This window comes from Bos indicus x Bos taurus, chromosome 20 (assembly GCF_003369695.1).
Source record: "Bos indicus x Bos taurus breed Angus x Brahman F1 hybrid chromosome 20, Bos_hybrid_MaternalHap_v2.0, whole genome shotgun sequence".
NCBI classification, from domain to species: domain Eukaryota; kingdom Metazoa; phylum Chordata; class Mammalia; order Artiodactyla; family Bovidae; genus Bos; species Bos indicus x Bos taurus.
In genome coordinates, this window is record NC_040095.1 from 21,009,105 (window position 1) to 21,297,462 (window position 288,358).

The 288,358-nt window shown below is 40.0% G+C and overlaps 1 long non-coding RNA gene and 1 other non-coding gene across 3 annotated transcripts; both read right to left on the minus strand.

The window, feature by feature from the left end:
- Window positions 1–5,762: 5,762 nt before the first annotated feature.
- On the minus strand, window positions 5,763–214,982 carry LOC113879088. 2 transcript variants are annotated; one of them, XR_003507194.1, is made up of 5 exons: window positions 214,749–214,982; window positions 166,962–167,163; window positions 140,511–140,650; window positions 9,240–9,397; window positions 5,763–5,952 (listed from the first exon to the last, which is right to left on the minus strand). It is a non-coding gene; the product is annotated as an uncharacterized LOC113879088 (long non-coding RNA). The 2 variants fall into 2 exon arrangements; XR_003507193.1 differs by lacking the exons at window positions 5,763–5,952; window positions 9,240–9,397 and adding an exon at window positions 132,553–133,049 and having other exon boundaries at window positions 214,749–214,975.
- Window positions 113,586–113,657, minus strand: TRNAC-ACA. Its single transcript has one exon. It is a non-coding gene; the product is annotated as a tRNA-Cys (tRNA).
- Window positions 214,983–288,358: the final 73,376 nt, after the last annotated feature.

Consider the following 288,358-nt stretch of genomic DNA (forward strand, 5'->3'; position numbering starts at 1 on the left):
GTCCATTGATGACTTTGAAGTACTTACAGACTTTTGTCTGTATATATTTGCATTATCTATGCGTTTTATATTCTCTGCCGATTTCAGAACAGAGTGCATGCCCCCAAATGGTACTAATTCAGCCAATTTTTATGATACAGAGTTCAGCAGTAGCAGAGATTAAACTATTGTTTAACAGCAAAGGAGAAAGCTTTCACATTATTCAGTTATTTCTATTTGTAGTTTTATTTCAACTGTAAGATTTACTTCCAAAACACCTGAGTCTCTTTGGACACAAGACGAGGGTATGTGCTAGCCATACAAGACCAGACTAAGCTGATCCGATTTCTCATCTTTTATAATATGATGGTGGTAGAGTAAGATTGTCTAAGAAGGGCAGTGAAATATTCTATAGGCTGTGGGAAAGAATTAGGTTTTTAATTACCACTGATTTGAATAGTGTTGTCCTTTTCTGAGTTTAGGATAGACATTCAATCTACACTGTAGATTCATGTGCCTAAATCTTGGGCCACAAGCTTTTATTTATAAAGGACATTTAACATCTCATCTTCTACTTTTAGCCATAGTCCCATGGGACTGGCAGGACTTTTAAGCCAAAAGTTCTTTTCATGGATTTTCTCACCTTCATTCCTGCTCTAAAATCAATCTAGGCACCTTAGACAGCTTGTTTATTATATTAGGGGTCTTCTGTTTCCAGTGGTGCCCACGCAACCCTCTTCTTACTTCTTCCCTGACCCCAAGGAGAAGAACCACCTTTAATGTAACAAGGAAACTATCCTCATTTCTTTAGATCAAGAGATTTTACAATTGTTTTTCTGTGTTTTTAAGAAAATAATTTTCTTTGCATAACTTTATACATATCTGTAAAAGCTTGGCCCTTTGGAAAACAAAAGTCATTTCTAATTTGAACTGCAGGTGGTGAGGGTGAGGGAAAGTTTACAAATGGAAAGCAGAAAGTCCAAGGGAAACAACAAGATGTTTCACATGTTATCCTGTTCTGTGTGCTGATGGCCAGTGGAGTGTGGGGATTCAGACAATAGACTCTGAAGTCTGACTGGCTGGTTTAAGTCTCAATTCTTCCACTTATTAATTGAATTGCCTTGAGTAAGTTACTAGATCTAATTAGATCTACCTGTGCTTCGGTTTTCTCATATTCGGTTGTAATATGGGGATGCTGCCAGTAGTAGCTGGCTCATGATTATTGTGATCATTAATATGTGAGTTAAAAGGCATAAAGTGCTGAAACAGTGCCTAGCAATATAAGTGGCATGTAGTAGTGTTAGCACTCAGTCGTGTCTGACCCTTTGCGACCCCATGGACCGTAGCCTGCCAGGCTCCTTTGTCCATGAAATTCTCCAGGCAAGAATGCTGGAGTGGGTAGCCATTCTCTTCTCCAGGGTATCTTCCCCACCAGGGATCAAACCTGGGTCGCCTGCATTACAGGCAGATTCTTAACCATCTATTGCCTATACAAACAAAAAATTCAACTTGTAAAATTTGAAATGAAGTGAAGTGAAAGTTACTCAGTCGTGTCTGACTCTTTGCGACCCCATGGACTATACAGACCATGGAATTCTCCAGGCCAGAATACTGCAGAGGGTAGCCCTTCCCATCTCCAGGGGATCTTCCCAACCCAGGATTGAACCCAGGTCTCCTGCATTGCAGGTGGATTCTTTGCCAGCTGAGCCACAAGGGAAGCCCATGGAATGAATGTTACATGTATGTTTTAAAACCATGTGTATATGGAATATATACTTAGACTCCAGAAAGATTTAAGGTTCAGGAAAAGCAGGAGCTTTCGGTTGAAGGCTCAAGGCTGTCACATTTAACAAATAGTTAATTCTTCTTAAGGAACAGTGCACAGTCTTATTATCTCTCATGAGGAAATGTATTTTATGGGAAGCAAAGCTTTAGAAACAAAAAAGTCCTCAATAATAAGTTCAGTCATGTGCACACCATGAGACTTATGAAAGGAAATGGCACAAGTGCATTGTATCTTATAAAAGCATTAGCTAAAGTGATACATTTTGTGTTATAGTAATAAAAATTTCAGATATTACTTATTTCATGGTTTTTAGGCACAAGGCATGGTAGGAAAGAATCCTTCAACAGGAAAATTATTTTGTTTTATGGTTTTCTATCAAATATTTATATAGTTTTTATTAAAATAAATGTTTTTGTTTTATAAATATTCCATTGAGCATTTTTAAACAATTCTATTCTAAAAGTTTTGTTTTATTTTAAAAACTTTACCTGCTATTCTCCCATCCAGTTTTATTGAAATGTAATTGACATATAATATTGTATTGGTTTAAGGTGTACAACATAATGATTTGAATTGTATATATTGCAAAATTATCCCAATAAATATCCACTATGTAGGAGGTAATATCTATCATCTCATATGGCTATGAATTGTTTTCTTGTGAGAAATTAAGAACTACACTCATGACAACTTATAAATATATCAGTTCAGTTTAGTCGATCAGTTGTGTCTGACTCTTTGTGACCCCATAAACTGCAGCATGCCAGGCTTCCCTGTCGATCACCAACTCCTGGAGTTCACTCAAACTCACGTCCATCGAATCGGTGATGCCATCCAACCATCTCATCCTCTGTCATCCCCTTCTCCTCCTGCCCCCAATCCCTCCCAGCCTCAGAGTCTTTTCCAATGAGTCAACTCTTCGCGTGAGGTGGCCAAAGTATTGGAGTTTCAGCTTCAGCATCAGTCCTTCCAATGAACGCCTAGGACTGATCTCCTTTAGGATAGACTGGTTGGATTTCCTTGCAGTCCGAGGGACTCTCAAGAGTCTTCTCCAACACCACGTTCAAAAGCATCAGTTCTTCAGTGCTCAGCTTTCTTCACAGTCCAACTCTCACATCCATACATGACCACTGGAAAAACCATAGCCTTGACTAGATGGACCTTTGTTGGCAAGGTAATATCTCTGCTTTTCAATATGCTATCTAGGTTGGTCATAACTTTCCTTCCAAGGGGTAAGTGTCTTTTAATTTCATGGCTGCAATCACCATCTCCAGTGATTTTGGAGCCCAAAAAAATAAAGTCTGACACTGTTTCCACTGTTTCCCCATCTATTTTCCATGAAGTGATGGGACCAGATGCCATGATCTTCGTTTTCTGAATATTGAGCTTTAAGCCAGCTTTTTCACTCTCCTCTTTCACTTTCATCAAGAGGCTTTTTAGTTCCTCTTCACTTTCTGCAATAAGGGTGGTGTCATCTGCATATCTGAGGTTATTGAGATTTCTCCCGGCAATCTTGATTCCAGCTTGTGCTTCTTCCAGCCCAGCGCTTCTCATGATGTACTCTGCATATAAGTTAAATAAGCAGGGTGACAATATACAGCCTTGACGTACTCCTTTTCCTATTTGGAACCAGTCTGTTGTTCCATGTCCAGTTCTAACTGTTGCTTCCTGACCTGCATATAGGTTTCTCAAGAGGCAGGTCAGGTGGTCTGGTATTCCCACCTCTTTCAGAATTTTCCACAGTTGATTGTGATCCACACAGTCAAAGGCTTTGGCATAGTCAATAAAACAGAAATAGATGTTTTTCTGGAACTCTCTTGCTTTTTCCATGATCCAGCGGATGTTGGCAATTTGATCTCTGGTTCCTCTGCCTTTTCTAAAACCAGCTTGAGCATTTGGAAGTTCACGGTTCACGTATTGCTGAAGCCTGGCTTGGAGAATTTTGAGCCTTACTTTACTAGTGTGTGAGATGAATGCAATGTGCGGTATTTTGAGCATTCTTTGGCATTGCCTTTCTTTGGGATTGGAATGAATACTGACCTTTTCTAGTCCTGTGGCCACTTCTGAGTTGTCCAAATTTGCTGGCCTATTGAGTGAAGCACTTTCACAGCATCATCTTTCAGGATTTGAAATAGCTCAACTGGAATTCCATCACCTCCACTAGCTTTGTTCATAGTGATGAAGGCCCACTTGATTTCACATTCCAGGATGTCTGGCTCTAGGTGAGTGATCACACCATCATGATTATCTGGCTCATGAAGATCTTTTTTTGTACAGTTCTTCTGTGTATTCTTGCCACCTTTTCTTAATATCTTCTGCTTCTGTTAGGTCCATACCATTTCTGTCCTTTATCGAGCCCATCTTTGCATGAAATGTTCCCTTGGTATCTCTAATTTTCTTGAAGAGATCTCTATTCTTTCCCATTCTATTGTTTTCCTCTATTTCTTTGCACTGATCACTGAGGAAGGCTTTCTTATCTCTCCTTGCTATTCTTTGGAACTCTGCATTCAGATGGGTATATCTTTCCTTTTCTCCTTTGCATTTTGCTTCTCTTCTTTTCACAGCTATTTGTAAGGCCTCCCCAGACAGCCATTTTGCTTTTTGCATTTCTTTTCCATGGGGATGGTCTTGATCCCTGTCTTCTGTACCATGTCACGAACCTCCGTCCATAGTTCATCAGGCACTCTATCAGATCTAGTCCCTTAAATCTATTTCTCACTTCCACTGTATAATCATAAGGGATTTGATTTAGGTCATACCTGAATGGTCTAGTGGTTTTCCCCACTTTCTTCAATTTAAATCTGAATTTGGCAATAAGGAGTTCATGTTCTGAGCCACAGTCAGCTCCCGGTCTTGTTTTTGGGACTGTATAGAGCTTCTCTATCTTTGGATGCAAAGAATATAATCAATCTGATTTCAGTGTTGACCATCTGGTGATGTCCATGTGTAGAGTCTTCTGTTGTGTTGTTGGAAGAGGGTGTTTGCTATCTATGACCAGTGCGTTCTCTTGGAAAAACTCTATTAGCCTTTGCCCTACTTCATTCCATACTCCAAGGCCAACTGCCTGTTACTCCAGGTGTTTCTTGAGTTCCTACTTTTGCATTCCAGTCCCCCATAATGAAAAGGACATCTTTTGGGGGTGTTATTTCTAAAAGGTCTTTTAGGTCTTCACAGAACCATTCAACTTCAGCTTCTTCAGCGTTACTGGTTGGGGCACAGGCTTGGATTACTGTGATATTGAATGGTTTGCCTTGGAAATGAACAGAGATCATTCTGTTGTTTTTGAGACTGTATCTAAGTACTGCATTTCACACTCTTTTGTTGACCATGATGGCTACTCCATTTCTTCTAAGAGATTCCTGCTCACAGTAGTAGATATAATGGTCATCTGAGTTAAATTCACACTTTCCATTTCATTTTAGTTTGCTGATTCCTAGAATGTCGACGTTCACTCTTGTCATCTCCTGTTTGACCACTTCCAATTTGCCTTCATTCATGGACTTGACTTTCCAGGTTCCTATGCAATATTGGTCTTTATAGCATCGGACCTTGCTTCTATCACCAGTCACATCCACAGCTGGGTATTCTTTTTGCTTTGGCTCCATCCCTTCATTCTTTCTGGAGTTATTTCTCCACTGATCTCCAGTAGCATATTGGGCACCTACCGACCTGGGGAGTTCATCTTTCAGTATCCTATCATTTTGCCTTTTCATACTGTTCATGGGGTTCTCAAGGCAAGAATACTGAAGTGGTTTGCCATTCCCTACTCCAGTGGACCACATTCTGTCAGACCTCTCCACCATGACCCTCCCATCTTGGGTGGCCCCATATGGCATGACTTAGTTAGACAAGGCTGTGGTCCGTGTGATCAGATTGGCTAGTTTTCTGTGATTATGGTTTCAGTGTGTCTGCCCTCTGAAGCCCTCTTGCAACACCTATCATGTTACTTGGGTTTCTCTCACCTTGGACGTGGGATATTTCTTCACGGCTGCCCCAGCAAAGCGAAGCTGCTGCTCCTTACCTTGGACGAGGGGTATGTCCTCACTGCCGCCCCTCCTAACTTTGAACGTGGAGTAGTTCCTCTCGGCCCTCCTGCACCTGCGCAGCCGCCACTCCTTGGACATGGGGTTGCTCCTCTAGGCTGCCTCCCCTGACCTCGGGCGTGTGGCATCTCCTCTCGGCTGCAGCTATATAGTACAGTATTAAATAGTCACTATGCTACATCATCGGAGAAGGCAATGGCACCCCACTCCAGTACTCTTGCCTGGAAAATCCCATGGACAGAGGAGCCCAGTAGGCTACAGTCCATGGGGTCACACAGAGTCGGACACGACTGAAGCGACTTAGCAGCAGCAGCAGCAGCAGCATGCTACATCGTGACCTTGTACATTACATCCCCAGAACTTATCTTATAATTAGAAATTTGTACATTTTGACTGTCTTCAATTTCCCCCATCCTCACCTCCTGTGGCAACCACCATATAGCTTTCATTATTATTTAATATGTTACAGCTGCTGCTGCTAAGTTGCTTCCGTCATGTCCGACTCTGTGCAACCCCAGAGACGGCAGCCCACCAGGCTCCCCGGTCCCTGGGATTCTCCAGGCAAGAACACTGGAGTGGATTGCCATTTCCTCCTCCAATGCATGAAAGTGAAAAGTGAAAGTGAAGTCGCTCAGTCGTGTCCGACTCTTCAAGACCCCATGCACTGCAGCCTACCAGGCTCCGCCCATGGGATTTTCCAGGCAAGAGTACTGGAGTGGGGTGCCATTGCCTTCTCCAAATATGTTATAGTGTGGGTAAATAGAAGCAAAATGTTGAAAGAAAAACATAATGACTAGGAAGTCATTTATTGGAAGTCAGAATACTGTAAATTAGATTACCATACCACTAGGCTTGATTGCTTAGCATGAGTTGACTGGTCATAAACAGGGAACAAACCGCTGGTTTGTATAACAGATTACACCAGGTGACAAAGCTGGGAAGCTGTCGTAATCACTCAGGGCAACGGGGCTGGTGGACTGGAGCAGGGTGGCTGCCGTGCAGGTAGTGAGAAATGGTCTGCTGCTGCTGCTAAGTCGCGTCAGTCGTGTCTGACTCTTAGCGACCCCATGGACTGTAGCCTACAGACTCCTCCATCCATGGGATTCTCCAGGCAGGAGTACTGGAGTGGGTTGCTTTTGCCTTCTCCGGAGAAACAGTCAGATCTCACTAGAAATCCTTAGTATACTAGGACTCTGAACTAGAGAAGTTAGCTTGTTCGACGTTACCTAGTTACTGAGTGACAGGTGCTGTGTTTGCATAAGAGAAGCTAGCTCTTAAATTACAGACTCTGGAAGACAAAGGTTCAGGCTGAATCTCACCTGTGGCAAACAGTTCAATTTAACATGGTTCTGAGCAAAATGTGGGTACTATATATACATTTTTCAGACTAAATACCATATATGAAGCAACTGTTACATAAGCAGATAGCAGGTGCCTGATGGGGTTTCCCTGGTGGCTCAGTAGGTAAGGGATCCGCCTGAAATGCAGGAGACACAAGAGATGTGGGTTTGATCCCTCATCATGAAGATCCCCTGGAGGAGGAAAATGGCAACCCATTCCAGTATTCTGTCTCGAAAAATCCCGTGGACAGAGGAGCCTGGCAGGCTCTCATACACGGGGGTCACAAAAGACACAACTGAGCAACTGAAGCACACGCTGTACAGGTCCCTGATAAAATATAGCTACCCAGGCAAATATTTTGTGTAGATGTAACCTAGGTTGTTTGTGTTTTGCTTATACTGAAAGAACTTGTTGGATGATGTTTCTCGTGGCGCGGGTGGCAGGGGAGGGGCGGGCGGTGTGTGTGCACTTTGGCTGGAAACATAAATGAGAATACTAAGACATATATCCCAATATCAGCTTAAGGAATATTTTACAGAAATTGAGGGATGGGGAATTACAGAGACAACAGATACTATCCTGAAAGCTGCATGAATCTCTATAAATAGTTTCTTTAGAATTTTATGGATCTTAAAGAATCTGACTTTTTGGATTCAGTTTGTTATTCATTTGATAATGTGAGCCAATCCTGTGTGTTGCCCTGACAACGAATTTTAGTAACATAAAGAAGTGCTAGCTGTTAATTGGTATTCAGATTAGTAGCTGGTGTCTTTGCTCTGTCTCCATGGTAACCTAGCTGTCACGTTCTCATCTCTAGCACGGTATTGAGATTTCCTATGTGTGTCTTAATCCACATTGTCCACAGCCTCTGGCAGTGTTTTACTTTTTTAATATCTCCAACATGATCGCTTTTGAGCTATTAGCACCATTGCTAAAAAACAGTTGCTCCCCTGAAGTCCATTTCATCCTCTATACATTGCAGACTTCCATTTTGTGGCTTGTGTGCCTTGAGGTGTTTGTTTGGTTGTCTGTACAGAGAAAGTTTTGCATAACTCCATACCGTGTATGGAATATGGATATTTTAAATATGTAAAATAGGGCAACACTGAATAAATAAGGAATACTTTTTCAAGGATGTTTAGCTGCGGTTAGAGGTAATAAGGGAGAAGGAAATGGCAACCCACTCCGTGTTCTTGCCTGGAGAATCCCAGGGACGGAGGATCCTGGTGGGCTGCCGTCTATGGGGTTGCACAGAGTCGGACACGACTGAAGCGACTTAGCAGCAGCAGCAGAGGTAATAAATATCGATTGGAGGGATAATTGCCAAATGAAAGAAATGAGGTCTAACGCAGGGGTCTTCAACCTCCAGGATCTAATGCTGGTGGAGCTGAGGTAATAATGATAGAAATAACAAGCACAATAAAAGCAATGCACTTGAATCATCCCCAAACCAACCTGCCACTCCCTGGTCTACAGAAAAATTGTCTTCCACAAAACCAGTCCCTGGTGTCAAGAGTTGGGGAGTGCTGTTATTTTCTGTACTGAGAATATATTCTCAAACTTTGGTTGGATAATGCAGAGATGTGTCATATATCCATTTTCTAGCAATTTCCTATTAAATGGAAAGTAGGGCTTCTCTCCATTTCTCTCCTCATTTTTTCCTATTTAAACTGCAGCCACCTCTTTTCATTTGACTCTCACTAGTTTTGTTTTTCCAACCCTCAAAGTTAAGGTAGAATTATTTCCCAATCATAAGTAGTTAGCTTATTAGTCATAGTTAGTCTTCCTCATCATTACTAATATACTGACCCCATGATGGAGGCAAGGAAAATGGTCTAGGAAATATATAGCTATTAATCTTTTCATGGAGATATACATACTAGAAATAAAACTAATTTTATATTCATTCAACACTGGTTTTAAATTCTGGATTTTTCATTTACTAGCCTTGTGGCCTATTAAGCTTAGGTTTTAATTATAAACTGTAATGAATATGTAGGCGAACACCTTAATATTCCAAAGTATTGACAAAGAGCTTACAATGCCATCAGGAGGGGAGTTGCTATTTAGATTCACTATTAATGACTTACTAGGTATTAATGGTTCGTCGTTGTTAAGAAGCTCTTGTGATGTGTTGGTATCTCACGTGGTTTTCTGTTAATGAGTCATTTGATCAGCTTCAATCTGGGAAGTTCATCGGAGAATATGCTTATACATATGTAACCCAAAGGCCGGCTTCTTTAGATTCCTGGAAACACATGAGGTTAATTGATGAAATCAATTTGAAATTCCTGGAGACTCAGCAAATTTCAAGACTACTACTGAGACCATTACAGGGGTTACTGGTGCAAGGATGACGATGTATTTCTTTTGATACAGTATCTTCCTTTATGCTTTTCAATCAGTAGTTAAGTGGAAATGTCCTTGATGTGCTTTGTTTCACAAAGCTTTTCAGTAGATTTTTGTTCTGTTTTTTTTTTTTTTTAAATAGAAAAATGTAGCAAAAAAAGGGGGGGAGAATGTATTTTTTAAAAATATCTGGCCTATGTTTTGAGTTTCACACTCTAGACAGCAGATTATATGATTCATATGTATTTTACTGATGAACAGTGCAAGATTGATGGCAAGTCCTCACATAATTATGAAGTCCAAATACTACCTCTTCAGACTTCTGTGTTTTATACCACTAAGCAGCATAGCAGTGGCCCTAGTGATCCACAAGATATTTTGGAGGAAAATTTTCCAATGAATCCTAAGTCAGTGGATCACTAAGTATAGTATGCTAAAGAAATGCTAATTGCACTTGCAAACATATGCCCTGTGAACAGACGTGCACAGATGTACTTGCCAGAGATTTATCCATACTTGGGGAAGAAATAAGAAGACAAAGATATTTTACATTTTTTCATGATGTCCTCTTCAGTGTGTTTAGTTCAAAGCTGTCACACAAATTCCAAATAAAGATAAGATGAACTGAGATGGGATAAAACTAAAAAGACTCCCTAACAAATTAGGCTATTTCTCAACTCTTTGCAGTGAACTAAATACAACTGCAAGTGGACTATCTGGTCATATGACAACCCATAAAAAAGGGTGACCTTTTTGAAATCTGAAGCCACTCTTCTCTGCATTTTCGGCTTTGTTGCAATCTGTTTTTAAAATGGCTGCTTAAAAGCAATAGTTGGTTCTGTAGTCAGATGCTTTTTAAAAATTGAAACACAGGGACCTATTATTTTGATTCAAGCATTTGTTTTATTGAGGGCTAGGTAGTAGCCTGCTGAATAATTATGTTTTTTAAATAAATTAGTGAGGAATTAGGTGATAGAGGTGAAGAAAAAACCTTCTGGGGATAAACAGGATGCTGACTTCCACAGGGAAAATTACTTGACAGCACTGTAAGACAAGAGTTGCAAACCTCACTCTCCGACTGTCTCACTTGCCTTCAATGGCACCCCACTCCAGTACTCTTGCCAGGAAAATCCCATGGATGGAGGAGCCTGGTGGGCTGCAGTCCAGGGGTCACTAAGAGTCGGACACGACTGAGCGACTTCACTTTCCCTTTTCACTTTCATGCATTGGAGAAGGAAATGGCAACCCACTCCAGTGTTCTTGCCTGGAGAATCCCAGGGACAAAGGAGCCTGGTGGGCTGCCGTCTATGGGGTCGCACAGAGTCGGACACGACTGAAGTGACTTAGCAGTAGCAGTACTCAGCTTCTGTACAATGGAACACCTGAAGAGTCACAGTTTACCTGGTGGTGATTTTATGGCCATGTAAAACTGTACCAAAGTCTCTCACTGTTGCTTTCATCCAGAACACTCTAGATAGACCATTTCTGAAGCTGGTCTAACTTCTTAAACCTGCCAGTCACATTTGCATGGACGTTTACCCCTCATGACCAGCATAGCGTCTCCCACTTCTAATACCCTTTGAATATCTCTATCAACTAAAAAGATATGAATTTTTTCATTTCACTCTTCTCTGCTAATATTTCATCATTTCCTTGCATGTGCATCTATTTCAGAGAGGTCAATCAAAAACTATAAAGAAAAGAAAAGGCTAAATGAGGTAGTTTAAATGGCTACTTAGTATATACAATTGTGATGAAGGGAAGTTTGGAAACAGCTAATATTAAGGAAAAATGGTCATCTCTAAATTTTCAATTTAACATTTTAATTTATAGAAATATTCTAATCAAGATTATATATTTGACTCAAAATTTTATTTTCACATACTCTTAATTATGATACCTCAAATCATTAAATGTCATAAACATTTTTGGATGCCCATAATATATGTGATACAGTGGGAATTTCTGTAGAAATACAAAGAGGAGGAGTAGTTGCCATCCTTAATCTCAAGGAGCTTACAAGGTTAACCAGTGTATCCCCTTATTTGAGGGCAGAATACCTTTTGGGGGACAGAAATGGTATGGACCTAACAGAAGCAGAAGATATTAAGAAGAGGTGGCAAGAATACACAGAAGAACTATACAAAAAAGATCTTCACGACCCTGATAATTATGATGGTGTAATCACTCATCTAGAGCCAGACATCCTGGAATGTGAAGTCAAGTGGGCCTTAGAAAGCATCACTACGAACAAAGCTAGTGGAGGTGATGGAATTCCAGTTGAGCTATTCCAAATCCTGACAGATGATGCTGTGAAAGTGCTGCACTCAATATGCCAGCAAATTTGGAAAACTCAGCAGTGGCCACAGGACTGAAAAAAGTCAGTTTTCATTCCAATCCCAAAGAAAGGCAATGCCAAAGAATGCTCAAACTACTGCACAATTGAACTCATCTCACACGCTAGTAAAGTAATGCTCAAAATTCTCCAAGCCAGGCTTCAGCAATATGTGAACTGTGAACTTCCTGATGTTCAAGCTGGTTTTAGAAAAGGCAGAGGAACCAGAGATCAAATTGCCAACATCTGCTGGATCATGGAAAAAGCAAGAGAATTCCAGAAAAACATCTATTTCTGCTTTATTGACTATGCCAAAGCCTTTGACTGTGTGGATCACAATCAACTGTGGAAAATTCTGAAAGAGATGGGTATTCCAGACTACCTGACCTGCCTCTTGAGAAATCTGTATGCAGGTCAGGAAGCAACAGTTAGAACTGGACATGGAACAACAGACTGGTTCCAAATAGGAAAAGGAGTACGTCAAGGCTGTATATTGTCACCCTGCTTATTTAACTTATATGCAGAGTACATCATGAGAAATGCTGGACTAGAAGAAACATAAGCTGGAATCAAGATTGCCGGGAGAAATCTCAATAACCTCAGATATGCAGATGACACCACCCTTATTGCAGAAAGTGAAGAGGAACTAAAAAGCCTCTTGACGAAAGTGAAAGAGGAGAGTGAAAAAGTTGGCTTAAAGCTCAACATTCAGAAAACAAAGATCATGGCATCTGGTCCCATCACTTCATGGAAAATAGATGAGGAAACAGGGGAAATAGTGTCAGACTTTATTTTTTTGGGCTCCAAAATCACTTCATATGGTGACTGCAGCCATGAAATTAAAGGATGCTTACTCCTTGGAAGGAAAGTTATGACCAACCTAGATAGCATATTCAAAAGCAGAGACATTACTTTGCCAACAAAGGTCCGTCTCGTCAAGGCTATGGTTTTTCCTGTGGTCATGTATGGATGTGAGAGTTGGACTGTGAAGAAGGCTGAGTGCCGAAGAATTGATGCTTTTGAACTATGGTGTTGGAGAAGACTTTTGAGAGTCCCTTGGACTGCAAGGAGATCCAACCAGTCCATTCTGAAGGAGATCAGCCCTGGGATTTCTTTGGTAGGAATGATGCTAAAGCTGAAACTCCAGTACTTTGGCCACCTCATGCGAAGAGTTGACTCATTGGAAAAGACTCTGATGCTGGGAGGGATTGGGGGCAGGAGGAGAAGGGTACGACAGCGGATGAGATGGCTGGATGGCATCACTGACTCGATGGACATGAGTCTGAGTGAACCCCGGGAGTTGGTGATGGACAGGGAGGCCTGGCGTGCTGCGATTCATGGGGTCACAAAGAGTTGGACACGACTGAGCGACTGAACTGAACTAACTACCTTTTGCTGACAAATAAACCAATCCTTAAGTTGTTTTTTACAGGAATCCTTTGAGCATCTTTCTAATCCTTTACATTTTGCTCCCTGTTTTATACTCTGTGTGGGGAAATTAACAAGATGGTGTCAGTCAGGCTCTCTCATGCCATGCTCTCACACCCTCTTGCCTCATGTTCTGTAAACAATGACTATGTAACAGCTACGATCGCTTGTAGCACTGCACATGTGTGTCACGGGGTACTCAGGTGCTCAGGAGCTGCTTTGTGTGGTGCGCCTGTATGAGATTCATGAAAGCCCTGGCTGCTGCCACACTGGGGCTACTCATGAGCAACACTGTGAGGACGTTATATATGAGGTTAGTGTCATGGACTATGTTATTGCTACATTATGATTATGTTGTGGCTGCTGCTACGGCTGCTTCAGTCAGCCAGGAGAGAGCTGGTATAATGGCTGCCATGCCAGCCAGGAGAGGATAAACGTGTCTGCAGTTCCTCAAATCTCCTTCCAGCCTCTTTGGCTTGCACCTTACCTACCCTGGGTTCAGAGAACATTGTGGACAGTGTGAACAGTGAGACAATTGGCGTCACGAACAGGACCAGCAGTACGCTCTGAAAACACAAAATATCCATACATCTTTTCAACATATGTTGAGTGCCCAGCATGTGTGAAGCACTGGGCTCTGCCCTGGCTTTGGGATGTAAGCTATCACTACCTTCCAGGAACACTTAATCTGTTTCCCAAAAATCAACTTGAGGAGGGGCATTTGGTGGTTTAGCATAAGTTGGATCCCTGTACACAGAGGATGTCCCATATTCCTCAGCACTGGGAGATAGCTAACTAGGGTATGCAATTCTTGAAGGGAAGACAGGTATGTACTTACAGCTTTATAGGCATAATTTTATGAAAGGCAGATATAAACTACAGTTAAAGACAGAGGAATGGCTAGTTCACCCATGAGGAATTGGTAGAGGGTTTTCAGGGGAGGTGGAAGTGAATAAGAAACATGGAAGTCTTCTGTAGGGCTGCTGTTTGAGCAGGACATGAAGGATGAAAAACTGTTTGCCAAACAAAAACAGGGGAAAGGATATTTCAGGCAGAGGGTGGAGAGGGTACATGAAGTCAGGAAACACTCAGTGAGTCTGAAGAGTAGATGTTCTATGACTGATTGTGAAGTTGTCTGGGGGTCATAGAAAGGATCTAATGGGGGTAGGGGGGAAGAGAGTTGTTGGGATATGAACATATGTAAAGATGAGATTATGTGAACCATGTCATATGATGGCTGTTCAAGATTTTCAGCAGTAGAGTGACATGATCAAATTTATTTTTATATGAAGATACTGCAATGTTTGGGTGTAGGTGAGCAGCACTTTGGATGGATCACACTGTGATCTTGCTTTTTGGAGGACCACTTAGGAGACTACAATTGTCTACATATTTTTATTCTTTGGAAGAGGTGGCAGAAAACACGGTTCCCAAATTGACATATAGATAGATAGATATACAGATGAATATTTCTATGGGTATGAATTTCATATTACTTTTGGGGGAACTCTGACTTGCTTCATTAGATAGCATCACCAACTCAATGGACTTGAATTTGAGCCAAACCTGGGAGACAGTGAAGGACAGGGAAGCCTGGCGTGCTGCAGTCCATGGGGTCACAAAGAGTCAGACACAACTTAGCAACTGAACAACAACTCACTTGCCTGTTTGGGGGCCTGGTGTCCACTCTTGGAACAGTTAGTTGTAGCCAAGAAACAGGGTTACATGGTAGGGAAGATGGCAGCTAGAATCCTAGCTCTGTGGAAAAGCAAGGGTGTTCCCAGGGAAGGGACACTGATTTGGGAATTTGAGAAGACAACTCAGTAGGCTTCCACTAGAATGCACAGGTGAAAAATTCAACTTGGGGCACAGCGTCCAAGCTCTGCATGGTTGTTACTTAACCTGGGTTTGGCACCAGGTGCATTCAGGACAGACACAGATTGTCTTCAAGTACTTGAAGATGAGGTAGCTTTGGTGACAATGCTTAGCTCCCCATTTGAGGTGAAAGGTAACCTCTTTTGAAAATAGAGATAGATGATTTCCAGGAATTTTCCATTCTATGGCTTAAAAAGTCATCTTTTTCCTTTTGCTTTTCCTAAACAATGAGGGGCACCCTACCTTTCTAAAAGTGTAACTAAAATCTTCAGCTTGGGATACACACTGGGAAATAAGTTTTAGAGATTCACTTTATAAACTGTTTTTTTGTTTGTTTGTTTTTTACTGCAGGTTCTTAACATCTTCACAGATATTGAATTTACACAGATATCAGAAGCTTGATTTGAGTTGGGCTTTGCTTAAAAGTGGAGAAGGCAATGGCACCCCACTCCAGTACTCTTGCCTGGAAAATCCCATGGATGGAGGAGCCTGGTAGGCTGAAGTCCATGGGGTCACTGGGAGTCGGACACATCTGAGCAACTTCACTTTCACTTTTCACTTTCCTGCATTGGAGAAGGAAATGGCAACCCACTCCAGTGTTCTTGCCTGGAGAATCCCAGGGATGGGGAAGCCTGGTGGGCTGCTGTCTATGGGGTCGCACAGAGTTGGACACAACTGAAGTGACTTAGCAGTAGCAGTTGCTTAAAAGTCTACAGACCTAGATTCCTAGGGCCAAAGTGAATATTTCTTAGCTGGGTGTATTGTTTCCTTTATCCTCTGACACTGTTAAATATTTTCAGTAATGAGTTTCCCACACAGTTTATCTAGCTTATGAATTGTTTGATGTGGAATAATATACATTTTTTAATCAGAGGTTTATTCCCTCATTCTCTCACAAATTTTGGTTTGCAATCATTCTACCTCTTCTTGCACACCTGGGAAATATACTTTGAAAAACAGGCTAAATAAACACAAGATATCTATCTCATTCCACTCCTAAATAACCACAGAATACGTTCCAGACGAAATGAAAGGTGAAAGGACACTTGGAAAAATTTCTTTAGGCTTTCAGACTTCAGTTTCTTCAAATGAAACTTCACATATAAAATAAGGAGCCCTAACAATATTATACAGGTGTAACTTCACATTTTAGATAAGATTATTCTTTTCTATGTGTAGATAGCTTGGGTGGGTAACCCTTAGTGTACAGGGTTTGAAAAGAATTAAGCTATTGGTGTCTGGTATGCTCTAGGCTATTTTCCTGGGCTCCAAAATCACTGCAGATGGTGATGGCAGCCATGAAATTAAAAGATGCTTGCTCTTGGGGAGAAAAGTTATGACAAACCTAGACAGCATACTAAAAAGCATAGGCATTACTTTGCTGACAAAAGTCCATATAGTCAAAGCTATGGTTTTTCCATGTATGGATGTGAGAGTTGGACCATAAAGGGTAAGCACCAAAGAACTGATACTTTTGAACTGTGGTGTTGAATAAGACTCTTGAGAATCTCTTAGACTGCAAGGAGGAGATCAAACCAGTCAATCCTAAAGGAAATTGATCATGAATATTCATTGGAAGGACTGATGCTGAAGGTCCAATACCTTGGCCACCTGATGCAAACAGCCGACTCATTAGAAAAGATCCTAATGCTGGGAAAGAGTGAAGGCAGGAGGAGAAGGGGATGACAGAGAGCGAGCCAGTTGGATGGCACCATTGACTCAACGGACATGAGTTTGAGCAAGTTCTAGGAAAAGGTGAAGGACAGGGAAACCTGTTGTGCTGCTGTCCATGGGGTAGCAAAGAGTCAGACACAACTGAGCGACTGGAAAACAATTGCTCTAAAAGATCCCCACACCTTACAAGTGGAGTGTCAGTCATCCCTAGTCATAAGAGACTCTCCACAAAAAATTGTAAATTCTTTGCAGAGACACAAGGCCAGGAAAAAGAACAAATTGAAGCAGGGACTATGGAATAACACTCATGTCCCAGAGAAAACAGGAGTGTCATACAGCACATAATTAAAGCCCCTAGACAGCAAGAGTCAACACTTACAGAAAAGCCTACAGGAAGCCTGGTGATTCTACTAGTTAATCTATACTGAAATACTTCCACAGGCTGTGTTTTAAACAAGGTGTGAGAGCAAATCAGGCAGGAGTCAGTTACCCCAATGCAAACAGCATATTCCAACTAAAACATGGGACCCAAGACAGACTATAATGGGTTCAGCAGGAACCTTATTGGTATCACAACCCACCATAAATCGTTATGGTTCATTGGATAGAAGCAGGTAGAGTATTTTGTATAGTGATTCAACTGTAGGGTCTGGGCTCAGTGATTCCCCACTAGTCTGATTGCCTTCCTTGAAAATCCACCGGTTAACTCATAAGGAGTTATGAAGGATGACTGGGTGGAGGAGACTGGCTCACCCCTTTGCTGGCATTCTTGCATATGCTGTGGGCAGAAACATCAACCTTCTGTGCCTGTCAGAGCACCTGGCACTTGTTTGGTGCTCAAGTGAACAAACATATTATTCTACTTCCCTAAATTTTTTTCTAGGTTAGAAACCAGTTGTTCCCCCCCGCCCCCCACTGTTTCTAGGCTGAGAAAAACCCATCACCTGTACCTGAGTACTTGGACAGGTGTGATGACATGAGGATAAATACAGAGTTGATATTCTAAGAAGTTTGAAAGCTCCATATAGTGGGACATTATTTAGAAGCATGATTGGGGTTTTAAAAACGATTAGATTACAGGGAAGTCTATGGAAGGCCCTGATGGGGGGGCCCTCATGAAACTGAAGGTTAAATTCAGGGAAGTTCGGAGGGCTAAATCTGGAGATGCCTGCAAACTGGCACTTTAGAGGAAATAAAGGTCAATTTAGAGTTAGTGGAAAAGTCTGTTGCTCAGACACACAGAAGTGACATGGCTTGGAGACAAAGGGAGTTGACGCTTGCTCTTACAGTGAACACTGTTAAGTCCCAGTGAGCCTGAGCAAATCAGTGAAGTCAGAGCAAACAAAAGGTAAGAGTTGGTGGATGACTGGGTGAGAGAGGGCATCAAGGAAAAGGAGAACTGAAGAGAGTAAGCATCACCTTGGAGGTCAATCAAGTTACATTAATGAGGAGACAGAGGCAGTGTGCTGTCAATAGGTGACAGGAATTAGCAATAACTGAGTTGGTAGGATGCACATGTTAACCAATTTATGCAAGTATCTTTAATCCTTACAACAGCTGGAAAGAAAAGTATACTTTTATCATAACTTAAGGCTATCAAGTCCCTGATAGGTGCAATATAGGAAGAATAACCCAGGAGAAGTAAAACTATGGCTGTTTGGGTCATGTTTGTCAGGGTATTCAAGGTTCTGCCAGGAACCAGAGGATGCTCTCAAATGGGGGCTGGTTAAGAGATGTGGTCAGACTTTCTTGAAACTAGTGGAAGATAGTCTGATACCCTACAGGGAGCACCAGAAAGAAGCATTTACCACCCAGAGCCTAATTGGACAAAAGGAGGGTGTGATTCCTAGAATCTGGACATTTGTGTGGAAAGGGCTCCCTGACAGTCGCTGGAGCCTTTGGGTGCACGAGGCGGCCAAGTTGCAATAACCAGATAGGAAGGGAGCCTGAGGGCTAAAGACCTTATCCCTCCCATTTCTCCTGATCTCTTGTTAATGCCCCCAGCCTCCCATGTCTAAAGTCACCTGGAAGTCAGAGAGCAAGGGAGCCTGCTTGAAGGAATCCTCCAGAGGGTCTAGAAGAGGAAACCTAACACCCAGCCCTGAGAATGAATCTCTTCTGACAGCATAGGTCAATGGTTAGAGACTTTCCAGGGTATAAGAAAGGTGAGGGTTTTGTTGTTGCTGTTGTTATTTGTTTTTTTAAGTGCAGATACTTAGGCTTACTTCCCATTCATTATGCTACTGCTACTGCTAAGTCACTTCAGTCGTGTCCGACTCTGTGCGACCCCATAGATGGCAGCCCACCAGGCTCCTCCATCCCTGGGATTCTCCAGGCAAGAACACTGGAGTGGGTTGCCATTTCCTTCTCCAGTGCATGAAAGTGAAAAGTAAAAGTGAAGTCGCTTAGTCATGTCTGACTCTTCGAGACCCCATGGACTGAAGCCTACCAGGCTCCTCTGTCCATGGGATTTTCCAGGCAAGAGTACTGGAGTGGGTTGCCATTGCCTCCTCCCCCATTCATTATAGAAGTTCTGAATTATTAGGTCTGGGGTAGGAACTGAGGAACTCATGGATCTGCTTCTTCAGAGGTGCAAGATCCTCAGCAGATAGTCATTGGATCACATTATAAGAAGTAGCTCCTTAAAAAGGAAGAGAGGATCCTCTCTGTGCAGATTGCCTTTAGGAGCCAACCTTCATGACAAGATCTTTTCAAGGAATTTCCTGGGAAAATAGCCATCCTGTAACAAGGTGATTGGTCAACCTATCCATCTACTAATGAATAAAGGCTTTGAGAGTAGTCAATGATGGAGTCTGAATTCCTACTCTGTCACTTAAAATATGATCTTCTCTTCTCTAAGCCTGTTTCCTTATCTCAATAGTGAATGACAGGACCTAGTTCATAAAGTTGTAATGAGAAATGAGTAATTAAATGTAAGAAAGAAAAAATTTAAATAACTTTAGCTCAGTCTTTGGCACAGAGTAAATATATAACAAATACCTGTTACTATTATAAGCTGTGTTCAATTTGCGGTGCTTTGTCAGGATCCACGTTCTCCACTAGCATTAGACGCACTACACAGAGTCAAAAGCCACAGAACGGAGCAGACTACACGCATTTTATTCAAGTTTCATAGTGCAGATGATGATTTAGTTTTTGTACCTCAAAGATTTAGATGTAAACCTAAGAGAAATGGCAAAATAAACAAGAAGGCAGAGACCTAGAGACCTAGGTAACTTTTCTTTGCCTACTTATTCGAAGGCATTTTAAAAGCACTCCCAGCAGGCTTCTAATAAGGTGGGGAATAATGAAAAGCCTTTCTAGGGGGGCAGGCAGGACAAGAAGACCGTTAAATTTGTTTTGGAAATACTTTGTCTTAAAGTTAATTGACTTGCATTAACCTAGGAATACTCGGAACTAAGGTCCTGCCAAGTTGGTGTGTGGAAAAATAAGTTTCTACTATTATCAGTAAACAATGAGTCCGATTCCTTGTCTTGAGTTCAGTTGGCCCGCACAGTGGGAGTCTTTAAATCTCTTCCAAGTTCCTCCACAACCTCCCCTTCAAGCTTAAGTCTCAGAATCTGTTAGAACATCGCTTCAAAGCATCCTTCAGAGCCCTTCCAGCTGGGAAGCTGTGGGACACAAAAATCCTAGTTTTGGGAGGCCTGCCACCCTGAAAGCAGCCTGTGTGTCCCAGTGACAAGACTAAGGGGAGCACAATATGAAGGAGCCCTGGTTTAAAGGGGAGCGGGCTTTTCTCCCTGTAGAGAGTAGGGGTAAGCAGCCTCCGTTGGAGGTGGGAGCCTATAGGACTCATCTCCCACCTAAAGAAGGACAGTTAAAAAAAAAAAAAAAAGTCATGTTTTCAGAGATAAAAGGAAAAACATGGGATGTTCAGAAATTATTGTGAGCTAACATAAGAGGAAAAGGAAAAATGAGATTGCAAAAAGCTGAATTGTCTTTCTGCAATGATTTAAAATGGTGGTCCTCACCTAGGGGTAAAATTTGTTCCTGAGGGGGTATTTGGAAATGTTTGGAGATGTTTTCGGTTCTCAACTTGGCCAAGGTGGCTTAGAAGGTAAAGAACCTGCCTGCAATACAGGAAACCTGGGTTCAATCCCTGGATTGGGAAGATCCCCTGGAGGAGGGCATGGCAACCCACTCCAGTATTCTTGCCTGGAGAATCCCAAGGACAGAGGAGCCAGGTGGGCTACAGTCTGTAGGGTCGCAAAGAGTAGGACATGACTGAGTGACTAACACACACAGGATTAGACACTTGATGGGTGGAGGCCAGGGATGCTCCTAAACAGCCTACAGGGCCCCAGACAGTTCCCCACCACCAGCGACAAAGAACTACCAACTTAAAAATCTCTGTAGGGCCGAGATTGAGAAAGCACCGACTTAGAGTATTTTAAGTAGCTGTTTCAAGTCTTAGTGATCTTCAGAATTCTATCACGATAACTGGATCTCTAAATACATTTTGATTGACATAGTTATATTTATTTAGGACCAGTTTTGTCACGGTTTTGTACTACCCAATGTCGAATTATTTAAACCATTTTATAACTGCTGTGTTACCTTCAGGGAAACTTGATAGCTAATGTCCAAGCCCCTCCTTATGCTAGTAAAGTTTTAAAAAAGAAACAGAAGTTCACTGAGAATAACTAAATATAGCATTTAAGATTCCTTAGACCCAAGTAGATGACTGATCATCCATATGTGTGAGAGGAAGGGAGGAACGCTGTGGTGTAATCCGCAGCACAAATAGGAGAAAGCACTTACTTTTTAAATTCTGTCTTAAGCACTCCACAAGGTCATTTAGAATAACAAAATATTTAATTAGCTTGTTTTTAATCACCAACAAGCCAGGGTTATTAAAGGTATATTGCCAGTTCTCTGCAAGGGTAAGACAGACTTCTTTTATATTTTGTCTCCTTTCTTTCAAAATGTCTGTCAATGGCATTTTCTTGCTCTTTGGGGAAAACTTTTCACTTTAGGGAATACATTCTGATATGAACTTAGTTGACGCTTACTTGGGCCACAATGCCTTCCTTGAGCTATGGTTACCACTCTCACGACTTTATACTTGAACCATACTGCCCCTTACAGTCAAGTTGGATTTAAAAAACCCTCCTGGCCTTTTGAGGATCTTACTGTGAGTTTTGCAAATAGTTTCCATCTCCTGTTGAAGTATGCAGAGAAAAGAAGGGGTAGCAGAGGAGGAAAATTACAAGTTAGCCACAGAGATCATCAGTTTTAGTAAAGATCTGATGAAACTGGCTATGTAAACTGAATTCCTTAGCCTCAAGCTCTGTGTTGTGCCTGCCCCCCCATTCCAACTTTTTAAGAGAAAGCCAAACTAAACAAACAGGAGAAAGATAGTAGAGGGTAGGACTTCATTATGGAGAAGGCAATGGCAACCCACTCCAGTACTCTTGCCTGGAAAATCCCATGGGCGGAGGAGCCTGGTAGGCTGCAGTCCATAGGGTCGCTGGGAGTCGGACATGACTGAGCGACTTCACTTTCACTTTTCACTTTCCTGCATTGGAGAAGGAAATGGCAACCCACTCCAGTGTTCTTGCCTGGAGAATTCCAGGGACAGGGGAGCCTGGTGGGCTGCCGTCTCTGGGGTCGCACAGAGTCGGACACGACTGAAACGACTTTGCAGCAGCAGCAGCAGGACTTCATTATGAATGACTTTAATGAAGCAGCCCTTACTCAGATATAGTATTACAAAAAAGTAAAATCTATTGAAAACTGTGAACCAAAAATCATTCACAAAAACTTTAGTTTACTTGGTTAAGATGCCCATTTAGAAAGCTTATTTCCCAATCAGGCTCATTTTGCAGGAAGACAGCAGCCTAAGTGCTGAGACACCAAGGTTTGTAGCAAAGAGGAAAGAGAGAGTTTATTTGAAAAGTGGAGGTGTGAGGAAACAGAAAAACAAACCCCAAGCCCACCTCCTTGGAGGTGAGGGCCTGTGGGTATTTATGGACTAAGGAATACAGCCGCAGGGCACTCTGAGGCATGGGCGGGGGTAGGGGTGGTGGGGTATGGGGGAAGATGATTGAGGAAAGGTGTGATAGTCATCCTTCCCTGCAGATGTAACTGAGCTATAAGCCCTCCCCTACCCCAGTGTTCAAAAGGTCACCGAGAGGACATGCAAGCATGCCCAGTTGGAGGGTCAGGGGTCCTATCCAGTCTTAACTAGTTCAGCTCAAACTAGACACAGCTGACTCCAAGCTGCTAGAAAATAACCTGGGCAAACATCTTGTTTAGGCTCCATGTCGCCTGGAGGACTGCTGCTGCCTCTGTTTAGCCGCTTAGTCACGGCCACCTCTTTGTGACCCCGTGGACTACAGCCCACTCAGCTCCTCTGTCCATGGGGTTTCCCAAGAAAGAATACTGGAGTGGGTTGCCATTTCCTTCTCTAGGAGATCTTCCCGACCATGTCTCCTGCTTGGCAGGCAGTTATCACTGAGCTACCTGGGAAGCTCCAACTGGAGCCATGCACATCCTAAAATGAGCTTAATTAGTGAAAGGAAGTGAAATGGATTTGATTAATTACAGTTTAAAGCACTCATCTAGGTAATACGCTTTCCATTCCCCCACTTGGGGAAAATTATATATATATATAGATATATATAAATTAAAATTTTTTTTTACATCTTAGATGCTATCCTAATACAACGCAAATTAGTGGGTTGACTCTTTTTCAGCTATATAGAAAGTGAGTGACCATAAGAAACAAAAAATGACAAGTCCAAAATGGCTAAATCAGTTTTGTTCTGAGCTTTCAGCAGACATCTTGAAAGTCTTTGAAAGGCAGGACAAGATGGGCAATGACTGTGTGGACCTTGGCAGGTTCCCTGGGTGCCCTCTGGGTTTTCAGCAACTCTTCAGGGGTTGCGGTTTCCTTTCCCTTTTTCCCAGACTTCCCCATTACCTTTTATTTCAAGCTTAAAAGATCAAGCTTTTATTTCAAGCTTAATTTCTTAAATTTCAAATTTTGCCTGCCTGGGATTCATTTCTTGGCCAGTGTACTCGAAAGTTCCATGTCAAAACTTCCTCAGTGCTTTTCCTTCTTTTCACTGACCTTTAAGGAATAATTATGAACACAACATTCCCTGAGGGTCTCTGGCTATACTCTGGTTTACTTTTTTCACAAGGATGTGCAGAATGTGTTCTCTTGGAAAGAGACTTCACACTCATTTCTGAATGGATTTTTACCTGGGGCTTTCTTTAAGAGTTTTTTTCTCAAAAGAATACTCAGCAGTGTCAATTTGAGAATACATAAGAGAAATTGACTCCACTCATGCACATATGAGCCTACAGAACATCCCTAGAGTGGAGTAAAAAAAAACTAGGAAAGGATTGATGTTTTTTCACATTTTCTAATATAGTCATATAAATGGAAACAAAGCTTAAAGAAATTAAGGAAATCAGTGACAAACTATCATGAAGGACAAAAATTTCTTTTTTAAAAAGTTTTTATTATTTTAAACCCAACCTTCCAGAGTAAAGGTGAGTTTTCAATTCTATCTTGTACCAATATAAAAAGATTGATTTGATTTTCTGTGGTAACAGGGAAAAGGATATATAACTAAAATTGCTTCTCAGGACCAAACATTTTTTTTTCAAATAATAGAAAAGTAGCAATTCAGTCAGTAGACTAGATCCATTTCCTTCCTCTCACTCATCTGTTTGTGGGAAAGCTCCAAAAAGATGAAGAAATGAAAATCAGTCAAATATAAAAAAAAAAGGAGGGTAAAACAGATGGAGATCAGATGATCTATGAACAAGTTGTCTATGGTTCTTGAAGAGCTATGTTGTTCGTGGATGTGGATGTGCATAAATGGTGCCAAGGAAAACCAGAGGGAGTGTATTCTTTCAAAACACAGTACAGACTGTGTGATCTGATGAGAGCTGCCTTTAAAAGGAATTGCTTTTAATAACTAGGAAATTGTTATTTACTAGGGAGACACTAAAATATGGGACAAGTGACATCCCAGACTCTGAGGGGAAAGTGGAGTCTACTCTAAAGCTCCAATCCCACAGCATCACCTCCAGCCTTACCCACCTCCCCTACTTGCTTCCTTTCAGCAGCTCTGTTCTATAGTCTTTGATACCAAACTCTGTATGCCTAGTTGTAAACTCTTTCAGCTATGTTTCTCCCAACCCCTCCCCTCATTGCAGACATTAGCTTGTTTCCTTCCAGTTCTGAGTTTAATTTACATTTCCTACTGCATAAAACATGAGAAACATAGAAAATAATCCCCCTGTGGGTTATGTGGAATGAAGCAGATTAGAAATGAATGAGCCAGAAACTCTTCAAAATAAAATAATATTAAAGGCTATACTTTTAGTACACAATCCAGAAACTCTGAATGCATCATAAAATTGGGGAAATATAACAGATCAAACATATATCCAGGAATCAGAATGTTCTGAATGACCTTACAGATGATTTGATACAATTGTTCTTAGCCTTTTGGGTCTAAGTTCTCTTAGGGAAACTCAAAAAAGACAGGGAAATTCTATTTTTTTAAAAAGTGTAAGCATACTAGATGCAATGATGTGCATACAATCTTAGAAGATTAATGGAGGTCTTGAAGTCTGTTCAAGGTTCCCAAGGTAAGGACTTCTGAACTCCTCTAACCCCTCCATTCATGTGTGAACTACAAAGATACTGCCAAGTCCAACACCAAACCAAGCCTGTAGCATAAGCAGCCAATTCAAGCACTCTCCTCCATGCCATGAGTCTCTCTATAGATATCCGAGGTCACGGAATACTGATAATTCCTATAATGCTTGTACTGATGGAATAGCATCCTCCAAGATTCATGTCTACTTGGAATTTCAGAATGTGATCTTATTTGGAAAAAGCATCTCTTCAGCTATAATTGGTTAAATTAAGATGAAGTCATGATGGTTTAAGGTGGGCCCTAAATCTGAATGTTGTCATTGTTTAGTTGCTAAGTCCTAACTCTTTGGTGACCCCATGCACTCTAAGAGTCTCTTGAAGAGCAAGGAGATCAAATGTCAATCCTAAAGAAAATCAGTCCTGCATATTCATTGGAAGGACTGATGCTGAAGCTGAAGCTCCAGTACTTTGGCCACTTGATGCAAAGAGCCAATTCATTGGAAAAGACCTTGATACTGGGAAAGATTGAGGGCAAGAGAAGGGGATGACAGAGGATGACATGGTTCGATGGCATCACTGACTCAATGGACATGAGTTTGAGCAGACTCCAGGATATTGTAAAGAACAAGGAAGCCTGGTGTGCTGCAGTTCATGGGGTCGCAAAGAATCAGACATAATTTAGTGACTCAATGACAACAATATCACGGACTGTATCTCGCCAGACTCCTCTGTCCATAGGATTTCCCAGGAAGGAATGCTGGAGTGGGTTGCCATTTCCTTCTCAAGAGGATCCTCCCAACCCAAGGATCAAACTCTTGTTTCCTGCATTGCCCAGTAGAATCTTTACCTCCGAGCCATGGGGGTAGCCCAAATCTGAATGACAGGTCTTTAAAAGAAGGCCACTTAAAAACAGAGACACACAGGAAAGACGGCCAAGTAATGACTATCACTGAGAACTGGCTTGTCATTTAGGGACTTGAGTGAGGCAGAAATTAGAGCTATTCAGCTACACCCAAGCAATGCCTAGTCTTGCTGGCAACCCCCAGGCAGTAGGACAGAGAGGCAGGATAGATTCTCCCCGAGAGCCCCCAAAGGAACCAGTGCTAACACACGATTGCAGAACCATAAGAGAATACATTTCAGTTATTTAAGAAACCAGTTTGTGGTAATTTGTCAGGGTAGCCCTAGTACCTAGTATCTAGTAAAAATAGTAGTTTACTGCTATTGGCTTATATCTTTATTAGCATTATTTTTTAAAGTCTTTATATGCTGCTTCTGTTACTGACCCACTGGGTCTCTCTTCATTTTCTTTTCAGACTAGCTGACCTGAATACTGATACTGGACAAACCAATGCCCTTCCATGTCCTTCTGAATTTTCTTCATGAGTAGTGATGAGTTACACTAAGAAAAAATCTTGGGTCTACATTTATAGCACATGGCTCTTGTTACTTTTCAAAAGTGGACCATGTTTTTTTCCCATCATGGGATAGCTGTTGTTGATCTTGCAAGAGGGTAATCAAAAAATCCAATGAAGATTTAAAAGGAAGTTCCATTCAAAGTATGTAGTACAATGGAAGTTTGCTTCATGCAAACAATAAAGAAACCTTAGAAGATAATGTTGTTGACTTCCCTTTTTCTAAAGCACTCTTTGACTTTGGAAGGTACTTCAAGCTTTACCAAGGATAAGCTATCTGGAAATAACTGCCTACAAAGGCCTCTCAGCAATCCCATAAAATAAGTGAACTGGCTTAAATCAAACTTTTCCCAATCCCACTTATTAAACACTCTTACCTGCCATTATAGATTTCTCGTGTTGCTAAAATACTAGATTGATTCATGCACGGAGATAGCTTTTATGCTGCTGTCAGAATATTTTCAGAAGTCCAGCTACAATTAGGGGAAAAAAAAAAAAAGAGTTCACTGCTGCTTCTACCCTTAACTCCTTGCTCTCAGCAGACTGTATACTTAAAAAGATAAGTTACTTTGGTCTTGAGAAATTTCCAACGCCAGATTATTGTGAGGAGCAGGCTAAGTGTGTGGTCTGAAATAGTATTTCCAGTTCTGCCTATTTTCATTTCCAAGAACTGCTTGGAAACCAATACCCTTGATTTTGTTAGGAAGGGGTGACTCTTCAAAACATTTGGGAATTGTGCCTTAACTTTAGGCTGGACATTGAACTAGCTTCTATTCTTGGATACCCTTCTGATTTCCTGATATGTTTGCTACAAATTGAATAAATCATTCTGAGCCTCTGTTTCTTCAATAGCAAAGTGGGAAAGAATAGCATATTGATGAATCATGAGGTGAGTTGAATGTCAATATCCATTGGATTTTTTTTATAAGCCTCTTGCAAATTGATAGCATAAAAAAGACTCAGCCCTTTGAGAAGGCATCCCATTTCCTTAAGAGGATGCTGGTGAGCTTCCTTTTGCTGCTGCTACTGCTAAGTCACTTCAGTTGTGTCCAACTCTGTGCGACCCCATAGACAGCAGCCCACCAGGCTGCCCCATCCCTGGGATTCTCCAGGCAAGAACACTGAAGTGGGTTGCCACTGCCTTCTCCGGAGCCTCCTTTTAGGAAGAGGCTATATAAAAGAGCTGGAGTTGTCGGTGTTCTGGTATAAATATGACTCAGGAAACTAAGGCAGGCATCTGTGGAGCTCCATTGAAAGCTCAGCTGTGCACTGCTTAGTCATGTAGGAAACATCGTAAGGAAATGCAGCATGACCCAGAATAGCTTAACACATATGATGCCAGCTAGATAGGGGTGCAGGGCAGTGAAACCAGGAGAACTGAGTAGAAGGTGGCCTTTTATGGGAAAAACATAAGAGAAAGATTAAGTCTAGGAAATAAAAATGTGGAATAGATAAAAGTTGTGAAAAGAATCATAGATAATCAGACCAAGAAGTCAGGACTGCTTGGTAGCAGGCAGTGTTTTTTGATGTGTCATGGCGACAAATAATCTCAAAGATGATTATGTTATAGGCTGGCAAGGGGAGAGTGAAGAGACAGGATTTCTTTATGGCAGGCCTTGGTTTAAATGTCAGGTGTGTGGCTTGTTAACTGTACAATATCAAGCATGTTACTCTTCTGAGCCTCATCTATAAAATATGGATAACAACTGTTTTTTAGGGGTGTTGTGACTATCTTAGGAGAAGGCAATGGCAACCCACTCCAGTGTTCTTGCCTGGAAAATCCCATGGACGGAGGAGCCTGGTAGGCTGCAGTCCATGGGGTCACGAAGAGTTGGACAAGACTGAATGACTTCACTTTCACTTTTCAATTTCATGCATTGGAGAAGGAAATGGCAACCCACTCCAGTGTTCTTACCTGGAGAATTCCAGGGACGGTGGAGCCTGTTAGGCTGCCGTCTATGGGGTCGCACAGAGTCGGACATGACTGAAGTGACTTAGCAGCAGCAGCAGCAGCAGTGACTATCTTAAGTAATAAGTGCACCTAGGTCCCAAGAAGAATGCTCTAAGTAAGAGGCATCAATCCACCTAATACAGAAATAAAAGGAGGGACAATTAAGAGGAAAAGTTTGCTGCTCTTTATCTCCAACTCTCTCCTCCAAGGGGCAAAATGATGGGGAAGGGAGTCTCAGTCTGATGGCAGGCACCTACATCACATGGACCTATGAGAGTTTCTTTCTAGTATCCAGATGTAACCTGCAATAAATTCATAAGTGCAGATGGTGACTGCACCCATGAAATTAAAAGACACTTGCTCCTTGGAAGACAAGCTACGACCAACCTAGACAGCATATTAAAAAGCAGAGACATTACTTTGCCAACAAAGTTCCATCTAGTCAAAGCTATGGTTTTTCCAGTAGTCATATATGGATGTGAGAGTTGGACTATAAAGAAAGCTGAGTGCCGAAGAATTGATGCTTTTGAACTGTGGTGTTGGAGAAGACTCTTGAGAGTCCCTAGGACTGCAAGGAGATCCAACCAGTCCATCCTAAAGGAAATCAGTCCTGAATATTAATTGGAAGGACTGAGGTTGAAGCTGAAATTCCAATACTTTGGCCACCTGATGTGAAGAACTGACTCATTGGAAAAGACTCTGATGTTTGGCAAGATTGAAGGCAGGAGGAGAAGGGGATGACAGAGGATGAGATGGTTGGATGGCATCACGGACTCAATGGACATGAGTTTGAGTAAACTCCAGGAGTTGGTGATGGATAGGGAAGCCTGGCATCCTGCGGTCCATGGGGTCACAAAAAGTTGGACACGACTGAATGAATGAACTGAACTGAGCCACATTTTAAGTGATCAATAGTGACATGTGGCTATATATTAATATACAATATGTGTGTGTGTGTATTTCCATCATCACAGAAAGTTCTATTACTTGCACATACTTGACACAGTGGATGATGTGGCCAAAAGGATGTAACCATAGGGGAAATCAAAGTCATAGTGAGAAGAAGCAGGGAGAGAAGTTGGAAAAGGAAGATAAAGCTTCTGCTGAGGGAAGCCTCACTCTTTTTAAAACCTATCTGGGGTAAAGGCAGGGAAGAGGGGAACTTAAGATCAGTAGGGTGGATAAACCTTAAGCTGTGATGCCCAAGACCTAGGATAAAAGTATCTCAGTGACATTTGAAATTCATCCTAGGAATAGTACTTTGTTCTCTGATGTCAAACAGATAACCTATTTCATGGTGAGTAATATGGAGAACTGTTTACAAAGAGTGACTAATGTGGTATCACTAAGAACTGCAGAAGAGTAAAACAGATGTAAACTTGGCAAATAGACTTTCCTAGATGGATTATACAATTCAAGGAAGGATAGAAACCAAAAGAATATTGGGGTCAAGAGTGAGGTTTTTCTACGAATCTGAAGTGCATAAATCAAAGTCCTGAGAGAGCAAGAATTTCCTATAGTGAGTCTCCCTAGAATCTAGCATGCTATGACTAAATCTGAGTGGATGCATAAATGGAGAAAAGGAAATCCAAAACCTGAAGATGGAACAACCACAGTATCACTGCCATACCTGAAAGAGAACTTAAATGTGCAAGGAGTCTGGGAGGGTAGCGCTTGGGGTCTGAGGTCAATAGTAACTAGAGTCATAGCTAACATTTGTGAGCACTGACCATGTACCAGGCCCTGGGCTAGGTGCTTCAGTGAGTCCTGTCACATTCAAGCCTCACAACGTTCAGGTGTTTTTATCCCCATTTTATAGAAAATAGAATCTTAGGAAAGTCTAGACATCTGTTAAATTTGAACATAAATGGCCAAATTAAGGTTCTTAGTATTCTCTTTGTAATTGACAGATGCTCAGGTAAGATAAAGATCAGTAATGGACCGAGAATAAAGGGAGGAAGCGAAGGCGAGCAACTTTTAAAACACTGTGCATTCCTTCCATCCTCTCTGCTTTACCATTTATGCAGAAAACTACCTCTAAAATTATATAAATGAAAGATGAGAGAATAGGAGCCCTTATTTTTGCTGTTTGGGCAGAGCCCCTTGGAGCTGATCTGACACTTCAAAGCAGTCCCAAGGGTCTTGCAGTCAGAGAAGCTGAAACTAGGGATGAACCTGATGAGATTCTGAAACAGAGGTGGTCCCTGAGAATGTTCCTTTCTGCAGTGGCTTATTTGATGATTTTATTCCTTCATGAATGATGTCTTGACAGATGGCTTTTACTGAGTATTACAGAGGATTCTTTTCTGTAAGCACAATCTCAGTCCCCAACTTATATTTAATATTTTGTCAAACTATGATCTCGTTGGACTGTGAAGAAAGCTGAGCACTGCAGAATTGATGCTTTTGAACTGTGGGGTTGGAGAAGACTCTTGAGAGTGCCTTGGACTGCAAGGAGATACAACCAGTTCATTCTAAAGGAGATCAGTCCTGGGATTTCTTTAGAAGGAATGATGCTAAAGCTGAAACTCCTGTACTTTGGCCACCTCATGCGAAGAGTTGACTCATTGGAAAAGACTCTGATGCTGGGAGGGATTGTGGGCAGGAGGAGAAGGGGACGACAGAGGATGAGATGGCTGGATGGCATCACCGACTCGATGGACATGAGTTTGAGTGAACTCCGGGAGTTGGTGATGGACAGGGAGGCCTGGTGTGCTGCAATTCATGGGGTCGCAAAGAGTCAGACACGACTGAGCAACTGAACTGAACTGAACTGAACCATCTTCCACAGCTTATAGAATTAAATATATATAGATGAATCCACATGTTCTGACTCACAACTTTCTACTTTGATAATTTTTACATATATGATTATAAACAATATTTTAATTGATGCTTTTCAGTCACTAAATTGTGTCCAACTCTTTGTGACCCCATGGACTGTAGCCTGCTAGGCTCCTCTGTCCATGGAATTTTCCAGGCAAGAATACTGGAGTGGATTACCATTCCCTTCTCCAGGGGATCTTCCTGACCCAGGGATCAGACACCTGGGTCTCCTTCATTACAAACATATTCTTTACCATCTGAGCCACCATAGAAACCCATTCACTTCTCAGACCATGAAATGTGTAAAGAAGAAAATGTTAACTGAAAAGGCTCATATAAGAAAGCACAACTAAACAAAAGGAAACTCCTTAAAGGAAACTTAAAAAAAAATAATGCTTCATGACAATTAACTCAGAATAGCTTCCCAGAACCGAAATAATAAAATCTCAAACCACAACCAATGATGATGGCTGTACCAGGACAATGAGTGATTATTATGAAATTGAAGAAACCTGAAAGTCCTTGGATCTAATATTCAAGTGTGTCAAGACATCAATTTTCATGCCTGTTCAGATATAAGGAGAAAAGGAAAGGGAAAGCAATGAAGCATGCAAGAAGGGAAGATATGGTTGGGTAGTCATGGAAAGTTCTTAAAAGGGGTGCTGATAGATAAAAAACCCAGAGCTGAATTCCAGTAAGGAATGGAAATGGATCTTGTGCAACCTATGGTTCCCTGCAGTCCCTCCGTCTGAACATGCAGCACTGAGACCAAGAGGATGTCCCCGGTGAAGTCCCTGGTCCCTGTCTTAGCCCACTTACCATCTCCCTTGGGCTTTTCACTCTAGCTAGAGAATGTAATAACAGTAGCAAATAGTTGTAGTTAAATCACTGTAGGCCTGACACTATGCTAAGGAACTTTACTTGTATGATCTCTCTTAATCATCACAACAACCCTCTGAAATGCGTAACCTGATTGTCCACATTGAATAGTCCAGGAGACTGAAGTTTAGCAAGGGTAAGTAACTTGTTCAAGCTCACACAGTTGGTGGCAAACATTGGACTTGAATACAGCCCCCCTGCATGATACTTTAATGCCTGAAAAGAAGTATTTTGTTGCAGAGGTTAAAAGTAATGACATATACACAACGCTTCTGAGACTTTTACTCACTATCTTCTTGCCATGGTCATCCTTCCATGTTGACAGGCATCATCTGTGACTCCAACAGTGTCTCCTTCAGTCAGCTGTTCACAGGTTGCATTTAGAACCTTCCAGACAAACTTTTCCCAGATGGCTTAGAGTTAAAAAAAATCTGCCTGCAATGCCCTGCCAATGCAGGAGACACAGGTCAGAAAGATTCCCTGAAATGGCAAGCCACTCCAGTATTCTTGCCTGGGAAATCCTATGGACAGAGGAAGCTGGCAAGCTATATAGCCCACGGGGTCACAAAGAGTTGGACAAAACTTAGCAACTAAACAACAACACAACAACAGATGAAGTCTGCCTCTGTTCATAGTAATTATTCAAAATGAAACAAATTACGTCCAGAATCTTCTCTGAAAATTAGCCTTTGAGCATTCTTCTTACTGGTGTCCTCACTTTTTTTAATTTTTAATTTGTAGAGCTAACAGGTTGAGATCACTGTTTCCAGGGTTGGAAATATTCTCCACAGGAGTTCCTTCTGTTGAAGGATGTCCCTGTAAAGCTGGGAGCTGAGCAACGCTATGCTCTAGCTCCTGGGTATCAGTACCATGCTTTTGGGGCAGAGGGCGAGGTTGCTGCACATTTTGTCTCTGGAAATAATGGGTGAATGGAGAAATTGACAAGAGTAATGGGAACTCCACAAGGACAGAAACGCTTTTATGCTCCCAACACGGTGCCCAGCTGAGGATGACAGGCACTGTTCTAGAGACTGAAGGCACCAGCACTGTCCTTGCCTTCGAGAGGCTCACCACCTGACCACCATCCTGCTGAGTCCTCAGCATATTAAAAAGCAGAGGCATTACTTTGCAAACAAAGATCTGTCTAGTCAAGGCTATGGTTTTTCCAGTGGTCATGTATGGATGTGAGAGTTGGGCCATAAAGAAAGCTAAGCGCCAAAGAATTGATGCTTTTGAATTGGTGTTTTGGAGAAGACTCTTGCGAGTCCCTTGGACTGCAAGGAGATCCAACCAGTCCATCCTAAAGGAAATCAGTCCTGAATATTCTTTGGAAGGACTGATGCTGAAGCTGAAACTACAATAACTTGGCCACCTGATGTGAAGAGCTGACTCCTTAGAAAAGACCCTGATGCTGGGAAGGATTGAAGGCAGGAGGAGATGGGGACAACAAAGGATGAGATGGTTGGATGGCATCACTGACTCAATGGCCATGAGTTTGAGCTAGCTCTGGGAATTGGTGATGGACAGGGAAGCCTGGCATGCTGCAGTCCATGGGGTCGCAAAGAGTCGGCCACAACTGAGTGACTGAACTGAACTGAGTCCTCATTGCAGGATGGCATGATGTGAGCACCTGGCTCAGGGAAGCCTTCTCAGAAAGTTCCATCAGACTGAGACCTATGGAAGAAGTCCAAGTTTTCCAGGGATCATAGGAAAGCACCTTCGAGGACAGTGCTTCTCAAAACTGCAAGTCCCTAGGGAGACTGGAAAAAACTAGTGATGCCCGAGGCCCATGCATGGGGATGCAAATGTTGTAGGCTAAAGTGTGAGCTGGGCTCTGGGACTTTAGGACTTCACCCTTCAGCCAGAGCTGAGCATCTGTACCTAAACTGGCTGTACTTTACAGTCACCTAAGAAGTTTTCAGAGTCCATCCCCAGAGATTTCCAAACAGTTTGTCCGGGACATGGCATCTCTAGCCTTGAGAATCACTGCTGTAGGTGTTAGTAGCAGCATGTACAAGGGCCAGAAACAGAACACGTGGCCAGTTCAGTGGTTGGGGTGTAAGGAGGAAAAGTAGGTGCTACAGGATGGGGAAGGCCTGGACCAGGAAGAGACTGGGAGCCAAATAGCAATGAGAGGTTTAAGAAAAGAAAGTGACATTTTAAAATTTGTTTTCAAGATACTGGATGCAAGATGTAAGGCAAGGAGTACATTTGATTGGAGGTGATCCACAGGCAGACTGGTGGAAGTTGGGGATGTTGGATATAAGACCCAGATATTTTTGTCTCAAGTCTGGTGGAAGATGGGAATGTTGGATATAAGACCCAGATATTTTTGTCTCAAGTCTCTTTCGGAGAAGGCAATGGCACCCCACTCAAGTACTCTTGCTTGGAAAATCCCATGGACGGAGGAGCCTGTTAGGCTGCAATCCATGGGGTCGCTAAGAGTCGGACACCACTGAGCGACTTCACTTTCACTTCTCACTTTCATGCATTGGGGAAGGAAATGGCAACCCACTCCAGTGTTCTTGTCTGGAGAATCTCAGGGACGGGGGAGCCTGGTGGGCTGTCGTCTATGGGGTCGCACAGAGTCGGAAACGACTGAAGTTACTTAGCATCAAGTCTCTTTAATTCTGGAGGGACATAGAAAATCAACTTTCTTTTTTTCTTTTCTGACTCAAGTGTTTAACAGAAAAGAAAAGCATCTTTCCTCAGAACTGTAGGATCCCTAATCGGGAAAGGAGGGTGGAGAGTAAAAAGAGGCTGTCTGGAAAGTTCCTAAAGATGGTCTGCTTCCAGTTCATTCATCACAAGAGTCCAGCAACCTCTGTGGAGTGAGGGACAATCTAATTTCACTCTTTAGACAAGGCAGGGGAAGGCTGAGGTGCTGCAGGAACTAAATTCAGGAACTATGTTAATCACTGCCCTGGTATGTGCTGAGGCCTAATGAAGATCCAGGTCCACTTTGGTATTTACTCCTTCAAATTTGGCTCCTGGTGTTTTTTTTCCTTGGGATTACCTAGGAAAGGAAGAGGTGATGGGGAGAGGATGCTTGTGGTATTTCATCTTTCTCAGGTGACTGCACCTGCTGGGAAAACAGCCCTAAGCCTGGCATGATTCAGAAGTCTGAGACAGCAGTAGGCAGTTGCTCATGGGAAAATAATGACTTATCACCACTCAGCAAACATGGCATAACAATACGGTATGAGGAACACCTGCACATATCCGGAACATATCCTTCATGCAGGCGCTAGCCCCCCGCCCCGGGCAAGCCTGCTGAAATCAGCATAAATCAGCACGACATACATTATAAGTTCTCTCCCTCCCCCAAGTTGCAGATGAGAAATATCACCACAGCTTGGTACTGACGGTGACTGACGCCACTGAAATGTGCCTTGGGGCTCTTTTAAAGTCCTCTTCCCATGACAGTAATATTAAGTAATTAAATATCAAGCTATATCAATAATTTGCTTCTCAAAATTGGGAAACTTTCATCAGTGTGAAGATAATTCTGAAGATAAAAGAATCATTATGTCCTTCAGATGTAGGATTCTCTGTGGTCTAAGGGAGGCCAATAGAAAATTAGGAAGGACTCTCCGTTTATAACTTTAAATAGAGAACCATCTAGGGACTTCCCTGGTGGTCCAGTGGTTAAGACCTCACCTTCTAACGCAGGGGCTGTGGATGTAATCCCTGGTCAGGGAACCAAGATCCCACATGCCTCAATGCCAAAGAAACAGAACATAAACAACAGAAGTAATATTTTAACAAACTCAAGAAAGACTTTAAAAATGGTCCACATCAAAAAAAAATTTTTAATAGATAGTTATAATCTATAAATATATCAAATCACTATGCTGTACACCTGAAACTAATTTTGAAAATCAACTATATTCAATTAAAAATAATTTTAAAAATATTTAATCAAATTGTTTCTGTCCTCATAGACTTGACTATCTGCATGTGTATATTAATACCACTTTACATAATTTAGCATGTTCTTCAAAATAAAAATAAAATAGTTGTACATGACGGGAAGGGGCTTCCCAGGTGGGCATTAGTGACAAAGATCTCGCCTGCCAATGCAAGAGACAAAAGAGATGTGAGTTCAATCCCTGGGTCTGGAAGATCCCCTGGAGGAGAGAATGACAACCTGCTCCAATATTCTTGCCTGGAGAATCCCATGGACAGAGGAGCCTTTCGGGCTACAGTCCATGTGATCGCAAAGAGCCAGACAGGATTGGAACAATTCAGCATGCACACACATAATGGGAAAAAAAGAACCCTCGGGGGGTCAGGACATCAGAGATCTGATCTATATTTTCCAGATGGGTTAAAACACTAGCTCTTTACATTAAACTGTCAGCATGGCTAAGTTTTTACACTTATCTTAAACACCTTCTATTAGGTCAAAATACAGGGTGGAGTGGCTTGCCCTTTTAGTTTCTCTCTTAAAAATATTTGTAAATGACACCATTTACTGAGCTTCTATTTGCCATGTGCTTTTAAAACATTACTAAGTGAATCTTTCCAACAGTTCTTCAGAGTATAGAATTACTTACAGTCTTTTTTTTTTTTTTTTTTTCTTTTTTTGCTGAGAGTGAGGCTTGGAGAGGCTGAGTACCTCCCCAGTAGGCTGTCCCAGTTAGTGGCAAAGCTGGGCTGGGAATCCACCTCTAACTGGCTTTCCTTTTTTATCTATCATCCTCCTACAGCACCTCAGTATTTCTTCTCTCCAGGAAACCATGTCCCTGGAGGCCAAGGCCAGAATATAAGAAACACTGCACAGTTCACAGAATCAGCCCCTTCCCCAGGATTCAGCTAATGGGAAGTAGTCTCCCCTATTCAGTTATCTCTTTTTTGATTTATTGGCTATTTAATGACCAACATTTTTGATCAAAGGGTGATGAATGTGCTAGGGTCCCTGCTGTCATGGAGTATGGGGTATCATGGGATAAAAAAGGTGATAAAGGAATCAATATCTGAAATGCATCCAGTGACTGGGGTGAAGGGAGGTAAACTGGGTTTTCAGAGGCTTCTCTAGGTATTCTTGGTTAAGAATATACCTTCCAGTGCATGGGATGCCAGTTTGATCCTTGGTTGGGGAACTAAGATGCCATAGGTGGCAGGGCAACTAAGCCTGTGTGCTGTCACTACGGAGTCCATGTGCCACAATGAAAGATCTCGTGTGCCACAATTAAGACCTGATAGCCACATAAATAAATATTTTTTAAAAGAATGAGAGACTTCTCTGCTGAGTGCAATTTGAGGTGGGAAGGGAATGACGTGAAGGAGCCAGTCATGCAAAAATCTGCCGCAAAAGCCAAGAGTCATGGAGGCTAGAAAGTACATGATGACCACACAATTGCTGCCCTCTCCCCTCAGAGAGACACACATCTCTTGAATACTTAAAGTAAGGCAGTCATTGTGTTACTGTGCAATGATATAGGTGTGCATAATTCTAAACCATCTCCTATGTGAAATATATGCAGATAATCATGTGAATAACTATGACACATGAAGGAGTTAGATTCTAGGAAGAAAGCAATTTTTGCAGCTAGTATTTCTGAGTGATGTCTTTGTTCCTATCACTGTGTTGTGTTCCTTTCCATGCATTACCTTGTTAACCCTCATTTAATAGGAGTGACCATTATTATTTTTATTTTAGAGGTGAAGAAATAAGTCTCAGAGAGGTGGTATCATTTTGGTAGGGCTGTCATAACAAAGTCCATAGACAATGTAGCTTAACCAATGGAAATGTATTTTCTCACAGTTTTGGAGGCTAGAAGCGTGAGGTCAAGGTATTGGCAGAATTACATTTTTCTGAGAATTCTCTCTGGGTTTTAGGCAGGCCACCTTCTTGCTGTATCTTCACACTGTCTCCCCTCCATACGTGTCTGTGTCCAAATTCTTACATCTTATTAGGACACTGCTCATATTGGATTGTGAGAGTGAAAGTGAAAGTTGCTCAGTCATGTCTGACTTTGCAATCCCATGGACTATACAGTCCATGGAATTCTCCAGGCCAGAATACTGGAGTGGGTAGCCTCTCCCTTCTCCAGGGGATCTTCCCAACCCAGGAATCAAACCCAGGTCTCCTGCATTGCAGGCAGTTTCTTTACCAGCTGAGTCAAATGACTTCATTTTAACTTAGTTCCTCTTTAAAGGCCCTATGTCCAAATACAGTCACATTCTGAGGTACTGGGGATGAGGACTTCAAGATATGAGTTTGGGGATTGGGGGGAAATAATTTAGCTCATCTCTGGAGAAGGAAATGGCAACCCACTCCAGTATTCTTGCCTGGGAAATCCCACGGACAGAGGAGCCTGGTGGGCTATAGTCCATGGGGTCGCAAAAGAGTCGACATGACTTAACAACTAAACAACAACAATTCAGCTCATAACAGAGGTTAAAATGAGTCAAGATCAAATGGAGAGGAAGCAGCTCATTCGGGGTATGAAGTTGCCTCCTTCCCATTCTGTGAGCCTTAGGATGACTGTAGTCGTGCTTCTCCTGGTTCCCTGGTTGGTGTTGGCCTTGAACTCCTGCTGTTTGCCCGACTCTGCTGTGGGCGCTGAGGGCAAGTGGCCAGAAGGGTTCCCCAGCTCCCTTTCTGGATGAAGCTGCTGTGTCATGGATGAGCAATATAGCAAACAGGTAAACAAACACACAACAAGATAATTACAAACATATATCAAGTACCATAAAGGAAGTAGATAGGATGATGTGTTATGTGACAAAGCATGACTGGGTAGGAGTGGGCATCTCCTTCTGAGAGGAGGGTCACCAATGTGGTCTCTAAGAAGGTAATAATCTTTTTCTTAAAAGTCATTTTATTGTAAAACCATAAATGCATCATTGACAAGAAATCATTTAAGCAACTGATCCTCTCTAATCATTAAAAGGGTGTCTTTTTGCCTTGGCATCAACCAACTGGGAAATTATGTTGCAAGAAACTTTGGGGGTAAAGGTTGCTGAATTCTGGACTCCAGCTTTTGGCTATTTAAGGAACCAGGGGTGGAACCTTCCTCTTTTCCCTGGGAATGATCCCACTTTAAGATAAGAATAGTCAGATAAAAACAGTAACATTTGAACAACTCAGTTTTAAATTCTGTTACTTTGTAAAAATCTTTTTATTTTAAGAAGGTAATTTTGACACTGAAATCTGACAAGAGAAGGTGTCAGATACATGTCAGGTTAGAGATGAGTGATCCTGAGGTGAAGAGATCTCTTTTTAGGTAGGTCACATCCCCATGCTGGAGAAGGCGATGGCATCCCACTCCAGTACTCTTGCCTGGAAAATCCCATGGGCAGAGGAGCCTGGTGGGCTGCAGTCCATGGGGTCTCGAAGAGTCGGACACGACTGAGCGACTTCCCTTTCAATTTTCGCTTTCATGCATTGGAGAAGGAAATGTCAATCCACTCCAGTGTTCTTGCCTGGAGAATCCCAGGGATGGGGGAGCCTGGTGGGCTGCTGTCTATGGGGTCGCACAAAGTCGGACACGACTGAAGCGACTTAGCAGCAGCAGCAGCAGCAGCAGCATCCCCATGCTGCTCAGTATGGGTGCTATGACAGCAAACCTGTCTTTGCAACACAGAGGGTGGTGCCTTAGAGAAGAAGTACTTGGGAATGGCTAGAGTAGAATAGTGGGAATCAGAATCTCTGGGTTCTAACGTACTTTGGCACCTACTGCTATAGGGTTTGGAAGGTCCTCCTCTTTAGCTGAGCCTCAGCTTCCTCCTATGGGAAGCAGGAGTTGTAACACACGGCACCCACCCAGCCTGGGCTCAGAGCTTGTTGCTGTGGACAAGTGAGATCACACCCCCAACAGGGCTCCTCAGACTGAACCATATCATGTGAATAGACTCGGGGCCACAGCAGAGACCTACAGCCAGGGTTCTAACAGGTTCATCTATCTGCATCTTTTTTCCTCCAGCTTTCACCTGAAGGTGATCCTCGCTCAGAGCCCCCTATTGCATGAAGTGATTAAACTCATTTGCTACAGTAAAATGTATAAGAAAGTAGGTAGATTATTTCCCTCCATTCATTAAACACTGCAAGAGAAGTTGGTTATTTTTGCAGCTAGGAAGGCTCACAGATTGTGCTATATTTCCTTTGAGAACTCAAGCATGCCAGGTACACCCTGAGCTGCCAGCAAGAGGTCTGACCAGAGTTTTACTTACAGGAAGGTTCTCAAGGCAGATGAGAAAAGTGTGAGTGCAGAACTGTCTGTGGGTGTCCACATTTCTTGCTTACACCCCCAAGGTAAAGGAACACAGTGCTCACCCCTTGATAACCTGGGCACTTTTCCATAATGAGGAACTCCAGAACAGGGGAGAAAATACATTTCCATTGTGCAAGTTACCCAGTCTGTGGACTTCATTATGGCAGCACTACCAAAGTGATACAACCTAAGATTTATTTCCTCATCTCTAAAACAAAATGAAATAATAATGGTCACTACTATCAAAATGAGGATTAATGAGATAATATATAGAAAGGGGTACAAGACAGTGACAGTAACAGTTATCAGTCGGAAATATAGGACTCCCCTGGTGGTCCAGTGGTTAGGAGTCTGCCTGCCAACGCAGGGGACATGGGTTTGATCCCTGGTCCGGGAAGATTCCACATTACTATGGAGCAACTAAGCCCATGTGCCACAACTACTGAGCCCACGCTCTAAAGCCTGTGCTCCACAAGAGAATCCTCTGCAATGAGAAGCCTGCACACCACAACTAGAGTAGCCCCAGCTCACCGCAACCAGAAAAAGCCCCCTTGTAGCAATGAAGACACAGCAGAGCAACTAAAAAAAAAAATTACAAAAAGAAATAGTAGCCACAAATTGTCTAGATTTTTCTTTCTAGAATCTAAAATACTTCATGCATCCCAGTTACCGGTATGATAATCTTAGCATATTTCACACAGGAGATTTGTTTAGAATTGCACACACACACACACTCATATACATATGTATCATTTCAAAGTAACACAACGGCTGCCTTATAATAAGCATTCAAGAAATATTTATTGTGTGAATAAAGAATATATGAACTTAAAAGCATAATTGATATACCGATCTCTATTCTCTTGGTAAGCAGTTCCTTAACACACAGAGTCATCTATCTAAAGCAGAGAGAAAATCCCATTACAATGCACACAGCAAATCCACATCATCACTTTATGTATACATTTAATTGTGAGCCAATCCATTCATCCATGAGAAGAAAGTAATTTCTAAGTCCTTTCTGGAGCAAGATTATATCATGAATCAAGCCTTCCTTTGTCTAAGCCCTGCTTCTTTCTCTCGGGAGAAACGATGTGTCAAGGACGGTCCTTTCCAAACAGAGGTAGAAGCAGGACATTTCCCATCCCCCTACTTCCTGGATGAGGTCTCTGCCTCTCAAAAGTTTGCTCTAACTACCTCCAGACACCCACACCCTGCATATCCTGTTGGTAATGTCCGTTGGAGTATCTGGTCACTTGGATGAGAGAAAACACACACACACACACACACACACACACTCATTCATACACTCAAACACATATTTGTAAGAGGAAGGAAACTTGGGAATTGGAACGGCCCCTTAATTTATGATAAGCACACATTGTTATTATTAGCTTACCTTTAGCATCATTTGAGAATATTTCCATAGGGCAGTTTCTATCTACCCAGAGAGCCCACCTTGCTTACGCACACAACTCTAGATTTAGAAGCTCTTGGCTAGTTTCCCATCTGTCTAACCAAAGAAAACTTATATTTTCCAAAATCACATTAATTAGAAGTACCGGCAAGAAAAGGTGATCAGTTATAATCCACGTGCCCATAGGACCCCTTCTGCTCCCCTGCCCCTTTCCCCCATAAGGCAGCAGCCCCTAGTCCTTTTGGCACGAGGGACCAGTTTTGTGGAAGATAATTCTTCCACAGACTGGGGTAGGGGGTGGTTTCGGGATGATTCAAGCACATTTATTGTGCATTTTGTTTGTATTATCATTACATCAGCTCCACCTCAGATTATCAGGCACTGGATCCTGGAGGCTGGGGACCTCTGCCGTAAGAAGAGGAAGGCCTGGCTAGCAGGGAGGAAGTACTCTATTTTTTCTTGGCAGTTGACAGCAAGTAGGTTTACACGGTGTACCCAGCAAAGTTGTTATTTCCTTTTGGTAGACGCTGAAATTAGATTCAAATGTACTGAAGGAATATAAGAACCATTTGATTTTTTTTTTAATGCCGTATCACACATGATAGCTTTCACATAGTCTCTTGCAAAGATGTAAATATATTCAGTGGGCAGGTCATTGTCCATTCCAAGGAAGCCAAAAGCCAGTTTCACTTATTTGTTTGGTTTGTTGTGTTAGCATCAGATTATTAAAGATACATGTTCTCATTTCCTTTGTTTGTATTTTAATAGGACACTAATGACTGTTATGACTATTATTACCACTCTTCCTAATAACCCCTTAGCTTTAAATGCAGTCTTACGTCTTGAAATATCCCAAAGCTGTTTATAACCTATTCAACAAATTAGACATGGGCCTCATCTCACTCTCCCCCAAAAGTTACCTATTTCCTGCAGTGAAACCCAGCAGCTGTATTAGTATGTGCCTGGTTCAGCCTGGCATGGCAGTGAAGACAAAAAGGGCAAGAGAAGACATACCCAAGCTACCCAGTCCCTAGCCATCCCATGAACAGGCCCTGAGAGACAGCAGAACAAGGGAGTTTTGTGACTGTCGGCCTTGATGAAAGGCCTGAAGAGTTGGAGAGATGACTTGTCTTATCTTCTGGACCCAGGCCTAAATGAGTTAGAGAGGCATGTCAGGAAATATGGTATTTCTGCTAATGTGAAAGGAAAAGTTCTTGAAGTTTTATGAGAAATCATCTTTAAGTTAGAGAATTAATACTATCCAGGCATTTAACCTTTGACCTCATCTGAACTGAACCTAAATTCCTGTTTTTTCCTGTTCACCTTTATTAGTCTTTTTCTGTGATGAGACTATTTGAATTCTGTCCAATTATATGTGTTGTTTTTTGTTCTGGGAGACTGTTGATCTGACCACCATTAACCTTTTTGATTTTAAATTCAACCACATTGCCTTTTTATGCAAGACCACACACAGAGAGCCTCTTGGACTTGGAGGATTTTAGAGGAAGCATATAAACTTATCATCTCTTTCTCCAACATTTCTCTGCTCCTAAGAATTGGGAGAAAAGTAGGTTTCTTTGTCATAGATGTGTTTTTGAGAGTAGGCAACAGTAGTAATTGATCTATGAACATTCCGAATTCTTCCAAGCAAGGCCCCAAAGCCATGGCCCAGCCCCCATCCAACCATCACACACACTAGACCTAGAGAAGACCAAATACCCCAGGTTCCAAAGGACACTAACTGTGCTCATTCCCTTCATATCCAACTGCTCCCTCTGCTACCACTCAGCCCTGAGTCTCAAACACTTTCTCTGTGGGAAGAGAACCTCAGCTAGATTTCAGTTTTCAGTCTGGGGCAAGTTTTTCTGGACTGCATTGATAGTGTAGCTTAATTGGGATACCATGCATTATGAGCCTGAGCTTTAGAAAACAAAGCAAGCAACACTCCTTTGAAACTGGATTTATCCTTCCAGTCATCTTTGATGACAAGGTCTTCAATCTATTTAGGTATGCTACTAAATGCGTCATAAAACTAGAAAGACACTGGCACCAGAATTTGTTCTTTCAGGTATTGGAATTGGAGAGACTGTCTAAAGGATAGGTGATTTAGAGCTGATGAATATACTTCGCATTTATCTATTTCCAGGGAATCTAGAATTTTTCTATATGCGAATTAAAAATTAACTGTCGTAAAGAATAGGTGACTATTCTTTATGCATCAAAATTCAAATTCCTTTTTATGTCATTTATTCATGGTATATTCCTGACTAAATGCAAAACAGTTTAAAGACTTATGTCTGCACACAAGTTTATGGAAAGCTCATCATGAATTTAGAGGGTGATGTTATTAATGCAGTTAAATATGACTTCTACTGACTTGATTATTGGTGGCTATGGATATTAACCAAACTTTAGAATTATCCAAGTTTCTGTAGAATCTAAAATATTTAGGGCTAGAATACCAGAGACTTTCTACTTAGGAGTTAGATTTGATGATGTGGAGAATTTGTGTCTCATTTGTTTTTCTATTTTGCCTGGGAGAAGGAAGGCAATGAAACATATAAAAATAATTTGCTAATTCTGAGTCCTCCAAGCCTCCTCAGGTTCTTTGTTGTTGTTGTTGTTTTGCTTTTTGAATAATTTTTAATGTAATACATAGACTTTTAATGTCATTTAAAGTCTTGTTCAGAGAAAAATGATAACTATATTTTTCTTGCCTTTCTCGAGTCAATCGTGAAATCATTTAATGAATTAGCTGAGATATAGTAAGAAAAAGAATTGTTTAGTTCTGTTCTACTCAACAGAAATACAAGAGTATGTTGTTTTCAGGCAGTGAGTTGAACAGCCAAAATCGCAGTGCCCTTTCCTGCTTCACAATGTGCCCATCTAGTAACACAGAATTGGTCACCATGTTCTTAGCGTTTCTTTTCAGGGACACCATGTCACTGTGGAGGAGCAGATTAGGTAGCTGGTTGATCTCTCTCCATAGGACTTCTTTGTACAACAGAGCTGGCTATTGAAATGCTTCCTTAAGCTTTCACAGAGCAGATAACAAATAGATTGACTCCAGAAGTGCCAAAGCTCAGAACCTGGGCAACTAAGCTGGCAATCATGTGGCCTAGAGATGGGTCAATTTTGTTATACTTGAAAGATATGTACATATACTTAGATCTGAGTTTTTAAATCTTTTTGAGCCCATGGGTTGGTGTCACTGGACTTTTCATATTCAGAACTTGACAGACTAAAAAAAAGCTATAGGCATTACCCCTTTGTACTTGACCTCAAGGTATGGCTTTGATTAGTTGAATGATCCTAAAATCTTCCCTTGGAAATGGGAAATATTCCAAGATTTCTATTCTGTGCAGATGTTGTAGTGAATATTTGGAGTTGTCAGCTTAGGAGAGTAAACCATATGCAAGAATGCTTTTACCCTACAACTGCCTTACAGCCAGAACAGCCTCATCTTATCCATTTGGATCAGAGGAAGAGTGTATAAGCTAGAGCCAGCTGGACACTGGTGGGTACATCTTCTGGTTTCATTGACTCAGTGCCAAAGGCCTCCTGTGATTCACTGGACTTTACCTGGCTACTCACTTTATGACAGAGGCCCATGAAGTTGGATGGTAAGGATTCTCCTCAAGGAAGATTTGCTCTGACAGAAATATGGCATCTGTTATGTCAATTGAAATACTACACCAATGGTATTGGGTTAGCCAAGAAGTTTGTTTGGATTTTTCTGTAGGATGTTATGGAAAAACTCAAATGAACATTTTGGCCAACCCAATACAAGTACAAATAATACCTGAGAAAGATGACAAAGTTCTTGGGGGGAAATGGTGGGATTTAAAAAATTTCCCAGAATATTATACTCTCTTCCCATTTTTAAATTTAAATTAACATGTATCATCAAAAATTAACAAAGGAAATTAGTTTCAATAGAATAAGACTGTTCTCTGTTTTAAATAGAGAGCAAAATGAGCTCCTCTTGTATGTGATATTCTGTGCTGAAAGATGGGGGAGGTTTTAAAAAATCATCTTGAAAAACACATGTAGATTGCCTATCTTGGGTGCTTTTATATGTGATTCATATGTAAAACAGAACTACTTGCAGAGCATATAGCTGCAGTAAAAATTAAATCAACTCCCTAGAGATAAGAATTCTCAACCAAGCTAGAGAAACAATTCTATCAACTTTTGTTATACAAGCAAAACTCTAGGCTTTGAGGAAAGTAAGTTATTTTTTTGCTAGAAATAAGATATTTAAGTAAGTACCTAGTGTTGTCTTTGGGGAGGATAATGGAAATATTGGGACACATATATTGAAAAGAAAAAGGTAAGCTCAGATAGTTTGAGTCAGGATTCAAAGTTAGAATCTAGAAGAACTAGTACTATATATTGGTAATTTGGGACTGACATGTACACACTGCTATATTTAAAACAGATAACCAACTGCTCAATATTCTGTAATAACACAAATGGGGAAAGAATTTGAAAAAGAAGAGATAGATACATGTATAACTGAATCACTTTGGTGTACATCTGAAACTAATATAACATTGTTAATCAACTATACTCCAAAATAAAATTTTACAAAGTTTTAAATAAGTAAATGAGAAACATAAAGAACAAATACGTGAGTTTCCTTGATGGTCTCAGGTAGAAAATTTAGCAAATTACTTTAACTGCCAGTAAAGCAAGAAGAATGTTGTTCAGTTGCAAAGGCATGTCTGACTCATTGAGACCCTATGAACTGCAGCATGTTAGGCTTCCCTGTCCTTCATTATCTCCCAGAGTTTGCTCAAACTCATGTCCATGAGTCACTGATGCTATCTAACCATCTCATTCTCTGCCTCTTCCTTCTCCTCTTGCCTTCAATTTTTCTCAGGATCAGGGTCTTTTCCAACGAGTTGGGTCTTCGTATCAGATAGCCAAAATATTGGAGCTTCAACTTCAACATCAGTCCTTCCAATGAATATTCAGGGCTTATTTCCTTTAGGATTGACTGGTTTGATCTCCTTGAAGTCCAAAGGACTCTCAAGAGTCTTCAAGACCACAATTCAAAAGCATCAATTTTTTAGCATTCAGCCTTCTTTAGACTCCAACAGGCTAGAGAAAATATATGTGCCTGAGGATCAGAAAGAAGTAAAAATGGATAACACAAAAATCCAGAAACTCCTTTTGGGATACCTTATCTGTGTTTTCAAATGATCTCCCAATTTTGAAATTGGATGAAGAGTTAAATTAACTGTTGAGGTATCTCCTGGGGTCTTTAATGCAAACATATTTTAGGGAAAAGTGATACCTGGAATGTACATGTGAAGAGTATCGTGTTGCTGAATGTTATTATGAGATTCCTTTGAAAACTTTTTAAAACGGTGAGACACCCAGTTCACACATGTAACAATCATAAACAAAGGTATATTGTATTTTTCAAGTTATCTTCTCGTTACCTACTACTTGTCACAAAGGGTTTTTCTTTCTAAAGGCTTTTCCTGTAGCAACGAGAATTTGCCAGAATTTGCTGGCACCATTTGCCAACAGTTCTGTGCCAGAGTCTCTCATACCCAGTTTTTTTTTTTTTTTTCTTCAGTTTTTAAAGAGTAACTCTGTGTGTGAGAGAGTCAGACAGTGACAGAGCTGGAGAGCATTTAATGGAGAAGGAAGGAGGGAGGAGAAGACAAGACCCTTTCCAGTGGGACTCAGAGGGCGCACACCCAACAGCCATCCGCCACACCTCAACAGCACAGGTCTCCTCCCTGAAGGAGCTCTCCTGTCTTCTCCCATTTAATTTTTGGGATCCTGTTTAAGATAGACGACAACCAACATCCAAGGAAAATGAGATTATTAGAGAACATATAATCTTAAACTTTAAATTGAGTATGTGTATATTACATATTCTTTAGGGCTTCCCTGATTGCTCAGTTGGTAAAGAACCAGCCTGCAATTCAGGAGACCCCAGTTTGATTCCTGGGTCCGGAAGATCCCTTTACAAAGGGATAAGCTATCTACTCCAGTATTCTTGGGCTTCCCTTGTGGCTTAGCTGGTAAAGAATCTGCCTGCAATGCAGGAGACCTGGGTTCGATCCCTGGGTTGGGAAGATCCCCTGGAAAAGGGAAAGGCTACCCACACCAGTATTCTGACCTGGAGAATTCCGTGGACTGTATAGTCCATGGGATCGCAAAGAGTCAGACATGACTTATTCTTCAGAGAAGTACATTATTTGAACTTAAGAACTTTTTAGTTGACTCCCATATCCAAAAAGCATAAAATACACAAAGATGACTTATATTTCTAAGAATCAGAAAACTATTTCTTAGAGAGTTAAGGTCTACATAAAAGAAACTACTGAAATCATTTATTTTGTAAGGCATATGAGTTTCACACATAAACCAATTGATGCCTTAGTTCCATGACTCATTCTTTCATGATTAATTAGAATTTACAAGGCTGGTTTGCACAATTTAATGTGCTTGTGCCTTTTCTGTTACATTGCTGACTATAAATTAGGTGTTCCTGAGGGAGAGCAAACACTGAGTGTACTTGCAACAGCCCCTCGGGTGATTTTAATGCATGACCTTCCCCTGCCCTCTCATCTTCAACAAAAGCCCTGCTCAAGATCACACCCAGAACGCATAATCTCCACTTTCAGATAGAATATTGTCTTTCTCTTCTCCACTTTCCCTTTGATGATGGTGCAGAAATTATAAGTGGAGAAGCAAAGAGTAATTTTAATTTCTTTATTGTTTTACTTATGGAAAATTGCCAAATGAAAATGCTGTTAGAATTGGTTTCTGGATTGAGAACCAATTATTTTTACAAAAGAACCTCTTTGTTCCAGAACAAGCCAAATATTCATTGAGAAAATCATTAAGTAAAAACTTTATTAGGTCAAAAGTGTAAAATAAAATGAAAAGTAAAATAAAGTAAAAAATAAAAAGCCTTACCCATTGTTCTTTGAGAATTCGATCAAGTAACCATAAACCTATATACGGATATTGCAGAATAATACATTAAATGTTTGGCTCTGTAATGAAAATTGGAGTTTGTTATTAGGTAAAACTTTTCCCCAAACATGTAAGTTAGACTGTCAGTATCCTACACAAAGTTATTTAAGATAAATCATCAAAGCTTTGAATCCTCTATTATAACTGCTTCTTCTGGGTCAAGAAAAATCTGTATACTGTAGATGGATGTATGAGATTCTCATGCAGGGAAATAATTGATCCATGTTAATCATGCAGGGTCAAGTGGAGAGGAAACATCACCCATAATGGGCAGAAGAAGGGAGTGTGGGTTATCTAGACTCTCAATTATGAGAATAAAGATTTCCTTTTGGTTCAGGAGAGAAAGCTACCACCTGGTCTTTGCACAAAAACTCAGACCCTGACATTAAAAGTGTTGAAATTCCAAATTTTCAATAAAAATTTGTTCAACAGCATACTCTGGTTTAGTTGGGTATTTGGAGTTTTAGAGGTGAAGATAGCTTCTGTTCTTGGGGCAAGTTGGTTTCAAGCAAGGACATAGCCAGGAAAAGCCACTTGCCTTACTGTGTAAGGTGACCCAGAAATCTCTAGGATTACAAAATGCTAGAGTCATAATAGCAGCATGGGATTGGTGGGACAATATACAAGTCATTTTCAACCCCCCTGCCATACTTTATTCAGGTCTAATCATACCACCTCCCAAACATCTTTTCTGGGGGCTCGTGTGGGCTCTACAGGAGCCCACAGTTTTCAAGTCCCCTTTGAATTTCACCTGGATCAGTATCATAACTCTTAACAGCTCACCCTAGTTCCAATCTTAATCCATTCCACATAGAGATGAATCTTTAAAAACTATTAATCGAATAGTGATTTGATGCCACTTCCCTACTAACTATAAAAGGCTCCAGTGGTTTCCCAGCAAAAGGGCGCTAAAGCTCAAGTCACTACCAGGCTCCACAGGACCAATCCCTACTCTCTCCCTCTCTTGCAGCCTCACTCATGTAGTCCAGCCAAGACAGCTTTTGACCATTCGGACTTCAGTTCAAGTACCCTCTACCCTCAGAAAGCCCTGCCCTGACTACCCTGTCACTGATCACCATGTCAACCAAACGTAATTCTGGCATCGTGCTTACATTTTCCTTGTCATTTATTGATTTGATACATGTTTATTCCTCAGCCTGTAGGTTTGTTGGGTCAGTGACTGTTTTCTCCCAGCTGGAAAGCAAGGTCTGCGAAAGGCCCGCCAGTATCTCTCCTCCAGTGCCTAGAACTGTACTGGGATGTAGTAAGAGCCCAGTAAATATATTTTTGTGAGAATTCCTCAAAGACTGCTGGACATCAGTTGCTTCAGAAGAGAAATCCTGTAAGACTCCTGCCATTTTGACAAAGAGAAGGAACCAGAATTATAATTGTTTAAACTTCAAAATAAATGTCTTTTTATTTTGTTTTCCATTCTGATGAAGTAGAACATACCAGTTAATCATTATTATACAAAAATTATTTTCAAATGTTTAAAGTTATAACATTTTTAGTCTCTTTTCCTTGATAGATCATGTGGTGGTGGTTGTTTAGTCACTAAATTGTGTCTGACTCTTGCAACCCCACGGACTATAGCCTGCCAGGCTCCTCTGTCCATGGGATTCTCCAGGCAAGAATACTGGAGTGGGTTGCCATTTCCTTCTCCAGGAGATAATGTGGACCTGATCATATTAAATTCCTTTCTAATAAACATTCAAAGCCCTGGTCCATTGTCATCTCTGCTAATGTGTTCTTCTGATAAGAAGTTGCTTCCCATTCTGTCTCCTGAAATACTCCACAATTACACTTTTACAGCAATTACTGCAGTTCTTTGAGTTCACTGAGTGTCGGTAGCTCTGTTACTACTGAACTCCTAGAAAGTAGATCGTTCATGTTATTCACATCTGTATTCTAGCAACCCAGAATTGAACCCATTACCAGGTAGCTGTTTTTTGTATAAATTCAAGATGAATTAGTAAAGAAAGGAAGGCTGATATTTATAACATGAAATATAAGTTTTGGGGTTTTAAACATGTTTTATTTTGGGATCCTCTCAAAAGGAAAGGTATAGAGTTGATTGAACTCTTTTGTAGTAGGCTTTGCAAAAGCATTACTCAAAAAAATATTTTATTTCATATCATTACATTTTAAATGGAATGTTAATTAACTGGTATATGATTAATTTTATATACTTGCCCAATTGCATTTAAATTGGTTAAAGTTAATCCAATTAATTTAATAATATAGCTCTGGCCAAGTCTGAATATAAAACATTTGAAGCAATGATTCCAATATATTTCAGGAAGAAAATCTGTACCACAAGGAGCCAGCCAGTTAATCTAACAACATATTTCAGGGAAAAATTTCAGTCTGGCCAGAGATTTATTCATCTGTGTTCTTTTTTTTTCTTTATTGTATTATGTATATTCCCAGGAATATTATTCTCTGGAGTCAGTTCTGATTTCAACCATGGATAGAGTTTTAAATCATGAGATTTCTGGAAGAGATTAGTTTCTAATTCCTCTAGGCTGGACATCATGTCGCTGGCAGATTTCAATGATAGATTGATGCACTCTCAGCCTCTTTAGAAGAGCAGCTCTGGATAGTTAAAGTCTTCAAACCCTTTGAAAATTTAACCATCCCATGTGTTTTTTTTTTTTTCCTCCCTAGAGCAGACGATCAAATATACCTAACTGTGGATGGTGATGAGTGAGAAGAAAACCCAAAGTTGGCCCAAAGGAGCAGTTACTTCTTTCATCTTCCAAGATACCAGCTGTTTCTGCTCTTCATCACCAAGAGTGTCCTTAATGTATATACGGACTGCAGCCACCATGGTATCTATGTGCCTCTGTCTCCTTAATTCACACTGAGCTTTGTGAAGACATATACTGTTTCTTAATCACCTTTGTGTCCCTAGCTCTTAGCCATGCACACGGCACATAGCAGATGTCTCAAAAAATATTTATTGCGTGAAAAAAAGTGGGACCTGGTGGTCTCACGTGGTTTCCAGAGGTCTGTCTCTTCCCTACCACTGAAGGATCCTCTAGTAACATCATTCATTTCTTCTCTTTCCCTTTGGTTCTTCTTGGGCTTTCGTTTGCACTGTCTGACAAGTCAACCCTGTGTTGTTTTTTTTTAATATAAATTTAATCATTGAATTAAGATTAAGTTCTAACACTTGCTAAAGATTAATATTACCATGTCATATGGAGGGGGGGAAAGCCCGCTTTTTTAAAAAGGCCCATCTAAGATGAATAATACAAGAGAAACAATTATTATAAAAAATAACAATGACTCAACCAAGAGGATTGGTTTGTCTTTTAAATGAGTAGGCGCTTGAATGAGATAAACATTGCCATTGGCAAAAGAGCCTGCTTCCTGTTGCTAGGCAGAAATCAAGCTGGCTTTACTCAGATGGCAGTTTAAGTTTCTTAGCTGCCTCAGATGCTATTCCAGATAAGCTGAGAAGAAAGAACATGGACGGATGGACAAGGGGGCTGCCCCCAACGCACTTAATATATCTGTTGCAGTTGTTATCTGATAATCTTAGAGAAACTCCCTTGGAGAAACCAAGTTAGCAATTTCAGGAAACAAAAGGAGATCAAATAGGACAGAGAACCAGGGCAATGGTAAGAAAAAAGAGCTTGATTACATTGCGATTAGACGATTAAGACAGGGTTGACCTGTCAGGCAGTGAACAAAGCTGGTAAAGAATGATCCGGGCCATGGGAAGCACAGCCTCGTGGCAAATCAGGCAGGTTCTCCAAGAATAATGAAAGGAGGCACTTATAGCAACTTAAGAGGCCCTGAGCTTGAGTGGGAAAGAGCACAGGTTTGGAATTAGACACACCTGTCTTTGGGATCCTAGTTCTATCCAGCTAAGAAATTTCTTAACTACTCAGGGTAACGATGATTCATTTCTTAACTACTAAAGGCAAGTTCCTTAATCTCTCTGAGCCTTAGTTTTCTCATTTCTAAAATGGGGACAAAAACTTGGTTATCAACTTTCTTCCTGGAAAAATGCACATGGTATATTAAGATAAACATTTTTACATGTGCTTTTAAAGAGGTTCACAGATACTCTGCTGCCCATTTAGAATTTTTAGAGTAAAAACACCTACTAAAAATGTTTTCACTCTGAGATAGATATTCTACTTCACAGAGCTTTTCTAAATGAAAGACTGATGATCAGAAATTTGATTATTTATCAGTTGGAAGTTTTTGTAACTAGTATCACTATGTTTCAATGCACATTGATAATTGTTACGATGATAAACCATTTTCAATATTATGCAGAGCATGGTCCCAAATCAGTTTTGTGTGATTTGGTTTTGTGAGTGTCAGATTTACCATGGTTGCTAATTTAAAAAGCTAGAATGCTACCTTTGGAAATTCTGACCCAGAAGGCTTGGAGGGTATCTAGGGATCTACATTTTTATGTAATAACCCTGATCTTCATTCTTATATAAAATTGTAGTTCTGGCCCATTTGAGTTTATTGTTAAAAATAATACTCATTTGTTTGCCTTTCTGCATTTCATGCTCTATTCATTTGAAATCACATAATAAACAAATAGGGCTTCCCAGGTGGCACTAGTGGTAAAGAACATGCCTACCAATGCAGGAGACACAGGAGACATGGGTTCCATCCCTGGCTTGGGAAGATTCCCTGGAGAAGGATACAGCAACCCTCTCCAGTATTCTTGCCTGGAAAATTCCACGGACAGAGGGCTGGAGAGCTACAGTCCATGGGGTCACGAAGAGTTGGATGCAACTAAGCACAGCACTCACCGTTTTAATTCATTTGGAAGATCCCTTTCCATGCCAGAGTAACATATATCATAATGGCATGTGGAACAACTGAATACGATGTTCTCCAGGGATGGAGTAATCCAAATATGTGCCTTAATGTTCATGCACCAGGGTTCATATGGTTTGCTGGTTGGGAGCTCTTAGAGATCTCCAGAGTACATCGAGAGATGGGAGCAATGAGTAAAAGCAATGAAGAAGGTAGTTTACAAAAGTCAGACAAAAGATCACAAGAATGTGGCAGAATGGGACGACTGATACAAGAGGGAACAGACACAAAGAGCTCCATAGTTCCCAAGGTCTCAGTATGTCTATGGCAGAGAAATATAACAAATGTTCATGACAATTACTTGACATGAAAAAGTCAAAAATATGCAATGAATAGTTTTTTCAAGAAAGAAGTGCACAATATACCTTAGAAAACTTTCTACCCCAAATTTGTCAATGTGAAACATTTTATTGTTCAGCTCTCAAGAAAAATGCTACTTTTTGGAATTACTTGTTTTTGAAATATGAAAGTATGTTATTCCTTACTATCGAAAGCTCACTAAGAACACTATAATGATTAAGCACTCTCAATACAGAAATTCTGGCCCTGCTTTTACATTACAGCTGGAAAGATGCAGAAAGCTACCCAGAGATATGGATGTTTTTGACAGCAGAAGGCAAAACTGGAAGAGATTAGTTTTCATCCCATTTGAAAAAGTAGGTTGTCTTCACCAAATTTTCTTTTTATAAAAATAGATATACATAGCCTGCCATGAAGGGAATTTTATAGTAACTGATAAATAGAAATGCTTTAGACCTAATCCTCGTACAGGAGGATTGACAGAAGCATCAGATAGAAGAACACAAAACTTCAGGGAGAAAAGCAGCGAGGAGAAGGATGAAAATCCTGGCTCCCCTCAAGGTTCTGATTTGTTCTAATGGCTCAGTAACTAACTGCAGTTAACAACGCGCTCTGGCTCAGTTTAGGGCAAGTTCAAGGGGATCGGCCTTAGAGCCACTGCGGACACTTGATGGATCCTCTCCAAAAGAAACAAGGTAAACCCCAGAGGTAAATGCTTGATAAGTTTTTCTAAAGGAAGTGACACCAAAGCTGCCGTCAGGGTCACGTGCCTGCCATTAAAGAGGCTTGAACAAGCCCTATCCAGGAGATTTTCACTCTCCTTACTCTAGGCTGCAGGTCTGAACAGGTTTAGGTCCTTTGGCCTTTTTTTTTTCCCCCACAAAGGCCAAGAACATTGAAGAGATAATGGGTCCCCATTCAAGAACGTGAAAACAGGAATTTAATCTGCACTCATCTGTAATCCTTGAGCACTGGGGCCTTCCCAACTGCAAAGCAAAGATTGATGATGGGTAGTAATTTCTGCCTCTGTTGGATGATTAAGAGTTCAAATAGGGCATCTAAAGAATAAATATAAGGTATCAGAAGGAGAGGGACTTCCCAGGCGACTCAACATTAAAGAACCCGCCTGCCAATGCAGGAGACACAGGAGACACAGGTTCAATCCCTGGGTTGGGAAGATCCCCTGGAGAAGGACATGGCAACCCACTCCAGTATTCTTGCCTGCAGAATGCCATGGGCAGAGGAACCTGGTGGGCTACAGTCCATAGGGTCTCAAAGAGTCACACACAACTGAAGCGACTGAGGAGGCGCATCAGAGAGTACTCTGTACTTGTATCAAGTTACTTCTCCTTGACATAGGAACCATGTTTTCTTGTGACACTCATTCTGGTGAGAGCAGTGAGCTGGGGCTGCCAGCTAGCCCCCCATCAGTGAGGTGTGCTGGATGGTCCCAAAGGATCAGGAGGCGTTAATGAGTTTGTTTCTCAGGCCATGTGTCTGCTCTGATGCTGCTGTGTTTGTGTGTCCTTCCATATAATGCTAAATGTATTATTTAAACACTTAATCTGTGAAACTGGAAGTCCTGGAGGATTTACGGAGAAACAAATTGAAATAGTCTCAGAGACATTAATAAAACCCAAAAGGGAGGTATAGCCCATATGGCATGAGATGGAAATAGACAATATGAAGAAGGAAAAAAATGAATGAATTTTAACAGTAAGCCACCCAACCAAATCAGGGCTTGATTGAGCTTAAATTTGTACTGATAGGTATGATTCACAAAGGGCTTCCCTGGTGGCTCAGCTGGTAAAGAATCTGCCTGCAACGTGGGAGACCTGGGTTCAATCCCTGGGTTAGGAAGATCTCCTGGAGAAGGGAATGGCAACCCACTCCAGTATTCTGGCCTGGAGAATTCCATGGACAGAGAAGCCTGGTAGGCTACAGTCCATAGGTTCTCAAAGGGTTAGACACGACTGAACGACTGCCACTGTGATCTGAAGATGGCCCTGCTCCAGGGAGGGATGTCAAAACGCTCTGGGCTGTTGTGCCGGCATCTGGGGGCTAATTTACATGCAATGGAGCCACTGATGTCATCCCCACATCCTGGTTGCTTTCTTCATTGTGAAGAACTTACGAGCAGACCCCCAAGTAGCAGAGCATACGAATTGTAGTGAAATGCCTTCAAATGAAATACTTGAGGCTAAGAAATTATTCTTAAATTCTCTGAATCTTTAGATACCACCTTTTCACCAGAGTCCTCTGTTGTTCAAAAGATACTCCTTCCAGAGTCCAGGCTCTGATAAAGTAACAGAAGAGTAGATTAGTGACAGATTATCTCATTTTATGCAAATGTTCTTTTTTCTAATCTATCACATCAGCCTGAAAGCCTGCCCACTAAAGGAACTCACAGAGGAAGAGGAACTGGAAAGTTGTTCCCTGATTCATGACTCCAGGTCCAGCTGTACTTATGATAATGAGTCCAGGCTGAATGCCCTCAGGAAAATGCCTCTTTGGGGAAGGAAGATGCCTGGACAGTATATTGAGATTTCCTGTGCTGCCATGAGCAGTTTGTGACTTAATGAGCATATTTATAGGTACATTACAGGTCCTTTGTCATTTCAGAAATCAATGAAGTAATTTCCAAAGGAAGTTAGAGTGATCTATGGCAATCAGCTGCCCCTCCTTAATCTATCATAAAGAGAAAAAAAAAAAAAGAATTCATCCATTATGGAAAACTGGAAATAGAACAATTTGCCAGAGGGAAAACTTAGCTTTGATAGGATTGAATGAAAAGCTGTATAAGGGAAGTTACTACCTAAAGTAAGAGTGTAGTGCTTCTAGTGGTTAATAGACTTTTTATTATTATTATTATCAAAACATTCTTTATACTTTGTATACTTTACCTGTTTCAGTCCTTATATCCATCCCATACTTTACAGATAAGGAGGATAATGCTCTAAGAGCTATAATAATGATAATTATTACAGAGGGGCTAATAACTTGTCCAAGTCACATAGTCAGGGAAAGGGGCAGAACTGGCTTTGAACCTAATTCTGTCTTACTCCCAACCTGTGCTCTTAATCACTATACTATATTTTCATCACTCTGTTAAAGTTATTCAACAATTTGGGTAAACAGATATGGTCTGATCTTCTGATAAATTCATTTCACTCTGTATTTGGACTATAAATCTTACATCCAATTTTCTTATCCATCCTTTCAACAGATACATAAAAATCCACGCTAAGGCCAGGAGATGTAAAGGTAAAAACATAAGGACTCTCTTTGCAATGAGTTTATAGCAGGGAGATGGAAAAAACAATGTTTATAAAGTAGTGCATAAAGTCATTACACACTGAAAGTACAAGGTGATGAAAGCAGAGGAGAGGTGGGGCCTTATTCTCCAAATGCAGCATTAGAAGACTTCCCTACTCATGTCAAATTACCAACGATTTTTCCAAAGCTACTGATCTCAATTCAAATTTAAGATAACAGCAAAAGAATTGAGATTGTTTACTTGGTTTTGGGAAAACTCCCATCTGGGTTTTTGCAGAGCACACCGGAAAGGGTGTATTTTGAGACAAGGGAAATCTCCTTCTCCCAAATATAGAACCTCTAGGAAATTGTGTTCTTAATTTAGAAACCAACATCAAACTTTGGTGCTTGCAGAGCGAGCGGGTGGGTTGAGGTAAAGCACAAGCTTGGAGCTGCTACATAGATTTCATTTTCTTCTTTCCATTTCCTTGGCAATCTTAGAATTAGGTCCAAAAACACTTGCAAACGATCATTTTCATATTGTTTGCACATAATAGACTACATGTTCCCTTGGTTGACAAAACATGTGTTTCTCTTCAAAATGAAAGCTTTCAATGTAGTGAGAAATGACTTTCCAAAGCTGTAATATGTCTTCTGTGGAAGCCCCATTGAATAGTCTCTGCAGTAACTCAATCCTACTATTTGTTCCCAGCTGAAAAAGCAAAATGTCTTGTAAATAAAATGTGACAAAAATGATAAGGATAGACAGCAGGCTGGAAGGGTGACATGACTTAAATGTTATTAAGATGCACCCTGGTGTGGGTTGTGCATTTTATATGGTGCATGCATATATCTCAATCAATCTTCATAACAGTCTTACAAAAGAAGGCAGGTCAGTTTTTATTCCCTGCCTTCCAGTGGAGGAAATAGAGTCTCTACAATTATCATAATCTCCCTGGAGATTATCTAGCTAATAAAAAGAATCAGAAGCTGAACCCAGCTCCACCTGAATCTGAGTTCAGTGTTCTCCCTTATGTGGTATGAAAATTAACTGGAAATGCATGTCTAGCTTCCCTGACATGAAAATCACTTTTAATGATGTTAATGGGGTAATGTAAAAGGGAAGTGCTATATTTTATTCATCTAAGAAATACTCATTGAGGTCAGGTCATTGTGTTAGGAGCAACAATAGAAACCCAAAGATGAGCAATGCTATACCCCTCGTTTTCCCAGGAGGATCCTGTGTATGTGTACATGAAAACCCATCTTCTCTAAATATGGTCTGAAGTGTATTCTGAAACAAATATTATGAAATACGTACAGCTCTCATTCCTGAGATGTTTCAGGCAGCTGATGATAGACTTAGCTGAACACACACAGTGGTAAAAGATTGACAGAATCCTGATTATACTTAAATGTATAACCCTATTCATTGGTTTAAAATAAGCTTTATGTCACAACTGTCTTTAGATTCGCTAGGTCTGGTGGTCAAGGCTAACATATTAGAATTTCTAAACCGTGTTCAGTTGTCACGCATCAGATTCAGCCAATACTGTCACATCCTGACGTTTGCTGTCAAGATCAAGTTCATAATTAAGCTGCTGGATTTGGGAACTTTATAATGAATTTCTTGATGGAACTTAGACTGGTGAATCTGACATTTCATTTTTTGTTTACAGACATGAGCTATGGTATCAAAATACTAATACAGAGACAGCTGCAGAATAGAAGACGGTTCTTACATGTCAGACCCCAAAGTGACTGCTCTGTCTCCTTCAAGCTGAAGATGGAGACTCTTCTAATACGCACATCTGTAAACCTCTCTCTCTCTGCTTGCATCGTACTCTTCCTGTATGTTTCACATCTATCCTTGATCCTAGTTATAGCATTTCTCCTTTCCTAGTCCCCAGTAACACACTCTTTTTGAACATCTATTTCAATGCCTTTTAAATAAAGCTCTTTCCTCCTTAGTACACATTTTCCCCCTTGAATTCACGTCCTTTTGTGGAGCTCAGACATATCCATCAACTCATCAGTCAGAATCTTGAATATGACTTGAAATACATTCCCCTAGGTAAAAAATAATTTGATGAAAGTGCTTTTTATTTTCAGTTTAACATTTCTGAATCCTCTTCTTGACTTTTGAAAAAACTCATGCATTTCTAATTCCTTAAAGTTATAGACAGGTACAATTCTCAGATAGTAGGTGAGCCATTGTCTTCAATCACATTTAAAATCATCAGAATAATTATGCAGAATAAAAAAGAAAGGATTCAAAGGTTGTTATTTTCCACAATCCCCTTTTAAGTTAGCCTCACCCTAGCCCTACTCCAAAGCTTATAGTGTGAGTGAAAGTCGCTCAGTCGTGTCTGACTCTTTGCGACCCCATGGACTATACAGTCCATGGAATTCTCCAGGCCAAAATACTGGAGTGGGTAGCCTTTTCCTTATCCAGGAGATCTTCCCAACCCAGGGATTAAACCCAGGTCTCCCGAATTGCAGGTGGATTTCTTACCAGCTGAGCCACCAGGGAAGTCCATAGGCGTTCCTTTATAACTTCTTACCTCATCTTTCTGGTGAGATGCAAAGTTATATATATTTTCCTCAATGACTCTGAGGTAACAATGTCTCTTTTCATTTCTTCCATATTTAGGCACCATCACCTTTTGGAATACTTGACTTCTATCAGTGTCTGCTTTCAGTTGTAATTTCTTGATCCAAAGCTTACTTTAAGAAAATACATATTCTATCAAAGTAGACAACTTGTATTCCTATGACCTCTGAGACATTAAGACCCTTGCTCAGTCTAAAAGTGATGTAATTTCCTCCATGCCACATTTCCTCTGTTGCACTCCATGCAATGCTTTGGTTTTGAGGAGCTATTGTTGTATTATGAACTATATTATTTCACAAATGGCTCCATTGTCTGGGGTGTGGACTCCATATCTGTAAGTAAAGACTGAGAAGGGAAAGGTCTATTTATTCTCGTATATAAACTTATGAGTCTGAAGAGAAACTGTTACCAGCACACGGTTACACGTGGTAAGCAGCCGATCCTCCTACTAGTACTGGGCAGAAAAATATGTTTTAAAAATATATACATAAGATATCTGTAAAGCTTACCTTATATCCTTTCCAGAGGACATGAAGATGGAATAGAGTTTTATTTGAATACAGAAAAGTTCACAGCAAATCTCTGAAAATTTTTTCAGAGAATTGCATCAAGATTATTTGTACTATCATAGGAAATGCCTTTGAACAGCTAGCATATGACTCACATTTTTGAACTGAAATATGTAATTTCAACATATATCTGATATACATATACAGATATTTCAAAATGCATACATATGTAATTCTTGAAATTAACATATGTTTGAGTGATTACACCAATGGCTAGACTGAGATAGCCCCAGTATGCATATTCATGATTTTGCTTTTCGTTCTTTAGGGACTGCCAGATTGGTTATTACAAATTACAATGAACAACTTCTGTGCTTAAAGTTTTGGATCTTTTATCGATTATTTATTTATTTGACTTGAACCAAAAGGATTATTGGATCAACATGGTGACCTCCTTTGGTGCTGGCACCTAATGTGGCTGTGCTGCTTCTCAGTAGATTTGCAGTGTTTTATGCTGTCAGCCTCTTCCTCTCCTCACCTTACCTGTTGTCACAACCTGCAACTGCTATTAAATGCCGTGGGCTCCCCAGTGAAGGGCCAGTTCCAGTGGATGGTATTTGTGTTTTGTGACATTTTAATTAAATTACCATCTGCTAATTAAATTACCATCAAAAACCTAAGCATGTGACGCTTCTTGAAAGGCACTCTAGAGCTTAAGCAGCATGGAACCCTTTGTAAAGTGCATACGTAGTCCATGAGGCAGGAACAAGCTTCAGGAGGTTTCAAGCCAGGGAGTCTAGGGTCCTGCACCATTCTGCGTTAGCTGCTGCATATGCCACAGCAGGTCAGTTATACAAAGTCTGCTGAGGGTGTTTTCAGATCAGGCCTAATTCCCACAAACAAGACGATAAGCTACCTTAAACCAAAATGGATGAATTTCTAGGAAAGAGGTCATTTTCATCTATTTAGATTATTCTGGAAATAGCAATGAGACCAACATATTTCAGAGATGAATGATATTATTTATCCTCAAATCCAGTGTGATGTATTACACTATGAATACATACACTGAGAATTCATTGGCTAGATTTTTCACCTTCCTCACAAAAGAGGCCATGAACAAAACCTGGATAATCTTACTTAGTGAAAAATGCACAATGAATTCTACTTGTTTGGCTAAAACTACTCTAAAGAGCTCTCAGTTTTGCTCTCAGAAGTACAAATGCAACTGGTCTTCTACCTTTGCATGGATTGTTGCTATATTTACACTTGTTTTCTCTTAGGATGCTCACACAGGCAGAGTGGGAACTAAATCAAGCTCTGATAGGGCTTCCTTATCCTGAGCCCGTTTTCGGAGCACACTGCATTCATAAATAGCCTGCAAGGCTTTGGGCTTCTGAGGTCACCATGCTTCACACAATTGTTCTCTGCAGGGCTACGTGAAAGACAGTGCCTGGGCTGAGGCCTGGAGTTCCTGGAAGCTGGGTTTCTCAGCATTGAAGGGCTATCTCTTCTCAAACAAAAGCACAGCCCGGCCGTGGACGGTGACCTTGGTCATTGTTCTTGGGGCCTATGACTTCAGAAGTGGATGTTACTCCTAAAATGAAAGGACCAACCTCTGAGCCAATACCATCTTGCTCTCAGGACACCTCTATAAAGAGCAAATAGATATGTGTAATGGGATGAATGCTTGGTAAACTTTCCTCTGTTACAAAGGAACATAAATTAAAGTATTATCCAAACACTTTCCCCTCCCACTTCATTGACACTCCTCAGCCTTAATCCTCCTGGGCATCAGGGAGAGTGGGTGAATGGAGTGTAGTGATGACCAGTTGGTGATTAATGAGAGCAATCTGTTTTGAAAGATGTGTGGGGAAGGTAAGAAAAAAAAGTCTAGTGTTGAGCAGTTGGATGAGGGAGTCTGAGGAGGTAACAGAAGAGGAAGATGATGAGAGAAGCATTAGGAATTTGCCAGTTTGTAAACAGGAATATAATAGGTTGCCATGTGGATATAGGTAAAGAGAATCTGCAGCAGCAACTAAAGATCACAGCTTATCTTCAGAGTCACATTAAAAATGTGAGGTTTGGGCTCTGCTCATAGCTCAGTGGTAAAGAATCTGCCTGCCAATGCAGGAGATGCAGGTTCTAACCAGGAGGATCCCACATGGCGTGGAGCAGCTAGGCTCATGCACCACAGCTATTGAGGCTGTGCTATAGAGCACAGGGGCTGCAGCTACTGAGTCCTCGCATCGCAACTACTGAAGCCCGCACGCCATAGAGCCCGTGCTCAGCAACAGGAGGGGTCACCGCAATCAGAAGCTCATCACTGCAGCTAGACAGCGGCCGCCACTCAACACAGCTGGAGAAAGCCTGCTCGCAGCAAGGAAGACCCAGCACAGTCGAAATAAATAATGTGAGGTGTTTTGTCAATTAGTTTTTATTCAGAATGGTCTAATGCAACTTATATAAAATCCATGAAAGTTTTCTAAAATAAATACCCTGAGAGTACGTCGAAGATTTAGGGTAAAAAGTAAAAAAAACTTTAAAGTGAAAAAAAAGGGAAAACAAAACAAACTATTTCACTACTGCTCTCCAGGTCTCAGTAATTTACGGCAACTCTCAAACTTTACATAGGTCTCCTTTTGGGAAAGAGCAGACAGGTAGAGGAAACTAAGGATTGATAAACAATCACTTTAAAAATGGGTACAAATATATCTCAGACTCTTGTCTATGCAGAAGGGCATGAAGCCTTTGTAGGCTGTGAAGTATTTAAAGAATTGCCATTAACTATTTCAGATATACAGTGTGATTTGAGATAATACAATGAATTACTATGTATTCAACATTCAGAAAAGGAAGCTACTCACTTCCCTCTGCATCTCTCTGACAGCAATTCCATTCCTCTTTGCAAAGACATCCACTACATATTGCTTTTAAATTTATTTGAAGCCAAACATTAAATAAGCATTATAATGTCCTAAACAGTACAAAATGTTGATAACGTTTTTACACAGTTTCTGATGAAAACAGGGATGCTAATATGTCCATGTTACAGATAAAGTTGAATCTACTCTTATCTGCCAAACACAGGAAATGTTTGAAAATATAATATAATTCAAAGCAATGCTTTCATTATTGTTTTGAATAGATACTCTTAGGAATACAGACAGGAAATTAAAATACTTTAAATGAATCAATATTTTCATTTTGAAATAATTGTACTGACTTTTGAACTTAAAAGAAAAGCATTTAGGTCACATAGGATTGTAATTGACTTGCTGTGTTTGCATTGCCCCCTACCTATATTTACACAGAGCCATATTCTTCTCTTAGAGTGAATAGTCTCTGCCTCTCCCCTGGGCAACACTGGTGGGTGTACACAACAGAAACACACAAACATTACACAGACACACAGAAAATAGCCTCACAGGCAATATCCTGAATTCCCAAAGCCCCTGTCATTTCGTTTAAATACATATCAACTGATTATTTGACTAAATGGGCTTGGGATTGGATTATACTGACAGATCAAGAATCAAAATGGACCAACTACAGTTTCTTGCCCCAACAAAACAGAAAACGACAAAAATGAAAGTGATGAAATTGCTAAGGTCATTGTTTTTACTAAGCCAAGTCTAACTTCTTATGGGCTTGGTGTTTATTTTCAAAGCTAAACGAAAGGGGCTCCTTACTTTACATAGTCTACGAGAACCATGCTACCATTCGGCTTTCTGTAACATTCCATAGTTATAAACATATCCTGAAATTTGGGTGCAGTTTTGGGGTTCATCTGGAGGTGCTAATTAGGCTAGGATGTTGGAGAGACATTTGAATGAGGAGGCGGGTGTGGTGCTCCCTGGCATCCTGAAGAGAGCAATGAGCTCCATTGTTTGAGTCCCAAGGTACATGATCTTAGGTCTGGTGCAGCGACTCCTAACTTATTCCTGTAACTCAAAGCATTAGTAAGCCTCAGCTCTAAACTAGGTGGCATTTATTTAAAAATTCTAGCAACACTGTCATATAGCCATGAAAGTAACAGTGTAGAAATCATTTGCTAAACTTAACACTATTTCCCTTTGCATTCCCAGATACTGTGTCCTTAATCCACTTGGGACTCCTGGTCATCTAGAGAGAAAAGCAGGGCGGGGGGTGGAGAGCTGAATAGCATCCAACTTGCAGATGTGGTGGTTGATTTGTCCACCTAGGAAAAGGAGATTTCTCCACCAATGAAGATGTTATTACCTATTTGAAGTCAAGATCTTAACTATCCCACCTCATCATAAGAAATGTCCCCTATCCCTGTCTGATGTGTCCACGGGACTGCAGCACAAATATTTTCTAAGAATACCTTAAAAATCTGCTAAGATACTCTGAGACCTAAATAATTTAGGCTATAATGCAAAGTTGAGATGCTAATGTACAAGGGAGAACACAGGCTGCCACTCAGCCTTTATTCTGCTGTGCTTCAAAAAATGTTACATATCTGGATATATTTCTCAGCAGAGCTTACCACACTTGAGTTTACCTCAGTAGCTCAGAGTTCCACGAATACCTGAAATGTTATCATTCAAGACCTGAAACTGAATTTTCTGCTTTGCTTTAAGTTCACTGCAATTGAATTAGAAGAAAAGAAAATAGGAGTTGAAAAAAAAATTCTCCTACTTGCCAATAGACTTGCGTTTACTGGTCTATGTTAGAGAATCAAGTCATCAGTCTTGCCCAACTCTTTGCAACTCAATGTACTGTAGCCCACCAGGATCCTCTGTCCATAGGATTTCCCAGGCAAGAATCCTGGAGTGGGTTGCCATTAACTTATTGTAAAATAATGAATCTACCACAACTGGCAAAATATACAAGTTGCTGAGAGTACTCCGACTTACTTAAGGAGAAATCTCATACCAGTTTGGAAGACTGAAGAGAATCAGCAAGAAACTGGACTCTAAGGAAGACTTAGCGCCACTCCCCTTCCCTGCCCAACCACAACCATCTGGGAGTGAGGCAGGTGAGAAAAACACAAACGTAAACGATGCCTTGTTCATTCTTGCAGGGCTTCAGATCCGTTCCTAAAGTTCTCTAGAGAGATACAGAGAAATATTTCCTTCCTAGCAATCTCTCACTGTCCTTTCAGACTGGAAGCCTTTGTGCTGAGCTAGTGCAAGGCTCTGCTGTAAAATAGTCTCCTGCACTGTTCTCTAGGGAAATGGCACAGAGCTGCTTACGAGCCTATGTGCAGACATCTTTCAAGTCATTCCAGGCCAAGGCTAATCAAATAGTCAACCCTTATATTAGCCAAGTTAATAAATATCTCTTGATATTTGCTGTCTTCTTGAGATGGTCATCCATTCCCACTATCATCTTCCAAGGCAGGATGTTAGGGATGAAGTAAATAAAGCCTATGGTTCAGAAAAATCACTTTTTATCATTTGGTCATTGATCTCATGCCATCTAAATAACCCTAGAGAAACCATGAAGGAGACTGTCTGTTTTCTCTTGATCTCTTTTCCTTAAATAAAGCTTTCTCTCTCCTTGTCTTTGTGGGGCCTCAGAGATGATCATTTTTCAGTCCTTCATGATTTTTGCAGCCATATTAAATATCAGAGATAATCAGATCGACCATGCTATGATACAAACCAGATGTTAAACCTCTTGATGACTTTTTATCTCCTATTGTTGATGTTATAGATACAGCCCAATCCTTATTTTTATTTCTCTTTTCTTTGGGACTTTATTTTCAAACTTCAGTAAAGCATTGCTGCTGCTAAGTCGCTTCAGTTGTATCTGACTCTGTGCAACCCCATAGACGGCAGCCCACCAGGCTCCCCCGTCCCTGGGATTCTCCAGGCAAGAACACTGGAGTGGGTTGCCATTTCCTTCTCCAATGCATGAAAGTGAAAAGTGAAAGTGAAGTCGCTCAGTCATGTCTGACTCTTAGCGACCCCATGGACTGCAGCCTACCAGGTTCCTCTGCCCATGGGATTTTCCAGGCAAGAGTACTGGAATGGGGTGCCATTGCCTTCTCCATAGTAAAACATTATAATATTCTATTTGACTTTCTTATAAAATGATTTTTAAAAAATTACTTAAAGAATACAGACTAGTTGTAGCCATTGCTTAAATTAACAGATGCTATATTTTATAATTCTCTTACTCTTTTAACTTGAGCTAACTTGTTACTGCACTTAGTATGAAAATAAGATGATTTCTTCAAGGTCAACCCTTACAAACAACATATGATAGGTAAGGTAAGCCCTCTGCAGACATCTCGTTATAGTTTGCATGCATGTCACCTGAGTATTGTCTTAAAACCTAGGTTTTCAGGTCCCAAATCAGAGATTCTAATGTAGAATTTCTGGTGTGCACTTCATGACTCTATATTATTATTATTGGAAGATAATTGTTTTATGATGTTGTATTAATTTCTGCTCCATAAATACCATCATCGTTGTCATTTGAGGTGCTTGTTAAAAATGTAGAGAGAAGAGACTCTGCATTTCTTAACAAGTACCTCAAATGACAATGATGACGGTATTATCTGTGACAAAATTTGAGCAACTAAAGCAAGGAATGAGGTGTCCCATTAGACAAAGCAGGAAGAGTAGCCATTGCCAGAAACCTAACCAAGACTTGAGATGTGAAGGGAGCCAGAGGCTAAACAAGGATGAGGAATTAACACCATTGTTCACATGATTGAGGGAAAAAGTGTGAGGATGAAAGACAGTCACTTTGTATAGAGTCTACATGAGGGAAAATCAAAGCACAGGAATTGGTGACCCCACACGGTTTACAGAGAGAATATCTTGACACCCATGATTTCGTGGGGATTATTTTCCTCTTATAAAGACACATGCATCCAGTTTTCTGTGGCTTAATGTCAGTATTCACTCAATAATCTAGTTTTCTAACCACATATTTGATAATAATTCGGCAACCTGTTTTGACTGTTTACAAGGGCGAAAAAGCCAACACAGATGCCCCAGTCTACTTAACAGTTTTTGAAGAATACATTGACATTTTTATACATTGGTGTCCTGTGAATATGATTAGCACAAGTCAGCTCATCTGCATCAAAACATGAGCAGAGTAACAATCAAGTTTCTGGGCCTTCAAAATAGTAGAGTGTTAACTCTACACCAGAGTGACCCTGTCCATGTCCTCCCCTCCTACAGAGACGCAACCAAGTGTGGGGGAATGTCCACTGTCTGCAAGACAGCTCTATCACTCAGTAGACTTTGCATCAGTAAATCAACCTCTTTGAATGCCGATATCCCTTTTGTAAATGGGGATAATAATACTCAGTGCAAAAGGTTGTAGAAAAAAAATCAAACAAGCTAATACACTAAAAAAATTTTTTATAAGACTAGAGATCTCTTCATGAAAATTAAAGATACCAAGGGAACATTTCATGCAAAGATGGGCACAATAAAGGACAGAAATGGTATAGACCTAACAGAAGCAGAAGATATTAAAAAAAGGTGGCAAGAATACACAGAAGAACTATGCAAAAAAGATCTTCAACATCCATATAATCATGATGGTGTGATCACTCACCTAGAACCAGACATCCTGGAATCTGAAGTCAAGTGGGCCTTAGAAAGCATTACTACAAACAAAGCTAGTGGAGGTGATGGAATTCCAGTTGAGCTATTACAAATCCTAAAAGATGATGCTGTGAAAGTGCTGTACTCAATATGCCAGCAAATTTGGAAAACTCAGCAGTGGCCACAGGACTGGAAAAGGTCAGTTTTCATTGCAATCCCAAAGAAAGGCAATGCCAAAGAATGCTCAAACTACCACAAAATTGCATGCATCTCACATGCTAGCAAAGTAATTCTCAAAATTCTCCAAGCCAGGCTTCAACAGAACGTGAACCATGAACTTCCAGATGTTCAAGCTGGTTTTAGAAAAGTCAGAAGAAGCAGAGGTCAAATTGCCAACATTCACTGGATCATCGAAAAAGCAAGAGAATTCCAGAAAAACATCTATTTTGCTTTATTGACTATGCCAGAGCCTTTGACTGTGTGGATCACAATAAACTGTGGAAAATTCTGAAAGAGATGGGAATACCAGACCACCTGACCTGCCTCTTGAGAAACTTGTATGCAGGTCAGGAAGCAACAGCTGGGGAACACATGTATACCTGTGGCGGATTCATTTTGATATTTGGCAAAACTAATACAATTATGTAAAGTTTAAAAATAAAATAAAATTAAAAAAAAAAAAAGAAAAAAGAAATTAAGAACTGGACATGGAACAACAGACTGGTTCCAGATTGGGAAAGGAGTATGTCAAGGCTGTATATTGTCACCCTGCTTATTTAACTTCTATGCAGAGTACATCATGAGAAACTTTGGTCTGGATGAAGCACAAGCTGGAATCAAGATTGGTGGCTCAGATGGTAAAGCATCTGCCCACAATGTGGGAGACCTGGGTTTGATCCCTGGGCTGGGAAGATCCCCTGGAGAAGGAAATGGCAACCCACTCCAGTACTCTTGCCTAGAAAATTCAATGGATGGAGATTGCTGGGAGAAATATCAATAACCTACAAATGACACCACCCTCATGGCAGTCAGTGAAGAAGAACTAAAGAGCCTCTTGATGAAAGTAAAAGAAGAGAGTGAAAAAGTTGGCTTAAAGCTCAACATTCAGAAAACTAAGACCATGGCATCTTGTCCCATCACTTCATGGCAAACAGATGGGGAAACAGTGGAAACAGTGGCTGACTTTATTTTGGGGGGCTCCAAAATCACTGCAGATCTTGACTGCAGCCATGAAATTAAAAGATGCTTACTCCTTGGAAGAAAAGTTATGACCAACATAGCATATTAAAAAGCAGAGACACTACTTTGCCAACAAAGGTCCATCTAGTCAAGGCTATGGTTTTTCCAATAGACATGCATGGATGTGAGAGTTGGGCTATAAAGAAAGCTGAGTGCCTTTTGAACTGTGATGTTGGAAAAGACTCTTGAGAGTCCCCTGGACTGCAAGGAAATCCAACCAGTCCATCCTAAAGGAAATCAGTCCTGAATATTCATTGGAAAAACTGATGTTGAAGCTGAAACTCCAATACTTTGGCCACCTGATTCAAAGAACTGAATCATTTGAAAAGACCCTGATGCTGGGAAAGATTGAAGGCGGGAGGAGAAGGGGACGACAAAGGATGAGGTGGTTGGATGGCATCACCAACTCAATGGATGTGAGTTTGAATAAACTCCAGTGGTTGTTGATGGACAGGGAGGCCTGGCGTGTTGCAGTCCATGGGGTCGCAAATAGTTGGACATGACTGAGTGACTGAACTGAATTGAACTGATGTATGTACCTGTGTGCCTGTGTATGGATAAACCAAAAATGTTTAAGTGCTTATCTTTGCATGATGTATGACATTTTCTTTTGTTTTTCTCGAGCACATATATAATATTCATTATTTTTAAAATTACCATTAAGTGACATTAATCTAATTAAATTATTCTTAAACTTGATTCACACCAGGACCATTTGGGAAGCTTTAAAATATTCTAATGCCTAGATAGACCCTGGAGAAATTAATCAGAGTCTTTGATGGTAGGACCTAGGCATCAGTATGTTTTTAAAGACCCCCTAGGTGATTCCATTTTGCAGCCAAAGTTGAGAATCTTTTATCTAATTCTAATGTATTTATTCTTTAATCAATTCCTTAAAGAATTAAGGGATGACACTTAATATAGGCTTAAAGTCTAATATCTTGAGTTTTAAATATTTTTCCCAAATGTCTTAAAAGTCATTTATGAAATCTTGCTACAAATCAAAATGGCTGAATTCTCCAAGATCAATATTTAATATAACTTCAAAAGCTCAAGTTTGGGTAAGATTTTTTAAAAAGGAATCTGAATCTCTGAAAATATGGATTATAAGATGCTATGTCCCACATACAAACTGAGGAAGCTCAGATGACCAATTCTTTGGGAGAGTTCCTAAGGAAGGGCCTACTAAAGTGACGGTGATGGTTGAGTACATCAAATTGGAGAAGGAAGGACCCACTAAGACATCAGAAGGCCTTATGGTAGGAAGGTACTTGAAGAGACACCAATAGCAGGACACTGGCTGAAAGTCAGAGAGACAGATGGCATGGCATCAGGAGACTGGCAAAATTAAACACTATTATACAGTTGATTAGCAGTAACAAGAGTTAACAATGGGCACATCGGGAGACCTCCCAAAGGCAGGATGGAAAATCAAGATGAGGACTCTATTGGTGTGCACGTGTGCTCAGCTGTGTCCAACTCCTTGTGACTCTGTGGACTGCAGTCCTCCAGGTTTCTCTGTCCATTGAATTCTCCAGGCAAGAATACTGGGGTCGGTCGCCATTTCCTCCTTCATGGGATCTTCCTGACCCAACGATTGGGGCAGATTCTATCAGCAGAAAATGGCAAACATCCAGGAATATAGATGGTTGACTTAGGGAGATAGGAACTGGGTAACTAGACCAGGACTCCAATATTGATATTGACAGGGATTTGGTCCCAGTTCTTGAGGCACTTTAGAATTTAGTATTTTAAAAAGTCAAGGTTCCAGGTGTTGCTGTTTGAGAGAAAAGACAAAAGCCACGAAAATGGAATGGCTATACAAGCTTCAGACCGAATTCAAGCAATGCTGGCTCTGCAAGCTTCTCAAGTTCTGCCTGAAAGAAACAAAATCCATGCCTTATCTAGGGCAAAGCTCATCTTCCTGAGGAAGCAAAGCAGCCCTCCTCTGGAGATTGTAAGGACACAGGAAAGGCCATTTCAGAATCTACAGAGAGTGCATGTGGCTTTTGAGGGTGCTGAATGTGGGAAGAAGGCACCACTCATCTGTGATATCCCAGCTGGGACCCTGGGAATCACCCTGAAGGTGACATTTCCCCCGTGTCTGACCAGTCACACCCCATACAGAATCTATAAACAAATTCTGGCAACTCTAACTTAATAGTATTGTTTAAAAATATCCATTAACTCAATCTGTCTATAATTGCCCTAATTGAGGCTGACTTAATCACTCATGTTGATTATTACATCAACCTCTTAATTGGTCTCTCTGCTTGCTCAAATCCATTGTAGGCTAAAAGAGATTTCTGAACATAATCTGTCTATTTTTTTGTTTTCTCTCTTTGCATGCTGTTTATCTCCCTATAAGTGTTTTCTCAACATAGTTCTGGGACTCCAAAGTGAAAGTAAAAGTCGCTCAGTGGTATCCACCTCTTTGTGACCCCATGGACAATACAGTCCATGGAATTCTCCAGGCCAGAATACTGGAGTGGGTAGCCTTTCCCTTCTCCAGGGGATCTTCCCAACCAGGGATGGAACCCAGGTCTCCCGCACTGCAGACAGATTCTTTACCAGCTGAGCCACCAGCTGAGTCCCCTTGGGACTCCAAGGGGTGATCCATATGGTACTCATATGGGCTTATGAATAAGTCTAGCTGATTTGGGGTTCTGCTGTGTGTAGAAAGAACTATGTCTTTCTTCTGCTGTAGCTATCTCCTGGCAACATCATCATGTCTTCTGGACACGGCTACTCCTACATCTGCTGGAACACAAAGAGTACCACCAGGCCACTGTTTCCATCTATCTCCCCAAATATCTACAGATACCCTGGAGCATCAAGGCATGGCTGTCTATACTCAAGGAGAGACATAGAAAAATTAATTTCGTAAAGCAGAATAGGGTCATTATTCTTCTGTGGTGTCTACAAACAAAAGTCACAAGTCCAGTTGCAAGCTAGACTCCCTCTTATACATTATGGCTGCCACCCAACATGCCCATTTTGTTCCCCAGAGAAAGAAGACAGGCATGTACTCAGCAAGGCTTACAGAGAGCCCTTCCTCTTTCTGCATACTGGGTACCTACCAGGGCATGAGTGGTGGACAAATAGGAATCCACAAGTCACCTGAACAGTGATTACTCTTTAAGACTTTTCACTGCCCCACTTGTTCTAGTTTTTTTTTAGGGGTGTGTGTGTAGGCAGTGGTAGCAAAGTGGTAACTGGAAAAGAAAGCTTTGATTTCACAGAGGTGGCATGAGAATTTGGAATAGGCACCTGGAGGCTTGTCTTACTTCTTTAGAAATTTCTTTCTTCCCAGGTAGAGGCAAATTAAAATAACCTGATCCTGGCGGTGGTGCATAGGTGATACCCAAAGAATAGATCTTTGTAGTGGAGAGAACTCCTGCAGCTTCTTGATCTTGATCTCATAGGTCTGGATAGCACAAATCTTACATGTAGCAAAATAGACATTCTTTTTTACTTGTGAGTGCCCTGGGGGTTAGAGAGTCATCAGTTACTCAGTGAAACTCAAGTTGAAAAAAAAAAAAAAAAACACCTGTCCTCTAACACAAATTATCTAGGTTATTGCCTTTAGTTTATTTCAGTTTGCTTCCTTTTGGTTACACCCTGGTATTTAGTAGAGTCTGTTTGGACATTCAACCTACTCATGGTTTAACTAAAGAATATTAAGGAAAACAATATTCACAGCTAGGACAGATTGCTAATTAAGAATCAAATATCACTATCCCTAAAAACCACATCTCTAAGGGGAAATGCATATTTAAAGACAAAAAGGAGGGCAGTGAGAGCTAGTGTCCCCTCCTACAGAAAACTATTCCTTCCAGAGCATCATCTCTGTTTCATCACAGAAGGTGGTGATTGAACCTACAGAATTGAAGACCCTTGGGAAACAGTGGCAAAGGTATTAGAATCGCTGGGAAGTCTCAGAGGAAGCTTGAAGATTCTCAGGGCTTTTTGTGAAACTAGCAGGCTCTTATTTGAGCTCAAAAATGCAGTTCCTTCAGCAAAAATCAAAGACTGACTCAATTCAACTCCACAGACAGGGAGAAAAGTGGGAAAAAATGACCCAAGAGACTTTACAACCATTTCCTGACCTAACCCATTGATTTTCTATGAGTCTTGGAAAGTGCATACAATTTTGTAATCATTAGGGAAATGTTTGATGAGTAAACAGTTTCCAGCCTCTTCAAGAATAGCCTAATGCTTAAGCCCTGAGAAAAATGTCTCCTACAATCTTGGAGTTGCCCTTGAGATGGCAACTGAGTTCACTGATCTGCATCTCAAAACCCAGCATACCGAATGCACTGTGTGCCCAGCTCCCATTTTCTGCCTGGGGCATCTACCGCCCCTTGGTTTCCTTTCTCCACTTCACGCAATATGCTGCTATCCACTTGATTTCTTAGAGGGATAAACTGGATCTCATTACTTGGCTTTAAGCACACTCCCAATGAGTTTATAAAGTTCAGAGGGGAAAAAAAAGTACATGAGCAACCCAAGTGAGGCAGCCCATTCCACAGTTACCTCCGCTAAGAAAGAATCAAGAGAACATCCTTCCAAAGGCCATACCATACGTTTGTTTTTATTCTGAAATGTTTTTCTAAATATTTAAAGTATTCTCATACCTATTGCTTCAATTACACTCCAGCAATGTTCTCTGGATTGTCTACATCAGCATAAAAATAGACTCTTCCTGCTTTCATCTTTGAACAATAATGTGATGCTAGTTCCCTTTAATCTACTCATATTTGCAGTAATCCATTCTCTCTTGACCCCATACAGTCTCCTTTCACCCTGACCACACCAAGGTGATCAATGACCTCCATGCTGATGGATCTAGGTCATTTCTCAGTCCCCATCTTATTTGACATATCAACAGCTTGTGACACTGTGGATCAATCAGTTCTTGAAATACTTTCCTTATGTGCCCTTCAGTATATCATTCATTCCTGGTTTTTCTTATACCTGATTGGTCACTGTTTCTCTGTCACTTTTGCTGCTGCTTCTTCATTTTCCTGACCACAATGCATGAGGATAAATCAGGACTCAGGCTTCACACCTCTTTTCTGCTCTATCTAAACTGACCTCCTATGTGACTTCATCCAATCTCATGGTCTTAAATATCATTTATATAGTGTTAAGCTTCCCTGGTGGCTGAAACGGTAAAGAATCTGCCTGCAAAGCAGAAGACCTGGGTTGGATCCCTGTGTCAGAAAGATCCCCTGGAGTAGGAAATGACAACCCACTCCAGTATTCTTGCTTGGAGAATTTCATGGACAGGAGAGCCTGGCAGGCCCCAGTCCATGGGGTCGCAAAGAGACATGACTGAGAGCTGGACTAACACACACACACAGTGTTGCTCAAATTTCCTTTTCTAGTACTCATCTCCCCCAGTTCCTCATTTGCGCAGCCAGCTGCTTACTGGATATCCCCATTTGAACGTCTAATGGGCATCTCAAACCTGTATCCGACAGCAAACTTCTGTTTCTAACCACCACATTTTTTTTAATGTCATACCCCAAATTGGTAATGAAACCTCCACCTTTCTAGACACTCAAACCAAGGTCCATCAGAAAATTACTTGGCTCTATTTTTCAAAAAATGCTCAGAATCCTGCCATGTCTCACAACCTATGCTGCTGCCACTCTAGTCTGAGCCATCTTCATTTTTTCCCAGTGCTATTATAGTAGTATCCTAACTGACTACCCCCTTTCCTTAACATCTATTTTTCAATTGCAATGTAATTCACATAAAATACAATTCATCCTTTTAAATGTGCAATTCAGTGGCTTTGAGCATATTCTCAAAGTTTTGCAAGCACAACCACTATCTAATTTCAGAACATTTTCATCACTCCAGAAAGAAACCTCCTACCTGTCACTTCCCATACTCTATCTTCCCACCACCAGCCCCCAGCAGCCAGTGATCTGCTTTCTGTCTCTATGAGTTTGCCTGCTCTATTCATTTCACATAAATGGATTCATACCATATGTGCCTTGTATATCTGACTTCTTCCACTTACCAAAAGTTTTCAACATTCATCCAGGTTGCAGTAGGAATCAGTCCTTCGTTCCTTTTTCTGGCTAATAGACCAATGTATGCATATAATATATTTTATTTACCCATTCATCAGTTGATGAGCCCTTGGCTATTTCCACTTTTTGGCTATTGTGAGTTGTGCTGCCAGGAACATTCATGTATCAGTTTTTGCATGGAAATATGTTTTCACTTCTCCTAGGTATATTCCTTGGAGTAGAACTTCTGGGTCATATGGCATTCTATGTTTAACTTTTTTATGAACTGTCGAAAAACTTTCTAAAGTTGCACCATTTTACAGCTGCACTATTTTACATCCCCATCAGCAATGTATGAAGCTACTGTAAATTCTTAACACAGCAACTAGAGCTGTGGTATCCAATAAGGTAGCCACTAGCCATAATAGCTATTGAACATTTGAAATGTGTATAGTCCAAATTAAGATATGCTATGAATGCCAAATATATGCCTGATTTCCAAGACTTGGTATGAAAAACTAATGCAAAATATCTCATTCATGATAGTTCATATTTTTTGCACTTTGAAAGTATATTTTTTTATATTGGGTTAAATAAAATATATTATTCAAATAATTTTACTTGCAATTGTTATTTTTTAGTATGACAGAAAATCTAAAATGCATAACTTACTAATTATATTTCTATGATATAATATTATATTATATGGTATAAAATAATATAACAGTGAGCTGTGATGGACAGAGAAGCCTGTTGTGCTGCAGTTCATGGGCTGGCAGAGAATCAGACATTACTTAGTGACCAAACAGCAACAACAACCATCCTTAAAGAATAGGATGATCATTCTTCAATGCAAAACCCTCCAATAACTCCTCATTTCATTCAGCATAAGGTCCAAAATCCTCATAATAGTCTATAGGTCCCTCTTGCCTGGAAAATCCCATGGACGGAGGAGCCTGGTAGGCTGCAGTCCATGGGGTCTCTAAGGGTCAGACACGACTGAGTGTCTTCACTTTCACTTTTCACTTTCATGCATTGGAGAAGGAAATGGCAACCCACTCCGGTGTTCTTGCCTGGAGAATCCCAGGGACGGGGGAGCCTGGTGGGCAGCTGTCCATGGGGTCGCACAGAGTCGGACACAACTGAAGTGACTTAGCAGCAGCAACAGTCTGGACTGTCACCAACTCCTACTATTGTCCCATCTACTCACTTCCTTTTGCTACACTGGCCTCCTCAGGGCCTTTGCACTTGCCATGTCCTCTGTCTGGCATGATGTTCTCCAAGATATCCACTTGGCTTACTTCTATACTTTTGTCAAGATTCAGCAAAAATATTACCTTGTCAGTGAGGGTTTCCTGGCCACTCTATTACTTATATATACCCTATCCCCGTTTCCTGCCTTATTTTTATTCATATCTGTTTATTACCACTTTACAAATATTAATTTATTGATTAATAAATTATTCTCTTATTCTCTTTCCCAAGAATATAATAAGCTTTAACATATGATAAACATTCAGAAAACGAAGATCATGGCATCTGGTCCCGTCACTTCATGGGAAATAGATGGGGAAACAGAAACAGTGTCAGACTTTATTTTTTTGGGGCTCCAAAATCACTGCAGATGGTGACTGCAGCCATGAAATTAAAAGACGCTTACTCCTTGGAAGAAAAGTTATGACCAAACTAGATAGCATATTGAAAAGCAGAGACATTACTTTGCCAACAAAGGTTCATCTAGTCAAGGCTATGGTTTTTCCAGTGGTCGTGTATGGATGTGAGAGTTGGACTGTGAAGAAAGCTGAGCACCGAAGAATTGATGCTTTTGAACTGTGGTGTTGGAGAAGACTCTTGAGGGTCTGCAAGGACTGCGAGGAGATCCAACCAGTCAGCCCTGGGATTTCTTTGGAAGGAATGATGCTAAAGCTGAAAGTCCAGTACTTTGGCCACCTCATGCGAAGAGTTGACTCACTGGAAAAGACTTTGATGCTGGGAGGGATTGGGGGCAGGAGGAGAAGGGGACGACAGAGGATGAGATGACTGGATGGCATCACTGACTCGATGGACGTGAGTCTGAGTGAACTCTGGGAGTTGGTGATGGACAGGGAAGCCTGGGGTGCTGCGATTCATGGGGTCACAAAAAGTCAGACATGACTGAGAGACTGAACTGAACTGAACTGAACTGAACATATGGTATTTGGCGTGATTTTCCACTACTGAATCTTCAGTGCTGAAAACAGAATCTGGAACATGATAGATTTTCCAAAGATATCTGTCGAGTGAAATATGAGTAAGCAATAACTTATAAAATTATATGGAATTACTAGTTTTCATTATTGTTGTTCAAGTGCTAAGTCATGTCCAACTCTTTGCAATCCCACGGACTATAGCATGCCAGGATTTCCAGTCCTCCATTGTCTACCAGAGTTTGCTCAAATTCATGTCCATTGAATCAGTGATACTATCTAACCATCTTATCCTCTGCTGCTCTCTTCTCTTTTTGCCTTCAATCCATCCCAGAATCAGAGTCTTTTCCAATGAATTGGCTCTTTGCATCAGATGGCCAAAACACTGGAGCTTCAACTTTAGCATCAGTCCTTTCAATGAATTTTCAGAGTTGTAGTTTTCATTATTATCTCCGTATAAATGAAAAACTGAAGCACCCTATGCCAGGTGACGTGCTTGCCCCAGTCAAGGTTTTGAAGACTTCAACTTCAGAGTGCTCTGAGCTCTGCCATCAAGCAGCCAAGACCTTAGGCCTCCCTTTACCTTTCAATACATTCAAAGCTGTTATCCAAGTGCAAACTTTGAAAACACTTTTGCTGGTTATTCACAGATGGACAGATCATTACAAAACACAAATGATTTTCTGCAAGCTAAGTTTGCTTCTGCAAGTGCCTGTGCAGGCAGACCACTCCAGAGAAGGCGGAAAAGCCTCCCGAGGCCATTCAAACAACAGGCGCCATCTCAGCTAAAGTTTTCACCCACCATTTGAACCAAAGATTTCATATTCATATCTTCTAGTTTTACTAGGTGCTAGAACACAACACAAAGCCTAAGGCGTTTTCATAAAATTGAAAAGAGAAAAATTCAGGAAAGCAGAATCAAAGCTGGAAGAATAAACTGAATTATTAGTATTTTTCCCTATTGTTCATTGAATAGTCAAGTTGACAATACTTATTGTGTTCATAGACTTTTATTGTAACTAGGGTATTGGGAACTGGGAAGGCATGTTATCTTAGAAACAATCTCACAAATGCTGGCTAGATTCCCAGGCATCCACCAAAGCCCATTTAGCTGATGATGTAAGGAATTGTGAATGAGAGAAAGTAATGCTGGAGCATAAATATTTATTTTAAATATAATACATACTTAAAAATCTCCAGAAGCTAAAATCTCTAAAACACAGTTGTTACTGTGCTTAGTTGCTCAGTTGTGTCCGACTCTTTGCAATCCCATGGACTGTAGCCCACCAGGCTCCTCTGTCTATAGGGATTCTCCCGGCAAGAATACTGGAGTGGGTTGCCATACCCTCTTCCAGGGGATTTTCCCAACCCAGGAAGCGAACCCAGGTCTTCTGCATTGCAGGCAGATTCTTTGTCATCTGATCTACCAGGGAAGCCCCAAACACCGGTAGTCTAAATTAAAAAATAAAATAAAATAAAATTAGTGACATGCTGGTTGAGTTATATTTTTAGAGTATGGGGAAGATTCTGTTTGAGACTTCAGCCACTTTCAAGGACTCTAGAGGCTGAGGTTATATTGTGCCTGCTGCTGCTGCTAAGTTGCTTCAGTCATGTCTGACTCTGTGCAACCCCATAGATGGCAGCCCACCAGGCTCCCCCGTCCCTGGGATTCTCTAGGCAAGAACACTGGAGTGGGTTGCCAGTTCCTTATCCAATGCATGAAAGTAAAAAGTGAAAGTGAAGTCACTCAGTCGTGTCCAACTCTTAGCGACCCCATGGACTACAGCCTACCAGGCTCCTCCGTCCATGGGATTTTCCAGGCAAGATTACTGGAGTGGGGTGCCATTGCTTTCTTTGCCTTATTATGCCTACTTTGCTTCAAATTCAGAAGTATTCTCCCTCTGATAAAAATGTCTCAACCACAAACAAATCTCTTGTCCATCAGCTATCTTAGGTGTTTTCGTCAGGTGTATCCTAGTGTTTCTTTCTTTGACCTTCAAGCTTCTTTCTCAAGTTCTCAAAATCTGTTGACTTAAGCTTGAGACCATACTGTGACCAAGGAGTCAGGGATAAAGTCACCCTATTTCCTGCTTACCCCAAGTATCCTGCCTCCAGCAGGGCCTTCCAGTTGATTATTGTTGTCTTTGACTCTTTGGCCCTCACCCCATCAAGGTCAAAACTAAACTCTTTTTAGCTAGTGGGCTTAACAAATGCATTTCATGTCTTTGAGCTTCAGCAATCTCATCTGTTAAGAGACAATCATAAAATGCAGCATAATGTTTATCAAGTCATGAAAAATTACAGGCACATAGACAGAAGGGGTTCAATAAATGCTAGCTTTCCTCACTTATCTCCTTCCTAATCTCCACCATGAAAACCCAGGAAACCGAGGAAGCTGACACTCATGTGGAAACACTGCTGCAGGAAGCAGAGCCTAAGAAGCCCGTTTCCCCACAGAGGTCCAGGTGTTCTTCCTCACTGTGCTGGCAGCAGTTGAAAGGTCCTGGGCCTGGGGTAGGACCGAGAGCTGCAGCAGAGGCTGGTGCTGAGCATGCGTGTGTGCCTGCGTGTTCAATCATCTCCAACTCTGCGACTCTGTGGCCTGTAGCCTGCTAGGCTCCTCTGTCCATGAAATTCTCCAGGCGAGAATATTGAACTGAGTTGCCCTTTTCTTCTCCAGAGGATCTTCCTGACCCAGGGATCAAACCCACGTCTCCTGCACTGGCAGGTGAATTCTTTACTGCTGAGCTACCTGGGAATCTCTATAGACTTGTATATGCTGACCCGTACTAGGGCGATTACTAAGGGAGACAAATGGACGCTGAAACCGGGCTTGGTCTCTGCTTGCCAAACCCAGTGCCCTAGCTCAGGACTGCAGTCAGTCTGGAGGAAGGGAAGACTTTCATCAAAAGGATTTGTCCAGAAAGACACCTTTTGGCAATTTCTCTGCCTGGAGAGGACATTCTTTTCAAGAACAAAAAGACAGCATAGCCAACTCTTTAAAGAAGTCTTGTAGGCGTAAACCTGATCCTCACTGATCTCATAAGAAAAAAGGAATTTTCACTTTTTTGAAGGAGGAAGGATAATGTCAGTCCTGATCCATTTTTGGTATACAATGAATAGTTCTGTAATAGGTATTTGCAAGTAGGGATTAATTATTAGAAATTATCACATATAGGAGTTATTTTTATCAATAGTTATATTTTAAACTCTGACTTTTTGTAGATCCAAATTGGTAGAGGAAACACTTTTTATCGTTTCCATATGTAGAACTGGAAGTCACAAGTTTTTAAATTAACCTTTTGATTTGCAGTAACTATAGATTCACATATGGGCTTCTCTGGTGGCTCAGGGGTAAAGAATCCATCTGGAGACATGGGTTTGATCCCTGGGTCTGGAAGATTTCCCCCGGAGAAAGAAAAGGCAACCCACTCCAGTATTCTTGCCTGGGAAATCCCATGGACAGCGGAACCTGGTGGGCTACAGTCCATGGGGTTGCAAAAGAGTTGGACATGACTTAGCGACTAAATACACACATTCAGATTCACCTATGCTTGTAAGTAATCATTTAGGGAGAGTGTGTGTATCCTTTACCCAGTTGATCCTGGTGGTAAACCTTATAAAACCATAGTTCAATACCATAGTAGGATACTGACATGGTTAGAGTCCAGATACAGAGCATTTCCATCACCACAAGGATCACTCTTCGCACTCTTTAATAGCTACACCCTCACCCACTCCTTAAACTCTAGCAACCACTAATCTGTTCTCTGTTTCTATAATTTAATCATTTCAAGGTTGTTATATAAATGTAGTCATACCCTGTAGATATTTGTGGGTTGATTTTTGGTTTTATTTTACTAAACATAAAGAGGTTGATTATGGAATTTGATCAAAATTGTCACATGGATCAATACTTTCTTTTTATTGCTATTATTCCAGTACATGGAATGACCTCAGATTGTTTGACCATTCACCCCCTGAAGGGCATAAGGGATGTTACCACGTTTTGGCTAGTGCAAATAGACATTTTCTGCTATAAGCATTTGTGTATAGGTTTTTGTGTGAGCACACACCATCATTTTCCTGAGATAAATGCTCAGGAATGCTAAGTCATACGGTAAGTGCAAGTTTGGTTTTTTAAGAAACTACCATTATTTTTTCCAGAGTGGCTTAACATTCCCACCAACAATGTACCAGTGATCCAGTTTCTCCACACCATCGTCAGCATTAATTTTGTCACTACCTTACATTCTACCTTTCTTAAAGGTACACGGTAATATCTCTCGGTGGTTTTAATCTGTATTCCTCTGCTGGCTAATGATATTAAACACCCAGGTCCACAAAAGCCCTCCTCTGTCTAGACAGTAGTTAGTGAAGAAGGACGAGGCTGTTCAGTATGGGGTATGTGTGTGTTTGTGTAGAAGGTAGTCAATTCTTGGAGATGTGACTCAAATGCACAGACATTTCAGGGATCATTATTTATATAATCCATCCAGGGTGACCCAGATCTTAAAGCTAAAGTTTAGATTGCATACACTCTTTACACTGTCGGAAGCCTTGAAATTGTCTTAGTTAAAGGAACAGGCGTTTCAAATATCATTTAAAAGTACTGGAAGCATAAGAATATGTTGTGGGGGCTTGTAAGAATTCATTAGTAGTTGTGACAAGAGAGATGGTTGGGTTGTTGGATTTCATACACACTATTTTGTTGGGGTGGGTAGTTAATTTCAGAGTTACTAGGACAAGGGGTGATATGGGATCACTCCCACAAGACTGCAAGTTCCCATAGAGAAGGAGTTGTGTTGCATTCTCCAGGGCCTGACCTACAGTAAGCAGTTAATATACTTGTTGAATAAATGCAAGAAAAGAAAAAAAACACAGTTTTTTGTCCTACAATCACTGATCCTTCCCAAAATTGAACCAAAAAAAAAGGCCACTTCTATTGCATAGATAGGCATTTCTTTTAAGTTAATTAAAGCATATATGCAGAAGATATCTCTGGGGGACTTCCTAGGAAAGAGTCATTATCTATCACATTAACTCCTATAAGAAGAATGATTCATCAATAAAGGATTTTACATTCTCTGAAAGTGAAAGAGATGTATTTGATAAACACAGGTGAAGACCCAAGTGAGACTTTCCTTCTTTAACCACTTTTTTCTTTTCCTTTCTTATTATTGACCCTGGACATTTTCCAGGCCCACAGTTGCACCCTTTACAGAAATGCATTCACATTTCTCGTAAGGTTATGAATATATTGATCTGGCCAGTCAGCAGAGGCTGGTATGCTGTTCATGCTCAGCAAATGCCAAGTGGATCTTTTGAGCTTTACCAGGAAACCAAATGCCAGTAGGAGCTTTGACTGTGAATTTAACATCTGACTCTGCTGGGGCTGGGGGAAAGCGGGAAGAACATTTTGAGCATTTTTATCTGAAGTTCCCCTCTTACACCTCCCCACCCTCATCACACATCATTACTCTTTGTGCTAAGTCCCTGTGCAGGAATTCCCTGGTGGTTCAGACAGTAAAGAATCTGCTTACAGTGCAGGAAACAAAGGGTCAGGAAAATCCCCTGGAGAAGGGAATGGCAATCCCACTCCACTATTCTTGCCTGGAGAATTCCATGGACAGAGGAGCCTGGTGGGCAAGGGTCCACGGGGTCTCAAAGAATTGGAGTGCCAAACACTTCACTGTTTTGTTAGAGGTGATGAAGGTGGAATCCACAGCTCTCAAAATGCATTTACTTTATAAAGGAGAGATTATTCACCAGGCATCAATTGCCCCCACCCGCTCAGGCTAGCAATCTCCTAGAAATTGTATGCAAAGCGATATCAATTTCTGCACCTGTAAACTTTCTAAGGAGAGGGTCTTGGGAGTTTTGTTAAATCTTTCAAGCAGCACATAATCTGTACAAATGTGTTGCACACTTAGATAGTTTATGTAGAGATAAAGATAGTAGAAAGGGATGATGATGCTGACAATAATTTTGTTGTTCAATCGCCAAGTCATGCCTGACTCTTTTGAGACCCCACGGACTGCAGCCCACCAGGCTCCTCTGTCCATGGGAATTCCCAGGCAAGAATACTGGAGTGGTTTGCCATTTCCTTCTCCAGGGGATCTTCTAGACCTAGGGATGGAACCTGTTTTTCCTGCATTGGTAGGTGGCTTCTTTACCACTGAGCCACCTTGAAAGCCCCTTGGAAAACACTACAAAATTTTTTATAAATCAGTTAAGTGTTGTAATATTAGGGATTCTGGAGCAAACTCAAACTTCAGAATTCATTAGAAATTGATCTTTTATTTTCAACTGGGGAAGAATGTTTTGATTATAAGGTAATATAGTATAGTCATAATCAATGTATCTCTCATCAGCTCTTTTCCTCTCCCAACTTTCCTAATTTTAAATTCCTAAGTATTTTGAGAGCAGGGTAGCACATCTGTTCCTTATTCACTTATATTTCATTAGTTGTGATGTTTAATATGAGCTATTAGAAGTTCCAGATACTTTTAAACTTTTATGGAGGACGTTAAGGTTTCTTTTTTCTTTTGAATAAGAGTGGAGAATTTTACAAAGAATAAACACAATTCAAATCTCCAAAGATTCTAGTTTAATTTGAAATTCAAATACTTCAAGTGGATTTTGAGACTTGCTACAGTGCATCCTTCCAGCATTTCATTCGAAGATCTCAAGAGGTCCTGTTTTCCAGCCCATTGTGGTATTTGTTTCCTTTTAATATGAAGATGTATGTTTCAGTGAACCCTGTAATTTTATTGAACAGTGGCGTTATTCCTAAAACTAAGTTTGAAAACTCAAATAGATCTCAGAGCTAAGTATTAGAAAGTGACTTCTTGAACCAGGACAGAAATAAATTAATTTTAACTTTGCAAAAATTCTCTAAAGTGAAGTCGCTGAGTCATGTCCAACTCTTTGCGACCCCATGGACTGTAGCCTACCAGGCTCCTCCATCCATGGAATTTTCCAGGCAAGAATACTGGAGTGGGTTGCCATTTATTTCTCCAGGGCATCTTCCTGACCCAGGGATTGAACCCGGGTCTCCCACATTGTAGACGGCAGCCTACAATGCTTTACCGTCTGAACCACCAGGGAAGTCAAAAAAGTCTCAAGGTGCCACTTATTCTCATTATGAATGTAAAATAAATTTAGCAACTCTAATGTAACCAACAAGACAAAACAAAAAAATGGAGTGTATTATTTGTTCATAATTTAGACAAAGCAGAGTAAGTCCTAGGATTAGAGAGCCAAAGGCAAACATTATCCATCATTTTACTCATTTCTTAAACTGATTGCTTCATCTTTTAGCTCTTTTTCCCCCTCAGTCACCAACTGATAGATGAGTTATAGGACATTGTCTAATATTTCTTAATAATATTTTAATTAGCCCACTGCTTACACATCAGATGCCCATAAGAAGTTTGAAGAATGAATAGGCAAGAGAATATTAATCTTTTGAAAATAAGTGGATGTGAATTCAAAGGTGGAATATGCTACATTGCATTTAGACCTCTACTCAAATCTCTTCTTGGTTCAGTCTTCCATGGTTATTTCATTAAAAATAATGTAATGATTCATGAGCATGCTTTGCCTCTTTCAAAGGGTATATCTTATGCAGTGTCTACCTAGATTCTGAAGAGCTTTGAAGTTGGAGAGAACACAGAGTGATAGTAACAAAGTTGTAAGAAATAAGGTCAAATGATGGAGGGGTGATTTGAGCAAAGGTGCTAATGACTCAGCTGGTGGGAGCCTGGGAAAGATGACTAGGACCTGAGTAAAGGTTGGGATAACAGCTAATGTGCTTAAGAGTGCTTGTCCTGTGCCAGGCACTGTTCTAAACATGCTATATGTATTAATCTATATAATCTTTCCAACAACCCTGTGAAGTTACTAGTATTATCCTCTATTTCAGATGAATATCAACAACCTCAGATATGTAGATGACACCACCCTTATTGCAGAAAGCAAAGAGGAACTAAAGAGCCCCTTGTTGAAAGTGAAAGTCAGTTCAGTTGCTCAGTCGTGTCTGACTCCTTGGGACCCTATGGACTGCAGCACGCCAGGCTTCTCTGTCCATCACCGACTTCCAGAGTGAACAAGCTGGTTTAAAACTCAACATTCAAAAAATGAAGGTCATGGCATCTGGTCCCATCACTTCATGGCAAATAGATGGGGAAACAATGGAAGCAGCAACAGACTTCATTTTCTTAGGTTCCAAAATCACTGCAGATGGTGACTGCAGCCAGGAAATTAAAAGACACTTGCTCCCTGGAAGAAAAGCTTTGACAAACCTAGACAGCATATTCAAAAGCAGAGACATTACTTTGCCAACAAAGGTCCATATAATCAAGACTATGGTTTTTCCAGTAGTCATATATGTGGTAGTTGGACCATGAAGAAGGCTGAGCACCTAAGAATTGATGCATTTGAACTGTGCTGTTGGAGAAGACTTTTGAGAGTCCCTTGGACTGCAAGGAGATCAAACCTGTCAATCCTAAAGGAAATCAGTCCCAAGTATTCATTGGAAGGACTGATGTTGAAGCTGAAGCTCCAATATTTTGGCCACCTTATGCGAAGAGCTGACTCATTAGAAAAGACCTGGATGCTGGGAAAGATTGAAGGCAGGAGGAGAAGGGGATGACACAGGATGAGATGGTTGAATGGCATCACTGACTTGATGGACATGAGTTTGAGCAAGCTCTGGGAGATGGTGAAGGACAAGGGGAAGCCTGGCATGTCCATGGGGTCACAAAGAGTTGGACACGACTGAGTGACTGAAGAACAGCAATTCCAGATGAATAAACTGAAGCATGGAGAGGGAGAGGTTCAATGACATGTCCAAGGTCATGCAGCCAGCAAAAAGGAGAGCTGGAATTAAATTCCAGCATTCCAGCTCAAGGCTCTGCACTTACCCTCTGCACCATGCTGTCTCTCATTTGCTACAGGAGAGATACTTAAGGAAAGAGGGGTTAGACTTGCTGAAAACAGAGAATTCAGTTTTCTAAATGCATGGGGGTAAAAAGGCAGAGGAAGTTCCCTGTGATCCCTTTCTTTCATGTGCTCTGTCACCGAAAATTCTCTTACTAAAGGACAAACAGAGGGATAGAGTTTATTCAGCCAATCAAAAACTATATAAAAATTGATTTTCCAACATTGGACATTATACGCATGCATGTGCACTAAGTCACTTCAGTCATGTCCAACTCCACGACTGACCCTATGGACTGTAGCCCGCCAGGCTCCTCTGTCTATGGGATTCTTCAGGCAGGAATACTGGAGTGGGTTGCCATGCCCTCCTCCAGGGGATCTTGCCAACCCGGTTATTGAACCTGCATGTCTTATATCTCCTACATTGGCAGGTGGGCTCCTTACCACTAGTGCCTCCTAGGAAGCCCCTGGATGATGTATAAGTATTCCAAAAAAGCTTAGGAAACACAAAATCAGTTTTACAACCAAAGAATACATTGTTCCCAAGTAGTAGCAGCAGGATGATAAAGAAAGCTTCACAATGAAAGGGCCATAAAATAAAAATTCCCAAACAGAGGCTTGTGAGAACAGTGACTACAATGCCCAATCAACACAACTGCACAAGAAATGAAGTCACTGAAACAACGATGTCTGTGTATTGTAGGAAACAGGGGAGCTAAATTTTTGTTTTATAGAGCTTCTATTTTAGTGCAATAAAGAGCAATCTGAGAATTCTGGGGAAATGTCAAGGGGCTTCCCATGATAGTCTGGATGTAGCTGCCGTCTTGAGTATGGAAGGTAACTCCTCTTCCATGGACAGAACGGTGCCCATCTGTGCTCTGACTCCCTCCCTCTGTCCTTGTGAAATGACTGACTCAGAGGCAACTAAGCCATACTTGGAATCACCATTTCTTGCCTCATCTAAAGTAAGCTTGTCTTAGGTATTTCTAGAAATGTTCTGGTCATGCTTGGTTTTACTTTTTGGTTCAATGAAAACACAGATTATTATCTTTGCTTCAAAGGAATGCCCCAAGGTAGGCTTCTAGGTAAAGATGTAGGACCTATGTTCCCAGTGGGAACATTTGGTAATTTTGTGCCAAATGACTTGGCACCTTGGAATCCAAACAATTCCCACGGATATTTCTGCAGTCAGTAGTTGATACCACCCCACCTGCTTCCCCAAGTGAAAACTTCAGAGGTAATCATTTAACTTTCCTCTGGTTCACACGTTCCTGAAGTAAAAGTATGCTGTCAATTCCAAGGGTTTGAAAAAGCATCAGTTCATAGACATTTTTGAAACGATTACTACAAACTTACCTGAATCATGCCCTAAGTTGCTGAACATAACATTACAATATCCACTGAAGTGGGCTTGATCCTTATAATCCAGTGCTCAACCTAGCAAACCCCTGGTGACATAGCACGGAATGGTTGTGTCACTGCTCCCAGCTCGAAAGGTATAAACCCCAATTCATAAAACATATTCTAATAGCATGCATGAAATATATATTGTTTTTAAGGTCACTCATCAAAGGAGTTTGAGCAAACTCCAGGAGATAGTGAAGGACAGGGAAGCCTGGCGCATTGCAGTCCATGGAGTTGCAAAGAGTCAGGCATGACTTAGCGAGTAAAAGACATCAAAGGAGGATATTGCTATAAATTAGAACAGGGGTCTCCAGCCTCCACGATCTAATGCCTGATGATCTGGGTAGAGCTGATGTAATAATAATAAAAATAAAGCACACAATAAATGTAATGCATTTGAATCATCCCGAAACCATCCCCCAACCCCTGGCCCGTGTCTTCCATGAAGCCAATCTCTGGTGCCAAAAAGGCTGGGGAATCATGTATTAGAATATTTAATGTGATTTTTATACAATTCTATGAAAAGGTACATTATTCTAAAAATAATAATAATGATCACCTGGATCAAGACGTGAGGATGGTGAAGACAGTGGTAGTTAGTGTAGATAACTTTTTTTTTTAAGGACAGAAGCCACACCTTATCCTTCTATATGTTAATAATTGTTTCTTGTTTTAAAAAGGCATTCATGCCTCGCTCCCATTTTCAAAATTAAATTATATTTTGATAAGAATAGTTATAAAAATTAATATTCTTTTCCTTGAGATTATAGTGAAAAGAAATTTTAATAGGGGAGAAAAATAGAGCATTGTGGCCCATAGCAAGTACCTTCTGAATGAGTGATTGAAGAAATGAATGGATAAATGCAAAGATGAATAGATGAATAAATGAAGGGTTTTTCAGTGTACCATGGCAAGAACCTGAGGGAGGACATGTACAAATTCCCTAAAAGAGAAATCCTTGAGTTAGGCATAAAGTAGATGGTTTGAGGTTAACAGCAAGTAAAACCACTCTTAAGCAACAAAACCTCTAAAAAGCTACAGCTAAGGTAGCTCTCTCACTCTTAGTCATCTCTAAAATGGAAATAAGGCCTCAGAAAGCAGTCAGGATCAAAGGAGTTCAAAGGCTTAAGCCATCTAATACAAAACTGGCCCACAGAAGGCAGTTGATCAAATGAATAACCTCCACACCACCTTTTCCTTCCCCAGCAAGGAAAAGAAGGTGCTGCCTGCAGCTTGTCTAGAGTTGGAGTCAGGAAACATCAGTTCAAAACAAAAGCAGACTTCTGTTTTTACTCATTTATTTACTTTCCGTTTAGTTTGATGAAAATTAACAGCTAAGCCATCAAATTGGGCCTCCCAGAAAACAAAGTGAAAGTGAAAGTCGCTCAGTCGTGTCCAACTCTTTGTGACCCCATGGACTATACAGTCCATGGAATTCTCCAGGCCAGAATACTAGAGTGGGTAGCCTTTCCCTTCTCCAGGGGATCTTCCCAACCCAGGGATCAAACTCGGCTCTCCCGCATTGCAGGCAGATTCTTTACCCAGAAAAGAACATTATGCTAATTTGATGTAACTTATAAATGAAATTTCTAGATTCTTTTAATTCCCCCCTCATGGCAGACCAAAACTAATTGAGCAATCATTTCATATTCATGTCTTCGGATGGTACTTGCATGCAGGGAAAGGAGTTATGTGCACAGAGTTCACGTGTGTGCTAAAAACCACTGGAGAGCTTCCCAGTTTCCAGCAGTGACTTGTGATGCTTCTACTGCAACCATGTTTTCAGTTTTCAGTTCCTTGGGGGTAAGATCTGTGTACAGAGGTGACAAGGATGATGTATGAGTAGGCATATGTGAGGATGGAGAGAGGGAAGATTTGAACATCATTGACTCATACAGAGGAGTAGAGAAGATGGGGACAGGGCGTCACTGCAGGTGAGAGGATCCTGGAGGTCTCATTTCTCAAAGGCATCTTCCACTGAATATAATCAAGTGGACACTTGCTTGTTACTAGTTTCTCTTTTAAAATGTAAAACATACCTACTTTTTCTTTTTTAGCAAAACATGTTTAAATGTTCTTTTCTAGCCCCCGCATTTTACTTGTGAGGAAATAGAGGCCTTGAGAGGCAGAATGCCTTGCCTCTGCCACACAGCTTATTAGTGGGAACCTAGATACCCTGGTTGCCAGTTCAATGCTTTACGGCAGCCTTCTCTATGCATGTTAACCCAACCAAATTACTGAACATAGAGTCAGGCATGCTGAAAGTGGTGGTGAGCATTTCACAAATGGTAGCACACGATTCAATCCCACACGGTTCTTTTCTAGGCCATCAGTAGCCTTCGTGCTGCTAAATCCAATGGTCAATCTCCATCTCCATTTTAATAGAATTTTCACCTGCAGTGAACTAACTAGTTGATCACTCTCTCCTTTGGGAAGTATTTTCTGTATCTTGATTCCAGCATAGCAAGTTTCAAACGTGTGCCTTCAGCACTAGTCTCTCCTTTAAATTCAAGACCTGTATGTAACTGCTTATGTGCCATCTCCACTAGGATATCTGTTGGGCACATGAGAATTAAATGACCGAAACTGAACCACTGACCTGTGTTTCCCTCTGTGATCTCTATCTCAAATATGTTATATTTAGTTAGTAGCTCAGATTAAAAAAAAAAAAAATCTGATGTCTTTAAGCACCTCTAATTGACTCTACCTACCCATACCACCACCCCAAACATCCTGAAACTAACAACATCTTACAACCCCCACCACTGCCAACAGAGGCTGTGTCTACTACCCTGGGAACAGAACGACCTTATCTGCCGGGTCTTCCTCTTTCTCACTATGGCTTATTCTTCCCACAGCAAACTGATTCTTTAAAATTCAACTCAGAGCATTTCACTTATCTGCTTAAAACTAAACTCTAATACCTTCCTATCTCTCCTAGGGAACACAAAAGACAATTTTTACCATAGCCTGCAACTCCCTACATTATCAAAACCCTGGCTTCCTCCCTAAGTTAATGAGCTGCCCATAACCTCCTTATCCACTAAGATCTATAACCTGAGCTGGCTTGCTGCTGCTGCTGCTAAGTCACTTGAGTCGTGTCCGACTCTGTGCGACCCCATAGACGGCAGCCCACCAGGCTCCGCCGTCCCTGGGATTCTCCAGGCAAGAACACTGGAGTGGGTTGCCATTTCCTTCTCCAGTGCATAAGACCTGGCTTACTGCTCCTTAAATATGCCAGGCATGTTCTTGCCTCACCTTGATAAGAAACTGCATTATTAAGAAATAGTTCAAATCCGTAGAGAGGGGAAAATCAGAAATCAAGAAAATAGGATTACTCTCAGAGTGCAGTTTTGGAAGTCAATAAGTCTTAAGATATCCATAGTCTTAAACACAATGAAACTAGAGTGAAAACAATTTGGCATGATTAGATTTGGTTATTAGTTGGATGTGAGGAATAACGGAAAAAAGGAACCAAAGTGATTCTTGTGTTTTTTATGTGGTCACTGGGAATGGTGGTCATGTTTAATTTACCTGCTTGGGTTCAACTAGGCTGAGTAGGAGCTAAGAGTATCTACCACTCTAAGGAATATTACTAACTGCACAGTGTAAATACTGAGAAATAGTTATCTATTTTCAAATATTTAAGCAATTTTCAACATTAGGAACTCAAGTTGCTTTCATTTAGAATATATAAACATACTTTAAAAAAAATCTCAAAAATGGTTTTTCATTTTGATGAATAAAATTAAGCTACATTGATTTAAAAAAGAACAATGACAACAACTAAGGCAGAGATGTACCTCAAGTGTTTCCATTAGATACAGCTGTGGCTAAGAGCTTACTGCTTTCTGGCAATTGAAAGAAGATTCTAAATACATAATTATCTATTCTCTGGTTTTCTATTGATATGTGGCTGGAGATTAGTACCTAAAGGAGCCACTTTTCTATGAATCATAGATATGCTTGAGTAAGGAATGAAAAGTGTTTATTAAAATCCAATGTCATCCTTTAGAAGCCTTTTTTGATGGGTTTGTAGCCTGAGTATGCTTTGATTTCAATAGACAGTAAAAACGTAATCTTGCAACTGAGAAAGCTTATGAGCAACAGTTTGAAGGGCATGGGTCCAGAAGACCTAGCTGGTAGCTGAAACAGGAGTCTCTGGACTATACTCCGAGTTCTCATCCTGACTTGGGGAGTGGGTGCAGAAAAGATGGCTGGTTTGGCCAGTCTTGTTGGGCCCTCTTTTACACCTTCCCTAAAACCACGTTCACCATATTTTTCCTTCCTTTGGCCACATCAACATTTAACTGACTGGACTTTCCCCAGGGAATGTGTCCCTTACCTCTCTGCCTCCACCAGACAAGATGGAAAAAAGTTCCATGTACAAAATAAGGAGATGAGGAGGGATAACTCAGGTGTTTGAGACTAACATATACACACTGCTATATATAAAATCGGAGAAGGCAATGGCACCCCACTCCAGTACTCTTGCCTGGAAAATCCCATGGATGGAGGAGCCTGGTAGGCTGCAATCCATGGGGTCGCTAAGAGTCAGACATGACTGAGCGACTTCACTCTCACTTTTCACTTTCATGCATTGGAGAAGGCAATGGCAGCCCACTCCAGTGTTCTTGCCTGGAGAATCCCAGGGACTGGGGAGCCTGGTGGGCTGCCATCTATGGGGTCGCACAGAGTCGGACACGACTGAAGTGACTTAGCATAGCCTATATAAAATAGATAACCTGGGGGGAAGGAGGCTTCAGAGGGATGGGACATATGTATACGCATAGGTGATTCGTTTTGTTGTACAGCAGAAGCTAATACAGCATTGTAAAGCAACTATACTCTAACAGTAAAATTTAAAAATAATAAAATAGGTAACAACAAGGAACTACTGTAGACCACAGGAAACTATACTTAATGTTTTGTAGTAACCTATAAGAGGAAAGAATCTGAAAAAGAAAACACAGACACATACACACACAGACACACACACAAACACACACACACTGCAGGAGGGCATGGGAATCCATTCTAGTATTCTTGCCTAGAGAATCCCATGGGCAGAGGAGCCTGTTGGGCTATAGTCCATAGCGTTGCAAAGAACTGGACACAACTGAAGTGACTTAGCATGCATGAACACGCACCCGTGCACACACACACACACACACACATTTGTATAACTGAATCACTTTGCTTATTACACCTGAAACTAACATATTGTAAATCAACTATACTTTAATTAAAAATAGAATAAAATATCACATTTTTGAAATTCAATGAGTTTTTTATGTTAAGGTGAAATTCACACACAGTAAAATGTACACTGAACTGTGTAATGTAAAATGCAATCTGAACTGTGAGACTCTCTCAACTTTGATGTGTATACATTACACCCCTAAGATATGAAGTATATCTATTATCCCAGAAGTTGTTCTCTTGCTGTTCCCATTAATATATCCTTATTTCTCTATGAACTACTACTCTAGTGGAGAAATAACTCTAGAAAGAATGAAGAGATGGAGTCTAAGCAAAAACAACACCCAGTTGTGGACGTGACTGGTGATCGAAGCAAAGTCTGATGCTGTAAAGAGCAATATTGCATAGGAACCTAACCTGGAATGTTAGGTCCATGAATCAAGGCAAATTGGACATCTGCTGGATCATAGAAAAAGCAAGAGAGTTCCAGAAAAACATCTATTTCTGCTTTATTGACTATGCCAAAGCCTTTGACTGTGTGGATCACAACAAACTGTGGAAAATTCTGAAAGAGATGGGAATACCAGACCACCTGATCTGCCTCTTGAGAAATTTGTATACAGGTCAGGAAGCAACAGTTAGAACTGGACATGGAACAACAGACTGTTCCAAATAGGAAAATGGGTACGTCAAGGCTGTATATTGTCACCCTGCTTATTTAACTTATATGCAGAGTACATCATGAGAAACGCTGGACTGGAAGAAACACAAGCTGGAATCAAGATTGCCGGGAGAAATCTCAATAACCTCAGATATGCAGATGACACCACCCTTATGGCAGAAAGTGAGGAGGAACTAAAAAGCCTCTTGATGAAAGTGAAAGTGGAGAGTGAAAAAGTTGGCTTAAAGCTCAACATTCAGAAAACTAAGATCATGGCATCCGGTCCCACCACTTCATGGGAAATAGATGGGGAAACAGTGGAAACAGTGTCAGACTTAATTTTTCTGGGCTCCAAAATCACTCCAGATGGTGACTGCAGCCATGAAATTAAAAGACGCTTACTCCTTGGAAGGAAAGTTATGACCAACCTAGATAGCATATTCAAAAGCAGAGACATTACTTTGCCAACAAAGGTCCGTCTAGTCAAGGCTATGGTTTTTCCTGTGGTCATGTATGGATGTGAGAGTTGGACTGTGAAGAAGGCTGAGCACCGAAGAATTGATGCTTTTGAACTGTGGTGTTGGAGAAGACTCTTGAGAGTCCCTTGGACTGCAAGGAGATCCAACCAGTCCATTCTGAAGGAGATCAGCCCTGGGATTTCTTTGGTAGGAATGATTCTAAAGCTGAAACTCCAGTACTTTGGCCACCTCATGCGAAGAGTTGACTCATTGGAAAAGACTCTGATGCTGGGAGGGATTGGAGGCAGGAGGAGAAGAGGACGACAGAGGATGAGGTGGCTGGATGGCATCACTCACTCAATGGATGTGTGTCTCAGTGAACTCCAGAAGTTGGTGATGGACAGGGAAGCCTGGCGTGCTGCGATTCATGGGGTCACAAAGAGTCGGACACGACTGAGTGACTGATCTGAACTGATCTGATCTGAAATAGGAGATGGCAAGAGGGAATGTTGACATTTTAGGAATCAGTGAACTAAAATGGACTGGAATGTGTGAATTTAAATCAGATGACCATTATACCTACTACTGTGGGCAAGAATTCCTTAGAAGAAATGGACTAGCCATCATAGTCAACAAAAGACTCCGAAATGCAGTACTTGGATGCAATCTCAAAAATTACAGAATAATCTCTGTTCATTTCCAAGGCAAACCACTCAATATCACAGTAATCCAAGTCTATGCCCTGACCAAGAATGCTGAAGCAGCTGAATTTGAACCGTTCCATGAAGACCTACAAGACCTTCTAGAAATAACACCCAAAAAAGATGTCCTTTTCATTGTAGGGGACTGGAATGCGAAAGTAGGAAGTCAAGAAACACCTAGAGTAACAGGCAAATTTGGCCTTGGAGTACAGAATGAAGCAGGGCAAAGGCTAATAGAGTTTTGCCAAGAGAATGCATTGGTCATAGAAAACACCCTCGTCCAACAATACAAGAGAAGACGCTACACATGGACATCACAAGATGGTCAATACCAAAACCAGATTGATTATATTCTTTGCAGCCAAAGACAGAGAAGCTCTATACAGTCAGCAAAAACAAGACCGGGAATTGACTGTGGCTCACATCATTAACTCCTTATTGCCAAACCGAGACTTCAATTGAAGAAAGTAGGAAAAACCACTAGACCTAAATCAAATCCCTTACAATTATACAGTGGAAGTGAGAAATAGATTTAAGGGTTTAGATCTGACAGATTGCCTGAAGAACTATGGACAGAGGTTTGTGACATTGTACAGGAGACAGAGATCAAGATCATCCCCAAGAAAAAGAAATGCAAAAAAGCAAAATGGCTTTCTGAGGAGGACTTACAAATAGCTGTGAAAAGAAGAGAAGTGAAAAGCAAAAGAGAAAAGGAAAGATATACCCATTTGAATGCAAAATTCCAAAGAATAGCAAGGACAGATAAGAAAGCCTTCCTCAATAGTCAGTGCAAAGAAATAGTGGAAAACAATAGAATGGGAAAGACTAGAGATCTCTTCAAGAAAATGAGAGATACCAAGGGAACATTTCATGCAAAGATGGGCACAATAAAGGACAGAAATGGTATGGACCTAACAGAAGCAGAAGATGTTAAGAGGAGGTGGTAAGAATACACAAAAGAACTATACAAAAAAAGATCTTCAGGACCCAGATAATCACGATGGTATGATCATTCACTTAGAGCCAGACATCCTGGAATGCAAAGTCAAGTGGGCCTTAGAAAGCATCACTATGAACAAAGCTATTGGAAGTGATGAAATTCCAGTTGAGGCATTTCAAATCCTAAAAGATGATGTGTAAGTGCTGCACTCGATATGCCAGCAAATTTGGAAAACTAATGAGTGGCCACAGGACTGGAAAAGGTCAGTTTTCATTCCAATCCCAAAGAAAGGCAATGCCAAAGAATGCTCAAACTACCACATAATTGCACTCATCTCACATGGTAGTAAAGTAATGCTCAAAATTCTTCAAGCCAGGCTTCAATAGAACATGAACCATGAACTTCCAGATGTTCAAGCTGGATTTAGAAAAAGAAGAGGAACCAGAGACCAAATTGTCAACATCTGTTAGATCATCGAAAAAGCAAAAAACATCTATTTCTGTTTTATTGACTATGCCAAAGCCTTAGACTGTGTTGATCACAACAAACTGTGAAAAATTCTGAAAGAGATGGGAATAGCAGACCACCTGACCTGCCCTTTGAGTAATCTGTATGCAGGTCTGGACATGAAACAACAGACTGGTTACAAATAGGAAAAGGAGTACATCAAGGCTTTATATTGTCATCCTGCTTATTTAACTTATATGCAGAGTACATCATGAGAAACGCTGAGCTGGATGAAGCACAAGCTGGAATCAAGACTGCCAGGAGAAATATCAATAACCCCAGATATGCAGATGACACCACCCTTATGGCAGAAAGTGAAGAAGAGCTAAAGAGACTCTTGATGAAAGTGAAAGAGGAGAGTGAAAAAGTTGGCTTAAAGCTCAACATTCAGAAAACTAAGATCATGGCATCCAGTCTCATTACTTCATGGCAGATAGATGGGGAAACAGTGCAAACAGTGGCAGACTTTATATTTTCGGCTCCAAAATCACTGCAGATGGAGACTGCAGCCATAAAATTAAGACGCTTATTCCTTGGAAGAAAAGTTATGACCAACCTAGATAGCATATTAAAAAACGAAGATGTCACTTTGCAAACAAAGGTCTATCTAGTCAAGGCTATGGTTTTTCCAGTAGTCATGCATGGATGTGAGAGTTGGACTATAAAGAAAGCTGAGCGCCAAAGAATTGATGCTTTTAAACCGTGGTGTGGAGGAGACTCGTGAGATTCCACTGGACTGTACCAATCAGTCTATCCTAAAGGAAATCAGTTCTGAATATTCATTGGGAGGACTGATGCTGAACATGAAACTCCAATACTTTGTCCACCTGATGCAAAGAACTGACTCATTTGAAAAGATCCTGATGCTGGGAAAGATTGAAGGCAGGAGGAGAAAGGGATGACAGTGGATGAGATGATTGGATGGCATCACCAACTCAAGGGACCTGAGTTTTAGTAAACTCTGGGAGTTGGTGATGGACAGGGAGGCCTGGCTTGCTGCAATCCATGCAGAGAGCCAGACACGACTGAGCAACTGAACTGAACTGAACTGAACTACTACTCTAACCTCTATTATCATAGATTGGTTTTGCCTATTCCCAAAATGTGTGTAAATAAAATCCTGTGATATGGAATCATTTTTTTAGGTCCGCTTCTTTTACTCAATTTCATGCCTTTAATCCATGTTGTCACACGTACCTGAATTTTATCTTTTGTTGTCTTGTAATTCATTATAGAATTCTACCACAATTTGTTTCTCCATTTTCCTGTGATGGACATTTGTGTTATTTCAGTTTTGTGAATAAAGCTTCTGTGAAATTGTTTGTGTCTTTTTCAGAATGTTTGCTCTTATTTTCTTGAGGACTAGGATTTCTGTATAGGTTAATTTTTTTGTACATGGACATCAATGCTAGTTTCCTATTGCTCTTGAAACAATACGATGAACTTAGTGGCTTAACCACACAAACTTATAGTCCTGAATGTCAGAAGTCTGAGTTGAGTTTTACTGGATGAAAAATCCAAGTGTTAGCAGGATATCTCTTCTGGAGGCCCTAGGATAGAATCTTTTTTTTTTTTTTCCTACCTTTTCCTGCTCCTAGAGGCTGCCTACATTCCCATCTAGTGGCCCCAGCAGCTTTTGTGGAAAGCTATCTTTCCTTCAGGCTTCCCTGGTAGCTCAGCTGCTAAAGAATCCACCTGCAACACAGGAGACCTCGGTTTGATTTCTGGGTCAGGAAGATCCCTTGGAGAAGGGATAGACTACCCACTCCAGTATTCATGGGCAAAGAGTCGGACATGAATGAGCGACTAAGCACGGCACAGTGCCTTTCCTTCAGGCGTTTCCCTGGTGATTCAGTGGTAAAGAATCTGCCTGCCAATGCAGGGGACACAGGTTTGATCCCTGAGTCAGGAGGATCCCCTAGAGAGGGAAATGGCAGCCCACTCCAGTATTCTTACCTAGAAAATTCCATAGACAGAGGAGCCTAACAGGCTACAGTCCATAGGGTCACATAGAGTTGGACATGATGAGCATGCACTCATGCTTCCTTCCTTCACTGAGTCACTTTGTTTCTTTGTGTCAAAAATAGTTGACTGTATTTGCATGAAGGAGATCAGCCCTGGGATTTCTTTGGAGGGAATGACGCTAAAGCTGAAACTCCAGTACTTCGGCCACCTCATGCGAAGAGTTGACTCATTGGAAAAGACTCTGATGCTGGGAGGGATTGGGGGCAGGAGGAGAAGGGGACGACAGAGGATGAGATGGCTGGATGGCATCACTGACTCGATGGACGTGAGTCTAAGTGAACTCTGGGAGTTGGTGATGGACAGGGAGGCCTGGCGTGCTGCGATTCCTGGGGTCGCAAAGAGTTGGACACGACTGAGCCACTGAACTGAACTGAACTAGGATTTCAATTTACATCTTCCTGCTAAACAGTAAAATAAAAGCACTTTTTCCTATATTTATTGACCGTTTAGGTATCTTCTTTTGTGAAATACCTATTTAAGCCATTTTCTCATTGTCTTCTTCCCTTACAGTTGCTCATCTTCTCCTTATTGATTCATAGGAGATTTTAATTTACTCTCTTTACAGATCCTTCTTTAGGTATTCATATTGAAATACTTTTTTCCAGTCTGTGGTTTGCCCTTTTACTTTTTTAATAGTCTTCTAATGAGCAGTTGTTTGATTATGGTGAAGCCCAAGTTTGTTTTTTTGTTTGTTTGTTTTTGGCCATGCCTTTCATCTTGCAGGAAGTTCCCTGACCAGGGATTGAATCTGACCCTTGGCAGTGAGAAAGCTGAGTCCTAACCACTGGACCACCAGGGAATTCCCCCCAAGTTTTTTTTTTTTTTTCCTACATGGTTAGTATTTTGTGTAGGTGTGTGTGTATGTTCTGTTTAAGGAATCTTTGCCTTCTTCAAGGACTTGAAGATATTTCCCCATCTTTTCTGCTAGAACAGTACTGTTTAATAGAAATGTAAAATGAATCACAGCATGAGCTGCTATGTGATTTTAAATTACCTAGTAGTCACATCAAACAAAGGTAAAAAGACAAATAGCTTATTCTGTTTAACCCCACATACCAAAATATTATTTAAAAATCTAATCAATATAAACATTCTTAATGAACTAGTTTACATTATTAGTTTGTAATAAGTCTTTGAAATCTATGTATATTTTATACTTACAGCTCATCTTAATGTGGACTACCACATTTCCAGCGTGTAATAGCTGCATGTGATTAGTGGCTGCAGTATTAGTGTAATTAGAAGCTTGTTTGTTTTAGCTTTTAAATTAAGGGCTATGATCCACCTTAAATTAAGTTTTGTATATGCAGTGAAAGAGGGACCAAAGTTCACTTTTTAATATAGATATTCAGTTGCTCCAACACCATTTACTGAAAAGACTTTCCTTTCCTTTCCTTATTGAATTATATTGTCTCGTTTCTTGAAAATCCAGTCATTTGTACATGCTGTATCCTCCGTTCTGTAACTTTCATTAATTTACCTATCCCTATAGATATAAGGCCCTTCTTAACTACATCAGATTACAGTAAATCTTAAAATTGGGTAGCATAAATCCGCCAGTTTCATTTTTCTTCGAGTTTGCCTTAGCTGGCCTATGTTTTCTGCATTTCTATACACTTTAGAATTAGCTTGTCAGTTTTTACATAAAACCTCAGATTTACACTGTCAGGGAACACTATTCTTTGAATTCTGAAAATAAGCAATTTATTATTATTATTAATCAGTAATGCAATTAATTTTATATAACTCCAAGTGTCTGAGGACTAAGTATGGAGCTACTTTAGAAAGAAAGGGGCAACTTACACACCCTCGACTAGTCAAAAACACATGTAGTTACAGGAATCAAAGGCTTTCTGTATGAGTGATCTTAACCAGCTATACTCTCTGACCTATAATTCCAGAAGAGAACACATGGAGATGATCATTATCGAAACAAGCAAAAATGAGGATGGAGAAAACACTCAAAGGAAAGCTGATGTAAAACAGATTACATCTAACTTCAAAACAGTCTTTCAAGAAATGCACATTTTTTTCTTCCTTTTCAGAAGTCATAAAGATGATATTCTATAATAAATATTAACACAGTCCCTCTTGCATATGTATTAGTATATGTATGAATTGGAAAATGAAATGGATACCCACTCCAGTATTCTTGCCTGGAGAATTTCATGGACAGAGGAGCTTGGTGGGCTATAATCCATGGGGTTGCAAAGAGTCAGACATGACCGAGCAACTAACACACACACATATGTATGAATATATGTATATATAGATTTGCATGTATATGTGTATGTGGAGAAGGCACTGGCAACCTACTCCAGTATTCTTGGCTTGGACAGCCCATGGATAGAGTCTGAGCCTGGTGGGTTATAGTCCATGGAGTCGCAAAGAGTCAGACATGACTCAGCAAATGAGCAGACATATGTGTATCTATCACCAGTAAGCTGAATTCATTTTATTACCATAGACATTTCATTACCATCAACTCTAAGTTTTTAGACGTGGCTATATGAAGCATATGAGAGTGCTGCTGCTGCTGCTAAGTCGCTTCAGTCGTGTCCGACTCTGTGAGACCCCATAGATGGTAGCCCACCAGGCTCCCCTGTCCCTGGGATTCTCCAGGCAAGAACACTGGAGTGGGTTGCCATTTCCTTCCCCAATGCATGAAAGTGAAAAGTGAAAGTGAAGTCGCTCAGTTGTGTCCGACTCTTAGCGACCCCATGGACTGCAGCCCATCAGGCTCCTCCATCCATGGGATTCTCCAGGCAAGAGTACTGGAGTGGGGTTAGGGTTGTTTACATAAATTGTTGTCACAGAAAATAAGTGAAAGAGCTGAAAATAGTTCCTATTGTATAGAAATCTACTACAATAAAACCTAGTTTATTCTCCATTCTGTCAAATAATACCTTTTAATTCACTAATAATTCTAAATATTTAGAGAACAAAGCTAAATCAAAATCATAATGTTAATCTTGAGAGAATAAAGGATTCTTTAATGTGTATATTCATTCACTCAACAATATCTCCTAAGTGTCAGGCACCTTGCTTGGCTTTCTTCTAAGAAACAGGACATCAAAAGAAAATTTTTGTAAATTCAATGTCAGGCATATTTTAATTTATTTTCCTTAAAAACTGATAATCCAAGTTTGCTATGCATTACTGCTCTATGCTAACGCATGATAGCTCTGTACTAATACATTATCCAGATTCCTCTAATAACTGCTTGGGTCAGCTTATATACCAGAGGGATCTCTCTTTGCGGAAATTAAGAACATGTTAAAACTTTGTAGAGATTGACTGTATACCTTTGGAAGGCAGAAGTTGAGAATGTTGTTGTTCAGTTGTTAAGTCATGTCTGACTATTTGTGATCCCATGGACTGTAGCATGCTAGGCTTCTCTGTCCTTCACTATCTCCTGGAGTTTGCTCAAACTTATGTCCACTGAATCAGTGGTGCCATCCAACCATCTCATCCTCTATTGTCCCCTTCTCCTCCTGCCCCTCAATCTTTCCCAGCATCAAGGTCTTTTCCAATGAGTCAGCTCTTTGCATCAGGTGGTCAAAGTATTGGAGCTTCAGCTTTAGCATCAGTCCTTCCAATGAATATTCAGGATTGATTTCCTTTATGATGGACTGGTTTGATCTCCTTGCAGTCCAAGGGACTCTCAAGAGTTTTCTTCAGCACCACAGTTTGAAAGCATCAATTCTTCCGTACTCAACCTTCTTTATGGTCTAACTCTCACATCCATACATGACTATTCAAAAAACCATAGATTTGACTACATGGACCTTTGTTGGCAAAGTGATGTCTTTGTTTTTTAATATGCTGTCTAAGTTTATCATAGCTTTTCTTCCAAGGAGCAAGCATCTTTTAATTTCATGACTGTAGTCATGGCCTGCAGTGATTTTGGAGACCAAGAAAATAAAATCTGCAACTGTTTCCACTTTTTCCCCATCTATTTGCCATGAAGTGATGGGACTGGATGCCATGATCTTAGCTTTTTGAATGTTGAGTTTTAAGCCAAATTTTCACTGTCTTCTGTCAACCTCATCAAGAGGTTCCTTAGTTCTTTAATTTCTGCCATTTGAGTGGTATCATCTGTGTTAAATTAGGAATAAGAGTGAAAAAACCAACTCTCTCACCTACTTTATGATTCTAGCTTAGTTTCGAATCTAAAGTTCAGTCCTAAATGCCATCCTAGAAGGGAATGTGATTCTCCAAAATCATGCTTCTCAAAGTTTATACACCTAAACATTACCAGGAGATGTTTGTTCACACGTCTATTCTGCTCTCACTCCCAGAAATTTCTGCTCATAAGTCTGAAATGCGACCCAAGAATCTTCATCTTTAATAAATGCTACTTATGATTCTTTCCCCAGAATTATAAATCTGCATTTGGAATGTAGGCTCTGCCTACATTGAGGAAGTGGGGCAGGGTTCCCTGAGGCAGGCCATTATGTATGTGGAGGCTTCCCAGATGGCCTAGTGGTAAAGAATCCAGCTTCAGTGAAGGAGACATGGGTTCCATCCCTATGTTGAGAAGATTCCTGGGAGAAAAAAAAAAAAAAAAAAAATGGCAACCCACTCCAGTATTCTTGCCTGGGAAATCCCATGGACAGAGGAGCCTGGTGGGCTATAGTCCATGGGGTTGCAAAAGAATCAGGCATGACTCAAGACTAAACAACAACATAGCTATAGATAGCATCTTTTTAGTGATTATACTAACAAAGCAAAGGAAAGCAATGGTTAAAGCAAAAGCAACAGATCCAATGTGGAGTCAGATTTTTTTCTTCCCTGTTATAAGAGCAGGGGATGGTCCTTTTCTGTGGCTGGAAGAACAGATGGCTAGTGTTTTTCCAAATAGGAGTAGCTTAGCCTCAGGAGTAGAAAGAAGAATTCTTTGTGACGGGCATTGCTTGCAAAGAGAGACTACTGCTGAAATAACATTGTGCTCTTGAGAAAGTTTTCACATATGTGCAGCAGCCAAGCAGCATGGATAGAACACACACACACACACACACACACTCACACAAATAACGAAACTCGTGTTGACAAAAGCAATCATAATTCTCTGACTTGGCCTATGAAATAGTTTCCAGGTGAATGAATTTGTCCTGACAGATTTTATTAAATAATAATATATAACAGGCACTTGCAGAGTACTATTTATTTCCAACCTATTTCAGGAAAACCATAACTCACACACTCTGGGTTGATATGAGACCACCTTTCAGCGATGCCTGGAGCCACAGCTCAATGACAGTTTGGGGTATACAAAGAGAGTAGAGGGTGACCCAAGTGGAATGGTCACTGTATTTTAAGGAGACACATCTAATAACTTCACTGGCATTTTATTCAGGTTGTTTATTCTCCTAATCATTCAATAACCCAGACATTTGCCTTCTTTTCCTTCTTCCTATATAAACAGTTGTGATGAGAAATTTTGTTTTTGTTGTTGTTGCCTTTCCAACTTCAAAATGAAATGCAGTATTTTAAGTATTAGCAAGGAGTTAAACTTGATGAGTTGGGATGGTTTGTAGCTCTATATTCCTTCACCTACTCATGTCTGGAGATCCAAGAGTGAGTTTTTCTTTTAAAATCTTTCTAACACGATGTGGCAGTCAGAAATGAGACTGCAGTCATATAAGAAGCTAATTAAAATGGGAAATAGACTGACAGCTTCACTGTCGCCTTTTCCTGTGCTCTCTGCCATCTGGTGGATCTCAGATGACACTGAGCAGCATGGCAAGTGATCATAAAGATTCTCTGATTCATCCCTGCCCATCCTCAGCCGTGGCTTGAAAATCTATATACAGTACAGAGCACAAGAAACTGAAAGGAAAGCTGAGTCCCATTAGGCATCACTAAAAGCTTTATGCCTGTCATCCATAACTCAGATCTTCCATGGATCTCACTTTTCTCTGATGTCAAGTGTTCAACACCTCACACACCTAACAATAGTCCTGAACCAGAATGTCTCTGAGTACTTTCCATCCATAGATTCACTGCTACGATGACAGTGAAGATGACAAGCTGTAATCTCACCTCAGTCATCTGACAGCAAAAAAATTAGTCACTTTGACATCCATCAACGTCTGTTGTTCTATTTTTATTCTGCCCATATGAAATGCAAAAACTATGGAGTACAATCTTAATTCATTGATTGTAGATGTTAGTCACAACTACAAAAGGTCTTCATGGTAACATTTAGTCTACTGTTTGACCAAACAACTTGGTAGAGTAGCCTAGCCAAGTTGACACAAAAAATTAATCATCATAGACCTATGAGGACCACCCAAGCAGACTCCAGGATGCTGATTCTACACAGTTTTCCATTTCCAGCTCCCCTCTGCACAGCCTCCCCATCTCAGGCACCCTGTCCCCCAACCTCCTGCCACTTCAGACTCTCCTCTCTCCAGCGCCTGACCTCTGTGACTGCTTGTTCCTCACCTCCCAGTCCTATGGTTGGAAAGCTGCCTAAGCAGACAACTGGAATAAACATGGGAATCACTTTGCTTGTTTTCCCTTTCTCAGGGTTCACAGACATGTTCCATATATTTGTCCAATGCCTGAAAACAATTAGCTCATATAATGAGCTCAGTTATATAATTGTTTATAGTTGGAGGGCAAGATGTATACCATTATTCTGTAATGGTCAGAAGCAAAAACTGAAAGTCATGTAACTAACTCTTAATTATGTATGTTGATAATGCTCCAACACCTCCTTTGTAATGAAGTATAACTTATGCTGTAGTGGTTTTCTGTCTTATATGTTTTAATTAGAAAGAAAATGAATAAAAATGTATTCATCATTTTAAAACTTTCCACCCTCTCTGACATTTTCAATTTAGTAAGAAGTTTTAGTTGGTTTGAAGATAGAAGCTTCTACTACAACTATCCCAACACAGTACAAACACAATCATATTGCTGAAAGTTTGGAAATTATTCATTATTATAGGTCATCTTAGAAGTGGTTATCAAAAGAATGAGTTAGGAAAATAATCAATAACAAGTGTTTATACTGCATAAAAGATTATGTAGCAGCTATGAGTAATATCATATTTCTAAAAGTTTACAGTGTTTTAGCAAATGATATCAGAATAACTAGACAGTCACAGAAGAATAAATCTAGACATAGACCTTATTTTTTTTTACAGAAAATTATTTCAAAATGGATCATAGAACTAAATGTAAACACAAAACTATAAGACTTTTATGAGATAACACAGGAGAAAACCTAAATGACTTTTGTATGACAATGACTTTTTACATAGAATACCAAAGGCATAATCCCATGAACAGTATGAACCCATGAATAGTATGAAAAGGCAAAAAGGCATAATACAAGGTATAAATAACTGATAAACTGGACCTCATTACTATTAAAACTGCTCTGCCAGTGTCAAGAGAATAAGACACACACTGAGAGAAAAGACACAAGTTTTAAAGGACTGTTAATCGAACTATACACAGAACTCTTCAAACTCAACACTAAGAAAACAGCCCAATTTGAAAAATGGACCAAAGATTTTTAATAGACAACCTTGCCAAAGAAGACAGACAGGTGGCAAATCAGCATTTGGAAAGATGCTCCACAACATACGTCATTGCATGCATGCTAAGTCGCTTCAGTCACGTCCAGCTCTTTGTGACCTTATGGACTTCAGCCAGGTTCTTCTGTCCACGGAGATTCTCCAGGCAAGAATACTGTGGTGGGTTGCCATATTCTCCTTCAGGGGATCTTCCTGATCCAGGGGTCAAACTGGCGTCTCTTATGTCTCCTGCGTTGGCAGGAGGGTTCTTCACCACTAGCGCCACCTGGGAAGTCCTCATATGTAGTTCAGTTCAGTTCAGTTCAGCTCAGTTGCTCAGTCGTGTCTGACTCTTTGCGACCCCATGAATCGCAGCACGCCAGGCCTCCCTGTCCATCACCATCTCCCGGAGTTTACTCAAACTCACATCCATCGAGTCGGTGATGCCATCCAGCCATCTCATCCTCTGTCGTCCCCTTCTCCTCCTGCCCCCAATCCCTCCCAGCATCAGAGTCTTTTCCAATGAGTCAACTCTTCCCATGAGGTGGCCAAAGTACTGGAGTTTCAGCTTTAGCATCATTCCTTCCAAAGAAATCCCAGGGCTGATCTCCTTCAGAATGGACTGGTTGTTAGATAAATGCAAATTGAAACCAGATGCAATGAAATACACACCTGTGAAAATGGCCAAAATCTGAAACACTGACAACACCAAATGCTGGTGAGGATGTGGAGCAACAGGGACTCTCATTTACTGCTCATGGGAATAAAAAAAATGGTACAACCACCTTGGAAAAAATAGTCTAATCACTTTGGAAATTGAGCAATTTCTTAAAAAACTAAACATAACACGTGACCCAGCAATTGTGCTCTTTGGTATTTAACCAATGGAGTTGAAAATTTGAGCTAGTACTCAGATGTCTATAGAAATGCATAAATGCACTGAGCATGCATCCTTGCCCAGTCATGTCCAACTCTTTGCGACCCCATGGACTGTAGCCCATCAGGCACCTCTGTCCATGGGATTTTTCAGACAAGAATACTGGACTGAATTGCCATTTTCCTCCTCCAGGGGATCCTCCCAATCCAGGGATCAAACCCACGTGTCCTGTGTCTCCTGCATTGCAGGCAGATTCTTTTCCTGCTGAGCCATCAAGGAAGCCCACAACACCGAGAGTGAGCCCTAAAGTAAACTATGGACTTCCGGTTAATCATGATATGTCAGTGTATCAACTGCAACAAATGCACCACTCTGTCAGTATATATCATTTTCATCAATTGCAACAGATATACCACTCTGGTGAGGGATGTTGATAATGGGGAGGTTATGCATGTGTGGGAGCAAGATGTGCACTGAGAAACACCTGCAGTGTCCTCTCAATTTTGCTGTGAACCTAAAGCTGCTCTGAAAAAGTAAAGTCTTAAAAAGAAGTTTTTAGAGCAACATAGGAGTCAGGAGTATTCTTGCCTGGAAAATCCCATGGACGGAGGAGCCTGGTAGGTTGTAGTCCATGGGTCGCTAAGAGTTGGGCACAACTGAGTGACTTCACTTTCACTTTTCACTTTCATGCACTGGAGAAGGAAATGGCAACCCACTCCAGTATTCTTGGCCTGGAGAATCCCAGGGACGGGAGTTGGATGGCAGTGGGCTGCCGTCTATGGGGTCGCACAGAGTTGGGCACAACTGAAGCGACTTAGCAGCAGGAGTCAGGAAATTCAATTGTGCTGAGTGCTATACTCAATTTTATAAAACATTGTACCTTAAGAAAACACTGTGTCCTTGTGCTTTAGAACACCCAAATGTCTTAGAACATAATGCTTGTTCACAGGAGCAGATGAGTGTCATTTTTCATCCATGGACAACATTCCAACAGGTTGCATGAGTTTATATGTTAACAAGCATTCAAATAAAAAAGAATTTAGCAAATCATGGTGATAATTTGTCTAAGCATGCCAAAAACGAATAATTATTTAATCTCTTCAAATTGTTTAACTAATGAGTGAAGGATCACGTGTTCTTAGTTGTTCAGTCATGTCCAACTCTTTGGGACCCCATGGACTGTAGCCTGCCAGGCTCCTCTGTCCTTGGAATTTTCCAGGCAAGAATACTGGAGTAGGTTGCCATTTCCTACTGCAAGGGATCTTCCTGACCTGGGGATCAAACCCACGTCCACATTAATACTTAAATAAATTCTATAAAATCAAGTCAGGACATGAAATAAAAGGAAAATTTACAAGGTGAGGGTAAGGAGGGAAGTTGTATCTTAAGACTCAGCAGATATGTCATTTTTACTTATAATGGACTTTGTTGATTTATTCATTTATTTGCAAATCTTTATTAAGTCTTTACTGTTTGCCAGAAACAGAACTGAGGATTGGTGATAAAACAGTTTCAATGTACACACAGTTAGTTGTGATAAGACAGGACATCCTAGAACTAGTCATCCCATAACCTGCACTGCCATTGAGCCAGAAAGCCCGCAGAGCCAGGCTGTCCGGTTGTATCTGGACAGGACTGGGAAAAGGGGCAATTCCCAGTTGTGGGAGATGCAGTATAACCCATAGATATCCCACCAGCAATGGAGATGCAGACATAGAGGACAAACTTGTGGACACAGTGGGGGAAGGAGAGGGTGGGATGAATTGAGAGAATAGCAATGGAAGCATATATATTACTATATGTAAAACAGATCGCAGGTGGGAATTTGCTATGACACAGGGAGCTCAACCCAGTGCTCTGTGACAACCTGGAGGGGTGGGATTGGGGGGTGGACATAAGTATACCTGTGGCTGATTCCTGTCGATGTATGGCAGAAAAGAACACAGGGTTGTAAAGCAATTATTTTACCAAAAAAAAAAAGTAATAACAGCTGAAATCTGATTATTACCCAGGTGGAAAGCTGAGAGAATCAGTCCAGCAGGACAGCAGGTTGAAAGGGCAGAAACTGAGGAATGGCCAATGCAAGGAGGAAAATTATATCTGTTTCAGAATATTGGTATGAATGGTGTTAATAATACGTTTGCTCTCCTTTGCTAGGCTTAGCTCATATTGTTCAAAACAGAGACACAAACCAATGAAGGGTAGAAGTTTACCAAAATTCTTGGTTCTATTGCTACAAAGAACAGCAATCTGGTAGGTGAAGCAAGGTGTCTAGACCCACAATATCTCAAACACCACAGTTGACAGGTCATGGTCCAGAACCATCATCTCTATATATCAAGGATCTGTAAACAAGAGCAGAGGAATTTTTCAAAATGCAGTTGGGGATGGTTGACAATTACTCCAGGATCCAGTGGTAATCAGGATGATAGGCTATAGCTCTCTCTCTTCAGAGAGCAAGACCCCAGACAAGAGTAAATTTTCATGAGCAGACTTTGGGCATTGAGGGTGTTTGTACAGTGGATACAGTTTCTAAACTAATACCCAAATATAAGAGCAAGAAAATAATGTTGTTATAAGAATTGAGACCAAGTGGTATCAAAGTCAGAGCAACAGTTCAGAAGCCCAGATTGCAGAACCAGGCTTCAAGGCCAAAGATAGGACTCTGAGCTCCAAGCTGGAACTCTGTAAACACCTCTAGCTGTAGGTCAGAGCCAGGGAGATCATCCAGACAGCAAATGGTCAAATTCAGAAACCATAAACCAGGCTGGTCCTGACAAAGGATCCTCTTTGCTAACTTGGGATTGGTTGTTTAAGTACCAGATTAGTTGACTTAAACATTAATCAATTTTATTAAAATATCTTTGCTCCATACCATTAAGGCTTTGATCTTTAGAGTACATCCAACAGTGTAAGATTCAAACATGGTCACTTATTTAAGGGTGATTTTCTAATGAAAGGCTTTAAGATTTGTGATTATATATATATATATACTACTAGAGATTATAACAACCGTGAAGATAAAATTTAGCTCATCATTTTTAGCTCTACTGTCTTAAGGTCCATAGAGAAGATAGTAAAAAGTTCCCCAAATGAGAATAACAGCTATATTCATTGACATGAGAAGCTTGGGCCCCTCTTCTCCACTCAGTGCCATTTCTCCTGTTATAATCTCTTTCCATTTGTCCCTCTTCATCCTACCCCCATGTACTGAGTATTAGCAAGTGCTTTCACCTTTCCCTAAAATCATGAACACCTAGATTACAACATTTATTATATTTCAGAAGACTAAATGATATTAATAATAATCAGTGTTATTATTATGTCAAGCTATCTCTAGAATGGAATTCTTTGAAAGGAGAGACTTGATCATATTTTTGCAGACTCAGGTTTTAACACTGTGCCAGACACACAGTTGTCATGTAATGATGTTTGTCAAACAAATCAATGACTGAATATTCATTTTTCCTTAATATTTTGGAATAACTATAGTGTACTACTGAAAGAAATAGTGGAGTATGACTTTGTTTCCCTTGAGCATTGTGCTACCTTTGAATACTTGTCTTCATTCATTGTATCCCTTCTTATCACCAGATTCCAGCAGAAATATCATTGTTTGGAGAACAGACAACTGACAACGTTATTCTTCTGCCAAGGAAGAAACTTCTTTAAATCTGCAAGAGTTTTACTCTGTACCTTTGATGTGAAAATTTCATCATCTATTTCCGGGAATGCTTGCTATGTTACATAAGGATATAAAGAAAGAAATGAAGAGAGAGGCTACATCTCCACTTTTGCAATCTACAGATTTCAGCTTCCAAGCAAAAACGACAGATTAATTTCTCAAGTCTGGAGTTTGACTTGGAAGGAAAACAACATTCAGACCTTATTTGCATCTGATGGCTCAGTTTTATAAATGGCAAAGCTGGAAGCTCATGTACAGAACTCCGTCTGGGCCTGGCATCTGTGTTCATGCTGCATCCTAGAATGGGTGAGGAGCTTTCTACCTTTATCTGCTACTTGAAAGGTGTCACTCTAAAGTGTGTTACCATCCACTAGCATGAGAATAAAGCCTCAGGCAGAGCCCTGTAATCCTTTGTTGTTTGGGACAACTTGTCCTCTAATATTTGCTATCTTTTTAATTCTAGTCTCTCTCCTGCCTAAGGTCATAGCTAATGGCCCCCTTCTTCCTTGGTGGCTCCTGATTTGCTCCTTTCCTTAGTATCAGGCAGCCTTGCTCTTTTTCATCTTATTGTATTCTTGCATTTCTTCATCCTTCCTTGAGTATAACTTGGAGGAAAGTGAATGTAAGGTAATACTGAAAAGTAAGAAATCATGCTATCTTCTCTTGCAGGAATTATACCATTGTATAACCTGAAAGGTTAAGATTAGGAAAACCAATCATTCCAAGTGACATCTTATATAAAAGACACATCTAATTTTATCGTGTTGCTAAATCTTTATGCAGATGATTAAATCCACGAATTTTTGCACTGAAGAATAGACACATTATAACCAGTCCCTTCCAAGTTTCTTCCAATTATGTATATTTCATACAGAACATACATTTCATATAGTGTGTACACACATATATAAGTCAGACTCTCTCTATATATCTTTACATATATATAGTTATATACCTCAGATATCAGATTATACAAATATATAGTCATTATGTAGGTTTTATACTGTTCCTTGGCAAGCACCTTACTTACAAGTCATACCATTTCTGCTCTAGCATGGGCAGTCAGTTCAGTTCAGTCGCTCAGTCGTGTTCGACTCTTGGCGATCCCATGAATCACAGAACACCACGCCTCCCTGTCCATCACCAGTTCCTGGAGTCCAACCAAACCCATGTCCATTGTGTTGGTGATGCCATCCAACCAACCATCTCATCCTCTGTTGTCCTCTTTTCCTCTTATCCTCAATCTTTCCCCAAATCAGGGTCTTTTCAAATGAGTCAGCTCTCTGCATCATGTGGCCAAAGTATTGGAGTTTCAGCTTCAACATCAGTCCCTCCAATGAACACCTAGGACTGATCTCCCTTAGGACAGACTGGTTGGATCTCCTTGCTGTTGGGGTTAAACCTTCACCTAAAAGCAGCCATGGATAACTTGTTACTTCTTTTCATCATTCCATAAATGAAAAATAAATTGATTAGGAGAACAAAACTTGTTTCTTATAAAATATCTGATATTTTTGTGGTTTTCAGTTGGCTGTTCTAACAATTCAGCCTTCAAAAAACTCAGTGGGGTTGGTAAGTGAGCTGAAGTATAATTACAGAACAATTTCCAAATTTACAAAATGCACCACAGGTTGAAAAACACACTAGGAGGTAAAGAAAGTGTGTGGCATCAAGTAGTTATGGAATTAGAATGAAAACTAAAGTTTCTTTACTCTCAAGGCTGGGTCTTTTGGCTAAATTAGTTCTCAAATGCAGTCCAGCTGACAACCTGCATCAGAACATCTTGGAAGCTTTCAAGAATCAGATTTCTATAGCCAATCCCCAAGATATTCTGCTTCAGGACATTATTTGCGGGGCCTGGAAATCTGTTTTAGAAGTTTTCCAGATGATTCTAACGTGTAACTAGATTTGGGAACCAGTAAGCAGAAACAAGTTGGTTCTATTCATGAAACCTTGCAATAGAAGATACTATATTGTAGATGTCAGCTACAGATTGGGGATCTTCAGAATTCAGCAAGAAAAAGATAAGCAGGTTAGTCTCAAGAGTCTTAGTGAACAGTAGAAATATCGTGGACTGGATCTTTTGGGGAGGGGAGTTGACATAGCCCTTAATAATCTCCACGAAGCCAAAGAAACACACAGTCTAAGTAAAAAGAGGTTCTTCTTGTACAAAAGAACCTCAAACGACTAGTTTACTGACCACTAGTTCCTCTGTGCCAGCCCCTTAAGGAGTCCCATGTCTCAGCAATTAATACATTAAAGTTCTGAAACTATTATGATCATCCATGCTACCATTTTACTTTAGAGTAAACCAACTTAGAGGAATGTCAACAACTGGGAAACTAGAAAGATAGGGAAGGCTCCACTCGGGATATAACTGCTGATTGTATGTTAAAAGTATTGTATATTCTCTAATCAGTAGGTGCATTATGTCCATAAGATGATGTTTGTTAACTGAATTTCTTAAAGTTTTGGCAATCTTAACAATTCTTTGTTAAATCTATCATTTCAAAGAGATATGTCTAAAGCATTCTATTGTTACAGAGATTTGTCCATTTTTCTTTGTAATAATATCAAATTTTGTTTTATATATCTTGAGGAGAGGTTATTCAATGTACATACATTCAACAATATTACTCTTTCTTGGTAACTTGTTTCATTTATGATTATGGAACAAACCTCTCTATCCTTGACAATATTTTCCCCTTAAGGTTTATGTTGGCATTATCGGTATTTCTCAGTAATTGTCTGGTATTATTTTTTAATTTATTTCTCTACTTTTGGTCCTTCTTGGTCATTATATTTTATGTGTGTCTTTTATAGAAAGAAAGGGAAAGGGAAGTCGCTCAGTCGTGTCCGACTCTTTGTGACCCCATGGACTGTAGCCCACCAGTCTCCGTTCATGGGATTTTCCAGGCGAGAGTACTGGAGTAGGTTGCCATTTCCTTCTCCAGGGGATCTTCCCCACCCAGGAATTGAACCCGGGTCTCCTGCATTGTAGGCAGATGCTTTACCATCTGAGCCACCAGGGAAGTTTATAAGTGGCATATAATTGAATTTAGGGCTTCCCTGGTGGCTCAGCTGGTAAAGAATCCGCCTGCAATGCAAGAGACCTGGGTTCAATCTCTGGGTTGGGAAGATCCCCAGGAGAAGGGAACGGCTACCCACTCCAGTATTCTGGCCTAGAGAATTCCATGGATTGTATAGTCTATGGGGTCACAAAGAGTCGGACACAATTGAGCGACTTTCACTTACACTTTCAATTTTTATAATCATTATCTTTTAATTGATGAGTTTAGTTCACTCACGCTTATGAAATGAACAAATAGATTTAATTATTTTCATCTTATTTTGTGTCACTGAATATCTTTGCCTTTTTCTCCTTTCCTTGGTTTTTGTTGTTCAGTCACTAAGCTGTGTCCAACTCTTTGTGACCCCATAGACTGCAGCAGGCTAGGCTCTTCTGTCCTCTACTGTCTCTTAGAATTTGCTCAGATTCATGTCATTTGAGTCAGTGAAGCTATCTAACCACCTCATCCTCTGCCACCCCCTTCTCCTTTCGCCTTCAATCTTTCCCAGCATAAGGGTCTTTTCCAATGAGTTGGCTCTTCACATCAGGTGGCCAAAGTATTAGAGCTTCAGCTTTAGTAAGAGTCCTTCCAATGAATATTTAGGTTGATTTTATTAACCTTATTATTCCCTTCCTATCTTTTACTAAATTGATTTAGTTTTTTATGACATTCTTCCCCTCCCCCCACTACTAACTTTACATTCTGTTCCTATGCTTTCCTGGTTATTACATACTTCAAAAAGCTTACACATTGCTATCTTTCTCATGCCCTGAGGTTGACAAAGAATTTTTTTAGAAAGTGAAGTATCTCACTGCAGCAAATTGTTGAATATTCTCATAAGTGAATGTCACGATATACTGATATAGACAATGAGTAGAAATGAGTCAACTGTGTGCTTTCATTTGATGGTGGTTAAGAAGAGATAGGGAGATAAATACTTTGTGGAACTTCCAAGTGCAGGAAGGAAAAACGAGGGGCTCAGGTTTCCACAAGTATACTCAGGGGGTTCCCTGTAGCCCACAGCTGCTTTCCACATGCCTTAGGCTGGATCTTCCTCCCCATCTCACATGCAGGAAGGGACACTAAAGGGGCACGAGTAACTCTCTACCAACTTCCCATATATTCCTTTGGCTCCTGTGAGAGGTGGCAGGATGGAGGCCCCAGAGGGAATAGACATGGCAGTCAAATGTGATTTTCTTAAGGCACAGAGAGACCCACTCATTGCTTCAAAGTTTGATCATTCTCCATGAAGTCTCCAACAGATTTTCCGTCCCTGCTGAGTAACTGGTCTTATTGTTCTCTTTTGAAATTCACATGATTTCCAAGTCTTCTGTGTTCTGGTTCTCCTCTAGCTCTTCATTAGCAACTCACTCAATATTCTCTCCTGGCTGTCCCTTCTCTGCAAATGGGCCCAGCAATCTCTCTGGTCCCAGGGATGTGAGCATGTTGGTATCTCTGCTATTTCTGCAGCAGCAGATACGTAAATGATGGTCTCCACCAGGCACTCTGCTCTTCATGGAGCAGCAAGCTCGGCAAGGGATCCTAACCAGCTAGGTTTTGGCAGCTGGTTGCCTCTTGCAGTCAAGATGGTAACCAAGGAAGAAGTCAGAGCAGGGGATGTGGCACAGAATTCAGGATTATCGCATCGACTTACTCCACAGTTTATTAGGATGTCTTCAGTTGCAGGTATCAGAAAACCTGTCTAAAACCAGCATAAATGAGAAAGGTATCCACTGACTTGTAGGCGCAAAAAGTCCCCAGAAGAGCTACTTGTAAGTGATATTTAATCATCTGGATTAAAATATATAATAAATACTCAGGTCCCTCCCCCTCTTTTTAGCTGCAGTTCTTCTGTATTATTTCATTTGGGCAAGATCTCACCTTATGGTCCTGAGATGGATGCCAATGACTCCCTGAACTGTCTTTATCATTTGTATCTGCAGTGGAAAATGATCATCCCAGGACCATAAGGTGAGGTCTTGCTACTTACAAATAGATTCACTTGCCAGATGATCTGTGCAGAACCAACTCTTATTAAATATCATGAATGGCTATCAGCTGATAGCCATTCATGATGTTTAATAAGCATAGCCTAGCATAGGGATTTATAATATTAATAAAAACCTAGCATAGGTTTTAATAATATTATTAAATATTAACAATATATCTTTTAATAATATGAAACATTAATATTTAGTAATAAACATTAACAAAATATTGATATTAATATAAAATATCAATATATTTTAATAATATTATTAAATATTATTAATACATTTTAATAATATATAAAAATTAATAATATTAATTAAAACCTAGCACAGGTTTTAATAATAACCTAGCATAGGGATTTATTTTGGTAGAATGCAACTCTATCCTTTCCCACTTCTTGTGCTTTTTTGCATTCTTGCCTCTGTTCTCATGGCTTTAAATATGTTTCACTAAATAAGAATTTAGAGGAGACATGATATACACATCAAAAGAAAAATGAAACTGCTGAAATTCTCTAAGGTAAGGTTTATGACTCCCATTTTATAAAGAAGAAACTGAGACTAAAGTTAAGTGGCCAAAAGTCACAGTGCTAATAAGTGGGAAAGTTAAGGCAGGAATTCAGGAACTGCTTAAAAGTCTATGCTCTCTTCCAGAGGCCAGTTGCTTCAACTGAGTGCCCTTAGGAAAGGGACTATAAGATGGTTTTAACATTCTGTAATTCTCAGTCTGCTGAGAATGCCCCCAACTCCTGCCCGCCACGGCAGTGCAGGCTAACAGTGCTCAAGGTTCTGTGTTACATCCTAGGCAAATTGGCCAACAAACTATAGCAATTTGGGGTAAGGGTAGAGTCTCACACATTTCACTGTGTGAGATCTCAAATACCATTCAGACAACTTAACCATTTCTGCAGGCATGCATATACATTTTGCTTGGAATTTTTGTTCTCATATTGGCTACTTGTTTACATCATGTAAGTCAGTTTGCACAGTAGCCAGGTAGAAGCTTATGATGAAATTAAGTGCCACCTGGAATCAAATTCTGCTCTTCTTATATTCAGCCACCTCCAGATTCGAAAAATACATCTCTCAGAGTGAGGGCAGGGTTACCATGTGCCTTGCGAAAACTTCCTGATTGCCTTTCAGTGAATTCCAACTATTTCAGTTCTCACGCAGTGGTGGGGGAGGGAGATGAAGAAGAACAAAGCTTATTTATTACAAGAAAGATCATCACTTCCTTTAGGTGGGGCCCCAGCAGAAGCTCTGCACCACCTCCAGTTAGAAAGTCTAAGCCTCTGTGTCACCCATTGGCTTGTTTTCCTGGATTAGTCCCTCCCCTTGCCAAAAAAAGAAGATGCAACAAGGACATGAAATTCTTTTAAAAAGAATGTGGAGGAAATGTGTACAACGTAGGAAAATAATTCCCCCTTCCAGAAAAGATAGAGAAACATGAAAAAAATTTTTGGATAATCACTGCTTTGATTTGCATCCCTTTGATAACTGAATTTAATCCTCTGCCTGCTGTCACAGGGAGAAACAAGAGAGAAAAGTAAATATGATTATTAAGGTGACACTTTCCTGATATTAAAAATTAATGGCATTTTCATAAAAGAAAAAAGGCCTTGGTTATTCAACAGGACTTATTTTTAGCCAGAAAAGAAACTATAGCTTTAGAAATATAAATCAGGGGCACCTAAGTGCGGGTGAAAATTAAACAGACAAGCATGCCCTGGAAGGACGGCATGGTACCTAAGGACACTGCTCTGTCAGTAGCTCTAGTATTGCCGAGAATTTAGGAGGACTGCATGGGGCGAGCAGCAAGTCTGAAGACAGGAAGGTCGTCTTCCTTGCTCAGAGTGAGGAGCCCACTCAGTCCCCTCTCCTGTGGGGTGCAACAATGCTCCAGCCCAGGGTGACCAAGAAGCCTAATCAGATGGTCTTCACCATGGATACTGGTATTCTGAGAGGAAGGCATCTCTAGAACTGGGTTTATTTTATTTTATTTTGGTTTATTTTATAATTAGGATTAATTCCAGCAAGAAAAGGATGGGTTTTCAAATAATGCTTTCATAACTGAAAAGAACTGTGGTTGGTTTTTGAAAAGACCTGTTCTTGTGAAGCTTGACATTCTGAGCTCCAGAGCAATGTTCACATAAGGAACTCTCTTTCCACCTCACTGTGGGTGCTGGGCCCTGGGAGGGCTCTCATGTGGGTTATTTGTGTGCTGAATACCCCTTAGAAACATGATTTTAGGCTGCTCCAGGGCTTCCCTGTAGCTAAACTACTGCTCTGCTAGGCAGATTCCAGTAGACCTTTCACAGTCGTACACCAGGAACTTTGGAAATGACACATTAGGAGCATCTACACTACATAAGACACCCCAGGATCATTAGGGAGCACGGCTGGGGTGACTAGGCTGGCTGAGTGCATAAAGACATAGAGCTCCATACACGAACATTTAAAAATTAATAAAACCACACATACTCATATTGTTCAGTCTTATCTGAACTACCTATCTACCCATCTACATATCTATCTACCTATCTTGGTAGAATGGAGTTCTGTCCTTTTCTTCTGCTTATGTTTTCGACTTCCTATTTCTGTTTTTATGACTTTAAGCATGATACTTCCACTAAGTAAGACTGTAAGTCTTCGCTGGGAGCTCAGTTGGTAAGGAATCCACCTGCAATGCAGGAGACCCTGGTTCGATTCCTGGATCAGGAATATCCCCTGGAGAAGGGAATGGCAACCCACTCCAGTAATCTTGCCTGGAGAATCCCTATGGACAGAGGAGCCTGGCAGGCTACAGTCTACGGGGTCACAGAGATTTGGACACGACTGAGTGGCTAAGCACAGCAAGAGTGATGTTTCCACTAAATAAGACTGTAGAGGAAGGACATTGATTTATTTGAACTAGTCTTTCAATACCCTTCAGGGAAATTTTGGGTGTGCATATTATACACTGTATGTCCACTCAGAGTATTCTTTTTCTCCTTTTTTCTGTGTGTGTATGTACTAGGGAGGAGCGGAAGGATGCAGTGTGATAACATTTTAATAATGAGGTTGTCTTCAGAGGTAGTAAGTTTTCCCATTAATTAAGGTGTTTAAGGGTAAACAAGTTGGTTGCTGGGTAAAGATGTTTCAAAGGGAAATTTCTCAGCAAATGAATAGTTTATTCACATGTGTCCACAGTTCTCTTTTAGTCCTTAATATGTATTAAGTACAATGTTTTATTATGGAGGTTATTAACTAAATTAGTTGGCTTGCAAGAATTCCAGCTCTCTAAGATATGCTGTGACCCTGTCTCTGTCCCATTTATAATTCTATTTAGTTATAGATATTAATGGAATAAGAGATCAAATATCCCTATTAATAAAAAAAATAGGCATACAATTCCAGTATAGATACATACATACTCAGTCCTGAATATTCATTAGAAGGACTGATGCTGAAGCTGAAACTCCAATACTTTGGCCACCTGATGCGAAGAACTGACTCATTTGAAAAGACCCTGATGCTGGGAAATATTGAGGGCGGAAGGAGAAGGGGACGGCAGAGAATGAGACAGCTGGATGGCATCACTGACTCAATGGACATGAGTTTAAGTGAACTCCGGGAGTTGGTGATGGACAGGGAGGCCTGGCGTGCTGCAACCCATGGGGTTGCAAAGAGTCACACATGACTGAGCGGCTGAACTGAATTGAACATACATACTGCATTATCATTATCTAATTTGTAAAGGCTCAAAACATACTTAAAAGATCATTTAATTGTTGATATAAATCTATATTTAATATAGTTCTATTATTTTTTAAATGTTGATGATCTGTTATAAAGTCTCATTAGGTGATAAATGTTTCTGGTTATCAACTCTGCCCTTTTCTGCCCTTCTCTCTTCAGAGGCCTGCATTATCAATATAATCTTAAGTTGCCAGCTGTCTGTTTGTGATGATTCATTTTGTTACAACTGGATAATATTATCTATAAACATGTTTAACTGGGTTCAAGGAAATTGAACTGTGTTCCAACTTGTGGAACACAAACGAACAGATGAGACCTGCACCGCCAGCCCCTGTAGTGGAGCATGGCTTCCCTCACCTCCTTCCCAATCAGGTGGCTCATGGGCCAGCAGCCACTTAGTCACACAGATCCCAGGTCTGGAAGGGACCCACACTTTGCACAGTGTTCAGCTGTCACTTTCACTTTTCACTTTCATGCATTGGAGAAGGAAATAGCAATCCACTCTAGTGTTCTTGCCTGGAGAATCCCAGGGACGGGGGAGCCTGGTAGGCTGCCGTCTATGGGGTTGCACAGAGTCGGACATGACTGAAGCGACTTAGCAGCAGCAGCTGTTACAGTCCTGGAATTATGAATAATCTTTGAATTGTGTTTTGTCTACTGCTATTGTGAATGTGTTTGCCTTAAAAAAAGAATAAGAGGAAGGGGTTTGGGAATTTTGAGAAGAGGTATAATCCTTTTCCCAAAGATTGGGGTTGGGGTTGGGGTTGGGGGTGGGAGTGAAGGACACAGAGAACTGATTAGGACAATGGACTGGGACTGCGTGGCAAAGTCAAGATCCCTTGGGATTTGTGGTCACAAACTGGTCATTATGTCTGGATGATTTTTCTCTAGCTGTGTTCACCTACAAAGTTATAAGAGGGAAGCAGCTGAAGGCTTAGATTTGAACAGGGTTGAAAGTCTATAGGCAAACATAACAGGAGCTAGGAGCATGTGAAAGAACATGAGATCTAATGGGATGAGAAGGAAAGTGATGACTGTGGGAGGAGCCAACACTGAGCGCATGGACGGGGAGCCCCGTGGGCTTGAGGAAAGGCTCAAGTTGGCAAGCTAGAGTAAGTTAGACGGGAAGACAAGAAATGCTGGTTCAGGGTTTGCTGTTGTTTTTCAGTCACTAAGTCCTGTGCAACTCTTTGCAACCCCATGGACTGCAGCACGTCAGGCCTCCCTGTTCTTCACCATCTCCCAGAGTTTGCTCAAATTCATGTCCATTGAGTCGGTGAGGCCATCCAACCATCTCATTCTGTGCTAAGGGGTGGGGGTAGCTAATTGAAATCGAGACTTTGGAAGAGGCACAGCTGTTGATGATCACCAGGTCTGGGACACGAGCTCCAAATACATTGCTGGGGTGGAAGAGAGTAATGAGTAACAGAGACCAGGTTCTGACAGGGCCCAGAGAGCTGGCGGATGCACTTCCGTGAAGTTCCCCTAAAGCAGTGACAGCAGTATCAAGGGAATGAAGCAAAGAGAATTAAAACCTTACATGGCTGATAATAACCAGGAGGAGCAGTGGCTGTACGTTTCAAAGGAGCTGGCTGGCTTGTTCAAAGGGGAAGCATCACTGGCAAACACACAGAGTGGGCAGAGGTTCCCTTCAGATGGAAAAGTGAAAGGAATTGCAGGGAATCATGGAGAGGGAGGTAGAGAGGAAGGGTAAATATTCTTCATCAAGGAATGAGAAGTAAGTGGAGAATGAAGACAAATTAAATTCTTGAAAAAGTCATTTAAGTGTCTTATTAATTCCCTCAAAGATTAGGTACGTCACAGCACTAGTTAGAGTCAGGAAACCATGGAAACCCCAGGTTAGTTTTCTCAGCCTAACTTGCTTTTCTCCATATTGTTTTCTGTTGAATGACATGTCGCCAGGTTGAGAGATCATCAGAATCATTAGCGATATGAGGGCACTTTACATGAAATGGTTTTAATCTGGTCATATCACCAGAGTCTAAATGTGAAAGAAGGAAAAGATTACATACTGTTCATTTAGCAAGCAAATGTTTCTTGGTTATCTTCTCTGTGTAAAGCACTGTGCTAAATGATGAGGCATGTGAAAATAGCCTAGATACTATTCCCGTCCAGAGAACTTCATGGAATTTGGATAGTAAAAAGAAAAAAAAAAAGAATTTGGATAGTAAAATCGTGTCACGGAAACTGGAAGCACTTGTATCTTCCAAGAGTCTAACAGGGGAGAGGAAAGGAGTAGCATTTATACCCAGTGTCTAACTGATCCAACTTGTTTGATGGGGAAGCCAAAACCCACAACTGAGGCGGAGTGTTGGAGTCCATGTGCATCTCAAAATGGCAAAAATGGCGCCAGTCTGGAGTCTGGTAGAGATGGGTCTGGGTTCCGAAGCCACAGGTGAGTCTGAGATGATCACAGTTGTCAGGAAGATAATGGTTCCAGTAGCCAGATGCTCCATGGAACCAGCAGCTACGTTTTAAGAGCAAAATGAAGAAAATCTAGAGACTTTCATAGAATAGACCCCATAGAGAATTTCTTCTTAACACCACCATTCCCAACTTTATGCAAGAATTTAATCCTGTAATTTATAATCCCATGCAGTTATATTCCAAAACTGTGTTTGCATGCATTGTTTCACTGTGTCTGTCTTCAGGACTGATATTCAAACGGAAACTTTAGGCAAGAATCTACATTCCCCGCTAAGATAACCACAAGAATCACATCTACCCAAATGTTCTGGGTCACTGGCCACATTGCCAAGATCATCTGTATCTTCTAGAAGAAGTATTTATTTATCTACAACAGAAGCATGGTTTGGCGTATGACATAAAATTGAACCCAATGGATCATTATTATACAGAGTCACTAAAATATTGAGATATTGTAGATTTATTATTTTTAACTAACTTCTCTAGAAAAATCTCATAATTAACCCAGGCACTTAGAAAATAGGATACTCTACGCTTTTAAAGTTATTTACATTTTATCACAAATGTTTTCCTTCTCTCCCCCAACCTCATTGCTGACTGATACTGATCATAATTATGGATGCTATTCTCACTGGAAAATCATAGATTTAGGACTGGAAAGCTCCTTAGAAATGATAACACTAGGTTAAGTGACATAAAAATCATGCAGTTAGTGGCAGAGTCAGATTTTTAAATATAAGGCTTGGTATAAAAGAGTCCCAAAATATCCCAAGGTTATTATTTTTCTTCACTAAATTTCTGATATTAATGTGTGCATGCTCAGTTGCTCAATCATGTCCAACTCTTTGCAACCCCATGGACTGTAGCCCGTCAGGTACTTCTGTCCATGGGAGTTTTCAGGCAAGAATACTGAAGTGGGTTGCCATTTCCTCCTTCAGGGCATCTTTCTGATGCAGGGATCAAACCTATGTCTCATCTATCTCCTGTGTTGGCAGGCAGATCCTTTACTACTGAGCCACCTGGGAAGCCTTCTGATATTAATGAGTGAAGAGTGAAGTTGCTCAGTCATGTCCGACTCTTTGCAATCCCGTGGACTGTAGCCCACCAGGCTCATCTGTCCATGGAATTCTTCAGGCAAGAGTACTGGAGTGGGTTGCCATTTCCTTCTCCAAGGGATCTTCCCAACCCAGGGATCAAACCCAGGTCTCCCGCATTGCAGGCAGACGCTTTACTGTCTGAGCCACCAGGGAAGCTGGTGTCCTGATATTAATATCCATATATAAATAATGCTTTCACTAAAAATTAAATAAAGAAACATACTTCAGGCTATTTGGGAGCTCTGATTAGTCACAGAATATGATCATTTTCCTTTAATGGATATTTGAAGAGTTTTTTTCTGTTCATCCTGTTGTTTTTAGTTTTAGCCAGGGTCACTATTAAAAAAAAAATAACCCTGAAAACAAAGTTACTTTTGGCACATTCAGAAAACGAAGGTTGCTTTGAGTTATATTTGGACTCCTTGATGTTTTTATCAATTTAAATAAAGGTTCTACAGCTCCCTTTAGATGACTTTTACAAGGTCATTGTATATGGATGAGTCATCACACTGCTACTGGAAAATGACTTTAGGAATAAGCCATACAGAGATTTGAAAGAGCCTTGTTTCTCACTATGACAGTTATGCAAGTGGAAAGAATAGCCTTGAATCCAGAGAAAGGAGTAGCATGCCAGAACATTTCAGCAACCAAACAGTGTATTTCTCTTTCAAAAACGAACCTGTTTATCTCTATTAACTATACAGTTTTATAATGATATTGTTTATTTACTTCCTGGTAAAGAGATTTGCAAATTTAATTTAATTAATATGAATATGCCCATAGCTACAGAGTCGGACACGACCCAGCGACTTCACTTTCACTTTTCACTTTCATGCGTTGGAGAAGGAAATGGCAACCCACTCCAGTGTTCTTGCCTGGAGAATCCCAGGGACGGGGGAGCCTGGTGGGCTGCCGTCTATGGGGTTGCACAGGGTCGGACACGACTGAAGCGACTTAGCAGCAGCAGCCCATAGCTATGTAGAATCTTGGCTGTTTGACCAGTGGCATCCCTAATGAGGCAGATGTCAAACTTAGACTCCACTCCCTTTAGCACTTGGCTTTGGAAGTGAGTTTATTATTCAGGATTAAAAGTTCATTTCAGACCTTAGGTATACATGGATAACAGTCTATTTTGTTACTCAGTCTCTGGACAATTTATTTTGTTGTTTAGTTTGTTTTGGAATATTTAGTACTAGAATACAGACACATCAGATTTTCATTGTTGCAGTCATCATTTTTGGGTCATTGAAAAGAACTGTATGCTTTAATAGAACAAAGGAGAATGGCTTTATTCTCATCAAACCATATATTAAAAGTTTTAAAACCGTTGCTTCTCCTTAAGTTCTTCTTGGTTAATTTCTTAAACAATGGACTGAACTGAAATGTCAAGAGTCTTTTGTTGGTACTTGGTTTGTATGTAATAGAGTCATTTGCCATTGTCATTATGTAATACTTACAAAGGTTCTACTAGGTTAGCTAAAATAGGGTCCTGTCACCTTCATTTCACTGCTAAAGGAAGGAAAGTTCAGTGTCATACGATCTGACCTACATGCCATATTAGTTTGTATCTTTTTAAAATTAAGCCTTATCCCACTGCTGGGCATACACACCAAGGAAACCAGAATTGAAAGAGACATGTGTACCCCAATGTTCATCACAGCACTGTTTATAAAAGCCAGGACATGGAAGCAACCAAGATGTCCATCAGCAGACAAATGGATAAGAAAGTTGTGGTACATATACACAATGGAATATTACTCAGCCATTAAAAAGAATGCATTTGAATCAGTTCTGATGAGGTGGATGAAACTGGAGTCTATTATACAGAGTGAAGTAAGTCAGAAAGAAAAACACCAATACAGTATATTAATGCATATATACGGAATTTAGAAAGATGGTAACAATGACCCTATATGTGAGACACAAATGTAAAGAACAGACTTTTGGACTCTGTGGGAGAAGGCGAGGGTGGGATGATTTGAGAGAATGGCATTGAAACATGTATATTATCATATGTGAAATAGATTGCCAGTCCAGGTTCGATGCATGAGACAGGGTGCTCAGGGCTGGTGCCCTGGGATGACCCTGAGGGATGGGATGGGGAGGGAGGTGGGAGGGGGGTTCAGGATGGGGAATACATGTACGCCCATGGCTGATTCATGTCAATGTATGACAAAAACCACTACAATATTGTAAGGTAATTAGCCTCCAAGTAAAATAATAAATTTGTTAAAAAATAAAATTAAGCCTTATAAAATTTAGACTTGTTCATTGATATATGTAACTATTTTGACCCATATCTGCAGAGCTCTATTTATACAAATAAATAAATCAAGAGCTTCAATCTAGCTTTACTTTATTTTTAACTTTCTAATTTTGTCATCCTCTTGGGAACCAGTCTCAAGTGCTCTCAAATACCCCTTAATTCTTAGGAGTATCATTTTATGTTTCCAAGGAAGACCTCAAGTTTTAGTGCTATTAATATTTAACTCCTGAAGGAAAGACTGTCATAGTAACAGAGGTTTAACAGAGGGTTTCCCATGGAGACAGTCAATTTATAAGGGCTTGAGTTGAGCAAAATCAAGATTGTTCCAAGGACCAGGACCATGATAGTGGCACTGCTCTTATCCTGGATATAAGATTAATCTATGATTCATTCTCAACTTCTCTGAAATCCCTTTAGTTGTTGTTCAGTTGCTCAGTCATGTCCAACTCTTTGTGACCCCATGGACTGCAGCATGCCAAGCTTCCCTGTCCTTCACTGTCTCCGGGTGCTTGCTCAAACTCATGTCCATTGAGTTAGTGATACCATCCAACCATCTTGTCCTTTATCATTCCCTTCTTCCCCTGCCCTCAATCTTTCCCAGCATCAGGGTCTTTCTAATGAGTCAGGTCTTTTCATCAGGTGGCCAAAGTATTGAAGCTTCAACTTCAGCATCAGTCCTTCCAATAGAGCTTAAGCCTATTGTGTCATAGGTCCTTAGAAAGGTACTGCCAGAAAAGACCTTGGAAGTCATCCAGTCTGACATCATTTTATAAAAGTAGGACTCTGAGATAGACATTGATGGGTAAGAGACTAATGTAAGTCAGCATCTCACAGTGAGTTTTCCTTGACCCCATGCTAGTTTGAAGGTCAAACTTCCAGACCTGTGATCTTGTCATCAATAATCATAACTAGCCTGGGTAGTGCTTTTGTATTAATTTACAAAAGCTTTGGGCTAGAACCCCTTAGTGATCTTGCAAAATAAGAGTTTCATAATCATTATTTTATGAATGAGGAATCAGAGGCATGGATGTTAAAAGATCTATTGGAGTCAACTCAGTCAGTAAAGGGTTGCAATAAGCCGTGGCATATGTTCTTTGCATGTGGCACAATCCATCCCACCAGTGACTATTTACCATAAATACTAATTTACCTGAAAAGTCCTTTTTTTGGAATCGTGGTTCTGATTATAATCATTATCATTCAATAATTTATTGGATACATTATTGACCAACTAGAGTTTATCCTTGAACAACATAGGGGTAAGCAGCACTGACACTCCCTGCAGTCAAAAATCTGCATATAATTTATAGCTGGCCCTCTGGACCCTCTGCATCCATGGATTCAATCAACTATGGATTGTGTAGTGCTATATATTTATTACTGAAAAAGTCCACATATAAGTGGATCCATGCAGTTTAAACCCATGTTGTTCAAGGGTCAACTGTATATGCTAGATATAGATATTCATTAGTTTAGACACTCATGTTTTTAAAAATAAACCAAATTTAAACACAGTTGAGTCATTATTCATTGGAGTCATGTTCTGTAAAATCTCTACAAACACTGAATTCGCAAATATTAAATCATTGCTCCATAGGGGAAATAACAGGGTTAGGTTTCCTGCAAGCCACTGCTCACATTTTCACCAATAAATCAATACCTAACATTTTGTGTTTGCTTCTGTTTGAAGCCATCTTATTTAATATATACTGATTAATTACCATTGAGTTCAGCCAAAAGCACCAGAGTAGTACCTCAATGAAGCTTATCTAACATGTGTATCTTTTCTGTAAGGCATAACACAGCCCCTTAGGAGTCTGAGACAGCACCTCAGCCCTGCACCCAGGGACCATTTTAAACAGCAAAACTATCATCATCACTACCACCACCAACAGCAACCCCCAAAAACAAAAGTTCAAAAACTGTGACCCTAAATAGATTCTAAAAATAATACTTGTTTATAGTATGAATGCTGAAATAAGAAGGCATTGCCTTCTTTGGCCTCAGCTGGGAACATGTACACCAATTGACAACGTTTCCAACCTTGTGAGCATGCGCACCTCCATGAATGACCCCTGATGCGCCAGGAGTATTAATTTGGGAATTATAAATAGCACATGGGTAAATTTGGGAATACAGAATCCTTGAATATCGAGGATCAAATGCCATTCACTATGCATTACATTTACCATAATTATTAAATTAAATAATAAATTCAAATAAAAATACAATAAAAATAAATTCAAAATAAAATTCTATCGAATAATCATTTGTTTAAATTAAATCTGATTCCGTCCTTAGGGAACTTGCAATCTAGTCTGAAAGGTAGATAGCACCCTCATGCCTTTTCCTTCATACAAATTATATTTTTAAATCATATTTTCAAGTTTGTTTATAAGTTTACCGGGTTTCCTTGATAACTTACAAACAAACTTTAAAAATATGGCTTTAAGATATAATTTGTATGAAGGCAAAGGCATGAGGGAGTATAGCTCATGGGGCCCTTTTACCCTGGGTGCTCAGCATTAACTGAAGTTTTGCCTCCAAACAGGGCACAGGGAGCTACCACTAGGAATGTCATTGCAGGAAACACCTGGAGACTCTGCTTTCCCACTCCTCTCTCTCCTTATCACAGAAAGAGGAAAGGAGCGTTGCACAGCTCCTCCTGAAGGAGAACTGTCTGAGGCGCTTGAACATACACACACGCCAAGGCCCCCGAAATGAGTCCGCCCCGTGTCTCACCTTCACTTACGCCCATAAACACCACTCTCATAAGCGTTCACTCGGGCCACGCGCAGGAGAGGCATAGAATGATGTGAAATTCGGTGTTTATACCTATCAAGTTAGAGGGGCCAAAATGGATTTCTGTACAGGTTCTAAGTACTAATCATGAAGTAAAATTGGTTCAAGGGTATTTTAAGAAATATGTCAGGTCTTTATCACAGAAGCTGATTAATACCTGTTAGAGTTGGAAAACGGGCTTTAGAAATATTTTATTCCAGTCACCTCATCTTACAGAGACAGGAGCTGAAGCACATTTGCTCAAGGTTATAGAGATACTTACTGACAGGGTCTGGATAAAATAGATCAGTTTTAGATGACAAATTCACTGGAAGGAAGATATATATTTATGTGTCCTAGATGTCATACATTTTTGGTGCTTTATAAAAGTTGAACTGTTATACCACACACACACACACGCATATATATACACACATATATATACATGTATGTAGTATGTGTAAATGTCAAATGAGTGCATTTTTAAGACTGGATGCATTTTTTAAGTGTTTAACTGCTGATTCATCCCTTACTAATAAGCAAACTGATACATTCTGTCCACACACATACACATCTACCTGATGAGAAAGTTTTAATTCAAGCAAAGATCCCTTTATTTATCTAATCTGACTGCTGTAGGCCATGCGACTTAATATTGTATCATGCTCAGCCGCTCAGCCCAGTCTGACTCTTTTGCGACCCCATGGACTATAGCTCACAGCTCAGTTCAGTTCAGTTCAGTCGCTCAGCAGTGTCTGACTCTTTGCGACCCATGAATTGCAGCACGCCAGGCCTCCCTGTCCATCACCAACTCCCAGAGTTCACTTAGACTCACGTCCATCGAGTCAGTGCTGCCATCCAGCCATCTCATCCTCTGTCGTCCCCTTCTCCTCTTGCCCCCAAACCCTCCCAGCATCAGAGTCCTTTCCAATGAGTCAGCTCTTCACATGAGGTGGCCAAAGTACAAGCCTCCTTTTATCCACGTAATTTTCCAGGCAAGAATACTGGAGCAGGTTGCCATGCCCTTCTTCAGAGGATCTTTCCGACCCAGAGATAGAACCAGCATCTCCTGTGTCTTCTGCATTGGCAGGCATGTTCTTTACCACTAGAGCCACATGGGAAGCAGGCTTCCTCAAAATGAACTTTGAGCATGGAACTCATAATACACAATAAGTTTAAAAACTTAAACTGTCTAAATAGTCATCTATATAGGCTTTTATCCTTAATAAAAGTATTTATATTCTTCACGGACTGCTTATAGATCAAAACTGTTCAATTTAAGAAATAAGCAGCTTAAAATACTTTAAACATGACAATAAATAAATAATTAACCCCTCATAAGCAAATAACAAGAGAAACTGAGAAAAACATTTGGAATAAAACTTAAATGATTAATAACTCTAGTATAAAAATAACTTCTAGATATGGGACAGGAGAACACATATAGAAAAATGGGCCAGATAGACAAACAAAAAAGAAATACAAATGACTATTAACCATATGAAAATATAGTCAAGCTACCAATAAGAGAGAATCAAAATTAAAACTACAATGAGAAACCATTTTCACCTACCAGACTGGCAAAATTTTAGTGGTGAGGGGTAGGGAAATAGGCATTTTTGAAAATCACTGGTGGCAAGGCAAAATGATAAAACCGCTATGAGAGAAAATTTGACACTGTCTTCCAAAACTATATATGCATTTACCCTGGGACCAGCGATCTCATTTCTAAGATCCCTTCCAAAGTACTATGGGAAAAAAAAAAATACAACAAAATGTCATGTTTACAAAGCTTTTCATGACGGCCTTGTTTGCAATAGCAAAAGACCAGAAACTACTAATTTCCCAGGGTCGTCACAACAAATTTCCACAAAGGGGGACAGTTGGCTGAATTCAAGGTGTTACCAGGGCCATTGGTTCCTTTGAAACCACAAGAGCAATCCTTTCTTGCTTCTTTTAGCCTCTGGTCTTTGACAGCAATCATGGTTTTCCTTGGCTAGAGATATGTCAAGCCAATCTTTTCCTCTTTATCTCATGACCGTCCTCTTTCTGTGTGTCTCTCTTCTCCTCTTGTAAGAACACCAGTCATACTGGATTAGAGTCCATGTAATGGATGAGCATGACCTCATCTTAACTTGATTACATCTGCAAAGACTCTATTTCTAAATAAGGAAGGTCCCATTTATGGGTACCAGGGGTTAGGACTTAAAAATATCCTTTTTGTGTGTGAGGGCACAATTCAACTCATAATAATAATAATGAATAGACTGCATAAACTATGGTGCATGAACACAATGGGAATCTGTATACCTCTAGTAAGAATGATTAATATAGCTACATACTACTATGAAATAGTATCTAGAATATATTAAGTGAAAACAGCAAAGTGAAAAAAAAGTGTAGATTTTATTCTACTGTTTAACTATGCCAGGATATGCTTATTTGTTTAAGTCACAAAGTAATAATCACCATAATAAAAGAATTATGAGGGAATAATATGAAAGAGACAGAAAGACGTTAAACTTCCATGGATATCAGTTGCTTTTGTGGATTTGATTTTGGAGCTATGTAAATATTTTATACAATTAAAACACAAAATTGAAAAAGAAAATTAAGGCTAAACATCAAGAGCGAAATGAAATAAATGAATCTGTCTTTCCAGTTGATGGAAGTGACATAGGAACTATTCCAAATAAAACACAATAATTTGAAAGTACATCCCTTAGCACTAAGAGAAGTGTGGAAAAATCTTAAACCATTTTTCAGCAATCATATTGTTGATGGTACTATTAAGCCTGTTAGGTGTGTCATATATATAATAAATTAATAAACTGAGTGATCATGTGGGTGTTATTGAAAACCAGAAGGTCTGGGAGAAAGGCAATAAGAATAAGATTAAATAAAAGTGTGGTATGAGGACAGTATTATAATATTTAAAAGAGGGGCTTTTCTTTCCTTTTAGAGACACTGATGTATATACAGATGAAATAATATACTATCTGGTATTTATTTCAAAAAAATCAGGAAGGTGGAAAGGGAAATGAGTGGGGGTATAAAAGAAAGAAACTGACTATTAGTAGATAATGCTTGAAATGGGTTGTGGTTACATGGAGAATTAATTATACCATTGTCTCTACTTTTTTTACATGTTGGAAATTTTCCATATTTTCCTACATGGATTGTATTTATTATATACATAAACATAAGCATGTATTTTAATGAATATATGTATGTTGAGCCACATTCTAAGTATTTATAAATTCATATATATACACACACACACACACACACACACACACACACGTAAATATGCCTAGTAAGAACAATAAAAATGTATAGATTTTTGATTAACCCAGTTGCCCTATCCTTCAATTTATTGGCATTGAATTAGTGTTGCCTTTTGTGTAATTATCCCCTTTCCTGTGGGCAGCAATATCAATCATAGTCATCAAACAAAGCACACTCACCTTCCCTTTGGAACACTTACGTACACGTATGGGAATTCCATAGGAAAACAATAGAAATTCCAGCAATTCCCAGTTTTCTAGTTAACTTCTCAGCCCCAACCACTCCAGATTTCCTGAGGCCCAACATGATGTAGATGCGGAAATTACAGTACTGAGTAGATTGTGGGTGTTCTCTTGCTGAATTTGTGCAACAAGTTTGAAATGTGTCACCACTGACACCAATTTCTTTGCCAGGCAATGCCAGATGCCTCGTAGGTTTGATCTAATTAGATGTTGTATCTTCTTACGTTAATCTTTTACTTACTGGTTTTCACATCAGTGCTAAAGTTCAACCACGCTAAAGCGTGACGATGAATCAGATAAATCACCCCTTCTGTCCTCAGAAGGAATGAGTAAGGATCTGGAGAAGGAACCTGGGTAGGGGGTGACTCTGGTGAAAGCCCTTCTGTGGCAGACATCAGCCAGAAATATAGAGGCTCCACTCTAAAACTTCTGTGAACTTCTCACCTCTTCTCTTCAGTGCCAACATGTCAGTTATTACCGTGTCTCCTTTCTCACCTTCAAATCACACTCTTATTTTTAGATATATGTATGACCAACCTAGATAGCATATTCAAAAGCAGAGACATTACTTTGCCAACAAAGGTTCGTCTAGTCAAGGCTATGGTTTTTCCTGTGGTCATGTATGGATGTGAGAGTTGGACTGTGAAGAAGGCTGAGTGCCGAAGAATTGATGCTTTTGAACTGTGGTGTTGGAGAAGACTCTTGAGAGTCCCTTGGACTGCAAGGAGATCCAACCAGTCCATTCTGAAGGAGATCAGCCCTGGGATTTCTTTGGAAGGAATGATGCTAAAGCTGAAACTCCAGTACTTTGGCCACCTCATGCAAAGAGTTGACTCATTGGAAAAGACTCTGATGCTGGGAGGGATTGGGGGCAGGAGGAGAAGGGGACGACAAAGGATGAGATGGCTGGATGGCATCACTGACTCGATGGATGTGAGTCTCAGTGAACTCCGGGAGTTGATGACGGACAGGGAGGCCTGGCGTGCTGCGATTCATGGGGTCGCAAAGAGTCGGACATGACTGAGTGACTGATCTGATCTGATCTGATCTGATGTTTACTATGCACATGCATGTGTATTCATGTTAGGGGCTAGGTGTTGATGAACTTTGGCAGAATGGTACATTTGTTTTGCCTTGACCCATATAAAGGATAAATCTCTGACTGTTGTTCTCTGTCTTCCATGGGCTTTCCCATTCTGGTTTGGTGTCCTATCCTAGGTTTCCCCTGGAGCTTCAGAATAGGGCTTTTGGGAGAAAACAAAAAGCTTCCATCATTACAGCTGCCTCCCTGTGAGCCCGTTAGTATTTGCTGCTCTGTCCAGTAGTGTTGATACTAGGAACAGTTCACTTTTTAGTGTTCCTTTAAAAATAGAAGAATGGTGAACATGAAAAAGAAAAAAAAGAACAGTTTCCTCCTCTAGTGAGTCTGGGATGCTGTGTTACTGCCAAGATCTTCACCAGGAGAGTCTCTGGACCATAGCTTAGAAGGCCAACAGAATGTACTAGAAAGCAAAAGTAGGTTGTTGGAGTCAGGAACAAGCCGTTAGGTTTTAAACTTAAAACAGGTGTTTTGTATTTTACACATACTTTCAGCAGTTTACATTTTTTGTAGTTAAAGTTTTAAAATCTTGGATTTGGTTACTATAACACTGATTTGAGCTTATCCCATGTCTAATTGCATGAAACAGATTCGGCCAAAAACCTCTCTATAAAACTCATATAAAACAGAATGGTTATTAGATACATATATTTTCTATTAAAGCTAAGGCATGCCCCAAGTAAATTTGCTAGCAGTACTACATAGAACAAATGAGAAATTTGACATCGTGGATGTTTTCTGGCTATACACTTTAGGACTTAATTCAATAAAATATTATTCATAATATGAGGTTTCAATGCTAGGATCCCTAGAAAATGCAAAATTGAGAAAAGATTATTCTGGGAAAAGGTCTTTGTCACTTGTCCAAATTCATTTTGACTCTTGTTATCCTTTGCAATTGACAAAACTAGCCATGGTCAGCTTTTAGAAGTATCTGGTTTGTTTTCCAGTTACAAATGGAGTCATCCTAATAAGTCATGAGCACCATATACAGTTCCCAGTAGTGTAAAAATGTTAGGTTCTTGGTTACAGTGTAAAATGATCCATAGTTTAACCGAGTACTAATTGTGAGATTATAGCTGTTCAATTGTAGTGAGATAGATAAACATCTAGACATTTCAGATTAAAATATTAGAAAGTGGTTCTTTTTCTACTTGTGTAACCATCAGAAAAAAAGAAGGTATTATTCTAGAATATTTTGCAAGCTGTCTAGAAATGAAAATGAAGACATAAAGATGTATTTACTAAAGATGATAGATATGAAAAAAATAGAAGAGCCCTCAAGCATGATTTTGTTTGAACATATGTCTCTTAAGGTCACTTTTCACATGAATATCCTACAATTTTGAGATAATTAACTCTTGAGTGGGAAGAAATAAATTTAATAAAGAAAATCCACCAGATTCTATCCTTAATTCTACCTGTAACTCCTCCCATTACAGTTAATAACAAAATAACAATTCAGGCTTGAACGTTGGGTTTACTTTGACCCATCTTTTCCATTATCCAGTCATCTTGTTGGACACTGGTTACTACCGACTCCACCGCCACGGTGTCATTCATATCCACTCCATCTTTTCTAGGTTTACAATCAAAGTCCTAGGGTCCAAGTGTTCGCGGCCTCTCACCCAGCCTTTTGAAGCAGCCTGTGATTGTGCTATTTAATTTTTCCCTCTTGTCCCTACACGTTGCCCCTCAGTTAATATTCCTATAAAATGGTTTCGATCTTGCCATGCATGTGACCTAAATAACTGATGGTTTTAGCAGTGTCCAAACTCCAGAGCCCAGTAAACTAGGCTGCCTGCAATATGACCACTGCCTTGGACAGCTTCCTTTACATGTCTTTAATACATTCTGTCTTTCGGGCACATTAGAGTAACATTCCATCCAAAGAAGACATACTGTACAGTCCCATCTCTGAATCTCAAGTCTTATGCTTTTGGTTTCTTTGAAGCAGCAACTGAAATTCTTAAAAACCATTCTCACCCCTTATCTCATCATCCTAATAGGTAGCACTGGTTAATATAATCATGTTGCTTGCTTGTTTAGATCATCTGTGCTGCTCAGAATCTTTCTAAACTTTTGTCCAGACAACTATTTTGACTTGACCTGGTACTCGTGATGAAATTACTTGTCTCCTATCACTTAATACTCTAATGGAACTTTGAATTAAAATAGGTGGTAGAAGTAGACTAGAAATCATTGTGTTTGGGAGGAAGGAAAGAAAGTAAGGTCGAAGACATTTTTCCAGCTTACAGAGAACTGAATCTGTTTCTCATACAGCAGCAAGAATCTACGTGGACACAAGCATAATCAAATCTAAAACGTAAAATGTAGAACAAGAAAGATGAATTATACTCTGATCAGAGAGAAGAAGAAATGTTGACCTGTTTGAATATTCTTGCACAACTTTCTTTGGTAGCTCAATATGTTCTGGGAAAGAACCCTGATTATGAATCCAGAAACCGAGGTTCTGGTTCTAGCTCTGTAACTGAGTTAATATGGGACTTCCAGAACACCTTCTCTGTGTACTTTGTCTTTTTATGAAACAGATGGACCAGTTCTCTGAGTCCCTACCACCCTGATCAACTGTATTAGAATTCATGGAGTCTATAAAAACTGCATCTCCCTTTTATACAAACACAATGAATACTGTGTAAGACAAAAAGAATGGTTACATTCTTTCTGTTTGTGTTAAAATATCTGATAGGAATTCTCCTTGATCTCTCTCTCATAATACTGAGCTTCAGCAACCATCAAATGCTCGAGTTATTATGGAATTGAACAGCAGATTGACAGTTTCTTCCCGGGCCCTCCCCTCCTCCCCTTTCTCAGGCCAATCAGAATCTTCTCCTACCCTTAGTCATGAAGATCACAACCCTCTTAAACACCAGTGTATCTGACAAGGAAAATGGTTTTAGCTTGCAGTCTCTAAAATCTAATGTTGCTTAGGTGCAATATTCACCACATATTTTAGCAAATGGGAGATAATTCAAGAGGCAGATTTTTCTCAGAAACAGAATTTATGTGCCTTAAAACCAATGGATTTGATAATACCTTTAGTCAAAGGAAGCTTAAAACATTGGGTTCCCAGCAAGCTATTATTACTTACTCTGTTTCCATTTTGCTCTCAAGAGTCTAATTGATATAATTGGTATAAGAGGAAAACAACAGGAATACTGAGGACCGAAACCATTCACTCAACAGTGGAGATTATTTAATAATTTCACTTAGCAAACCCCTTGCACTTTCCACAGTAGCAGTATGTATTCTCATTGTCATTAACAGTACCTTTCATCCACTGATTTCCCAGAAGTGTTAATGACACAGTCTGTAAGTAATTGCTACACTTATCTAATTTTCTTTCAGTTAATGCAGCATGTTTGTCAGTTTAACTGAATAGGCTCATGAATAACTTTATTTTCTTCCATCTTCTAAAATGTGAAAAGGAGAAGGAGAAAACATCTATCTGCAGACATCCTAACTATCAAGTGATTCCTAATCCACTGACGGGTGATTGCTCCCTAGCTTCAGTGTTTGCACTTTGGGGCAGGTTTGAATCTCTTTTCTGAAGATGTCGTGGACTCCACCTGTAGGTATGCTGTGACTCAGCTCCTACAGGGGACGTTCTGTGCTCTGTTTAGGTAAAAACATTCAGGTTCCTTAATTTCCAAAAAGAACAACAACACTGCTGCTTCACTGCTTGGAGGATGCATGTTTCTTGACAATTAATAATAAAACTTGAAATAGAAGCCCTCAGTCATTCTCCAGAGAACTCCTGTCAAACGTGAATTTCAGATTAATGATATTCAAGAGACATCCTTAAAGCAGTACTTATGCCAAGATTTCTCTTTCTAGCAAGTTATAATCAGGAATGCATTTGGACTACATTAGCTTAATTCCCTTCCCAACTGCCTCCAGTGCCAATAGACCAGCTGTCTCCTTCAAAGGTTGCTCCCACTGTGTGGGGTACCACCAGCACGTTAGATTCCACTGTTGCTTCTGGTGGTGGCCACTACCTCCTTCTGGGTATCACTAGTTCCTACTGGGTACCACCCACTCCCTAGGGTAGCACTGCAGATGCCACTGTTGAAAATGCCAATACAGCAAAAGTATAACACCAAATGGCACTCTGTGCTCTGGAATCTACTAGGTGCCAAAAAGTTTCCTGGAGCATCATGAAAATGGTATTCTGATGGGTATCTCCCACTCATTTGCCAGACATTTTTCAAATTCAACAGTAAATTCCATGTGAGCTCAAACAGGCTGCATTGTCATTTTAAATGTAAACTACCTCATCTCCTTAGAAGCAGGAGAACAATATTATAAATTCAAATATAGGTAAATATCCATGATATATTTTTTTTTCATTTGCAGGAGAAATGCAGGAGAGGCTGTGATCAGAGTCAAAATAAACAGATTCTCATGTGTGTTATTTGAGAGTATAAAAGTATAATTTCCAGAAAGTTGAATAAATGATTCTCCTATAAATATAAAATCTACACATGTGAAAAACTTAATAATGAAGAATCTAGTAAGATGGCAAAGCTAATTCCAAAGATATTTGAGGAACTGGATATTCATAAACATGTTTTTAAAAACAAAAAGAAAGAAAGGAAATTGGGAGGAAGTAGGGGAAGGAGAGAAAGAAACATGAAGGGATGGGAAGGAGGAAAGGAGAGAAGGAGGCAAGGAGGGGAGGAGGGAGGGAAGAAGGAAGGAAGGAAGATTGTTGGGTTAAATAAAAACTACTAGGGTGCTATAGGGCAAAGGCAATCTACTTTCTTATTGGACATAAATATATAATTAACATGTTTTGGGGCCAAATTAAATAGCAAATAATGAGTTGAACATAAGAGCATACTGCTAGAGAATTAAATACTCACCTGGTAAACTTGTTAAACAAGATCTTAGTAACAAAGGATATGCCTCCCTCATTTTTTACTTAGTTTTAGATTTTAGATAATATTTATTTCAAGTCTCTGATTTTGGTCATAATAAGTGGCAAAGAGTATTCTTGATTACACTAAAAACCAAAAAGGCTGGCCTCATATTTTGGCTATTACCATATGCAGAACAAGAAGAGTTAATTACTCCTGTGAGCCTCCTTGAATGTGCTCTTGAAGTTGCAGGTATTTGGTATCAAGCAACTACTGGAGCCAAAAGATTAACTTCCTCCTGGACATTTTTATAAAGAAGCTCAGATTTAACTTTCAAACACTTCTAATCATTTGCTCTTCTACCCAAGGAGAGAAAACCAAACCCAAGAAACTTTTCTCATCTGCTTCTCTTTCCTCAAAGTTCCTAAATGAAGCCAAGGTCCCTGGCCTGGCAGGAAGTGACCTTCCTCATTCCCTGTGAACTGGAACCCAGTGAGCCAGGTACCAGGCCTGTTCTCTCTAGAGGATTTTGCAGGCATTAACTTCATAAAGAAAGGCAACCCTTGTCTCTTAATGGGGAGGTTCTCATAGCTGATTAAATGAGTACTCCTCTCTAATATGACACACCAACTACAGCACTTGCACAATCATTTTGTCTGCTTAAATCCTGGTAAATAGGAGAACAGATTCTTACTGAACCTGAAAGTAAATATATTGACGTGAAAAGTAATGAAGCCCAGTATTTGTTCCAGAATTCTGAGATATCAGTGAGAATCAGATAGGACTTTTTAAAAAAATGTTTCATTTCAGTTACAAATCATAGTCTACTAAATTGAGGATTCAAATTGTGGTGCTGGAGAAGATTCTTGAGAGTCCCTTGGATAGCAAGGAGATCAAATCAGTCAATCCTAAAGGAAATCATCCATGAATATTCATTGGAAGGACTGATGCTTAAGCTGAAGCTCCAATACTTTGGCCACATGATGCAAAGAGTCAACTCATTGGAAAAGACCCTGACGTTGTGAAAGACTGAGGAAAGTGGGGAAGGTGGTGACAAAAGATGAGATGAGTGGATGGGATCAAGGACTCAATGGACACAAGTTTGAGCAAACTCCAGGAGATAGAGAAGGACCAGGAAACCAGTGTACTGCAGTCCATGGGGTTGCGAAGAGTTGGACACAGCTTAGTGACTGAGTAACAACAAATTGAGGGTTAGCAATAAAATAAATAAGAAAGCAAGGTTCTTTCTTATATACTAACCAGAAAATAGAACATTAAAACAATAATAATTTTTAAGGAAAAATCACAGTTAATTTTTTTCATCAGTTTGATGTAAGTCATTCTTATTCTGCTAGATCTTAGGTCAGCCCTGTTTTAACAGAATCATTTCTTTTGATTAAAAAGACTCAATTTGCTGGGATTCTCAGAAAGCCATCTTAAAGATATCCCAGCTATCAGCTTTAAGTCTATACCCACATTTTTTATAGAAATACCAATAGTTAGGAATATCAGGTAGAGTCCTTTTCACAGGGCTCTGAGAGGGCTCTCTATTTGGCCGAAAAACAAATTCTAGCTTGAAACTTATAGCAGACCCTTCAGACAAGCATCAGTGAAAAAGCAGAAACCACTTGTGATAAGGCTAAAGAGTAACAGTTAATTGTAGTAACTAATTGTAGTCTATTGTAGTAACTAATAATAACAAAATGGAAGAAAATAAAATTCTCGACTTGGCTGCAAAGCACAGCTTTCTGATTGGGACCTAACCAATGAAACAGACAGTGATAGGGTACCGAGGGCCTCCAATTCAATTCTGCAGGGTGTCGATCTTTTGAACATTTATATTAGCAATATGTTATCTACAAAATCAATGACACGGAAGGCCAAACTTCTCTTTTGATTTATAGCTCTCACCGTCTGGTTCTTACAATAGTGTTGAGCTAATTAATAAATATTGAGCCTCCCAAATTAATAATTATTCTCATCTTTCTTTTTATAAGTGAAACGACAATGTCTTATAATTTTCCAGGGCCTGGAAAATCAAAGACAGGGTGGAGAAATAACAAACGCAATTTTAATTTCAAAAAATACTTGAGAATTTAACTTTTCCAAACTTAGGATCTGATTTAGGAAAGCAAAATCAAAACAATTTTGAAGGGATATTTGGTTACTTGGTTACAGTAGAAGGATGGGTACCTGATAACAACAAATGGTTGTAGCTTAATGACCTGTTAAAATGACAGGATGGTATTTTAAAATACACATGGAAAAAGTAACACAATCATAAATGATTCTTTCAGAATTTATAAGCTTCAGTTATTTATCTTTTTAATAATTAGGATGGTAAGGCCAGCAGAAAAGTAAAAACTGTCTCTTGAGAATCATCATCTCTATGCTGCTGCTGCTGCTGTGTCGCTTCAGTCGTGTCCGACTCTGTGCGACCCCATAGACGGCAGCCCACGAGGCCTCCCGTCCTTGGGATTCTCCAGGCAAGAACACTGGAGTGGGTTGCCATTTCCTTCTCCAATGCATGAAAGTGAAAAGTGAAAGTGAAGTCACTCAGTCGTGTCCAACTCTTAGCGACCCCATGGACTGCAGCCTACCAGGCTCCTCCGTCCATGGGATTTTCTAGGCAAAAGTACTGAAGTGGGGTGCCATTGCCTTATCCGGTCATCTCTATAATATGGGCTGATTACACAGTATTCAAGTATGGCTCTGCCATCCCTTAATAAGAAAAGACTAAATACTTCTCATTTTAACAAGAAGAAAACCTAATCTATTTTAAATCAAAATATTGTTTGACAGTAAATGATTCACAAGCTTCTTAAAACATGATTTAATGGAAGAGCCCATCAAAACAGAGTCAGATTGAAGAGAAGTGCTGAGGCTAACCACACCTTTCCACAGCCTTATGTGTTAAAGTGATGATTTGCAAACTCTGCATAAACACAGGCAGAAGTGGCAGCTGCCTCCTCTTCCCTTCTTACCTCCTCCTCCTCTCTTAAAAGATCTCCTTGATGACATAGTGGGTCTTTGAAAGGTAAGTAAATTTCTCCAGGAGCCAGATAGGTCCAGGGTCCAGTTTTACAATGAAGAAATTTCTCCAAGGTCGAGGGCTTCATAATCCCTGCAGATGTAAACAGACAGCTCCAGAATTAGCCTAGGAGTTAATCTCATGATGTAACCCCTGTCTTTTGAGGAGATAAGTTATATTATTCTTTCAGAAGGACACAGATAAAGTGATTACTTTCTTCAGTTCCCAGTGAACTCTGAATCTGCTCTGTTGTATAAATTGTGTGAAATTTTATAGTGCCTTGATCATCTCTTAAGGGCTATGTACTCTGTTATACTTAACAATAAATCAGGTTTCTTTCTTTCTTTCCAAAGTAGTGTGGAGAGGTCTTTGTTGGCAGTATTTTATATACTTTCCTAACATTCTACACATTCAACTTTTATTCTTCTCTCTGGTCTTGGATGTTATGGATCAACTTGATATTTTATTCTAACACAAATTTGGTCTCTTTTCCCCTTAATAAACAAAACAAAACAAAAAAACCTTCATTACCTTACACATGCAGCTGATGGCCTTTAGCATCATTATTCCTTGAATAACCTTATGCACTAAGGATACTTAATATACTTATATAAAATCCTAATATAAAAAATATATATAAGCATACTTCAGTAGTAAAGAATGCGGCTGCCAGTGCTTGCCAATGTAAAAGATGTGAATTCTGTCCTTAGGTCAGGAAGATCCCTAGGAGTAGGAAGTGGCAACCCACTCTGGTATTCTTGCCTGGAAGATCCCATGAACAGAGAAGCCTAGTGAGCCATAGTCCACGAGGTCACAAAGAGTCAGACACAACTTAGGTACTAAACAACAACAAATACATTTAAAAACATATATTATGTATAATCATATATAAAAATTGAAGAAAAAGCATATGTATATATATAATTAAGCTGGATCCTGAGGTATCATATCAAGCTGACCCATTATATAATTAATAATGATACAACTTTACTATTGTTACAGGAACATTAGATAAAAATTTAAAAAACAAAAACATAAAATAACTTTTAAAAATAGAAAAAAGTTTTAAGGGAAGAAATATTTGTTAGACGTATGTATGTATCCATTCTGAAGGAGATCAGCCCTGGGATTTCTTTGGAAGGAATGATGCTAAAGCTGAAACTCCAGTACTTTGGCCACCTCATGCGAAGAGTTGACTCGTTGGAAAAGACTCTGATGCTGGGAGGGATTGGGGGCAAGAGGAGAAGGGGACGACAGAGGATGAGATGGCTGGATGGCATCACTGACTCGATGGACGTGAGTCTGAGTGAACTCCGGGAGTCGGTGATGGACAGGGAGGCCTGGCGTGCTGCGATTCATGGGGTCACAAAGAGTAGGACACAACTGAGCGACTGATCTGATCTGATCTGATGTATGTATCCTTGTGTGTGTGTGTGTGTGTGTTAGTTGCTCAGTCATGTTCGAGGTGAAGTGAGGAAGCAGTTAAAAGGATAACCAGGGCTCAGAGGAGAGAGTAGTCATTTTTAAGAGATTACTTTTCCCTTTTAAACAATTACGAGTTTTCAAGAACTATTTCTTTAATATAGCAAGTGTTGAGATTGTAAATAAAAGACTAATAAATATAGTAATGTTTCAAAGATGAACAGCGGTTAACGCTTGTATCTGAGTAAGACTTTGAAGGGCTGGACTCCAGCAGTGCTCTGCAGGGAATAAAAAGAGCTGTGAGGAGGAGAGGACCAAACTGAGCTCCCTGGCGCTGGCCAGGAGCAGCAGGCCGGGACGGTGGTGCAAGTGAAGATGGGCTGGTGTCGGCCCAGTGAAGGACAGTCCCTGGGAGGGGAGACAGCAGACAAATCACGGCAGACATTACCCTCTTTTGCTGAGCAGATATGAAATAGAGAGCCTGCTGTGTTGGGGGCTCTCATGATGATAAAGACAACTGAAATTCTGTGGCCAGAGACTTTTCAGCTGTACTATGTGTGAAACTGACAGCAGACTGTGGTTAAAAATGGGGTCAGTAATAATGGTGGGAGAAATAGAAAATAATATTTAGCATCTATTATAATAACTAGGCAGCCAGGATAGAAACTGAAGAGACCGATATCCCCTCACCCCCGCCTCTGAGGTAACTAGGGAGGAAAGACAGTGCTGGTCCTCAGTGGAAGTGTGTTGGTCACTCACGCATGTCCCACTCTTTGTAACCCTATGGACTGTAACCCACCAGACTCTTCTGTCCACTCGGGGAGCCCTGATCTTCACTGGAGGCACACTCCAAAGGAGAGTGATGGTTTGACCAAGGTGGGAGCGAAAAGTCATCCTTGGCTGCTTCTGAGATCCAGTGTGAGGAGCTGCCACACAACACAGAGAAGCAAAGTGACCGCTCCACCTTCCATGTCCACATAGAAAGACTAGAGCATCCATGCCACGGGGACAGAACAATTGCTTTTGCACAACGAAGGCTCAGAGGAGTTCTCTCTGCCTCTACATGTTGATCCACATCATGCTTGATATTTCAATAAAGTTAATAAATAATAATAACTAATATTTATTAAACACTGCATTCCTGGAATGGTGTTAAGAAATTTACTGAAAGTTTTTATTTTTAATTTTCAATATAATTTTTTGAAGTGGGGACTTGATCATTAATTTTAGAGTTATCGAGGCTCAGGCAATTTGTTAGTGGACACAGAGCCAAGTCAAAGTCAGAGTGAGAATCCAACTGCTGGTATTAAATATGCTTAACTTTGAAGTCCATATATTGTACATGGCATTTGCAATGTTTTGTTAAATGAACTTCCCAAAGTAACTCTAGTTATTATTTTTCCTCTATTTAAGATATTCCCAAGAAGGAAAGGAAGGTTGTAAGAGAGAGTGTTAAAGGTCCCATGTGGTACCAACAATGCTGCTGCTGCTGCTGAGTCGCTTCAGTTGTATTCGACTCTGTGTGACCCCATAGACGGCAGCCCACTATGCTCCTCTGTCCCTGGGATTCTCCAGGGAAGGACACTGGAGTGGGTTGCCATTTCCTTCTCCAATGCGTGAAAGTGAAAAGTAAAAGTGAAGTCACTCAATCGTGTCCGACTCTTAGCGACCTCATGGACTGCAGCCCACCAGGCTCCTCCGTCCATGGGATTTTCCAGGCAAAAGTACTGGAGTGGGTTGCCATTGCCTTCTCCTACTGCTGCTGCTACTGCTAAGTTGCTTCAGTCGTGTCCAGCTCTGTGCGACCCCGTACACGGCAGCTCATCAGGCTCGCCCGTCCCTGGGATTCTCCAGGCAGGAACACTGGAGTGGGTTGCCATTTCCTTCTCCAATGCATGAAAGTGAAAAGTGAAAGTGAAGTCATTCAGTCGTGTCTGACTCTTAGTGACCTCATGGACTGCAGCCTACCGGGCTCCTCTGTCCATGGGATTTTCCAGGCAAAAGTACTGGAGTGGGTTGCCATTGCCTTCTCCTGCATAACACTAAATATCTGGGGACCTTTATGAGCATTTTGGGGGATGGAAGTACTGGCTGTGGTATTTCTATACTTGAGAACAGGTATTCACTTCACACAGAAGTGAAGATCATTTATGTAACCCTTCACACAACTTGGGTGTTTAGTCAGCTATTTATTGACTGCATGACTGACTCAGGTTTATGTGGCAGAGTTAAAAGTTATTAAGATGACAGCTAGAGCTACACATTCTCTTAACGAGGCAACGGGGTGTTTTTTAGAAGGGGACACCTTAATAAGGTATTAGGGACAAAAGTCGGGTCATTAGGAAACCAGTTGGGGAGACCTAAACACTGCTGTGTTATAAATAACCAGGATTTGGAAGTAAAAAGAAACAGAGAAGAAAACGACATGAGCGTTAAAAGAGCGAGAATACACAAATAACGTGGGATAAAGCTGAAGGATTTCTGAAGACAGGAAGATTCTGTTTTCGGTTACTTTGGTATGTGGGTCTGAACATCAGTCACTGCAGTTTTCTCCCAAACTTTCAGTCAAGTCTGCCACATCTCCTTTGTTGTGCTTGTGAATGTTTGTGCACATGTGCAAGAGTGTGTGTGTGTGTGTGTGCCCTAACAAAAGACTAGGGTACTATAGTGAGATACTTTATAAAATGTATTATCTCAGTGGAAGCAAGAACTCGGCACCCGTGATGCTGAGAGGCTCAATAGTGGAACAGAATGAAAATCCATCTAACTCATCTTTCGAGTCAGGGTGGCTCCAGCTAGTAAATCCACAAATAATTCATAGCAGAGCTGGTAGGCCAAACCAGAAAGCAAGAATGTTGAACGTAAATTTATGAGTAAATGAAAAGATAGTTGGAAGAAATACAACAGATTTTCATGAGAATAAAATTTATCTTGTAACCTCATCAGTATCTTTCAATATTTAACCAAAAAGTATATTAGTCCTGAAGCTGAGCAGACTTCTGTGACTGCACGGATATACTGATGAAGATCACTGCGCTATCAGCAGCACAGCACAACAAAACTGCACGTTTTGTATTCTACGTGAGCATGGAAATACCTTTGGTCGGTAGTTGGTTAGCAGTTTTTAAGACAATAGAAAAGTAAGAGCAGTGACGAGGCCATTTTGGCCCAGGTTTCACTTATTCTAGAGTCACAACCTGGCCTGCTGCTACCAGTCACTCATTGGAATAAACGCAGGTTGGAAAATTCCATGAAAGCTGGCAACACCCTGAAAAGCATCTCTCACTGTATAGAGTGGCATTCCTATTAAAGGTATAGGCAGGACGATATGGACAGCACAGCTGTGTTGTTTGGAGAGCCATACACAACTCCAGTAATACAATCTGGCACACAGTATGGGGCCACTTTTACTGTGTTCCCTAACCTTCAGAAATCACTGTGCTCAGTACTCTATAAAGTTGGCCACTTATCATCAAGGATCACTAGCTGGTTCCATTATCCAACACATCTCACATGAAGAAGGGTCTCTTTTGCATTATAATGGACTTTTTCACAATATGAAGGTGAGAAGAAGTTACTTGATTTGATCAGCGTAAAACCTAACAAATACCGTATATACTCTCAGACATTTTATATTTGAGTCTAACTGTTTTCATTTATCTTTAAAAAAATGTTATTAGAGTATAGTGATGTGTTTAATATTTCGTGCTAGAGGAATAACATTTCATTATCTAGAATATAATTGTTCTTTACAGCTGGTCCCATCACTTCATGGCAAATAGTTAGGGAGACAGTGGAAACAGTGACAGACTTTGTATTTGGGGGTTCCAAATCACTGTGGATGGTGACTGCAGCCATGAAATGAAAAGACACTTGCTCCTTGGAAGAAAGTTACGACCAACCTAGACGGCATATTAAAAAGCAGAGGTATTACTTTGCCAACAAATATCTGTCTAGTCAAAGCTATGGTTTTTTCCAGTAGTCATTTATGGGTGTGAGAGTTGGACTATAAAGAAAGCTGAGTGCTGAAGAATAGATGCTTTTGAACTGTGATGTTGGAGAAGATTCTTTTTTTTTTTTTTTTTCTTTTTTAAAAAATTTTATTTAATTTAACTTTACAATATTGTATTGGTTTTGCCATATATCAAAATGAATCTGCCACAGGTATACATGTGTTCCCCATTCTGAACCCTCCTCCCTCCTCCCTCCCCATACCATCCCTCTGGGTCGTCCCAGTGCACCAGCCCCAAGCAGGGTCCCTTGGACTGCAAGGAGATCCAACCAGTCCATCCTAAAGGAAATCAGTCCTGAATATTAATTGGAAGGACTGATGCTAAAGATGAAAATCCAATACTTTGGCCATCTGATGGGAAGAACCAACTCCTGGGAAAAGACCCTGATTCTGGGAAAGGCTGAAGGCAGGAGGAGAAGGGGACAATAGAGGATGAGATGGTTGGATGGCATCACCAACTTGATGGACATGAGTTTGTGTGAACTCTGGGAGTTGGTGATGGGCAGGGAGGCTTGGCGTGCTGCCGTCCATGGGGTCGCAAACAGTCAGACACGACTGAGCAACTGAACTGAACTGACTGATTACATTGTATGTGTTTTATTACTGTTCTGGTGGATGCCTTGAATTATGTAAATAGCTCTAAGAATATATTTAACTGGGAACCATCCATAATTCTTTTTATTCATCACCTAAACATCATAATTATGACTTAACAGCAGACTTTGATGTCTTTGCTCTTAACTATTACTGACTTTCTGAAAGTGATTCTCTTTGCCCCTCCTGTTTTTCCCTCTTCATCTTCTTTATCTCCTCTTTCATGAGGGATAACAATTGAAAGCAGATAACTGTTGGGTTTTTATAATGCAGCCACTGCAAGGCAGAAACAGAGTCCTATTGTTCTTCTCATTTTAAAACTACAGGTATTTTCAGGTCTAATTATCCCAGTCTTTATTTAGAAAGTCGATGACTTATTTGAAGTGGTAATAATTTTTTCATCTACTTTCTTTTCTATCAAAATGAAGCAGAGGGTGACTGAGACATCCTCTGATGGGTGTTTGCTTGCAAATGTGATCTCATTTCCCAATGACACATAGGACCTTGTGCTCATACTGTGCAGCCCTCACCAACCCACTGAATCAGAACCTGGGGGTAACCTCTATGCCATATTTTTGAAATACCACTTTTTCAAAGACTGGAAACTTTCTCCTGAATAAGGTTGCCATTTCAGAACCCAAAGAACCAAATGTAGCCTGATTTAGTTAGAAATTCTGTGAGCAGAGGATGTGCGTCTTCACTGGTTCTCAGGAATATCCTTCCTGCACTATGCCAGGACATATTGAACCACTGACTCTCAGGAGGGAAAAATGTCTAATTTGTTGCATTTTCCAGTTTCCTTCAGGGTAAAGCTTCCCTGATACCTCAGTTGGTAAAGAATCTGCCTGCAATGCAGGAGACCCTGGTTTGATTCCTGGGTTGGGAAGATCTGCTGGAGAAGGGATAGGCTTCCCATTCCAATATTCTTGGGCTTCCCTTGTGGTTCAGCTGGTAAAGAATCTGCTCACAATGTGGGAGACATAGATTTGATCCCTGGGTTGGGAAGATCCTCTAGAGAAGGGAAAGGCTACCCACCCCAGTATTCTGGCCTGGAGAATTCTATGGACTGTAAAGTCCACGGGGTGGTAAAGAGTTGGACACGACTAAGTGACTTTCAATTTCTTTCTTTCACTTTTTCATTCAGGGTAAATACTGTTGACATAGCTGATATCAAGCTGATGTCAATGAACATGGAACTGGGATCAATGTGCTGTAATACACCATTATATTTACTCCACATAGATAGCATAAGCATGAATAACCTCAAAAACATAGATACTGGTAAAATGTAGTAAAACAATTAGAAAGGGACAAGCTTTTAGTACTGATCGCCCTTATCGTTAATATAACTTATTTAATTGTAGGTTTATATCATTCAACTTTTAATTATGAATCTGCTTTTAATGTGGGAGACCCAGGTTTTATCCCTGGGTCAGAAAGACTCTGCTGGAGATGGGAATGGCACCCCACTCCAGTATTCTTGGCCTGGAGAATTTCATGGACAGAGGATCCTGGCAGGCTACAGTCCATGGGGTCACAAAGAGTCAGACATGACTGAATGACTGACATTTTCACACTTTAAATGGTAACTCAAATAAGAAAATAAGTATATTCAAACTTACATTCGTCACATAGTAAGATGTTTGGCCACCTCATGCGAAGAGTTGACTCATTGGAAAAGACTCTGATGCTGGGAAGGACTGGGGGCAGGAGGAGAAGGGGACGACAGAGGATGAGATGGCTGGATGGCATCACTGACTTGATGGACGTGAGTCTGAGTGAACTCCGGGTGTTGATGATGGACAGGGAGGCCTGGCGTGCTGCGATTCATGGGGTCGCAAAGAGTCGGACACGTCTGAGAGACTGAACTCAATTGAACTGAAGTGAAGATGTAAAAGGGCTTTCCTGGTGTTTCAGTGGTTAAAAAAAAAAAAAAGTAAAAATTCTGCCCACAGTACAGGAGATGCAGGTTCAGCCCACTGGGTTGGGAAGATCCCCTGGAGAAGGAAATGACAACTCACTCTAGTATTCTTGCCTGGGAAATCCGACGGACAAAGGAGCCTGGTGGACTATAGTCCATGGGTCACAAGACTCAGGCACGACTTTGTGACTAAAAAACAACATCAAGATGTAAAATATGTATCTTACCTCATTGGTATAAAAATAAAGTGCATGAACTCATTTCAGTTCTTCAACTAAGGGGTATAACCACATCTTGCTCATGGTAACTTCAATAGCTTTCTTACTTCTACAGTAAATTCGAGCTTTCTGATCATCATGTAGGTGGACAGTGTGGCAGACAAAACTAGGAAGGAAAGCGGAGGACAAGAGAATGGTCCTTCACAGTAAATAGGGTAAGCTCCAGGGACCTGTCTGAGGTGAAAACCTTGGCTTCTACTGTCAGCATGTTATAGCTCTTCATTTTACAGACTTCTCAGAGAGTAAAGATGGCAGAAATAGTGTGATTTACACTTAGCTCATAGAACCTAAAAAAGCATTGTCCTCAATTTCCATCCGTTCCATTGTTATTCACCCCCCTTTTTTGATTCTGAACTTGGGAGAAAAAGGTAAGCTTGGGCTGTGTACATAGCACCTGTAGAGAGTCACACCTTTTAGAGGCAGTGGTCACCATCTCCAGGCGTAAAGACCAGATATGACCATACCCAGCCGGAAAAACACCATAGCACACTGGAGTCAGGATCTGCATTTTTGGTTTAGCCAATTATATGCACATTCAGGAGATGTTGAAGAAGAGAATGAGGAAGAGACGGCATTCCTGAGGTTCCTGTACTCCTTGCTTTGACACAATCATGGAGGAGTTCAGATTTTTCACAGTATTAGTGAAGGTCCTAGTGATTTGTATCTAGTTTCATGAGTGTCAAGAGGAGACTAGAGTATTAGCATCTATTTTTGTCTCAGGAAAGCTCCTTGAAGACTAGGAGATAATTAAGCGGTGATGACACAGTCTAGTGAAGTCTACTTTCCATTTGAAAGCTCTCAAGGCTAGTCTCTCTTACCCTCAAAATAGCACATTTTCATGCACACCTATACACATATACATACCACACTGATAGGGTAGATACAGAGGCAGAGATCCCTTGTTCATCCCAGAAAGGAGAAGCTCTTTCCAACTTCTTTACTCATATAACTGACACTCAATACAAGCTCATAGATCAAAAGCTTTCTCAGAAACTGCAATTGTGGCCAAAGGCTAAAACTGTAGACCACATGTTCCCCTTCCATGAAAGATTTTTTTTTTCATAATTAAAATGGAACAAGGAATTTGAAAATCTTAAAAAAAAAAAAAAATCCTGAAACATAACTCTTTCACAATTATTGGGCTTTCTCAAGTTTTGTTTTCACAAACAAAATCCTGGATATGTAAGCTAGACTAAAATTAGATGAGATTCTGAGATCTCAATTTGGGTGGCCAGCTCTTTGAGAGATATGTGTACATCTGTGTGGACTGTGTGAAAGGGCTGGGTGAGTCTATAGCAATTGATTTGAGGGATGCAGCAAGTCAGTCGTTCCTTATGGATCCCTTGGTGGTGTTTGAGTTGAACCAGACTTCCCTGATTTACAGTGATGTTTTCAAGGGAGCTATCATTTTGGTGACAGGTTTCAATATTTCTTTTTTGTATGGTGAAATTTTGCATGTTTATTAGGCACCAAAGTATTCTCCAGATTTTTCTTAGGGAATTAGGATAAACATACTGGAAATATTTGAAGAAAAAATTAAGGAAAATACTAAAATAAATGGATTTCACATAGTACAATGCAGTGTTAAAGAGGTTAATGGTACCCTTGAGAGTGATTTTTGTGCTGAGCAGAAAAACACCCAGAGGTTTACTTTTGTTTAAAAAATACTAAAGTTTTAGATTAAAAAATAGTTATTTCTTAAGCTTTTAAGTTTAGCCAAGTGTTATTACTCTATGTCTAGCAAATTTAATAAAGAACACTTTGAAAGGGTTCCCACTGAAAAACTTAGTTCAAAAATTTTAACTGCATTTTATATTTCATTTCCTTTTCAGGCACTTTGTTCTCTGAAGTAAATAAAATTCTCTTGAATAATAAATTTTTTATAAATCTAACTAAATTGAAAACATTGTGGAACTTGGTATTTTTTAAGTTTCCAAACAGTATGTAAAATAAAATTTCCTCTTAAGATCACAAATCTTAATTAATAATTCAATTATGGGTTTTAATTTTAATTTTCAAGCCTGTTGCTGTAATGAGCCAAAATTCTGTTTAAAAGTAATCAAGAGTTATTTACTCATTATTTTAACAGAAACATATTTACAATGTAGCCTGGATTCTCCTAAACACTTTGATACTGAGACTTAAATCTTCACATGGTTGTGAGACAATTCCATGGAAGTCAATTAACATCCATGTTAACATGGATTATTTGAACCAATGATTTTAGCCAACATCTGGGAACATCAGGACAGCTGTTCTCCATGATCACTGAAGGAACTACGCAATGTTAGGAATTGTCTTCTTAGCGGTACTAGAGGGTATTAACAACCAGAGAGCTTGGTTAGAACACCATCTGGAATCTTATCACCAGCCCTGATCTCTTTGAAAAGGGTATAAATGGGACTGCTACACAGTCTATCACCATTGAGGTTATAAACATCAACTAACTCTAATATCAACTAAACATCCATGCAGATTACTATAGTATTTTTTTTGGCTTGAATTACATGTAAATAGCTGATAGTGAAGACTTTTGAGCTTGATGGAATTCTGAATTCTCATAAATTGGTTTCCTTAGTGTAGCTTAGTCTTACATGGACAATAGTCCCTACTGGCATAAACCTATCCTAATATGTCTCTGGTCTTCTCTTTGGTCTTCCGACAAGTCATTTTTATCACTTAGTGACATAATTTCTGTGTGTGTGTGTGTGTGTGTGTGTATAGTGTATACATACATACGGGTGTCCCTGATGGCTCAGATGGTATAGAATCTGCTTGCAATGCAAGAGACCTGGGTTTGACCCCTGGGTCGGGAAGATCCCCTAGAGAAGGGAATGGTTACCCACTCCAGTATTCTTGACTGGAGAATTCCATGGACAGTATACATACATGTGTGTGTGTGTGTTTCTGTGCTGTAGATCTAAAATTAACACAAAATTGTAAATCAACTATACTTCAATTTAAAAAAAAAATTAAAAACAAGCCTCTTTTGAGAGGCTAAAGTCTAACTGGAAGGGCACTGGACAGTGCTTGAGTCACTGCGTGAACTCATAAGAGTCCCTAATCTCTCTGACCTGTTTACCCGGGAATCACCCTACCTGCTCATGGGAATGTTATGAGGATCAGAAGATAGAATGGATGTGAATGGACTTGTGGTGAGTGGGGTGCCATACTAACATGCACTCTGTCACTACCAGTGGTGAGCTTGTGTATTCTGCATCTCCACTGATGACTTCCCATAGCACTGGTCCCAGTACTCTGAATCAGCCTGGAGAAACGTTGTTAGGCCTCTAGATTGTGATATCAGAAAGATAAATACCAAATTAGCATGTATTACTAGTCTGTACTTCTTATTTCACTGGTATTTCCAAAAGGCCAATAACAGAGAATTCTGGTACATATATAAGCATATCTGCAGTTCATATTTGTATTCCCTGGAATAAAGGAGAGGTAATTCACTTAGTGTTCTTAAGTGAATGTTGCAAACAAGTATCTGAACTAACATCCTGTCTTCAATAAAGAAAAGCTCATTTTTGCTTATTTTCTATGCTGATCTCTGATCAAGGTTTCACAGACAAGATCAAAATGCTAACTAAAATCTAAAGTAAAGTCGTAAAGAACCTTCAGTTTCTGGGAACAATTTTAAAAAATGACTATCTTGGACTAAAGAACATTTAAGTACTAAAAGATAAGAATGAAAAAAGGTAACTATGATGGAGAGTTTTCAAAGTAAATTTGAAAGGGGCACCAAAGCAGCTGTGTTGAGTGGAAGAAGTCCATGGACAAAAATCTGGATGTACAGCTTGGCAGTATGATACATCATGAGAATATAAATACAGAATCTGTAACTTCACAAAGTTATGTTTGGGTTGGGTTTTATTTATTCAATTACAGCATCACTTAAACATTCCCCTAGCAAATCACATTGCTTGAAATAAAATAATATCACAGTGAAAAACCTGATGGCTCATCTTTCTCATGAAGGGGAGATTTTGGGGTTTTGAATTTATCTTTTCATAGTGGTATGGTCAACAAAATCCATAGTCTGAAATGAGTTTAAAGAGATGGTAATAAGATGCCTACATTTTAATTCCCAGGTTTAATACTAATGTTTAGGAAAATGAGCTTGATTTTTACCCAAACAATACATTATATTCTCAAAAAGAAAATAATCATCCTTTGAATTGACAGATTAAAATCAGCAGGCAAATCAGAATTTTAAAATATGAATATGCAAGTACTGAGAAATTTTATGCAACGTATGCTATTGTCTTCCCAGGACTATAGCAGAAAATCAAGCATCAAGATGCTGACTATAAATTTCAATGCATTATTTAAAAATAATACAACAGGAGGGAGAAATGATTCACCTCTTTAGAAAGTATTCAGGACTTAGAATACTATGTGTTTGTCTATTTGGGGGTCTCAGAAACTTACACATAAAAACAGATTAAGGGTCCAAGAAAAAAGTAAAACCAAAGAATGAGAAAACAAGCCCTTTAAGTCAACACTTAAGAAATTATAGTTATTTATCTTGGATATAAACGAACTGTCTTCATTTATTTGAATGAAGAAAATGTGACTAGAGTGTTCCATTTCCTCCAGGCCTGAAAAAAGGAAATAGGGAAGAAAGGGAGCTTAGCTATGAAGAAGAACTATCTGCCTATAAGTGTTCTTAAATACCAACTAAGATTATTGCCATGGGAAGGCGTGGGCTAGTTTCACCAAGGACCTTTATTTTCAGGAAGGAAACTATCTATCAGGGAGTTTATCACATAAAGCCAGGCCATGTTTTTCCTGAAATCTTTTTCCAATTGAATGTATCCTTGACAGAAATATTGCTGTTTCACAGGAAAATGTTCCAAACTATGTTTCTCCCACTCCAGTACACCACCCCCTAAGAAGCTGCTTTATGGCTAAATAGTCTGTGTATCAGAGTATGATTAAAGTTTCATTAGTCATTAATAGTCTTAAATGGTCCCCTCTCTTAGGGATGAATAGTCAAAGAAAAAAAAAAGGTACTAGGAATGAGTCAGAAACAAACTGTTCTCCTTGGAAGAATGTTCAGTAAATTTAATCATTCTAATGCATATGGTGATACTTTGATTTCCAATTCTAGAATTCAGTTGTTACTAGGAGACTGTCTTGTCTCCTGAATAAACCTTACCAAAGTAGACATTTTCAGAGTATACTGTGTAAGCTCGAGAGGAGAAAGGCAAGCAGCATAATTCTGTCATCAAGGTCACAGCCTGTTCTTTGAGATTACGAATGCCAGCTTGGTATGACAGTGCACTCCGCCCACTCTTGCCATGCCAGCCTCTGTGTCAGTGCTGAACATATGGGCTTTCAGCAGAGGCTGTCTGCTCCATCACCAACACTTCCTATGTCTCCAAAGAACATTATGTTCTTAGAGAAACACAGAAGGTCGTTCTTAAATTCTAGAACCCCAAAACGTGTAGGCTATGTTTACAAGCTTGACACCAGAACCATTCCAGAATGAATCCAGATCTAACTGTCCAGTTGGCAGGAGTCTATTTTTTTATGGAGGTGTAATCATTAGCTACCCAGAATATCAGTCTCTTCAAATACGTCACTCATCCCATGGATGATATATAATTGGATTGGCCAAGTGTCATAGTCAGAAAGGTTTTAGAAGTCTTCTATTGCTGTGTGTGTGTTTGTGCATGTGGACACTAAGAATTCAGACAGCTATAAATGAATTGTAGAGCTGCATGACCTGGAGCCAATAGGAGCTTTGTTTGAATTAGGGCTCATATACTGAGTGAGAGATAAAGACTTATCTCTAAGAAGTTGAGCAATAAAGGTCAACCTTTCTCTCCAGAGAGAATACTGGAGGGAATGGATGTACACTCTGGTTGTAGAGAATCAATGACCACAAGCTTTGTCTAACACTTACTGGAAGTGGAGAAGGGAGGAAAGAAGGCAGGGATAGTTAAGAGAATTAACAAAGAAAAATGATTTTGAGAACAGTAAGATGTTCTGTCAGTGAACTGATACTTCTGTCCTAGACTCTCAACAGAATGGTGACATTTATGAACTAAGAAAAGCCTAACACACAGAAACCTAGACAGCACATTAAAAAGCAGAGACACTATTTTGCCAACAAAGGTCTGTCTAGTCAAGGTTATGGTTTTTCCAGCAGTCATGTATGGATGTGAGAGTCGGACTATAAAGAAAGCTGAGCGCCGAAGAATTGATGCTTTTGAACTGTGGTGTTGGAGAAGACTCTTGAGAGTCCCTTGGACTGCAAGGAGATCCAACCAGTCCATCCTAAAGGAGATCAGTCCTGAATATTCATTGGAAGGACTGATGCTAAAGCTGAAACTCCAATACTTTGGACACCTGATTTGAAGAACTGACTCATTGGAAAAGACCCTGATGCTGGGAAAGATTGAAGGCAGGAGGAGAAGGGATGACAGAGGATGAGACGGTTGGATAGCATCACTGACTCAATGGCCATGAGTTTGAGTAAGCTCCAGGAGTTGGTGATGGAGTAGGAGGCCTGGCGTACTGCAGTCCACGGGGTCGCAAAGAGTTGGACATGACTGAGCAACTGAACTGAACTGAACGGACAGAAAAAGAGCTGTATTTCTAAGGGTGAGATAAAATCTAAGGATAGGTGAGGTGTTATGAAAGACCTGTCACTGGTAATAGATCATAGCTTCAGTCAAGTGATTGCTGGAGAGAAGCTGAAGAGCCTCACCTTAGCATTATAGGAGCCAGTAATATAGGGATGAGGATTGATCAGGTCATAACTTGGACATGCAATATACATGATGGCCTTGATGAGCCAGCAATCCCGTTTCAGAGCACACACATCACATCCCTGGGGTTTCTTGCTCTTCACAGAAAAACTATTTAACTTGTTATGAAATTTTTCAAATTTATACAAGATTTTAGTAAATTATATATTACATTCCTGCACCAATCACAAAACTTCAAAAATTTTCTACTCATGACTAAACTTGTTATATCTATAGCTCCCATCCCTGGATTTTGAAGCAAGTGCCAAGCATGTTATCCTTTCATCTATAAATATTTCAGTATATATCTCTAAAAAATAAAAGTTGTTTTTAAATTTAAAAATATTAATATTTAGCATCATTTTAAAATATTAACAATAATTGAAAGGGAATTTTGAGGTAAGTGAAATTAAGCTTCCTCAAATTCCTGGAAAGGACTGAGGCAGACAATTGAATATAACCTTTAGTAGAACTTCCCTGTAGCTCAGACAGTAAAGAACCTGCCTGCAACACAGGAGATCTGGGTTCGATCCCTGGGTTGGGAAGATCCTCTGGAGAAGGGAATGGCAATCCAATCCAGTGTTCTTGCATGGAGATCCCATGGTCAGAACACCCTGGCAGGCTATCAGTGGGGTCGCAAAGGGTCAGACATGACTAGTAACTAACACTACTATTAGTATGACATTTTACCCTAGGTTAGTGGAACCTGGGCAGAGAAGGCAATGGCACCCCACTCCAGTACTCTTGCCTGGAAAATCCCAGGGACAGGGGAACCTGGTGGGCTGCCATCTATGGGGTCGCACAGAGTTGGACACAACTGAAGCGACTTAGCAGCAGCAGCAGCAGCAGCGGAACCTGGGAGTGAGACTATAGGAAGACTTAGTAAGAAGACTCAGATATTAGATTTAGACATTTTGTTCTGAAAATGCATGAGCAGTAATGGAATGAATTTATCTTCAAGAAGAAACAGCATCCCTTGGCTTTCCAAATGTAAAGGGAAACCAATTTATGTTTTTCCTTTAGTATAGATCTTTTTCTATTGGCCCAGCAAGACATAGAGACTGATAGATAAGCAAAGACTCTATTGCTATATAAAATAATGATAGGTATAATCAGTAATAATGTTTGGGCATATTAATGCAACCCTCTGTAATAAGCTGTGCATGAATACTACAAAAAGTGGCCCCACAAGATCACTTAGCTGTGTTCACGTTATAGGACCTGTCTTATCTGGTAGATCTACAGTTCTAGTGTTGTTGTTTCTTAGTTTCCAAGTCATGTCTCTTTTGTGACCCCATGGACTATAGCCCACCAGGCTTCTCTGTCCATGGGAATCTTTAGGCAAGAATACATGAGTAGGTTGCTATTTCCTTCTCCAGGGAGGGGATCTTCCCGACCCAGGATCGAATCCATGTCTCCTACATTGGCAGGCAGATTCTTTACCACTAAGCCATCTGGGAAGCCCACAGTTCTATTAGGCAAATGTTATAAACTTCAGACCCGTGAAAAATCAACCCAGTTGTATTAGCTGACTTGGGTTTCCATAACAAAATGTCACAGGCTGATGACTTAAACACAAGCATTATTTTTCTTACCACTTCTGGAGGTTGGAAGTGCAAGATCAAGGGCTTGGCAGGGTTGGCTTCTGGTGAGACCATAATCTGTGACTTGTAGATGGCCCCCTTCTAGCCCTCACAAGGCCCTTTCTCTTTGGATATGCATTCTTGGTGCTTCTTCCTCTTCTAATTAGGGATATCAGTCCTAAGGGGTTAAGGTTTCCTCCTTATGACCTTATTAAATCTAATTACCTTCATAAGCCTTATCTCTAAATACAGTCAGATTGGGAGATAGGGCTTCCACATATGAATTTTGGAGAGATACAATTCAGTTCATAACACCAGGTAATTCTAAATAATCTATGTTTATTATCCCTCTAAAATGATAATCAATCATTCACTTAAAACATGAGATCTGATGCTTTTCCCTCTTGTGGTTTCACTCTCTAACTATATATGTAAATGGTTTCCTTTAAAATTTTGAGGTTAGGGACTTCCCTGGTGGCACAGTAGTGAAGAATCCACATGCCAGTGCAGGAAAATGGGTTTAATCCCTGATCCGGGAAGATTTCACATGCTGTCAAGCAACTAAGCCCATGCACCACAACAACTGAGCCTGTGCTCTGGAGCTCAGGAGCCACAACCACTGAAGCCCACGTGCCCTAGAGCCCATGCTCCACAACAAGAGAAGCCACCACAGTGAGAAGCCTGCTGCAACCAGAGAGTAGCCCCCGCTCACGGCAGATAGAGAAAAGCCAGTGCAGCATCCAAGACCCAGCACAACCAAAAATAAATAAACAAACAGTTAAAAGGCTTTGAGGTTAACTTATGGATTTAGTTATACACAAATACATTTTATCTACTTAATTAAAACACAAATGTTGATGGATGTCAAGAAACATTCAGTTCAGGTCAGTCGCTCAGTCATGTCCGACTCTTGGCGATCGCATGAATCACAGCACGCCAAGCCTCCCTGTCCATCACCAACTCTTGGAGTTCACTCAAACTCATGTCCATTGAATTGGTGATGCCATCCAGCCATTTCATCCTCTGTCGGTCCCCTTCTCCTCCTGCCCCCAATCCCTCCCAGCATCAGGGTCTTTTCCAATGAGTCAGTTCTTCGAATCAGGTGGCCAAAGTATTGGAGTTTCAGCTTTAGCATCAGTCCTTCCAATGAACACCCAGGACTGATTTCCTTTAGGATGGACTGGTTGGACGTCCTTGCAGTCCAAGGGACCCTCAAGAGGCTTCTCCAACACCACAGTTCAAAAGCATCATTATTTAATCACAATACTTCATCTGGCTACATTTTTTCTAATGGGTTCATGATTTGTTCTTGGACCCCGGGGGGGTGGCCTTTGGTTAACATGTTTTTCACCAAGCACCTCTACTTTTCTTGCCCCACCCAACCAACCCAAGGAGAGTCAACCCCGAAATTGTCCAGCAATTTACAAAGGAAGTTGGTGTGGCAACATGGCCCCTGAGCTTCACCTATCTTTTTATTGTGTAATAGGAAAACATTGTAACAATGAGGTAGTTCAGAGAAGCTGAGCCAGCTGGGCCTGCCCAGAGTAGACACCAATGATGTGGCCTTGGGAAGGTGTGAGGAGGCAGATGGAAGACAGAGCTCAGGTGCTGTTGAGGGGGTGAGCCACCCTGGAACAGCTCTAGCTTCCTGCACCCTTCCCATTCAAGTTCCAGATCTGCTATGTTCTTAAATAACACTCTTTTTTTTCTTCCCTTTTCCTGGATATAACTTCTTGTAATCCAAAGAGTATAACAGGGAACTCAGCTTGTGGCTCTGTGATGACCTAGAGGGATGGGATGGCTGCGGGGTGGGGAGGGGGGGTCGCTTGTCAGAGACTTAAGTGGGAGGGAATGTATGTATACATATAGCTGATTCATGTTGTACATCAGAAACTAATACAACATTGTAAAGCATTTATATTCCAATTATAAATATATATCTATGTGAAAAAAACCAAAGAAACACTTTATAAAAAATTCTCCTTCTTTAATCAGATATTGAAAAGTCATATGACTCTCCGCTCTTTTAATTGTGTCTGTCATGAGTTTTCCGTTTTGCCAGAACAAGCACCCAAAGTCTGTTCTGTCTTCATCTATGAATATTAAAGGATGTCAGTGCTTATGAAGCTCCCAAAATGTGAAGTTTGCTTCAGTGGCACCTGCTCCAACCCCTTCACAATCCACGCTTTTAAGTAGTACGTTTTCCCTGACCCCATTTCCCATGTCCTTCGGTTGCCCTCTGTTTACCCAAGGCTTCCATTTTGGACAAAGATTAAAATTGGGCTTCTCCAGTACTTTATCTCCCATTTAAGGCTCACGTATATTGTGTAACAGGAGACTGTTCCCTTTTTAGCTGTGACTTTAAAAAGTTGACTGAGAAAATCTCATTTGTGCTAACTTATAAATGTGCAAAACTTTTAATACTATACCTCCCCCAAGAATATTAACATTTTTTCCCAGAGAGAAAAAGGAATGAGTACGTGGAAGTGAAACTTGACTCATCCCTTGTCCAAAGACCCAAAGTCAGTTCTAGTGAAGTAGAGTTCTGGGGGCCTAGTTTGTAATACATCTATTTGCTGAAAGGTCAGAACTTCTTGACGTCTAAGAACCTTCTGAATGTCATGTTTTTATAATGGGCGTATGTCTACACATCAGAATAAGGGAAAGAGGGAGAGGAAATTTACCTGAGGTTTAGCTCCAGATTAGCCCCTTTTGCGATAAAAATCAGTTTTAGAATTTACAAGAGAGTCAGTTTTGTTTCAGTTTATTCCCTGGTGGCCCACCTGGTAAAGAATCTGCTTGCAATGCAGGGACCCTGGGTTCAATCCCTGGCTTGGGAAGATCCCCTGGAAAAGGGAACAGCTACCCACTTCAGTATTTTGGCCTGGAGAATTCCATGGACGGTACAGTCCATGGGGTGCAAAGAGTTGGACATGACTGAGCAACTTTCACATCAAGTGTTCAGCTATATTTTGGCCCCAGGCTATTTTCTAAATTAGATAATTGTGATCAATAGTCAGCTTCATCACTGTTGCCCTTGTTGTCACCATCATCATCATCACTGGACAGTATACCATGAACAGGGGGCAGTGACTTATACAAGTTTATGGGTTCTGAGACACTGTTGCACAGGACTGATTCTGGGCTCTATGCCCTACTGTGACCTTGGAAAAATTCTTTAGTCTTTGTTTTTTTCAATTTTATCCATAGGATAAGGATGATAATAATATTACCTACTTCACAGAGTTGTTCAAAGGTTTGAGTAAGACAATATAACATCTAAAACTGTGCCTGAGAGATAATGAGTATGGTATGTATTATGATGTCATCATCATGCCATCTTATAGTTACTAATACTTGACAATTTTCATAGCCTTTTAATATATATTAAGCTAGTTGGTTTTCACAACACCTCTGGAAGTGAGTAGGAAGATTATAACTATCTTATGAATAATAAAAACTAAGGCTTGAAGAATTTATATCTAAAACTATTTAATGCAGTCCTATCTCCTAGTATTCCCCTAAGTATGAACCATCAGAAGGACCTCAAAAAATCAGCCAGGTGGGCCTGATAAAGGCATTAACATGATTTAGGCCGTGGGCTAATCTTAGAGAAAATGGTCTTTTCTTTCTGGTGCTATTTAATAGCCAGTCAGCAACACTGAACAGATTCTAGTGGGTAACACCAGTGTGGTGGCCATTTATCCTCCCCATGGCTACCATCCTCATTTGTCCTGCTCCAACACTTTTTCCAAGGACTCTAATTGGTTCCCCCTTCCCTTTTCCAGTAGCAGGATTGTGCTGCCCTGGAAACAATTGAGTGCAAGAGTCCTCTGTGTTCCAACCAAAAGATTACCATAATTTAAACAGGTCTATACATTTTAAAAATGCAATCCTAATTGTAACCATAATAGAAGCAAATCGATTTTAAGCTGGTTTACTCATGGATTTTACTTTCTACTATGTCTATTTTCCAAACATTTTAAATGTTTCCTTGCTTCTGTTCCCATTGCAAAAGGGATAGTTTTTCTCTTTAATAATTTGTTATTAGGCTTTATTATTCTATATCTAAAAAAATTTTGAACCAGTTACCTTAGGTCAATAATATAATCCAAGTTAAGTGAAGCAAAGACTTTAACCAGAACCTAAAATGCATACCTATCCTTAACCATTCAATTCCATAATACCTTCTCTGACATAATAATGCATCCTAAAAAAATCCTGCAGTATAGTGTGGTCATTGTATCTTTAATGTTTACTCTAAGTTTTTTAATTGACCTCAGCAAGGTTTCATGAGTTGATAGGATGGTATTAATTTACAGAGCTCCTTGAACATCTTTTAAATGTTCATGATGGAAAACTAAGGCAAGTTAAAAATAATCACATTCAAGAAATGTTAGAGTTCCACTTAAGTATGCTTACTGTTCCCAGGAATGGCAGAAATGCCATACACTTTATACTTGAGTTTGCAATTAGACTAAACTATTTGTCTCATCAGCACAATACTCCAGTCACTGGAACCTCAGCTGAAACACCACCACACTGGACAATCCTGTAGAACTTGGTGCAGATTGAAAGCTAGATTTAATGTACTGCCAGTAAAACTTTCAGTGTTGAAGCAAATGTGTTTCTGGGATAATCAGCTTCTAGACAACACAGTACAGCCAAGCCCAATACCAACTCCAGCCAGTATGTTTGCCTTGAACATTTTTTCCCCCCTAATAGGACTGAGAGAAAGGAAATAATGAAAATGGAAATTATCAGGAAGCTAAAAGGCAGATATTAAAGTAACTGAAAATAACTTTAGAGAAGAGCCAAAAACCAAGCAATAAATTTAATCTTACTTAGAGTCAAAAGGCAATCATATTTTCAGAACAGTAACAAAGTTTACAAACATGACCATTTTTCTGAAGTGCTGTTTTTAAAATGCCTCAAACAGGAAACTGTTGAATTATTAAAATGAGCTATTAGCAGTGAAAAGCACCTTATTTCCAAGGTAATTACTACTTTGATAATACAGAATCAATTCTAACTCTTCCAAGCTAAAACATTTTATTGTGCTCAGCTACTCAGTCATGCCTGAGTCTTTGTGACGCTGTGGACTGTAGCCCACTAGGCTCCTCTGTCCATGGGATTCTCCTGGCAAGAGTATTAGAGTGGGCTGCCATTTCCTCCTCCTCCAGGGAATCTTCCTAATCCAGGGATTGAACTCTTGTCTCTTAGGTCTCTTGAATTGGCAGGCAGATTCTTTACCACTAGCGCCACCTGGAAAGCCTAACTTTTATCAAGCAATTTTCTCTGGTTCATACTCTTTTTCTATTTGATGGAAAAAGAGCATAGCAAAATAATTAATATTAAATTAGCTTCCTCCTTAATCAGTATCTCCTAAAAAGAATTTCCATAATCATGAGTGGATCATTTTAGCTATGTGGATTGTTTTTTTTTTTTTTTTGGATGCTACTTTAAAATCCTGAAATCAAGTTAATCTCATTAAAATGCTCAGGAAAGTGTTTTCCATTTTCACAAACAATGGAAACATTTACTTTTGAGCAGGAACAATGAGCAGATGCAAATGATGAATATGTATAGTTGGGCTTCATATTTCTTTGTCCTTCACTGAGCCTCTTGGTAATTGTGCTTGAGCTTATGTTTTCAAATTTAAAATATGAAATAGGCACATTTAACCAAGGAGGTAAAAGATCTGTACACTGAAAACTATAAGACAATGATGAAGGAAATTGGAGAAGACACAAATAAATGGAAAGATATCTCATGTTCACGAATCAGAAGAATTAATATTGTTAAAATGTCCCTATTACCCAAAGCCATATAGAGACTCAGTGCAATCCCTATCAAAATTCCATTTTGGGAATTAGAAAAGTTCCCAAAATGAAAATGGAAAAATTCAGGTTTGTCTATTTCGGTGGGGGGGAGGGGGTGGCGGAGGGGAATGGGATTCCCCACCCACCCGCCACCCGCAGAAATAGAAAAAAAAAAAAAAAAAGACCCCAAGTGGCCAAAGCAATCTTGAGTCAAAGCTGGAGGCATCACACTTCTTGATTTCAAACTATACTATAAAACTAATCAAATAGATGGTACTAGCATAAAAACAGACACATGGACCAGTGAAACAGAACTGAGAGCCCAGAAAAAAACAAACAAACAAAAAAAGCGTGCATATGTGATCAACTAGAAAGTGTAGAATACTCAGTGTGAAAAGAATAGTCTTGTCAACAAGTGATAGTAGAAAAACTGGCCCATGCAAAACAGTGAAATTGGACCTCTGTCTTAAACCACACATCAAAATTCACTCACAATGGATTAAAGATTTAAATGTAAGACCTGAAACCATAATACTCCTTAAAAGAAAGTATAGAGGAGAAAACTCCCTGATTGCTCTTGGCAATGCTTTTTTGGAGATGACACCAAAAGCACAAGAAACAAAAGCAAATAAAAACAGGTGGGACTACTTAAAAAGCTTCTGCATGGCAAAAGACACAACCAAAAAATGAAGAGATAAATCTATGAAATGGGAGAAAATATTTGTAAACCATATAACAGAAAATGGGCTAATGTCTAAAATATGTAAGAAATTCATACAACTTGATATCAAAAAGACTACTAATCCAATTTTAAAAGGGCAGAGGACCTGAAGAGACATTGTTCCAAAGAATACATACAGATAGCCAGCAGGCACATTAATCATCTGCTGCTACTGCTAAGTCGCTTCAGTCGTGTCCGACTCTGTGTGACCCATAGACGGCGGCCCACCAGGCTCCCCTGTCCCTGGGATTCTCAAGGCAAGAACATTGGAGTGGGTTGCCATTTCCTTCTCCAATGCATGAAAGTGAAAAGTGAAAGTGAAGTCGCTCAGTCGTGTCCGACTCCTAGCGACCTCATGGACTGCAGCCTACCAGGCTCCTCCGTCCATGGGATTCTCCAGGCAAGAGTACTGGAGTGGGGTGCCATTGCCTTCTCCTCATTAATCATCAGGGAAATGCAAATTAAAACCACAATGAGATGTCTCTTTACAACAGTTAGGATGACTACTATCAAAAAGACAACAAGTAACACGGTTTGGCCAGGATGTACAAAAAGGAGAACCTTTGTACACTGTTGGCAAAAATGCAAAGTCATACATCCACTATGGAAAACAGTGTGGATCGCCTCAAATAATTAAAACAGAACTACTCTATGATTAGCAATCCTACTTCTGAGTATATATCTAAAGAAAATAAAAGCACTGCCTCAAAGAGATATATGCACCACAAAGCTCACTGTAGCCTTATTTATAATAGCCAAGACATGGAAATAACTGAAATGCACATCAACAGATGGATGGATAAACAAATGATAATCACACACACTGAATTATTCAGCCATAAAAAAGTAGAAAATCCTGCCACTTGCAACAACATGGATGAAACTTGAGGGGTATTATTCCAAGTGAAACAAGTCAGATAAAGTCAAATACTAGATGATCTCACGATATATAGAATTTAAAACAAAAAAAAAAACAAGCAAAAAACCCCCAAAAAACTGAACTCATGATAGCAGAGAGTAGAATGGTGGTTTCCAGGAACTAGGGAAAATGGGGGGGCGGGGGGGATGTTGGTCGAAGGGAACAAACTTCCACTTATGAGATGAATAAGTTCCGGGCACCTAATTTACAGCATGGTGACAAGAATTAACAGTACTGTGTTATATACTTGGAAGTTGTTAAGAGAGTAGAACTGTAGATCTTAAATGTTCTTACTACTAGGAAAAGACAGTACTTATTACAAGATGATGTAACCATATTATAGCAATCATTTCACAATATATACATGTATCAAATCACTATGTTGTACTTAAAAGTTACACAAAGTTATATGTCAATTATTATATCTCAATAAAGTTGGGAGGGAAAAAAAAAGTTGCTTTTCAAAAGGTATGTCCTTTGCTAGAAATGGATTCCAGGGACCTAAATGGTAGTTTATATCGAAGGTAATTCTGGCAGAGAAGTAGAGGAATGAGATAGGAAGATAAAAGCAAGTAACAAAGGATTTTCACAAAGCAAGTTTCTACTATTGGTCACTAGAGTTTAAGCCCTCTAGAGAAGGCTGTGAGCCAGTGTAGAATACATGTCTCAGACTTATCTAACCTGAGGGTGATGGAGCTGGCCTATTTGTCAGTCACAAAAGGAAGGTGGTTTCCAGGCAGAACGCTAATTCTCTGCCTCACCCAGCCCAGCCTATGGGCAGCAAAGTGAATGCTAGAATGTGGAAGAAGCCCCTAGGCAGAGAAATGCATTTGAATTTGGTCACCTTATACCGAACAGGTGAGAGGATATGAAAAGAGAATTGACAGTGTCTCTTTTTAAAGTTTTATTTTTATGGAAAAACACTTTTATGTATAGTTGATCTACTTTATTATTAATATACATGTTGCTGCTGCTGCTGCTGCTAAGTCACTTCAGTCGTGTCTGACTCTGTGCGACCCCATAGACGGCAGCCCACCAGGCTCTGCCGTCCCTGGGATTCTCCAGGCAAGGACACTGGAGTGGGTTGCCATTTCCTTCTCCAATGCGTGAAAGTGAAAAGTGAAAGTGAAGTCGCTCAGTCATGTCCAACTCTTAGCGACCCTATGGACTGCAGCCTACCAGGCTCCTCAGCCCACGGGATTTTCCAGGCAAGAGTACTGGAGTGGGTTGCCATTGCCCTCTCAATATATATGTTAGAGGTATACAATATAATGTTTCATAATTTTAAGGGTTATATCTATTTAGAATTACTATAAAATATTGGTCATATTCCCCGTGTTGTACAATATATCCTTGTAGCTTATTTTATACCTAATAGATGGGACCTCTTAATCCCCTGTCCCTGTATTGTCCCTCCCTCCTTGCCTCTCCCTCCTGGTAACCACTTGTTTGTTCTCTGTATCTATGAGTTTGCTTTTTTATTACATTCGCCAGTTTGTTGTATTTTTTAGATTCCACGTATAAAAGTGATCTCATTGGAAGGCATTATGCTAAGTGAAGTAATCTACTGCATTTTTAAAATCACACCTTTGAAATAGTTCTCTGGCTGTTTCTTTCTAGAGAGGGTCACTCCAGTTTCTTGAGATTATGACCCTTGGTATCATCTAGGGCCTCACTGAAAGGCTAATTTATTTGCTTCACAGTTTGTCATAAACTTACTAGATATTCTACAAGGCAATTTTGAGTGGAGATATGGGAAGACCCAGATCAGAATCAAAATTAGATTTTCCAAACCACACTTTCAGATCTTTTCTGAAAGTAATTTGTACCCTCCCTACATAGTGAAGCAATGCTCTGTGTTAAATCATGGAAGTCTAGTTGCATATTACAGGCAGGTTTAGTTAGGAAGAAGATAAAAATTATTAAAGGGCTCAAATGTAATGAGTCTGTTACAGTTCTCGCTTTAGTGCTATGTAGGAAATATGAGATTTCAGAGCAATTTCAATTCTATTATAGTAAACTTGATATCATTAGAAGTTTCAACTAAAGTAGCTATTTTCCTCTTAGATATGGCATAAGTTACCATTCTATACAAATTTTTCTTCATCAGTGGAAATACTTTAGTATACATGAATGGAGCAGTATTGGTAGCCCACATATAAAGCCATGATTGATCTTCAGAGAAATAACTACAGTTCTGAGAGCAATATTCAATAATTAATCGGCATTAGAAACTTGGCTTGGCATTTTGTTTCCATAGTATTGACATGGTCTTAAAAACTCTAAAGGCTAAGTATGAGGTACAGAAAGTTGATAAATTTTGAGAAAAACACAAACATTTCTAGTATTAAGTTCAAACTTTACTCACCTTTCTGTATTGAATTTCATATTATACTTTGTTGGCTCTATATCTATTTAACAAAGGTAAAGGTGTTTGTTAAAAGTTTTATACTTTACTTCCCGACAAGCAAATGCATAAACAAACAGGAACATCCGAGACATAGCCAGCCAAGTGAAAATGCTTGGCTATTCGCTGCAGAGTAAATGGCTTGAAGTTGGAGATCAGAAGGCTATAAGTAAAAAAAAAAAAAAATTAAAACAGGACAGAGGGACAGAAAGAACTCCACTCTAAAATGATTTTATTACAAAACCATTCAGTACCAAGAGTAAGATTGAATTACCAACTACTTTTAAACTCTCACATTTTTAAAAGTAGGTTATACTGAAACTTCTTGCATAAAAATACCCTTCCTGGGACAGGCAAGGAATCGTTTTGGCAGGAAGTCATGGCGATGGCAGATGACATCCCCCTGACCATGAGACGGGGCTCTCATTCGGTGTGAACTTTGAAGAACCCAGTGCTTTCCAGTTATAAATACCACTGGGGGAGTTCCATCATGCCAGACACAGAAACATCTTGGGAAATCCTCTTCTCAAAAGACTTTCTAGTGCATTATTTTTATTTTTTGTCTATCCTTCAAACAAACAAGGGAAAAAAATAACATTATGACAAAGAAAAGGAGTACTTAAGAGATTATTGGGATAAATTCAGGTGCAGAACAGGCTCTTTCTTCACTAACAGAAGCACCATTCATCAATATGAGCAGATAATTTTATAAGGGCTGTGTATATAAATGAAGATGCTTTCCTATGCACAAAGCTTCCACATAAAAATTTTACTAGCTAAAACTATTTGTCCCATCATGCATTAGTTTTCCACTGCCATTGTAAAAAATTACCACAAACTTAATGGCTTAGAACAACACACCTATAATACAAGTGGTTCAGAAGTTCAAAATAGATCTCAATGGGCTAAAATCAAGGTGTCCACATGGCTGGGTTTCTTCTGGAGGTTCTAGGGGAGAATTTGTTCCTCCATCGTTAAAGCCAGGGAGTAGTATTTTTCCTGCTTTTGACCTTCTTGCCTCCAGTTTTATAATGATCGTTGTGACTACCCCCTGATAATCTGGTATAATCATCTCATCTCAGGATGTTTAATGCCATTATTAATACATCCACATAGTCCCTTTTGCTATGTAATTTAACTTCTTCACAGGTTCCAAGAAATAGAATGTGGCCATCTTCGGGGACGCCATTGTTCTCTCTACCACACACAGGTGGTACATAGAGGGAAAGAGTTAAGTCAATATTTAAAGAGCCATTATTCCTGCTCTGGTAACTGAAGGACACAAAATGTAAAATAGAAATAGTAATACAGCAATAATAATCATTTATAGAGTGTCTAATAGACTACAGTTCTGTTTACAGTATCTTATTAATCATCACAATAGCCTCTTGGAGTCAGTTTTTACTCTTCTTACAGGTAAAAACTTTAAGCTCAGTGAAGTTAACAGCATGAGAGACCTGGTAATTTTAGGCTAGGATATTAAAAGAGGCTAGGATATTAAAAGAGGCTAGGATTTTTAAGCCAGGCCAACACTTTAGTCTGAATCTTTTCAGCATCTAAGCCAAGCTTCTCTCCACAGTGTCTGGTGTGTTTGTACGCAGCTTCTTCCTCGATAATCACACTGCGGAGAGGACCTTGCCTCCCTCTTCACTATGTGGCTAAAGGACTTAGAAAACATCACTCATGTCTACCATGAAATTTGGGCTTGGCCTCAGAGTTGCAGTCTACTCTCTAGAGCCCAGCACTGTCTGGAAATTGCCATGATTTGTACAACCTCTCTAACAATGTTACTGTTCCTAATGTGACTGGAGAGGTGTGGGGAAGCCATCTTGAGCATAGAGAAGATATACTTTGTTCTTAATAGACTCAGAACTGTAAGTCATGTGTCCACAGTATGAGCTAGTCCACACCGAAGCTTAAGGGGGAATGGTACTTGCAAATATTCTCTCACATAAAAGCTCTGAGCCTGAATTTAAGTCTTGCCTTTGTCACTTTATCACCCAGTTTCTCTTAACTCTGCTCTTTCCCACCTTAGGTACATGCCACTAATTGTTTCTTCTGCCTGATATTATCTGCCTCCACTATGCATCTGGTCAACTCCCATCTATCCTTCAGATCTCAGCATAAACATCACTTCTCTCCATTCTCCAACAGGTCATGCATCCTTCATCCTCAAGTCCTGGAATCCACTGTGTAACCCCTTTTGTTAACTACTGATCATCCTTTAAAATTCAGCCCAAAAGGCATCTCCACAGTTGTCTTCTTAACCACCACTCCACTGGGTTGGTTAGATCTGTGTATTCTCCGGGCATACTGTGCTTTCCTTTAATAGCCCTTATCACAATTCTGTAAATGGTTATCCACTTTCTTGTGTGGTGTTCAATTCCTCCCCTAGAATAAGCATGCCTTGAGTGAGGAAGCTGCATTCAGGTTTTCACCCAGCATAATGCCTAGGCAAGTACCAAGACTCTCATTTCATAAAGCTGAATGGATCTTGTATATAGGCACTTACCATTGTTCTGTCTAGGTTAAGTGCTCAATTCATCACAAATTTTAGCATCATGGATATTTCTATAACTCTACACAATCAACAGAAATCCTTATGTATCTGTCTTTATTATTTATCTTGAACAGTACATCTCAAGCCCTTACTCTGGGCAGGATACCACACTAAGAATGGCATCATGTAAATAAATAAAAGTGTAAATAAATCACATAATAAGTAAATAAATATCATGCAAATAAATAAATAAAGCACCACCTGCTAGGTGCTTATCAGGAGTGAAAAGACAATGAGAAAATAAATAGCTTTAATCTGAGGTAAAGTATGTGAAGAATCACAAGTCCAAAATTTACCTGAAAATTTCTTTCTTCTAAGCTTCCAAGAATTATGGAGCCTCAGAAACCCCATTCTCATAACTTGCGTATGGGAAAGACTTAAAGGAAGATGTGGACTTTGATGGCTAGATAGACACTTTAGGAAGCAAACTCAGTATGAATGTAAGTAGTATATTTCAGGAAAAGAGACAAGCATGAACAAGGTAGAGAGGATTATATAACTTCTAATATAATGCACAGGTAATCTGCATCAATCTATCAGGCGATTACTTTCCAAAGTATCAAAATTTGCTGATAGATTATTTGTTAGAATGAGTCTACCATATAGACATAAACATTAACCAGAATTATCTTCATACTATAATAACCTTATTAAAATCAGTGTATCTAGATTCTGAGCATATTCATACAGTATCCTTAGAAAAATCCATGCTTATTATTTCATCTTTAATCCATACAATACCTGGAACATTTCTGATGTTTACAATTGAGAGAAGAATCCATGAATACATGTCCTATCTATCTGGAGAGCTTTAGGCTTCGTGGTTCATTAAAGTGACCAACATTTTTGAGCTTCTCCTCATGGAATGCTGAGGTTCATGTCCCTGGCTCTTGAATCTAGGTTGCTCTGTGACTGCTTTTCCTCAAAGCATATGGTAGAAGAGATGCTGAATCAGTTTCCAGGCCAGGCCTTATGAGACTGGCAAGTTTCATTTCTCGCTTCCTGGAACACTCACTTTGGGGAAAGCCAACCACTAGGTTGGAAGACCAGCTGCTCAGATTGTCACATTGTGAGGAAGTTGCATCTGGGTATTTTGAGAGTTTACATGGGGAGAGATGACCTGCCAGAGCCAGACATTCTAGCCATATCAAGGCAGGTGCTAGGCATGTGAGTAGGGGGAAAAAACAAAAACCAAAACCATCTCAGATGTGGAGAAGGACCAAGGACCATAGCAGAACTGAGGCCTCAAAGTGCCCTATTCAGGCCATCCAGTCCACTGGGCCACTCGGCCGAGGCCCCAGCTCTCGTGGCGGGTGAAGGGTGAGAGGCGCTGCCCCTGCTGTCGCTGCCTGACTTCCTGACCCATGAGACTGTGTGCATCAGAAAATGATTTCCATTTTCCTCACTACATTTTGGGGGCAGTGTGTACACAGCAGTGGATTACCAGAGATGGGAAACCCACTGGGGTTAGCTGTATGATTTGTTTTTTACAAACACACTAGAACTTACTTTTCAAAATATTAGTATTCAAGGTTGTCACTTGGAAGAATACTTATTGATTTTAAAAATTTTCCATGCTGAAAACATTTTTGAAAGTCTCTTCACAGAAGCATTTCATGAGCTAAGAAAAAAAGACTAGAACAAGGAGAAGGAGGAGGAGAAAGGGAAGGAGGAGGAAAAGAGGGAAGAAGTAAGGAAGGGGGAGAGGTAGGAAGGGAGGGAAAATCATGTTTTTAATTGGATAAGCACATCTCAAGTGGGGCTCAAGTAAAGCAATTATTACCGCATTCTTTAGACTCAGCTCTGGATAGCTTTTCCTTTTTTTTTTTTCTGTTTGCTTCACATTTTCAAAACCAATCCTCAAAGACTGAAGAGTTGTCACCACTGAAAAAAAGCAAGTGCCAGGTACTCTCAAGGTAATTCAAAGAGATGAGTTGTGAAATATTTGGCACATTTTCTGGATGCTCAGCATCCCCGAGGTGTCTTTTTAAAGGACACAGCCCTGTGTGGAAGCATATGATCCTACAAGATTAAAAAAAGATCAATGCCACTATATAGGGCCCCCAGAGCCGAACACAAGCTAGCCAGTATGACAGTCAAATTGGTTTGCTGCAATTTCAGAAAGCCTCGGTGCCACCGTGAAGCTAATTTATCTGTGTACATTCACCCTGAATCTTCTCTGTTATTCACAGAGAGAGAAGATTCAGGTTCATATAGTGAGGCTGGTAGAAATAGTCCTGTCCTTTACCAGGTGCTTTTGTATCTTTTTTTGTACAATGAGAATTCTAATCCTCACTGGAAAAGACTAATCTGTAGAAATAATAAATGTCTTTAAATTACCAAGCATGTATTTGATACATAGCAGGCTCTGAATATCATATATCTTGCAACCTAACAACCAGCTATGTAAGCCTATTATTATTGTGGTTTTCTGATTCCTTTTGGTTTTGATTTAAGAAAAAAGCCATAACCGTTTCCTACATAGCTTGATCTCTTTTCTCAGGGCATATAAGATGAAGCCTCATTCAAACATTATGAAACTAATTCTGAATTTAGAAAATATTTAAGTTAAAGAGAAATAAAGTCAATTATTATATAGTTTGCCCCCCCAAATTAAAGGCAGCATAACTTCCCTATTGCCTTGTTTGAGAGTAGAAATAAAAGACAAATAGGATAAGAAAATATTGCTATTGGCATGATGAATAAGGTAATAATGTTTGGACTACAGGACAATGGTGCTGTGATAAATATAGTCATCATTTGGTATTATGAAAATGGACTTTGGGCAATTTTCTTTATACACCAACATTACAATCATGTCCTAAACAAGCTAAATAAACTAGTCCTATCTCCTATTGGGCATGATAAACAGTTTCTCTCTTTTATATTCTTCAGGGGACCAGGTTGAGAGCTCCAAACTTAAAAAAAAAATAAAAAATTCTCTTTCAGAATTTTAAGCAGCAGTAAGTACTTTAGATATTTTCACAAAGGATACATAGAAATATTATGTCATGAAATCCTGTAGTCAGCCACAGAAACCGCATATTAAAAAAGAAAAGAAAATGTAAAAGGTTAACACAAGGTAAATGCTAAAATTTTAGCTCTGGGAATGCCACCTGCAATACTAGGGGAGGGTCTCAATGTGCATTCAATAGCTTCTCCCTTTTCTTTATTGTGAGAAGAAAACTTGAAGTCTGTATAACAGATGTGGCCCTCCCCAGGATGCCGGCTATAATTGACCACCAAGGAAACTGTCCAGATGATGGGCCATCCTGTTTTATTAATGTCATTCCCCTTTTCTAGCAAGCAACTCTTTGAAAATAAAGCCGTTTTTTTCAAGAATACAGATTTTGATAATACAACCCTATTTCTATGGCACACAACTCCAGGAAAGGATTTGCATAGGGCAGCTGGCAATGAACATATGGAATTCTACTGTGTTGCATGGTTGATAAAGTGTGTACAACATGTGCTTTCTGCTGCCCAGAAGTTTCCCCAATCTACCAGTTAGCAATTTAATAGCTGCTATAAATGAATTATCAAATCCAAAAGCAAATGTCAGGGTGCCATTCTACCAACTATAGGACAATCAATACAATTTGGAAATCTGATGGGGGTGGGAAAGAATAAAAATCAACTTATTTCTTAATCATCATAAGCTGTATCAGTACTATCAGAGACCCAAGTATAAAACACATACAGTGTTCAACACTCTCAAGGTTAGCAAATCCATTACACCTTCTCACGTTATCACCTGTTGTTGATTACTTTTTAGTACTTTTACCATTTCTTCATCTCAAGGTGAATATTTTTACTGCTAACGTTATGCTGTATTTTTACCTCCGGGATTTCACCTTTAGACCTAAGAGATAAAAGGCTTAATTTTGAAAAAGAAACTTTGGCAACACTGAGCCCACTGCCCCACACAGCACTCAGTGGTACTGAATACTACCAACAAAGGGCAGCAGAGAACATAGAGCCCATTTCCACCAACAGAACATTCACTCCTGGGTTCACTTATTTTTGCTGTCTCCCTGGCCCTGACACACATTCTTCAATCCTGCTGGTACAAAGAAACAATCAGTTTTCATATTCTTTGGAAATATTGTGTTTTCATTGTTTCTAAAATAAACTACAAGCAGAACAGATTTACAGATTTAACAAAAAGAATTGAAAATAGTTAAAGAGTAGCAATCAAAGAAACAAACAAAAACACAATATAGCCATTTAGCATGATTGAACGAACAAAAACAAACTCCTTGCCTTATCTTTAGTGAAAGGGGTGCGCGCATGCGCGCATATGCTAACATCAGTGTAACTTGGGCTAACCATTTGGAAAGATATTTTGCATCACAAGAGAAGTTCATTTATTCACTCATTCACTCAGAACTTTGCTGTTGAATTACAACATGCCAGGCACTGTTCCAGGTATAGGGACTACAAAGAGAATTAGGAAATGATTGTCAGTTAGAAATAGCAAACAAGGAGAATGAGATAAATAACCAAAACACACACACACACACAAAGAGAGAGAGAGAATTCTATGCAAAAAATTTTAGGGGAATTGGGAAAACCTATTCAGGAAATGTGAGATTTGGGACTGGGCTGTTTATTATTTTTCCATTTCCTTGTGCATTCATTAAACAGATATTTCTTGAGCTCCTTCTGTATGTCAGGAGCTATTGTAGGAACCAGAGATATTTCAGTGAACATAGACAAAAATCCCTACAATAAGTAATGTAAATACACAGTGCAGCTATAGTAGTTTGATGATAAGTGTTAAGGGGAAAAAGTAAAGGAGAATGAGGAAAAGGAGAGGTTGACATTTCAGGTAGGGTGTCCAGGGAAGGCCTCCTATTAAGGCCATATTTGATTTCTAAAAGTCCAAAGGAAGTGAAGAATTGAACCACAAAGATCCATCTGGGCAGGGCGTTCCAGGTCAAAAGGACTGTAAAGGCTGTAATGTGCCTGTGAGGAAGAGCAGGCAAACTTTCTGGCTGGAGGGGCTGCAGGCTAGGGGCAGGAGGGGCTGCAGGCTAGGGGTCAATAAGTAGTCAGAGTGCAGAGGTCATGTAAATACTTTGCTTTTTCTTTGAGTGGGATGTCTGGTCACTAGAGGGCTTAAGCAGAGGAGTGACAGGTCATGTTTTCATTTTAATTAGTTTGCTGTGCTTGGAGAAGGCAATGGCACCCCACTCCAGTACTCTTGCCTGGAAAATCCCATGGATGGAGGAGCCTGGTGGGCTGCAGTCCATGGGGTCCCTAAGAGTCGGACACGACTGAGCGACTTCACTTTCACTTTTCACTTTCATGCATTGGAGAAGGAAATGGCAACCCACTCCAGTGTTCTTGCCTGGAGAATCCCAGGGACGGGGGAGCCTGGTAGGCTGCCGTCTACGGGGTCGCACAGAGTCGGACACGACTGAGGTGACTTAGCAGCAGCAGCAGCGCTCAAGAAAATGAAGGAGTGGAAATTGGGAGACTGGTGAAGAGTATCAACTAGAAGACAGATCATAACAGTTTTGACAAGGGTAGAAACAGTGGAGGAAATGAGAAATGATCATATTCATGATATACTTTGAAAGAAATGCAGACAGAATTTGTCAATGAATGGTCAGAGTTCTTCAGGACCACCACCAGTTTCTATGATTTGCTAGGATTCATAGGACTCAGCAGATAGTTGTAGATGTGATTTATTACAGCAAAAGAATACAAAACCAAATCAGCAAATGAAAAAGGCACATGAGGAGAAAGGAGGAAATCAGGCACAAGCTTCCAGAGTCCTTTATCCGTGGACTCACATGGAATGTTTAATTCTTCCAGCATTGAATTATGGCAACATGTGTGCAATGTTGTCAATCAGGAAGTTTATTAGAGCCTCAGTGCCCAAAGTTTTTCCTGGGGTCTAGCCGCATAGGTACCCTCTGCCTAACTGTACAAAAATTCCAGATTCCTAGAGACAAGCAAGTGTCTAATATGAACACTGTACAAATAATTTAGGTACAACAAACCATTCTCATCAGTTAGGAAATGGTGGGAAATTCACATTCCTGACACCAGCCAAGGGCTAACCATGAAAGCTTCCCTCTTAAATATAGCAGCCTCAGGAAGGCGATGCTCACTCTTTCATGCACAGATAGAATATGTGATGTGAGGTAAGAGCTATTCAGGAAGAGAAATGGAGAACCTAGGGGTATTTTGGATAGTGAGGGATGAGAAGAAGAGATTTACTTGATATCTCATCCTTCATTTGGATAGGTACAAAAAAATGCCCTTGAAAATATAACAGTTTTTCCCGCAGACAGGTCCCTTTCCTTGTGGAGCTTATTTGCATTTTAATAGGATAGCCAGATACTAATCAAATGATCCTCATATCTATTATTGCCCTATGGACCTGGAGTAGTCAGTCCAGGTAGAACAAATGGCATGATGAGGAAAGACCTGGGGGTGGCAAGCAACATGTGAAAAAGAGACCAGTGAACAAGAGGATGGTCAACAGGAGGATGGAATAACCCTTTTTCATTTATTCATTCAATAAATTCATGCTGAGCACTTACTCATGCCAGTTATGTGCTTGGCAATGAGAATGGTTCCTGACACAATGGTGTTTGCAGTTCAAGGGAAGAGGTAGTCACTTGGCCTTTTTGTGTTGTCATAGATTTGCCCTTCCTCTCCTCTCTCATTGTTGTTCAGTCACTAAGTCATGTCTGACTCTTTGCAACATCATAGACTCTAGCACTGCAGGCACCTCTGTCCTCCACCATCTCCTGGAGTTTGATCAGATTTATGTCCATTGAGTTTCATTGCCCCCAACTAAATGTCTCACAAACCTGGATCGCCATGGGATCTTCTCACTTATCTTTATTCTCTCCTAACATATCCTGTACTTGAAAACCAGATAAGGTTTCTTAAAATCTGATTCCAAGATGATTTCTCATGATTTGAATTTTAAATATTTTTTCTACTTCTTAGACTTTTTCCCAAGATCATTAAATCAAAAACTAGGATTTAGGACCCTCCCACAAGCACAAATACATACATACACACTAAACCTTCCCCAGTGAGCTCGCTCATTTCTATCATCATGACTTCTAATCACATTCTTCCACTGGAAAAACTTTTCTGGAATTCATTTCAGAGTCTTCTAAGTCTTCTAAGTGTTCCTAAGTCTTCTGTGGGCCATCTATCGTGCCACTTCCTCCAGAAGTCATTAGCTCTTTGGTCTACCCTACCCTGCCCTTCTCCTTTCTACAATGTATAATATCTGCAAAATATGGGCACATCTTTCTCCGCACTGCTCTCTTTGGTGATATGGATGATCCACATTTATCAAACCATGCACTAAGTCATCTGAGGTTGGGACATTGTGCTTTTTAAATTTTAATTACAGTGTCTAGAATCATGCTGGGCCATGGTAGGTCACTAAGTTAAATTTATTGACTTGATGCTTTGACTTTTCTATCCACACTTCCAGGCTAGATCTCTGCCTTATTCATATGTATTAGTTAAAAACTGCATTAAAAATTACCTCAAAACCAGTGGCTTAACATAGCAATAAACATTGGTTATCTCTCATAACTTTTGTGAGTCAGGAAGTTGGGAGCAGCTTTTAGCCACATGGTTCTGGTTCAGAGTCTTTCACGAGGATGCATCAAAATATGGGCTAGATTTTCATCTGAAGGCTAGACTGAGGCTAGAGAATCTGCTTTCAACAGGAGGCATTCATTTGGCTGGCGATTTGGAGCTGGTTGATGGCAGAAGAAATTACTTACTCTCCTCATGAGATTTCTATGGGGCTACTGGTATGTTCTTATCACACGGCATCTGGATATTTCTCCAGAGCAAGTGATAAAGAGAGTATAAGACAGAAGCTATCATGAGTTTGTGACCTAAGCTTGCAGAAGTCACAGTGTCACTTCCATAACATCTTACTTATCTCATAGATCAACAGTAGCCAATATGGGAAAAGACGACAGAAGGGTGTGGATACCAGGAGGCAAGAGTTACTGGGGGCCATCTTGGAGGCTGACTATCATACCATATCTGATTAAATCTTACTGCCTAAGGTTTGTTTTCTATGCAAAAGTATATTACTTTAAGCACATCAAACACTAAACAAGTGAAAATATCAGCAAAATGAATAATTACTTCAAGCTTTTACATAAGGACTTATATCACTCTTTGAAAATCTGTTTTCAATTAGAAGCACACCAGATTTTTAGGATAGCCTCCACTCCACAGTATTAAGTAGGAACCAAATGCTCTCTTGTTTTCCATCTCTTAATCCAAAGCCTCAATTTCTTAATAAAAAGATAACTTCAACCTCTTAGTATCATACAAATATTTCTTCTTGCTCTTCTCCTCCACTGATCCTCACATATACACCTTTGTATCCCCCACACCTTTACTTCAGTCCTCACTTTTCAACTCTTACCTGTAGGCAGGGCAAGTATCCTGCAGGAGCTTAATGAAACTCAGGATTTTCTTCCCCCACTGAAATATTTTCTCCACCTGCTCACTAATGTCTAACATTTTGCAATTAACAAATTCTTTTTTTTTTTTTTTGTCTCTGACATGTGGTTTCTTGTCTCCAGTTAAAAATACCAATATTCTTAGTAAAAGGAATATATTACAACTTTAACAGCTGTCTGCTCATTAGTATGAGTTTTTCTGCATGTATCTCCTGAAAACAAGTTTTCAGAAGGGAAAAGAAGAAAAAGAATACCCGGGGGAGGCAATCTTTCAAAGGGTAAAGTCAGAAAAGAGATAAGAGGACCTCATGGAATGGAAGGCTGCACTTCCTCACAATTCTATGCAGGGCCAACTCTTTTCTGAGACTTCAGCAAGACTAGAAAGTCAAAGGCCTTTAATCTCATCCTCATACCAACCAAACTCACTATATTAAATCATATTCCCTTTGTGTACCATCTGTCAAAGGCTATCAAAATGAGAATATGGGAATAATCTCTTTTTTAAAAAAAAAAAAAAAAGGAAATTAAAGAAAAAGAAATGACTGGTGAACGTAAGCCCCACAGAGGACAATGCAGGGCTGGGAATGCACTACTTGCAGGGTGGCTGGCTTGTTAAATCTTGGGTTACAGCTTGTTTATTTTAACAATGACTTTGGTCTATAAGCCCTTAGTCCTGTTATTTATTCATAACCTTGCAGGGGTCTTGGATTCCTAATTTGCAAGTATAAAAATGATAAGCAATTTGCACATGGCAGGTGTCTGGACAAATGTTCTCTATTATCTACGTAAACCAGATGCTCAGTGATTCTAACTAAGCTGAATAGAACACACACTGTTCATTCCCAAGCTGGCCTCATACTCCTACAGAGACCCTGAGTTTTGCAAAGACTCTTCCGTAGCTTTTATCGATTATAGGAAAACCACTGTCAAAAAATAATAACTTTTCTTGATGATGTGCTGCTGGCTGTAATGGCTGGACTATCCAGTAGAATTCAGTGGCCTCAGACCTCTCTTGTGATGCTTAATACATGCCCTCAGGAAGACAGACTTAGAATACAGACACTAAAGCCAGGTTTACCCACCACATCAAAGCAGACCTTTTCGATTTTATTTGAACTGATTGCCAAGAGAAAGAGAACTAGCACTTATTAACACACCTGCCATAGACAGAACATTCTCTTAGGAGCTCAAGACACATTATTTCATTTCCACAACTGATTGAGTCATAGAATAGCCAGTCTCATTTGATCATGAAATTCAATTTTTTTCTATTAAACAAATTAGATTGTGTTTGGCTCATGTTTTTATTTAGAAGAACAGGCTGTTCTGACAGCAGAAATTGAAACAGAATTCAGTTCTTCCATGATTGAATGCATTCACAGCCTTACCTCTTTGGTTTTAAATTTGCACTCTCACATTCATTCACAAGAAAAATTACCTTCAGGCCTAGATCTTCATGAAGGGACATGAGGCTGAGCAAGACTGGAAGACAAAGATCAGAAGCTGGGTTCAACCTGTGTCTGATTAGTCCCATAGATAGATGCACGCAGTCACCTCCAGCATGGAGGGGAGTCCGCCATCAGGCATAGGCACAGGATACCAGCAATTTTTAGAATCTGCAGGGGGGCACTCAGATGGGTATCAGGATATCCAAGCAGGACAGGAAAGGCATGAGAGAAACAGAATAAGAGTATTCAGATCAGATCCCAGCATGCTGAGATCTGGATCCGACATGAGGAGCCATATGGAGAGGCAGGAGTCAGAAAGCACCTGTGCTGGAGGGGAAGGGTCAAAGCATAAATCAGAAGAGTGGAAATCCCCACTGAGCATCTCAAAGACCCAAGTGATGTCACACAATAGCCTCTCTCACTAGATTACACTAATCAACTTGTGCACCTGTTCAAGTAGATCCACCAATTATGATCTGGATTGGATGACAAGGATCCTCGCCCCCACAGAGCCTTCGGATGGAGCTTGGCGATGGTGCTTGGGAGGTCTGAATCAGAAGAAATTTTAAAGAGGGACGTTTCCTAATGGTAACTATGATTTACTGGCACAGAGTTCTCATACTGCTGAAGAGTTGGCATGCTGCAAGTTCATTCTAGGAAGATCAACATATTGATGCCCTCCCTGGGCATATCTGGTAAACAGCTGCTTACATCTGGGTAATATCACTTTACATCAATGCTGGAGCATATACTGCTTTAGACCAGAGCTTCTCAAACTTTAATGTGCACAGAAATCATCTGAGGTCCTTGGTAAAGCCCAGATTTTGATTCAGTAGGTCTGTGTGGATCTGAGAATCCTCATCTCCAACGAATTCTCCGGGGTTTCTGATGGTGCGGCTGGGTCCACACTGAAAGTAGCAAGGCCCTAGATTAAGGACAGGGGCCATAGTTTTTTTTTTTTTTTTTTCTGTCAACAACTGTTATTAATAAAAATTCAATAACAAGCCCCACAAAACTGGCATCTGAAAGAATACAGATTTTTATTTTCTTGGTGATTTGTATATTTGGATAATTGCTTACACTAAAATTCTAATTTAAGGATTCCTTCATATTGCAAGTAAACATATCTTTCTTTTCTTTTTTTTTCCTTCTTTTTTTGTTCACTCTGGTCATGTCTTCAGATGCCAGAATTCTAAGCCTATGCAAAATGCTAAGAACATAAATTCCAGAAAGAATTAAATGTCTTAGACAATAAAAAATCTGCCTACCATGCAGGAGACCTGGGGTTCAATCTCTGGGTTGGAAAGATCCCCTGGAGGAGGGAACAGCATCCCATTCCAATATTCTTGCCTAGAGAATCCCATGGACAGAGAGTCCTGGCATGCTGCAGTCCATGGGGTCGAAAAGAGTTGGACGTGACTGAGTGACTAGCACTCACAAACACACACATAAATTCCAGAATCGGACTGACTCCTCACACTACTTGTGTGACCTTAGGCAGTTTGCTTAAACTCTCTGAGCCTCAGAGTAAAGACAAAATAAAGCTAATCACAGTATAGTAAAGGGATATTATGAAATGTGTTATTCTTAAATGCATTTATAACAGTGCAAGGCACATGGCAATAGTTATTTAGTATTTGTTGAATTAATATAAAAATATATACAAAATTTAAAACAGTATGTGTACAAAATCTAGCACATAAGTAGCATGATTTAGTGCATTCCATATGATCCTTTAAAACCCCTATAGAGGATTTTTCATCTCTGTTTGGCATACTGGAAAATGAGAAGAACAGAGAGGTATAAAAAGTGACCCACAATCTTGGAACCCAGATTACTTGAAATCCTCAGAGGAGAGAATAAGATAGAACTTAACTAATTGAGGCACATATACACACTGATAAAGCATCAATATCCCACAGGAACGAGCATTAAAGGTGGAATAATTTAGACTTTGATTAATTTATTGGAGTCTGACGACTAATAACTTTAAACTGTATTGTAGGGACTGTGGGAAGATATTCCATCCTTCTGGGCAGAAATGAGGTTTCTCCTGAAGTGAACAGATGTTGCCACTTGTAATAATCCTAAAAATTCTGAAACCTAGAACAGAAATGGAAGACTAGAGAGGTAAGTCTTAAAATGAGATGAGGGGATTAAAACCCTCCTCTTTCTGTAGCTGAGAGTCATTATGCTTGCACTCGCATGTCTGGAGAGACGTAGGGCCCTGCCAGCCTTTCTGAGTGAGTCGTGCCTGGAACGTGGAGACAGGCTGGTAACGAGACAGGGCACCAGTCCAGGAAGAGAGCAGTGTGAGTTATTCTTGGTGTTGAACTCCCTTTCTACTACTACGGTCTTTAATAAAGACACAGCAACACTTAAACAGCCTGAACTCTGTCTTCCATGAGGAGCTGAGAGGAAGGCTTTACATCCAGGCTTGGGAAGTAAGAGGTAAGAGAGATGCTGGCAGCCTCAAAGGCCAGAAGAGAAGAGCTGTGTCCCGAGGAGAATGACGTGGTGAGCACAGTGGCAGCTGGTGGGGGCAGAGGGACATGGCCAGAAGAACACAAAGGAACCACGCAGACTAGCCAAAGAACACATTTGTGCAGGACTAATTTCCAGCAAAAAAAAAAAAAGAAAAAAAAAGCCAGACGTTTATCATTTCATCATGAATTGGGTTAGGCATGCATGAAATCAGGGAGAATATCAGGACTAGATGTTGTGCTTCCTCATCTCCATGCTGCTACTATTTCCAGTATGTCACAGGACAAGCATATGCACATATCCTGAAGGATGATCTACATACATTACCATCTTTATGAAAACTCCAGATGTTTTACTGATTTTAATCTAGATGTTTAACATAGCCTGGAATTTCAAAGGTTATCAGACAGTTGTTTTGCTTTGTTTGTATGAGTGTTTCTTTTCAAAGACTAGTCACAACCAACGTTAACTAAATTGGTCCTGATCAAAAAGAAAAAGAAATTCATAATTATATGGTCAGGAACAAAGTTGAACAACGAGAGCATCTGTAAATTCTTTGGGTGGAATTACATGGGTATTTCAAAGACTATAAAAGAGTAATTTCCACTATGACAGGAAAGCACTGGGTTAGGACAAGTAACGTCATCTGAGCTGGGCACTCATGACCTGTGAAACCTTGGAGGAACCACTGATTCTCATCCTCTGAGCCTCTCCAGCTCTTCATGCCTTACATGGGGATAATAAGCCCTGGTTGCTTACCACAGGGGCACCACTGGCCCATGGCATGCCTCTGTGAAAATGAGAAGAATATAGCCCCTCTGAGCTTACCCAGCCAGTGCAGGTACATAATTTAGTGTGCATTGCATGGACCAGGTTTGAGGCTCCATATATACCCTCAACCAGGGGCTCACATGGTCTGAGCCAACTTGCATGTTCATGAACTGTGGTCATGGCCGACCTCACAAGCTGATGGTGAGGATGAAACAAAGGTATTTTGCTAAATGTAAAGGCAACATAAATGTAAGAGAATGCATAAGCTTAAATGTAATCAAAAGCTGGCTTTCAAACCAGAAATATAGAAAGATTCCATGCATGAGGATTTCTCAAAAATTTAAAATCAAGAGACACAAATTATAAGGTATGTACCATACATATCAGTAACAGAATATTTATTAGGTATGGGGCTCTTAGCCAGAATGAAGAACCAGAGGCACCTGAAATCTATTTAAAAGGACACATTGAAGTTTCTATCTCTGGAGGCTTCTGAATTGGGATATCTGAGAGTCTGTAACCTTCTTATTTATGGCACCCCACTCCAGCACTCTTGCCTGGAAAATCCCGTGGACAGAGGAGCCTGGTGGGCTGTAGTCCATGGGATCGCTAGGACATGACCGAGCGACTTCACTTTCACTCTTCACTTTCATGCACTGGAGAAGGAAATGGCAACCCACTCCAGTGTTCTTGCCTGGAGCATGCCAGGGATGGGGAAGCCTGGTGGGCTGCCGTTCTCTGGGGTCGCACAGAGTCGGACACGACTGAAGCGACTTAGCAGCAACCTTCTTATTTATAAAGCACCCCAGGTTTTCTTTGATGCACATCCTTGCTTGAGCATCACAAGCTTAGAGAATTTAAGCCTAGTAGCTAGTTTAGGTATTTTAAAGCCACATTCACTTTTTTTTGGCCTGAATTATTCAGAGAGCCTTCAAATGAAAAGGAAAACATATGGCATAAAGAATAATAATAATAAAAAAAAAAAACTAAAGAAGATGCTATGTTCTCCATAAAAATAATCAGTTGGGATATTGCTCACTAAGTTGATAGCTCATAAGATATTTACAGAATGTGTATTCCAAAGTACACAATGCATGGTACAAAGTATCTCTACACTGTCCCCTCCACTGAGCTATCAGGGAAAAAAGCCTAATCTTGTTCCCTACACATTAATAGTCTGTTAAGATGCAATGGAAATCTCAGACGAACATGTCCATCATCAAATCTGACATCCAGTGAGGTCATCATGAAGCAAATCAAAGTAAACAATCAATAATCATTCTGTTTTTATATACATCCAGAACCATCAAATGCAAAGGCAGTAATTTAAACACAAATGCTTCAGTAGTTTGAACCACTATAACCTAAATCATTTATTAAAGCACAAACATTTCTTCTTTCCTCTTAGATTCTATTAAGGTATTTAGCCATAGTCGTCCATCTCCTCAGCTGCTCTATATGTCAGGAAGGATAACAGATAGTACTGAGTACCTGCTTTACGGTATCATTAGCACCATTGGCAGGGAAGGCATATAATTCTGTACAAAATTGAATGGACTCATTTCAGTCTACAACAAGAAGTCAGTGGATTTCCCTAGGCTGACATATTAAAGCATTGCATCTAGGATATAAGTATTCTACTTTTATAAATTCTCAGTTCAGTTCAGTTCAGTCACTCAGTCGTGTCCGACTCTTTGTGACCCCAAGAATCGCAGCACGCCATGCCTCCCTGTCCATCACCAACTCCCAGAGCTCACTCAGACTGATGTCCATTGAGTTGGTGATGCCATCCAGCCATCTCATCCTCTGTCGTCCCCTTCTCCTCCTGCCCCCAATCCCTCCCAGCATCAGAGTCTTTTCCAATGAGTCAACTCTTCACATGAGGTGGCCAAAGTACTGGAGTTTCAGCTTTAGCATCATTCCTTCCAAAGAAATCCCAGGGCTGATCTCCTTCAGAATGGGCTGGTTAGATCTCCTTGCAGTCCAAGGGACTCTCAAGAGTCTTCTCCAACACCACAGTTCAAAAGCATCAATTCTTCGGTGCTCAGCCTTCTTCACAGTCCAACTCTCACATCCATACATGACAACAGGAAAAACCATAGCCTTGACTAGACGGACCTTTGTTGGCAAAGTAATGACTCTGCTTTTGAATATGCTATCTAGGTTGGTCATAACTTTCCTTCCAAGGAGTAGTTCAGTTCAGTCGCGCAGTCGTGTCCGACTCTTTGTGACCCAATGAATCGCAGCATACCAGGCCTCCCTGTCCATCACCAACTCCCAGAGTTCACTCAGACTCACGTCCATTGAGTCAATGATGCCATCCAGCCATCTCATCCTCTGTCATCCCCTTCTCCTCCTGCCCGCAATCCCTCCCAGCGTCAGAGTATTTTTCAATGAGTCAACTCTTCACATGAAGTGGCCAAAGTACTGGAGTTTCAGCTTTAGCAACATTCCTTCCAAAGAAATCCCAGGGCTGATCTCCTTCAGAATGAACTGGTTGGATCTCCTCCCAGTCCAAAGGACTCTCAAGAGTCTTCTCCAACACCACAGTTCAAAAGCATCAATTTTTCAGCGCTCAGCCTTCTTCACAGTCCAACTCTCACATCCATACATGACCAGTGGAAAAACCATAGCCTTGACTAGACGGACCTTTGTTGGCAAAGTAATGTCTCTGCTTTTCAATATGCTATCTAGGTTGGTCATAACTTTTCTTCCAAGGAGTAAGCATCTTTTAATATCATGGCTACAGTCACCATCTGCAGTGATTTTGGAGCCCCCCAAAAATAAAGTCTGACACTTTCCACTGTTTCTCCATCTATTTCCCATGAAGTGATAGGACCGGATGCCATAATCTTGGTTTTCTGAATGTTGAGCTTTAAGCCAACTTTTTCACTCTCCTTTTTCACTTTAATCAAGAGGCTTTTTAGTTCCTCTTCACTTTCTGCCATAAGGGTGGTGTCATCTGCATATCTGAGGCTATTAATATTTCTCCTGGCAATCTTGATTCCAGCTTGTGCTTCTTCCAGCCCAGCATTTCTCATGATGTATTCTGCATATAAGTTAAATAAGCAGGGTGACAATATACAGCCTTGACGTACCCATTTTCCTTTTTGGAACCAGTCTGTTTTTCCATGTCCAGTTCTAACTGTTGCTTCCTGGCGTGCATACAAATTTCTCAAGAGGCAGGTGAGGTGGTCTGGTATTCCCATCTCCTTCAGAATTTTCCACAGTTTATTGTGATCCACACAGTTAAAGGCTTTGGCATAGTCAATAGAGCAGAAATAGATGTTTTTCTGGAACTCTCTTGCTTTTTCAATGATCCATTGGATGTTGGCAATTTGGTCTCTGGTTCCGCTGCCTTTTCTAAAACCAGCTTGAACATCTGGAAGTTCACAGTTCACGTATTGCTGAAGCCTGGCTTAGAGAATTTTGAGCATGACTTTACTAGCGTGTGAGATGAGTGCAAGTGTGCGGTCATTTGAGCATTCTTTGGCATTGCCTTTCTTTGGGATTGGGATGAAAACTGACCTTTTCCAGTCCTGTGGCCACTGCTGAGTTTTCCAAATTTGCTGGCATATTGAGTGCAGCACTTTCACAGCATCATCTTTCAGGATTTGAAAGAGCTCAACTGGAATTCCATCACCTCCACTAGCTTTGTTAGTAGTGATGCTTTCTAAGGCCCACTTGACTTCATGTTCCAGGTATCTGGCTCTAGGTGAGTGATCACACCATCATGATTATCTGGGTCATGAAGATCTTTTTTGTATAGTTCTTCTGTGTATTCTTGCCACATCTTCTTAATATCTTCTGCTTCTGTTAGGTCCATACCATTTCTGTCCTTTATCGAGCCCATCTTTGCATGAAATGTTCCCTTGGTATTTCTCATTTAATTGAAGAGATCTCTAGTCTTTCCCATTCTGTTGTTTTCCTCCTTTCTTTGCATTGATCACTGAGGAAGACTTTCTTATCTCTTCTTGCTATTCTTTGGAACTCTGCATTCAGATGTTTATATGTTTCCTTTTCTCCTTTGCTTTTAGCTTCTCTTCTTTTCACAGCTATTTGTAAGGTGTCCCCAGACAGCCATTTTGCTTTTTTGTATTTCTTTTCCATGGGGATGGTCTTGATCCCTGTCTCCTGTACAATGTCACGAACCTCATTCCATAGTTCATCAGGCACTCTATCTTTCAGATCTAGGCCCTTAAATCTATTTCTCACTTCCACTGTATAATTATAAGGGATTCTATTTAGGTCATACCTGAATGGTCTAGTAGTTTTCCCTACTTTCTTCAATTTCAGTCTGAATTTGGCAATAAGGAGTTCATGGTCTCAAAAACGACAGAATAATCTCTGTTCATTTCCAAGGCAAACCATTCAATATCACAGTAATCCAAGCCTATGCCCCAACCAGTAACGCTGAAGAAGCTGAAGTTGAATGGTTCTATGAAGACCTAAAAGACCTTTTAGAAATAACACCCCCAAAAGATGTCCTTTTCATTATGGGGGACTGGAATGCAAAAGTAGGAACTCAAGAAACACCTGGAGTAATAGGCAAATTTGGCCTTGGAGTATGGAATGAAGCATGGCAAAGACTAATAGAGTTTTGCCAAGAAAACGCACTGGTCATAGCAAACACCCTCTTCCACCAACACAAGAGAAGACTCTACACATGGACATCACCAGATGGTCAACACCAAAATCAGATTGATTATATTCTTTGTAGCCAAAGATGGAGAAGCTCTATACAGTCAACAAAAACAAGACCAGGAGCTGACTGTGGCTCAGATCATGAACTCCTTATTGCCAAATTCCAAGGAGTAAGCGTCTTTTAATTTCATGGCTGCAGTCACCATCTGCAATAACTATGTTTAATTATCACAGAAAAGTAAAGGGGGGAAAATAAACCAGACAAATGGTCAGGGACTCTAGATTTTGAACTGACGTTTTACTGTTTCCAACCTCACTGAAAAGACATTGTCTTTAGATTATTAACACCTAATCAATGAAGAAATCAGCTTGGAATCCGATCCTAAAATACTTTGGAAAAAAATAACTCATACAAGATTGACTCTGACATGTGGAGCCTTTTTATATAATGGATTTGTAAAGTAAGGATAACCAAAGACAAGATTAGAAAAATGAGTTTCTGGTTGCCATGGCAATTCAGGCACTGTACTACCACCCACTCTAACAGCAACACTTAAATGATGAACATAAAGACAGAGTGGAGCCCACACAGAAGTGGGTGTCAAAAGCTAAGAAGTTAAACTGTAGATACTGTAGAGGTGATGGAACCCTTAGTAGAGTTACATAGGAAGTGACCACTGCATAATGGGGAAATTTTCTTGAAGTAGATCTCAGTCTGTTAAAATCCAGATGGTTCATGAGTGCCCATATCTTACCCTAGTCTTGCTGTTATTTAGTTGCTAAGTTGTATCTGACTCTTTTGCAACCCTAGGGACTGTAGCCCACCAGGATCCTCTATCCATGGAATTCTCCAGGCAAGAATACTGGAGTGGGTTGCCATTTCCTTCTTCAGGGGCTCTAGGACCCAGAGATTGAACCTGCATCTCCTGTATTGACGGGCTTTCCCGGTAGCTCAGCTGGTGAAGAATCAGCCTGCAATATAGGAGACCCTGGTTCAATTCCTGGGTCAGGAAGATCCCCTGGAGAAGGGATAGGCTATCCACTCCAGTATTCTTTGGCTTCCCTGGTGAATCAGATGGTAAAGAATCTGCCTGCAATGAGGGAGACCTGGGTTTGATCCCTGGGTTGGGAATATCCCCTGGCAGAGGGCATGGCAACCACTCCTGTATTCTTGCCTGGAGAATCCTCATGGATAGACGAGCCTGGCAGGCTACAGTCCATGGGGTCACGAAAAGTCAGACACGACTGAGCGACTAAGCACAGCACGGCTCCTGTGTTAGCAGAGAGGTTCTTTACCAATGAGCCACCAGGGAAGCTACTACCCTACACTGCTGCTGCTGCTGCTGCTGCTAAGTCGCTTCAGTCATGTCCGACTCTGTACGACCCCAGAGACAGCAGCCTACCAGGCTCCCCGGTCCCTGGGATTCTCCAGGCAAGAACACTGGATTGGGTTGCCATTGCCTTCTCCAAAGCATGAAAGTGAAAAGTGAAAGTGAAGTCTCTCAGTCATGTCTGACTCTTCACAACCCCATAGACTGCAGCCTACCAGGCTCCTCCACCCATGGGATTTTCCAGGCAAGAGTACTGGAGTGGGGTGTCACTGCCTTCTCCGTATCCTACGCTAGTGAAGACTAAATTGTCATTCCTGTGTCAGCAAGCAGTGGCCCTGACAATTTTGCAGAGTGCTTATCAGAGGAGAGAGAAAGTTTTAGGTCCTATTCATCATGTAATTGAATGGTAGTAGGTAGGTAGAACACATATTGAAAGCTATTAAAAGAAAAGCTAATGGAAATGTTCTATTTTAAATTTTGAATTGTGAGAAATGAATATAGCACCTCTTAGTGTAACGATGAGACAGGCCCACTTACCAGGAGTCCACAATATACAGGTAAAGTAGAGATATAAGGTACATTTCATTGAGTATTAAGAAAACTATTCTAAGATTTATCATGAATTATATGATAGAAAAAAAAATACTGCTAACGTTATCAATTTAAAACATCTTAATTACAGAGATACTATTTACAGTGTGGAAAGTTATTTCTTAGAAGTGATGAAACATGGTATATATCTCATTTTCCTCTGTAACCATTCTTGTACTATAATTCAGTGCATTCATTCATTTAGTCAGTGAATATTTTTAGTCTTTCTAATATGACAGCTACCTTTGCAAAGTGCCAATTTTATATTGTCTGTCAATCGTATGGCCATTTTTATAGTCCTGAGAGAACGATCTCATTGAGTGGACTCCCTGACAACTGTGAAAAAGATCCTGGGATTCAAAATGAACACATGATACAAGTAACTCAGTGAGGTGTCTTTCTGGCTTGTGTGTCAGGATACACTTGAATGTAATAAAAATGACGTATTTTTCAAGTTATAAATGTCAACATCAAAATTCATATGTACTTATCATTTATCTCCAACTTACATATTATCAACCTAAAGTTTACTTATAAATTAATGTGTTTCCTATAAAACAATGACAGATTTTGGATGGGGCTCAAGCCAGTTCAAAAATGCCATTTAATTCACAACTATTAATAGATAAATTATCACACTCTGGTTTCATTTCAGACCACAGTAGTCTTCTCTGACACAGGACGGCATCTCGTTCCTCACATCCTAGAACATCTGCAAACCCCACACATCCTCCTCTTAGTGGCAATAGCAAAATCACCTCCTAGTGGCCTCAGAACATTCTGGAGAGGCTCTGGGATCCACTTACCAGAGTAACAGCAGTGTTTCTGGAGGTGTCAGTTAAAGCAGTTGTAGGGATATCCCAGTGGAACATCCACTTCTAAGTTCAGGATGTTCCTAAGTGGGGTGTACATATTTTCAAAAAGAGAAAATCGAGATTCAACTGGACCATGAGCCAGATTCTACATTCAGCCCCATTCCAGGTTTAAACACGCTTTGCTTCAACTCAAGAAAGGTGGGGAGAATATAATTCTTCCCTGACCCTGTGAAATAAATACATAACTTTTTACTGAAAGCCAGAAATCTGGAGTCAGAGGACTGAGCTGCTGAGAGGATTCCTAGAAACAGGACTTTAGGCGAGATCCTCACCCTTTCTGAGCCTCAGTGTTCTGACTTCTAATTATGGGGCTCAAAGGTTTGTGACATACAGATGTACATCAGGTGTACAGTTGTGACAAAAAGTAAAAATGCTAATCTTTATTTTCATAAAAATTCTACAATATAATAAATTGGTATTAGCATAATATAGGTGGTGGAATATAGGGGTATTCAACTTGGCATATGCTTACCATTTTTCATAATAAATGGTTGGGAAACAGAGCAAATATGGTTTAAAAGCTGTGACCCTCTGGTTGGGGTAAGATTTCTACCTCAGTCTCTCTAGTACCAAGAACTGTAAAGGCTCGGAGATTTTACTTTCCTGCAAGCAAACAGATCAGGTGCTCACTGCCCCCTGGATGCTGTAAGAAGACAAGACTCCTGACTCAGAGACAAAAGACATTATCATTCATAAAAGCATCAGCAGGTGTACCAGCTCCTCAAGCCCCATTGTTCACAGGGTGACACAAAGAGGGCCAGGAGATGCCCGCCCAGGCTGGGGGCTGTGCTACAGCAGAGGAAGCCCAAGCTTGGGAACCTGCTTCTCTTCTAGCAAGCAGCAAGCCTGCCCGACTTTTGCCCCAGGGTCTTTGTTTCAGTGGACGGTGAACCCACCCATACTTAGTTTCAGGAGGAGACAGCATTCCAGATTATTCTTCCAAGGTTATTTACTCTTCAAGACCTTTGAAAAACTAGTCTGAGACAAAAGCCATCAGGACCTCTACTTGTAAGCCACACAAGAGCATACTGTCTCCAAACACTTAGTGTGTACAACATACAGATTAAAAAATCTAACAAGCAGTATAATAGTAACAGCTATCATGTAAGTTAGGAGTAAAATGCAGACATTATGCTAGGCATTTGATGTTGATTATAACATTTTAAAAAATAATTGTACTTATTTCTTTCCTTATTTTTGGCTGTGCTGGGTCTTTGTTGCTCCGAGGGCTTTTCTCTAGTTGTGGTGAGCAGCGGCTACCCTCTAGCTGTGATGGGTGGGCTTCTCATTGCAGTGGCTATTCTTGTTGCTGAGCACAGGCTTTAGGGTGTGCGGGCTTCAGTAGCTGCAGTTTGGGACACTAGCACACAGGCTCTGTAGTTATGGCACATAGGCTTAGTTGCTCCGAGGTATGTGGGATCTTTCCAGATCAGGGATCAAATCCATGTCTCCTGCATTGGCAGGCAGATTCTTTATCACTGAGCTACCAGGGAAGCCTTGATTATAACATTTAATTGGCACAAAAAAAGAGGTGGCTACTTTTCCCACCTTTATTTTTCAAATGAAGAAAATGAAGCCATTATTCAAGTAAGTCATGAAACTAGAAGACATAATATTATTGATCAGTGGAAGTAGAATTTGAACACAAATTCTATGCTTTTAATCACCAAGCTTAACACTTTTAAAATATATACTACATACTCCTACCCCTGCATATACCTCATCAGTTTGCAATTAATCATTCATGTGTCTGTCTTTCCCACTAGACTAAATTCTAAAGGTCAGGCGAGACATTCTTAGCTTTAACAGTACATGGCTAGTGTATACTAGATATTCAAACACTGTTAGTTAAAAAATAAATGTTTTTAGCTAGCCTTCAGAAAATTATTCTCAGAATAAGGTGAAGGTACTTCTTGTGCTTTTTCATACTCTATTCTGAGGATATCATATATTTGCAGATGAATATTCATGACATGTTCTAAAATAAGTAAAACATTTTTATTCTTATTTTTAAGATAAACTCCAGATTGGGGCATTTATAACATAACATAAAATGGTCTTTCCTGACAAATTTTTTAAATCCTTATTCTGGAAACATCTTCAGCTAAATTTTTAAGGTATTTAAAACATGAATTTGTGAAAGTTCTAACTAGATTAGAACATAGTGGTTGAATATTAGTGTAGCAAGGACCTTTAGAAGTCAGCCGCTGCTGTTGTTCAGTCGCTAAATCGTATCTGACTCTTTTGCAACCCCATGGACTGTAGCCCGCCAGCTACTCTGTCCATGGCATCTTCCAGGTAAGAATAGTAGAGTAGGTTGCTATTTCTTTTTCCAGGGTATCTTCCTGATGTAGGGACTGAATCTGTGACTCCTGCGTTTCAGGCAGATTCTTTACTGCTGAGTCACCTGGGAAGTCCCTAGAAGATAGCTAAACCGCTCCTCAAAAAATAAAAAGAAATAATGAACAGAGAAACCAGTTCTCCAAAGAAAGTCCAATACTTAAGAAGATCAAAGTGGAGATTCCAGTTAATGTGGAAGTAAGACATATGGAAAGTGAAAGTGAAGTCGCTTAGTCGTGTCTGACTCTTTGCAACCCCATGGACTGTAGTCTACCAGGTTCTCCGTCCATGGGATTTTCCAGGCGAGAATACTGGAGTGGGTTGCCATTTCCTTCTCCAAATGTGAAAGTGAAGTCACTCAGTTGTGTCCGACTCTTTGCAACCCCGTGGACTGCAGTCAATTATTTTCTGTTCCCTACTGAGTGGTCTTTTTCAGGTTACCAGGGAGCCCAAAGGTTTCTGAGGAACACAGCTGAGATTGGTTGATTTAGTTCATTCTTCTCATTTTTGGATTGTAATACTTAAGACCTACAGTAGCTCATCTAAAATTTTTAGTGGCTGCTCCTTACTAAAATTTCAGATTTTCAAAGTCTCAGTCTGGTGTTCATTATACTCCATTGCCTCTTAATTATATAGAAATATTAATATATTGGTGTGACAGTCTCAGCATTACCCTATATGATATTATTACAAATGAAGATAATTAAAGCCAAAGTTACATTTGCTGGCATGAAAGCATTACGCTAGGACTGCCTATGCTAACTAAATTTTTTAAAAAGAAATATATCAAGAAGCCTACATGCAATTTTATTTTTATTTCACCTATGATATAAATGATGCATTGTCTAAAAGTCATCACCTTTCAGAGATGGATGTTTCCTTTTTTTAGTGAATCAAGTAGGGCCAGTCTACCTTTTTGTCCCTGAAGGTAACTAGAAATCTGGTGCCTTTACAGAAAAATTATGAGGTTTTCTTTAATAATAGATAGGATATTAACTCTTGGATGTGAAATTCCTATTAATGCTGTGACTTCAAAGTAAATATTTTCATCAAATATTAATATAATCTAAATAAGAAAACCGAGTTTACCAGCACCCTTCCCCCAACCTCTTTCCTCTAAAGGGCTCTTGTTTAAGCCTATAACTGCCTTAATCTCTCTGAAATGGGTAATAACCTTGACTTATCAGTCCCAGAGGTAATATGCTAATGGTTTGTTTTCATTCAAATTCCCATTCTACCTCCTTTTCTTACAAAATTGTGGTAAAGCTCCAAGAGTTCTGAACACATTAGTACCATTTTTTGGTGAGCTTCCCTGGTGGATCAGTTGGTAAAGGATCTGCCTGAAATGCAGGAGACACAGGTTCAATCCCTGGGTCAAGAAGATCTGTGGAGAAGGAAATGGCAGCCCACTCCAGTATTCTTGCCTGGGAAATTCCATGGACAGAGGAGCCTGGTGGGCTAAAGTCCATGGATTTGAAAGAGCCAAACACGACTTAGCGACTAAACCACCACCTCAGAACTAACTGTGACACATTGAAGTATTGTTGAGAATGGCTGTTCTTGGGACTGATTTCCAAATCTCTCATGGCTACAGAGCCTGAAACATATGCAGTGACACAGTGAGTACTAAATAAAGAAAAAAAATATTGTTCTTCTAATAATACACACATATAAAAATAATAGTCTTGCTTTATTGGACTGAGTACTCAGTCTGCCCAAACATACCCTGTATATTATTTATTTTGTATGGGATTTCCTCAGATAAATAAGAGTAATATCATTATACCATGTGAGTGAAGAATAAGTGACATTTCAACAATGCCTACAGCAACCACATTCTATGATAAATATGTGTTGCCTTGAATTCAGGTGATTTGAATAAGTCCCATCAATATGACCATCACAAAGGCAAGCAAGTCACCTGGCTGCCATTTGTATCCAACCATTTTTATTGCCCTTTGAATATTTTACTCTCATTGTCAATTAATTGATAAATTTTATTAAGCCTTTATTATATGTCAGATCCTGCCTATGTATGGTGATATTATGGGAGATGAGTCAAACACCAAACTCTTTCCAGAGTTATTGGGGAAGAAAGTCAAGGAAACAGGCAGATACTATGCACTGTGAGATAATCTAAGATGAGATAATCTACAAAAGGAGGACTGATGATTCTTGTGGAGGTGACTAGAATGCAAAAGTAGGAAGTCAAGAAACACCTGGAGTAACAGGCAAATTTGGCCTTGGAATACCGAATGAAGTAGGATAAAGACTAATAGAGTTTTGCCAAGAAAATGCACTGGTCATAACAAACACCCTCTTCCAACAACACAAGAGAAGACTCTATACATGGACATCACCAGATGGTCAACACCAGAATCAGATTGATTATATTCTTTGTAGCCAAAGATGGAGAAGCTCTATATAGTCAGCAAAAACAAGACCAGGAGCTGACTGTGGCTCAGATCATGAACTCCTTATTGCCAAATTCAGACTTAAATTGAAGAAAGTAGGGAAAACCACTAGACCATTCAGGTATGACCTAAATAGAATCCCTTATGATTATACAGTAGAAGTGAGGAATAGATTTAAGGGCCTAGATCTGATAGATAGAGTGCCTGATGAACTATGGAATGAGGTTCGTGACATTGTACAGGAGACAGGGATCAAGACCATCCGCATGGAAAAGAAATACAAAAAAGCAAAATGGCTGTCTGGGGAGGGCTTACAAATAGCTGTGAAAAGAAGAGAAGTGAAAAGCAAAGGAGAAAAGGAAAGATATGAGCATCTGAATGCAGAATTCCAAAGAATAGCAAGAAGAGATAAGAAAGCCTTCCTCAGTGATCAATGCAAAGAAATAGAGGAAAACAACAGAATGGGAAAGACTAGAGATCTCTTCAAGAAAATGAGAGATACCAAGGGAACATTTCATGCAAAGATGGGCTCAATAAAGGACAGAAATGGTATGGACCTAACAGAAGCAGAAGATATTAAGAAGAGGTGGCAAGAATACACAGAAGAACTGTACAAAAAAAGATCTTCACGACCCAGATAACCACGATGGTGTGATCACTCACCTAGAGCCAGACATCCTGGAATGTGAAGTCAAGTGGGCCTTAGAAAGCATCAATACAAACAAAGCTAATGGAGGTGATGGAATTCCAGTTGAGCTCTTTCAAATCCTGAAAGATGATGCTGTGAAAGTGCTGCACTCAATATGCCAGCAAATTTGGAAAACTCAGCAGTGACCACAGGACTGAAAAAGGTCAGTTTTCATTCCAACCCCAAAGAAAGGCAATGCCAAAGAATGCTCAAACTACCACACAATTGCACTCATCTCACATGCTAGTAAAGTAATGCTCAAAATTCTCCAAGCCAGGCTCCAGCAATACGTGAACTATGAACTTCCTGATGTTCAAACTGGTTTTAGAAAAGGCAGAAGAACCAGAGATCAAATTGCCAACATCCGCTGGATCATGGAAAAAGCAAGAGAGTTCCAGAAAAACATCTATTTCTGCTTTATTGACTATGCCAAAGCCTTTGACTGTGTGGATCACAATAAGCTGTGGGAAATTCTGAAAGAGATTGGAATACCAGACCACCTGATCTGCCTCTTGAGAAATTTGTATGCAGGCCAGGAAGCAACAGTTAGAACTGGACATGGAACAACAGACTGGTTCCAAATAGGAAAAGGAGTACGTCAAGGCTGTATATTGTCACCCTGCTTATTTAACTTATAGGCAGAGTACATCATGAGAAACCCTGGACTGGAAGAAGCACAAGCTGGAATCAAGATTGCCAGGAGAAATATCAGTAACCTCAGATATGCAGATGACACCACCCTTATGGCAGAAAGTGAAGAGGAACTAAAAAGCCTCTTGATGAATGTGAAAGTGGAGAGTGAAAAAGTTGGCTTAAAGCTCAATATTCAGAAAACGAAGATCATGGCATCTGGTGTCATCACTTCATTGGAAATAGATGGGGAAACAGTGGAAACAGTGTCAGACTTTATTTTTGGGGGGCTCCAAAATCACTGCAGATGGTGATTGCAGCCATGAAATTAAAAGACGCTTACTCCTTGGAAGGAAAGTTATGACCAACCTAGATAGCATATTCAAAAGCAGAGACATTACTTTGCCAACAAAGGTTCGTCTAGTCAAGGCTATGGTTTTTCCTGTGGTCATGTAGGGATGTGAGAGTTGGACTGTGAAGAAGGCTGAGTGCCGAAGAATTGATGCTTTTGAACTGTGGTGTTGGAGAAGACTCTTGAGAGTCCCTTGGACTGCAAGGAGATCCAACCAGTCCATTCTGAAGGAGATCAGCCCTGGGATTTCTTTGGTAGGAATGATGCTAAAGCTGAAACTCCAATACTTTGGCCACTTCATACAAAGAGTTGACTCATTGGAAAAGACTCTGATGCTGGGAGGGATTGTGGGCAGGAGGAGAAGGGGACGACAGAGGATGAGATGGCTGGATGGCATCACTGACTCGATGGATGTGAGTCTGAGTGAACTCCGGGAGTTGGTGATAGACAGGGAGGCCTGGCATGCTGCGATTCATGGGGTCACGAAGAGTCAGACACTACTGAGCGACTGAACTGAACTGAAGGAAGAAAGATTTGACTTAGACGTGGGAAATCACTGAAGGCTTCACAAAGTAATCTAATTTGAGACCAGAAGCTCCTGATAATCTGGCCTTCGGGTATGTTTCTCCGACTCTCTTCTTTCTACTCTTTGTTGACCCAGTTCTTACCATCACTTAGGTTTCAGTTTAGTGTCTCTTCGGGGATACTTATTCTCCTAAACTACATTTATGCCCTTTCAGTTCTGAGACACTACTGACACTTTTCATGATCTCTTCTTTCTCTCTCTCTGCAATCAGCCTGGAGGCCCATAAGGGTAAGATTTATGTTTATTTTGTTGTAATTTATTTAGGTTTGGGGGTGGTCAGGTAAAAGGGTGAGAAAGCAGCAGTTCCTTTTTTAGGCTATCTTCTAATGGATAATGCTCCTATTTTCTTTTCCATTTCCCAAAACGTAAGGTTGGCTTGCAAAAGTTATTAAACAACAAGCTAACTGTGAAATGTCAACCCTTATTCTACACTTTCTCTGTTCAGAGCATCACATGAAGACTCCAATGTGATTTAAATGGCTTTCTGATTTTGGTAGTCCATTGAAAAAAAGGAGTTTGAAAGTTGGTGTATACTATTAACAATTACTCTACCAGAGATGCCATGATTGTTTCTGAAAAATATCTTTTTAAAAGCTGGATACAGAAAAAAGAGAGAGAATTGAGAATACTGGCAAATAAATGGTTAAGCTGATGGAATATGAATCCTTCTGCTACCACTACCAGAGAGCAATCACAGAGCACTGCAGGGGGCTTATAAGTGGGATAAAAATGAGACTCTAGGTCTCAATGTTGTTAAAGAACACGTGTCGGATAAGGTAAGTGAATATAAGATCTGGAAATACATCTTGACATGTTGAATTTAAAGATGACGATTAAAGGTAAAGAAGTTAAAAAACAGACTTGGAACCATAATGAGGCCCCAGGATAGACATAGGTGTGGATTGGCTCAAATGAGGAGGAGGTGAGATAGTAGAGATGTCAAGAAGAGATTGAGAAACTGGGTATTGATCAAGTTATCCATGCAGAAACAAGTTAGGAAGAGGAGGAATGATGCAAGTTAAAGCAAAGAGAAGGGGCATAAAATTACACAACAAGATGTCATCAGTTTCAGATTAGTGGGGGTTTGTACAGAACAAAAGGAAAACACTGACCTGAAAGTTATGCTGGGGTACGAGGACTTCACCAAGACCTCCTCTAGTGGGTTGAATGGCAGCATTCAAAAAGATATGCCCATGCCCTAATTCTCAGAACTTGTATTACCTTATTTGAAAAAGATAAACTTATATTAAAAATCTTGAGATGAGACAATCATCTGGATTCTATAAGCCAATGGGAAAAAACAAAAATAACCTGGCAGAAAAACAGGCAAAACTCATGAACAGAAGAGATACAAGGAAGGCCATATTTATATTAAAAGTACTCACTTCAATATAAATCCGATGCAAAAAAAGATAATTTTATGGCAAAATTTTAAAGTCTGATAATTTTGAATGTTAGCCAAATGTGAATGATAGAAAATCTTATACATAGCTGGTGGGAAACTAATTTGATTAACCACTGGAAAATAAATTGCCTATTTTAAGTTAAACATTGTATACTCTTCTAGAAATTCTACTTCTAGAGAAACTCTTGCACATGTCTCAGGAAATAATGCAAGAAAGTTTATAATATCATAATTACACAAAGAAGAATTAAGTGGTATGTCTAAACCACTGAATATTATACAGCAGTGAAAGTAAATAAATTACAACTACTCATTCATGGGTTAGTTGGCTGGTTGTTTTGCTCAACTGCATCCTTCTCAACAAGGCCTTTCATGAACAACCCTTTAAAGACTGCCATCTACCTTTACCTCAGCACTCTGGATTCTTCTAATCCTATTCTATGTTTCCTTATCAGGTCTTACCTTCTAACATATGATGTCACTTACATATCTGTTACATCTATTGTTTATTGCCTGTCTCCTCCCAGTAGAACATAAGCTCTATGAGAGTAGGAATCCTTATCTAGTTTGTGTGATGTACACCAAGCACATGACAGAGGAGCTGGCATACAGTCTACATTCAATAAATGTTTATTGAATAATGAATGAATGTGGGTTGATCTTTGAAATGTAATGTTTACTAGAATAAAAAACAACTCAAGGAAGAATATCAAATTATAATCAAACAAAACTAAATTTGTTGTTTGAGAATACAAATTTCTGTGATAAATCTGAAAAGAAAATCTGAAAAGCAAGGGTGCAATGAAAAGAAACTCAGGAGAGTATTAATCTCTGTGTACAAGGCGGGGGTAGATAACAAGAAGAACACAGAGGGCTTTCATTATGCTTGTAATATTCTATGTGGGAGCAGTGAAGTGAATTTCATTGCTATGCTTCACAATGTGTTTATATGTACTCTTTTTTAAAAATCTATCAAGTGATACATAAATCTTTACATACATAAAAGAAAAAAAGTAGAAGTTAACATTAAAAATGGCATAGGGGTAGAAGACAACAGAATAAAACATATTAGAGTAAAACACAGGCAAAAAGTCTTAACCGTAATTATTGTTCCTGATGTTCTCACTTCAGTTGTGTGGAACTTTCAATTTGTGTGTGCATACGTATTATAGAATTATCAATACATAGAGAACAGACTGTATTAACGCTGTGGTCAAAAATGTTTAAATCCACTTTTCTAAGAAATTCCAGTGTTATCTGGTTGAGCATGATGGCCCATAGAATTAAACACTGTGCGAAGAACACAGAATGTGTCAAGTCCTAAGGATTATGCTAGCATGCATCCAGGTATTCATATGGGAAGAAAAGCAATCAGTTAGGTAAACACAATCCCGGTTAGCTAAATAGCTCAAGTTCCGAAATTTAGAGTCTCAGTATTTTGCCCAAGATGTTTCTTGGCTTCTCTGGAAAACCTGCCTTACCACTGATTTGAATTCAATATTGAGAGAATCAATGAGGTCAGTCTGTCTAAATGAATGTCTTCTTGGTTAGGCTCACTAGGACACAACTTAGCAACTGAACGACAACAACAAAAATAGTGCTTGGTTACTCAGTCGTGTCTGACTCTTCAGACACTACTATAGTTGTGGACTATAGTCTGCCAGGCTCCTCTGTCAAGGAAAATCTCCAGACAAGAATACTGGAGTAGGTATCCATTCCCCTCTCTAAAGAATCTTCCTGACCCAGGGATTGAACTCAGGTCTCCTGCACTGAAGGCAGATTCTTTACCATCTGAGGGCTCCTGGTAGTAATAATAATAATAGCAATAATAAACAGCTGACTGCTATTCCACTATCCCCACTGAGAACAATCCATTAAGAGTTTTACCAGACACTAAACACACACACACATATTAATAAAAATTATTACAGCAATGTTACCAGCCCAGAACCTGAAAATGGAGAAATGTAAGAAGGATTTCTTATTTATACTCAGAGACTGGAATGAAGTCATGGATCTTCACTGATAGAAAGATTGCAAAATGTTAGCTTTTCTAGCTTTTATGTGTCCTATGAATTTGAGGGATAAAATCTTAAAATAGGAGCTACCACATTTCATTATATCTACCACTCTATCTGCTGCAAGTTGTACCATGATAGTATACAACAACAAAGAAAAAAAAAAACAAAAAACACTGCAATTTAACTATGAAATACCATGGAAGTTACACTCTGATTTTAGATTTATATACAGTAGAGGAAGAATCGGAGAAGGCAATGGCACCCCACTCCATTACTCTTGCCTGGAAAATCCCATGGATGAAGTAGTAGGCTGCAGTCCATGGGGTCGCTAGGAGTTGGATGTGACTCAAGTGACTTAGCAGAATAGCCTTAGAAATGATTTTGTCAGTTTTAAGCTTTCTCAGATAGCAGCTGGGGCTAAATTTTACAGGCTCAACCAAACTTTTTAAGAGGGTAAAGATTTAATAAATGTTTCATTATAATCATCACTTAATATTTAATGAAAAGGGCCTAGAAGACAACCAGAGGAATGATTCAGGGCTAGGGTCTATTTAGCAAAGAACAGTTAGAACTCCAGGGCACTTCTATTGATAAATCCTGGTATCACAGTGAACAACCCTGAGATACTCTCATGTCAAATATCCCTAGATTTTAATGCACCAGTGGTGAGTATAACAAGGTTTTTGTCGATCACATAGAATCAAGGATCTACATAGGCCTGTTTAATCATAGTAGCGATCTCTATTTTTTATGACTGTCAGTTACTGTCCCATGTGATTTGGACAGATACTCAATTTCATTTTATTCACTTTCATTCAGTTTACTAACAGAATTTACTAACAGAATGCCTATTTACATAAATATAGGAAAGTAAATGAAGGCTCTGTGGATTGGTAGTAATTTAGTTCAGCACTTAGCACAGATTTTTCAAATTAAAGCATTAATTTGCTATCTTTTCATCACATTCAAATCTCAGCTGTTTGGGGTTCTTAAAGTAAAAAGTAATCCTTCTGACTAAACATATTTTGCTTTAAACTTTCCTGAGAGGAAATTAGTACGTGACTCACTTCAAAGATAGAGATTACAATAGGGTGACCCTTAAGTGAGTGGAGCCTTTTCTTCATGTAATAGTTGAAGAGGTCAAAGCTATTAATGTTTTTTGTAACTTAAGCCAGGCACATTTGGAAGGGCATCTCAAATTCTTGTCACATTGTTCAAGAAGTTGGAAGCTCAGGTGCAATAGTGTTTAAAATCCTTTCTGATCTGTGATCTTTTACAAACTCCAGCTATTGAAAAGTCAGCAAAAGGCATCCCCGAATCCCTTCTATGTCCCAACTCTCACTGTCCTGTTCTTTGCCAGAACAAAAGGATGTATGAGACACAAAGAGAACAGTGTACTAGGGGGCCATGCAGAAATACCAAATCTCTTTCACATTTCAAATATTCAGCTGGTATAGATAGGAAGAGTTTCCTCAGTAAAATACAATCCATTCGTGTACAACCTGAGGAGCAATGAAAAGCAATAAAGACATCGAGTGTTAAGAGGTCAAAATTCAATAGCGAAAGACAAGTATGTCAAGTCAGAATTAATTTGACTGGGCAGCTTTGATCTTTTTTTCAAAATCAGATTGACACACAGCTAGATTCTCATGAGAGAAATGTATTATAATTTGGTAATGTGTCATCAGATAGCCTGCATGAATTGAAATATGAACTGAAGATATAGTTTTATTGGGTCATCTCACACTGTGTTACTTTATTAATGATTTGCAAGCTGATCCAGATGCCACATTGGAAATGTTGGTCTTTACAAGCAAGATCTATTGGGGGACTGATCTTAATTGACAGAGCCAAAAAATAGAATATTTCCTGGACTTGAAATAAATTGTCTTAAGGACAAATATAAATAAAATCTAAATAAGATATTAAAGTAATTCAATTTTATCTTCATTTTCTTTAATTTTTAGTTCAGTTCAGTTCAGTTCAGTCACTCAGTCATATCCGACTCTTTGCGACCCCATGAATCGCAGCATGCCAGGCCTCCCTGTCCACCACCAACTCCCAGAGTTCACTCAGACTCATGTCCATTGAGTCAGTGATGCCATCCAGCCATCTCATCCTCTGTCGTCCCCTTCTCCTCCTGCCCCCAATCCCTCCCAGCATCAGAGTCTTTTCCAATGAGTCAACTCTTTGCATGAGGTGGCCAAAGTACTGGAGTTTCAGCTTTAGCATCATTCCTACCAAAGAAATCCCAGGGCTGATCTCCTTCAGAATGGACTGGTTGGATCTCCTTGCAGTCCAAGGGACTCTCAAGAGTCTTCTCCAATACTACAGTTCAAAAGCATCAATTCTTCAGTGCTCAGCTTTCTTCACAGTCCAACTCTCACATCCATACATGACCACAGGAAAAACCATAGCCTTGACTAGATGGACCTTTGTTGGCAAAGTAATGTCTCTGCTTTTCAATATGCTATCTAGGTTGGTCATGACTTTTCTTCCAAGGAGTAAGCGTCTTTTAATTTTAGAGCATATTAATTGATATGATTGCTAAAATATATCAACTTTAATTGTGTAACAAGTTAACAATTTTTTGATCAATGACATTATAATACTTTGCTTTAATAATCTTCTAAAATTATTTTCAAAGCTCTGAATTATATCTTTTTTTGTTCCTTTCATTCAAATCCAGATCTGAATAGGAAGGAATTACATGGGAATTTTCAATTTCTTTGATAAGTAAGTATTGAAATCATTACAGTTCTACCTTAAACCTATAACAGAAGTATTGTGTGCAGTTCTTATAAATGTTGATGATCTAAGTGGGGAAGCCAAGAATAAATTAATACCATAGATGTTTTATTATTAATGGTTAAATTTTATGCTATCTATAATATCCACAATGTACAGTATAATATTGCATTATAAACTGTCAGTGAAGGAACATTAACTGTTATGAGAATATATATATATACCAGTTCAGTTCAGTTCAGTCGCTCAGTCGTGTCTGACTCTTTGCGACCCCATGAGTCACAGCATGCCAGGCCTCCCCAGCTCACCTAAAATTGAATAAATACATGATATATTCTCCATACATGTATATACACTTTTATTTTAAGAATATTTCTTTACTTGAACAAATGAAATCTCCAATGCCCTTATTTAAAGATGGTCAAACCTAGCCAGTGAGGTCAGGCTGCCAAAAGCAGCTCTGAACATGATGATTCCCAGGAGGGCCTCAGACAGGCTCTCGATTATGTTGCCACTGTAAACACGTGCTCTGCCACTGAAATTCTTTCAGAGCCTGGCAAATATTCCTCTATCTTGGCCATTTCAAATATGTTACTCAGAGAATGCAAAAACAAACTTTGATTCATTCTGTATGCAAACGAGTGCTCATTACAGGATTCTATTCTTTTTAACTTTGAATCAGTAGGAAAATAAAAGAAGAAAGATATAAAATGCAAAGTGAATGAAAATTTTGCAATTAGGCTTTAGGAGTGTAAGAGCACTTTTTATTTTAAGCTTCCTATTTTTTTAAGGCGATGATCTCTATTCCTATCGAGAAGATACCTAACACAAAAGAAGAGAAGAAAGAGAGAGAGCTCCTCTGTAGTTTCCAGAGGGAGCAGGGAAGGACAGTGGTAGGGTCCCAGATTTCCCTGGAGAATTCTGCAAAATTACAGAGACCAGCATTCATATCCAACCCCTAGATCATTCTGGCTCTAATTGTTTCATCCTGAGCTATAGCAAATTAGCTGCTACTGAGGCAAGAGAGAGAAATGCTAGAAAGATAGTCAGATTCATGGTCATCATCTTATCCACTGATGGCACAAGATAATATGTTGCCAAGTAACTAAACAATAAATTTCATTATGATCATATTTTGTTACATCTTCAATAAGTAAACATTTTACATTACATACTGACAAGATTTGGTTTGGAAGTTTGAAGCATCTGCATAAAAATACAATAGAAGGGCACAGTAAACCATCACCCATCATATTTTTGATATTCCAATTTACTTGGAATAAGATCAAATCACACCAGTTAAGTGTCAGGTATGTCTACTCTGAAAACTACCACCTATTCAAAGAAATGTATTTGGTCAGCTATAGTAAACTGCGTTAATGACCTCAGTGACCCAGGCTTGATTGCAAGCCAAAGGTTAGCACATTTCCCTCCCAAGCTACTCTGATCCAACCTTTAATTATGGTAATAATATTATTTATAACATGTCACCACCAAATGACCCTGGGGCTTGGGCATGGTTAAGAACAACCCTAAAAAAGGATAATGGGCAGTAGAAATGTCATCCAGTCTGATAAAATTTCAAGCAGATACTGTGATAAAAGTGCACTAGAGAGAGTAAAACAATTATTTACAAATTGAAATCTGTGAGAGTTGGTGTCTTCAAATGGTGATATGTTTAATGTGAAAGATGGAGCAGGCACACAATTTAAGCTTCATAAAAGCCTTCATACCAATGACTATAAGTAAAATGAGAGAATTCTTCAAAATAGGGAAATTCTTTGAAGTTTTTACTTGGTCCAGGATCATACTAGCAGAAATATAAAAAATAAAAATAGGCTAACATCAGTATTATAAATTTCAAGAACTGAAGCACTTAAAAAAGTATGGGCACAGTACAATCATGATGATGATAACATTTATTGAATCTAACTATTAATATATGTCAGATACTTTAAATGCCTTACACACAATATTCCAATTAATTCTTGTAACCCCATAATGGGATCAGTTCAGTTCAGTCACCCAGTCATGTCTGACTCTCTGTGACCCCATAGACTGCAGCATGCCAGGCCTCCCTGTCCATCACCAACTCTTATAGATACTTTATTATCCTTGTGTTAGTGGTGATGTGATGATGCCTGGCCTAAAGTAATTATGCCCATAGTTAGTTAGTTAGTTTCCACCGAAACCTGAGCTCAAAAGCAGATCTATTTCCTTGCTTAGTTATCACACGTATAACCTGTGGCACATAAGATGCCAGTAATTGTCTTCCCTTTGGTAGTCATCATGAAACAGTAATAAGCTCACACCCTTGGTGTTAATTTAGAATATGGCAACTTCTGTTTCAATTAAGAGTTTGTACTAAATCCCAAGGAACTCAGAGCACTGTGTCAGGCAGGAGAAAAATTACAGTGGGACTAGAAGATGTGTATTTGCTGCTTTTTAAGTGCTTACAATGCAGTCAGAAAAAGGACTAAAGGCCATCATGAATACATGCATATATAATTACAAGTGAGAAAAACAGGAAAATTCTGTTAAAAATATAAAGACAAGAAGAAGAAGAATAGAGCTTCCTTAGTGGCTCAAATGGTAAAGAATACGCCTGCAATGTGGGAAGACTGGAGGTTCGATCCCTGGGTCGGGAAGATCCCCTGGAAAAGGGAATGGCAACCCACTCCAGTATTCTTGCCTGGAAAATCACATGGACAGAGGAGTCTAGCGGGCTACTGTCCATGGGGTTGCAAACAGTCAGACACGACTAAGTAACTAACATAAGAAGAATAAAGCAAGGAGATGCCACAATCATCAAGGGTGCTAAAGTCAAAGAAGCCCAATAAGGCTCTTGTTTATAAAATAGCCTTTAACAGAAGAATGGATAAAGACATGGTACATATAAGAAACGGAATATTACTCAGTCATCGAAAAGAATGAAATAATGCCATTTGCAGCAACATGGATGGGCCTAGAGATAATCATACTAAGCAAAATAAGTCAGAAAGAAAAATACTATATAACATCACTTTTACATGAAATCTAAAATACAGTACAAATCAACATATCTACAGAAAAAAGACAGACTCATAAAGAACAGATTTTTATTTGCCAAAGAGGGGACAGGGAGGGAAAGAGTGGAAGTTTGGAATTTGCAAAGGCAAAATATTATATATAGAATGGATAAACAACAAGATCCTCTATAAAGCAAAGGGAACTATACTCAGTCAGTATCCTTAGATAAATCATAAGGGAAAAGAATATGAAAAACATATATGTATAATGAATCTCTTTGCAACACAGAAGAAATTACTACAACATTGTAAATCAACTATACTTCAATAAACTTTAAAAAATAAAAATAAATATGCTTTATTTCTTTTTGATTCCTACTTTCATTCTTCCAAAATTTCTACATCTACATGAGGCCTTGGTACTTATTCCTGAATTTCTAAATACAAAATATTTACTTCATAAAGCCACAAAGACATTTTGATGAGATGAAGAAAGAGAATGAGAGTTTTTTTAAACTAACATGTCTATCTATCCCCTTCACCTTCTACTCATATTTTGTTAAAGGGCTTCTATCAAAACTTACCACTCATTTTGGTATTTATCATTCTCCATTGTTATTAATCCAATACCAAATAATAGTCAACAACATTATGCAACCAAAACTCTGCCCTTAATTTCACCATTGGGTATGGACTTGGATGTGATTGTGTTTAGGCTATTTCTGCTGGAACTTACTGTCTCTACTACAAGGGAAGAAATTTGTTTATTCCTCCCACCTTATTTTTCTCTTCTTTGGAGCATCAGAAAGATCCCTAAACTGTGGTCATTCACTTAATCAATAGAATATGGAAAGGTCCTCCTAACCCCTCCATTACCTTTTATTACCTAATTTCTACTACAACTGGTTTTACTTAAGCTTATGAGGCTAAAAATTGTTCAAAACAATGACTAAAATGCTCCATAAGCATTTTACAGTCATAAGGCCACTCCAAATCTAGAACCTTATTGTTGGATAATGGGGGAGGTCCAATATTTTACAAACAATATGGGCTTTTTACCAAGAAGACTAATTGGACCCATAATTTCCAAGATTTCTATTTGTCTGGCTTCTTAGAACAAAAAAGGAAAGCGTTACCACATATCTGTGGCAAAAGAAAAAAATCAATGATGCTCTTTGAAAATTCACATTATTTATTATGCAATGGTTAAGATCAGGGTATATCTACAGATATGGCCATTTAATAAATACCCTAAGCAAATGGTTGAAACTTCATAAATAAGTACTCATAATGCTTGGCTTTTGCCAATTTGGCAAGGTCAAGGAGTTTATGGTGGGGCTGTAATGCCAATGTGATTTACTTAATAAAGATGAAGCCTATCATTATCCAGGGATGTGTTGCACTGTGGGTGTGGGGAGGGAAGAACAGAACTGCCTGTTGCCTTGTCCTGACAAGCAGAGTCGGCAGTAAACACTGTGCCTGTTTGCTAGACATCTTCATCGTGGACTTGGCAGGGCCCAGCTAAGAGTGGGCCCAGAGTGACAAAGGCTGGATCCTTAGACTGGATCCTGCCCAAACGTGGGGCTCTTTTGCACCAGCTTGCCCTCACCACCTTCAAGCAATCTCACAGGTTGGACCATCCCTTGATTTGCTGACCTTCATTTGCCGACCCTCAGCTCAGGGTTGAAATCAGGCTTATGGCCTCCCAGAGGCCCTCTAGAAATGCCAAATTTCTGGCATGCTCCAAGGAAAAAGGCGACTCTCTCTGAAATCTCTGTATTCATTGAAGACAGAGTATAAATGACATGCTTTGAGGAAAATAAAGGAAAAAAAAAAGAAGAGGTAAAAGACACCATCTTGATTACAAACATCTAAGGGTAGATGTGACGGCCACACATTCCTGGCACCCCTCGCACTGAGAGATGGAATGTATTTCACCTCCTCTAGAATCTGGGATAGTTTGTGACAAGTCTGACCATCATGCACAGGAGCCTAATCTAGTCACATGGCGAGTCCATGTGGAGAAAGAGAGGTCCTCGCCATTCAGATGTCCCTCCCTGCCACTCATCAGACATGGGAGGAACCACACAGACATTCCAGGCTTAGCTGCTGTCTGATTGCAGTAACCTGAGCAGTTCCAAACAAGACCTGTCATCGTTTTAAGCCACTGAGTTTAAAGTGAAATGAAGTGTTAGTCACTTAGTCATGTCCGCCTCTGCGACTCCATGGTCTATAGCCCACCAGAGTGGGTTGCCATTCCCTTCTCCAGGGGATCTTCCTGACCCGGGGATCGAATCCGTGTCTCTTATGTCTCCTGCATTGGCATGTTCTTTACCATCTGAGCCACCATGGCTTTTTTTTTTTTTTTTACAGAGCAATAGACAACTGAGATAGAGAAGTAGCATCTCTGAAAAGCATGCCTTTCTTCCTTTGCGTGGACTTAACTACTGAAATCATTAAAATGAATTAGTCAACCTCATAAATGACAAGACCAAAGACAAATAAGTGATGGATCCAACATTTCCTCAAAGCCTGAAGAACCTGAATGCTTTACCAGTAAGCCCTTTTGTTGTTGATTTTTCTTCTTATACTGTATTTTGTTTATTAATCTGGACCTGACTTTGCAACAGACAATATTAAAATAAGAAAAATTTTAAAATTTAATAAGAAAAGCAGTTAATAGCTTTTAATTCATCAGACTACTAGGAAACAAAACAGCTATCAATTAGAAAATAAAATTAAAACACATATTGGCTATGTGTCAAGAGCTGCATTTCCCTGAAGCAATATAACATTTTCTCGCGTAATATACTCTCTTGCTTTTGCATACTGTGAAAGGTGAATTGCTTTTAGATTTTCACTAGAGGGAAAAAGTTCCATGTATATACGCAATTTTCTTCTTGAGTGACCCTGAGTAAGATCATGTCCTGAAAAGTTGAACTAAGAACTTTCCTTGGTATATGATCAGACTCAAGAATCCTCTTTGTTCCTTTTCTTCCTATAGACCTGGGCCTTGTATATGTCTCTGCTTCAGGCTTTGAGAGTTCCTAAATAAATTCTACATGTCCAATTTCCATGACATAGATCTAAATCTGTGGCCTATGATCATGGTATTATTTACCTCATGTGTGTATATTTTAACTTTAAATTCACCATCCTCTTTCAGTAACTCACAAACTTGAAAATACCTGTCCAAATTTTAAAAATTCAGTTGAAATCTTTAAGTGTCTCTAAACATGTTTTGATATATACTCATAGTGCTTGTGATATAAGAATTATTTTACCACTGACTATGGATTAAGAGACAGCAGGACTTACCGAGCTGTCACAAAGCAGAACTGATGTTACTCTTAATTTCAGTAGATGAGAGCAGAAGTATTTTCTACTTACATCCTTAATTAGCATTGCTCCATTTTCTTCATTCCTGCTATATTTTTGACATCAGGTGATTTGAAGATTCTCCAACACACAGAGCAAGATGCTCTGGAATACTTCTGTGCCTTACCCAGTATACTGCTCAGATGGCTTCCACACAAGCTCTTCTATCTGCCCTGGCCTTTTCCAGAAGCTTATAGGGTCCCCAAAAGAGAAGGGGTCTTCCCTGGTGGCTTAGACAGTAGAGAATCTGCCTGCAATGCAGAAGACCCAGGTTCGATCCTTGGGTAGGGAAGATCCCCTGTAGGAGGGCATGGCTACCTGCTCCAGTATTCTTGCCTGGAGAATCCCATTGACAGAGAAGCCTGGTGGGATACAGTCCATGGGGTTGCAAAGAGCTGGAGATGACTGAGTGACTAACACTTTCACTTTCAAAAGAGAAAGTAGGTTTTTTCTCTCCTCTCATAAAATTGTTCTGCTTGGGAAGATCTCCTGGAGAAGGAAATGGCAACCCACTCCAGTATTCTTGCCTGGAAAATCCCATGAATGGAGGAGCCTGTTAGGCTACAGTCCATGGGGTCGCAAAGAATTGGACACGACTGAGCTACTTTAAATCAATTTCATACATGAAAAAAAAAAAAAAAAAAAAAAACAGAAGCTCAGAGTTTAGTTATGTACCAAGATCCCAAAGGTACTATGTGAGAGAATTGGGATTTGAACCCATGTCTGCTTGACTCTAAACCCCATTCTACAACATAAATAATAGCCAGTAACAAACATATCCTTTCCCCATTCCAGCAAGTAGTCCACAAACATGAAGTGTTTGAGCAGCTGGAGCTATTGACTTTTCAAATACATATTTGGTTTCAAATACATATATCTTTTGGCTTCACACAATATGAATTAAGTTGCTGTCTCTTGCAACCATGAGGATCCTAATTAATACAATTATATGATATGATATTGAAGCCTCAGGTAAATGAAAAATATACCCAGAAGAAGACAGTTGGAACAGCCTGCTATAGTGGATAATGGTTTTATAGGTAAATTGTCAACTGGAATTCAGCTGGGACAAAAGAATAGCCAAGATATTTTTGGAAACTCTTATTTTCAGCACCTTGGCCACCTCAAAGCCATATAAAAACATAGATTTTGTTATTGTGAAAAATAATATTTTCCTACACACTTTCCACCTTTTAAGAGCTACTTGTACATTTCTCAAGTAATTCTCCATGGGCTTGAAAAAAAATGCTCCTAAATTTATACTACATTTACTCATAGCTTTTACTTTTATTGTTCTTATTTGTACAATGTATTTCATGTAGAAATTATCAAGCTTTAAAATCTTTTTCCTACTACTTGTCCACATTATATGCACCCTAAAGTTGGATAAATTAAAGCAGTGTATAACAGAATATCTGGATTTCAGAGTTAGGGAGCAAACATTTTATTTCTTTCCTAAAGAATACATGCTTCTTTCTTTTTATATCATCATATTTATAAATTTATCTTTTTCTTAAAAGTTAAATCATTTGGGCTTCAAGACATTTGTTAGCTCATGCAACAATCTGTACATTATAAGGAAAGTTGGTCACATTTCAAAGTCTGCTTATGATTTGGTGGTGGGTAAGAATGATGACTTGGACTCAATTCAATATTGTTTTACTTTTGTTTACTCCAAAAGTAGCTAATAAGGAGTACAAAGAATGAACAGAAGGCAAAGACTGAAGTAAGTAGGTATGAGCCCCACTGCTTCCTTTGTGTTCTCATGGGAACACTCTGATACCAGTGGTCTTGCCATCGTGGAAGGAGGCTGTCCTCAAGGTCAGATGAGTACAGCATTGTTCTCCTTTATATCAACATCCAGAAATAACTTAAAAGGCATTAGATTTACTACGTAGCATGCTACCCAGGCTGCATACCCAGGCTCCAAGGCTTAAAACATTTGCCATGCCAGCACCAGCCAATCTCCTGTTACCTATACCTCAGGACCCAAGAATGCTCTATTTATGTTTACCAAAGGAGTTTTTCATGGGCAGGTCTGGTAAAGGCCTTCCATCACAAATAAGCAGTTATGTCTCCTTCTTCAGATACTGATTATTAACAAAAAGTAGTAAACATGGATTACTTTAGATTAGGGCATATCAATTTTCTCTTAAATATTCTTCTGCATTTTGCAACATCCTTAGTTTCTTTAACTGGTGGATATGAAGGCAAACATCAGATCTGATTCTAGGATTCACCAATCAACAGTAGATATTACTCTGTGTTCTCCTTTACTTGATTGGAATATTGCTGCTTTTTTAAACACCAGGTGAAATTACTTTTGGTCCATAAAAAGATGGGAAAAGGACACATTCTTGTGTCTGCTGCTCCAGAAGGTTTAATGGCAGTGTTTTTAGCAGTAACCACAAACCCTGGACCACAACCCCAAAGATGAAAATGTTTAAGGAGCATTACTTTAGATATATTCTATATTCCAAACAGAAGCCTCATTTATCTGCTTTATGGGCAAGAGTTGGTATTGAGTTCCCATCCAAGGGAATTTTGCCAAAGACTAGGATTTGGGACTCATAAATCGAGTGGAGCTAACTTACTTAGACTGAAATTCTATCTCTCAGGGCTGAGCGGTTTTGAATAGGCTAACCCAACAAAGCACTTCTCACAAATACCAGTGGTTTCACTTCAATGTACATATATTTAAGTGAGTTTGAAGCAGTGTCAAATTGTATGTAAATGAAATCAGACACCAAAACCTAAAATATAAGAGCTTTGATCAAATATGATTTAAAGAGTTCATGCACGGAGATGCAGACATAGAGAACAGACGTATGGACACATTGGGGGAAGGAGAGGTGGGACGAATTGAGAAAGTAGCACAGACATACATACATTACTGCGTATAAAACAGATAGCTAGTGGGAAGCTGCGGTATAACACAGGGAGCCCAGCTTGGCACTCTTTGATAACTGAGAGGGGTGGGAGGGAGGCTCAAGAGGGAGGAGATATATTTATACAGTTATGACTGATTCGCATTGTTGTACTGCAGAAACAAATATAACATTGTAAAGCAATTATCCTCCAATTAAAAATTTTTAAAAAAGAGTTCATGCAATAAAGAGAAATTTGACATTCATTTTGATCTTTGAGATGTTCTGAAAATAAATTTAAGTATTTCTCAACCACCAAACACAGAACCTAGCTCACAAGAACATGATGGAATAGAAACACATTTATAAAATTGTTCATTTGCATACTTGCAATCAGATATTTGGACTGATAATGAACATAAATTCTGTCTTGCGAATGAAAACATTATAACCAGTTAAAGTTTGAATAAGGGAGGTATATTACCTTCCAGGGGTTTCCCAGGTGGTGTTAATGATAAAGAATCCACCCACAGATGCAGGAGACATAAAAGACACAGGTTCAATCCCTGGGTCAGGAAGATCCCCTGGAGGAGTGTACGGCAACCCAGTTCCGTATTCTTGCCTGGAGAATCCCATGGACAGGGGAGCCTGGTAGGCTACAGTCTATGGGGTCACTAAGAGTTGGACGCGACTGAAGCAACTTAGCAGACAGGCACATATGATCTCCCAGACTTATGGCAAAACGGTGGTAAAAGTGCTATGATTACAATAGGTGATAAAAGTGACCCATAGATTACTCCTAGGACTAAAGCAAATCAGAAAATTGACTCCAATAAAGGAAGTTAATTGGTCCATTGAGAAAACCATTATGTCTACAGGGGTTGAACTCTATGCAGAAATAGGGAATATAATATATTAGTTACCACCAAATGTTTCTGTCCTTGGATTGGCTTAAGAGCAAGCAAATGCAAGTCCAAATCTCAACTCTATGGTCTATAATTCTGTGATCTTTAGAAATTGTCCTCTCCGAGCCTATGCTACTTCTTGGATAAATAAAATGAGCATAGAAATCTGGGTTTCTGTAAGGAGTGCATTAGATAAAATATAAAAAGTCTAAATCTATGCCTAATCTAGTAGAGATATTCATTACCTAGAAGCTATTATTACTTTTTCTTACTATTTTATTTTAGCATTGCAGCATTAGAGATAACACAAAGAAAGAATAGTAAACAGTGTCCAGTTCAATATATTTTTATATCCTCATCCCAATCTTGAAAAAAATAGTATTCAATGATTCCATTTAGAACCTGAAAGAGCCTATAAATTAAATTTCAGTCATCCACACCAAGTATTCAACCGCATAGGCTCTGCATACTTATTCCAAAAATTCTGTCCTTGTGGGTTCCTACAGCTCCCTGGACCTTGGAAAATGTCCTATTTATCTCTTCTGTATTCAAACATTCCTCACAGATCAGTTGCTCTCACCAAAACAAAAGCAGTTTCATTGGGCTTTCTGCCAAACGCCTGAGCAGGTAAGACTTCCTTTTCTAGTGTGAGAACCAACCTCAGGTAAGCAAATCAAGCTCTCCTCCTCTCAGGGCCCACATGATAATTCTAGATTTTCCACTGCAAATGTTCCTGTCCCTATGATTATCATTGAGGCTACTGCTAGGCTTTGCTTTGGTTTATGGACTCAACATAAAATCTTCAACTATCTAAATCATGTTTGGGGCAATTTAGTAGAAAACATAACTGAAATGCAGCATGTTAAAGTGACACAGACTTAAAGAAATATTTCCTAGTTCAGGCTGGATACTAGGATCTTTTACGGTAATAAATTAATTCTTGAGGATGCTATTTTCTAGGGGTAAGTTGCTAAGTTCCACACCACTGGTTATCTATAAGTGAACTAACAAACTTTCCAGTGGCGTCTGATTATTTCAAATCCTGCATCTGAAACCATTGGTGTTGTTTAGAGGGGCTCTGGAGAGTTCCAGTACCATAGTCCTTCATGTCTCAGTGCAGAAAAGAATTCAGTGAGAGGCAAAGTGATAGATAAAAAGTGATTAATTAGAATAGGAGGCTTTTGAGGCTTACAAGCTGGAGGGTGAGAGATGCTGTGCTCCAAGAACTTACCAGGCTACGGTTTTAAAATCAAAGGACAAGCGGGGAGGAGGAGAAGAACTTCTTTGTGTTTCTTGAGTCAATGTCATGCTTCTCTCCTCAGCTCTTCCTCCAGGTTGAGCAGAGGAGTTTTCTTATTCCTAAATAGTCAAGCTAGGTACACAAATGACTATTTTTTATACGTGCAGAGAGCATGGCCTAGGGATCATTAACTCACTGGGTTCGTTGGGCAGGATGTGAGTCTCATGCCACCATTGTTTTGTTGTCCGGGGGCATGCCTCGTGCTTCTGCAGTATGGTTTTGTTGCTAAGCAAGCCTGTTTGGTTTTGTGGTTAAGCAAACCTGCTTTCTTGAGTAATCATTAACTTACAGGGGTCTCCCATATTTTTTCTACTGACGGTCTTGTAGTATGATTAACTATTTAATCACCTACTTTGTCCCTTCACTCTGTCCCTTTCACATTCACTGAATATTATACATGAAATAAGTAAGAAACTTCTTTCCAAATCAGATTTATCATCTATAAAATCAAGATATAATAGTATTAACCCCTTAGAATTATCAAAGGCATTTAAATAAAATGGTGTACATAGAGATTATTTGGTATGGTTACCATAAATCAAGAGACATAGGAATTACTTTAAAAGTCCTTAATAATACTGTTATGATTGGAATAATAATCTGATAAACAGCATCTTAGTATGTGAAATCTGTTCTACAATGTTCAAAGTGCCATTGCAAACTTAGCCTGGGTGAGTTGAAGTCTGTAAGGATATATGGAGAGAAAGTGTCACTTAATACAGGAATTTCTGAAAAGTATTTACTAGGGTTGTCACACATGCACACAGAACAAACTACAAACCACACTGTGTTAGTTGCCTTGGGCTGCTGCCACAGGACACCGTAGCTGAACAGCTTAAACAACGGAGATTTATTTCTCCTGGAGGTCCAAGATCAAGGTGCTGGCCAGTGTGGTTTGGGTGAGGGTCCAGAACCTGATGATGTACAGAGATCCACCTTCTCACTGTGTCCTCACGTGGCAGAGGGCAAACAAGCTCTGGTCGCTGTTCTTCTTAAGCAAACACGCATTCCATCATGAAGTCAGTGCCCTCCTAAAGAAAGGGAAGTCGCTCAGTCGTGTCCGACTCTTTGCGACCCCATGGACTGCAGCCTACCAGGCTCCTCCATCCATGGGATTTTCCAAGCAAAAGTACTGGAGTGGGGTGCCATCGCCTCCTCCTAAATTTCTCATTGCTGCTGCTTTAAGTCTTTTCAGTCGTGTCCAACTCTGTGTGACCCCATAGATGGCAGCCCACCAGGCTCCCCTATCCCTAGGATTCTCCAGGCAAGAACACTGGAGTGGGTTGCCATTTCCTTCTCCAATGCATGAAAGAGAAATGTGAAAGTGAAGCCGCTCAGTTGGGTTCAACTCTTAGCGACCCCATGGACTGCAGCCTACCAGGCTCCTCTGTCCATGGGATTTTCCAGGCAAGAATACTGGCGTGGGGTGCCATTGCCTTCACCTCCAAATACCACACTGGGGTCTAGGGCTTCAACATAAAAATTTTGGAGGAACACGAACATTCAGTTCACACTACAAGTGCTGAAAAGGACACATTTCCTGAATTATTTTCTGTAGCAACTGCTGTGCAGCAGCAGAGTGAAAAAAACAAGCGAATGAGGTTTTCATCATTTCCATGAAAAGCTAAGCATGAGGAGTTTTTGAAAATAAAATAAAGGTAGATAGGGAGACAAATAGCAACAGTAGAGGGAAAAAAGGGAGAGGAAAAAACAAGGTTAGATTAGGAGAAAGATTTTTTGTACATTAAGAAACATAGTAAGCTTCAATATGACTTGCAAGCTAAAAGCTCAGATTTGAGGAGTCTTTTCCAAGCAGACAACCCACAGAGAGCCTTTTATCCATGGAGTATCTGAATCCTTTATTCATTACCTTATATCAGATAATTATATTTGGATATTTGTAAAGATACATTTATAACAATCAAATTAAATACAATATATCCAAGTATAGATTCCAGAAAGGTTTTATTTTTCCTTTTCTCCAAACCTGATCTGCCTGAAATTCTCTCACATCAAGACGGTTCTAACTTAGACTAAGGCTTCAGGTATTTTCAAAGGCACTTATGTTCTAACAAAGAATTTTAGCAAGACATATACTCAAACCTAGGTTCTTCCACCTATGAGCTTTGTGACTAGGAAGAGTGCGCTGAATTGTTCATGCTTTAACTTATCTGCATAATGAGGTTATGAATACTTACTTCAAAGGACTATAAGAATTTCTTAAAGTCCAAGAATCTAAAACAATTTGCAAACTCTAAAAGTGCACTGGGTTATTCAGCACAAATATCCAGCTACTTTAAACTGTTGCCATTCTCTGATGCAGAGGTGATGTACATGGCAGATTCTTCCGTCACAGCAGGCTTTGATTGAATTTATCCAACTTGAGGGAAGAGGAGGAAGCATTAAGAAGGAAGATGTTAACAAGGGCAAAACAGGGACTAAAAGGTCCCATGATGGAAACAGATTTCACTAGTTTAAGATTGTATGCTCGTGAAGTATACTTTGCTTTCACACATAAACAAGAAAGAAACAAGTTGGTGAACAGAGATAATTGTCTACACTATTTTTTTTTTTTGCAGCTTCTAAAGCAAATTCTCAGTGGGATGGATTAGATTTGTGGATATTTTCTTCTGCAGATGGATTCTTGTGAAAGGTAGAGAAAAAGGACGAGTGCAGAGAAAAATTAGACCTGGTTGAAGTTGAGGGGACAAGATACAATCAGATTTGGAAGGGGCTTCCCCAGTGATCCAGCAGTAAAGAATTTGCCTGCAACTCAGGAGACATGAGTTCAATCCTTGGGTTGGGAAGATCCCCTGGAGAAGGAAAAGGCAACTCACTCGAGTATTCTTGCCTGGAAAATCCCATGGACAGAGGAGCCTGGCAGGCTACAGTCCATGGGATCGTAAAAGAGTCAGACACAACTTAGCAACTAAACCACAATAGGAGTTCCCATTAGGGTATGTATAGCCACCTGTTTTTAAATTTCCCCCACGAGGGGAAATTCATGGAAATTAATGAAATTAATATTAGTGATGATCAACATATGCATGGAAGAGATTTTTAAAGCCTTGCAAGGTAGAACTGGACATGGACCAACAGACTGGTTCCAAATAGGAAAAGGAGTACGTCAAGGCTGTATATTGTCACCCTGCTTATTTAACTTATATACAGAGTACATCATGAGAAATGCTGGGCTGGAGGAAGCACAAGCTGGAATCAAGATTGCTGGGAGAAATATCAATAACCTCAGATATGCAGATGACACCGCGCTTATGGCAGACAGTGAAGAGGAACTAAAAAGGCTCTTGATGAAAGTGAAAGAGGAGAGTAAAAAAGTTGGCTTAAAGCTCAACATTCAGAAAACGAAGATCATGGCATCTGGTCCCATCACTTCATGGGAAATAGATGGGGAAACAGTGGAAAAAGTGAGAGACTTTTATTTTGGGGACTCCAAAATCACTGCAGATGGTGACTGCAGCCATGAAATTAAAAGACGCTTACTCCTTGGGAGAAAGGTTATGACCAACATAGACAGCATATTAAAAAGCAGAGACATTATTTTGCCAACAAATGTCTATCTAGTCAAGGCTATGGTTTTTCCAGTAATCATGTATGGATGCGAGAGTTGAACTATAAAGAAAGCTGAGCACCAAGGAACTGATGCTTTTGAACTTGGTGTTAGAGAAGACTCTTGAGAGTCCCTTGGACTGCAAGGAGATCCAACTAGCCCATCCTCAAGGAAATCAGTCCTGAATATTCATTGGAAGGACTGATGCTGAAGCTGAAACTCCAATAATTTGGCCACCTGATGTGAAGAGCTAACTCATTTGAAAAGACCCTGATGCAGGGAAAGATTGAAGGCAGGAGAAGGAGACAACAGAGTATGAGATGGTTGTATGGCATCACCTAGTCAATGGGCATGAGTTTGAGTAAACTCTGGGAGTTGGTGATGGACAGGGTGCCTGGCATGCTGCAGTCCATGGGGTTGCAAAGAGTCAGACATGACCGAGCAACTAAATTGAACTGAACTGAACTGAAGTGAGTTGATAAGGATATTGCATCTCATTGCACAGATACAGAGAGAAGAGGCTGGAGCCTGTGGGAGCCCAAGGCAAAGTGGCTGTGGCCTCTGTAGGAAGATGCCTTAGTTCTCCAGTGGTGGGAGTGGTCAGGAAGCTAAGATTATGGTGGAGCAAGGCTGTATAGAATAGGCTGGCTTTTGAAGTGACTAATTCAGCTTAGTAGGTAGAGAGTTGCCTGGGATATACAAACAGACTTGGTGCATGGACTTGGAAATGTGTTAGATTTTTACCATTGATTTATACCTTAAAGTAAAAATTATATATTGGGACAGTCTTACAAAAAGGGGGACCTTCATTGAACTTGACTATATGTTATAAAGCCCACTAATGTCTTTGATTTTTAAGATTCTCCATGGGACAGCATGACTGCAAGCATATGATGAAAATGGCTTTGGAGTGGGGGGATAAAATTGTAGTATCTCTTGGTCAGTTTGAAACAAATATATAAGAAATGCTTAAGATCAGGTACCTCGAGAAAATAGAGATTGGAGAGGGATAGAGACTTTTACTTTTAATCTTTTAATAAAATTGTGTTATTTATACTTATAATAAGTATAAATATGTATAAGTATACATAAGTAGGGCTTCCCTGATAGCTCAGAGGGTAAGCATTTGCCTGCAATGCGGGAGACCAGAGTTCCATCCCTGGATTGGGAAGATCCCCTGGAGAAGGAGATGGCAACCTACTCCAGCATTCTTGCCTGGAGAATCCCATAGATGGAGAGCCTGGTAGGCTACAGTCCACGGGGTCGCAAAGAGTCGGACACGACTGAGTGACTTCACTCATTCACTCACTCATACATAAGTATCGTAAGTATACTTAGAATAAATAACACTCGATTATATGGAAACACAATTATTTATACAATAACCTTTTAATTTTGATGCAACACACAATTCTCTAAGATAAAACATTTATGTAAATTGCTGCAGTTTTCCTTGAAATGAACCTTTACTGCTTTTATAATCAGAAAAAAGGAAAGTTAATTTTAACTTAAAAGGAAAGTTCTTTTTTAAAAACCTACCTTATTGATGCATGCTTGATATACAAAAAGCTGCACATATTAAATGTATATAATTTCATGAGTTTTTAAAATAAGCATACATTTGTGAAACCATTACCACAATGTATGCCATAAATATATCCATCACCTCCAAAAGTTTTCTCTCATCCTTAAAAAAAGTTACTTTATCATTTATTCTGCTGCTGCTGCTGCTAAGTTGCTTCAGTCATGTCCGACTCTGTGTGACCCCATAGACAGCAGCCCACCAGGCTCTCCCATCCCTGGGATTCTCCAGACAAGAACACTGGAGTGGGTTGCCATTTCCTTCTCCAATGCATGAAAGTGAAAAGTGAAAGTGAAGTCGCTCAGTCGTGTCAGACTCTTAGCGACCCCATGGACTTCAGCCCTCCAGGCTCCTCCGTCCATGGAGGCTCCTCCTCCATGGGATTTTCCAGGCAAGAGTACTGGAGTGGGGTGCCATTGCCTACTCATTTATTCTAAGTAGCAGTTATTTTAAAAATTCCCATTAATCATGAAAACACATTCCATCTTTGACTTTATTTTGATGTCATATCCAATGGCAAGGTTATTTTTATTTCAGATCAGTGGCAAATGATTCTATGAAATAAAAGATGGATTTAAATAATCTATCTTATCATCCTAATAGAGTTGAAAGTCATTGTAAATAGACAGGCCTTTGATTCTGGGTTTTAAGTATTTCACACCCACTCTCTTCTTAGACATTAAATCCTATTCGAGTTATTCTGCAAAAACACAGCTTGAATCTATATGCCAGATTTCATTACAGCTTCAAAGATAGCAGTGTAGGCATAGTGTAAACTCAAGGATACCAGAGAGAATTTCTCTTCTAGTTATGTAAGTAGCTTTAAGAGAGATTATTTGGTTTTATTCTGTAATAGATTTAATACCCTTACATATATTTTTATAAAAATAAATAAATGCATGCAAAATTTAAATAAAGTTAACTTTATCATACATAAAAAACCCAGCATTTGATATCATATAAATAAACTTAATTTGATTCTCCCCGATTTTAACTAAGCCCCTTGATTTCTTTCCTAACTCTATCCAATCTTGCTGATATGCTCCCCCAAGAAGAAGGAATCATCAGGTTTAAGGGCTTTTCCCAAACATCTTTGTAATAGCTCTGATTAAAGAAAAGCAAGGAGAACTGGCTAAAATCTTGAGAATGTTTCCAGGAGCCCAAATTCATCCTGTAAGGCGTGGTTCAATTCTTCTGTGCTTTGTCACTGCTTGTCTAGGGAGGCTTTAATCCCTTGATGATGATATAATAACAGCTCCCCAAGTACTGTTCTGTATACCCTGTTGGGTCAGTACACTCTCTGAGGCTTCATTCCATGGGTCAGCATCTGGGCTTTGTTTGCTGTCTCATCTGCACACTGTCCTAAAGGGTGGGACAGCTTACACCCTTCTGAGAAAAACAAAAATTCAAATGTAAGCAAACGTACATCAGTTATACTGTTCTTAGGATTTATGGCCAAGTCCACCTTGCTTTATGTTTGTAAAATGAAATAGAATCTAGAGAGTCAGGGTCTGCCAGAGAAACAGAATCAATAGGAGATAAGTATATGTATCTTATTGAAAAGCCAAGCGTCTGGCTCTTCAACTGAGTACCTGATTCGTTTTTCCACTTTTTAACTAAAAGTTTAGAGTGAAAGAGTTATATCCACCTACCTGTTTTGTTTTTGAAAGTTAGAGAGACTTGTGTGTCTCATAAAAGAAAAATACCTTGTCAACTGCTTTGTTTTAAAAAAGCATAATGCCTGACAATACACAGTTTTGGAGTTTCCCATTATAAAGTTAATTGAATGACTGTCGGTCTTACTCTATAACAGGTCGGCTCATCACTCATTTCAGTTCAGTTCAGTTCAGTTCAGTCGCTCAGTTGTGTCCCACTCTTTGCGACCCCATGAACTGCAGCATGACAGGCTTCCCTGTCCATCACCAACTGCCGGAGTCTACCCAAACCCATGTCCATTGAGTTGGTGATGCCATCCAGCCATCTCATCCTCTGTTGTCCCCTTCTCCTCCTGCCCTCAATCTTTCCCAGCATCAGGGTCTTTTCAAATGAGTCAGCTCTTTGCATCAGGTGGCCAAAGTATTGGAGTTTCAGCTTCAACATCAGTCCCTCCAATGAACACCCAGGACAGATCTCCTGTAGGATGGGCTGGCTGGATCTCCTTGCAGTCCAAGGGACTCTCAAGAGTCTTCTCCAGCCAATCTAGCCACACGGACCACGGCTCATCACTACTATATTGCAATATCCACAAATCATAACTGGATTCTATAACTGGCATTCTTGCTAGAAAGATATTTCTGTAACATGTTATAATAGATGTAGAAACTGTTCAAGTTTAAGGTTAGGAAATACAGCAGAAGGAAGTCTTTTTAAATATGGCTGTAGTCTAATTTTTAATATTGAAAAAATACAATAACCAGAATTCTTCAGTATGTGTGGAATTCCCATAAACGAGTTCTGAGTTTAAAGATTTGGGCAAAATATTGACACAAAATAAGCCTTTTTAAAAAAATTTTAAATGACTCAAGTTATTATCAAAGGATTGCATTTGTTGACTGTTCATTTATTAGATTATAACATGTAGCAGGCATAATAAAATACGTTAAATAAGCTACTTTAAATATAGATAAAATATTAAGTATTATATTCAACAATATGATAGATAAATTTTAAAATATTTATCAAGTCAATCAACTTCCTTTTCTTAAAAAAGACTTTTGACTTACAATTTATTGTATCAGGTTGGCCAAAACATTCGTTCAAGTTTTTCCATATTATGATCAAATGGTATGCATTATGGATAGATCCTGATAGAATAATAATTCTCAGGTTAAAATACGGATTTATTTGTACAATTTGAAACTCATTTGCCTTTAAAGGTTTAATCAGATCTCAGTGATACCATCCAGATTAAAGAGAAGACAATTTAATCTTATTGTTCAGACATTGGGTTGGGTCCGACTCTCCAACTCCATGGACTGTAGCCCTCCAGGCTCATGTGTCCATGGGATTTGCCAACCAAGAATACTGAAGTGGGTTGCCATTTCCTCCTCCAGGAGATCTTCTTGACCAAGGGATCGAGTTCATGTCTCCTGCGTTGTCAGGCAGATTCGTTACCACTGAGCCACCAGGGAAGCCCACAATCTTTAGCCACATATAAATCCTATAAATTTCATATCAAACTCTGTCATTACTGCCAAAACTTGGTGCACTGGCTGGCAGAAAAATTCAGCTTTGTAATTTCCCAGATAAGCAGTATATACCTAATACATTATTCTGGTTCTGCAGAACTAAGTGTCAAATTACCCTTGCAGCTTCACTAATAAGTCAATGGCCTCAAGACTGTGATATTTAAAACACTTAAATTATCAAGATGGAGACTTATCTGGAACAAATGAGATGGACCAAAATGGTTACAGACTTGAGTCAGAAAGACCATGGTTCTCATGCTGGCATCACCATCCTTTTAGCTGTAAGATGTCAATGGGGTTAATTAAATTTTCTGACCATAGTTTCCCTGTTTGGAAAATGAAGAGGGTAACTCTTACTTTGTATGATGTTGGGAGAGTGAAGTGAAGCCAGACACAGAAGCTAGGATTTAGAGGTTCCCAATAAATGGTGCCTCTTACATAAAGAAGAGGAAGGAGGGGCTAGAGGGAATAAGTGAGCAGGCGGCTGGTCAGGTGCAGAAACAGGGCCTGACCTCCATGCAGGGCTCTGTCCACTGCAGCCAGCATTCCTCTCCAGCCCAGGTCAGAGCCCCAGAGGAGCAACACTGGGCTAAGTTGAGGCACCCCTGCAACCTGGCCCATCACCAAACGTTTGAGATCTTTATGATCGTGCCACACCAACCTCGGGGTGTTTCTGTACGGCATGCACTCTCAGCCATCTGTGGTCAGCCAGGGCATGCCTCTGGAATTCCTCTTCCTGTGCTGTAAGGGTTGACTAATGGCAAAGCAGGCTCCATTTGTCAAGCTGCAGTGAAAAAAATACCAATCGTGCTCCAACTTGTAGGGTGGCCTCCGACTCTGGAGGAGAAGTGCCCCTCAGGGCACACTGACTTCCATCTATCCTCCCTTCCAGCCGCCTGGCAATTCCTCCTCATCCTCCACAGGTAACACAAATGCAGCCTTCTCCCCGCAGCCTTCCCTGACCTCTGTGTCAGAGACAGTCATGATGACTCCACCCACAGATTCATATGGCGCTGTTCATAGCTCTATTATATGGCGATTTTAATGCAGTCTCCTAATCATCTGCTTATATAACTATCAGCTTCTGTGACGGCTATTAACTATTTGTTTTTATGTTAACCCCTTAAAGGGTCATTTGAAATCTTGGATTTTTCTCACTAATTGAAGTTCACGTGCACACACAACCCCTGGGAGGATTACAGGTATGTTAAAAAATTATTCACCCTTTGGAATCTGTGGTGCCTGTGTTCGGAACTCCCGCTCAAGTCCTTGTGCATCTTTATTTACATTTCCCTTGCAAACCACAGTGACTGGCACATTGGAGGCACTTGATAAATAAATGAATAAGTGAGTGAACAAATGAGTCTACTTAGGCAAGATTTTTCCTAAAAAGATAGATGCAGAGAATCTGCAATTATCTTTAGAGAAAACCGGATGTTGGAGCATCTCTGAAGACGTTGTGATCAGCTCATGTGAGGCTTTCTAGACCCACTGACCTAAGCCTACTTTGATTCTCCTTCTAATGCTGCTACATGGTAAAGATCATGGATAGAGAGCAAAATTAGTCACACTCAGTTTCTGAAACATAAGCTACAGCAATTTTTCACAGGGGCACAGGTTAAATGAGGGGAGATTAGATCCCCTTTTGGTCCTCTGTTTCTGTTACAGACCATTCAAAGGCAAATGGAGATTAATGTGTTTTGCCTTTTTGGAAAAATGGTGAAACTTCATCTGCTAGTCTCTCCTTACAGATGTGTCCCATCTGTTGCTATTACACGGATTACAGCTGTAGACTCCCATTGAAGGTGGCAAGAACCCAGGAGAAGGCTACCCAGGGGATGCAGGAAAAGACTGGGGCACGGAGTGGAGGGTAGATATGGAGGATGTTTAGTTCAGCTTCATAATAACATCCAGGAGTTCACTGCCTGTGAACAGAGCCCTTTCTCTCCCGCTCTGACAGGAGAAGCTCTCAAAAACGCTGAGCATTGAAACTGGCTTCCAACTGTCAGTGTGGATAACTCTTTGGAGGAAGGGCTTTTTCAACCTAGGGGGAAAAAAATCCCTCCTTTGTCTTTTCTATGGCATTGCCTTAAGTCACAGAAATTCTTTCCTCTTCAGTTTTTTTCTTTTCTTTTTTTTTCCACAACACACCTGCTTGAATAAGCCTCAATTTGTTTCAGGAAAGAAAAAATGAGAAGGAAAGGAAAAAATAATAGGGAATTATTTTCCTTTGATGGTGAACCTCCCCTCCTCCCAGGGGCCATTGGCAAACTGTTAACCCCCGCTGCTCATGGAGGAACGCCAGTTACTGAGAATTTTCCCCAGCCTTCCTGTGAGCAGCTAGAGGTCTCTAGTGGAAGCCGAGAGCAAGCACAGCTTACATCGGGTAGGGCAGACTGGGAGGAGGCCCCATCAGCATAGGGCCAAGGAGAACTGATTGCAAGCAGCCACTTTCCAAATGCAACAATACATGTGGTGGCATACTTCCATTAGCCACATGTCCCTGACTTCAAGGGTTCTTGAGAATTTCGAGAGTTGATTGGGATCAGACTTTGAAAAGGGAACAAAAGATGCAGCCATTCCCTGCGTCTTTCTCTTTCTTGCCCACTTGGATACTGTGTTTCTCGCTAGCAAGGTTAGAATTCTGAGAAGCCCTGAGTCTGTTACAAATGTGAGATGTATTCTGCCATAAATTGGGAGTGGTGTGAGACTATGCAAATTAGCACGAACTTGTCAAGATCTGGAGGTTTGTAGATATCCAAGCTCTATGACAGCGGCATAAGGCTGGGAATCTTTCCTCACACACAAGATGTCCAAGTGTTGCAGTCCCCTTCCCAAACATCACAGAATTTTCATATATTTTCCTTTTTTCTTTTTTCATGTAGAAGAGAGCCACATGAGTCTTTGCACAGTGAAAAGATAATCAAGAACAGAGAAAACCATTATTGGGCTTTATTTCATATGTCTGTATGGCCGACAATTTAATTTCAGTGAGAAAAGTGCTCCTAATAAATAGACAATGGTAGCTTTTAAACCTAGTCTGGCTGTTTAGAAAGACATTCTGTGCTATTGAATAATTTAGGAATCTTTCTGTTTTGCATCCTTGGGAAATGAATGTGATTTACTGTAGTACAAAAAGTAAGCTGGAAACTTTTGCCCCACAGGTTGCTGGTAAAAGTCACAGTGAAGAAAGTGAGGGTAATTTGGAAAATGGGTGGTTTGAGCTTGTCAGTTTCTGTTGTGCTCAGCAAATTCAAACCCTGCTCCAGCCTCCGAAAATATGGACGTGGGTTTTTATCCCCTTCATTGGTAAGGTTGGGCTTCCCTGGTGTCTCAAATGGTAAAAAAAAAAAAAAAAAAATCTGCCTGCAATGCAGGAGACCTGGGGTCAATCCCTGGATCGGGAAGATCCCCTGAAGAAGGGCATGGCTACCCACTCTAGTTTTCTTGCCTGGAGAATTCCATGGACAGAGGAGTCTGATGGGCTACAGTCCATTGGGTGCAAAGAGTCAGACACGACTGAGTGACTAACACTAACAACAAAGTTGAGATGTATCATAATGATGAATTCAATGTCAGCATATTTTAAAGCCTTAAATAGGAAATCAAACAATATCCTAAAATAGCTAAAGGGAAACATTATGGGAGGATTTTTATAGTTGCAACAACAAATACCTCTAAGCCTTGTTTCTAGGCCTCTGAAGGTTCAGATTCTCTTAAGCCACCCTCTTAGGCTCTTCTACAATACTGCAGAGCTCTCCTGCTACAAAGAAGCCTTGTCATTGATTATCGAATGTCTGTACTTCCTGCTGGACTGTATACTCTGTTATGTGTGGGAATGGCCGCCCTTTGTCCAGGATGCCTGGTACAGTATAACACTCATCAAATATTTGTGAACTGCATTCATAATTAACACATGAATGTAACACAATGATTTGTTTTCAAAAAGGATACCATTCATTATAATAGATGAAAGGGAAAGTTGTTCAGTCGTGTCAGACTCTTTGTGACCCCATAGTTCATGGGATTCTCCAGGCCAGAGTATTGGAGTGGGTAGCCTTTTCCTTCTCCAGGGGATTTTCCCAAAGCAGGGATCAAACCCAGGTCTCCTGCATTGCAGGCAGATTCTTTACCAGCTGAGCCACAAGGGAAGCCCAAGAATATTGGAGCGGGTAGCCTATCCCTTCTCCAGTGGATCATCCCAACCGAGGAATTGAACTGGCATCTCCTGCAGGAGATAGATGGGCCCCAAAGAAATTTGACCAGTGGTTTATATTAGATTGATGTTGTTTCTACACTGGTTGACCATAATGCTAGAAACAAAAGGAGAATGGGTTAGAGTCAAAACATTTCAGGGAAAAGGAAAGGAACTGAAAAGCTCAAGGAAATGCCCTCACTCATTTAAAGGCCATATCTCAAATGTTCTTCCCAGTGCCCCTCAGGGGGAAATTATTGTTAAACACACTTCACAGAAGAGGAAAGGTGAAGGGATTTTTAAGAAGCAAGGGCTTCATCCAGTCCATGTAATCCAAACAACAAACGTCATCTTCTGGCTTTATTTAAGGAGTGGGAACTTGCAGTCTAAAATGGTCAAAATGTATTCTTAACAGGGAAGAATAGTTGAGGATGGACATATGGAATAAAAGGGAATAGAAGATATAGTTCCAAGCAAAGAGAAATGTGGGGTGGAGTGTGTAAGAGAAAGCCACTGTCCTAGATTCTGGCTTCAATACAAGGTCTCCCTGGCCACAACCTGAAAAGCCGTGGGAAACCACCTCAGTATTTAGGAGACCACCTGTTGATGGTCCCACTGAATCCCAGTAATCAGCAGTTCCAATTTCAAAATGAAATTGTTAGACCTGTTAAAACATGAAAATAATTACAAATGTTTATCATGTTGCTGGGTTTGAAGGCAGACCTGTCCTTCTAAGGAAGATGCTTCCATAGACAAGTCCGGTTCAGAGCTCATGTTCTGGGCCCAGGCACTGGCTCGACAGCTCTCAGAACAGCTGGCTTGGCCTGGCCAGATCCTGCAGGGCCCCGCAGAAGGCCCCTCTGTCTGGTTTTCTTCTACTCTTCTCCACACTCAATCAGCTACAGCCTCACTGGCTTCCTCACTGTTCTTAGAACTTTCCCAGAACATCACATGGTTATCCAAACATGCACTTGGCTAACCCCTCTCTTCCCTGATGTCCCTTCCTGGGGAATGCTATCTAAAATTGCACACACTCACACATCATGTGGCTTCCCTCTCCCTGACCCCAATATTTCATAATCTCCTACCTGATTTATTGCTATCTATCTAACCTGAGACGTTGACTGGTTATCTTGTCTCTCTCCTTCACTGGGATATAAGCTTATCAGGGCAGGCCCTTGTATTGGTTTTAATAGGCGTGTGCCTCACATGGTGCCCAGCACCTAACAGGTGCTCAGAGATGCTGGTTGAGTGGGTGGGTGGAATGCAGAGGGACTTGTCACCTTTTCGTCTTGTCATCTTTTCTTCTCAATGTCCAGAGAAGCAGGCACAGAGGCTGAATTATGTCTTTGTTGTCCTAGAGGCTACAGGCAGCAATCTTCCCAGGTTCTGAGCCTACAAAATTTAGGACGGAGGCTGACACTTCTAGGACAAATGAGAAGGCTCTTGAGAGATGTTTCTTTGCCAAAACTTTGTTTGTGAAATTCAAGGCAGATTTGGGCTGTCTCAGGGAGCTCAGTTACTCTGGCTGGCTGGATTCGTTCTCACATATACCCCATGTGGCCAGAGAAAGCCCCATGTTGTCTCTGCAGTCCACACCTGCCTCTCAGAGCAGCTGTTGTAAGTCCCAGGTAGGGAGGCAGGACATGTCTGTGACACCTCAGATCCCTCTTGGAGGAGGGGAAGAGATGCAGTCAGGCTTCCGCAGTCAGGAATTTGCCTCTCCTGGCAAGGACGGAGCAAGGCCATCATGAGACAACTCTAAGTGTATGTTCATGTTCTTGGGAGGTCTCTTCTTTCAGACAAGTCTCAAGAACATAACATGACATTCATCTTTGAAAGCACACATTTCATCATCTGGGCTTCCCAGGTGGCTCACTGGTAAAGAATTTGCCCGCCAATGCAGGAGATGTGGGTTCAATCCCTGGGTTGGGAAGATGCCCTGGAAAAGGAAATAGCAACCCACTCCAGTATTCCTACCTGGGAAATCCTATGGACAGAGGAGCCTGGCAGGCTATAGTCCGTGTGGTCACAAAGAGTCAGACATGACTTAGCAACTAAACAACAAAAACAATTTTACCATCTATGAGATTGGCCAAAAAGTTCATTTGGGGTTTTCTATAATATTTTATGGTAAGACCCAAACAAAACTTTTTGGCCAACCCAATTCTTTACCAGCTCACCTCTTTTGAGGGCTTCTAGTGGATAACAGGAACCCAGCGAGACAGACTTTTGATATTATTTATCAGCCATTTTCATATCAATGGATTTCTTTACAGTAAAAAAAAAAACAACAAAAAAACACAAAGGTTTCTCAAGAGAAGTTAAAGAGAAACGCAATTATTTCTCAGAACACTTTTTTTTAAATCTATTAAGTCATACCTAGGCCTGGCCTAGACACTAATTCTAGAAGAAAAACAAACATGTGTTTTTCCCATTTAAGTCATTCTCTAAATGGCAAGGGACATAAAAGTGATTTTCATAGCACCTAGGAATTACTTCCTATGCATCAAGTGCTTGATAAACATTTGCTTAATGCACATATTTTAAAATGCCTAATCTTGTCTCAACATTAGAAAGCCTTTCAACATTTGAATATTAGAAAGTTTTTCACCCAGCTTCTTGAAAAGTGTCCTAATATCTAGGAAAGATGTGCAAACCTGCCTCTCAGCTCTTGTCCATACCTGCATGTAGCAAATGTAACATCTTAACGTTCAGTTCCTACACTAGAATGCATGCTCCTCAGTCTCATTTCTCATGTCTTCCCCTGGCACCTTCCTTGGTGCCTGGCACACAGTGAGAGCTCAAAAAATTCATTCATTCATTCACTCATTCACCACTTAAGGGCCAGGTACAGGTCAGTCGCTCTCCATACTTGAAGGATATAGTGATGGACAAGACTTCCAGCCAATCCTAGCCACCCCCTACACCCAGACCCCCACCCCTACATGGAGCTCACTGTGCAGGGGCTGGGTGTAGAGGGGAGCAATTAAACAATTACTCAAGCAATTACCAAAGGGTGAGGTGAGTTAAGATACACACTTTAGAAGAACAGTGAAGGGACAGGTATAGTCTAAGGATCTGGCAAGGCTCCCCAGATGAAGTGACATTTATACTAATGATGAAAGGATGAATCAGAGTTAGCCAGAAAGAGGGATAGGGAAGAGTATTTCAGTAGAGGAAAAAAATACGATGACAAGATCAGGTGTTCCCAAATTACTGACACATACTAGTCTTTAAGATTCAGCAATGAGAAATTTCTAGGGATTTGTCCCTAGAAATCCTTGAAAATTCCTAAATCATAGGTATATTTTTAAAGTAATACTGAGTGACCACAATACTAAGCAGTGAACAATAAACAGTGAATCATTTTTCAGTGATAGAGTTACAACTGGTGGTTTCAAATGAATTCTGTAACCTCATTTACACAAAGGAGAACAATCTTTGGAGCTCTATATAAACAGGGCTTAATGAGTTTTTCAAAGAATGCCTTTAAGACATTCGGCCTACCTTTTGAGAAACAGAAGCAAAGAGAATAAAGAGAGAGAGACTTGCCAAAGAAATCAATACTACAACTGTCATTAGAATGTAGGTTTCACATGGTTCCCTGTTAACTCATTGTACGCCTCTCTTAAAACACTACCAAGGCCCATCAGGAGCTAAGCCGTTCTGCCCCTGAGATAAAATGTCTGACTGAAGAGTGTGAGATGAAATCATCTTCAGTCTGGATTTTTATGTCCATTGGTTTGGTGTTTGAAATCATAAAATATTTTGCCAAGTCCTAAAGAAGGATTTCCCATGAAGATTCTGATACTGTTTGTGCTTAGGACACTAGATAGCTATCTGAGTCATTCACCCACTTAGACTCTCTCCAAGATAAATAGAAGGTGCCCTACTTTCAAATACTTTAATACAGATTCAACAATCTCTCTTAGGAAACAATTCTAACAGTTAACAGCCTTTGCAGTGAAGGAATGTGGTGTTTATATTAAGTGATGTATAAGTCATTAAAATTGCAGTCCATTCCACCTATTTGGGCAGGAAGATTTGTGACAAATAAAAGTCCACATCCTGCCAGTGAGAAGTTTGGGCTTTAGGGTTGCCTAGTGTTCAGAGGGAGAAGGCAATGGCACCCCACTCCAGTACTCTTGCCTGGAAAATCCCATGGATGGAGGAGCCTGGTGGGCTGCAGTCCATGGGGTCGCGAAGAGTTGGACACGACTGAAGCAACTTAGCAGCAGCAGCAGCAGTGTTCAAAGACTCCTGGCCCCAGAGGTTTCATGTTAAAAGCTTCAAATGAATATGCATGTGTTTTAGCTGGACTTAATGCCAGCCTAACAAAGCCAGGAGGAGACACGTTAGGATTGACCACACAGCGCTGGGGAGGAAGGCCTTTCCCGACAGCCACTAGTCTGGAGATGTAGGTAGCGCACCCCAAGTAGGTGTGGAAATGCCAGCAAACCTTTCCTAGATTCATAAAGAAGAGAATAAATAACATCACCCTGTTTCCTTCCATATATCCCAGAAATTCTAAGGGATGTTAACAGAAGAGCAGGAAAAACTTTTAAGTAATGAGGCAAAGCATCTAAGGTGATTTGCATGAGTATGTAGGCATGTGTACTTGTGCTCATGAAAGTGTGTGTGTTCGTGTGTTCTTGTGTATGCGTGTCTCTGTGTATCCTTTTGTATATATCATGTATTTGAGTAATTATGTATTTGCATATGGCTACATGTGTTTTGTGTGTATATATGGATGTATAAGTGGTTGTATGTGTATTTGAGTATATACATGTGTGCTTATGTATGTGTATATGTGTGTTTGTATTTATGTAATCTGTGTATGTGTGTATATGTATGTATGGGTGGCAGGCAAGCCAAAGATAGGAATCTGAAAAGTGAAAGTGAAAGTCACTCAGTCATGTACGACTCATGATTTATGATTATATTCAGTCTTCAATATCAATAGTAAATGATGGATTGGCCAAACACATTTCATGTTCAAATTCTACTTCACTTTGAAGCCAAACATTTTTGGAACTGAGATACACCAAACTATCATGAGACTATAAATAACTGGAAACTTAATGTTTATAATGATATTACTATTAAAATCAAATTACTCCATGAAAGGATATGTTAATATGATAATAGTTATTGAGCATCTACCATGTGTTGGAAAGTCCAGGTGTAAAGCACAGTCCCTGCCCTTAAAGAGACACAGGTCAGGTGAGCAGCAGAGCAGTAAATAGAGAATTACTGTGCCACAAGCTGAAGAAGCCATCTGCCTGTGCAAGTGCCAGGGGAACAGAAAATAGGAAGTGAGGAGGACTTCTTGGGAGCATGGAGAAGCTGTACAGAAGATGTGATTTTCTACCCGTGTCTATCTTAAAGGGTGAATACGAAACTTCGTAGGGAAAAGGAATGGAGTCTTCTACACATAGGATCAAATATATATTCAAGTCAGTCAGTTCAGTCTCTCAGGCATGTCTGACTCTTTGCAACCCCATGGACTTCACATACCAGGCTTCCCTGACCATCACCAACTCCCGGAGCTTGCTCAAACTCACGTCCATTGAGTCGGTGATGCCATCCAACCATCTCATCCTCTGTCATCCCCTTCTCCTCCTGCCTTCGATCTTCCCCAGCATCAGGGTCTTTTCTAATGAGTCAGTTCTTTGCATCAGGTGGCCAAAGCACTGGAGTTTCAACTTCAGCATCAGTCTTTCCAATGAATCTTCAGAACTGATTTCCTTTAGAATTGACTGGTTTGATCTCATTGCAGTCCAAGGAACTCTCAAGAGTCTTCTCCAGCACCACAGTTCAACAGCATCAATTCTTCAGCACTCAGCCTTCTTTATGGTCCAATTCTCACATCCAGACATGACTACTGGAAAAACCATAGCTTTGACTAGACAGACCTTTGTCGGCATTAAATATATTCAATTATTCATATATATATATATATAATTGGAATTGATACTATAGAGACAGAAAAAAGGGAAAATAGCTTGATATTATATAGTAAATGGTAGTATATATCATACAGAGAGCAATCAATATATGATATAAATTTATAAAATATATAATACAACTGGCATACATACATATATATATGTCCAATTATTCTTTATACTACCTTCTCTTTAATTAGAGATATTTCTATGTTGAGTCCTCTCAAGTTTCTTAATTATTCTCCATATCTCTCCCTACCCCATGCTGAGGATAAAAATAAAATATTAATAGGACCCCTAGTAGTAGGAGTATCATATACCAAAATGTTTGGCAGGAAGCATAAAGTTTTGTAGCTTTTAAGTTGGTACATCTCAGGGTTACTCACTAGCAAGTCAGTCCCTGCATTTATATGAAATCTATAAGTAAATTTTAACCATCTTTTTATTGAGAATTCAGCTGAACTACTTGTCATTCTCTGAGTCCCTCGGCTGATCTACATATGGAGAGGGAACATGTCCTTATAAATATTTTGATCTACCTGAAACTGAGCTGCGGTCTTTGGGGATTTGAGGGCCACTTCAAGCTGTCAGCAAGCAACATCCTAGTTAAGGGAAAGAACATGAACATGCAGCTCACACATCTGTGGAGAACAGGGGGCTCAGATTAAGAGCAGGGTCTCCCATTTGCCACATCATACACAGCATCAAGGAGTTGGGGCGGCTCCGAAGGAATCAGGTAGCAAGACTGTACTGGCCACGGACGGGGGAAATGGGACATTTGGTGCCCCACCTCACCCGTTTTCACTCAGCCTTTGCACTTGGAAATGCAGTATCTTTCACAGTCGGAAAGAAAAGCTATGCCAGTGACAAAAGTGGAGCACTGAGGGGAAATTAATAACACTTGGCACTTCCAGTTTCCTGGGAGGATGTGCCATACATATTAAGCAGGCATGACACAATTTAACAGCATAGCCTGGGTGAGCTCAAGCTGTTCATTTAAAGTTCCAGGTACTTTGAGGAAGAGTCCATTTTATAGGGACATCCAAGTAGCCATTGTAAAGGCTTCTGAGAAGAAGGGAGATGGAGGAAGATGCTCTTTTAAGGAAATCTCAGCCTAAAATGAGGAAGGCTTACAAAGATTCCCCACCATACATTTAAGAGACATTCATGGGACTTTTGAGTGTTATTTTGTACCTGGAAATTTTTGCAGAATTGATATCACATTGGAGGTAAAGCTGCACGGAATTAACAGCCCCAGAAAACACTAAAGTAGGTGATGCTGCTTTGCATAATCTGGACACTGAGCAAATACACAGTAAGAGCCTTCAGACTCTATGGTGCAACGTGGTTGTTATTCACACAAGTGTGATGTGAAGCAGACCTAGATTTTCCTTTTCTGCTCTATCCCTTGCTAGCTATGGGAATTTGGGTAAGTTACTTCATCTCTATGAACCTCAGTTTCCTCATCTGTCAAAAAGAGATGATTATACTTGCATCATAGGGATGTTGAGAGAATTAAATTGGGCAGCATATACAGAGACTCTGGTCTAGTGGCTGGCAGATGGCAGTGAAAATAAAAGTTAAACTAGATGAGTAGCAATAGTCTTCCCTTTTGCTATGTTCAGATTATTTACTTCTGAGGTGATAGCAGAAGTACCAGTACTAGAAGTGGTCATAAAAGCAGTATTTACTATTCATAGTATGAATACTCTGTCATATTACATACTTGCATATATCATATTGAGTACTGCCTATTTGGAGATATCATATTTCATGCTTTATATAAATGATTTAGTATTTATATAACCTCAAATTTCCCTTCATGTGCTCAGGTGAACTCAGAGAGATGAAGGAAATTGAGGTCACACAGAGCTAGTAAGATGCTGAAATCAAATTTAAACCCAGGTCTGTCTTATTCTAAAGTCTAGAATTTTCATTATGTGATTCCTAAATAGTAGGTAAACATAGCTTGGATTCATACTGCTTCTGACCAAGGGAACTCATAAATGTTGCACAAAAGAGACAGTATTTGAGCAGTCTTAGAGGATGGAGACCTTTTCAAGGTAGGAAAGGGCACCCCAGGCAGAAAGAACTAGCTAAGCGACTAACAAAAGCATGAACATGCCTAGCATGGACCTCAGGCGTGAGGATCTGAGCCCATCATGGGGAGCCAAACATGGGTCTTCAAAAGTGCCTCAGCTAAATATTGATAAGAGAAAACAAAATATTGCCATTTGCCACAACATGGATGGATCTAGACAGTATCATACTGAGTGGAGTAATTGAGACAGAGAAAGATATGGTATTACTTATATGTGGAATATAAAAAATAATACAAATGAATCTATATACAAAACAGAAAAAGATTCACAGAAATAGAAGACAAATGTAAGGTCACCAAAAGCGAAAAGAGGTAAAAGGAGGGATAGATTAGGAGGTTAAGATTAACAGACATGCACTGCTGCTGCTGCTGCTGCTAAATCGCTTCTTCAGTCGTATCTGACTCTGTGCGACCCCATAGACGGCAGCCCACCAGGCTCCCCCGTCCCTGGGATTCTCCAGGCAAGAACACTGGAGTGGGTTGCCATTTCCTCCTCCAATGCATGAAAGTGAAAAGTGAAAGTGAAGTCGCTCAGTCGTGTCCGACTCCTAGTGACCCCATGGACTGCAGCCTACCAGGCCCCTCCGTCCATGGGATTTTCCAGGCAAGAGTACTGGAGTGGGGTGCCATTGCCTTCTCCGACAGATATGCATTACCATACATAAAATAGATAAATAACAAAGACCTACTGTATAACACAAGGAACTATATTCAATGTATTTTAATAACCTACAATGGAAAATAATCTGAAAAATTATATAACAATAATTTTGCTTTATACCTGCAACATTGCAAATTAATTATATTTCAATAAGAAAAAAAAAGTGCCACCGCTACCTCCAGAGAGTCACGGGGTGTTGAATGTAACTCTCTCTGTTGCCCTGGAATTTTGGCAGAGATGCAATGGCCAGGAACAAAATAGCAGATAGCACATATCTACAAAGTCTAAAGTAGGGTGTTAAACTATCTCAAAAAGATTAGAAGAGAACTGGCTCCAAGCCAGTGCTACCAGGACTAGGTAATCACTTCAGCTATATAAAACTATATAAAAGGTTGAGGTTGAAAAAAATCAAAAGGGAAAATTTCTTTGGAAAAAATTGCTGTGTGTTTTACTTCTCCTTGGAGAAGGTAGAGAAGAGCTGAAGACTCATTCCAGACTTAGTGTAACAGGTTGAAAAGTAATGAATGAGAGAGCTTGGACATGCATCTCCAGGATTATGGGGGACAGAGTACTGGTGTTTGATGTTTAGAAAACATTAAAAGGTGAAAGATTGGACAGTGAAAAAGGGAAAGAAAGATTTTGCTCTTTCATAACAAAGAAATGGAGAGTTGTGTGGGATGGAGGTGTTCCTTCACCTATACCTGAGTAAGAGCTTTACCTCCCTATTTCCGCATGTGAATTCTGTGGGAAGAAACCCGCTCTGATTCAATGCACAACAGACCCTCTCCAAGAGGACATTGTGTTCCCTGTCATGAAGTTGCCCTTGAAAAGCCCAAGGGACAAGGTAGACAGTCGAAAGTAACCAGCAAGTGAGAATTATTTCTCACAAAATTTACTGCAGCCTGAGTTCTTGAGCAAAAGAACTCCAAGGACCCCACTAATGTATCCCCCAAGGAAAACCCAACACTCATGTATCCATCATCCAGAGAACAGAGACAGAGACAACTAGACTAGCCTCATTCTCATTCTCTCTACTTGCTAACACCCTTTCTGACACCCTCCATGGCCAAGATCACCTTTACAACTGGACCAATCTCTAATCCTTAAAAGTAGCTGGAGTCTTCTTTATTATTTAAGAGTGACTGGAAAAGCTGTTTCACCCAGGCACGGGGAACAAGGGCTTCATGCAGTTTACATGAAGGGGCAGGTGAGAAACATAAAGTGGCTTTCAGGCTTGTATTCTACTGAAACCAGCTAACAGAATAAAAAAATCAGAATTGCAGCAGTAACAATAATAATAATCATAGGTCCATGCACATTCTTAACCTGCCACGTATTCTCCGCCATCTTTTGGCCTGGTGTCTTCATCAGCCCACGTGGGGTCTGTGTTTAATTTTTGTCCTCAGTCACTTCTCTTGTTATGGTCTACAAGCTGGTGTGCCATGTAGACTTCTCTCTCTCGTCACCTCTCAAACTGGTTTGGTTTTGCCACATCAGCACTGTCACTGACTGAATGGCATGAGGTAGAAAGTGTTTTTAGGTGAGGAAGTAATCTGTGATGAAATCTGAAAACTAGGCTGCGTGCTTGTTTTGAAGGCATATGTATGCCAGGATAATAGGCTCAAACTCTTTTTTTTTTTTTTTTTTTCCTTTGTAGATCTAAGGAGATTCAGAAGGATTTTCACGTGAACAGTGACTCCATCATATTTTGGGGTTTTCATCTTTGATCATTTTCGGCAGCAAATGTGACAAGTAGATTGAATAAGGAAGAAACTAGAAAAAAGAAAACCAATTAAGAGGTAACCCTGAGATAACTAACCTAAAAAATTAGTGGAAGAAGAATCGAAATTCTCTAATGACCCACCTAAAGGTAGATACTGAAGTGCAGTAAGCATGTAAATAGTGAAGGGATGGGCTAATAAATCAAGCTGGATAATCATCTGAAAATAAAGATTTTGATGTGAGCTTCAGACCTTGCATGGATTGATAAATTAATATTTCAAAGCTTGTAACTATCACAAATTTTATTTTCATGCACTATTCTGGAATCCTGGATTATAAATTTCAATGAGATTTTCTGTCTCATGGATTTAAGTCAGATTATATGGATCTTTTCACAAATTTAGGAAAAGAGAAAATAGATTCAGGTCTCCTAACTATCTGCTGTCCTTATGCCAAAAGGAAACTATTTTCCCTTCTCCCTCCCAAGTATTTTTACATTTACATGGAAAATACATTTTTAATGAATCAGTCTTTTTTTTTTTATTAAGCAAAAAACTTTGTATTTGACTCCCAACCCCACTTGGAATGATTATTTTACATTACCTTTAACTTTGGCCTTATTATTTTCACAAACATTTTCAGAACTTCTTTGAAAATAACATTACATGCTTGAGGACATTAGCCAAGTGCAATTCCCTAGGAAACATCAAAGGAAAAGCTGGACTTACTGAGAACAATTTTCCATTGTAATACGTCAAAGTAACAATAACATTTTTGTTAGAGAAAGAGCAAGATGAAATTCTGTGCCAATTCATATACCCTGCTTTCTCCTGTAATTAATGTGCCACCCATTCCTGCCTCAGTCCCTAAGAGCCATCTGCTCACATACTCAACACCTTTTCACCTTGTTTCTCCAGACATAAATGCCATGGGGTTTGGCCTTGCACTTATTTTATTTTGGATATACTCTATCTTTTTATTCTTTCCAAATTTCCATATTTGTCATCACTCTTTGTTAGGATCATTTCCTTATAAACTCAGGGAATAATTTAAAGATTAATGCTAACATTTATACCATTTATTGAATGCCTACTATATGCCAAGTATCATTTTCAGGATTTTCCTACCCTCTCTCAACTTATCTGCACAAAAAACTCAGGATATAAAAATACTATTCCCAGTTTACAAATGATAAAATAAGCTCAAACAGGGTTAGTGATTTGCTCATATTCCTACAGCTAGTGAAAAACCTAGCTAGGATTATGGTCAGACTAGAACTCTCAAGTACTGAGCTGTTTTGCCCACTTATCTAGGGAAATCACTAGGGTTTTCTGTATTTATGGCACAGATGTGACCACAGAGATAAATTCAAGTCTTAAGGCTGAAATTGTTTACTACTAATGAAGATTTTAGAATAAGAACTCCTTATTGCCAAATTCAGACTTAAATTAAAGAAAGTAGGGAAAACCACTAGACCATCAGATATGACCTAAATCAAATCCCTTATGATTATCCAGTGGAAATGAGAAACAGATTTAAGGGACTAGATCTGATAGATAGAGTGCCTGATGAACTATGGATGGAGGTTCCAGACATTGTACAGGAGACAGGGATCAAGACCATCCCCATGGAAAAGAAATACAAAAAAGCAAAATGGCTGTCTGGGAAGGCCTTACAAATAGCTGTGAAAAGAAGAGAAGTGAAAAGCAAAGGAGAAAAGGAAAGATATAAGCATCTGAATGCAGAGTTCCAAAGAATAGCAAGAAGAGATAAGAAAGTCTTCTCAGCGATCAATGCAAAGAAATAGAGGAAAACAATAGAATGGGAAAGAATAGAGATCTCTTCAAGAAAATTAGAGATACCAAGGGAACATTTCATACAAAGATGGGCTCAGTAAAGGACAGAAATGGTATGGACCTAACAGAAGCAGAAGATATTGAGAGTTGGCAAGAATACACAGAAGAACAGTACAAAAAAGATCTTCACGACCCAGATAATCACGATGGTGTGATCACTGACCTAGAGCCAGACATCGTGGAATGTGAAGTCAAGTGGGCCTTAGAAAGCATCACTACGAACAAAGCTAGTGGAGGTGATGGAATTCCAGTTGAGCTCTTTCAGATCCTGAAAGATGATGCTGTGAAAGTGCTGCACTCAGTATGCCAGCAAATTTGAAAAACTCAGCAGTGGCCACAGGACTGGAAAAGGTCCGTTTTCATTGCAATCCCAAAGAAAGGCAATGCCAAAGAATCCTCAAACTACCGCACAATTGCACTCATCTCACATGCTAGTAAAGTAATGCTCAAAATTCTCCAAGCCAGGCTTCAGCAATACATGAACCATGAACTTCCTGATGTTCAAGCTGGTTTTAGAAAAGGCAGAGGAACCAGAGACCAAATTGCCAACATCCGCTGGATCATGGAAAAAGAAAGAGAGTTCCAGAAAAACATCTATTTCTGCTTTATTGACTATGCCAAAGCCTTTGACTGTGTGGATCACAACAAACTGTGGAAAATTCTGAAAGAGATTGGAATACCAGACCACCTGATCTGCCTCTTGAGAAATTTGTATGCAGGTCAGGAAGCAACAGTTAGAACTGGATATGGAACAACAGACTGGTTCCAAATAGGAAAATGGGTACGTCAAGGCTGTATATTGCCACCCTGCTTATTTAACTTATATGCAGAGTACATCATGAGAAACCCTGGACTGGAAGAAGCACAAGCTGGAATCAAGATTGCCAGGAGAAATATCAGTAACTTCAGATATGCAGATGACACCACCCTCATGGCAGAAAGTGAAGAGGAACTAAAAAGCCTCTTGATTAAAGTGAAAGAGGAGAGTGAAAAAGTTGGCTTAGAGCTCAACATTCAGAAAATGAAGATCATGGCATCCAGTCCCATCACTTCATGGGAAATAGATGGGGAAAGAGTGGAAACAGTGTCAGACTTTATTTTTGGGGGCTCCAAAATCACTGCAGATGGTGACTGCAGCCATGAAATTAAAAGACACTTACTCCTTGGAAGGAAAGTTATGACCAACCTAGATAGCATATTGAAAAGCAGAGACATTACTTTGCCAACAAAGGTCCGTCTAGTTAAGGCTATGGTTTTTCCAGTGGTCATGTATGGATGTGAGAGTTGGACTGTGAAGAAAGCTGAACGCTGAAGAATTGATGCTTTTGAACCGTGGTGTTGGAGAAGACTCTTGAGAGTCCCTTGGACTGCAAGGAGATCCAACCAGTCCATTCTGAAGGAGATCAGTCCTGGGTGTTCATTGGAAGGAATGATGCTAAAGCTGAAACTCCAGTACTTTGGCCACCTTGTGCTAAGAGTTGACTCATTGGAAAAGACTCTGATGCTGGGAGGGATTGGGGGCAGGAGGAGAAGGGGATGACAGAGGATGAGATGGCTGGATGGGATCATCGACTCGATGGACGTGAGTTTGAGTGAACTCCGGGAGTTGGTGATAGACAGGCAGGCCTGGAGTGCTGCAGTTCATGAGGTCGCAAAGAGTTGGACATGACTGAGTGACTGAACTGAATGACGATTTTATTAAATTATTCCATAAATTAGAGAAGAAAAGTTTTGGAAGCTTATTCCTAAGAAGAAACATTGCTACACTTCGAAGGAAAAATCATTTGAGTTAGAATCAACCCAAAGTAACCTAGAGAGGCGGTTCTGAGGTGAGACTGACCCACCCAAACTGAGAAACAGGTGTGACCTAGCTAAGGTTATCTGTACTCTATTCCAATCCTCTGAGCCAGTTCATAGGATACAGGTTGTTAATATTAATAATGTTGGGTAGCCAATTTCTAATTCTTATTATTTAAAGCAAATTAAATCAACACTACAGACTATTCTTTCTCTATTGCTAAAACACTATGTAGTATACTCAATCTTCCTGCTACAGCATAGCATGGGATACAGTAGGAAAAGAAAATCAGTATGTAATTCAACTCCAAGAGGTTAGTACTAACTTTCAACATTTGTTCCCACTAAGTATCTGTATTAAGCTAAAGGTATAATTTTAATTGATTTGAGCCTTACAGCCTATGCCAAGCATCAAATACTTTATTTTCTTGGGCTTCAAAATCACTGTGGATGGTAACTGCAGCAGTGAAATTAAAGATGCTTTCTCCTTGGAAGAAAAGCTATGACAAACCTAGACAGCATATTAAAAAGCAGAGACATTACTTTTCCGACAAAGGTTCATATAGTCAAGCTATGGTTTTTCCAGTAGTCATGTGAATGTGAGAGTTGGACCATAAAGAAGGCTGAGCACTGAAGAACTTATGCCTTCAAAGTGTGGTGTTGGAGAAAACTCTTAGGAGTCCCTTAGACAGCAAGGAGATCAAACCAGTCAATCTTAAAGGAAATCAACCCTGAGTTTCATTGGAAGGACTGATGCTAAAGCTGAAACTCCAATACTTTGGCCACCTGATGCGAAGAGTCGACTCATTGGAAAAGACCCTGAAGCTGGGAAAGATTGAGGGCAGGAGGAGAAGGGGATGACAGAGGATGAGATGGTTGAATGGCATCACCTACTCAATGGACATGAGTTTGAGCAAGCTCTGGGAGATGAAGGGCCAAGAAACCTGGTATGCTACAGTCCATGCAGTTGCAGAGTTGGACATGACTGAGTGACTGAACAACAACAACAAGCTCTATTTACTCCCTGATGGACGAGTTTAAGAAGTTGGAAAACCTATCAAAAGTTAAGAACAGAACTCAGTGGGAGAATGAAGGCACTGGATAGCCTAAGCACTGAAATGCTCCTCTTGAATTTTGGGAGTCAGTGATACCTTCTATCTTTGAAATCAGAGCACTAATTAGCTCACTGGGCCTTGAAACACTAAATCCCCTTCCTGACACTGACTCATTTTGTGTCCTGTGCTAGTCACATAACCTTGTTGAACCTCAGTTTCTTCACTTGCAAAATGGGAATAATAATATGTATGGTATAGAGCTGTTATGGAGTTTAATTAGTGTTTCTAAAATACTTTGAGATGATCAGATGAAAGGTGTACTTGAAATTTACAACATTAATTATTATTTTTATTGTATATAACCATTTCAAAACACAAGAAACTATTGGATGTTATTTTACCATCACCTAACATATTATAGCACAAGCCTCTTTCTGAAAACTGTGCTCTTACGGTCAATATGACTTGCTCATCATAGATTATTCCAAAAGAAATTGAATTGGGAATAATACGGAAAATAGGATAACTAACAGGGACAGGGAAAGGCATAACATATAAGTATTGGTTTGACTAGTTAGAGTAGACACACCTAACAGTTGAAGTAAACACAGCAGCAGAAGGGATAATTGAAGGAAACAAAGACACAGCTTGATTGCCAAACAATATAATGGTGCTTCCATTTGAGGAGTGCTTCTCTTCTTAGGAACTCAAAGCAATTTAACAATATTATCTCCTTAACTCCCATAAGGAAGAGAGCAAAGAGGAGTCCAATTTAAAGATGAAGAGATAAAGACTTAGTGAATAAGTGGCTTGCCCAAGGTCACCGAGTCCACTACTAGCAGGAGGATTTAGGCTGTCCTTCTGGACCAGGTCAATGAGTTTGCTAGAGGTGGAGCTGAAACCAGAACTCAGATGTTTTGTATCTAATAATGGTCTGATGTTCAGTTCAGTTCAGTCGCTCAGTCGTGTCCGACTCTTTGCAACCCCATGAATCGCAGCACGCCAGGCCTCCCTGTCCATCACCAACTCCCGGAGTTCACTCAGACTCAGGTCCATCGAGTCAGTGATGTCATCCAGCCATCTCATCCTCTGTCGCCCCTTTCTCCTCCTGCCCCAAATTCCTCCCAGCATCAGAGTCTTTTCCAACGAGTCAGCTCTTCGCATGAGGTGGCCAAAGTACTGGAGTTTCAGCTTTAGCACCATTCCTTCCAAAGAAATCCCAGGGCTGATCTCTGTTACCTCTCCTCAAATAAATGAGTTCAGTCTGAGCATAAAGGAATTTTACAAAAGAATCCTTTGCAATATCTAAATAACAACTCTATTAATGCTTAGATGTTCTTAGCAAGGTTTAATAGGTCTCTCCTAGTTTAAAAGTACCTGGTAAAGTATATTTCTTATTACACTGTTTAATTGTTGCAATTTCCATTTCCATTAGTGATGGTGCATATTTCAAAGGAGTTTTATTTTTTAAGGTGCATTTCAGGGCACTGAGGAAAAATCAGTCTCCTCCAAGGGTGACTGGAACTTTAGAATATGTTCAGTAAATCATTTATTTAAAATAAGGAAAATTTCAAAATGCTTGATTCCAGCTCAAGAATCAGGAAGCACCAGCATGCGTTCACCTCAGATAAGTCAGACCTTAAAACCCTCTTGCCACATATGCCTATGTTTTGACTTCCTATACATCCTAAATACAATTTTCACCCAAACTTACAAGTTATATTATAAAGTGTGGGAGAAATCTCATTGATATTAGATTTGGGTGTCTTATAATATCTGAGGTCACTTGACTATCAAAAATCACCAAAAATGCCATTATCAGTTTCTTTTCTGTGTTAACTTGATTGGGGTTGTTAGCAGAAGCCTTTTATGTAATTAAGATCCATCATGAGACAACTCATTAATGATATTTCTGCATATTGGGCAAGTATTTCTTACTGATGTGTTATTATTAAGTTAGAGACTCAGAAAATATAGAGACAACAGGTAAAAATTAAGGAATGGAAAGCATAAAGTGCCAACTTACTGAAAACCCAGCAGAAAAACAATGTATGAAAAACTTCTCCAATGCTATCAAACACACTGAGAAAAGAAATGAATTGATGAGGGGTTTGATTAGGTCTAAAAACTGTCACATTAAGGGTGTGTTTGAAGTGAAATGAAGTGAAGTCACTCAGTCGTGTCCGACTCTTTGCAACCCCATGGACTGTAGCCCACCAAGCTCCTCCTTCCATGGGATTCTCCAGGCAAGAACACTGGAGTGGGTTGCCATTTCCTTCTCCAGAGGATCTTCCTGACCCAGGGATCGAACCCAGGTCTCCCGTATTGCAAGCAGACGCTTTAACCTCTGAGGCACCTGGGAAGCCTGTGTTTATACACTTGCAGGTTAATACAAATAATAATTCATAATTCCTTCTGTTTAATTCATTATGATTTAATTTTCATTTATTATTGAATAAACTTGTGAATAAAATTGTGTTGAGTTGCAATGTCTTTCACCAGGAATCAGTTCCAAAATTTGAATCATCTTTTTTTTTTTTCACTTCTTTTCCTTTCTTTGTTTAGCATCTGGATCCAAAATTGTGATTGTCTTTCATCTAGAATAGTAAGTATTATAGTCCCATTTTACCTAGTTGGCTGCCTGTGACTCACTCCGCTCAGGTTCACAAGATTCTGATTAATTAGTGGGGCAAGTTTCTACCCTGCATTATTTATCTCACAATCTCCAGCTTCAAGACTTGTATCAACTCTCTGGGCCAAACAACATAACATACAGAAACTTGTAAAGAGTTCTTTTCAAATAAACTCAGCTTCAAAATAACCAACACCCACACCAGTCTGCAACAGTTCATCCTCTGATTCCCAGACACATCATCAAACAGTGCAGTTATGATATAACCTAGTGTTAATAATCCAATAGCTTGATTTCCCTGGAGATAAGTAAAAAATATCTTTGTATGGCTTGGATTTTCCCAGCAATATTTAAGAACCTAGAAAAGGTATTGCATTGTAGGTTTCTAAAAAAATGTTTCTGTGGGTAAATTTTCTTGGCCAAAAGGATAAGCTGTGTTAATTGCCAAACACTAAGAATCTTCCTTCCCTCTGCCAATTGGCATTGCTTTGGATTTTTCTGTAACAATGCACATCAGCTAGATTTCCTTCCTGATCATAATCCCATCTTGGGGCAAGGGAAGAGAGAATGGCAATGCTTATATCTGCAGATGAAGAAATTATACTCATGAAGAGACTCAATTTAAAAACATATCTTATAGGAGAAAACTTAGATGACCTTGAGTATGCTGCCGACTTTTTAGATATAACATCATAGTCATGATTCATGAAAAAAAAAATAAGCTGGATTTATTAAAATTAAAAACTTCTACTCTGCAAAAACAGTGGGAAAATAAGCTACACACTGAGAGAAAATATTTTCAACAGACACATCTGAGAACTCATTCAAAACATACAAAGAACTCTTAAAACTCAACAATAAGAAAACAAACAATTCAGTTGAAAATGGCTCAAGTATCTCAACAGACATCTCACCAAAGAAAATACACGGATGGCAAATAAGCATATGAAAAGATGCTCCACATCATATGGAATCAGGGAAATGCAAATTAAAACAATGTGGCTCCACTAATGCTTATTAGAAAGGCCAAAATCTGAACACTGACAACAGCAAATGCTAGCGAGGATGTGGAGAACAGGAATGCTCATTCATTGTTCATGGGAATAAATATGGTACAGCCACTTTGGAAGACAGTTTTGCAGTTTCTCGTAAAACTAGATATGTCTTACCATATAAGTAAGCAATTATGGCTCCTTGGTATTTACCCAAAAGAGTTAAAAACTTATAAGTACACAAAATCTTACACACAGATGTCTATAGCAGTTTTACTTATAATTGCCAAAACTTAGAAGCAATTAATATGTCCTTCAATAGACAAAAGGATAAATTAACTGAAATACAGTTTACTCTAGACAAAGGAATTTTATTCAGTGCTAAAAAGAATTAAGCTATACAGCCATGAAAAGGGAGAAACTGAAATGCATACTACTAAACAAAAGAAGTTAAAAGATGCCTACTCCTTGGAAGGAAAGTTATGACCAACCTAGATAGCATATTCAAAAGCAGAGACATTACTTTGCCAACAAAGGTCCGTCTAGTCAAGGCTATGGTTTTTCCAGTAGTCATGTATGGATGTGAGAGTTGGACTATAAAGAAAACTGAGCACTGAAGAATTGATGCTTTTGAACCGTGGTATTGGAGAAGACTCTTGAGAGTCCCTTGGACTGCAAGGAGATCCAGCCAGTCCATCCTAAAGGAGGTCAGTCCTGGATGTTCATTGGAAGGACTGATGTGAAGCTGAAACTCAAATACTTTGGCCACCTCATGCGAAGAGTTGACTCATTGGAAAAGACCCTGATGCTTTGAGGGATTGAGGGCAGGAGGAGAAGGGGATGACAGAGGATGAGATGGCTGGATGGCATCACCAACTCGATGGACATGAGTTTGGGTAAACTCTGGGAGTTGGTGATGGACAGGGAGGCCTGGCATGCTGTGATTCATGGGGTCGCAAAGAGTCAGACATGACTGAGCAACTGAACTGACTGACTGAACTGAAACAAAAGAAGCCAATTTTAAAAGGCTACATATTGTATGATTCCAACTATATGACATCCTGGAAAAGGCAAACTATGAAGACAGTAAAAAGATCAGTGGCTTCCAGGGTTTGGGGGTGAAGGGAGCAATGACTAGGCAGAGCACAGAGGCAGCAAAAATGCACGTTATGCTATTATAATGATGAATGCCTGTCAATACACACTTGTCTAAACCCTCAAAATGCACAATACCAATATTGAACCCTAAGGGAAACTACAAACTTCAGGTGATTAGGACGTATCTGTATAGGTTCATCAGTTGCAACAAATGTACCAGTCTTGTGAGGGATATTGAGATATTGATAATGAGGGTGGGGGCTATGCATGTTGACGGGGGTGGGAGGTTATGGAGTACATGGAAAATCTCCATACCTTCCTCTCAATTTTGTGGTGAACCTAAAACCATTCTGAAAAAAAAAAAAAATCTTGAAAATCAGCATTAGTATGCCACTATGTTGGTAAAATCCTATGTAAAACATGATATTCTGTTTTATTGATCTGCCTTAAGAAGTTGCCCCAAAACAGTTTTAAGGGCCCTCATGTAAATTCTTAAACACGATCTGCTCCACCTGCAAAATGTTGCATGGACTACTTCTGAGAGCTACAGCTAAGATATTTAAAAGTTATGAGTCAAGGTATCTCTCCTTGGAGGTGATGAAACCTACCATCCCATAGTGTGAGAGGTTAGGGATACAGTTGGAAGGTGTCTCCATTAGAGAGCAATGGTGGATTCCACCTTGCTGGGACCTCAGCTTGCCTTACAGAGGAGCATCCCTGCAGCCCTTGGAGAGTCAATCTGGCCTCCCCAGCTCTCTTGTAAAAGGTTACATAAAGCTTCCTTCTTAATGCTTCTCAAATTTCTTTAGTTTTCAAACATGAATAGGGCTAGAGCCACACCATGACTGCTTCTTTAGTTACAAAAACCCCCCTCTTGGTTAAGGAGGCTGCCCTGGTCTACACTAACTCAGCAACTCAAAGACCAAGCAGAAAGAATCGCAGGCCAGACTGTCCTCACTCCCTGCAAACCTGCTTCCGGCTCAGCTGGGTGTCCGGTGGACTGACTCATGTAATTACCCCATGGGAATCAGCGCCATGAAGATGGGGCTGCCTTTAAATGCCATGGATGAATCCTTAAGCTCCATTATTTATTTTAATAAAACATGGCTGTGCTTGTTTAGTGTTTGTATTTGTTTAACAGTAATCAAAACTATATGGACTCTGATTTTCAATGAATGCATGTTAATCATACAGAGGGATATAATTAATTGGTCTAGTTGAGGAAGCTTTCAGTTCTCAAACACTCTGCCCTTCCTGCTCCCTCAAGTCCTCTCACTTTGCTGTTTTTGGCCATGCAGGTATTTAAATTATTTTAAGGTTTTTTTTTTTTTTTTTTTTTTCCTCACAGCAAGTATCAACAGGGACTTTTATGATCCTCCTATAAAGGGATAACAAAAGTAAACACTGACTATTTTATCGTTTGTAGTCAATTAAGTTTCCTAATATGAAGTTTTCTTGTGAAGGTCTATCTGGGTTTATCAAATTTAAAATGATAAAGCTTATAACTCATTTGCATCCAGACACTGCAGAGGCTTCTTCTGAGGCCCGTTGCCGCCTGTGTTCATGACTTACTGTTATGTGGGTAGATGCTTTCACTCTCTGAGGACTTCTTGGCTTAGATATTAAATCATGATCAGATACACGCCCTGAGTGACATTTTTCTCTTCTTAATTCCCACATAAAACTCCCACTGAAGAGATGGAGAAGATTCATGAGTGTGGGAGGCTGACTTGGTATTCGCAAAGGTTTTTAACCAACAAGGAGGAGTTGCATTTTGTCTGCTCACGAGGCATCAACGCATGTAATAATCTCCCCTCCTGGCATCAACCACCCAATTTCAGTTCAGAAACTAGAATGATTAGTATTGCACGTGCTCCAGAATATAGGCATGCAGTCTCTATTAAAAGCATTTGGTTTTTCTAGAATTTAACAGCACAGCTATTAATGTAAAGCAAGCGCGATATGGCAAAATCCTACGCAGCTTGAAAACTCAGCGGTAGGAGTTGAAATCAGCCTGCCCAGCTGACAAATGACTCAATACTAAAGTTTAATTGTCTTTGCTGTTTGCCAGTAACTAGAAGCAGGTACTTATCTGCACCTCACCATGCTGGTTCACCAGCATTTTTCAGCTGGGAAAGTAACTACGTGAACTACAGTGGCTGTGCTGGATGAAAATAGGTGTATTATCATTGGCATTTTGGGCAAGCCTTTGGCATTTTACTGCTCTGGCTTGGCACACAAGAGCATTGCACTGTGTGCAAAGAGATCAGCCAAGATGATGAGATGCTGGCCTCCCTCCAAAATTTCAAGTGGCTTACACCCAGTATCGGCTAGAAAGGCACTTGTTCACACATAGGTTGACATTCTCAGCTTAGAAAAGCCTGGGAACTTACCTTCTTTCAGTCACTCACACTCTTATACACGTTTACAAATATAAAATTTGATTTCTATTATAAAACACTGTTTCCAACAGGAGAATAAATCATGAACTAAACTCACAGAATAAAGGTTACTGATTTCTATGATTGAATAAGATTCAATGTTTAAATTTTGAATCATGAAACAGTGGAGGCTTTGAAACCTGAGTACTAATGTATTTTTAGTTAAGCTCTCAAATTTTCTGTTATGTCATTAATATTTTAGAACAAATAAAATCCCCAGGCAATTATAAAAAATCATTTCAATCTTTCTGCCTACTGTCTCTCCTCACAAGCCCTCTACCAAACCACTAACGGGTGGAAGAATGACCACATGTTTTATCCCCTCTATTTTTCTCTCCTCCCAAGTACTGACTATGAATAGGGAAATAAACTGGCAATGAATGGGAGGAACCATGAGATAACTGATCTCCTGAAAAATCAAGAGCAAGCAGTAGTTCTCTGAAGGAAATAGCTTCCCTGTGGTAAATGATGGAGAAGGCAGTGGCACCCCACTCCACTGGAAAATCCCACGGACAGAGGAGCCTGGTAGGCTGCAGTCCATGGGGTCGCTGGAAGTCGGACACGACTGAGCAACTTCACTTTCCCTTTTCACTTTCATGCATTGGAAAAGGAAATGGCAACCCACTCCAGTGTTCTTGTCTGGAGAATCCCAGGGACGGGGGAGCCTTGTGGGCTGCAGTCTATGGGGTCGCACAGAGTCGGACACGACTGAAGTCACTTAGCAGCAGCAGCAGCAGCAGCAGCAGTGGTAAATGAAAAGGATGTTTTGCTCCACACGAGGCTTCTTGATTAGAAGAAACTCGGTTCTATGAAACAATAAACCTGGCAATGCGTTAATAGTTAGAGTTTTGGGGACCACTTCAGGCCATCAGTGGCCTTGGGCAAACCACTTGACCTTTTGGAGCTTCAATTTCTTCACCAGGATTCAGTTTCCTTATTTTGAAGTACCCTCATACACCTGAATTCTTTATCACAACCTTTGGACTGCCATTTGGACAATGACTTTGCTATTGCACTTTCCTGGAAGAACTGGGGAATCAAATTCTCTCACTTTATCCTCTTATTTACAAATCCAGTGGTGAAGAAAAGATGGTGCTCATGCTTCCCTATGCCTTTTTCAGAAGAAGAAATGTATCTTCTTTCCAGTCTTTCCACACTATTGAGTTCTCTTATGGCTTTTAAAATTAGCTGATATTTGGCAAAACTAATACAATTATGTAAAATTTAAAAATAAAATAAAATTAAAAAATAATAATAAAATTAGCACAGAGTATCTGTCTGTAATATCAGAAATACGTAGAAATGTATTTGCCACCACCAATGAACGACTGGATAGCACTCTCATTCCCTCCATTCCAGCTCTTTGCATCTTTTTAAGATGTCATGGCCCTAGAGAAATAATAATGTGTTTTGACATATTTTTTTTGGTATAAAGGGAGTTAGGATGGTAATTCTAAGTACTTATTTATCCAGAATTGCCTTGTTGCTCCTTCTTGTATTCAAGGCTCAGGAAAGGAAAAAGTGCTTCTATACTAAAGGAAAAGAAGAAAAAAATCTCTTTACTTACCCTATCTCAGCCTCAATCACAATTCATGACCATCTAACGACTTTTCAAAGCAGTCTTTTTCTTTAACATTACATTTATCACACCACAAAACAATGACCATCTGGATCCTTTGAAATCCTGATAAGACATTCTTATCTCCTATTACAAAAATCCTAACACTTTCAGAATAAATCATATTTACAATAAGGAAAGAAAATTTATTGTAAGGAGACAATCATTATAATGGAATAGGTCTCCCAGCACCAAGAATAGAGTCCTAATTGAAATAGATCAGAGAATCTCAGAACTGTAATAGCTGTTATTTATTTACACAAATCTTATGCTTCCCTGGTGGCTCAGAGGGTAAAAAATATGCCTGCAATGTGGGAGACCCATGTTTAATCCCTGGCTTGGGAAGATTCCCTGGAGAAGGAAATGGCTACCCACTCCAGTGTTCTTGCCTGGAGAATTCCATGAACAGAGGAGCTCGGCTAGCTACAGTTCATGGAGTCACAAAGAGTCATTCACAACTGAATGACTAACTCATACACACACACACACACACACACACACACACACACACACAATATGCCTTTAACTCTAGACAGTTTATTCTGTGGCCAAATAAAAACAAGTTCTAGACAACCCAGGCTGATTCATGGTCAGTGTCCCAGGAGCCCTGGCTTCATTTCTACTTTGACTCTCACACCTACATTGGTCTTGCATCCTCCTGACTTGAGGATACTGAATTTATTGTGGAATTTTGGTCCCATACTCTTGGATATCCCTTACTCTTGGATACATTTTGATGTTAACCCTCAATTCTGGACACAACTGGGCACAAACTCAAGTCTTATTCTACCTCAGATCACAGAGGAAGTTATTTTCCTGATTTAATTCCAACCCCAGAGCCAATGCAATGGCAAGTCCTTTGTTTTATTCTCTGACGGTATCTTAGTGGGCCTCTTGCCAGGGGGATTGGCCGCTGTTCAGCAGCCAGTAGGATATGAAGCCAATCAGCCCATAAAGGCTATGGCTGGGCATTGGGCTAAACGTGCAGATGGAATCAGCACAATATGACAGACCAAAGAATGCAGTCTTGCTGGGGATTTATGAACTAGTTCTGTCAATTCACTCAGTGTGCACTTGGCATATTGTTAAAAGGAAGAGAAAAGAAAAAGAGAGGAACTAAAAATTATTCCAAATATATACAGATTCATATCTGCTCCTTTACTAAATATTTACCAATCCAGAAATCATCTTATATGAGTGGTTCTTTTCTTACACATTGGAATCACCTGTAAAGCTTTAAAACAAACAAACTTATTCCTGGCTCCCTCCTGCAGATTATTATTTAATTTGTTTAGGGAAGAGCCAAGATATAGGAATATTTAAATACCCAAATTTAGAATTCAGTACTTCTCGAAATTAGTGTATAAAAATCACCTGGTAATTTTGTATATTTTGTTCACACTTGCAGTTCCTAGTGTCAAAATAGCAACTGAATCAACAAATCCTGATTCTGCAGATGAGCACTGGGAGCACAGAGAGATTAAATAATGCACATAAAGTCATAGAGTCAACAGGTGGCAGAGTGGGGACTCACGCTCTGGTGTCTTAGCTTTGGCTCTTCTATCACAGAACAGGCCTCCAGTTTAAGAGAAGATCTTTTCTTTTGAATTCCATTAAGTTCACCATGTCAAGTCTCGTTCTTACCTCTACTGGGTGTGGCTAAAATAATTTTAAAAAATGAAATGAGAACTTGAGCATGGAGACCTAGGTCTAGGATAAAAAAAGCAGTGTCCTTGTGCACACGTAAATTGTTTAATTCTTTCAATGATTTTGAGTGCTAAGTGTGATTGATCCCCTGAAGCTTAGCAAGGTTCTCCAGGGGTCCAAATCACAAAACCACTGCCTCACTTTGAGAACTTGAATTCAAGTGCTCAGATTCTACTTCTGATAATTTTTTACTCTACATTTACCTCTTTAAGTTATAAAGCTTTCTTCTCTTTGATTCCTGATGGTTTTGACTTACTTAAACTAAGTAAGCAAAGATATTACATCTTTTCATTCATCTCTCAGTATATATTTATTCTGTGCCTGTTACCATCATGAATTCTGAGGACACAGAAAATCCCTAGCCCTGAAAAGCCCAAGGCCTAGGCTGAAGGACAGAAATAAAAGCAAACAACAATAACAACAAATGAGATGGTGGCCCCATCCGCTGTATCTGAGACCCATGCAACAAAAGCAAGAATTCTTCTTGAAGGATCTCGGAAGGTTTTTCAGAAGAAGATCCCATACAGAGCATGTTCAATGATGTCTTCATGACACATGTTGGGAGCCTCATGGGGCTGCCTTCTTTTTCACTGCCCCCTGTAACCTGTGTTCTGCTCAAATAGTTTAGAGTCCTCCCATTTTCTCACTCTTCAGTGCCTCTGCTCATCCTGGATGCCCTGCAGTTCCTTTTCTTCCTAAATCAGATCTACTCCTCTATTACTGGTTGTGCAAGCCTCATCTTTTAATGAAGGCTCTTCTGACCACCACCCAATCACCAGCACTCCTTCCTTTATACCTGAACTATATCCCATCTCAAATTTATATCCATAAAATACTTATGTCATTTCTCCTGAATTGTTACGTGTTGGTCTTCCTCTAGCAGACTAAAAACCATATCTTCAGAGACCATATCTTTATCATCTGTTAGCCTCTATGTATAGACTTTGATGATCCCAGAGTGTGCTTTTCGAGGTGATCATGTTCAATGGTTCATTTGTTCACCAGTTTTCAAATACATGTATGGATCAGTTGTACTTAACTGAAGAATACACCGTAACAATGGTGAAGAACCTGTGTCTGTGATTAACCACAGAGTTGCAAGAGCAAATGAAATATTTTTAGGCAGCAAGAACAGAAGTGAACACAGAGTGACAGAGAAAGAAACAGTAATAATTCCTGGCATTTGTACACCCCTTTTCTTACCCCAAATTCTTTCACATATCTTACCAGTAATGTTGAAGAAGATGAAGTTGAACGGTTCTATGAATACCTACAAGACTTTCTAGAACTAACACCCCAAAAAAGATGTCCTCTTCATTATAGGGCTGCTGCTGCTAAGTCGCTTCAGTTGTGTCCGACTCTGTGCGACCCCATAAACAGCAGCCCACCAGGCTCCCCCGTCCCTGGGATTCTCCAGGCAAGAACACTGGAGTGGGTTGCCATTTCCTTCTCCAGTTCATTATAGGGCACTGGAATGCAAAAGTAGGAAGTCAAGAGCTACCTGAAGTAACAGGAAAATTTGGCCTTGGAGTACAAAATGAAGCAGGTCAAAGGCTAACAGTTTTGCCAAGAGAATGCACTGGCCATAGCAAACACCCATTTCCAACAACTCAAGACAAGACTCTACACATGGACATCACCAAATGGTAAATACTGAAATCAGATTGATTATATTCTTTGCAGCCAAAGATGGAGAAACTCTATACAGTCAGCAAAAACAAGACAGGGAGCTGACTGTGGCTCAGATCATGAACTCCTTATTGCCAAATTCAGACTTCAGTTGAAGAAAGTAGGGAAAACCACTAGACCATTCAGGTATGACCTAAATCAAATCCCTTACGATTATACAGTGGAAGTGACAAATAGATTCAAGGAATTAGATCTGATAGACAGAGTGCCTGAAGAACTATGGACGAAGGTTCGTGACATTGTACAGGAGACAGGGATCAAGACCATCCTCAAGAAAAAGAAATGCAAAAAGGCAAAATAGTTGTCTGACAAGGGCTTACAAATAGCTGAGAAAAGAAGAGAAGCTAAAGGCAAAGGAGAAAAGGAAAGATATACCCATTTGAATGCAGAGTTCCAAAGAACAGCAAGGAGAGATAAGAAAGCCTTCCTCAGGGATCAAAGCAAAGAAATAGAGGAGAACAATAGAATGGGAAAGACTAGAGATCTCTTCAAGAAAATTACAGATGCCAAAGGAACATTTCATGTAAACATGAGCACAATAAAGGACAGAAATGGTATGGACCTAACAGAAGTAGAAGATATTAAGAAGAAGTGGCAAGAATATACAGAAAAGCTATACAAAAAAGATCTTCATGACCCAGATAACCACAATAGTGTGATCACTCACCCAGAGCCAGACATCCTGGAATGTGAAGTCAAGTGGGCCTTAGGAAGCATCACTACAAACAAAGCTAGTGGAGGTGATGGAATTCCAGTTGAGCTATTTCAAATCCTAAAAGATGATTCTGTGAAAGTGCTGCACTCAATATGCCAGCAAATTTGGAAAACTCAGCAGTGCCCATGGGACTGGAAATGGTCAGTTTTCATGCCAATCCCAAAGAAGAGCAATGCCAAAGAATGTTCAAACCACCACACAATTGCACTCATCTCACATGTTAGCAAAGTAACGCTCAAAATTTTCCAAGCCAGGCTTTAACAGTACATGAACCATGAACTTCCAGATGTTCAAGCTGGATTTGGAAAAGGTTGAGGAACCAGAGATCAAATTGCCAACATCCACTGGATAATCGAAAAAGCAAGAGAGTTCCAGAAAAACTTCTACTTTTGCCAAAGCCTTTGACTCTGTGGATCACAACAAACTGTGAATAACAGACCACCTGACCTGCCTCCTGAGAAATCTGTATGCTGGTCAAGAAGCAACAGTTAGAATTGGACATGGAACAACAGACTGGTTCCAAATGGAGAAAAGAGTACGTCAAGGCTGCATATTGTCATCCTGCTTATTTAACTTATATGCAGAGTACAAGTACATCATGCAAAATGCCAGGCTGGATGAAGCACAAGTTGGAATCAAGTTTCCCAGGAGAAATATCAATAACCTCAGATACGCAGATGACAACACCCTTATGGCAGAAAGCAAAGAAGAACTAAAGAGCCTCTTGATGAAAGTGAAAGAAGAGGGTGAAAAAGCTGGCTTAAAACTCAACATTAGGTAAACTAAGATCATGGCATCTGGTCCCATCACTTCATGGCAAATAGATGAGGAAACAATGGAAGCAGTGACAGACTTTATATTTGGGGCTCCAAAATCACTGCAGATGGTCATGGCAGCTAGGAAATTAAAAAACGCTTGCTCCTTGGGAGAAAAGCTATGACCAACCTAGACACCATATTAAAAAACAGAGACATTACTTTGCTAACAAAGGTCCGTCTAGTCAAAGCTATGTTTTTTCCAGTAGTCATGTATGGATGTGAGAGTTAGACTATAAAGAAAGCTGAGCTCTGAGGAATTGATGCTTTTGAACTGTGGTGTTGGAGAAGACTCTTGAGAGTCTCTTGGACTGCAAGGAGATCCGACTAGTCCATCCTAAAGGAAATCAGTCCTGAATATTCATTGGAAGGACTGATGTTGAAGCTGAAACTCCAATATTTTGGTCACCTGATGGGAAGAACTGACTTGTTGGAAAAGACTCTGATGCTGGGAAAGATTGAAAGCGGGAGGAGAAGGGGACGACAGAGGATGAGATGATTGGATGGCATCACTGAAGTTATGGACATGACTTTACTCCAGGAATTGGTGAACTTGGACAGGGAAGCCTGGTGTGCCGCAGTCCATGGGGCTGCAAAGAGTCAGACATGCGTGAGCAACTGAACTGAACTGAACATTCTTTTATCTTAATAATAATGATATAAACTATGGAGGACACTTCCTTACAGTTTAGGGGAGGTGAAACTCAGACATATGAAGACTAACTGACTTATCTATTATCTGTTTATGACTAAATAAAGACTCAAATTGGATCTCTTAATGCTATATCTATAGCCTTATAATATGACATGAATGATGGTCTGATGCATTTGTGTATTTTTGACACATTGTTCAGTTAATAGTCATGGCATATGAAAGGTACAATACTGATTCTGATCCTTAAGATCAAATGAATGAAAGTTACAACCCTCAAGAAAGTAGAAATATAACAGGTAACTACACAATTATATCTCAATGTGATAAGTGTTAAAGTCACAGACTGAATGTTTGTACTGCCCTTCCCCCCCAAAAATTCACATGTTGAAACATAGTTCCCAATGTGATGATATTTGGAGGTGGGACCTTTGGGAGAGAACTAGGTCATAGAGGTGAAACTTTCAAGAATGGGATTAGTGTCCTTATAAAAAAGAACCAGAGAGCTCCCTTTCTTCCTCAGCCATGTGAAAATACAGCAAGAAGATAACCAACTATCCACAGCAAGAGGGCTCTCACCAGACGTCAAATCAACTGGCACCTCAATCTTGGACTGTGAGGAATATATTTCTGTTCTTTATAAGTCACACAGTCTATGGTATTAGTATTATATCAGCCAGAATGGACTAAGATAGCTACATAAAGGCATATTTAAAGTGTCATAGGGACTCACTGGATCCAGGGAGTGAGTTAAGCAAGAAGACAGGATTAGGGGTGATGAAAGAGGGCTCCCTTGGGGAAGCAATGCTTGAAGAATATGTTCTGATTTGCCTTTACACAAAGGCACAGAGTGGTGCGGGTGGATGGCACAATCTTTCTGCAAGTGACTGCCATTGCTCCTAAAATTGCACTTCCCCCAAAGATTAGCTCTCATGTCCATATCCTTCTTCACTGGAAGACTCAATTCTTCCTGCTCCTTGGAGAGTTGTCAGCAGTCAGCTTTTGACTGTGAGCTTCTTCAAGATTGTCTCAGCTCTTGAGCCCTCTCATCCATGGTCATGCCCTTTTCCATGAACATCCACATCCAATACCAGATCAGTTCAAGAATACAAAGTCCTGACCATTATGGCCCAACTCAAGATACCTATGAATGACCATTTTAGCTCCAAGGATCCTTACGATGCTGACTGAGGCTGTAGTTACACTTGCATTTCAGCTCAGCTTTTCCTTTTGCCCAATCCTACTTCATTCCCCTCCCTTCTATAGGTGTCCATGAACTCTCTTTAATAAATAAAGCAAGTTCTAATCTCCAACTCAGGGTCTGCTTCCTGGGAAACCTCACCCTGTGACAGTTGGTACCAGGAGTGCTCCAAAGATGTAGGAAAGAAGATGGGGTTCCGGCTCTGGACCTTTAGCTGACGATGCGAACTTCCTCCCTGATGGCAGGGGGAGAACAGACAGCCCTGGCACTAGGTGAAGGGCCAAGTATTCACATCACCACTGGTGAACTGAGACGGTATAAAGGTGCATGAGATGCCCTAGCCAGTACTATATGTTGCACTTGACAAAAAGAGGTAATAGAAACTATAAAAACAATGGAATTGTACTGCTACTTTCTAAACTCCTTGTCTGGAAGAAAGAAAACAAAAGTCTATAGAAATTAACAGGTGATAAAAAGCAATTGTGAAAGTAGAAAGCCTTCTTAATAGCAAATAAAAAGGATCTCTTTCTCTGCTGCAGGAAGGCATAGAAATCCAAGGACTAGGACTAGAATATAATCATCAACGGAGCCAAACTCTGAATCAAAGCCTAAACACTCATCAAAGGCTAAACTCCTAATCAAGACAGATTTTCTATGTTAAGATTAGGGCCCTCACTAAGAAAAACAGGACCCTGGCACACTGAGTAGGTATCTATGTGGAGGCCCCAAAAAGTCCAAAATCCTTAGATTTCCCCAAACCCTATATGACAGGAGAAGTGCCTGTTGCCCACCTACCACCAAAAGCTCACATTTCTCCTCTTGCAAGAGGAAATGCAGAGGCCTTCTCTCTGCAGGACAATGTATACACTCCCTCAGGATACATTCCTACCTCCCATGATAGCCAGTGGACTGATAGCTAAGATTTTTTTAAGTTACCACTTTTATTTGTGTTTCAATTGGAGTATTTTTGATTTGCAGGCTTCCCAGATGGCACTAGTGGTAAATAATTCTCCTGCAAGGCAGGAGACACAAGAGACGTGGGTTTGATCCCTGAGTCAGGAAGATCCCCTGGAGGAGGAAATGGCAACACACTCTAGTATTCTAGGCTGAAAAAACTCCATGACAGAGGAGCCTGATGGGTGACAGTCCATGGGTCACAGAGTCAGACACAGCTGAGCATGCACGCACACACGTATTTGATTTGCAATATCGCGCTAGTTTTAGCTATACAGAAGAATGACTCAGCATTTTCACAGATTCTACTCCATGAAAAGCTGTTAAAAGATAATGGCTATAATTCTCTGTGATGTAAAATATCTCTCTGATACCTATCAATTTTCTACTTAGTAGTCTGTATCTGTTAATCCCACACCTTTAACTTCCCCCTCTTCCTTTCCCTCTCCCCACTGGTAACCATTGATTTGTTTTCTATGTCTGTGCGTCTGTTTCTGTTTTGCTATATATATATTCATTCATATTATCTTTTGGTCCCACATACAGATAATATTATACATTATCTTTCTCTGATTTATTTCATGAAACATAATAATCTCTAGGTTTATCCATATTACAATAAATAGCATAACTTCATTACTTTTTGTGGCTAACATTCCACTCTATAGCTATGACATATCATCTTTAAGATTGCTATTCAGTCACTAAGTCTTATATGATTCTTCGCGATCCCATGGACTGCAGCATGACAGGCTTCCCTGTCCTTCACTATCTCCTAAAGTTTGCCCAGACTTGTACCCTTTGAGTTGGTGATGCCATCTAACCATCTCATCCTCTGTCACCCTTTCTTCTCCTGCCCGTCATCTTTCCCAGCATCAGGACATTTTCCAATGAGTTGGCTCTTACCATCAGGTGGCCAAAATAGGGTAAGTTGCACCATAACCAATAAAGGGACATAACAAGCCTGATAAGGGAAAGAGAAGATACTTTCTGAGTATACAGGACTGCAAGGGATAGTGCAGACTCAACTCTCTATACCTGGCCATATACTTTGTGTAGAGAGAGAAGTGGCCCAAGGTTGGACTACATATATGAACTCATGGGCAGTAGCCAGTGGCTTGGCTATTAAGGTTTGGAAAAGAAAACAGACGAAGATCAGAGACAAGGAAATCTAGGGTAGAAGTATGAATATGAGAGTGTGCATAAATTATAAAAATCTTTTATCTTATGAACACACCCACCAATAGCATCCAACACAGAGAAAATCCTAAACAACTATGCAGCAAAAATGACTCAGCCTGTTTATATCAGCCAGTCTTTATCACTGTCAATCCCAAAGCTAAAAAAAAAAAAAAAATGGCTGTATAAACAGAGTAAGCTGAGGTGGTAAAAATGAAGGCTATACACATGCCCAAAAGCATGGATTTCCCCTTCAGTTCAGTTCAGTTCAGTTGCTCAGTCGTGTCCGGCTCTTTGCGACCCCATGAATCGCAGCACACCAGGCCTCCCTGTCCATCACCAACTCCTGGAGTTCACTCAGACTCACATCCATTGAGTTGGTGATGCCATCCAGCCATCTTATCCTCTGTCATCCCCTTTTCCTCCTGCCCCCAAATCCCTCCCAGCATCAGAGTCTTTTCCAATGAGTCAACTCTTCACATGAGGTGGCCAAAGTACTGGAGTTTCCGCTTTAGCATCATTCCTTCCAATGAACACCCAGGGCTGATCTCCTTCAGAATGGACTAGATGGATCTCCTTGCAGTCCAAGGGACTCTCAAGAGTCTTCTCCAACACCACAGTTCAAAAGCATCAATTCTTTGGCGCTCAGCTTTCTTCACAGTCCAATGCTCACATCCATACATAACTACTGGAAAAACCATAGCCTTGGCTAGATGGACCTTTGTTGGCAAAGTAATATCTCTGCTTTTGAATATGCTATCTAGGTTGGTCATAACTTTCCTTCCAAGGAGTAAGCGTCTTTTAACTTCATGGCTGCGATCACCAACTGCCGTGATTTTGGAGCCCCCCAAAAATAAAGTCTGACACTGTTTCCACTGTTTCCCCATCTATTTCCCATGAAGTGATGGGACCAGATGCCATGATCTTTGTTTTCTGAATGTTGAGCTTTAAGCCAACTTTTTCACTCTCCTCTTTCACTTTCATCAAGAGGCTCTTTAGTTCCTCTTCACTTTCTGCCATAAGGGTGGTGTCATCTGCATATCTGAGGTTATTGATATTTCTCCCAGCAATCTTGATTCCACTTTGTGCTTCTTCCAGTCCAGTTTTATCATGATGTATTCTGCATATAAGTTAGATAAGCAGCGTCACCCCTTACCAAGGCTAATTTAGCTATTGGTGCCACTGAACATCCAACCTTCCAGAAACAGAGACCAATACTGACTCCTTGTTGTCGCATCATCCCTGAGAAAACCAACTTGTTACCTGTTTGCCTTTCTTGCTGGCAGGGGCTTAGCCAATAGACTATCCAAGGGTTTATGGAGTTTGATCCACTGGTATGGGATTTCATATATCATTGCATCATAGAAACTCATGATAGAGAACACAGATGTGAAAGTTGACCCATAATCATAGTATCCTCTGGGCATATCATACATCTCACTACACACAGAAGCTAGTAGCCTGATAGAGCACTGGAATATGTCTCTGAAGGCACAGCTGAAGTTTCAGATCAATGATTTACCAGCATGGAGTGTCATCCTCTAAGACTAGTACACACTTTGAATCAAAGGCCTTCATATGGTACTATAACCCCAAAAGAAAAATACATGGTTATAAGAACTGAGGAAAAGGAAAAAAAAAAAGTAGTTCAGCCTCTCTTCTTCCCCAGTGTCCTGTTTGAATGCTGCGTGCATCCTTTCTTTGCAGCTCTGCATTCTGTGGGCCTGTAGATCCTGATTCTTAAAAAGAGAAAAAAAAATTTTTTTTTAACTAATGGATACAGTAACAATCCCTTTGTATTATGAGCTATGACTGCAGCCTGGGAATTCAGGCTTCTTGTGGCAAGGAACCAGCTGGCAAGAGGAGGAGTCATTGTTTTGGCAGGGCAACTGACCAGTCATCAGGTAGTAGGGCTGCCATTTCACAATGGGGCGTAAAGGAATAAGTCTGGCACCTAGGTGATCTATTTGGGCATCTCTTGGTCCTTTCTTCCCAATTATAATGATAAATGGACAAACACGGCAATCCTGGTTTGAGAAGGGCATGGTGACTGAGACAGAATACTCAGGGTTGAGGATATTGGTTACGTCATCAGGTAAGCAAATGAGACAGACAGAGATGGAAGATGAGGGAGAGGAAAGATCTAGAATCAATAGTGGAGGAGGGAGGCAATTGAGTATAAGTTGTAACTTTGAGACAAAGCATTGGGCTGTAGTTTGTCCCACAAACTTCCTGAATTTAGTTTACCCTAAGTTTAGAAGCATCCTAAAGAGCTGCTCCTTAAGTGTAGATTGGGAAGTAATCTGAATGGAGCAAAGAGTAGGCACCACTCAGATCCATACACATCTTCCTTCAATAAGAGATTCTTGTCCCAGCTATTAGGAATGCTGCCAGCAGACAGTCATCAGCTTTCAACCCCTTCAGCCTTTCCTTAGCTGCAAAGAGAGCTCTCATTCAAGGTTATTCCCATTCTAGGTTGCCTACATGTGATGACCAACTGACACTGGAATACAAAAACCTGGTAATCTCAGTCTAATTCAAGACAAATCTGAAGGGCACAGATCCCCATGGAGTTGATCAAGGCTAGTTTTGTGTCTGTGTCTCATCTCAATATTTTCTTCTTCCCAATCCTATTCGCCTTCCCAGCCTTCCTGGAATCTTGGTCCCTAGGATGCTCTGTAATAAACATTCCATACTCTAAACTCCATCTCAGAGTTTCTCAGTGTACCCTAATCTGCAACAGATGAGAATGACTGTAGAGAGAAATAAAAAATTCTGAGTCATTTGCCTACTGGAGAAAGCAAACACTTTTTATTTCTGAGAGCAATATGGCAGTAGGGTGTTAAGGAGCCAAGAGTAGCTTCTTAATGCAAGCTTGGGCAGCTTTGTCTTCCTCTCCACTAGAAGTACTGTCAAGATATAAGGTATGAGAAATAGCACGTGGGTGGTGGGAAAGAATTGGCCATGTGACCAACCCTGTGCATTGTGCAGATGATTGGTTGTCATGAAGAAAGATGCCTGATAATGGTTTCTGCATTTCTGCTCAACCAACACTTTGTATAAGGCTTTTACTTAAGATGGAAAAGAGACCCATGGAGACTAGCCTGGGTCAACTCCAGAGCAAGCCCTGCCATTTAGATACAAAAGACATAAGCATGTCCTTTCCTCTATGCTGACAGCTCTCATAGGCAGCACTTGACCCCAAAGACCCCAGAGACTCACAGGATCATGAACAAGGAAGCACAGGAATGAGTGTAGCCATCAATGCCTTAATAGAGATTGTAACTGGCCAACTTTCCAGCTCAAATGACTATAATCTTGGCAGACAAGTAGAATTCTGAGGACAGACGGAAACCTTCAAATGTTTATGTAATTTTCTACAGGGGAAGACTTTGCTGATTCTAGGAAGGGTGGGCCCCCCAAGGCTAGCTAGCCAACTCCGGTGATTACTCTGAGCCTTAATGTTTTGGAAGTTCACCTTTACATTTTCTTGTCTGAGATTTAATGTACAATGGGCAATTCATTCATTTCCTCCCAGAGGATCTAGCACATGTGACTGTCTCCTGAGAAAGGCAATTATCACCTCAAGGTGGTCTGCCTGAAATGCTTCTCGAATACTGATTTAGAGGAAGTCAGCCCATGTGACTATCTCAAGAGGCTAATCACAAGATTGGGAAACAAGCATCCTGAGAAATTTTCACAATATACTTCTCAGTGAAGCAGACACAACTTCAAAACCCAGAAAATGTTTTCCTAAATTCTCTGATTTTCATTTATTTCCAGTATACTAGAATTTCTATCATTTTGCTATTATCTGTAAACTCATTTCCTTGAGGCCTGAAATCATGTTTACTTTCTATTACAAATGCACAAAGCTATCCATACTCAATACTTCATGGCTCAGGTGGTAAAAAATCTGCCTACAATGCAAGAGAACCAGGTTCAATCCCTGGGTCAGGAAGATCCCCTGGAGAGAGGAATGGCAACCCACTCCAGTATTCTTGCCTGGAGAATTCCATGGACAGAGTATCCTGGTGGGCTACAGTCCATGGGGTCACAAGGAGTCAGACACAACTGACTAACACATACACACATCCATACTCAGGTGGCTCCTAGAAAAGGCATAACCTTGATTTGTGGATGGGACCTGAAAGCTATATTTATACTGAAAAGGAACACTGAAATGGTGAGCGAAGGACTGAGAGAATATGGCTCCAAGTGTTTTTTCTCTGCAGGCAGTGATTCTATTGCTGTGTATCTCCTTTCTGTAGGGTTCTGTCCAGTGCTGCCTCCTCCATAATGTGCTCCTCATCATCCCGACCTGATTAAACCTCCTGTGTGTCTGTGACTCAGGATTCTTATTCATCTTTTATCACAGCATTTACTATAGACTTCCTGTTCATGGCTGTCAACCCACTTCCTCAAGGACAAGGACCATGTATTCTATATCTGAGGCTTGATCAGAGTGCCTTGCATATATTAAGTATTGCTTATGTACTGTTGAAATAAATCCAAATGATGAGATCGTGCTATAGGAATGGTTCTTCCAAAACATAGAAGAATGCAGAATTGGAGGGCATATTCCCCCTTGTTTTTGAAAAAGACTTAAGCCAGCTCTCAGGATTTCTACATAATTACTTGATGTTGGCAAGTGGCCTTTAATTTTCCATCTCAAAATTGAATGTTTATTTTCCACCTGCTTTTCAGTAGAAATAATATAAAAAAATCACAATGGTAATGTTTGTGAGATGTTCTAAGGCATTTTTAAAAAGTCTTCAGATACTGTTTCTCTACTGGAATAAAAGTCAGTCTTCCTGGAAGGACGTTCACATCCATAAAAGCAAATGGAAAGGTGAAATCATGAGGGAGTTCATTTATTGGCAGTAAATCAAATAAGGCTGACCTACACATGTTAGGGAAATATCAAAAGCCAAGAGATTAGCTAGAGCAGCTTGCTGCAAACCTGTGTAGGTGGGAAGCACACCAGTATCAAGGGGTATGCTGGCAGAGAGCAGGAAGGCAGTTTGAATGTCATGTTATAGAACAAAGGGAAGCACTCAAGTTGAGAAATACAATAATCGTGGAAAAAACTGCACAAGGTGAGCCAAGAGCAGTTCTGAGGAAGCTGAGCTGTAGGTGAAAGCATCCAGGTTGGGAAAACAAGAAAAACAAATCTCAGGAGGAAGAGGCAGAGAGAAGCTTAGGTAAATATTAGTCAAGTCAGGAGAATGAGCTCTGCCTGGGAATAAGGGCTGCTGTTCATCTACCCATGGGCTGAGTTCACCCCAAAGAGGATATAATATGGAAACCTGTCTTCATGCAAGTCAGCTGCCCCCACCCACCACAAACAACGCTAAGTCCTAGTGAGGGGCAAAGAAATATCTTTCAGCTTTTGATGGGAAAAAGAATGGTTATTTTTATAAAAAACAAAATTTACAGTGTGAAGATGTAGAGATGGAAAAAAAATATGCCTCAACTTGAATTTGACTCATAGCCAATGATATGAGGCAAAAAAAAAACATGTGATGGTGACATTTCCTGCAAGATGTCATCATTTAATTGTTCCATAGTTTTCACCTGATGGGATGAATTCTTTCTTTCCCACTTAGTCTTGCTGCAATTCATACTTCCTCTTATCAATCTTGCTGCCACAATTGCAAAGGCTCAGAAAAAAAAGGGGCTCTCATAATTTATCCAAATCCTATCTCATTGCTCTTTTCTTGGGCATCAGAGGTAACTGATCCAGAAGAAGGCAGCTAAGGACAGGGAAGAGATGCAGTGTTTGAACCTCAAAGACTCAAACAAAATTCTTCCCATTTAAAATTGCTGAGATCTAGAAAGAAGTAGTAATTTTCCATTGCACCAAGTTCATGGTAATAAATTGGCGATTATAAAGAAGGACAAAATTAATGACTTTCAATTCCAGGTTCTACATTCTCCTTAGTCAACCACTGGGCTTGACCTAAAAGGAATATTTCTCATGTAAATGAAAGCATGCTGAGACATGCCAGAGAGTATTTGGTGTTCACTTGAAAAAGTTGGCTTAAAGCTCAACATTCAGAAAACGAAGATCATGGCATCCAGTCCCATCACTTCATGGGAAATAGATGGGAAAACAGTGGAAACAGTGTCAGACTTTATTTTGGGGGGCTCCAAAACCACTGCAGATGGTGACTGCAGCCATGAAATTAAAAGACACTTACTCCTTGGAAGAAAAGTTATGTCCAACCTAGATAGCATATTCAAAAGCAGAGACATTACTTTGCCAACAAAGGTCTGTCTAGTCAAGGCTATGGTTTTTCCTGTGGTCATGTAGGGATGTGAGAGTTGGACTGTGAAGATGGCTGAGCGCCAAAGAATTGATGCTTTTGAACTGTGGTGTTGGAGAAGACTCTTGAGAGTCCCTTGGACTGCAAGGAGATCCAACTAGTCCATTCTGAAGGAGATCAGCCCTGGGATTTCTTTGGAAGGAATGATGCTAAAACTGAAACTCCAGTACTTTGGCCACCTCATGAGAAGAGTTGACTCATTGGAAAAAACTCTGATGCTGGGAGGGATTGTGGGCAGGAGGAGAAGGGGACGACAGAGGATGAGATGGCTGGATGGCATCACTGACTCGATGGACGTGAGTCTGAGTGAACTCCGGGAGTTGGTGATGGACAGGGAGGCCTGGCGTGCTGCGATTCATGGGGTCGCAAAGAGTGGGACACGACTGAGCGACTGAACTGAACTGAACTGAACTGAAACTAAACCCATTCATGATACATTAATGTTACAGGTTCAAGGTCACTAAGAAAGATACGTTTTCTTTCCAAAACAGTAGTGTGACTGTGCCTTTCTATTTTTGTCCAGATTTTTGTTCCACTGTTATCTGGAACAAGGATTATAGAAAGCAAGGTGTTTCACAGACTTATAAGGATATTTTGTTTGCTATTCCTGGGCCGGGAGTTTACCAATTAAGTGCTTAAACTGACTGTCATAAAGTTTAAGAAAACAAAAAGGTGAAGACAAAGAATGACAAAGTCTGAACTCTGAGATTTGCTGTTTAACGTTCTGCACGGTATATAAAAGTGATTTTACTTCCTCTTCCCAGTTCTGGCATCCAGCTGGCCCTGTGTTAAGAATCTTAAGCATGTTAACCACACCACACATCAAAGAAATAATTATTCAGTATTTCAGGACTCCATCCCACTGACTCAGCAAGCTAATTACCACGTCCCATCTCACTCCCCAGCTACTACCGTGTTGAAGGCAAAGGGATTAAAGAGCAAAGTATCCCAAAAGTTGACCACCAATGAATTCACTCTCTGGAAATATGCCACATAAAAATTTGTCAAGTGTCACAAGCTTTCTGATCCAATTACTGCAGATAATAACTTCAACAGTTTTTGTTTTGTTTTTTTAATGATACTCTTTAGTTTTCAAAAATATCTCATGAAAGTGACTCATTAGTTTCATAGATTTTTCAAAGATGTATTTCAGTTTTTTGACTCCTTGAAAATAGAATGACATTCTCTCTTCAGTCATATCCTTCTATTCTTTACTAAGAAAGCTGAATTATTGCTCAAGTCTTTGGATTGAGGTTTCACCAGCAATTAATGACAAGATGGACAGGGAAGCCTGGTGTGCTGCAGGCCATGGGGTTGCAAAGAATCAGATACAACTGAGAGACTGAACTGAACTGAAGGGCCTCACAGGTGGCTCACTGGTAAGGAATCTGCCTGCCAATGCAGGAGTTGCAGATTGGATTCCTGGGTCAGGAAGACCCCGTGGAGAAGGAAATTGCAATTCACTCCAGTATTCTTTCCTTGAAAATCTCATGGACAGAGGAGCCCAACAGGCTGCAGTTCATAAATTGCAAGAGTCAGACACAACTTAGAAACTAAACAACAGTAATAACAAGAAAAATCCTTCCACTTAAACCTAAAGCCTGATTCAGATTGGAAACCACAATTGCACTGAAAACAATAATCATCATCACATAAAAACTTAGTTTTAATTAATGGATCAGTTTAAAGGAGAGTAATTAATTAAACTATCATAAGTAGAAGAAAAGGAAAGGATTACTTAGGGAATTGATTTCATCTTAGACCTTACTCTATAGCAAAAGGGTGGAAAACCAATAGCCAAGGGGAAAACAGAATCATTGTATCTTCAAAACCAATTCTCACTGGCTGAAGCAATCGGCATTACAAGAGAAATATGTTTGGCTTAACAATGTATTAATATTTCAGCTCCTAAATAGTAAATGCTTCATATCTTTTGAAAGTCTGTATATCATTCTAGACCATCTCTTTGTCAGGATTCCAGTTATATTTATGTTGTAAGTAGTAATACTTCCATATATATATATATATATATAAAATATATATTTCAAATAAACATATATGTGCACAATATATGTAAAAATATACAATGTACACTTATAACATATATAATACATTAACATATATTTATAATACATCAATATATATAAATCTAAAAGGACTAAAAGGACTATTACTATCCTACTGAATCAAGTAACAATGAATCATACATGTAAATATGAATGGTCCGTTTATTCATTCAACAAATATCTACAGACTATCAGATTTTGAACTTATCCTCAGTGATAGCTTATACATCTACCAAAAGCAAAATACTTGCAGGTCACAAGGTGGAAGTTAGCACATTCTTTCAGTCTTCTGAGATTGAATTTAAAGCAGGTTAATTGCGTTTGAAATGAGCTATCTCTGAATAAGATTTGGTTTGGTTTGCTCTGTGGACCAATGGTTAGGAAATTCCTAAATTGAACGTTTGGGGTGAACATTGTACAGAATATCATCAGAAGGAAGCTAATGGACTGTAACTCCATTTCCCCAGGAAAGTAGTAAAGGGTCCTAAAAATAACTATAACCCTTATAACAAGCAAAAGTATTCTCCTGGAAGAGACTCGGAAAGTTGTTCCAATTGGGTCATTAAGAAAATACTTAGGTCAAAAGTTGCCATTGAAACTGTTCTTTAGAAGAGTTCTGCTGTCAAGCAGGAAGAAATGGACCCTGTAATGTTTGGTGCTTTGGGACTTAAAAATAGCAAGACTAAAGTACCAAGAGAGTGTTGTCGGGGAAGAATTCTCTAATACGTTTGAACTAGATGACCTGCTGTGTCTTCACCATCTCTCATCTCTGTGATTCACCTCTACTGCAGTTAAAAACACGATCAACATAAAGCCATGTGGGAACATGACCGACAGTAACAACAGAAATAATAACATCTGAGCTCCATCCTTAGATGAAAGGCTCCATGTTTTTACAAAGCACTTTGCAAACATTATCTTTTTAATTCTCACAACACCCAGCATGTGTGGGAGGTAAGTATTATTATCCTATTTTGCAAATGGAGAAGTTAAGGTTCATGGAGTTTCACTTGCCCATAGCCACAAAACAAACCAGAGAGGGAATCTAACCTACTGATACTCATAAGGAAGCTGCTAGAAAACCAGATGCCCTGATGAAATATCGGGGGTCCAGATAAAGTTTGCTTCTGGTATATAGCAATGATATAAACAAGAAAACGGTGATAAAATCACAATACTATGTAAAGGAATTAGAACAAGATGATATGAGGTTTAACAAAAGCTAAAACATATCAAGAGAAAATTAATTAGGGCACCCTCCTGAATGATGGCTTGACAGAGGACAAGAAGCAGCAAAGAGTAAGGCTTCTGAATTATGTGACATTATTTTGAGAAAGTTAAGAAGAAAATAAACATGAGAAAGACTGCCTGCTATTTCATCACAATGATAATCAGACTAACTGGAATTCTTTCACTCTAAATATCCAGCGCTAAATTTTCCAACAACAGTCACTGTACACAATACTAGTTCTGTACTTCACCCTTAGAGCAAATACCTGGACGAGGTGACCATGAAACAAAACAGCAATTGAACTATAAATGAATGAGCAAATGAATAAATGCATGGATACACAAAATATTTTTTTTGAAAAGAACATATAAGGTTCATCCACATCTTTGGGGTTTGATTAAGACTTCATAATATTAATAATAGCTAAATCAGACTTAACTCATTGTCTAAAAGGACTAAAGGAAGAAAAATGTCAACAATGAAGGAGTCTGTCATTTAGGAGGGCCAAAATCTTCAGGATTGCCTCGGGCAGCTGTATTTCTTAACTCAAAGCACAGCTCAACTCACGCTAGGTATGCATTCTATATACTGCAGCTCCACCTGAACAAATTGAAGGCACTTGTCCTTTCAATCACTGTGAACATGTTACATGTACCCTCTGGGCACCAGCTATTATGTAGGGCCTTCCAGGAGCCATGAAGATCCTGAGTTCTCTGGATTGAGACTGCGGAGTTAGAGGCAGAGATGGCTGGAAGGAAAAGCCAGCCTATTTCGATATTTGGCAAAACTAATACAATATTGTAAAGTTTAAAAATAAAATAAAAGTTAAAAAAAAAAAGAATTAAAAAAAATAAATAAATAAAAACAAAAAAAAAAAAAGAAAGAAAAGGCAGCCTAGCAGAGTCTTGTAAGCATCCAAGCACCAAACATAAAAGGCATGGCGATGTTAGCCTCTGCTTCCTCTCCCCTTGGATGTCTGGGGATTCTCCACATTCACTGTCTATGGTCAGATATCTGCCTTCTTAGACTCCTGGAATATAACTGTCAGTTGATGGGAATTCCTGAAACAGGAAGAAGTTGACTAAGTAAGTAGAGGTAGTGCCAGTACAGTTTCTGAGGAATGAATGTTCTTTTTTTCTTAAGTTTTTACCACATGTTGATTTCTTTTTTTCTGTTTCCACTCATTATGTATTAGTCTTTAGAGTCAGCAAACATGTAAAAACCAAGTCAATAAGCCTAGCAGCATTCTGTGTACACAGGACACTATCACTCAGCACACTGACACATTCTTATTACTGGCCTAGCAACAAATGCCGTGGTGGTAAGGACTGTGAGAGCCTCAGGAAGTCCTGAGTTTCTGCTCCCTCTTGGACCAGAGATGGGGACACTGTGCTTTCAATCTGTAGGCACTTACATTGTCCAATTTACAATTCTTTGAAGTTCAGCCTTCATCCTGATCCAGGTAGGTAGTTATTGCCTTTACCATTTGTCTATACAACAAATGTATATTTTACAATTATACAAAGCAAACATTTATTCCTCTATTGCATGTATTTAGATATTTTACCACATACTGCATATCAGCACATATATACATTTATTGTATACACATTGATTTGTTAAGAATTGTATTTGTCATTGTGGTGAATGCTGTGGTGAGTTCTTTCTTCTTTCTCTTCAAGGGGCTGATTCCTAAGAGCACTACTTAACAAATGCCCCTAAACACCTATCTCCATCTCAGAATCCTCTTTCCAAGGATTCCTCCCAACATGCAACAATGATATTAACCAGTGTTTGATACTGAAAACTCAAAATGATAAGATAATAAATATACATATGCATGCTCAGTCATGTCCAACTCTTTGCAGCCTCATGGACTGTAGCCCGCCAAACTCCTCTGTCCATGGAAATTTCCAGGCAAGAATACTGGACTGGGTTGTCATTTCCTTCTCCAAGGGATTTCCCAACCCAGGGATTGAACCTGCATCTCCTTCATTGGAGGTGGATTCTTTACCACTAGCACCACCTGAGAAGATAACAAATATTTTAGTTCAAAGGCTGAACAGACCAAGGATGCCACAATAATGCCTAGATTTTGAGAGATGCAAAAATCTTCATGTTCAATAGAAAAATAAACCTTCAAAATGAATTCTGTATTTTTCAGAAATCTGCCTATATAGCATTTTAGGGTAATCTTGTTTGGAAATATACCCAAATGTTATTTTCATGTTCTTGGTGAGAAAACTGAATTCAATACTAAGTTATTTTTACTTGCGCTCCATCATGAGGGTTGCTTAGTAAGAGACAAAAAATGTGGGGTTGTAAAAGGAGACTTAGGTTTAAGTACCAATGCCTCCACTTGCTATGCAGCCTTGGACAAGTCATTTAATCTCTCTAAGTCTCATTTCCCTCATCTGTCAGAGAAAAATTACCATAGCAAAATGAAATGCATTACATAATCTGCCCAGCTCAATGCTTGGCACATTATGTTAGCTAAATAAATGTTTGCTTTCCTTTGATGTTGAAGAGTAATGTTACTTTTTAACTTCACCACAAGGGAGGTTCACATTACAGTAAGACTATCAGGGAACACAGAGAAGATTGATATATATATGTATGGTGTGACAAGATATTTTAAAAAGTCTAGACCATATGAAACTTCATTGAAACCTTGTCAGATATCTCAAACTCATGTTTTCTACCTTTTAATTTTCCTCACCATATATTCTAAAACTTGATTGCTCCCTAAGAGGCCCATGTATGTTAATTTCTTTCTTCATTTTACTTAAGGCCTCATGACAGGTAAATAGTTTCTAGGGCCTATCAGAATAGAGTCCTCATATTTATTCATTCTGCCAGAGATCTTTTAATTGATGGAATAATTTTACTAACAATAGGCTAAGCAACATATTTAGACCTTGACCTCTGTTCTCATTCACACATAATCTCAGTTTCCTCAAATTTAACCAGTCTGGTGGATTTCACTGATAAGCACTCGGATCTCACTGACTCATGCCCCAATATCCCATCAAGGCTCTTCCATTTCTCCTCTCACCCATTTCCCAGGAGGCTCTACAGAGTGTTACGTGCTCTCTCATGCACTCACTGCAAGTCCTCTCATTCTCCAGGCGCCCTCATGGTGGTCCCCGAAGCCACTTGAGAGTGCCATCTCAGGCTGCCACCATGACAATCTGGATACTTGGGCCAGGGAGCCTCTTCTGAGGTCCACAAAGCAAGCCTCAAGTAGCTGACACCACTCGGTGTGCCCCGTGGTCTTCAGTGCATGGAAGCTGTGCCATGCAGGGAGTTGTAGATGAGGCTAGAGAGGCATGCAGGAGTGGGGCCCTGTCCATGCTGCTAAAAAGCTTGGGCTGAGCCTGCAGTTGGCAGGGAGTCAGATAAGCATTTAAATAGGAGCTTAATGCATATGTTTGTATTTTAGCAACATCACTCTGGTATATTATGCTAAGTCCCTTCAGTCGATCAGACTCTTTGCAACACTATGGACTGTAGCCAGCCAGGCCCATCTCTCCATGGGATTCTCCAGGCAAGAATACTGGAGTGGGTTGCCATGCCCTTCTCCAGGGGATCTTTTCAACCCAGGGTTGGAATCTGCATCTCTTTCCTCTCTTGCATTGGCAAGAGGGTTCTTTACCACTAGCACCACCCGGGAAGTCCCATCTAACAGATGGTGGAGGCTTTAACCCCCTAGGCAGTGGCAGAGTCTCTGTGCTTTGAGGAAGGAAGCTGACCTCTCTTGGCTATGCTTACCATACTTCCATGTCAGCTGATTTCTAATTAGCTTGGGCCACTGATAGTTACTGGCAGGAGATCAGGAAGCAGGAGGAAAGAAAAATTCAGTATATTTCATTCAACCTCTCTGGGTCTCAGGTGACAATTCCAGCAGCTGCTGCATCTCTTCCTTGGCACGTGAGCAGGCCCCAAATCTGGCTTCTGCCCAAGGATCCCTCCCCGGGCTCTGGGAACCCCACTTCCTCCTTTTGTCCCTCCAGTCCAGGGCTGGTTGTGGCTTCCTGCTGTGGCCAATATCTGAGTAGCGGCTTTGTCTCCTGTTTGGCTTCTCAACTGTTCCACTATCTGCATCATTAACTTTCTATATAAAAATCCCTTTTAAACCATCTGGAGAGGTATTTCTTCTTTTGGTTGCATTCTGATTGATACAGGAGGAAATATATTTGAGACATATTTAAGTGACATAATCAATGAGACTTTACAAAGATAACCCATATCACCTAACTCAAAATTGTTCTCACTCTTTCCCAGGTTCCTGGACTGAGTCTTCCTGTATTGATTCCTCAGCTAGCTGGCTTTCAGCTTTCCTTAGCCACAGGAAGCTATCTGCAGTATGGCAGAGACTGAGAGTTTTCAAACCCCAGGTGACTATAATAAAACAGCAGCTACTGCACAAGTGGACAAGCCTCCTCAGAGACTCACCTTCCACAGGAGTCATCACTGTCTGCTCCCCCAGGCTTCAGCCTGCCAGTGTCCACCAACGGGAATAAGAACCCTGACAAACAGCATGGCCCCGGACATCAATACTTGATTTAGAACCTGCTACATGAGGATGGAACAGGACAAAGTTAAGATACCATGTTGCTTGATGGAATGAGGGTAAGGAATAGAAGACACCAATGGCCACAAAGGAAAATGACAAAGAGACAGTGGTAAGCAGGTGCATACCCAAGCCACAGAGGATGGCCCAGCTCAAATGAAGGGCATGCCTGGCCTGGCCAGAAAGCAGCCTGGAGACAAGTAGGCACAGCTGCCCCGTGCAACACTAAAGATGTTGCCCTGCCTACACAGCAGACAGAGGATGCCAGAGAGGAGCCACCTCTCTCCTAGAGAGCTGGTCAGTGTACAGCTAATAAAGGATCAGTGAGGGTTGGTTAGACTGATGGATATTTTATTTTTGATTAAGTGAACTTCTAACTTCAGAATAGTTTCAGATTTAGAGAGAAGTTGCAAAGATAGTATAGAGTCCCCATATATCCTTCACCCATTGTCCCCTACTGTCACTCATTAAATTATGGTACATTTGTCACGAACATTGAAACTGACATGGGTATACCACCACTAGTAAATGCCACAGTTCATCTGAATTTCACTATTTTTTTCTTAACATTCCCCCTCAAAGATCTTACTGTATCACATCTAAGAGCATCTTATTTTTATTTCCAGTATATCTTAACTCTTAGAGAGAAAAATATTTGCCCTTGTCTATTATATTAAAGGAGTATTCAAATAAACAAACAACACAAAATCATTAAAATCTTTCCAAACTTCAGTACATTGCCTCAAGAAAGATTAGGGTAAATTCTCTTCCTTGGGAAAGCATACCTGGGTATAGAGCACAAGAGTCAAGCTCAAGTTCAGTAGCTTAGTAATGTCCAGCTCTTTGTGACCACATGGACTGCAGCACGCCAGGCCTGCCTGTCCATCACCAACCACCAGAACTTGCTCAAACCCATGTCCATTGAGTCAGTGATGCCATCCAACCATCTTATCCTCTGTCGTCCCCTTCTCCTCCGGCCTTCAATTTTTCCCAGCACCAGGGTCTTTTCCAATGAGTCAGTCCTTTACATCAGGTGGCCAAAGTACTGGAGTTTCAGCTTCACCATCAGTCCTTCCAGTGAATATTCAGGACTGATTTCCTTTAGGATGGACTGGTTGGATCTCCTTGCAGTCCAAGGGACTCTCAAGAGTCTTCTCCAACACCACAGTTCAAAAGCATCAATTCTTCAGGGCTCAGCCTTCTTCACAGTCCAATTCTCACATCCATACATGACTACTGGAAAAACCATAGCCTTGACCAGATGAACCTTTGTTGGCAAAGTAATGTCTCTGCTTTTGAATATGCTATCTAGGTTGGTCATAACTTTCCTTCCAAGGAGTAAGTGTCTTTTAGAAACATGGCTGAAATCACCATCTGCAGTGATTTTGGAGCCCCCCCAAAATAAAGTCTGACACTGTTTCCACTGTTTCCCCATCTATTTCCCATGAAGTGATGGGACCAGATGCCATGATCTTAGTTTGCTGAATGTTGAGCTTTAAGCCAATTTTTTTACTTTCCACTTTCACTTTCATCAAGAGGCTCTTTAGTTCTTCACTTTATGCCATAAGGGTGGTGTCATCTGCATATCTGAGGTAGGTTATTGATATTTCTCCCGGCAATTTTGATTCCAGCTTGTGCTTCATCCAGCCCAGCGTTTCTCATGATGTACTCTGCATATAAGTTAAATAAGCAGGGTGACAATATACAGCCTTGAAGTACTCCTCTCCTTATTTGGAACCAGTCTGTTGTTCCATGTCCAATTCTAACTGTTGCTTCCTGACCTGCATACAGATTTCTCAAGAGGCAGGCCAGGTGGTCTGGTATTCCCATCTATTTAAGAATTTTCCACAGTTTGTGGTGACAGGAGTCAAACGGGTTCAAACCCCAGTCCACCCCTTTCTTTTTGGGCCACCTTGGAAAAGTACATAAGTAATTAATCCCTCTTGGGCCTAGTTTTCTCATTTATAAAATGGAAATAGTGATAATAAAATAGGTGGAATGTACGGACTAAAGTTAACTGTAACCGTATACTGCTTTCAAATTGTAGTGCTGGAGAATACTCTTTAGAGTCCTGTGAACAGCAAGGAGATCAAACCAATCAATCCTAAAAGAAATCAACCCTGAATATTCACTGGAAGGACTAATGCCGAAGCTAAAGCTCCGATACTTTGGACACTTGATGTGAAGATCCAACTCACTGGAAAAGATCCTGATGCTGGGAAAGACTGAGGAAAGGGGAGAAGGGGGAAACAGAGGATGAGATGGCTGGATGGCATCACTGACTCAATGGAAACAAGTCTGAGCAAACTCTGAGAAACTTTGGAGTACAGAGGAACTGGTGTACTGCAGTCCATGGGGTTGCAGAGTCAGACATGACTTAGTGACTAAACGACATTTACAACAGAGCCTGGGTACATAGTAAGCACTGATTTGATCTTAGTTGTTATTAGTATTACTATTGCTATATGAATCTAGAGGATTCTGTGTATCTGTCTTCCTGATATTCACCATACTTTTAATTATGTGTTTCATATCTGTCTCTACTTCTAGACTATGATCTTCATGAGTTTAAAGACATTCCTATCTAAGCCAGAGTAGATGCTCAGCGAATAATCACTTAATTGTTTTACATGCTGAATGCAGAGCCAATCCCATGAAATGTAACAGCCTGAAGGAAGAGAAAGTGAACAAGATGCAGTTAGATAGTAGAGATACACGTAAGATCAAATGGGAGTGAAACATTTAGATTTTGTCTCTCAGCCATTAGCATGTGACACCCTGTCCTTGCTCATATTTAAACTTAGTTTTTTCTTGTGTGTTGCAACATACTAAAAGAGAATGTGGTTTTCTGGGATTAACAATTAAGTATGTCAGGACACCTTCCTTTCAAGCATTGCTAATAAAGAGTGGCAGAGGGAATTCTGGATGTAATTCCCAGCAGTGGCAGAGGGAATTCTGGATGTAATTCCCAGCTATTGCTTTCTAGTGAAACTAGCATTAGGAATACACATGAAATGAACCACTTTTATATTCAAAGGGCTTCAATAATCACATTTCTTGCCAAATGCTCTGAAAAAAACTGTGTGCTTCATGTTTAAATGCACATTTGGGCTCTGGCAAGCCCAGGCACAGATGTCTGTAATGCTGTGTATATTTCTGCCATAAATGCAGCTTTAAAACATGCTCCACTCCTATCCAGACCTCCAGACAAGGAAGTTGTTGAACGCATTTTTTTTCAACTTTCCTGTAAGTTGCCTTTGCCTTTGAAATATTGGGAAGCGGTTGTCCCACAGGGTGGAGCTGGAACCAGAAGCTGCAGCGTTTCTTACACTGCCGTCATCTCTGTGGTATGTTGCTTCCTTTCACTCTCATGTTGGGGAAGATCCCACCCATCCTTTGCATTCCTCCGGAGCAAGTTGTGTCAAGGAAAGGCGAGAGAGGAAGCGATTCCCATCCTCCAGGGTGTAATCAAAAAGGAAGGTTTTAATTAGTTTCTCAGGATGTTCTCAGTTTCTGCACAGAACAGCCCCTCCCTCCTTTGGCATCAGAGTTCTTCTGGGATTATTCAAGAATACACACAGACTCACAGAAATAGAGAACAGATTTGTGGTTGCCAAGGGGGAGGGATGGAGTGGGAGACTGAGATTAGCAGATGTAAACTATGATCTAGAGAATGGGAGAACAACAGTGTCCTACTGTGCCACACGTGGAACTATATTCAATATCCTGTGAGAAACCATGATGAAAAAGAATGTATGTATGTATCACTGAATCACTTTGCTCAACAGTGGAAATTAGCACGATATTGTAAAGCAACTATGCTTCAATAAATTTAAAAAGAAAGACACAGTCTTGGTCTCTCAGGAGTTAAACTCTACATATTCAAATGTAATAAGGCGCCACGTAGTCTGTCTTTCCTAGGACTTATGAAGTTGTAATCTTATACTTATTTATATAATTAGTTGATTTGTGACCATATCTACCACTATGCTGAGGATTCGATGAAAGCAGGGACATGTCTGATTTTGGTCTCCATTATATCCTGAGCAGTAGTTTGAGCATTCCAAATTGGGAAAGGAGTACATCAAGGCTGTATACTGTCACTCTGCTTATTTAACTTATATGCAGAGTACATCATGTGAAATGCCCTACTGGATGAAGCACAAGCTGGAATCAAGATTGCCAGAAGAAATATCAATAACCTACCTCAGATATGCCAATGACACCACCCTAATGGCAGAAAGAGAAGAGGAACCAAAGAGCCTCTTGATGAAAGTGAAAGAGGAGATTGAAAAAGCTGGCTTAAAATTCAACATTCAAAAAACTAAGATTGTGACATCTGGTCTCATCACTTCATGGCAAATAGATGGGGAAACAATGGAAACAGTGACAGACATTATTTTCTCAGGCTCCAAAATCACTGCAGATGGTGACTGCAGCCATGAAATTAAAAGACATTTGGTCCTTGAAAGAAAAGCTATGACCAAAATAGACAGCATATTAAAAAGCAGAGACATTACTTTGGCAACAAAGTTCTGTCTAGTCAAAGCTATGGTTTTTCCAGTAGTCATGTATGGATGTGAGACTTGGATCATAAAGAAAGCTGAGCGCTAAAGAACTGATACTTTTGAACTGTGCTATTGGAAGAGACTCTTGAGAGTCTCTTGAACAGCAAGAAGATCCAACCAGTCCATCCTAAAGGAAATCAGTCCTGAATATTCATTGGAAGGACTGATGCTGAAGCTGAAGCGCCAATACTTTGGCCACCTGATGTGAAGAACTGACTCATTTGAAAAGACCCTGATGCTGGGAAAGAATGTAGACAGGAGGAGAAGGGGACGACAGAGGATGAGATGGTTGAATGACATCACCAACCCGATGGACATGAGTTTGAGCAAGCTCCGGGAGTTGGTGATGGACAGGGAGGCCTGGAGTGCTGCAGTCCATGGGGTCACAAAGAGCTGGACACGACTGAATGACTAAACTGAACTGAACTGATCATTGGAGCACCAAGCAGTATGTCTGGCATATATTAGACCCTCAACAAATAGTTGAAAAATAAAATAATAAAGATGTTACTGAAGGAGTCTTCACTATAGCAAACAAAACAGTCCTTGAAGGATAGGTGGCTCTCAGAGACTGCTTCCTCACAAGGTTGCTAGAAGGAAAACGGTTGATGCTATAGTCTTTTCCATGAACCAGACACTTATTTAAATGTGTCACATTTGTTGTATACAGTAACTCAAATAATCCTTATAACAATATTATGAGCTAGATTCAGTCATTATTCCCATTTTACAAATGAGAAATATAAGATAGAGAAAATGCAGGTCCGGTGAAATTTCCCAATGTCAAAAAGCAGCTCAAGTAGAGCCTTGAAGAGAACACTGTCCAACTGGCTTTAGAAACTGGAATGCTCAGCAGATACTATTTTAAGTCACAGAGTACAAGTGGCATAAAATGATAACAGTTTTAACTAGCAAAAAAAAAAATCAATTCATTTCTGGACAGATATAGATACATTTATAAATTTAGGGCTGCCCATATATTATATAATATAAACACATGTTCCAAATTTAACAAAGTGAGAGATGGTGTTATATATATTTTATCACAATAAAAAATACTTAAAATGGATTATAGACATAAAATCTAACTCCATAAAACTCAAAAAATAAAACTAAGAAAATCTTTTTAGAAAATGATCATGCACCATCCATGGCAAAAATTTCTTGTTGTTGTTCAGTCGCTCAGTCATGTCCAACTTCTTGCGAGCCTGTAGACTGCAGCATGCCAGGCCTCCCTGTCCTTCAGTATCTCCCACAGTTTGCTCAGACTCACGTACATTGAGTCAATGATGCCATCCAACCATCTCATACTCTATTGTCCCCTTCTCCTCCTGCCTTCCGTCTTTCCCAGCATCAGGGTCTTTTCCAATGAGTTGGTTCTTTGCAGCAGGTAGCCAAAGCATTGGAGCTTCAGCATCAGTCCTTCCAATGAATATTCAGGACTGATTTCCTTTAGGATGGATTGGTTGGATCTCCTTGCTGTCTAGGGGACTTCCAAGAGTCTTCTCCAACACCACAGTTCAAAAACATCCAATTCTTCAATGCTCAGTCTTTATGGCCCAACTCTCACATCTGTACATGACTACTGGAAAAACCATAGTTTTGACTATATAGGCCTTTGTCAACAAAGAGATGTCTCTGCTTTTTAATATGCTGTCTAGGTTTGTCATAGCTTTTCTTACAAGGAGCAAGCGTCTTTTAATACCAGGGCTTCAGTCACCATCCACAGTGGTTTTGGAGCCCAAGAAAATAAAGTGGCAAAAATAAATAGATGCAAAAATTGTCTTTCGAGTGCCTTTAATATCAAGTATACTCATAGATATTTAGTGAGTCAAAAATCTGTCTTTTTTCCCTAAATATCATCTTAAGAAGAGTTATTACCTGGAAACTCTTAGAAATGATGTGGTATGGGAGAAAAGACACCTGGCTTAACCCTGTCTAATAAACCTGCCTCCTCTAGACAGCCATGCTACCTCTGGGCTGTTGCATGAGAGACATATAAACTTTATAGTGTTCAAGGTTTGTTTTTTTTTAAGAATAGTTATTGTATGAAGATACAAATTAACAGTGTCCTTCATTCCAGACTCCATGAAATCCCAAATGACCAAAAAATAGAGGTTAAATCCCATCAAATTAAGATTTCTGTATGAAGAAATAAATGACTGCATAGTACTACAAAATACATACTTCAATTCCAAATGGGATTTTGGACACAAAGAAATGGGCAGGAAAACAATTCTCTCACCTCTGAATTTCCATTGCACAGCAGTTCATTTTTCTTGTTCTTGACATTTAATGTATTGTATTCTGATGGCCGTTCACTTCTCTTATCTCTCTGCCAAACTGTAAAATCCTTAAAACAGGAACTGTGTCTCACAGTAAAAGACAGGGTGCTAGAAAGTAAAGAATAAGATTTTTATTAGTAAGTAGAATCACCATCCACTATTGGTACAACTTTGGGCGAATTATTCAACTTCTCCCATCTTTGTTTTATTCATCTATAAAATGAGGTTGATAATCACATGGAGAATTATTAGGTAGGCTTTTAAAAGAATATTTGAAACTTTAGTTAAACATAGCAGATTGAAACATACATGCTTTATTCCAGAAACACATTATAATTTCAGTAAATAAAAACTTCTTAAATTGATAAGGGCAAAGAAAGCAAGGAAAAGAGATAAGAGAAAGGAAAACAAACGAAAAAAAGAACAGACGTATAGAAAGCAATGGACTGATTTGTGGTAACTGATTAGCCAGACCAGCCAGCACGGAAACTCTTCACCAGATAAAGTCAGTAAGAAGGTCTGTTTGCCTTTCAGGATCTCAGAAGGCTCAGGCTTGGAGGCAGGAGGAAACTTGGAAATGAGTGTTGGTGGGGGAAAAAAGAACACTGATGGAAAGTCTTTGTATGGAGCAGTGAAACCCTGGATACATTCTGTTCCCCACACACCCAGGTGTCTACCTGGCTTAATGTGAATATTGTTTATGTAAACCTAGCAGGAAATGGCAACCCACTCCAGTGTTCTTGCCTGGAGAATCCCAGGGACGGGGGAGCCTGGTGGGCTGCCATCTATGGGGTCGCACAGAGTCGGACACGACTGAAGCGACTTAGCATCAATGTATAGGCTGAATATCTGACAGAAAATTATAAGTTATATTATAAAAACAGAAGGTAGAAGTGTGTTTTAGGGTGAAATGAGATATTTGACCACTACCTTTCCCTGTAGAAAGTTCATAGGCAATATCTAAAACGGACAAATAAAGAGCAGTGTAGCATATTATGTAAAACTATGGAGGCAAATACCAGAAGATTACAGGATTAAAAGTGTTTTCCTCAGGAGATGAGACTTGAGATGGGCAAGGTGAGACAGGGGCTGGTGTTTTGCATTATGAGCCTTGAAGAATTATTTGACTGTTATATACATTTTTAATCATAAGTATTTTTTTTTTTTAAATGAGAGCTGGGCTACAAAAGGGAGTCAATAAACATCAGTGGCAGCTCTCTTAATCCCTGTCCATTTCTGTCTTCCTCACATATTTATTTATGTTCATATTTATTGCCCTGTAGGTTCTCCTTCAATGTTTACTAAGTGACTAAGCAAATGAACCCTCAGGTTCATGTACTGAATCACCAACAAAATCTTCTGAAAGAAATAAAGGAAGGAATGCAGCTATGGCCTTCGATTTTGTAATGGAAGGAATGAACTATCACCCAGGAGTTAAGTTTTCAACGGTTAATGATTAGTCTTCTTGGCACTATTTATGGGAGGGAAAGAGAAAGAAGCTGATCTAAATAAGAAATCAGGTACCTGCACCAAAGGTGTGGCCTGTGAAATATGAGAAGTATGTTCAACTTGAAAAACTCTCTTAAAATACCATCAGCTACCTAAAAATGACAGGTAAATTACCCTGACAGCATCAACCCTTCAAACACCCTTCACCACCATCACTGTGACTTGGGTCCACATTTCCCTGTCCCCATTCCTTATTCCCAGAGAAGGCAATGGCACCCCACTCCAGTACTCTTGCCTGGAAAATCCCATGGATGAAGGAGCCCAGTGGGCTATAGACCATGGGGTCGCTAAGAGTCAGACACAACTCAGCGACTTCACTTTGACTTTTCACTTTCATGCATTGGAGAAGGAAATGGCAACCCACTCCAGTGTTCTTGCCTGGAGAATCCCAGGGACGGGGAAGCCTGGTGGGCTGATGTCTATGGGGTCGCGCAGAGTCGGACACGATTGAAGCGACTTAGCAGCAGTAGCAGCAGCAGCATTCCTTATTCCCCACAAGTATGGTACTAATTGGTTTATCAGTGATATTAATCAGGTGACATAATCCCTGAGTCTGGGCATATTTACTCTTGGGGAGCCTGACACACAATAGCCTACTCACAGATGTACTCAGAACTTACGCAGCACAAACCCGCAACCGTCACTTTTAAGAACCTATTTCACATTTTGGTTTTGTATTTAGTACTGTGGTCTCTTAGGAGTTTTCCGTCCCTGTAGTTCTCTCCTCCAGCATCCTTTCTTTAGGATGAATGAGGACAAAGAGATTAGAGTAGAAAGAGAACAGCAGATCCACATGGGCAAGCTGTTTGCTTCCAGAGTCCACTCAGTTGCCTCATCTGTTTTGTGACCCCTGCCTGCAACTTCTTCACTGAACCACAGATCAATGTGGGTCAATTATCTGGACCTCAACCAAGGAGAAATGACAAGGGTCCACGACTTTGTTTGTATGTTTGGTTTTTTGTTGAAATGCATAAAAGAAAAATAGCACACGAGAACCATATAATAGATCTTTTTTTCCCCAAAAGAATTACTTCTGAAAATCCAGATGATGTGCACTTTTGAAGATTTTTTAAAATTATATTTCCAATAATAAGAACAAATTAAACTCTCTCTCCCAACAACCACGAATACTGCTTAGCAAAGCTGGTAACTTATGATTTAAAAAAATCCCCTCAGAAATACAAAACCCAGTCAAACAACAAAGGTTCAGATTAAGCCCAAACCAAAACAACAGATGCCTGGCACTATGTACTAAATGCCACCAAACAGAGGCCCCTGTGGAATGTATGCAGGAGGGAATTCCAGAGACACTGAGTCAGCCAGAGACACGGGAGCCAACTGGCTACTGTTGGGCATGCCATGGGACTAGGAAAGTCCCAGGTGAAGAGTTCAAGTTTTACCCAACCTGTTTTCTTATTGACAATCTTCAATGATAGAAAGCTTTTAACCTTTGCATAATTATCTAAGTGCTAGGCTATATTATTTAATAATGATTAAATATCCACTTGAAACTAGTATTATAAATCAACATACTTTAATAAAAAAAATTTTTAAAGATGATAAGAATGGCAGTCCAAAAGAGAACAAAAGATGTGAAATTATGGAAAAATGTTGGTGGATATGAGCTGTGAATTAACCTAAGCCAATTTTGCTGTTCAGAATTATTAGGTTCTGGTTCTTTTTCGTAGGTATGTCCTATAGTAAAAGGTATGTGAGTGTTCTCAGTCTCCTTCCTTTAACCCTGCTACCATGTATGATAGCAAGTCTCAAGCTGCCATACAAGCTTCTATACAAACATTTATCATTAAGTAGTCACAAAATGTATCATACATCCAGTACAATAAGCATTATATAGTTTCAGCTTTCTAAACTTGTAGGTACTTGGACTATATGCTGTATGAAGTTTCCCCAAGCCAATGCAACAGTATTTGAGAAGCAGGATTTAGCTAAGTCCAGGGAAATAAGCACTCCAAGTCAGCAAACTAACTGGAGACTGTCAGAGATAAGCCTTGGATATCATGCTGAAGGGAACAGACCACATGGTTTTCTGTATTTTTATGCATCATCCATGCAAGAGTGAGAATTGCTTCTTTCATATTTCTAGCTGGTCTATATATCCAAACACCACTAATTTCATGAATGAACACCTATTTCTAATATTTGTTATGCCACTTTACAAACTCTTACATTCATTGGGCAGCAGAATTTCTTACAATAGCTAAGATTAGGGTAGGATCTTCTATTTACATACTAACTAATGAATCATGTACTGGATTGAAGAGTATCCCCTCAAAATGCATGACCTGACCACTAGAATTTATGAATGCCACTTTATTTGCAAACAGGATCTTTGTAGATGTAATCAATTTAAGACAGGATCATATTGGATTAGAGCCTACTTAAAAGGACTGGTATCCTTAGAAAAAGAGATGTGGGCACAAGGGCGATGTGGACACAACCACATACAGAGGGAAGAACATTTTGTGAAGACTGAGGCAGAGACTCGATGCATCAATTAATCCATGGCAATCAAAGAATGCCAAGAACTATGGGCAACCACTGGAAGCCAGGAGGGAGGAATGGAGGAAATTCTCTTGGAGCCTCCAAAAGGAATCAGCCTTACTGACACCTCAGTTTTGGTCTTTTAGCTCCCAGGACTGTTAGAGAATAATATTCTATTGTTTTAAGCCTGTGTGTGGTAATTTGTTACAACAGTTTTAGGAAACTAATATACCATGAAATATGCATTTCCAGCAAGGGCCACTAATCATCCCAAGGAACAGATTGAAACTAACCATTCTATTACAATGTTAATGATGAAGTATTTCAAAGTAAATTATAAGCAACATCACAATATGCTAGTAGTATTGATACACACACACACACACATATATATATTTTTAATAGCCTTATTAAGAAACTAATGACACACATAAGATCTAGATAATCATTAAGTCTGTAGATATATCCCAAGTTTTCTTAGAAGACACAATGATTTCTATCTCTTCTTTTCCAAAGTTTTGGAGCCTTTATAGGACTTGGCTCATTCATGAGTATAGTTTGCCATTGATCAACAGAAACTATTTGCACTGCTAAAAAAGTCAAACTCAGTATTTAAAACATCACCTAGCTACACCAGAAATTTTGTTTTTTGAGATGAAGAGATGAACATTTATTTGAAAAAATCCTTTGTGATTATTTTTTTCTATTGTAGGCACACCACAGAAAGAAATAAAGAGCATCAATTCTTGGATAGAAAATGAGGAATACAATTTATTGTAATTTATCTACATTTTTATAGTTTCTCAGCAATACACATTTTTATTTAAATGCTCATATTTCTGTGCCAATTCAATCTTTACTCTTAAATCATCCTAAGTCCCAGTTCTGAAATTGGTTTCTGTATGACCTGCAGAAAGCTGTTCGATATCATACTGCTGCTAAGTCACTTCAGTCGTGTTCGACTCCGTGCGACCCCATAGACGGGAGCCCACCAGGCTCCCCGTCCCTGGGATTCTCCAGGCAAGAACACTGGAGTGGGTTGCCATTTCCTTCTCCAATGCATGAAAGTGAAAAGTGAAAGTGAAGTCGCTCAGCTCAGTTGTGTCCGACCCTCCGAGACCCCATGCACTGCAGCCTACCAGGCTCCTCCACCCTTGGGATTCTCCAGGCAAGAGTACTGGAGTGGGGTGATATCATACAAACAATGATAATTCGCACCTCCCAAGCTCACTGTGAGGATTGAGTGAGACCACATATGCCATGTGTGAATTTCACGTAATGCACAGTGTGAGATAAATATTTGCTTCTTTCTTCCATTAAATACCTTAACCTTTCTTGTCAGAGCTCACTTATTTCCATTTTCTGTTACGGGATCTAGACAAGTGAAGGCATGAGCAAAAGGCACAGAAACTCACTCTCTCCTGCAGTTTTACCTGTGGAACAAGAATGGGCCAGCCCCCAGCCCTGGAAGAGGCAGGGCCCTGCAGGAAGGAGGGTCAGTGGGCTTCTTGCTCTCCTGCCTTCCCCTGCAGAGTGACAACGGCTGGAAGAGTATTCAGCTGGAATACCTTCAGGACAAGCGCAGTTCTGCCCTTACACTACACCCCTACACCACCCCACCCAATAGCCCAGCACCTCCTCTTAGGACTACAGCTATAATGAACTGCCTGTGCTACAAAAGTGGGGTTCCACAGTGCAACTTAAGGGCCACAGCACTGCCCTGCCTCAGGAACCAAAGAGAATGGATTCCAACTCAGGAACCACCTTTTACCACCTATGTCATCATTTTGTTTTGTTTCGCTTTTCCTTAAGAAACATGTTTGAAGCTCCTCAGATTCAACTTCTCACCTGAAAAAATGGAGGTTTTATTTCCCATGTTGTTGCCTTGCAGTGAAGATTAAATATGCACCAAGTACTTGGCACAGTGCCTGACTCATATTAAGCCGTCAACAAACAATAAAGTCTGCCCCCTACCCCAGCCCTGACCCAATATGCACTCTAATCAGTCTGCCTTTCCTCCTCTTCTACTCTCATAGACGTATCATTCTTCATTCAAAGGCTGGCTTTTCACAACTTCTCTGTTTCTTTATGCTTTCTGCTTAGTGAACACTTCCATACCATTCTCCTGGTCTCACTTGTAATGGTATGTAGAGATCCCAGGCTTTTGAGCCTTACTATTGCTAAGATCTCCAGAAATGCTCTTAGACTCTCTCTCTGCCATCCACTGATATAGGTCATACATTCCTTTACTTATATTTTGAAAAAAAATCAAAGCTAGGAGAGATTAAACTTGCCAAGCAAAACAAGTGAGTGAATCAAAATTCACATCTAGTGTGTCCAACTTCACACTTCCTATACCATATTGTCCATAACACTTACTTAGGCCATACTACATTTCACGTTACTTCAAATTTTAGGTATGTGATTCATATGCCAACTGATAGCATACCTGAGGACAGGCTTTGCACAGTGTATTAGAGTACCAAATATATGCTAACAATTTTTATAAATAATCACTAATTAATCCGTTGATGATGACTAATTGTAAATGTGTTTATCATCCTATAGACATTTTCAGGTCAAAGAAAATCCTGATGCAAGAAAGGGATGACTTCCTATTTCTTCAGAAAAGAAGTTTTTTAAGTTATAGATTAAACCAAAATCCATTCACATTTGTTATAAAACAAGATATTTGAAAGAAAAGTGGGAAGACATAAGACAGTTCCAGAAGAGTGACAAAGCTCTGCCTCAGCATATCTTGCAGTAATGTTTTTAAAGGTGGTATGTTATTATGTTGATATGACAGTTGTTAAGGCTATGGTGAAAAGATGTTAAAGAAAGAAGGATGAAAACAAGACCATTAGCCATGTAGGGATGACAGTCCATGTAATCTAGGGGAGGCCCATGTTTATACACTAGCTCACCTCTCCAATCAACAGAGAAAGTCCCGCCCCATCCTCATTCACCCTATGTTAGAATCTAGCTACTGAGTTAGAATGATACAAGGACAATTCTACAATGATGAAAATAAAATTCCTTCAATCCTGGTTATAATAAAGATTTTATATAATAAAGATTTATCCATCAATTTCAGCAAAGCTATTCTGAG